The sequence below is a fragment of the Gadus macrocephalus genome, chromosome 9 (genome assembly GCF_031168955.1).
Source record: "Gadus macrocephalus chromosome 9, ASM3116895v1".
Lineage (NCBI taxonomy): Eukaryota > Metazoa > Chordata > Actinopteri > Gadiformes > Gadidae > Gadus > Gadus macrocephalus.
Window position 1 is genome coordinate 12,642,771 of NC_082390.1, and position 222,500 is coordinate 12,865,270.

Below are 222,500 nucleotides of genomic sequence, written 5' to 3' on the forward strand. Positions count from 1 at the left end.
AACATGATACAATAGTGCAATTTGAGGTTACATCACACACCAAAGACGACAAACAGCTCCTTCAAATGCATACACTTTTTTGAGATTTATTCCACCACCTGTATTGAGGACTATAACATAAATGTTAAATGCATTTCACAAAGTTCACTAAGAGTTGAACTCTGGAAGGGTTTCTCTTCCCAACAATAGGATAGGATAGGATTATGTGTATCGCCGTCTGGGTGATAACTACATCACGATAGGAAATTACTGTGGGCTTACCTAACCTGACATACTAGAGCAATGTACTTGCAATTTATGTTAAATTGTGATGCTAAAAATGTACACTGAAAGCAACCACAGAATGACCTTAACCTAATTATCGCCATATTTATGGTACAGCAAGACACACACCTTCAGGCGATAAAGGCTATTAATAAAACGTGAAAGTTATCTAATCAAATATACGAAGGCCTTGCCTTTGCCGTTTATCAGTTTTAATGGGCGGCTGAACCTCTTTTGATGTCATTACTTATGTAACCAAACTGCTTTTTATAATGGCCAGCTCCACTTGGACACGGGCTTGATCAACTCAAACCACCAAACAATACGCAGTCCTCTCTGCCTTCATGTGTCCATTAGCGTCATCTGGGAAAATAGCCTCTCTACGGCACTAGCGGCGACACCATTAGCGAAACACCAGCGCACATCAATGACAGGTGGCTTACAGAAGGTCACCTCGTGAATGGCTCTAATGGACGTAAAAGTCTAATCAAAGCTCTCGTTCTTTTTTCTGTACGAGTCCCCCCCTCCGCCCAAGGTTGGCGTTTGTATCCGAAGAGCCGTGACGTTGTCGACTGGCGACCTTCCGTCTGATCGTGGGCCTGATGTGGCTTAATGACACACGCACGCACGCACGCACGGGAGGGAAGGCGATGCGAGACAGAGGGGAGGAGAGAGGGGGCGAGAGAGGGGCTCGGCTAAAGCCCAATTTAAAGAGAGATTTAGTATTTGTTCAAGGACAGAACCACTGACACGGAGAGACGGGGGCCGTACTGCCGCATGCGTCTCCGGAGGAGGACGGATGGGTCCGTGCGAGCGACAGGACTGTATGAATCACCGAATGTCCGCCGTTAGCCCCGGCCCAACATCCATTTAAAGGCCTCCTCCGTTGCGCTTGAAATTCAATAACCGTGCTAGGGAACAGATGCTACTACTGCACCCCTAGAAATAAAGTGTGGCTGACTTATCTCCTGACAAGCCACCGCCACGCTGCAATGTGATCCATCGCGCCATTTGGCCCCTCGCGACTACAGGGATGGACAGAAGGTGTTTCGTATTGTGATTGCCTGACACTTGCGGACGCAGGGCTCCGGCGGGGAGAGGGGCTGGATCAGATCAGAGACTCCGGAGTCACCAAAGAAGGCCTCCGGACGCTCTCTCATGTGCATTCCCCCGGCCCTCACATTGCAGTCTGCCCGCATGGAGCCGTGGCTAAATTTACCTCCCCCCCCCCCCACACACCCATCCTCCACAACCTCCCTCCTGCCAACCCCCTCCTCCCATTCTTCCCCTGTCACACTTTAACTGTCCCAGGGAGTAGGACGGGCACATCACGTTGGGATTCGATTACCCTACACTCCTCTCCTCCCCCCCCCTGCAGCCCCAGATGCCCTCCTACGCACAGAGAGTCATGTGCAAGCCGGAGCCCACACGCCTGGGGCTGGCTCCACCGGGCCTGCCTCTCTCCGCAGTCACCCTTCAGCCTGCTTAATGCCATCCCTCCCTCACCGTCTGAACCCTCCTTCCCCCCTTCATCCAGCCCTCCTCTCCCCCCTCTCCATAGCCTTGTCTCATTCATTCCATCTGGGCCTCCACGCCCCCCTCCTTCCCACGGAGAGCGAACTAGCGCTCTGTCGGGGAGAGGGGTGAGATTGATAGTGGGTGACAGAGGGAACGGAATGAACTAGGGGAGGAATGGGGATCAATAAGGAGAAGCAACGGGAGGGGGGCTGAGGGATGGCTCCCTTTATGGGCAGAGAGCAGAGGGCGAGAGAGAGGGTGAGAGAGAGAGAGAGAGAGAGAGAGAGAGAGAGAGAGAGAGAGAGAGAGAGAGAGAGAGAGAGAGAGAGAGAGAGAGAGAGAGAGAGAGAGAGAGAGAGAGAGAGAGACACTGAAGGAGAGGAGGATTGAAGGAATGCATCGGCTGGCATATCAGAAGGGATCTCACCTTTAAGCGCTGCTTGCATGTCATCTGGAATCGGGTTTGTGCCTGTCAGCGGCGAGCCGTGCATGAGCACGAGACATCGGAGCGCACGGTGACCCGGGAGCAGGCGGGGCACTCCAGGCCGGGACCGGGTCGGCCGGTCCCGCCGAGGCAGGCAGGCGGTCCTGGCTCCTGACTGACCAACTGGTCCCGACCGACGCTGTAACAACGATCCATCACTGAGCTCATCGGTTCCTACTTGGCCTTGTATGAGGCTTGCTCACCGCAGAGCCTGAAATAGACTGACATGCGTCAATGAGGGCATTGCGGGCATTAGCTATTCCTTTAGAGCAGCCAGCGTGGTCCCCCCCCCCCCCCCCCCCCCCATCCCCACCCACCCCCACAACCACCCATGTGCTCCACAGACGGTGGTTGCAGGGACAACTTTTTGGAGCTCTCTCCTGTTCCTGCAAATGGCATCCATCAGTTCTCTGCCTTGGTGAACGGGGTTGGAATGCGGGAGCAAGGGGAAAGACAAGCGGAGAAAAGGGGACTCGAAAATAAGGTTCTTGATAAGGTAAGCCAGGGGTTGCCACTTTGCCCCTATGAACAGGAAGCACTCTTTAACAACCCAGCACCACCTCCACTACCAGCCCTCCTCCCCCTCCACCACCATCACCAACACCACCATCTGCCCTCTCCCTCCACCACCACCCCGACCTCCAAACCCACCGCAATCCCCAACCTCCTCACACGTACGGCACAGCAGCTAAGGGTCACACTGACCTCTAGTGGTGTCAACGTGAGCACAGAGCGAGAAAATCGAAAGGCACGAATGAGAGATCATTTGTCCTCAGTGTAATTTTACACCAGAAATTGATTTTAAAGTCACCGCCGGGGCGGTCGGCGGAGCGGGCTCTCAGATGATATGGATACGTGGTTGACGGGAACATTGTGTTTTTGCAACGCCCGGATCTGATCTGCAGACTCAGCCTCGCGGTGTTTCCAATTACCTCCTACACCCCCCCCACCCTAGACACCACCACCCTCTGCACCACCCTACTCTCACCGACGTGCTCACCGACTTCAAGACCAGACACTCCTCCAACGCCTTTAGAGATTTTCCATTTGAACATCATCGATCCGTGCGGTAAGGCCTCCGCCGTCATAAAAAAAAAATGAGCACCTAATAGTGAAGAGTGGCGCTCTGTCTGGGCTTAAATCGGCCGTGGCAGTGCTTTGAAAGCGGAGCGTGGCGCCGTCGCCACGGAAACAACGACCCTGAGTCAACAGGGAGGCCAGAGGGCAGGATAAGATATTACAATTGAGTTGTTTTTTTTTATGAGAGGGGGGGGGGGGAAGAGAGAGAGAGAGAGAGAGAGAGAGAGAGAGAGAGAGGAGAGATGAGAGAGAGAGAGAGAGAGAGAGAGAGAGAGAGAGAGAGAGAGAGAGAAATAAACTACTCACAGTGAGGTCTGCATTCATCCTCGAGCTATTGAGATTTTATTTTCATCCGGTTAATTAGGGAAGGCTAGGCTATAACGCTTCAGCTGTTTCTTAACAGTAGCCAATGCTACGCTTGCAATGTCCGTGTCCACAAGAGAGCGGGCCACAAGGAGTGTGGGCTGAACCGCGGCTGCCGGCGGCAGGGGACGGGTCAAGTGGCGGTCAGCAGCTCTGCACCAACAGCTTGAGGAGACGCAATTTCGGTACAGATTCCAATTTGCATGTTGTTTATGGTAAACCAGGGTTTAAACGGTGCGGCAGCATGCCCCCCCCCAAACCCCCACACACACAGACCGCAACATAGATAAAATGACAAGGCCAACACAGCTTAAAATAGTCTACATAATCAGGACAGGAGCAAAACCCTTCCCCGTAAGAAATCAATGGACAAAAACCAATGAAACGTAGCCTTGGAAACTAAAGACTTGAGCCGGAGATGGAACTCGGCGTGGCATCCATCATCATCAACACCATGTTCAATATGAGCTCATGTTGAAACAGAGTAATCTAGTGCACTACTCATCCGTCATGCCGTTTCGTCACCGCTTTGAGAAAAAGTTGACATCAGCCTTTTGAAATAACCATTATGAATGTCCAACTTGTGGATCGAATAATTTCCGAACAAAACGAATTTATGGGCTAAGTGGCTAGCGTTGAGCTATGATATAATAAAGTAAAATGGAAGAGAACCATGCTGGACATCAGAGAGAGAGAGAGAGATAGAGAGAGAGACCCTTAGCAGGCGTATTCTTTCCACAATTCCTCTCGGGATCAGTGGCGCACGCGTTACAACGCACCGATCAAACGCTGCTTACGTGAGATCTCCCTACATTTCCTCCCTCCCCCACACCCCCACGCTGTCTTCCGCTCTCGACCGTATAACTTTGCAACGGGGTGAAAACCAGTGCAAACCCGGTCGGAGCACGATGCTCCACCCGGGTTCACAGCTTTGATTGAAGACCCCCTGTGCCTCCTCTCTGCACAGGGGGTCCGGTTACCCGGCGACCGCGTGTAACACGAGAACCGTGCTGCCCACGGCCTTTAATCAAGGAACCACGAGCACTACCTCAGCATCTTCACTGCAGTGGGATTAATTGCACTGAGGCCCTTCGAGGCCCTTCAACCCCCCCCCCCCCCGCCCCCGCCTACCCACTTCCGGATCAGCCCTTGGCTGCTCCAAACTTGTGCTCCTGAGGGGATGCCAGATTAAATACTGTATCATGCTCAATTAAGGTGGAAATAAGCAGAGGTTGAATTGATGGGTTATAATTGGGCGAGACAAATGGCCTTTATTTAAAAGCTTTTCACCCATTGCACCAATGAAGGCAGTAAGCATAACAAACGGTGGATGAAGTTACACGCACCGATGCTAGTGGCAGTGCACAAACAACAACTTTACCTGCATCCGATACTAACGAGGAAGCTGAAGCCATTCAGAAGGCAAAAGCTATTGAGAGAGAGAAAGCGCGAGAGAGCGCAAGCCATTAAGGGACAGAGAGAGAGAGAGAGTGAAAGAGTGAGAGAGAGCTCTTATAAAGAGCCCTTTAAATACTTCCTGTGCTACTCAGGTACTGACAAGAGGCCCACAGCAACTGTCGATAAAGTACGACAGGGCTTCAAGATCATGGGAGCGACGCAGAAGAGACAATAGTACGAAAAAAAAGAGAAAAGTTTTACACTAGCTCAAAGAAAGAGCATGACAAGACCACCTCTTGCTGTTCCTTGACATGCAAGATCATGTGAGTAATATTGAATTAACCCTCCTTCAATCCCGTAAAACCAGTTGATTCAAATGTGTGGTTCGCCCATAACTCTTCTAATCAATCCTGCTTCAGCCAATTTGGCCCTAAATACCACAATCCTTTTCAAGATGACATGTGCAGTGCCGCAAGGTCAATCCCTGTCCGTTCCGTGTCTGCTCTAGTGGAACGGACAGATAATCTGGCCCGAAATGAGGGCAAATCTGGCCTAACGGGTTGGGAAAGATTAAAATCTCCTCAACCGTGTCCTCTCCAAGGCAATCCTGATAACCGCTGGAGCAAAGAGGGCCCAGTTTGGCTCACCTACAAGCACAGCATCCGGCCACAACGGACGCGCCTTTGGTTCCTGTACCCTCCATACATGACCAACACACTTTCAAATACACATGGACACAGATACGGAATACGTTCACTTGATGAACTAATGTATTATGAAATTATGGAAACCATACAACACATTTACTTGTGTGCGTTTGTGTGAGTGTGAGTGTGTGCGTGGGGGAGGGGATATATGTGTTCCTACCTGCGTGCCGGGGTGCATGTGTTTGTGTGTGTGTTTGGTGGTAATGACAGCTGGGGACAAATGAGCCATTACACTGCGATTCCTCTTGACTAGGGGGTGTAACGATTCACCGATATGAATCGTTATCCGGTTGGATTAACACAGGTGCGACTACATCGATACGCTCTAAATTGATACATTCGTCTTCCCTTTTTTTCCCCATGCCATAAAGAAAAATAAGATTCCATGGTACCTATACCATATATCTATGTGAAAGTAGGCAATGGCTCTTTTATAGAAGGGTTATTTTAATTAATAGAAAAATAATGTGTTAACATTAAACAAATCTTAGATGTATCTATCGGATTGAATCATATCTCATCAAATCGCACCGGAACGTTAGAACATTGAATCGAATCGGTTTGAATCGTTCCATATTAAAATGTATCGTCCCTGAATCGTATCGTAGCGCATGTATCTAGATACGTACCGGATCGTCCTATAAAGGAGAGATGCACAGCCCTACTCCTGACCACACCAGACTAGCCAGACACGTTTCACATGCACAGCAAAAGGGTCAAGGCTCAGACTGAAAAGCAATTTCCAAACAAATTGACTTGTTTCCTCAAGAGCACGGTGTAGTGTACACACTGGCAAGCCAGCCGGCTTGCAAGGACACATTTGAGTCGCAAAATGAAGGCTCAACGACTAGATTATTTATGGATACATCATCCACAGTATCTGCTCAGCCGCGGTTTGCTCAGGCGAGAATCTCACATGGATTAACGATCATCGGCCAGTTCAGCTGGTCATCGCCGCAGCCGTCGACAAATCCTTGAACAAGGACAAGGCGCGATGGTGCCGTCCTCCCCGTACGGGTCCTTTGTTCTGGGCCAGAACCCCGCCCTTGCAGCCACTTGACCCCCAAGGAGCAATGTGTTGTGAGCTGCACTAACACAGCCATCAAACACAGGAGGCCAGGGAGCCCTGCTGCCAAGTGCAGTGGAGCGCATCCTTGATGTTTGTTTTTTTTCTTCAGCTTTTTTTTTTGTATAGAGAGCACATTACCAAGCCAGTGATCGCTCGCTCTCTCTCTCTCTCTCTCTCTCTCTCTCTCTCTCTCTCTCTCTCTCTCTCTCTCTCTCTCTCTCTCTCTCTCTCTCTCTCTCTCTCTCTCTCTCTCTCTCTCTCTCTCTCTCTCTCTCTCTCTCTCTCTCTCTCTCTCTCTCTCTCTCAGTTGGAGGCTGCTCAGACAATCTCAAAACAAAACAAACAAGCTAATAGGAGAAAGATATATTGATACATTCATATTTATTGCAGTGCTGGAGCCTATCCAACATCACATGGCCATCACAGGCCTTTAAATAAGTCAGTGATTCTGGGACATCTCAAACATGACTAGGAATCAAGTCAGTGACCTACAGTGCTATATTAATCTTATCTTACTTATTTAGGTTTATCTTACAGTTATACATTTCCAGAATTTTCTGTTCTATTTGTTTAATCTGATTGGCTTTAATCAGGCTAGAAATGAGTGTGAAATTAAAGTCTAACCCTGTTCACATTGAATTTCAATGTGTTTGTTAAAAAGTTACACCTGCCAGTAGGTGTAATTCATGGGGAGATATCCCATGACTTGGCTCTGATTAACCCACATAACCAATTCAAATAAATTCTGAGAAGAATGTAAAGTGGTAAAGTAGAATTCTAAAAGGTATGTTAAAAAACAACAATGAACCTAAATCGATGGTCCAAAGTTAACAAAATTGTCCCGGATTTAGATTGAACACTTAAGGATGTCAAATCATCCCTATTTTTCTTCTCTAGATAAGGTATGCCAAGACCAACAGCTACCTCATTTATTACTCCCAGTTAAGAAAGGGCTCACCTATTGTCAAACCGCATTGTCAAACCGAGTCTACGGTTTCAGTCACTTTAAACACTCTCATACAAATGAAAACCATGCTGAAGGCATTCAGTTCCGCAAAATTATTAAATATGTTCATCCAATTATGTTAATCCACATCTCTTGCTTTGCCATATTCCTTGTGCTTGCTGAAGGAACCCTGCAGAACCACGGCTGTCTGCTAGAGGGCACTGTTACACTGTGCCCTGTTGAAAAACCCTTGTCCATCCATGGTAGCACAGCTTTTTATGCATTAAACTCAATCTGGTGGATATGAGCATATTATGCAATCCCCCAGTAAGAACCAATCAAAGGCCAAGTGCATACAATTAAAAAAAAAGATTGAATTGTATTCATTTGTGTTGACATTTTGTTGGACGAATTCAAGAATTCATGAAAAAACACTTTGTTTGTTTCTGCATGCGTGCCAGCCTCAAAATCATTGGAAAGGATTGGGTTATCTCTCATTTAGTATAAGCATTAAGCAGGCCAATATAATAATCTATATTCTCCAAGCAAGGATGTTGTTTGTGTGTGTGTGTGTGTGTGTGTGTGTGTGTGTGTGTGTGTGTGTGTGTGTGTGTGTGTGTGTGTGTGTGTGTGTGTGTGTGTGTGTGTGTGTGTGTGTGTGTGTGTGTGTGTACAACCATATAGAATGGTATTTCCTGTAGTTACTTACAATACAACTATGGAGGACGAGGTGGGGTCAGGAAACACTTTGACCCGAGTGACAATTCACCAATGGAAAACATGTCATTAAGGAGAGTGTGTTTCCTGGAAGTCCTATTATATCATAACACCCATCTTTGAATTGTGCACAACCACATCCTCTCCTACGGTGTATAAACACTTTGTAATAAACAGCATCGATACCAGCCTACAATCTTGAGTAGAATGTATAAAATTGTCATTAAGATATTCATTTGCATTTTTAACCTGGACCCTATTTTCCAATTCCCACTTCAGAATTTAATTAGAAATGTGTCCAGTATTGGGCAAGAACGCTGCAGTAATCCTCTGAAACTGGCTGCAATGTAATCCTTGGGGCAATAGTGCCCCACCAATGTACGTCAACCTAAAGTGCTTGTTTTTGCCAAAAAAAGAACGGTGAAAACTTGAGTGAAAGCTTGAGAAAGCAGAGTTGTTGTGTTTTGTACTACAGAAAGCGTGTTATCTAGAATAATCAGGGGAAGGAGGGGTTGAGATTGTAAAGACAATGGGGAAATATCCTGCAACAACAACGAGATGTCAGAACGAGACTCGGTTGAACACAATAACAAACAGACCAGCTCCAGCGAAAGGTAAAAGAAACAAGTTTCATTTCTCTGTAAGGCTCCTTTTCATAGTGATAGAGTCAATCTGAGCCTGTAGGTGACAAGAACAATCATTTTTAGAGGACATACATTGACAGGGTGCTATTTCCACAAAGGATCACACTACAAAATGGCTCAATACCGGCGAAAAGTCAACATAGGGGACAGGTTGAAAAATCCCAAAGATTTCCATTACCCAAGCGTGTAAAAAACATTGGACTGTAGGGAGAATTCTAATAGACCTCCAGCCAAACCAGCTGATTGGCTGGCACAGGCACACTATTTCTGTTTCCTGTTTCAAGTAGCCTGGCGCTAGCACGCGACACCTCTCTTACCAGGCTTGGATGTGGTGGGAAACAGCAGCCTGGCGTGGACGTCCGGTGTGTGCCTGCGTCAGCCTATCAGGGAAACAAGACAAAAAAACAAAAGGGTTTCAGTCCGATTGATTGGGGGGAAATCAACAGTGATGAGGGGGAGGGAAATGACTCTTGAGTCATGCAATGGCACACGTAGCCCCAACTGGGCTCTGACCAAGTGAGGGTCATAGCCATTCAAAGGCAGCGGTTAACATCAATGAGAAGTACAGTTTTATGGGTAATGTGTAGACATGGTGCTTATTCATGAGAGAAAGAGCAATGATGTGACTGCAATGCATAGCCAGAAGTGGCCATAGCTCTATTTGTTGCCGAAGTCGTCATCATCACATCCTATGGTACAGACACACTTGCAGTGCAGCAAAGTTCCGCGTGCGTGCGTGTGTGTGTGTGTGTGCGCTTTTGAGTGTGTTTGTGTGTGTGTGTGCTTTTGAGTGTGTTTGTGTGTGTGTGTGTGTGCTTTTGAGTGTGTGTGTGTGTGTGTGCGCTTTTGAGTGTGTGTGTGTGTGTGTGCGCGCGTGTGTGTGTGTGTGTGTGTGTGTGTGTGTGTGTGTGTGTGTGTGTGTGTTAAAGGAAAAACTGGAACCAGTCATGGGTGGTGTTGGTGGGGAACAGTCTGGTTTTCTTCAAGGACCCTAAATCCCAGACTCCCTCCAGCTGGGTGAGACCTGCACCTGTACTAAGTGACCAATACCCTGTGGCTGTCCCCCGGTACTCATGTAGCATTGGTCTTAAGATTAAGCACATACCAGAACGATGATTACATTAGGGTGTGTCCAACACGTGCCACACAACATTACTGCTCCATGAGTCACGTCAAGAGTGACCCATCGTCTGCGACTGGCTGAGCATTACTGGTTGCTAAAAAAGGGAGCAACAGGCCCAAACCCACAATTTAACCAAGCAGTGCCTCTTCTGTGCATGCCTAACAGTGGCGAAATAACACAGGGCTCCTTGGTCTCCTTCTTGTGGGGATATTACGTTAACCTGTCCCAGTTGAGTACCACTACCAGCATCTGGCGTCTAGCTCAAAGTCATGCCCCCAGAAGGCCAAGTCTTTCCACTTGTCTCTCCCAATTTTATTTTGGGTCTTCAGAAGCTTAGGTCGGGTCTGACCGTACCCAGGGCAGATGAGGCCAGCGCCGTGTCTGGCTGTGTCCCCCAGCTCCCAGTCACATGGCACTGAGGGGAGAGCAGGGAGGGACAGAAGTGGAGGAAGCAAGGGAAAAGAGAGGCTGGAAATGTTTGTTGACTTGAATAATAAGTCAAGGGGAAATTGGTCTGTAATTGTTGTGGGGGGGGGGGGGGGGGCTACTTTCCCTCTGTTGTGTGTACTTATGCCCCTGAATTACACACTGAAAACACACCATGTATTTATTTATTTATGCAATTCAGCCCTAGAGGGAAGATACTTAATAAAGAGACTCCATTAAGTGTTATTATGCATTAATATTATTCATGTTGGAGTTGGTTTTATGGTAACAATATTGTACTGGATGAGATAAAGGGGTATAGGAGTAGTAGGATCAACAACATTTCTAAAAGCACAGTAAATTAACTACTTTATATTAGACAGACAGACAGACTGACCAGACAGACAGACAGACAGACAGACAGACAGACAGACAGACAGACAGACAGACAGACAGACAGACAGACAGACAGAGAGACAGACAGACAGACCAGACAGACCAGACAGAAGAGAAAATACCAAGGCTTGATTTGTATGTTGCTTCTGCTACGCTCTACAGCAAGTGACTCAATTGTGTCTTTTCTCTGCTCTGAAATTGTTCCCAGAGAGAAGGCAATGCTGGTTTCACAGTCATCACTTCGAGCTAGATGGCTGCAAAATGTATAATATGCCTCGAAAAGGGAACTCCAATAAGCCTGAACTATTTTTTATTTGTAGATTGAAATGAAGAACCGAAACATGTATTTAGCTAGCCTGGGTATACCCATGCTGCCTTGCGCGCAATTTCATTTCGCGCTGCTCGGCAGCCTGGATTCCATGGATCAGATTTTCGCCTGAGATAGGGAACCAATCACAGAACGGGGAGGGACGGCAGGACGATGACGACGTCTATGCGACACACCGAGTATTTAGCTGCATATCATAAAAATGAGGAGAGGGCCCTGGTCAGCAGCTCATAGAAGACATATCTATTCTAAAATTTGATGTCTCCCACTTTTCAGATTCCGTGAGTACCCCAAAATTCCGGGTCATCGGGTTACAAAGCACTGATTGCATTTTAATAATGTCCTATAATACTCAAAATGGGAAGCAGATTTTCATGAATATACACCTGTTGCTGTGCTCTGAGGGATCACAGGTCAGTGGGGCAGCACAGATGGGACTTGTTACAACTCTCTGCCCCCATTGGATGGCCATGGTGGGTCTTCCTACTCTCCCCACACTCCCTCCACCAGGATCACACTTACCACCCTCTCCCACTTATCTCTTCATTAGCTCCCCGGTGGTTTCAATTGGGTGAATAGCCTCCGCTTGTTGATTGCTTCTGTTCATGTCTACTATCACTTTAACCACCACCAGATAATACGTACTAAATACTGAAATCGATAGCACACGCTGTCTCGCTGATGTAATAGACGGCCACTTTGAGAAACTGGGCGGTTTTCTTGGATCTAATCAGGTGATGTTAATTAAGCACCCCAAATCCCTTGCTCCTCCTGCCTGGGTTCTATCCTCTTCTCTACTCCCTGCATATCTGAAACTAAATATGTTCTTGGCATGCGTGCATGAGTGTGTGTCTAAGATGATCCCCGCTATAGTACACCTATCCTGACTAGCGTGGCCTGGCACCGAGTTTGGGGTGGTTGGCGTTGCGATGACTCAAAAGGGTTTGTCGCCCAGCCGTGACAGACCACTCTGTCATGAAGCCAACCCTGCGTCCGCTGGAGCCGTGTGCATATTAAACAGGAAGACCGAGTCAGGGGCGACACAACTCTATTAATATCCTCAGGAGCCAGTAGAGTCCTTGCACTCTGTGTTGCATTGGCCCTACACCCGCTCACGCGTGGGCCTAGCGATCCCAGGGCATTAATACATTGATACCTGAAAGCCTTGATGTTTTTCGGTTGTGCTTGTTATTCTGATGGTTCTCGAAGAACGGTAATTCCTCACTGTCACTGTGTACAAACAGCGCACGCCACTCCTAGTAAATGGAAATAGCTCCAGAGAGCTTTGGGTGAACACCGAAAAACAAATGGCAGGCTGTGATCTATCACAGAAACGACCGCGATGATTTAAATTCCCATCAGTCTGTGATTACGAAACCCTAAGTGCATTCATTATGAAATGTGTGTTCCAAACTGTCACATGCTTTATGTACAACTGATTAAATTAATGCACTTAATTACAACTGAACTTGTACTGAACGCTGTATAGCACATAGGGTGGGGGGGGGCAGCAGTTATCAAGAGAACAAGAGGAGAGAGAGAGGAAAGCAGGACTGAATAGGAAAGGCCAAGACGAGGTGTGTAAAAAGGATGGATAATTAATTCCCCAGCCAAACTCGGGCTCGGAAAAAGGCACAAAACTCTGTCAACGGCTCTCTAAAGACGGAGAGGTGGGTGGCAGCACCATAATGCCAAGGTGCCCTTTATGAACAAAAACAACAAAAAAATAAAATAAAAAAGCCCCATTCACTGGCGTCACGGTCTGGCACCCTAGTCTGCATTCAGCGGCAGTCTGTTCAGATGATCGCCCCATCAATGGATGATTTTCCCTTTGGACACCAGTAGCCATGGTGCCCGTCCAGAACGAACATTCACAATGCTGCCGCTGTTGCCGCTATTCAACTTCACCCCCATGTGATGGAAGCATCCAAGCTTAGAATGTATAGAGAGAGATCCACGTTCATTTAACCCGCACCGTATTGCTCCTGCTGGGAAAGAAAAACAACTATGCCTGCCCCAATAATAGAAATTAGTGTGTGAATGTGATGTAGGACAAGAAAATTGACCGATCGGCCATGCATTGTTAAACATGGCTAATCACAAAACATGCACCATAGATATACAGAAATAACCCGGAGAACGAGGATGTTCAGTAAGACGATAAATGAGATAGTGCACTTTTCATTCTCCATCTGTCAAATGACTGGAAAACCATCTTTGACATCATGGAGAAAATCTGAGGTTGGTTTCGATGCCGCTAAATCAACCCGGTAGAATTCATCAAGCATAGAAATTCACAAAAAGAGATGCATGTGTGAATTTGCTGCGCTCTTCAAATAAACATTATAAGTCATACTGTGCAACGTTTGAAGTTGGAGTCATGAGACTGAACATTACTTGGTATGATTAAAAGCATATGCTGCGTTTGGCAGCTACACTAAACAGATTCAACATCGGCCATGACAAAGACCACCAGTCCTAAATCAATTACAACGACATGGACATTTTCCAGTGAGGGAAAAATGGTCAGGATACAATCTAACACGTCTTTGATCTAGAAAATAGTTTAAAAAAATATTCTAACGGATTTTTGTTGCCAAAAGAAAGCAGGCTCTAGCACTGCTACTAACTTGTGAATGGCCCTCATCACATTGCTCCAAAACAAATCTACCTCTTTGGTTTGAAAGTCTATAGTGCTACATTTTTATTGTCAAGTTGAAAACAGTTTGTATGAATGTCTGTATGAAAGCAAAAAGGTGCTGAACAAAAAACAATTCGTCTAACGTTTACTGAGCTTTCTCCCACTCTCTGCGAAACACAAAGAAGCGTTTCCTGGTTAACATGTTTCAGAATCTCCATGAAGAAAACAAAGATTTCAGCATTCGCTTCCCTAATTATTATCATCTTTCAGGCATCACATCCATGATTGGAAAATTTCGCAAGCCCCGAATAACCAATTAGCCATGCCAGACGGCTCTGTGTGTGTCTGTGTGATCCTAGTGAGGTGGCATCCCCTCTCTGAGCCCAGGGATGAGCACCCAGCAGGTGCTCATCCCTCCTGGAACTAGCTTTAGGATTTTTCTAGTCTCAGTTCAACAACAGACCAGACTCTATGTTGATGTATTGTTGTTGTGGGAATGACTCGCACATTGGAAAGCCCAGAGCCGTGGAAGCAAAAGAGAGGCTGTCGTGACGAGGATGATAAACATTGTAATTATATCAAATTGGTATAAATCTCTTCAGTCCAGTGTTGCACATCCACCACTTTCCATGAGCTAAAGCCTGCAGGTGAAAGGAAGTCATATTTGGAGTGGAGACTCTGATCTACAGTGTTAAATAGAATAATTCCTACAGCAATGTGCTGTTTCTGCGAACTAAACCAGAGAAGATCATTCTCCCTTTAGTCAGTCCCCCTCAGCCCAAAGGTGACCAAAAGAACAATCATACTCTCAAAATGATTATAACTGTTGTGCAATCCACACAACTATCTTTACAAATACTGATCATTCTGGGCGCCCAGGCTATGGTTTGTTTCAGTCTTTTGAGTGCGAGGCGTCGAGAGATCTACAATAGTTTCAATAGGGATTAATATTACAGTTTGCCAAATGTCCCAGAATACACAATGGTAGCATTTCACACTCCCTGATATGTTCCACTTATCAGCAGTGATCATGAACCCACTTCTAAACATCGCTTTGTAAAGGACCGGGCCCGGCAGCGACACGTACTGTCCATCTGTTTTGCATGTTAAGTGGAACGTCTCAAGACATGCCAACAGCTTTGGCCAATGAAAGAAATGCAAGACATAAGGGACAAGAGAATCACCTCATGTTGTCTCCCCCCTGGTAGTGTTTGGACAGCAGGACAAAGGCTAAAGGAGGGGAGAGGTTAGGGAAGGTGGATGCCTTGGCTTAACAAGAAGGCGGTCTATTGAGAAGCCGATCATTCCTCTAACCTTTAGCAGAAGGGTTCAATCTTATGTTTTATTGCATGCGTGCCCTGATCTTCTCTAAAAACTACGATTACAGAAATTGGCTAGTCATGACTGCAATTGTTGCCTGATGAATGATATTGCAGTGATGGAAAAGAGATTTTTGTATGCATCCCACGTCGTCAGCCTCTGTGGGATTGGGTCATGCCTCATATATTTAAATGCTCCATTTTTTTATCTCTTTTTACATACCCATTCAAAGCACTTAAAATGCTCCAGTGACAACTCAATGTTCAAGCAAATGTGCCAGAAGAACGATATCACATTAACCCTTTTGAATCATTATTTTGTTTTAATATAAAGCAAATTAATATCCTCCTCAATTATTCTTCTCGAGTACACGCTGAATGGTTGACTAGTTTGACCAACCACACCTAGTGGTGATATTTTGCGGATTTGCTAATCAGTCACGCTTGACTGAACAGTCTTATTTTACACCAACAATGGGAAGTTAATGTTATTCAAAATCAATACCTTGTTGTTGCACAAGTGTGCAATGAATTAATTAACAGAAAAAAATTATTCAAGGATTCTTTTCATTTCTTCATAGTCCAGAACTCATTTTCAGATGTTCATCTGGATTATCTATAGCTCTAAACTATATTATTTATCATTTAAGAAGAGAATTCAGATTATAAAAAAAACAATATGCTGCCATCAAATCACTGCAATTGCCACATCACCTTCTAAAAGAGATGTTTAATCTCAATGAGACAACAATATAAAATAATCTCTATATCTATACAATTTAGAGCATTATTCTTAAAAGATTATTCAGTATATAACATTTAGTCTTCTTCCAAAAATAATTGTCTAACAATTATTTAACAACTTGGTATTGAATGTAAATGAGGCATTAAAACAACAAGCTTGGTAATCTGATGCCAGGCTTAGTTTAGTATTCAGAATAATTAGTCCATCTGTGAACAATCAAACAACAATCACACAGTTGTTGATGGTTATGTTTTTGTCTCCATGTTTTTGTAGTTTATTAGAAAAAATGTAATCTGTGGCAGTGGTTTCAAAAGGGAAAACAAGCACAAAATCAAGTAAGCAATTCCATATAAAGTCGAAGCATTCTCGATGGAAAACAAGGAATATCTATTCAACGTCATTTGTAATGTCAAGGTTATAGAGTATACCTACTGAAGACAATCACCCCTGCCTGTCTCTCATTGGCCACTGACATAACTTCCTGTCTGTAAGGTCATTGGCTACAGGACGGATGAAAGTTCAACTTCCAAGAATAGCCTGTCAAACTTGATTATGTATTCTAAATAAAGTGAATGGGTTAAACATTTCCCCTCATACGGTGACAGTCACACACACACACTTAGACAAGCATTCTGAAAGGCTAATTAAATAGATAATGCTTGCTAATTATCCATCAGGTCTTGAAGGCAATGACAAGGAGGAAGCAAATGTATGCAAGCATAAGACAAGTATAATCATAATGTGTGTATAATCATTCTGCTAGAAGCCATCTTTTGTTTTCTCATGAAGCCTCCTCCTCACCCTATATTTACTCTTCCCCCCACATTACGAGTACGGATGCAGTCACAAACACAATGGTTTGTAAGGAAGGCTCGCAGCTCTTGATGGAATCCATCATGGAACAAAATCTCAAGTGTTCTTTTTGGTGGCTCAAGTGGGCAAGCAGGAAGACACCAAAAAGACTGCTGTCTCTTCCCATTGGATATTATTGTTTGGCACTGTCCAATCAAGTCACATTGACCTGCATGCAAAAAGTAGAAAAGGCCAATTGGTTTAAAAGTTGCGAGGCCAGCAAAAGCTAGAAAAGGTTGATAGTTGTTCCATGCCGCGAGGTTGAAGTTGTATGAGCTTTCTTGAGCCCCCCACTATAAAATCTCCCTAGTGCCATATATATGGGAAGTTGTTAATATATACATTAATAACTGTCTGAAATTTCCTAGTGTTTGGAATGATAATCCTAATGTTCATACTTGTTTATAATTGTCCTCAATTTAATGATCGATATCTAAATGGCAGGGAAAGGCGCTAGTCACCTTATCCCAGAACTCAATTATATAGCAGTAAACACAGTAGGCTTATGATGATTGCATGATGCCAGATGCCTGCTTGTTCTAATAGTAAGTGTGAGGCTCGCAAGGTGACTGGATTAATGTTAGAAACCAGAACACACAGATGGGATGGTACTTAGTTACACAGGACACATGAGGTTTGAGTTAAGTCCCTCAGAGTTTTGAAGTCACTTGGGAAGAAAATGAGCTCATTTACCATGACATAGCTATTCCAGGGCCTCACAGCAAGCGTGTCCTTTCATTAACAGGCAAATCAGTAAAATAATTGCACATGTTCCTTGTATATAGAACCTGTATCATCTGGTTTACACTGAAAATCAGTGATGTGTTGATACACTCTCTCTCACAAGTGGTGGACTAGATTAACTGGCAAAGATACGGACAGCTGGAACGGATGACAGTGACCACCGACAAATGAAGGAAAGGTTTGTTGTTGCCATTAACCAAAGAGTCAGTCGGTTTATAATGTTTCATTCAGAATAAATTAGAATACTTTGAATGAAACGGTTAACCATCATCCACTGCGTCATCACTAGAAAGGACTGTTGCATGAATACAGCTTATTACAGTTGGTTTTCTGTACTCTTCACTCAACTGTAACAGAAAGAGGCGACGGGGCCCGAATTGCTCGAGCAAGTCGCCGATGGTGTGATGAGCGCTGATCTAAGGCAGAAAGGCCCGTGTTGAGTGTGAATCTTGAACATGCTGTGATGTGGTGGTCCCACTCCACAAAGCCCCAGGCCCTCATGTGACTCACAGAGGTGTCTTTGATTAAAGCGTTGGCAGGGAGCACAATGAGAGAAGGCAGCCGCTTGCCAGTGATACTCCCTGATGCAGATTGCTTTAAGAAATAGTGCTACATTTGGCTACCGTTTTCTCTTGACTCAAAGGCCAAGACAGAAGAGAACTCCCTCTTACCTCCCTGTTTTGCCAGTTAAAGTGAAACTGTAGCCACATTTCTGCTTATTATTATCACACAAAAGGGATATGATGCACATACAATCTATTATTAGGGGGATTGAAGACATAAAGTCTGCATTTTTGCTTTCCAAAAAGGGAGGCAAAAGGTGGGTTGAAATAAAAATGGCTGCATAAACCATAAACAGAAAAAAACAAAACAATAGTTTAAACATCATTGTCTTGCATAGAAGTACAAATGTAGTCGTACAATAACTGCTTATGCTGAAATATACTGTACAGGGCAATACTGGTCGTGGTTGTTGACAAACATGTTTTAGGAAATCAATTTGTTAAAGCCATAAGGTAATTTTAGTTATCGACAATTGTTATAGTTGCTTAAAGTGAAGGCATTAGAAAGAAAAGTTTTGTGACAAAAACAAAATGGTTACAGTCGTAAAATCTGAAATGAAACACAATATCTTTAAACTACACTTTTGCAATTATAAATGACAAAGATTGAGATTAGGATCTATTCTAAATGTCTACAACAGAGTATTAAAGCCTGACTCTCTTACTTATCTCTAACTTCCGATAGGTAGTGCGATCTTCAAAAATATTCCCATTAAAATGAGTCGTATTACATTCTTAAGTGGCTAAATGTGAATGTGATCGGTCCAATATAAAACGGACACAATGCATTTGCCTGACTTTTGTTTTAACATGCTTAGACGCACTACAAGAGCCAAGAAAAGTCAAGTCAAGTAGCCATGTCCAGCATTCCAGGAGCATCTCGTCCAAGCCACCCAATAAAGTGTCACGTTTTATTGCACAAGGGAAGAGGAGGAACGGGAGAAACGTTGCAGAAGGAAGCTCACATTGGAATTTAAATCCTGTCCCCATCCCAAAAATACAACCGTTCTCAAACTAAAAGTGGGTTTCTGGCTGAAGGCCCACCGTCAAGCCATAACAGGGTAGAGAGGAAGACTTCTCTTCAGCTGTCAAAAGAAAGACTTCTTGAAAGAAAATAATTACATATTGCGAAATATTATAATTTATTGGCCGTTAACGTCAACTCAAGATGTGTGTGCGTGTGTTCTAGTGTGTGTGTGTGTGTGTGTGTGTGTGTGTGTGTGTGTGTGTGTGTGTGTGTGTGTGTGTGTGTGTGTGTGTGTGTGTGTGTGTGTGTGGTCTGGTATGACACTTATGAGGGAGTTGATAGTGTGTGTAATCGTTGAAATACCACACTCAAAATCGGCGCACTAACACAAAAACAATGTCATGGTCGAGGCAGTTCCGCGTTCTGTTACTGGAACACGACCCCTCAAATTCCACAACCAAGATGTGAGTATAAATACAGTGCTGGAGCAGCGGGGTTGGGGCCGCTGCACTGTGGGAAACTAAGCATGCTGGATCCCTGCTCAGAAATAGACTCGACTATAAACAGCCGCACACTGTCAAATAGTGGGGTCAGGATATAGTCTCGGATATAGTCTCGGAGTGTACCCGCCTGAGATCTTCTATGTAGAGTATGTCAGGATGTTAACTCGCTATTAACGGTTCTCATCTTAAATCATCGTTGCATCGCCATGTGAAAAACTAGTTTTAGTCTCAAGTTGGATCGAATAAATGATCTACGTTCTACTGGCCATCCCGCGACGAAAGTTATGATAAATTAATCAGAATTGTCGTGATAATACATAATACGTTGTAATACATATCGACCAGGCCCTGTAAAGAGCAGGCATCACATGACATCCCGTCTGTCATGCATTACTTCCATATGCAGCTTGAGGAAACCTCCACATAGCAGGTGGATGTGCAAGGCCATTAGATGTGATTCTAATGGGCCTCTCTCTAACAGGGTTAAGGCACATACAGAGGGTTCGTCAGGGCGAAGGGAGGAGTTATGGGAGCCTGGGTCATCAGCCCCAAACTCCAAGAGATATCTCACCAAGACATACACCAGGCTGTACTCTCCCTACTAATATATATATATATATATATATATATATATATATATATATAAATAAGAGAGAGAGAGAGAGAGAGAGAGAGAGAGAGAGAGAGAGAGAGAGAGAGAGAGAGAGAGAGAGAGAGAGAGAGAGAGAGAGAGAGAGAGAGAGAGAGAGAGAGAGAGAGAGAGAGAGAGAAATAAACAGAAATACTGTAGAATGTGTGTGTGTGTGTGTGTGTGTGTGTGTGTGTGTGTGTGTGTGTGTGTGTGTGTGTGTGTGTGTGTGTGTGTGTGTGTGTGTGTGTGTGTGTGTGTGTGTGTGTGTGTGTGTGTGTGTGTGTGTGTGTGTGTGTGACAGAGAGATAAAGAAAATGTTGATATAGGGAGGGCACAGTTTGCCTATTGTGGAGAGACTAGGAGAGGTCTGCCTGGGACAGCACAGTCAGGCCCCTAGTCCCAGAGAATAGGGCCCTTCATGAGAGGCCAGAACAGAGCTCACCCACTGCAGTGGAAGACGTAAACACATTGCGTGTGTGTGTTTGTTTGTGTGTGTGCGTGCTTGTGTGTCTCAGTACAGAGTGGCTGTTTCCTATTGTCAGCAACAGATCAGAATATGGGAAAACGTCAAAATGCAAAGATTTAGATTGATGAGATTATAGAAAGAATGTTGGAAATGACCTTTGTACTTCGTATGGTCAAGTTATTGTCCAAATAGATTTTTCTGAACAATGACAATGCCGTGTAGGGCAGTAAACACTTAGGCTACAAATATGCCTCCTTGAAAGCTCTGCATTGCATTGTGAATGTCTATTGAACCCACACAATACACAACATTGACCAGCTTATTCTTCTGTTAAAATCCACCCTTCTTTTTCAGTGACCCCAAATGGCAACACCATATGGGCGTTCAACCGTAAGAGCTCACAATAAAAGCCTTCTTCCGAAACCCCAGTGTAGTAGAGATATGATACACAATGTGCAAAGCTGCTATCTTATGATGTTAAAAGATCAGACTTGAATGCCTTTGTTAAAGTGACGGTTCAAAAAGTGACAATTCGTATAAGAGTTTTTGGTTCCATTGATGAAAGATACACTTTATGACCTGCAGAGACATTGGTAGGTGTTAAAGTATCATTGGCCGTAAAAGCCAAATCTAAAACATCAGGAAATTTCTGGTTAAATAAAAAGACGAGCTTGGCCAACATAGGCGAGCAGTAGATCCTCTCGTCTGTACTTAATCAACACCAGATGCACTGACAACACTTAAAATACCTGCAAGGCATATAGTGAAAACATCAGACAAAAAGTCAAAACAAAGCTGCTCTACTTTAATATTTCTCAAGCAGGGCTGTTTTAACAGCGAAATCTGTGCGTTAATCCGTATATTGACCCCCCTAAAACACACTCGTTATTTGCAAAATTTGCGTTACATTGGGCTGAAATACAATAATGCATTCATAATTAATAACTATCACGTCGTTAAGTCTATCATTATGGACTTCACAACTGAAGTGTACCGAATATTCTCTACAATGACATAGTTTGTAAGTGTAGTCAGTAAAGTTACATTACAGAGGGCAGATAACAAGGAGACACAATCGTCACTATCATAAACATACGATGGATAACCCCCACGTTTAAACACCCATAGCAATTCTTACTAGAGGTCTCTCACCTGGCAAAGGTACTTTCCAATCGTTCACCTTGGTATAATGCTGCCACTTCTCAGACTGTGGAGGAGTTAGATCAGAAGCGAGGGCAGAAGAAAACAAATCACCTCGTAACTTCCATTCAGTTGAACTCAAATAAGTTTGACAAGGAGACGTTTTCCTTCCGCTTGGGGCTGCTGAATTTATGAATAGGCCTATGTTTATATATCATTGTAAAAAAAAAAAGCTTATGAAGAGGCGTACTATTTTTTAAGGTAACCGAACAATCTCCGACCCTCTTTGATACCCGGTTGCTTATTTTGTTCTAGGACCAGAAGGAAATGATTCAGGATGAGAGAAACTCGCTTACTGACTCCTACAGGCAGAACATTGAATGGTTCAACAAGCTACCGTAGGCCTTTGCGAAAAGGGCAGATTTTGTTCACTTATTAAAATGGTTTATTTTTGGGCAGAAGAGGAGTAAGCCTAACAAAATTATGTTAAAAAATATATTTTTTATTAACTTTCATGTTCTAGCCTAGCACAAATAAATATTTAACCACATATACTTGAATTGAATCAGTGTTCATTCATGGTTACAGCGGTTGACTTAAAAGTAGGCCTACTCTTATTTTATTTAAGGGGCTATACCTAGGAACACTGAATTAGTGGGGAATCTTAACTCATCTTGCAGCCGCACAGTCTTTGTCTTGATTACATTGTCAGTAGTCATGTTGAAATGAAAAAGCTAACTTGAACATATACCCCTGCATTTCATTGAAATTAGCCACTTACAAATCTTGTATTTTATTAAACTGCCTTTTCTGTTTACAACCATTTAGTTTTGTCTCATCCTATTGTATCTCATTAACCTCTTAAACCTCTTAGCGTGTGTGTTTCAATAAAATATGAACAGTCCAATCTGAATGGGGATTTAACGTCAGTGACTGGGTGTACAAGGTTAGTTTTGCCGCACCGGATGTGTTGCAATTATGCGCCACGTTGCTCTCCAGATGTAGCATAACATAACGTGATCTGATTGTAATCTGTAATACTTCTTTCTGTCCCCAAGTAAGATCTTACTGGAAAATCCTTCATAATGAAATCCCAGTTAGACTCCAGCGAGTGCTCTCAGCGGTAGCTATCCCGTGGACGGACCTAACCGTCCACATTAATCATATGGCCTGCTGGCAGGCCGTTCACTCACCTTGCACAGCCTGAGATGCAAGGCCGGTTGTCCGCCTGGCAGCACACACACACACACACACACACACACACACACACACACACACACACACACACACACACACACACACACACACACACACACACACACACACACACACACACACACACACACACACACACACACACACACACACACACACACACACACACATTCCCAACCAGGGTAGGGTCTAACGATGCTACTTCTGAGCAATGTAAATTCCACTATATTCCCCAGAGGTCAGGTGGTGCTGGAAAGAAAATGGCTAATAATTGAATGCAGACTACGTTTGATTCTCCCAGATAGCGGCTAGCATGGCAGGACCCTGCCATGCTAGCCGACCCTGCCAAAATCTTCTTTCCTATTATTAGAAGAAAAATTAAGTGCCGGGTTTGAAGTCCTTTGTTTACCTGTGTGTGAGCCATCTTGACACTCAAAGTCAGTTTTGGATCCCCATCAGCCTCCCCAGTGGCAGCCTTATTAGGAATCTAATTGGAGGTCGACCCTTGGTGCCGGTGATGTATCTGGCATGACAGAGCTGTGCAGGTGGACTATGCTAGGCTAATGACTCAACTGGAGGCACGGGAGGCACTTGGCACACAGCCAAACCGTCACTAATTACCCGTGCCTCCCCCTGGATAATGGATGGAGTGAGGAGACGCAGAAGAAGCGGGACGTGTGCTGCATGCTGATTGGATGGGTTTCACATCAACTACAATATACCTGTATGTGTGTGTGTGTGTGTGTGTGTGTGGGGGGGGGGGGGGGGTGCAAAAGTGGCATCCAACGTTTAATGCAGGGTCAAATGAGTTGGGTGTTTTTTTCAACTGATTCAACCTTGGGTGCTGTGCCTCATTAATAAATACATTTGTTGTTTTCTTGCAAAAACTCGAATATTGCACCGATGTACCAATCAGGGGAGTCTTCATTCAGCATTACACTTAAACCCTGACAACCCGGATATGAGCAATGTTTTTACTTAAATTTCCGTTTCATTTTATAAACCATCGCAGTCATGGTTTCACATTGGGACTGATCAAAGACTTGTAGACCCACCTCTGGCAGAGCTGAGCGACGGAGATGAATAACTCTGCAGAGTGTTCATAAAAGTAAATATGTTCCTGCATGGTTTCTTCAGAGGTGAAGCATTCCCGTTATCACAAAAGGCAATAGGAATTCTGTTGGATGTGCAGCAGTTGTCTGCTCCACTATCACTCAATGTGCAGTAGCCTGGCATGCATCAAGACTCATAGCAGGTATCTCAAAGCGTAGAGAGAGACTTTTAAGGTAAGAAAAAGGATTTTCCAAATGTACAGAACTCAAAGCGTTTCCCCCTCGGGGAGTCTGCCCTGGACAAAAGGGTCTGGGGGGGACATTTAGCAGGGAGCCATGCATTAATGCTCAAGGTTGATTATATGGTTGGTAAGGGCTTGGGTTTTACTACCTCTCAACAGGGACCACTATGTGGCAGCTCGTATAGTATCTTAAATAGCCATGCAGATTACACGTGTAGCCCGCTACACGCTTTAAACATCTCACTGTTGGTGAACAATGAGACTCTATGCTTCCATTGACATCCCCCACTGTGGGAAGGCACTTTAAAAGCTATTATAAAAATATTCATCATACTTGGCGCAAAATACTTTTAGTTGCAAAGAAGCGAGAAACATAAATAAGGTCAGAATAGCCTCGGCTCTGCAAAAATATGAAATGACATTCAGCAAATCGAATTCAGGGTTTAGACAGGCAATCATAGAGAGACAAAGAGAGAAAAAGGTGAACACACAGGGAGCGAGAAATTTAAAGATGCTGATGATGAAAGGCCAGGTGAACCGGTCAAGGCCCTGGATCCCAGTGGGCCCAACCTATAAGAGACCATGTCAGCAAGGACCTTATGAAAAATAAAAGATTAACTGCAGCCGCAGTGCACACATTTGGTTCTCATCAGAGAACACCATCTGTTCATGACCTGCATTGGCGTGCCAGTGCGGTCTGACTGGAAGTATAGTTAAAACTATGTGCAAATTAAATGTTATAATGCCTTAAAATGACCTCATGGAGTTTAAATGGTGAAGCATATTAGCTGAAAATAACGTTGATTCAAATGTGGATTAGGTGTGAAATCTGGAAACGTAGAATGTCTTGAGAATGTGCTGAGGTTCCTAAACAGTTACTCAAAGCAATCGTCCACGTGCTACCCACAGCCTAGGTGCGATCACACACAAACACATACACACACACTGTGTTTTGTACTAAGGAATTTCCCAGTTGTATTCCTGGTTGTGGTTGTTTGTGACTACTTAAATTAAATGCCTTAGCAGGTCCATGGTTATGTAGTCAGACTATTACATGCATGTAATAAAATTGCAATGTTAGAATCACCTCAAAGGCTATTTATAGTTCAGAAACATGCGTAATTTGTTTAATTGCGACGTCAATTTGTCGCGTTCATATTGCTCTGAATGCCTGTGTGCAATAAGTATGAGCCTGCTGCTTGTTCAAATGCTCAAATAAAACCACGTCATCAGCTTTGCTTGATTCAAAGGAAGTCTGTGCTCTCATTTTGAGACACAGCATATTTAGAGGCAACACAATCTAACGATCCGAAGTGATGACAGAACAACCTTGGGAACTCTATTTCAATGTAGTGAAAGTATCAAGTCCCATTGACCTGCTCATGATTCATTATCCAATGTATCATAAAGATAACGAAAACCAAACCACAAGGTGATACTCAACATCCATTAATAATCATACGATCCTAATCAAATGCATTGCGTTTCCCATAAATAAAATGGCATGGGAGGCTGAGCAGGGAGATATTTCCTAAAGGGAAAATGAATCACAGGAAATGAGAGATGGACATTCCTACATTTGACAGACTTACTTGGTGAGACCATACTTGAAAACGAACAAGCACGCACATGGGCGTGCCAGATCAATTATGCCAGTCTAGTCAAGGTTGACTTTACCAGTGCCAGTGCATGTCTCCCTCACCTTGGGGCTCATTAGTGGTAGCGTGATGTTTTGTACCATGTTGTTCCTTAATTGGCATTGTCAAGAATACAACCAAAAACACCTCAGGTGTCTTAACATGTGGGGAAAAAAGGTTAATCTCTCCACAGGGAATTGAGGCCAATGGGGCAATAAAGCCTGGCTGCCAGATGTACAATGCTCTCAACAACATCCAGCCAAGTACTAACACACACCTTCATTTTTCATCTCGCTTATCATCACTGTAGCTAAGGTTTCAGCAGAAACTTGTAATGCCACTGAAGTGTTTTCCTTAAGACATCAATCTCAGGATGTAAAGGTAGCTATAGCAGGCATATAGCTTGTTGTCTATATTCTGCAGCCCCGAACCATTTGAAATGCAAATGGTGTCAGGTACAATGGCCAATCCGTCTTTAGGATCCTACTTGAGATATGTCAAAGTCTCTGACAGTCGGTCGGACAGGAAGATGCCTCGGTAAAAATCCTCTTACAATGCTAGCAGGGTCTTTACTTCCACTCTCTTATCTACAACATTGCATAATCATAACCTGTCACCTGTTAAATAGAATTTCTCATTGACGTTCCATGTTATTATTCATCATAAGCGCAAAGTGCTTTATTACTTAACACTGCTAAATATTTATAGAAAGATTCCTTGTCTCCAGTCCTCTTAATAAAAGGTGGCTTTGAATCGCTCTATGTCTGACAATGACTAACATGACCGATTTGTTTGATTGGAAAACTCAGTTGTGTGTCTCTATTTGCTCTGTTGTACTCTTGCCCTTTTTCTAATGATGTTCTCTTTGTATCTGTCAGAGACACTTCTTAAGTATCTTCTTCATTACGTGGCCTATTTTAACAAGGTCACATAAAAGACAATCATTTCTTTGTAAATCGTCACGACCTGTACAGGTGTTCGGTCTCGGTCTCAGTGCAGCCCACCGAGCACATGAGTTTTCATCGAACGCATGTCATATATTTGACAGACGACAGCATTACATAATCACATTTTAATGGTAGTTATGCATTGTCTACAGTAGGGCCTCCTCTGTAATGCAATGTAATGGGGTATTCATATTGCATAAAAGATGAGGAAAAGTGGAAAGACATTCACACGATTAGGATTTAATGAGGAGAGCAGCGGAGCAGAGAGGAAGGATTCCTCCCAGTGGATTCAATGGTGAGGCGCAAACGGAAAGCGCCTCTCCGGCTTATTTCATTACAAATGACAGGGCAGTCAAGCTGTCCGGCTCCACTCCAGCCTTTCTGGTAGCTGCTACAGACATAAAAACCAGGAACAGGAGGAGGGGGAAGGAAATAAAAATGGATGAGTGCCCTTCATGACGCTAACGACCGGCTCATTGTGTTTAGCGGGAATCTCGTTACTGGCTTTCGGCAGAATCGATTGCAAAGTCGACAAAGTTAGCCATCAACTTTTATTAAGCATTTAGTGCAACTTTTTCTTACTATCTCTCCTTTTTTTATTCAGGCAAAATTCTGCTTGTTAACAAAATTAAGTAGTCTACACTACACTATGTCAAAAAATGGAATAAAATGAATTGAAGAAATCAAGAAATTTAGGATGAGCCGTGCCCTCCAATGCAATAATTACGTAGCTCTTCACTGTGTGTGAATAGTAAATTACACACTTTACCCCAAGCAGATGCCAGCTGAGTAAATTGTATACCTTTGGAATGAGTCTGATCATAACAGTGTAACACAATCAAAGACGCTTACATGAAGGATAGCAGGCCTGGCTCTTCACCTGCAGGTGATCTCCAACAACCCAAGCCTTGCTATAACCTAATTTCCAATGGTGACACACAGCCTCATTCGTCCCTGGGGTTCTTTCCTTGGATTTAAATCAACCTAAACAAACCTCACATGCTCCACATGGGCCGTCAACGTTACAGAGGACTTGGTGTTTCACTTATTACTAGTCCTTAAACTCCAATTAGGTTGTCTTTATGCTACGGGAGTAGAATGAATGGAGCCGCTATAGCCCCATCTTGCCCCCATCTGCTTGGGAAAGCGATGCTGTGTGTGCTGGTGTGTGTCTGAGACTACCTCTGGGAAAAGGATACTCAAGCTGTTATCTTACACTGTTGATGGAATCTTAAACTACTTCATCAGGTAGCTGCCACCCACGTCAACTAATATAAGTTTTGTGGTTTATTGCTATCTACCAGATCACCCATTTAAAGATTTATGTGGAGTTATAAATTCAGCTGTGCTGTGATGTGTAAATGAATCCATGTGTTGGCCAAAAAGGTAATCACTAGTGCGTCTTTATAGCATCCTCCATTATTGTGATAATTACTGGCTTATTTCAAATTATTATTATTATTATTTATGTGGGATTACATGCCACATAAAGTGTGCAAGTGGGGAAATTAAATGTATGAATACATCTTCTCCTCTGTGACTGTGTGACCCTATAGGTTGGGGGGGAAAGTTGGTTTGTTTGGGATCTACCTTGGTTCCCCCAGCCCCCCAGTAGAAGCCGTTAAACCTGGCTGGGGTCACGACCACCACCCCCGGGTAGGCTGTAAGGGGCTAGAGGGGCATCAGGCGAGACGGCGGCCTTTGGGTGAACCAGGGTTTGGTTCACGGGCCGCTAAAAACAACCCATGTCTAAACGGGTCTCCTGTCAGTCACAATAAATGATTTCCCCTATTTTCTCACATGAATGCCGATCTCCGGCGTGCACAGCGCTGTGTGGACATGACAACCGAAAAAGCAATTTTGAATCGGTTTGCTTTTTCCTTTTTTTCCCCACTGTTTCCCATTACTTTCTTTTCAGCAGGAACTTAGCGAGGAAAGCATTTGTGGCAGGTAGCCCAGTGTTTGGGCGACGCGAGTTTGGCAGAGGTTTATTCTCCACCATTTCCCCCTATAAGTCTGACTCATATCACCTTCTCCAATCACACACCGGCTTTGTGGAAGGAGGTCTCGCTCAGGGACCTTAACAGGCTCCGGATCTCCACCGTCGACCCTTTGCTCAAAAGCAGATACAATTCATTCTGTGAGATTTGGGATTGCATTGTTCTTCAGCCCTGAGGATCAACATGGTGGCAGGTGGCCCAGATTACCTGCAGCTGCGGCTGTGACGTGCATTTTAAAAAACGAGGCAGGGCACAGAGAATACAGAGATCATATATAAACAAACAATACTTCTGTCACGTCATCCGATTGATTAAAGTGCAGAGTGTGTCAAACAAGGTGAGTGCGCACCTGACTGCAACATTATGGGACTTAAAAACGTAATTTTACACTGTTTGAGTACTACGCGACACACATGTTATATATTAAGGAAAAATCATTTCTTGAGGGTCTAATAACGGCTGAAAAGGAGTCTGATCCTCACAGACGTATAGGTGATTCAGAAAAAATATATTGTTATGACCTTTTGCCAGATCCCTTTTCTACATGCAGGAGAACAGCTATTTTCAATGTGTCAGGTATCCCTAAAGAGTACTTTGGTATGACTGGCCCATAATATATTTTCATTGTGTGTGTGTGTGTGTGTGTGTGTGTGTGTGTGTGTGTGTGTGTGTGTGTGTGTGTGTGTGTGTGTGTGTGTGTGTGTGTGTGTGTGTGTGTGTGTGTGTGTGTGTGTGTGTGTCTGTGTGTGTGATAGGCAATCTGGGAGTGTGGCGCAGGAATTGTTTTTTGTACCCTTGAAGAAAGACCTATCTCATCTCGGATATATTTGAATCCCGTCTCTTGTAATGTGATTCGTGGATTCAAATAAAGAATTCAAATGTGTGTGTGTGTCTGTGTCTGTGTCTGTGTGTGTGTGTGTGTGTGTGTGTGTGTGCGTGCGTTTGCATGCATGGGCATGTGCATGTGTGTGTGTAAAGTACAACTATATCCACGAGTCCTTAGCATTTCTAGTACTCCAGCTTTGCTCTCTGATCGATTTATCTTTTTGACACATCTTCCGGACATCCACATGCGATTTTTTACTTGTATCTCTTTTCCCAGCCAGACGCATTCGCCAGTGTCACACATAGACATACCGAGCAGACACTCTCTCTGCTGTGGATCCTCGTCACGTCCAGCCCTCTCCCCAACATCAATCAACCAGATGAAAGCATGACTACCCCACTGCACATAGCTCTCTGCAGTCAGCTCCCAGTAGAATAGCCCCTTAATGTGCAGGAGTCAGCATGCAGCCATATGATGTTTCATTGGTTTTAAGAGTGCCACCTTCATATCATGAGAATGCCAGGGGTTCACACACTGACGGACGCTCCTTCAGTCTGGTTTTTAATAGGGGCTCATGTCAACTCCATTCTTCCAGAGGCATACAACATGAGGTGCGGCTACGCTAATGGATTCTCTGTGTGCAAACAGATACATACTGATACACACACACACACACACACACACACACACACACACACACACACACGCACCCACACACACACACACAAATTATTGTGCTTATTTTAGTGTGTATATACAGGGCTATTTTAGGTTGTACTAGTAGTACTCATTACTGTCGATCAATGAATGACCCAAGTAATGACAAAATATTCGGTGAGGCTATGCAGCAAAAGTAGTTATAACTCTGGTTACTTACTAACTGCCTTGTTTTCAGTGAAGGCTTTGACCAAATACCTTTCAATGCTTACAGAAACAAACTCCCACAGAACATCCTTGTTTTGGTGGGTTTGCCAGTTAAATAGATTTTCTCTCTATCAAAACATTTCAACAGTGTAAGATATCATTTGGAAAGAAATATAATTGAATAGCAGGCTAGCTGGAGGGGAGGCATTCTTAAAAAATATGTGATTGTTTGGGTAGAAAGGAATCAAATGATTTGTGTGAAACCATTTTATTTTTCTTGAAATAAATTCCCATTATTTTGACATGACTAGTTATTTGTTCCTCATCATGCTTTCCAAAATGGCTTTTGTTGCCAGACTGCAATTAAACAGTTGTGGATAAAGGCTACAGACAGACAGGGCCAGCTTCCCAAAAGAGAAGTGACGAGAATAGGTTTTACCCATTTAAATGTACCTGGGGTGCCTCAATTCTAACGTTTTATAGACGTTAACTTGGTTTCTCGGCTTGCCTTCCAAGCAAGCAGGCCATCAGGAATAAGTATCAAGCAGCAGGCAGGCAAACCGTTAAACAGCCAACATGTAGAAGGTGATGTCCCGGCCAACGAAGGAGTTAAATTCGAAAGAATTGTTCAGTTTTGTTTGAAGTTCAGACTTTTCAAAGGAATATGCAGCAAGCAAGGGTGAATCAATCAGAATAATGTAGTGTGTTGTGTCAAGTGCCAAAGAACTGCTGACCTTTATCATGTGTTCCTTTGTCAAAGAAACCAGCCAACCGAGGCATGTGCAAAATCCAAATAACAATCTCTGGACGGGCTTAAGTCACTACAAAATAAGTATTTACAAGATAACGTGTGTTTCAACATCAATACAAATAAAGTGACCTTATCCAATATGGCTGTTTTAAATAAGGAAATAGGGTTAGGGTTATGCTCCAGCAGTAACATAGACAGCTTAAGGAGACGCAAATGTCTGTTTGTGTTTGTCTGCAGTGTCTTCTCTACTCCATCTGTGTCACATTTGTGCCACACTTTACTCTCCGCCTAAAACCTTCATCAGCCATATCCAATGGAAATAATAATGCATCATTAATAAAGGTCAGCTGTCATCTGATATGAGTTTAATGTCTTTATATCGCCTCGAGAACATTTGAATAGAGAGAGAGAGAGAGAGGCAGAGAAAGAGAGAGAGAGAGAGAACCCTAGAGACAGGGTTGGTTCTTACTCATATTGCCATAAATCACACCGTTGACGTAACAAGTGAGTTTACAATCGGCATTTACTGATGTATTATGCGTTTATTGTGTGTGTAAAATGGGACTCTATCACTGTTAAGTGTTTTTCCTATGCACACAGCTCCCCTTATGTCACACACTTAATCTGACTTCCTGACATACTCGCCAGATTTTCCACTGTCTTGTTCCATTTGTGGGCCAGGCAAGGAGACCCTGTGTTACTGTGGTACAGGAATACACTCAATGTATCAACCATTCTAAACAACACAGTCCTATCATAACCTCCATACTTGGGATTTACTTGCTGTCCAGACAAAGTGCAGTACAAATGAAAGTGGCAAACACCATAGCTATTAGGACATGGTTTGAATCCGCTACACGTGTATAGCTATAGCCTATGATGGTGATTATGTTTCAGAAAAATAGGTCTCGGGAAAGAAGAGGATGTTACTAAAGATTTAGAAATGCAATCTGTTTGTATAGCCTGACAGAACTGTCCTGCTGTCAGAAAAGGACAGCTCGACCAGCAGTAAATCTGGAAGGTACTTGTCGGCGCATACAGCAAATCCTGATCTATCTCATATCAGACCGTGTGCGTGGGGACACATTCGATCCCCTGTCTGTCGTAAAACAATCCCAGCCTACACTTCTTCTCCTGATGCCATCTGCAGAGAAGATGAATGAGGGTAGAACTTGTGCTGTGTTCATCGAGTTCATCAGAACCAGAAGGAGGATGGGAGGGAGGGACAGAGGGAGAGGAGGGAGGGAGGGAGGGGGAGGAGGGCGGACGGGAAGGAGGGATGGAGGGAGGGATGGAGGGAGGGATGGAGGGAGGGACAGAGGGAGAGGAGGGAGGGAGGGAGGGAGGGGGAGGAGGGCGGACAGGAAGGAGGGATGGAGGGAGGGATGGAGGGAGGGACTGATGGTTGGCTGGAGGGGATTGAGGGAATGGATTTAGGGATGGAGGGATGGATGGAGGGAACGGATGGAGGGATGGAGAGAGGGATGGAGGGGGCATGGGATGGATCTAGGAACGGTGAGGATGCAGAGGAAGGAGGGAGGGGGGATGGAAGGGAGGGAGGGATGGAGGGAGGGATGGAGGGGGCATGGGATGGATCTAGGAACGGTGAGGATGCAGAGGAAGGAGGGAGGGGGGATGGAAGGGAGGGAGGGATGGAGGGAGGGATGGAGGGGGCATGGGATGGATCTAGGAACGGTGAGGATGCAGAGGAAGGAGGGAGGGGGGATGGAAGGGAGGGAGGGATGGAGGGAGGGAGGGACGGAGGGAGGGAAGGGTGGAGGACATGGAGGGGAAGAAGGGAGGGGGGAAGTTATAGTATTCTTATGGATTTCATTAGTGCAGCTCCGACAGGACACTGAACGGTGGTGGTGTGGCCATCAGAGCAGAGCGCTGCATAATCTGATCGTCTCCATATTCCCCACCAGCCCCCCCAGGCGCTCTAGTGGCGAGGCAGATCGGCGCGGTCCAACAATAACAAATGGCAGTGGGCGGATCCTTAGCAGGAGCCAAACGTTCACATGATCAAAGGGAAGATAGAAATCTGTTGCTTCTGCTGGAAATCTTTTGTGGGTTTTGGTTCAGAGGGACACACAATATAATACAATTTCTTCTTGCCTTTAACTGAAACTAAATCAAGATGAACGGATCAGTGTTTGTAGAGGGCGGCCGGGCGGTTAGGAGGCACTGGGAGGCAGGGCCTGCGTGGACAGACTGAGCCTGTCTCCTCTTACGCAGGAAAGGGCTTTATCCGTGCTGTATCTGAGCTGTGTGTGTGTGTGTGTGTGTGTGTGTGTGTGTGTGTGTGTGTGTGTGTGTGTGTGTGTGTGTGTGTGTGTGTGTGTGTGTGTGTGTGTGTGTGTGTGTGTGTGTGTGTGTGTGTGTGTGTGTGCGTGCGTGCGTGTGTGTGTGTCTGGGTGGGTGTAAAAGCTTTCCTGATGGTCGTGAGAGATACATTAATGTACACTCGATACCAGTGTGAGTCTTGTATATTTCCCTCCCTATACTCTCCGGAGGGATGTTTTTGTCTCAAGGAAATTAAGTTCATCAGTGTTACCGACGACCAGGGGAAAAGGCCCTGTGTTATCTACCAGTGGAAATGCCGGACGAATAGAGGCTATTACAGCGGACTTTAGATTTACTCCTTCACTTAAGCCATAGATTGCAATTTACAATGTAACAAAAGAAGGAGGCAACTCAATCTAGTCAATTTAAGCTGCACACATTTTAGATGGCCATTCAAGATTTCTTTGCACAACCTTGATTGGTACGTATTCTGCTAGGGCTTTGGTAACTATGAACACACTAATCTGTCACTGGAGGAGCAATTAATGAAACTACACATATTGGACTGAGATAATCAGTGTGTGTTTGGAAGGTCTTCTCCCTGGTTCAATTAGAACACCGATAAGAGATTATTCCCAGACTGCAGTCCATAACAAACACTGATGAATGATGGCTGTTAGCTTTGGCTTCTTCAATCCAGCTCAATCATGTGTCACACAAAATAATGTAAATACATCCCGGTACAGTTGATATGCATCCGCAAAACAATCAGCAAAAAACAACAGCCATGGAATTAGCTGGAGCCTGTGAGCATGAGGCCTTTGCTCACACCTGATCGTACAAATACAAATCCTAACAAGCCCTCCATCTTGTCTATTACTTTCATACACTACTGCCCTGCCGCCATCCTAATCCAATAGCCCTCCACTAACCTCCTTCATGCTCCTTCTCTCTCTTTGTCTCTCCCTGTCGCTCCATCAGTGCTTCAACGTAACAGAGGACATTACAGGTCTACTAAAAATAGCATGCTGCAAAGTCAACTCTCTATATTCTTTATTTGCTTCTACCGTTCCGATGCGTCTCCACTGGCCTACCCCTCTTCTTCCCCTCTCCTCTCCTCCTGTCCCACAGGAAGGGGAATGAATAACAGGAGGAAGAAGACAGTCTGTCAGCTCATTTATCAAACCAGCCAACGTTGTGGTTGCACCTCGCTCCCTGGGCCTGCAGCGAATGTAGCCATAGGTGCTTTTACTTTCACCGGCCTGTCTTAACTTCCCCCCTCCCATACCCCCCCGCCCCGTCACGGTTCGGTCTGAGTATCATTTGGAGACAGCTACGGAGGTGACCGTTAATGAGAGGTCAGCGTCTGATCCGTTAGAGGTCGAGATCCTCCATCTGGCGCTAAACTAAAGGAGAGGCTCTGGTGGAGGCAAAACATTCAGAGGCATGACAAACGATGTAATGCCCCCCCACGGTCCCAGCAATGTGGGGGTGATAATGTGGCTGACCCAGGAGACCACACAGCAGTCTGGATGATAGTGGGACACAGGTCAATGACCTGCTTGTGTTTCAGACTGATTTTGGAACACACCACACAAACTACTACTGCTAATAAAACAACTTCTTATACTCATGAGGGTGGCACTGATGGTTTAAAGGCTACGTTGCTCAACTATGTTTTGTATTTATCAAATTTACAACATAACACAGGGTCATTCTGGACCATGAAGACAAGGCAAGGGTCATCTATGTAGCGAGTTCTTTTTGAAAAGACTGACTAGAGGATTCATATGGAGTGGTAGTAAGTAGGACATGTAAAAGTACACATTGATTAATTGATCTATTGATATAAAATAATAGAATAAAGAAAAAATGGAAAGTAGCCTAAAGTGATTAGGGAAATCATCTATTCATTATGAACAATACAATAGAGGCTCCAAGCCGACATAGACACAGAAATAACTATGCATACGAAATCCATCTATAATTTGCTAGATGAATCGAGTCAAGTGAGTAAGTACATCAAACAATACAGAAATGGCATGTTACTTTTGCAGTGTTCACTTTGAATGCCATGTGTTTGTTTTTGCGTCTCAAACCGAATGTTGTGGTAGCGACAGAGCAACTGCTCCGGTTGAGGTTAATGAAGCTAAGCGATAATAAATGATGCCTCTCCCTCAAACGAGCTGACGGTTCGCTGCATGCTCGACATATGCATGCAAGAACATGGGAATGCTGAAACACAGAAACACACAGACACGCACACGCACACACACACACACACACACACACACACACACACACACACACACACACACACACACACACACACACACACACACACACTCTATAGCGGTAACCTACCTAAAGATCTTCTATGAATGTGCCCGGCAATCCATTAGTTTTATCGTCTTCAAAATAGATTTTTCTTTTTCTTTTTAATGTCAGGATTGATAGATGATGTATGGTTCATAAATATACACAGAAAGAACAAAATGTGGATCACCACAATTCTAATCTCGGATCTAGCCATCCTTCCATGTTACAGCAGAAAATCTGGGGGGAGCCGACACTGTGGACGAACCTTTCATAACGGATCTTAATACGTGTATTTCTCGAGTGGCCGAGAAATAACATGATTGGTCCAAACAAACCCGTTCACCAAGTAATTTGTTTGCTATCAAACTTTAGATGTGAATCTAAATTCTGATATGTGAGACTAACACAATGCTAACTGGAGGGAATGGAGAGGTATTTGTAGCCAATAGCCAACTACATACCAAAAAAACTCAAGAGTTCATCTAAGTCAACTTAATCAAACCCAATAAGAAGAAGAAAGAAATCCTCCATCCATCCATCTTGTTTTTCCAGCTCTTCCAGGAAGATCCCTAAGTGACCCCAGGCCAGCTGGAAGATATGAGAAGCAATCCATCCTGGGTCAGGAGCAACAGGGCCAGGGTCCGGGTCTAACCGGCCCTCCCGGTGCATCCCAGTCGTGCCTGGTACCCATCCAGGGATCAACTGGGAGGTCTCTCATACCAGATGCCTGACGCCTCGCTATCCCACAGAGAGCAATACCGACACTCTTCCAGTGCCCTGGTTTCAGTTATTTATTGGATTTTAGAGTTGGAAACTCTGCATATTCTCTGGGTTAGTATTGACAGCTCTTGGAAAGAACGGCGCTATATGGTGGTCGTTGGATATGAAAAATACTTAATGATCAGCACAATGTCTATTAAGGACAGAAGGTGTCTGGTTGAGCATTAACACGCATACAACATAGCATCTATAGCTACTGACTGTTTTCAGCTCTGTGAATGGCATTTTTTGCTAAATATACCTGTTATGTCAAACTGATTTGAATATATCGGGGAGGCTGTTTAGTGGCGTGGGTGTTTCAACTTGCAAATGCCAAAAATAAATCAATGAATAATAGAAAAAGAAACTAGCAGTAACCTTATACATTTGTTCAAACATTGGACACAAATACCTTTCAAAGTGTATTCAGACAACCTGCAACAAGAGCCCTAGCGCTGTAACGTATTGACTGTTTCCTGTCCTCTTGACAGGGGAAATGGTCTGCTGCATCAGAGGCCACCGCACTTTGTTCAGGAACTTGTCTTGTAGCTACTTGACTGTCATCGATTGAAGGATTTGTTATACTAAAAAAGAATTATCTAAACAGCTGCCTTTGGTGAGCGGGAATATAGTATGTGTGTGCATGTGTGTGTGTGTGTGTGTGTGTGTGTGTGTGTGTGTGTGTGTGTGTGTGTGTGTGTGTGTGTGTGTGTGTGTGTGTGTGTGTGTGTGTGTGTGTGTGTGTGTTTGAGATTTTAAGCCTGATGTCTCTGCTTCCCATCCTTCTGATTTACTGATCCTTAAATAAATGACAGAACCATAATCCCCATGATTTGTGTGAGTATGCGTGCGTAAATGTATGTGTGTGCGTGTGTGTGTGTGTGTGCACATGAGGACACCTCGTCAACTATGTGCGTGTGTGCCTTTGCCTGAACAGAAGTGAGTATCTAGAGGCTCTCTGCAGTGCCCTGTGTCTGCTCTGAGCAGACGGTGGCTCCTTGGTGCCAAATGTAGTATCGTTATGGAGTTGACACAGCCTAGATTAGCGTCATCAGCACTGAAGGGCCCCTCGTGACAAGCGCCCTCCTCTTGCAACCGGCAACATCTGTTCAAGTATTCACCCCAAGAACCTCAAAAGCAATTTTGTAAGGTTGAATAGATACAGACTAGGTCAATACAGGTCTAATTCTCCTGTTCGAATAGCAAAACTATGTTTTGTTTTTTGTTTTTATAATTATTAATATTGACTCTGTCAAAAACCTTCTCTATTTACCGTAACATTGACGGACCATAATATAATAAGCTCTGAGGGACATGGATGTAGTGCTTCTTAAAAAGTCAAGTGTCAGCATTATTAGCGGTGGTGGAAAGACCGATTACAAGAGGAGGATCCCATTTCCTCGGCCTGTGTGGTGAATTCCATTACACTTTCAACACTTTCCCTGCACGTTTAATCATGTTATGAAACAAAGTCTGTAAGCCTAATGCAGCTATCAAGGAAAGCCGGCAGAAGCATTTAGCGGAACACCATTAGTGGCTCCATCTTCTTGCAATGTCTCTCATTCTCGCTGACAGTCACACAGACTGGCATCCTGCTGAAGAGATAGCTTTGGCTAGCTAGAAAGCGGTGATGGAGAGAGAACTGTAAGTAGAAGTGTGTGTGTATTTGTGTGTGTGTGTGTGTGTGTGTGTGTGTGTGTGTGTGTGTGTGTGTGTGTGTGTGTGTGTGTGTGTGTGTGTGTGTGTGTGTGTGTGTGTGTGTGTGTGTGTGTGTGTGTGTGTGTGTGTGTGTGTGTGTGTGCATGTGTGTCCCAGAGCTTTAACATGCATGCCTGTCTGTCTGTTAACAAGACAGGCGCCAAGAGGGTCCTTCTGAGACAATATGCTCTGTGCCATTGAGACATGGAGAGAATGGATGGGTTAAAATAACTCTTCCCAAGCCGCGCAAATATAAATGCCACACTCACTTGATTTACTGAGGCAGGAAACAAAGTATCGCATCCTGTCATTCTCTGAAATTCTCATCATGCTTCAATGTTGTAAACAAACAGACAACAGTCAATCAAGTGATCTGCACACTTCAAGGGTGTGAAATCACAGGAAGTCTTTCATGTGAAGAAACAAATCCAAAATGGATTGAACTGCATTTTCTTCTGCTAACACTGTGCCATGAAAACAACGTTGACTAATGTAATTCAATGTTTTGTGTGGTGGGGAGGCTGTTATTTAATTTTCTTGGATTTTCTTCAAGAGCGGTACATTCCCCGTGGTCTTCTGTCCAGCTCTGTCGCATTTCAGATTGATTAGCTGACCACACCCGTTTGACCTTTCAATGTCAAGCCAAACACATCCCAACACAAGCCCTTAAACTATCCATGCAGGAAATAACTTTTTATTCTTAGCACTATTCTTTTCTTTTTATATTTTAGGCAAGATGTCCTTGAAGATACCGCAATGGATTTACAAGCAGTATTTTTTTCTTCCATGAAAGCCACTATCTCCGTGAATAGTTTGCTTTTTCATTCAAGTGTGTCGAACTTAAATCACATGCAATTAGACTCCTTGTGGAATCTGTTGGCCTCAACCAGCCAGGGTGACGATGGCCGTCCAACCCCCATATCAAACACCAGATTAAGGACATCCATCGACATTCCAGCCCATCTAATCCTATGGGATTCGACAGTGTCGACCAAATATTTCTGCAGATCGTAGTTCATGTTTGGTGGCCTCCATTGTAATAATAATGATCCACATAGACATTGTCAATAACAACAATGCGACTCATTTTCTCTGATTGCAATCAGAAGCTTCCACGTTGCGTCTGAGCTATCAAAGACATCTGACGCGACGACAAAGGTGTTTGGAGAAAATGACAGAGCTGAGCCCTGACACGCTAAACCCACTGCGGCGGTCCCTGCTGATCTGCCTGCTCTGAATTTCAAATGAGACATTGGGTTTTGGCTGCAGGGCTCATCCTGCGGAGCCACCACGACCACAACAATACTCTATCTGTCTGCCTTCCTGACTGTGAGTCTTACCAATGAACAATCAATGTAGCATTGTGTTTCTGTGTGTGTGTGTGTGTGTGTGTGTGTGTGTGTGTGTGTGTGTGTGTGTGTGTGTGTGTGTGTGTGTGTGAGTTCATATTCCGATATATCTGGTTCCCATTCATACTGATTTACAGTTGCTCTAAATAAAAGACAGTGCCATCATTCCTCTGACTTGCAGATATTCATATACTCCTGGGTGGTTAATTTATCAATGAAACGAGAATTAATAGCACCCTATTTTATACAACCCGTTAATACGCTGAGAGCTTTGCTAAAATTAAAGCAGCAATTCATAATAATATCACAAGTCAAGTTCATTTATATCGCCCTTTATCACATTTACAACCTCAAAGGTTTTTTCAGTGAACTGGGGTTAGGATTAGGTCGGCCCAGAACCGATCCCATTATTCTAATCGGACGTCCTCAGACACCAGTGATACTTAAAGTCCCACAGGACATACACCCATGCGCAAAGTCGGAAAAACGTTTTGCACAGACTCAAAGAAGCCTTGTGTAACACTGACAGGTGAGGGAGGGAATATGAATCTGGGGTTTCACCATGAATGACTTTGAATGCCCTTTTTTATGCCCTGTTGTGCAGAATGGTTTCTGGAGGCAGTCGGCTGCAATTGGCCATTTGATGGTCCTTACAGCTGCATACAAAGAGAAATGCGCCTCTAAAAGTAAGGCCAATAAGACACTGGCTTATTGGTCGTACTTTATACGATACTTTATACGATGATGACCACAGACAGCTTTAGAGGTTTATAATTCAGCCTTCCAGATCTAGATCTGTAATAAAGGTTATGACATCTTGGAGTGCGAGACATTGGTGGCACGTTTGGGTGGCTGAGCATTTGACTAATGGCTGATGGTAAAAATTTCTGTCACCCAATTATTGAGTTAGTTACATTTTACAATGAGTAGCGGGCCGAGGATGGGCCAATCGTTTTTAAATGCTAAAAATTGTAGGCTACAAATTAGCTTGTAGTCTGTGATTTATCTGTAGAATGATTCTATTTAAAACAGGTGAATGTGTTTATTCGGCCAGCTAAATGGGAGCAGTATGGTCTTTTAAAACCTGGTGATAAAAATAGCAGGCAGGTTTTTATAACCCACAAGGTTGATTTGAACATCAAACGATAAAAAACATTCTGTTAGCCGCTGGGTTAAAGTAGCTTAGCTCCTGTTCATGTGAGGGGAACACACTTTTAATTACTTGCCAAAGATACGGCCGCAGGTCCAACTATATAATCAGCTAATCAGCTGCTTGTTGCTGGGTAGCCTTAGCAGAGGGTAAACCGTCAGCAAAGCATTACAGGTAGCCTAATAACCACAGTGCCAAAGATATTTCCAAATGACCTGTGTGTTTGCAAAAAAAACTACAATCTTGTTGGGTTATTGCTGACATGGTTTTGAATTAGCCACTTTGGAACACATTGTACATCTTTGGAAAGTAATTAAAAGTGTATTTCCTATCCCATTAACAGGAGCTAAGCTACTGTAATTGTGCCCGTCAATGGAAGCGGCAATGAGGAAATGTTTCATTCATTCGAATGAAACTCTTCTGAATCTGGGAGAGACAGGCGAAAGGCAATTTACAGATATCTATCGTTTAAGTCTTGTTTTTCATTAGACAGAGATAAGAGAGTTAACACACACACACACACACACACACACACACACACACACACACACACACACACACACACACACACACACACACACACACACACACACACACACACACACACACACACACACACACACACACAATATTCATATATTTATATCGATATTTAATTGTCAAAATCGATCAGGGCTCAGGCTACCTAGAGAGCGGTCAATAGGGAGCCTATGTCTCCTGTATTGGGGAGAGCTGAGGACAAGCCAGATGGTAGAGATCACAACAAAATTTACTGAATACATGTTTCACCAACATGTTACAGCCTGCTTTAAACAACGATGTTCACACATTGATGGAACACACTTTAACCAATGGGTGGTGGTACATGGTATCTTCGTAGCACGTGATGGAATCCCATCGTAGCATTGCTCCTGCACAATCAAGTTCACTAATTGAGTGTTCACTAAGTCTATAAGTACCCTGTTTGTGCGCATGCCTGCGTATGTTTGCATGTGTTTGAGTGTGTGTTTCTGTCTGTGTGTGTTTGTGTGTGTTTCCGTCTGTGTGTGTTTCCGTCTGTGTGTGTGTGTGTGTGTGTGTGTGTGTGTGTCCGTTTAAGCGATCCAAAGGAACACACTTGTCATGCCATATTTGTAGACATGTGGTCTCCCAAAGAGATTATTATTATTAGAAGTAACTTAGATTCAAGGCTTCTGAAGCTCTTAAGCAGGATTCAGTTGACCAATTCTGGACCTGCACAACAGGGAGGACATTTTTGACTGCATTGCAGTGTTGTTCCCTCTTTAATGTGGTGTTCTACATAACCCCCATATAGCGAAAAACACAGGGAAGGTCTGCCCTGTGCAGTTTTACGATGACCTATACAAAACCCATTCTAAAACAGGGATGGGTTTATTCTTATTGTTTGAATGAGTTAGATAGTTCTGTTCTACTCTGCGTTTAGCATTCCTTGTGTCGTTCGTGGGAAAGTGGGGCTTGCTCGGATTTCGAATGGGTCTCTGTCTAGTACGTTCCCTGTTGAATTATTAACTTTCCTTGTGGTCTTGCAGTCTTTTGAAGGCCAGTGTGTTCCTGGATAGATGCTAAGGTGGCCCATTTCATGCAGATGCTGCTGGGTCACACAATATGTGTCTAGTCCCGCAGGAGCGGCATAGCTGCAGTGGAGGAGAGGTTTGTGTATGTCAGGGGTTATTGTGTGTGACTTGGAACCATATGACTGGTATAGCTAGCATGGGAACCAGAGAACAAATGGTTTATTTGCTCTGGCATGTTCGTCTGGCCTCCCTACTGTACAGACAGATTTCAAACTTAACTGGCCTGAGTCAGGCCAATCACAACATTTATCTAATATCTGATAGTTTATTATGATGACAAGAGAGCCCTGTGAGTGCTTTGTATTTGCATTAAATATATGTCTATTGTCTATTGGTCTTTGACACGTTGACAAAGCCCTTTGGATTTGCAGTTTTATTGTTGTTCAAAGTAAGGTAGGACAATTTCTTTAAAGCCCGAGCCCTTACCATAGCCAACAATGATGAACTATTAAATTAATGAGCAAGCTTCCACTTGCTCTTGTGTTTACTCTTCAGTGGGCCTCCGGGTTGGTCAACAAAACTATCTAGGGACATTTAAAAGACTAAACTTTACTACCTTCCCAACGGTGCCTATTTAATATATGCTTGTTTAAATGGTGTGCATTGTTTAACTATTAGGAAGTTTGGAGTTTAATGTTTGTTCGTTTTTTTATTCAAATTGTGTATACTTGTTTGTTTTAATTTAATGTTAATCATCCCTGTCTTGAGTATACAAACCCTCCGGTGACATCATTGGTTCACACACTATTTGGTTTGAAGCAAACAACTGTCCAAAAATATTTACCCTTCCGTCTCGTATAGAAAAACTAGTGTATAGACAATGTTGTCCATTGCCTGCAAATGAGTGTACATACATGTGTATGTATGCGCGTGTGTGTGTGTGTGTGTGTGTGTGTGTGTGTGTGTGTGTGTGTGTGTGTGTGTGTGTGTGTGTGTGTGTGTGTGTGTAGGGCGGCACGATAATGAAGAAAACTGACAGTTGTGAATATTTTACCCAATATTGTGAATGTGATTATTCATTGTGATTAACTGATCCAATTGATATTCTGTGGTGGCTAAAATATTATATATAAATAGGACAATTACTGAGTTTTATCATTTTGTAATTAGATTTTAATGTAGCAGGCGTACAAAATGATAATTTAGATCTTCACGATTAGCCAATTGCAGAAGCCAATATTGTGATTTAGATTAATATATATATATATAATTAATTCTTGTGTAGCCCTAATATGTGTGTGTGCATGTGTGTGTGTGCATGTTTCTGACGGATCTCCGACTACTTGTTCAAACTGCAACCCTGCCTCCAAAGCCAGAACAAACATATTATTATTCAGACAGTCCTGCTGAGACTCAAACTTGGTGCTCTAGTGCTCCCCAGATCGGTCGATATTGCACTGAGAAGAAAATTAATTTCCTCTGGACTGCCATGCCCTATTCAAGTAAAATCAATGAAAAAATGAGTAAATAGAGGTGCCACACACACACACACACACACACACACACACACACACACACACACACACACACACACACACACACACACACACACACACACACACACACACACACACACACACACACACACACACACACACACACACACACACACACAGCAGAGCATGTATTATTAGAAAGCCAATCTATGTTCCTGGTTTTTGGCCAATTCATGCCTGCAGGCCATCGCCCAACGCTGCCAGACACAAGCTGACATGATGTGAGGTAACCTGCCTAACACTACACAGGGAAGCCAGCTTATGGTCCTCCGGCCCGAGCCACTGTTTGATCTGTCAGCCACTTTGTCTTCACTCAGTGGTATTGAACAAGGACTTGCAGTCTCACTCCACGAAGCAGCCTAGCCCAGCACATCACATTGACCTCTGACCCAGAATGCATTGCAACAGGCCTGTCCAAATTTACGATGGGTAAAAGCAGTGTTATGACGACGGTGTGTGTTTCAACCATTATTTAAAACACATTTGTTGATTCGTGTCTAACTGTCTATTTGTGTTGCAGACATAGCGATAACCGACCACATGATATGGCCCGAATGGAAAACAGATTTCTCAGAGAGGCTCCCCTGTGCGTCGTTGCTATATCCCATGCTGGTGATTGTTCCGGGGAAGATTGATGATCAGTGGTTGTGAGGAAAGGGTTCAGAGACACACCAGGCTCATGTTAGGGTATGCTGGAGATGAACACAACCTTTTCTGGCTGTGTGTGTGGGTGTGCATGAGCTCCCAGGTCTGCCCTCCATTCCGCGTCCATTGGACCACCTGGGTACCACGGATATATACAAAGCCCTTATTTCAGTTGAATGAGGGCTTGGTTACAGCTGTGATTGGAACATCTTGATTCTGCGACTACATCTGACACTTGAATGCGAATTATTTTTGAGAGACTCATGATTGGATCTCTTGTTCAATTATTTGAAATAGTTGTTATAGTTAATTTGCAGTGTTTGGGAGAGAACACCAACATTTGAGATCCCCCAAAATAGCCCTTGTTCCTTTGTCAACATCGATTAGGATCACAAAGTGATATTTAAACTCTACAGACGGTGACCTCAATGAGGGCATTTGAGGTGAGGCCAGAAAATAACATCCAGCAATCCCGCTGTGTTATAGCAAACCCTATGGGGGGAGACAGCCCAGAACCTTGGTTAAAAACCAGAACCCATGAGGAAATTAAGCTTTCAGAAGGATATTTTAATGAGTGGCCTACACAGTGTTGAATTGAAACCTTGAGACTCACTTTTTTCATCAAGCAGCATGATTGGTTGCAACAAATATGTGAAACGTGAAACGCCCCCTTCGCCCAGATTTGAGCTCCTCTGCAATTAGACTTGATATATCTGATTTGTGAGAGTCGAAAAAGACTAACACTGAACCAAGGTACTGCTCATCATTCTCCAAACAAAATTTTGGCGATAACAATAAAGCAAATCTTTCCCTTCTGAATCTTGGGAAATAGCTCCAATTATGACAGCTAATCCTACCTATTTTTGGTAAAAAAAAAAGTGTGTGTGTGTCTGTGTGTGTGTGTTTGTTAATGATGCCATGATATAATATGATATAATACTGGATAAAGAATACTCGATTCATGAATTTTGTAATATCCCTTCGAATCAGTATGGGTGGCCGGACTCCATTTTTTGTCTATGATTAAAAATATGTCTATTGTGCCACTTCGAGTCACTCTGGCATGGCAAAATGGAGGTGGTGTTCTGTATGACAATGGGTGTCCTTTATATTCTACCCCTTGCTCCCCTCTACTGAGACTTTCATCCACAAGCTACATTCCAAATGTGTTTTCACGCAGTATAACCCACAAAAGAAGTGTGATACTAGAATATGTATCAGTTATAATGTGGGTACAGAAAGCAATTCTATATTGGCAGCAAACAAAGATACACAACAGATACAATTTAGATAAGGGTTGGACCATAACAACCATTAGCAACAAGTAATTTTTTATTCGGCCACTCTTGGAATCACAGATACTTATCTAACTCTGAAGAAGAAAGAAAATATGTTTGTGTTAACTTGTTAAGCATTGCAATAGTGACTGTCCACACCATTAACCTTACAGAGATTTCAGGTCTCACGTATGCTCATGCCTTAATGAACTGATTCACTTTCTCTTGGCTGGCTCAGAAGCTGCCTTCTATCTGGGTCTTGGTGTTCCAGAAAACATAATACAAGTTCACCTCTAAAAATGACTAGTGTGACCCAATTTAACTATAGCAGCAGGCTGCATTGTCAAATCAGAGAAATATGTCAAAGGCATGCAGAAACGCACACACGAGTGCACGCACAAACATGCATACACACACAAACTTGCAAGCACAATGTAAGGTGTTTACCTCCTACACAACCAGGGAGAGCAGAAGAGAAAATAGAGTTTTCCTTCCCTTTTGTCCTGTGCTGCTAAGTAAGCAGAGACAGAGCATTGTCAATCTGTACTGATGTACTGAAAAGTACATCAAAAGAAAGGGGAGTGAGGTAATTTTTCATTTTCAAGCATCTTAGATATCTTAGATGCACTTAAACGGGAAGTGGTTCTGGAGCTGAAAAGGCAAATCATTTGCAAGTCATTGAAGTAATGCACCAAGAAATATATAAGCCTCCTTCTTAATCACACCTGTCCCTTTGAAATTCTCCTTCCAAGAGAAATATCACTTTCAGAGATTCTAAGTAGAATACAATACACGGCGAGACCTTATCAAAAACATCTGATCAACTGATACCAAAACCAATTCGCTGTCATTAAATGGACCATAACGTGTGTGCGTGTGCAGGGTGGGTGTGATTGTGTGTGCTTGCGTGTAGAGTGTGTGTGTGTGTGTGTGCGTGTGTGTGTGCAATTGTGCATGCATGCCTGAATTTAGTTCCATACGAGCAGGCGTGTGGCTAGAAGCTCAGGACACACACGGAGCCCTATGGATATAACAGGTGTGTTGGTGGGCATTATGCAACCTAATAACTGCCTGTGTTGCATAATGTTCTAGTTGTTCTATCATGTTCTAGTACTGATGCACTGGTTCCTGCTTGACTGGCTGGGACTTATCTGATAGTTTGCCTTTCTATCTGTCTGCTTCTTTGTCTGACTATCTCCCTGCAAAACTGCCTGTCTGCCTTCCTAACTGACAATCCTTCTTTCTGTTTGCCTACCTACCTGTCTGCCTGCTTAACTGCCTATCCGTCTGTCTGTCTGTCTGTCTGTCTGTCTGTCTGTCTGTCTGTCTGTCTGTCTGTCTGTCTGTCTGTCTGTCTGTCTGTCTGTCTGTCTGCCTTATTTCCTATCTGTTCATCGGCCTACATGCCTGCCAAACTGTCTGTCTGTCTGTCTGTCTGTCTGTCTGTCTGTCTGTCTGTCTGTCTGTCTGTCTGTCTGTCTGTCTGTCTGTCTGTGTGCCTATCTGCCTGCCTAACAGCCTACATGTCTGTCTCTCTGCCTATCTGCTAATCTTCCTGCCTCCCCATCTGTTTGAATTGCACTCCTACCTGTCTGTCTGCCAGCCAATCTATCTTCCTGTCTGCCAGCCAGACTGCTTGGTTATATTAAATAATGCAGTAGGGAGTGGTATACGTATAGGGCTTAGGTGGGCGAAGAGGACATTCTCTGAAAATAGACTTCATGAATTTTAGGGCAAGCTGATTTTCTTGTTTTATATTTAGAAGCCATGCAGCATCTTTGCTATCCTACACATGAGCAAAAATGGCCTTGATATCAACCAGGCAGAAATATAAATTGAAGCAAAGTAGGAACTATGCAATCATTTAATATACTATGTAGGGTTAGTTATTAGTATATAGAATACATATTACAGATCCGATCATAAATAGGTACTGACCTATGCAGCCTGGTGAACGTTTTAATAGCATCATTTTAATAGCTGCATATATGTAAAACCCAGGCCATAGCCATTACAAACATGTCACATATATAAATAAAAACATCTATGCATTTGCAAATTCTGGACAATATTGCTAGAAGTTTTAGGACTTGGAATACATCAGTGACAAGGTCTTATCCGTGCATCTCTATTTGCAAGGATTCCCATATTGCAACTAGATTGACATGGCAGTATAAAGCCTGCATAGGCCTACTTCAGTTATCAACACAACAACGGTCGCGATAGGCTGATATTGCATTAGGACTACAACATGACAGCTCGGAGAAGTAAAAAAAAAAGAAAAAAGAAAGAACGGGAGATAGCCTGGGACCACACAAAACCTGGAGGAATCGAGCAGGCATTGCCCTCTATGACGGTCAGGAGTGCTGCTGCCATTTCTACTGGTGCTCGTCCTTTGCCACTAACCTGTACACAGATTCCACATTCTCTCGTCTCGGTTAGGTGGGAAGTTCAACTTTTTCTGGGAGCTGGCGTTAACTCTGTATACACTCCACTGTCGTAAAACGAGGAGACACATCACAAAGATCTCAAACTGGAGGGGATGGAACCACACGCAAGACAGTCACCGGCAAAGCAATCATGGTAACATTTACCGCAACGCAACACCCTTCAAACATAACGTATTTGTAAGTATCGGAGAAATTAAATATGCGTGACATGCTCACCCGTTGGCCAAACCACTATAGCGGTTTTAACAGTCGATGACAGCGCGGGGCTATTTATAGAAACAACGTTGCTGCACGAGAATCCATCAAAGTCTATATAAACATCTCCTTCTCTTCTTACTACAGAATACCGCCTCGGATCGCTACACACACTTTGGGCAAGCTATGAAACAGCGCCGGACATCAACGCCTGTCACATTCTGTCCTCTGAGATAAAGGACAACGATGCTACCATGTCCTCCGAGGCTACAGGACAACTTTTGAACCGTGAACTCACGATGACTTCCTCGCAGCCGTTGTGATTTTTTGGGGAGGGGGTTGGGGGGGACTTTGTGTGTAGTTCAAAGGTGGATTTTAGACTTCAGCTCACATTTCATGAAACGTTTCCTCCATGTTTAGAACACGTAAAAGCTAACAGAAAGGCACTGCTTAACCATTTTTATTTCTATCGAGCGGAGCGTGTAAGTTGGCTCTTATGGGAATGAAGCACTCCTCCCGCTGCATGCTCCTCCGGAGGAAGATGGCGGAGTCGGACAGCAATGAGGTGAGTGGGAGAAATGCACTTTATGTATTTAAAAAAAGAAAAGAAAAACGTGCCAGCTTAATAACTGTGCTTACGGTTCTGGAGAGTAATGAGTCGAATGAGTCTATCTCATAATTAATAAAGTGTGGGGAATTGAAATAGTAAATGCCCCTAAACGGATAGCACAGACATGATCAAATAAACGGCGGAGGCTGATTGAATGCTGTAGTTCGTGGACGTTGTCCCGTTGAACTGTTGTTACAATGTGAAATTAACCGGGCAGGGGGAAAGACAGCTGGGTTTATGTTGGGTGTCTATCTGATGCTGAATTCGCTGCAGCGAGAAAGCATGCGCTGTCCAGGGTACTGCAGCACTCCTGTTGCTACACACTCCAGACGCCACAGAGAGTTGATGCTTCGAGCAAAACAGAGCCAATTTGAGCAACAGACAATGTCAAATAGCAGCTTTTAAGATGCAGTCTTGTCTTGACGAGGAATCAGCCGTCATGCATGCACGTCAATTGCAAAGTTGGTTCCACACAGAAATATGTCCATGCAAAAAAGTTCATGCACAGCTTGTGTATTTCTACTGAGCCTTCTTCCAACATTCCTGGACACTCAACCGCAACTTCAGCCTTTCAGTTTGAGGCTACACAGCACAGGCTCCTGATGCATTACAGGTTGACATCACCGGCTGCTTCCCCTTCCTCCTAATCGCCATGTTGGCAGCACACTACATTTACAGCGGTTCTCTCTAATCCCAACTGTTACTTAGAGAAGCTTTCCAAATGAAATATAGATGTCCTCTCAGCATAGTAGCTACCATATACATGGCCAAAAACCACTCAACTAAAACCGTCAGCGACATAAGTAATGATAGCAAGAGCAAATCATACCAAGTCAATAGCTTCAATGTAATAATAATAACAAGCATATTTATTTTATATAAAAAAAATACAAATGTTCCTATTGTCCAAAATAACCACGTGCATGGTCAAGGTTAGGCTATGGCATTCCAAACACAGAGACAGAACACATCAAGACGGCAGTCCTTGTGCGGTAAAACAACAAACTAAATGGATTCCTCTCCGTGAACATTTAGGCATGTATTCAGGGTTATCACTTTAGATTTGAGTGTGTTTTAGGAAAATGAAAGAAGAAAGAAATAATTGTTTCTTCTTTTATGATCGATGCTACTTCAAAAGGAAGTCTGCCGGTTGATATCCTTTATAACTGCTGTAGGTATGAATGGAGATTTGTTAAGAGGGAGCCGAAAAGAAGGTAAGAGAGCAAGATTTCGAAAGTCCCTTCAGTCTCTGAGCCCTTGATACGTTTCTCCTCCATTGAGAAATGCTGCCTTTCACACATCTTTCATTGACAGATGAGGAATAGTCATGAGAGAGATGCCCTGATTGGACAGAAATTAGCCGGGAGCTGTCTCCAAACTAAATTGGCTCATACAGAGTCAGGCGCAGTCAACTCGAGCCAGAAATTCCCATGGCGCATTTCCCTCACTGACAGACGGCTATGATATGACTAGCAAATTGCATCTCAATATAAAACTTAAATCATACCTAGAGCACCTTTAAAATAATATAATGTCAAGCACTCATCCAAAATCTCTGGAGTCAACATTGATTGACACAGCCATTATCCTATACAAGATTTCGCACTGCTGCACTCCGCTAATAACCTAAACACCCGGGAAAAAACGGTTGTGTTCTCACTTCATCCTACAGGGAGCTCTTCTATCCCCTGTGCTACTGATTGCTCAAGGCTTCAGGTGTGCTTAAGTGTGGCGGCGTGCTCTTCTTGTTTACCTGCCTGCAGGTGCATCAAGGACTGGCCCCCTGTGGTTGATTGTAAAAGCAGGGAGAATGATAAATATAAGTTGCAGTGGGGAAACATTCTTGTTGGACTCTGGAGCTGGGTGGGAATTCACACATGTGCGGCATTGGACAATCATGCACACAGGTTAGCGAGCATATTATACCACCAGGTGTGAGTGTGATTAGCCATTTACAAGCCGTTTTGAAAATGAGCAGCTTAAGACATCGCAGGTGGGCCTGTCCACCTAGATGTATTACGGATAGATGACTAACATTTGATACAGTCCACTGGGTAGGCTGGTAGACTGATCTATCCAGCACACATCTAGGTGGACACGCCCACACCTGGTGGTATAATATGTCCCCTTTTAACCAGCCATCACCGCACACACTCGGGAGACCTCCTACATGGCAGCACGGATCGCCGGCTCTGTGTACCATTGTAATCAAAACTCAGCCATAAACTGGTTTCAACATCTACACCCTGTGTCTCTGATTCGGAGGAGCCCTGTAAAGACCACCTAGGACGAGGGTGGCAGCAACCTAGGTGGCCTGTAGCATCGTCCCTTGCTACAATAAAATATGAGAAATATGCACTGTAATTACAGTTAATGAGGCGATGCAAAGGTTGCAGACAGAGAGAACAGATGTGACAATGTCTTTGTCGAAACATTAGGCAGCTTTTTAGCAGTCTTCCTACTTTCTTTCTGTGTTCTCCCTTTCGTGGTCTTTATTTGTGTTGCTGCTCCTCAGGCGTCCTTCACACTGATTGATATTAGGCCTGAGAGGCACCAGTGGCGTCGTCCATATACCGGTGTGAGGTGAATGACAAGTCTCATTTCCTCTTGCTGACGCATAACATCGCCGGAGGAAATATGTTTTACCCTCCACGTTAGAGGAGCCTTGACTTTTAACAGACACTTGTCAGCAGTTAAGGTGTTTTGATATATATATATCTTTCTTTCTTTCTTTCTTTCTTTCTTTCTTTCTTTCTTTCTTTCTTTCTTTCTTTCTTTCTTTCTTTCTTTCTTTCTTTCTTTCTTTCTTTCTTTCTTTCTTTCTTTCTGTCATGCCTAATCTTTCGGTTCTATCTACTTTCTGTCATTCATTTCTTCCTGTTCTTTATTTCTATTTACTTTTGGATCTTTATTTCTGTCGTATCTTTTGCTGCTTTGCTGCCTCTTATTTGCTCTGACTTTCGTTTTAATGCATTTGTCGCATTTCTTCCTTTTCTTTTTAATTTGTTTCCTTCTTCCCATAACCCTTTTATCCGATCCCCGTCCTGCAGCAACCACAGCCTCCGCCGCAGCAGCCAATCCGCATCATCCAGTCCCGGTCGACCCAGCCAAGCCCTCTACCCAGGCCGGTGCCCTCCGTCCAGCCGGGGGCACGGCCGTCCCACTCCACACACAGCCCCCATGGGGCCAGCCTGCCCAGCTCTCCTGGTAGGGGGAAGATGGCCAAGCTCCTCAACCCAGAAGAGATGACCTCGAGAGACTATTACTTTGACTCCTACGCCCACTTTGGCATCCATGAGGTACAGCGGACATGTCAGATGGATTTATTGGTAGCAACAGCGATGAGTCGTGCCCGACCAACTGGTGGCTAACTATTTCACACAGACTTAAATAAAGTTGAACTTTGAATTTCCACTGAAATGAAAAGATCGAAACTATAGATAGAGAGGAGAGAGCGGGGAACAAAGAAATGTCTGCTTTTATCAACTTTAAAGAGGGATCTGTAGGATAAGGATTGTTCTATTTTAACCATGTAGGTCAAGTAGGGTTTAAGTACTTTTTGCTTCTCAATTACACACACTCACACACACACACACACACACTGCTGAAATTGAGATTTGTAGAGCTTATTCAGCAACAAACTTTTTATAAGGTACAATCGCAAAGAATTAGCCTGAGTATAGTGGGATTTAACAGACCCCACATTTTTTCTCTTGAATTACAAACATGTGTGAAACCACCAAACCCTTGGTCCAGCATCTGGCAACCATTAAGAGATAAAGACAACTCTATCTCAACAATGAATGCTACCCTTATGGTCCCCCTGACCTCAATTGTTCCCTGTCCTCCTGCCTTTCCCATAAGGAAATGCTGAAGGACGAGGTCCGGACCCTGGCCTACAGGAACTCCATGTACCACAACAAGCATGCCTTCAAGGACAAGGTGGTGCTGGATGTGGGCAGCGGGACGGGGATCCTCTCCATGTTCGCGGCCAAGGCCGGAGCCAAGCACGTGTACGGGGTGAGAGGCGCCGTCACACTCAGCCATCAGGATCCCCTCGCAGGATGCACTCTGCTGAGCAGCAGAGTGCATCACAGTTTGTGTGTGTTAGTGAGTGAGTGAGTGAGTGAGTGAGTGATTGACACACTGACTGACTGATTAACTGACTGAGGGACACACAGAAAAAGAGAGCATCTGTGTGTGTGTGTGTGTGTGTGTGTGTGTGTGTGTGTGTGTGTGTGTGTGTGTGTGTGTGTGTGTGTGTGTGTGTGTGTGTGTGTGTGTGTGTGTGTGTGTGTGTGAGAGTGGGGGATTAAGCGAGACATTGACTGACTGACTTATTGACTGACCGATTAACCGACTGACTGACAGACAGAGAGAGCATGTGTGTGTGTTAGAGAGAGAGAGTGGGTAAGCAAGTGAGACACAGATTCACAGAGAGCAGAAAAGCACGTTGTTGCAAAGTTGTGCACACGTCAGCATGAGCCGTGCACACTCAATCGGTTTTCATTAGCACATCGATGAGTCATTGTGTTTCTGCTGTTCATCTAACTCGGTATGACTTATTGAACCGTCTCTCCCTCCCTCTCGCACTGATTGACATTCTGAGATCTCTCCTAGCTGCCACTTCTCAGGCGTGGTGAGTGAGTAGAAAGCAGAGCTGTCCATCAAATGGTATCCAAAGTACACTTGATGGATGCACACACCAGGGTCTTGAGATAACCGCACAGACACCCAGAGGACGTGATGAAATGTTTAATAGACAAAATCAATGCCCCGTGCGTTTGCTATGACAGCTCTTTCTGCAGCTCTCGTTTCCCTCGTTTTTCTTCAACATCTTTGTCCCTCTCGGTATATACGTCCCGTTTTCAAACATAAATTCCATACATGACCAGCCATGCCTTTTGTGTTGTGGCAGTCTTTCACACAATGACGTCGGCTTGGTGAGCAGCTCTGCTGAGGCGTGGAGAGAGAGAGTGCTACCGGGGCTGATGCACCCATCCTGAGTGCTTGTATGGAGCTCTGCAGCGTCACTACCTCCTCGCCTGAATCATTTACATGGGAGATTGCCAAAAAAAGAAATGACTCTAGAAATGTCATTACTCTAGAATTACAAAAAAAATGTTCTCACTTGGATCAAATGCAAATCGAATATGACATGATTGTTTTTATTCAATCGAGCATGGACTGTGTCCCATGGCTCTCATGCAAAACATTGAGACTAAACATACGCATTTCCAATACATGCTCACAGACTCAGGTGAACACTCGACATAGGTACGCACAAAGCAGCATGGCTGTTGGCCAATCCGCCAGTTGATAGACAGAGACAACAGCCAATAGGCAGTGTCCACATTCTACTGGATAGGGTTCTGCTTCTAGACACATATGCATAGGCTTAGGCCCATCTTCCCAGGCCATAGTCACAGCCACGCTAAAGTCAGGCTTCAGCGTGCAGTCTTGAGCATCGTATATGTCTAAACTGAATATGAAAAACACAACACTGTTGAGGATTTTACCCGCACACCTTCCCAAACCTGTCTGTACATCTTTTGTTGTTCCCTAGAATCAGTCCCTGGATTGTTTCTCTTGGAAAAAGGGTCTCTTTTAATGGGTTCTCCTGCTGAGAATAAAGGACGCTGCAATCGGAGTTGGGGCTGACCCAAAAATGGAAATCGAGCAGCTTGCAGAGCTGTAGGGATCTGAAACGAGTGTGCGACAAGTTTTCCCCAAATCAAACAATCCTGACAGACACAACTCCCTGGTAGTTGTGACTGTCAGGAAAGAAAGAAAGAAAGAAAGAAAGAAAGAAAGAAAGAAAGAAAGAAAGAAAGAAAGAAAGAAAGAAAGAAAGAAAGAAAGAAAGAAAGAAAGAAAGAAAGAAAGACAACAAACACCTGCAATGAAAGAAGGAAATTGCAAGGAATGAAGCGATGGAAACAGATAGTAAGGAAGTAAAGCAAGAAAGAAGGAATTTCTTGAAGGGCATTTGAAGGAGGTAGAGGTTTGAGACTCAGCAGGTGTCGTCTGGTGATTCTACTCACTTCATTACCTGGGCTGAATAGGGACAATAGTCTGTTGTTGGCCTCAGGACTCGCCAGTCTGCTGCAGAAAACTCAGTTTTTATGTCTCTTTTATTTTTGTCTTTGGCTTTTACGAGGCTCCTATCTTGCATCAGCATGACTCTCTCTCTCTCTCTCTCTCTCCCTCTCTCCCTCTCTCCCTCCCTCTCTCCCTCTCTCCCTCTCTCCCTCCCCCCCCCCCCCCAGATTGAGTGTTCCAGCATATCAGAGTATTCTGAGAGGATCATCAAGTCCAACCACCTGGACAGCGGTAAGATCTTCAATGGGGGGCCATTTCCTCGGCAGGGGCAACTGCCTCTGCAGATTTCACAAGCCATTTCACAGTGCAAGTTCGTCCCAACAGTATTGGATCTGGGGGAAGGGGGGCATATGGTCACCGCTGACTACAGATGTATGACCCGATGACAAGTGTGTGTGAGAGCCTGTATGTGTGTGTGTGCGATGCCCTAGCAATGCTTACGTAACATACGTCATGAGTTTCATCTCTTTTTTTTCCCTGTCAATAGAGAGAAAAGACAGATATATGTGTGATGGGGACATGTGGTCACCGTTGACTACAGATGTATGAACCCAATGACAAATGTGTGCGAGAGCCTGTAAGTGTGAGGGTGTTTCCCTAGCCAAGCTTACGTAACATGCGGAATGAGATACAGCTCTCTTTTTTCACCCGGTCAATTCGTCCCTGCTTAATGTCTTGCTAATGTCGTTTTTGTTTTTAACAAGTATATTGGCTTGTAACCCAAATAGACATTGACAGAAACATTATGACATCGCTTTCCCTGCAACAACACGAAATTATCGGATTCATGCTGTCAAACTAACCTGGCGGTGGCGCGTCTTCTGAATAATGAGTCTATAAATAAACAGAGTGTCAGCAAAGTGTGCACCTGTACACTCCAGACCCGCGCCTAATAGACACATCGCCTTTCCCCCCGCTCAGCGAGCCTTTCCCAGCACATCAAGGCCTAAGAATATGCCGGGAAGCAATTTCTGGTTAGTGTGACAGGGTTCATAAGTCATTTGGACAAAACTGGGGGGAATCAGGGCAAACTATTCAGAGCAGGGATCAAGGGGGCAGGCTGACAGGCAGACTGAAGCCAGGCGTGGGTCTGCTGCTTGGCTCTAGAGGAATAGGAAGGGCTGCTGGGATGTATATGCATCTGCTGCACAGGCCGATTTGTTCCAATCACAGAACACGTGTATGCATATACTACACCCGCACGAAAACGCGCAGAAAATACACACTCACGCACACACATACACACCTCTTGTAGAGTACCATTATGGCATCAATGTGGATAAGCCGTGTTTGTTATATAAGGGTATGAGCAGGGTATGGGAGTGGAAAAGTTCTCTCAACGTTTATGCTTCGTCAGTGATCACCATCTTCCGAGGCAAGGTGGAGGAGGTGGAGTTACCCGTTGAGAAGGTGGACATCATCATCTCAGAGTGGATGGGCTACTGCCTCTTCTACGAGTCTATGCTCAACACCGTCATCTTCGCCAGGGACAAGTGGCTGGTAAAGTCTCTCTCTCTCTGTGTCTGTCGGTCTGCCTGGCTGTCTGTCTGTCTGGCTGTCTGTCTGGCTGTCTGTCTGGCTTATACCTTGAACATTTGCGGGCCATTCATTCAGTCAAAGCACTTCATGGAAATGTAGCTAAATCTCCAAAAGAAACAAGACGATAGAACTGCCACATGATCACATAAACAAAATATGATGGAAATCTGCAAGTAGCTTAACGGCCATTTATATTCAAAACCTCAAGCTAAGTGTCCCAGGCAGCGGCTGTGAAATGAGATGGCGTCTTAGGTGGAATGAAGACCTTTACTTTCCTGGGGTAATTGATGGCTTCTATGTGCTCTTCATTCGTCACACAGAAACCAGGAGGATTAATGTTCCCTGACCGGGCTGCACTCTATGTGGTAGCCATAGAGGACAGGCAGTATAAAGACTTCAAAATACACTGTAAGTCTCTCTCTCTCTCTCTCTCTCTCTCTCTCTCTCTCTCTCTCTCTCTCTCTCTCTCTCTCTCTCTCTCTCTCTCTCTCTCTCTCTCTCTCTCTCTCTCTCTCTCTCTCTCTCTCTCTCTCTCTCTCTCTCTCTCTCTCTCTCTCTCTCTCTCTCTCTCTCTCTCTCTCTCTCTCTCTCTCTCTCTCACACCTTTGCTAACCAACAAACAACAAACAAGCACATACACGTACACACACACGCACATTTTCACAGGTACATCACTGGAGGCTACGGTCAATAGCTTAAGTCAACAGGCTTTTCACACTCTCTCAGTAAGGCCATGGGCTGGGCTTCAGACCTTGTTACTGCAAACAGAGAATTGGCCACAGACCACTTATTTTCTTATCTGTGGTTCCCACCACCAAATCTTGCTGATGAAGTACTGCAATGCAATCAAACAGGGATTTTCAGAGAGAATCGCAAAACACTTGCCAAAACCTGTTGTATTTTTCCTGTTATAATTAAATGTGAATCTGGGTAAAAGTGTGAGTATAAAGGGTTGGATTGAATGGGTGTTGGAGACTAGGGGGCTTGTCCCTCTGGTCCCTACAGACAGAGGTCTGAGCAGCCTCCTGAAATGTCCTGTAGTCATTTGTGACCGTCTGAGCAGGACATTGCCTTAGTGGCACAGACAACACATTATACCTCCCCTCACCTGGGGGAGGGGGGAGGCGGCAGGGGGTAGTGACCTCTTCAACACCTGCAGCCTCGGTACGTTCCTGCACCGCCACGGGTGACACTAGGAATGCTTACCCCACACCGACCGTACCTCGAGGAGCACCCATGAATAATGCAGCGCCCATGAATAGGGATCGCTTCGGAGCGAGGTGGGGGGTTCAAGGGGGGGGGGGTTCAAAGACGGCAGAGCCTCTGCATCTGAGGTGTAATGAGATGTGACTTACTGTGACTTTGACGGGGTGTCTGATCCTAGAACTGCACAATCATGCAGCTGCGGTCCTGGAAAAATCGAACAATCAAACACACTGTCGTACACTCTCTTAACCTGAATTCACCTCGAGAGTCCGAGAGGTTTGAAAATCTCGACGCCGTCTTTTAAACAGGGTGGGAGAACGTGTACGGGTTCGACATGACGTGCATACGCAACGTGGCCATGAGGGAGCCTCTGGTGGACATCGTGGACAGCAAACAGGTGGTGACCAACTCCTGCCTGGTCAAGGTGAGCACCACCATTTCCGTGTCATAATTTTGTTTTGTGTTTTTTTTTCTTAATTTCACTGTGTTGTTTTCTCCCACAGCTGCACAATGCCAACTACGTTTCTTGAATCTAATCCTCTGACATTGTCTTTAAAGGAGAGCTTGAGCCCTTGGCACCGCCACAAAATAATGCTCTCAGGTTTAAAAAAGGTGTGTCGCATCAACGCTTAATTAGCAGGCGACTAATTAAGAACGTTGTCAGCCAATCAGAGATTATGCATGAGATAGACCTTTTTCACAGCAGTGTCAGCGTAGGACAAACACAGGTGTTGCTCGTGAGACTAATTATGGTTTGGCTCATTATATGTACTACCAGGGCACATGTTCCACAGTCAATTAGTGTGATCTTCACTAGGTTAGGCCCCGTCCACACAGAGCCGATTTTTTGGTGAACCGCATAAGTCTTGTGCAGTGGCGTAGCTTAGTTGTGCTAATTGTGCCCCCACACACACACACACACACACACACACACACACACACACACACACACACACACACACACACACACACACACACACACACACACACACACACACACACACACACACACACACACACACATACACACACACACACACACACACACACACACACACACACACACACGCACGCATCCACTCCCCCATAGGGCCTAAGCCAACAGCCGCCACAACGAGAGAACGCAAAATCATCATCAGAACCATGGACAGAGACTTAGCATCCCTAGATCACACGTCAAAATCACGGAAACATTATTAGGACCACGTACACTGTATTTGCAACACACTGCCTACTATCAAAAACAAAACATAAATACTCCATTCAGCTGACCACACAACTACATTTCCCAAACAGCACAACTATGGCCTAATCAAAATGGCCAATGGTAACATACTCCTACATGGCACAGCGGCCATAACCAATAATAAAATAACAACTGCTCTTACCCGTTCAGAAGTTAACTCTGCGTGCCTTCTGTTCAGCAAACTTGTTGATAATAGAGGTGAAATCCAATTTCCTTGCTCTTTCATTCTCGATTGAGAGTATGGCCAATACACTCAATCGCTACTGTGCCATGGCGCTCCTTAGAGAAGTCTTTATCAATTTGAGCTTGGAAAATGACCGCTCTGCCGTGGCTACTGTCACTGGTATGGTGAGGTACAGGAAAAACGCTGTGCAAACATTTCGAATTGCGCGCCAGGTCTTTCTTCTCTTTACGTTTTTTAGTACCACTTTTTAGCTTGCAAAACATTGCAATGGTATGGCTTAGCTTTTAACAATATGTTAGAGTTGGAGATACTAGCTGTGTTCGAAGTCGTTCGCTATACACTCACTCACTATTCCCTATATAGTGTTCATGATATAGTGCACTATATAGGGAACGAACAAACGAGGATTCGGACACTACGCTGAACATTTGTAAACGTCATGTGCGTCAGTAAATGCGCCGGGTATTTGTGTGACGCAGACAGATGGGCCCACATCATGTAAACAATCCGGGTACTCACGAGGAAAGCTGGAGGTTGGATTGATGTTGAATGTTACATTTCCTTGTTCAAGTTTTTTTTAATCAATTTTGAATGTTACATTTTCTATGTTAGATTCCAAATAAATTGTTGACGTTTCTAAACGAAGATAAACGAAGACTCCATCATTAAATGTATTCGTTTTCGCGATTAATCAGCTTCTTCTTCTCCTTCGGAAAAACACGACCGCATTGCATTGTAGTATACGGGAGTATCATGTAGGGACGTCGTATGTACACTCAAAACATCACAGTGATTGGTCGAACAGATTTCCCAGCAGGCCCTATTCTTTTGTAAATGTTGTTGAAACTAAAAGAAAATAAATTAAATAGCCTTAGTGCGATTGTATATACTTTTTTATTCCTGGCCAAAATATCCCTACTGTAACCAAATTACATACATTAAGGCAGAGGAAGATAAAATATATAAGCCACCCTGAGCACGGCGACCGTCGGGCGGGGGCCCGACGGGCGCTAGGCGGGGCCCACGCGGCCGGGCTATCTCACAATTAGGCCTCTGTGAAAAAGGTCTTCAGTGCGGGTTTAACCTAAAGAGGGACAACCACTGTACAAGTGATATTTGGATTCCCCTTTAATGACCTCTCTCTCATTTATTAATCACCCACACTATGATTCACCTGGTTTCACCAAGGTCCCACGGCCTGGGGTGAACGGTGATCAAAGCAATACTCATTTGAACCCACTGTGAATCAGGACGTGTTCTCACTCCAGCTATTAGGACTATTCACAGAGGACACTCAATTTTGACAAATTGTTGGCTGTGATAGAAGCAAGGAGAGGAGCTACATGGCTCTCTTGACACACAAGATGTTCTCTCTCAAAATAAGACGTCATGCTCCCCTCAAACAAAAATACCTGCTGCATTAGGACAGCATTCTGCATCCTACTGAGACTGCAACGGCGCATGTGGTTCGAGTTTGAACCTGAATGTCACTACAACACAAGCAACAACATTTCAACATGGTTTCATCAGGCATGACTAAACAAAGGACGAGGAACAGTGTGTCCCGTGTAACATGATGATCGTGCCACACGCTCCCTGTTGCTCTGTCCGTGACCTTAGCTGCGCTAATACCACTGAACCAGGGCTTACTAACGATGCATATCAATGCCACCCGTCTAGACGTTGTTTTGTTGTTATTGTGCTTCTTGTGAGGCACTCATTGACCTTCATTTATTACCCTTACTTAATTTTCCTTCAAAATCTATACCCACCAATAGCGAGACCACCCGCTGCATACAATCATGCGTGCCTTGATCAATTTGCCGCCTTTAGGACAAATGGCAAGCTCCATTGTACCCCGATCCTTTCAAAGACTGCCGCCTTTCTGGGGAAACAGGCGAAGAGAATGACTGGAGGATTGGCTGTCTGAGAGTGATTTTGTCTGGGTTGATTGAGGTGGAGTCTGTTTTTGTCGTTCACCTTTCAGCCAAGGCGGCAACCAAACTTTGAAACTTACTTAGTTTCCAATTTGAAAGTTTTCAAATAAATAGTATCACATGGTTGCAGCTGGATTGTGATTTGCGAGGTGTGGGCTTTATGGAAAGCAGCTTTTATGTGAAGATTCTGACGGGCGCATCATTTTACATTTTTATTACCCAACAAACATGGGCAAAATGTTTCCCCTCGGGTAAATATGTCATCCGTCAGCGGCATCCCATCACGCCCGGAGCGCTGAACAGATAACAGCGTGTGATAGTGCTACAAACCCAAATGTGTTTACCCTGCGTGCTGTCAGGGTGGAATGACCCCGGCAACCGCAGGCGTCGCCAGGGTAATTTCATCCGGGACGCCCTCGGACACAAATGGTTAGGGGATCGAAACCAGACGTTGAAATATAAAATACATACACACACGGATAAAACTATAAAGGAACAGGAATGAAGTTTGACCATTACCTTCAAAACCGGAGGATAGAATACTTTGATTCTCATGTCCTGGAAGCCCCCCAGTGACTCCTCCGCACCTCTTCCTTGCCTTGGCTTTGGCCTTTAGTTGGCTGTGAGTTGCAAGGTTCGGGCTGTTTCATGTGGTTCCTGCACTCGGGGCTTTTAGTGTTTCATATGGGGCTCATTACCCATCCAGATTCCTGCTCTCCTCCCGTCCCCCGTCCCCCGTCCACAGTGTTTTCCTTCAGAGTAAGGGGAGGAATATGATGGCAATAAGCCGCTGGAGGTGTGAAGTTCGCACGCATGGAGAAGGCAGGTAGCGTGAGAAAAAGAAAAGGGTTTATGTGGGTCTGACCATGAATAAATCGATGAAAATCAGATCAATGCCCTTTTGCTCTGGTGTTCTTAATGGCGTTTCACACCGTGGACGGGAACATGTACAGGGATCAGCTCTGTGGTGTTTGAAGGGGCGGGATCGCCCGAGGTGTGGAGTGTCCTGCTGACGTTGGATCTATTTGTGTGCAGGAGGTGGACATCTACACGGTGAAGGCCGAGGACCTGTCCTTCACCTCGGCCTTCTGCCTGCAGATCCAGAGGAACGACTACGTCCACGCCCTGGTCACCTACTTCAACATAGAGTTCACCAAGTGTCACAAGAAGACCGGCTTCTCAACCGGTAGGACTGTAGGAACACGGGGTGTGGGGGGGGGGAGCTGAACACTCTGGTGACACACACACACACACACACACACACACACACAGAGGAATATAAAGATGGAAGGGACTTAGTTCCTTTCTTAAAAATCACTAAAGTGGGTGAGTCGTTTGTCTCTCTTCTCAGAACAGATGGAGGTTTCAGAGGAGCCCCTATCCACTCTCAAACAGTTAAGCACTGCGTTATCTGCAGAGTACAGCACTCTTCTTACTGTGCAGCCTTGTCTGACCAGGGGCAGTCTTTATAATTAGCCCTTGTGGAAGAGTGTAGTTAGACTAGAGGGACCGGCAACTCCTGCAGGCCCTCATGTGCTCGGGCAGGTTGCAGCACTCTGATCTCTGCCATCCTTCCACAAGGCCCAGAAGGAGTTTCATTTATAAAGGGTCTCTTTTAAATGAGGTTCCTGATTAAAAGCCCCTTGACCAGAGAACAAAATGTCACCAAAGAACCGGGGGTGTTTTTTTTTAATGAACAGCGGGTTGTGTATTTTTTTTAAATGCTATGCGGACTATGACTGACCTCTAGTGGATGAATAAGGTATTGAAGAATAACTCAGTCATCACCCGTTAGCGTAATAAGTACTTCCATGTTTGATGTATTATTGCATTGTTGATGTATTAGTAATTTAGTGCCCAACAAGACAACCATGAAATATGTTGACTGACACTATATCGCTAGCCTAAAAAAACTGCTTCCTCAGCATTTTTTTCCCCCGTCACTGCCAAATGCTTAACTGACTTTAGAATACAGTTGGGAGAACGAAGGGATTCAAACTTTCTGATTTGGTTAGTTTGTGTCTTGGTGTGTTTGTCTCTTGGGTGTGTTTATCTCTCTCTGTGTGTGTGTGTTTGTCTCTTGGGTGTGTTTATCTCTCTGTGTGTGTGTGTGTGTGTGTGTGTGTGTGTGTGTGTGTGTGTGTGTGTGTGTGTGTGTGTGTGTGTGTGTGTGTATCTCTGTATCTCTGTGTGTGTGTGTCTCTGTCTGTGTGTGGGTCTCTGTCTGTGTGTGCGTCTCTGTCTGTGTGTGGGTCTCTGTCTGTGTGTGGGTCTCTGTCTGTCTGTCTGTGTGTGGGTCTCTGTCTGTCTGTCTGTCTGTCTGTCTGTCTGTCTGTCTGTCTGTCTGTCTGTCTGTCTGTCTGTGTAGCAAATGTATATGTGTGGCCCACCAGAGATTATTATTCCCTCCCGCTCAGGAGAACAACACAATATACAATCTCGCCTATTCAATTAGCATTGCAAAGCAGAGCGGCGCTGTCAACATCTCCACGCCCGGCCACACACTAACAGGGCCAGGGCTAACGCTAGCAGCAGCCGTGATGCTGACGACTAGCAGACAGTGTCAGCGGCTCACAAAGGAGGCATGCGGTAAGAGATGGGGGGGGGGGGAGATAGTGGCCTCGGGATAGAAAGTCAATTGTCAGAAGAATCGACCTCACGGGTAATCAGCGGAGTTGGAAACTCGTTTGTGTATCGGCTCTTCAGGCTGTCAGGTGTTGGCAGCCAGCAGACCCACAAACACACACACACACACACACACGCACACGCTCACACACACGGACATGGGATGTTGTTTCTTGCTGCCGATAACCCCAAACCACAAGGCTGTGGAGACCTGGTCAGGGCTGAACAGCCGTGCCAACCGAGTGCTGGTGGTGTCTCATCTGTCCCAGCTCCAGACGCTCCGTACACCCACTGGAAACAGACGGTGTTCTACCTGGAGGATTACCTGACCGTCAGGAGGGGGGAGGAGATCACCGGCAGCATTGCTCTGCAGCCCAACGAGAAGAATAATGTACGTGAGTGGGGTGCTGCAATGTGTGCATAATGCGTACAACGCGCGTCCTTGGGAATACAAATGTGTGCATGTGACTGTGCAGGTGTGGTGCATAACGGAGTTAAAATGAGGATATCTCGTAGGATCCTTTCGGGTTTGGATAAATGCAGCACGAAGACTTTTTCCGATCGATGCATCTTACTGAGGGAACGGCTTTTCTGTGCTTTCAACGGCAGTGAGCATGTGTGTTAGGGTTATCACTGCAGACAAACACATTCCTCCGCTGAGCTGGTCGCTCCGTGACCTCCAACCCTTCAGGGCAACCGAGCTGCTCATGTTTCAACAGCCCATCCCCAGCACCTTTCACACACGCAACACACAAACGCAGGCATGCATGCACACTCGCACACACACACACACACACACACACACACACATGCATCCTGTGTATTTTATTCAGAGTAAGTATGTTGTGCTCTTGGCCACAAGTTGACCCCCTGCTCAGTGAAGTCTAGCTAAATGAATTATGACCTCTCATCTTTCATCTTGTTTCGGTCAAAATGGGTTCATCTGTCTCTTGCTCTCTTCCATCCCCCTCCCTCTCCACCTATTCTCTTTCAACCCGTCTATTATTCCATCATTCACTTTTACTCCTCTTCTCTCTCTCTCTCTCTCTCTCTCTCTCCCTCCACCCATCTCTGCTTCTCTCTCTGGCAATGCAGCGTGACTTGGACTTCACCTTTGAGCTGGATTTTAAAGGCCAGCTGTGTGAGGCAGCCATATCCCACGACTACAAGATGCGCTAGGATGGGCGTACGGGAGGATGTCGTCAGGTGTCCGCCCCAAACAACACACCAAGGGAGAAGAGGGGCGCGCCTGCCCCTTCGGACCAGAAGCACAAAAGGGATACGGTCAAAACTAAGGAAGGTGCTAGGAGATTAGTCCAGGTCAAAAATATAATAAATGCTTCAGCGAAGGCATGGCATGTCAGCAGCCATGTCACCTTGTAGGGAATAAGTGCGGGGTTCTTCAAACTGACTGTTACTTGAGACAACTCTGAATGTTAACACCTCTTGAATCTTTGAATGTTTTCCATTCTCGTTGCATTACAATACATGTTGATGGTTGTTGATGTGTAAGATGTGAGCGATGTAGCCGCTCGGTGACCGTCTGTTTTGACTGTCCATTTAAACATAACATTCAACATCCTGAAGTGTTGATACATTCGTGAAGCGCTTTGTTAGAGAAACCCTTCAATTTAAATCCATTTGCTTGAAATACGGGGAAATTGCAGCACTTCACCACGTGAGTGAATGGAATGTGTGTGTGTGTGTGTGTGTGTGTGTGTAGTACATGTAACAGTTGATGTGTCTCTGCCGTGAGTCCTTGTTTCAGTGCTGTGTGCTTTATGATAAGATGGGAGCTCACTGCTCTGACAGCACTCCCAACACGGTGTTCTACTCACTCTGCAATCGATTCTGATAGCGTACATATTTTAAATGCCTTGACTTTTTTTCCGGACGTTTTGTTTCCAGTCCCATAGACGGACCTTTGAACTATCGGTATCATTTATCTGCTCTCACTATATTGCACAATACTGCTGGTCAGCCCAGGGTTTGGCCAGAATTTTGCACTGTTCTCAAATGCATCCAACGGGTCCTTTCTGAGAGGATTTAACAGCCAGCAATGGGTGTCTATTTTGCTTACATATCTAATTAGTTGCATTCATAATTGAGTCAGTATTGGAGTGTTTTGGCTGGTTAACTTAAAAAAAAACGTATACGTGTGGAGACATGTTCCAATGGGGTCTCATGAGTGTTGATCCTTGATCTTCAAAGATGGTGATGTTGTTCGCCTGTTCTCAGAAAGGTCTTTAACAAGGTGGTGCTTGGAACGCTACCTCCTCCAGTAAATCACCTAGACATCGATCCAGTTCACCAATAAAGACCTCTGGGACAGATCTGCCCATTGTCCCGCTCAACACTTTATTTAGACCAAATGTCAGGGTTATGTGCCTCACAACATGTCGGGAACACCCTGCGCTGATTAGAAGTACAAGTCTGAATCGTGAGCCATTCAAGCATTAAGCAGACAAAACAAGTGGATGCGAAATGTTGGTGAATCTCGATGGCCACATAGTCAGAAGGCTATAAGAATGTAATGGGGAATGTAAACATTAGGATAATTGGTTGAATGAGCCGTTCAAAATGCCACAATTAACATCAATAAACAATGATTTTCACACTCAGTTAAGCCCATATTTGTTATTCAGTTTTCCTTTGATCACCATTCTTTCATTACATTATACTGTCATTGCCATGTGTTAATGTGAAGCACTTTGTGAATTGTAATGAAAGGTGCTATGAAATTAAAGTGATTGTATTGTTACTATGATTTCTGCTATTAACCGTTTCAAAGTGCAGCGTGACAATAGTCCAATGCCAAACAGTAAAACCCATTGTACATCCTTGGTCTTTCCATCAGTCCTCTAATCATTCATATCTTGGGCCTGCTAAAGATACATTGATGATAAATAAATACGTGTGGTGGCCAATACAATCAATACAATGACTGGCACAAAATCTTTGATAAATAACACTGACAACATATCCAACAATAGAACATCAGTAATAACATCGGGTTATGTACAACACTACTACAAAAATACAATTTTAATCTATTTTTTACTGTTTACACGTAACCATTTATATATTTTTAATAAAATATCTTTAAAATATGCTCTTGAATGTGCGACTGAACCATTGGGTCTGTGAGCTGACAGTAAAGGGAGTGGGAGAACAGAGTTTGCGGTCTAAAAGTCCATGCAAAGTCTACTACACCCAGAGACGGACTTCACCGTGTGTGCGTGTGCATGCGTGTGTGGTCAGCAGCACGCACGCGTCTTCTGTGAGGGGCTGTGCGCCAGAAGGACCGTCTTCTCCTTGGCTCTGTCCTCTTGTTCCTTCAGTATCCTAGTGAATGCACTCGGCATAATCAAAACAATGTATTTTCCGGTTGTGAGATACACCAACAGAGCTGTTGGTGTATCTCACAACCCACGGAAAATACATTGTAAAAAACTTTTAACAAAATGTGGGCCTACTGCTGAAAAGCTCTTTTCTGCAGTAGGCCCACATTTTGTTAAAAGTTTTTCACATGAATGTATTTTTTGCAGAGCGTCGCATGATTCATTTTCCAGATTCACACTTTTGTTTAACGAACGTTTGTTGGGGATGAAAGCCCTATACTGCCCCCTTGTGTACACATTAAAGTGATGAATCAGAAAAGTCGCGCACGGGCTGTGCACAGAAATATAAAGCCAGCTCACGTATTGAGAAACACAAATGGCACAATATAATTCGCAGCACTTCTCATTCTCCCTGTTCCGTTTCCCAAACCAACAGACTGATTTCAATCTGGTGTTCTTTGTGCCTCTCGTAGGGAGAAAATTAATGAATAATTACATATTTGTTATCGTTTAGTGTGGTTTCTCCATTACAAAGGGACAATGCTCACCTCGCCATATGCACCATGGATTCCATCACGTTGTGTCCCGAGCACGCGCTGCATTCATAGAAGATGAACTGGCCGTCCTGTAAGGAGAGAGACAAGCGACCATGATGGCTGTAATTATCCACAAACAAGGAAAAGGCCCGAATGCAGAAAGCTGTGGATGCGACCAAACTGTTTGTCGCTGATGATCATGCAGAAAGAGGAGAATAACGATAATATCAGAGGTTGGGATAAATTGAACTAATGGCTTTCTGCACAAGCACAATGATAAACAAGCAAGTTGTACTAATGGAGCACCATTATGTGTGGATTCCTGTGTATAATGGGGTTCACTGGGAGGCGGGAGGCCTCTGGAATAGGGCAGTGTGAGCTAATCTCACCATGCAAATGTAGCTATGTTATGTCCACAGCCCATTTATGTTCACTTCAGCTAATGTAAATTCATTTTCCCCTTTTCAGGTGAAGCCAGAGCCAATAACAATGTATGCATGAATGCTGTTTTGTACATTAACCTAATGAAGTAAAAGGTCACATGGAACAGACTATACATGAAACTAAAAATATGTAATGAAATGAAGCATGAACTTGTCTAAGGTAGAATGATAATTAATAATGAAGCAAACCATAAATATAACTAATTATACCAAATTACGTAAATATAGTGTTAACTTTTCTGAATCATTAAGCCTCTAACGTTTAACTTATTTAGGTTAGGTCAGAGGTAGACTGAATCCGCTCATTAGCATTGAGCCAAGAGCTTATTTTACAAGAGAGACAAACGGACCTTAGCTAGTCTCTCCCCCGCTGCAGTTTGGACCTCCCTCTCCCTCTCCTTGTCTGTTTTGTTCCCCAGGATCATTACAGGGATTTCCTCATCTGCATCTTCCTAAAGGCAGACAATAAAAGAAAATCATAAAAACACATGAGATGATTAGGCTTGTAGAGGCTATTAAAACCTCCAAACTCCTTTTATTGCCATCAGAATATGAATAAAATCGTATAATACATGAGCAGCCATCCATACGGTATCAGATTACTTCTACTAATCTACAAATATCGATCTTAATATTACCCCGAAAAATTAGACATCGTATATACCAACATCTACTTTTCGCAAATCCATTCAAATGTGCATTAACAGTTATTAAGAACTTAATGAATGCATTATCGTTCTTCAAATTCACTTATTATTATTTTTTAACTCAAAACCTTTTTCCTCCTGATGGATACGGACACCTTTGCGTTTCCCTCCATTGTACAGCTGTTTGTGGCAGCAATAAGCACGGGCCTCACCTGCACACTGGTCAACCACTGCCTCACGCCGGTGAAAGTGAGCTCAGACGTGATGTCGTACATAACCACCACGCCGTCGGCCTTGCGGAAGAACTGCTTGGTGATGCTGCGGTACCTGCAGGAGGGGGCGGAGCCAACAGCAGGTGAGACGAGTTGAGCGGCAGAGCTTTTGTTAAGCTGATGGTTGACGCTTCGCCGGAAAACGCCGGCAGGATCTCTGGATGTAGAGCTGGTAACCGCAAGGTTGCTTGCATGGTTGACTCTGCCGTCGTTGTGTAAATGTGTGGTGAATGGGTGAAAGTCAGGCGATATTGTGAAGCGCTCTGGAAAAAAGCGCTATATAAATGCAGTCTATTTCCCATTTACCAAAACGATTCCTGTGCACGCCCCTGTGCTGTGTCTGTCTGCATCCACTCAAAAAGGCTTCGGAAGTTATTGTTTTGTTTTTAAAATGTCTCTTTGTGGGCTCTTTAAGGGTGCCTCGAGAAACAACTCAGACAAATTGGAAATATGGGTAGTCTAGCTTTGCAGGTTACTCCCCCCCACCTACCCTCTTAAGCCTTAAGAGTCTCCTGGAACGACAGGACAGGAATATGTTGTTTTTTTTACAAACAATGTGAATTTAATGAGCAAACTGCCAAACCAGGGGAGCTCAGAACCCCCACATCAATCCCTCCATCCAGACAGAGTAATGGGCTGGGTCGGATGTGCTGGCGCCACGCCTCACCTCTCCTGCCCTGCCGTGTCCCACATCTGCAGCGCCACCTGGCTGTTGTCCACCAGTATTGTCTTCACACTGTAGTCCACGCCTAACCATAGAAGCAGGATTGGGTTATTATCGTTCCATAACAATAAGGGTGTCCTGCAATATGTCACATTATCATCATCTTGTTAGCTTCTTATAAACATTAAAAGGTGTTACTTTTTCATATCAGACTTATTATATGCTGATATGATGTCAGTCAGTCAGTCAGTCAGTCAGTCAGTCAGTCAGTCAGTCAGTCAGTCAGTCAGTCAGTCAGTCAGTCAGTCAGTCAGTCAGTCAGTCAGTCAGTCAGTCAGTCAGTCAGTCAGTCAGTCAGTCAGTCAGTCAGTCAGTCAGTCAGTCAGTCAGTCAGTCAGTCAGTCTGTCTGTCTGTCTGTCTGTCTGTCTGTCTGTCTGTCTGTCTGTCTGTCTGTCTGTCTGTCTGTCTGTCTGTCTGTCTGTCTGTCTGTCTGTCTGTCTGTCTGTCTGTCTGTCTGTCTGTCTGTCAGTCTGTATATATGCCCAGCTGTCTCTCTGCTCTACATACCCACAGTAGCCGAGGTGCCGGGGTGGAAGCAGTCGTCACAAAAGCGTTTCAGGAGGGAGGTCTTCCCAACGCTGGAGTTCCCCACTAGAATGATCTTGAAGAGGCGGTCAGGGGGCAAGATTGCCGCTTCCTCCTGAACAGCATTAGAGGCAAGGCTGGGGTTAGCATCGCAGGATCCTTAATATAGCAGAGGGAGACGTTAGATATTCTGTAGGTTGTTAAAGTGATGCAACCGATTACCCTGTGTGAAACCAAAAGGCCAAACCTCTCACGTTACTACGGTTACACTGTCCTCTACCCCCCCAAGGCCCCCCATAACCGGACATGGTCAGGAAGCCGAACCAGGGGGACCCCATCCGCTGTCCCGTCCAGAGCAGGCGGCGCCCACGGCGTCACCGGGCTCACCTTAAAGCTGGTCTCCTTGCCCACCGGCTGACCTCGGGGGGAGGCGGGCGCGTCTTTGTCCCGTGCTGCCTGGGGCGCGGGGGAGCGGATATCGCTCATCACCAAGTCCATGCCCTCTTCCTCCTCCTCCGCCTCCTCCACCTCCTCCACCTCCTCCTCCAGCCGGCTCCAGGTCTGCAGCGGGGGCGGGGCCTGCAGCAGCTGGGGCAGGGGGTCCTCCTCGATGGAGATGATCCTCTGGAGGTGTCCTCTGGAGCGCACCCCCGTCCGGCCCTCCGCAGCCTCCCCCTGGCTGGGGGTCCACAGGGGTGCGGGCCTGCTGGCTGGGGGGGCGTCCTTGGCTGCGCGGGGGATCCCTCTGACCTCCTCGCTGTGGGGAAACAGGTCTTGATACGTAGCTCCCAACTTCGAAAAACTTCGGAGCACCGGTTGAAGTTTCAATAGGTTGGAGCAACCTATTAGCAAGTCTTTTAGCAAGTTTGATGTATAAAAATGTATTAAGTATACTAAACACATTTATCCAGCAATTAAACACTTTCAAGCCTACGGAAAAAAAGACATAAAAAACACAATAAATTTACATTTATGGAAATCATATTTCCATAACAACAAGTACAGAGCTGATACTGACTGCATATTAAGGGTGTTAATATAATATACCAATAATCCCTCCCCTCAAAATGGTTAATTCCAACAGAAACCCTCTATGGTAGTGCCAGCACTCACTCACAGTGAGGAATACATTCTGGTAACTTGCCATCACAGACAGAATTATTTTATGCCTAGTTTAATGCACCAACAAGGTGCATTCTGAGCGTATAAACTTGCGAAAATACAGAGAAAGGGATTTTTCTTATGAGAAACAAAGATAATTATTAAGAAAACTGTTCAATCAGAACAGTTATTTGCACTCACACAGATTTTCCCAAGTTTGTTTCCATAATAATTCCTCACCTCTTGACTATGATAGCTAGTGTGGGTTTAGCATTTTGGCACATACTTAGAACCATGCATCACCCAGATGGCAGCTTCACACAGCTAGTGAATGAGGTGAATTACTTTCCAAAGCATTCTATTTTTCCTAATAGATTACCGTGTTTAGTTAAAAGGGGTTTTACCTTAACCGCTTTGTTGTAGGATTCACAGTATTTAAAAACGGCATCTGGCTGCAATTTTGGTTTGGCACAGAGTTCTTTGGTGTCTGAAAGACAAAACAATTATTTTAGTGGCCGAGCTAAATGTAATGATTTATATGGATGCAGTTAAACCGATTCTCTATCTAATAGATTCCAATGCAACAATACCAGGTAGCACATGTCACGTTCATCCCGAAGGTGTTTGTTCATTTCCCTAGACAACAAAAATCATTAAGACCAAGCACAACAGCAGAACGTATCAAAAACAGATTACAACTGTATAAGTGAATTGAAATGGTATTGTTCTAGCATGGCAGCGGTCTTTCCATCCAAAGTGTTTTATAGATTGGATTACGCTTTAATCCTTTCACTCTGCTGTTGCTCCTCACTGATGATGAAGCGGTGAACATGTTGTGCAGCCTACAGTGCGACGGCAAAGAAAACACGACAGCGCAGTACTCCCTCTAGTGGCCGGCTGGCTGGACATACCTCAGCAGGTCCAGTTGTTTAATCAGGCTGGCCTGCTCCCTCTGCAGACCCTCAGTGATCCTGTACATCTCCCTGGTGGCAAACGACAAGAAGTGGGTGAGGTAAGGTCGTATACTTGACCCCCTCTGTTTTGAACGTCCTCTCGCATGCATCCAACATCCACAAACACAAAGGCCTATACTTCCGTATAGCTTCGGAAATGTGACTGGGACTTCTGGAGAGAAAATGTGGCAGAGAGTCCGGTGCATTACAAATGAGGGTGCTTCATCAACAACGCAATCCTCCAGAAGTGAAGAGACTAGCAAACACCCTCAAACGTCACTTCAGGCACCACTATGTAGTATCCATTATATTTGTACAAAAACAGAGAACGATGTCCCCATCGCATCCAGTCATTAACACGTCCGACGCCGGCCTTCCGCAGCCCGTATCTCAAAGTGAGGAACTCAAGCAGCCAGGACTCACATCTCCTTCTGCTGCTGGAGGCGTGAGGACTGCTCCTGCAGTTGGCCCAGCTGTTCCTGGGCCAGCGCCAGCTCCTGGTTGGTGAGGTCCAGCTCCGACACTAGCTCCTCGTTGGTCTGCCTCAGCTTCACGTTCTCCTCTTTGGTCACGTGCTGCTCGCTGTGCAGCTCCGTGCACTGCCGCTCCAACTGGACATGACAGACACACACAGACATAGAGACACACACAGACATAGAGACACACACAGACATAGAGACACACACAGACAGAGAGACACACACAGACAGAGAGACACACACAGACAGAGAGACACACACAGACATAGAGACACACACAGACAGAGAGACACACACAGACAGAGAGACACACACAGACAGAGAGACACACACAGACAGAGAGACACACACACAGACATAGAGACACACACAGACATAGAGACACACACAGACATAGAGACACACAGATATAGAGACACACAGAGACAGAGACACACACAGACATAGAGGCACACACAGACAGAGGCACACACAGATATAGAGACACACACAGACATAGAGACACACAGAGACATAGAGACACACACAGACATAGAGACACACACAGACATAGAGACAGACAGAGAAAGAGAGACACACACACACATAGAGACAGACACAGACATAGAGAGACACAGAGACACACAGAGACAGAGAGACAGACAGAGACAGACACAGAGACAGACAGAGAAAGAGAGACACACACAAACATAGAGACAGACACAGACATAGAGACACACAGAGACAGAGAGAGACTTTTCTGATTCATTCAATGACAGGATGTTGTTTTTCTAACCTCACCCAGAACGCCACTATAAGTGTTATGTCTTAAAAAGGATGTTTAGTAGTATAGCGTACTTACAGTCCTGTTTTACAGGTGTGTCATAGTGGGTTAAAGACACAATGTGTAACATTTCGTCTAGCTTGTACCTTAAATGGTACAGACACATCTGTGGGCCATAATGATCCATTGGGATTCCAATAATCAAAGTAATAAAATCACATCATATATTCTATACAAGTATTTAAATCGACACTCCCAAAACCCCTCCCACTCACACCACCCAGCCAGCAGAGCTACGCTAGTTTGAGTCACACAGTTGCACAGCCAGTTTGATTGGAAAAAACACTTTGTGAAAGAATCATGCCTCCAACTATAAAATACAACTTTAATTACATGGGGTCAATGTAAATTTGCCAAGATTCAGGATATTAAGTTACCCAAATAGTTTCTTCTGCACTGGTGCGTTGAATAGAGTGATAATAATAATCCCATGAAATATACATGCATTAACCCTTTCATGGAGGGCCTTTCAGTCCATTCAGGGAAGAGGAGGAAGTTGTACCACGCGGTTTCAGATGATGAAGGTAGGGCTTTCTCACCCTGCTCTGCTTCTGGAACAGCTGGTCCAGCTCGCTCTCCTTGCTGGACAGCTGGACCGCCAGGTCTTGGCTGCGAGCCAGGAACTGCTCGGAATCCTGCAGCCGGAGGGCACGGGGAATCAGAGTTCATTGGACTGTTATCTAGACCCGTCACATTCTCCTTCTGTCTGTATTAAATACCGTCTTGACTCAAGGCTCAGATATGCTACAATAACACATGCAAGACCAAGACTGAGTGACCACATCAAGTTTATAAGAGGGGAAATATATACAAGATAAGATTCATTCCTGACTTCCATCTCAATTATAATGTTTGTAAAAATAGGGAAGAGAGCAGGGAGAGGAGATGCCTGTGAATAGCCGGAGTACAATTATATCACAATTGTTAAAACCACACACACACACACACACAGACACAGACACAGACACAGACACAGACACAGACACAGACAGACAGACAGACAGACAGACAGACAGACAGACAGACAGACAGACAGACAGACAGACAGACAGACAGACAGACAGACAGACAGACAGACAGACAGACAGAGAGAGAGAGAGAGAGAGCAGTATCAGGGTCAACGTAAGCTTGCAATACACCGATACCTGCAGGAGGATACGGTCCTTTTCATCTTTAATCTGCTGCTCCATCTCCTCATACAAGGACTGGATCTCGTCGTCGTGTGTGGCCGCTTTCCTTCATGAATAAACCAATAGGGACGGTGTATTAAATGTATTGTCGACGTGATCCCCAAAACATATATCAACACCGCTCCTGCGGGCTGACCTTCTCATGGCGCTCTCCATCTCCCTCTTCTCCTGGTTGGCGTCCTTGATCTGCACGGTCACCCGGGCCAGGAACTCCTCGAAGTTAGAGAGGAGGTGGGGCTCGTCCCGACTCAGCTGAGCCCACAGACTGCGCACCTCACTGGGACTAATGGGACACAGGAGAAGGCAGAAAACACAAGTTTGGGAAAACTGGTACTGAGGAAAAAAAATAACAACTTGACAGATGTGTCAGCAGAGGGACATGATAGAATGCCCACGTGGAGAGTGTGTGGAAGGTGGCTGGTTTGAGCAGCCTCACCTGGCGCCGGGGCAGACTGATTGGACTCTGGGCTTGGTGAGGCCGCTTCAACCAGCCATCGTCCACACACTCTCCACGACATCCATTTACCGTACCTCCAGAGGAACATTGCGTTTGCCTTGAAGCTATTAACAAAAAAGCTCAAAGAAACATAAATTACCAATGTCTGGCTTTTGGTTTTGTGAACTCACGCCATTGTGGTTTGAAAATCCACAAATAAAGTTTTCATCAAGTTCCGCTTGATAAAACACTGAGGGCAATATCCCATAACTATATCCTATCCTGACCATGACTGAAAAGTGATGCGTTGTGTAATGACAGCCTGGGCTGGCAGGCATGCTGAAGTCAATAGAATGAACTTCATTCACTGTTGACTTTTATTGAGCTCCTGTTATTTGCTAAAGGTGAGTCCACTCAGGCATTGGAGGATGCTCTTCTCTCCCTCTTGAAGACACAGTTATTGACGTACCCCTTCATGCCAAGTAAGCCGTGTAATCATAGGCTAGGATTATAATGTCAGCATCTCTATGATTGGCAGCTGCCAGACCTATTTGAGGCCCAATCGTGATAGACCTGCCTTGACACAAGAAAACAGATGGGCCGGCACTGGCATTAAGATATAAAATACACGGACGCTGTATTGGCACTTTGGATCATACGTCAACATCACCACCATATTCGAAAGGCTGGCCTGTAAACTAATACAAGTCAACAAGTTCACCTTTCTTTCTAAAACTACAACAAACCACTAAAATGTTTGCTTTCTCAACCAACTTCAATGAGGCGTTTTTTTATACAAGGCAAAGAAAAATAATTTTTAAAATCGGTTGAGAAACCTGATAGAGCTCGTGACAAGCGACAGCTCTCTGGTTTGATTGTATTTGCTATCAGGCTGCTCTTGGCCTTTCCAACATGGCGAATCGCAGCATTGGGTCAAAGCAGTCCGTGCAGCGTCTGTGAATGTATATCACTGTTGGTACTAGGAGTACCAGTAGAGTTAATCATGCACACGTCTGGTTACTTCCTACACACCTGCCGTTCATCAGTCTAATCATGATCAACCCTTATTTTGACCATTTTGCCGTACATGTACTGTACATGTACTGGCTGTATGCCATTTAACCTTTATATTCCATATGGAAAAATTTTAACCATATGGTACAGTCTTTTCCAGGGAAACCTCAAATATATTTCCTGACGATTCTCTAGTCATATTGAGGTACTAATTCAAATTACTAAAAAGGTAAATATACAAATATCCGGGATAAAATAAATTAATGAAAAGTGAAATATTATTGTAGTCCATGGAGATAATCTGATTAAATGGTACGGCATTTTGAATGGTCAGCAATATGATACATTTAAGAGGGTATTAGGGATTTTGTTCCTTAATATTGAGGCATGTTACGTGAGAAGAAAGGACAAACCTAACAGAGTAGGAACGTGTTTGGTTTGTTTAGCACAGCGGGCGTGACTCTCACAGTATGGCACCACGTTGACTTAAGGTATGAGGGGGGGATAGTGATGACCTTCAACCCCAACAGCACAAACAGAGTGTGTGCAAATACACACAATGACACATGAACGCAAAAACAACCATGAGCAAATACAAACGGAAACACAAACACACTCATAGAGTAAACTCAGGAACTCACTCTTCAAACACATTGCTTGCCCCCAGAGACTCCATGAGCATGCAGAAGTGTTTCTCCTCCTCATCCTCGCTGGCCACCAGCTTGGTCTCCCACTGGCTCTGGGACATGGCTTCTGACCTGCCTTTGCTCGGCCTCCTAGCCTCCTCCGTCACCGAGCTCCTCTGGGAACACAGGAACTCACCTAAAGGAACGACAGGCTGTGGGGTTAAAAGCTGGGCTTCAGGGACTCGTACCGTGGGCTTTGACCCGCGGGGAACCGGGCCTCAAGATTCAAGAGTTTTATAAGTCACACTCAGTATATACAAGAAATGCAGTGAAATGAAAAGTGGCAGTGCCTGCAGAGATTGTGCAACTTTTAAATATAAAAATCAATAAAATTCAAAAGAACAATTAAAATAATTAGCCTTATATAGAATAACAAATCTGTAAAAAAAACAATGTGGAAACGTACTGAAGCCAGAAGAGAACTCGTTGAGTGTGAGGTAGCCGTTTCCGTCAGTGTCCAGGGTGTCGAACACCTTCTCCAGCTCGTCCGCGTTGAGGGGCACCTCCACGTTTAACCGCTGTTCAAGACGACACAGAAAACGTTATGGTATGGGTCATGGACTTTCAATGTTGGCATGAATCTTTGGCAATGCATAAAACATTGTTAAAAGTGTGTGTGTGTGTGTGTGTGTGTGTGTGTGTGTGTGTGTGTGTGTGTGTGTGTGTGTGTGTGTGTGTGTGTGTGTGTGTGTGTGTGTGTGTGTGTGTGTGTGAATAGCTAAATATCTTGCAGTTGCATTCATTGTACCTTAACCCTCTCTGCGGGCAGAACACATCACGTGTTATTAACCATACGTAACCTAAGCAGAGATTTCAGGGCCGGGTTAGAGCTGTTGAGGATGTGCTGGATCCACGCTCGTATTTAAATAACACTTTTCACTCGCTTGTCCATCATGCGAGCAGAAGAGCCATTAGGGACCACCTCACGCATTTGAGAACTATTACAACCAACCCCCAGATCAAAGCTTGGATTATTCTCGTCCCCGCGTGGGCTCACAAGTGGATCATCAAAAGGAGCGGGCCGGGGGGATGGATATCGGGGGGGCCGCGTGCATCTGCACAACAATAAGGCTGGAGGAGCCGCAGGACAAAGCCGCCGCGCCGCTTCTCAGCGCTTTGGCGCGCTGTGGCTTCCTGTCCGTCTCTTTCATGCGGCTCTGAATTGAACATGGAGGCGTGTGCTTTCAGAATCGTGCGGTTATTATCTAAACGGCTGCCCTATTGCAAAAGCCCCGCCGAAAGAAATAGATAAATAATGTGTGACAGGTGTTCATTATATACTTTGGTGGTGAACATGATCCAGTCCTTGTTCATCCAAACAAAACATAATATAATAATTAAAAGGAAACTCAGTTAAATAATCGTTATATTAATTAGATAGTTATTGATGTCTAAATCATTTTTAGAACAAATATATTTTCACATTGTCATAATCTAGATCGAACAAAACACATTGATACTGTCACATATCGCTCATCTTCCGCAAGCCAAAACAATTATTCACTAACAACCACTTCTTCATCCAATTACGAACCAACATAAGTGCCTTTTTGAAAACTTATATTAACACTTCAGCTCCAGTCCCCCCCCCCCCCCCCCCTCACCTGCAAGTCCCGCCGGGTGACGAAGCCCTTGCCCTCCACGTCACACATCTGGAACAGCTCCCGGGTCTTCTCCATGATGGTGCTGGTGCTGGGGGAAGCCGCGTCCCCATTCCTGAATGCTGGTTCTTCCACGCTCACCGGGCTGGGCTCTGCGGTCCCCCCCACAGCGGTGTGGGTGGTGGCAGTGGTGGCAGTGGTGGCAGTGGTGGCGGTAGTGGTGTTGGTGCTGTTGCTGGCGGCTGCACTGGTTTTGATACAGGCGGCCATGGTCTGAAAGTGAGTGGGCCCCCCCCCCCCCTCGTCCCCGGAGCTCTGTCACACGGCAGCTAGGTGGCGTGAACCAGGAGCGGAGCTTCAGGCTGCTCAACATCAGGGGCTCTCAACGATGTCACCGCCCGTCATCTCTTAGCAACCGCCTCTTTAATGATCCGATGGAGCCTGGAAGACGGAGTCGGGAGGAGATGGGGAACGTAGTCCAGTGTGGAAAGGATGGGCACTCTCCGATTTCAACAATCTAGTGTCCAATGAAGATTAGTTTGGTCATTGTCTTGAGGAAAACCTAGAATATATTAGGTCACAGTTTGCATGCATAACTACCCATCGTGTAATACATGGTAGGGTTGTACACCAAAAATGTGCTTATGGTGTGCCTTTAAGAAGATGATTACATTAGTAATAAAATTGTCCAAGTTAAATGGCCTTTGTAGAAAACATTAACGTCACCCAGAGAGAGAGCCTTAACAACTTAGAACTTTGAGCTAATAACACACCATCATCTAAAAATATATCATACATTTAAAGAAAAGGTGAGACGGTGTATGGCCATAATTATGTCCTACCATACAAGATGAATGCTGCTAAACAAGGCGGGTCCTGCCCTGGTTTATGAAAGCAGACCCATCATTACAGTTGATAGTGACACCACTGTTTGTCTTATGATTACGCCACATTGACAATGGTCTATGGGTTCAGGAACTGAAACTTGTTTCATACTTGTGATGATGACCAGTATAAAACTAAGTTTTTGGTTCGCTGAGATGATTCTGCTGGCCTGGACATATTGACTGGTTTAACCCAGGCATGGTGGTGGCACATATGCAGGTTTGCATTCAGGGGGCACTGGTTTGGAAGACTGCCTTCTGAGGATGGCAGTATGAGTGTTGGATGAGTCAGTTCAAGACTGCACACAAATACAAGTTAAGCCCTGCCTATCATGCAAACCAAAAATAAATGACAGAAATGCACACATGCAACTTTCTTTCAATCTTTTCCCTCACAATGTTTTTTAACAATGTCCTACACATAGGTTTATTATTAGACTACAACAATGCCTGCATATTACGTTTCTGTCCCCATGCATACAGGTTAAGCATGGGAAAACACCACCATGGAGTTTTTTGTGTGGCCGAGTGCCAAATCTGCACATTTGTACAAAAGAGAAATTAAAGTGGTCGCAAGTAGTTGAGACTATTCCATCACGGTCACATATACATAAACATTACTTAACAGCCACTGTGCATCCAGCTATGTTATATGTTGAAAGGTAAACAGAGATTTGGTCACATCTATAGTTTACCTCTTCCAGCCTGGGTCTTTGTGACAGGTGTTTCAAGTTAAACAAGTGGCACTGGCGTTGGAAAATATTTGTTATTCATTTCCTCTTCATGGTGAAATACCATTTACCAACTTGACCACAGTAATGTCAGTAATGTTCAAACGAGGATTAAAAAGGTCAACACACAACATGGAAAAAACACCTGTATTTCACAAATGCATGCGTTTGTCTGCGTTACAAGCACATGCATTTGCTACATCTGCATTTAACTTCCTGGTAAGTTGTGAAACTTCCTTCGCCAAAAGCATTGTCATTTTGCTACAATACTTTCGCACTGACAGTACAGGAAGAGGTCAGTCAAACAGACAACTGAATTAAACAAGATGATTTGACTAGCAATCTAATTTAATATATTCCAACAGCACACTTGAGGACCTGCGTGTGAACAAGAGACGATACTCACAGTGGTTACTTTATCAAGTGAAGAGGAGGCCTGTTGGGCGACTCATTTGCTCTGATGTAGTGTTATTGTTCAGGCAGCTTTCTTGTTGGTCCGCTGACGCTGTTCATATGACTACAACACGCAGCTACAGGAATGTGACGGAGGCACCGACTGAGTTGACTTAGGGGTGGGACTCTGACGAGCCATCTATGGGAAACCAAAGCGACACTACGACATGGTCCTGCCTCCGCTTAAACTCTATTATTTCGTATTTCACATAAAAGAAAAATATAAATAAAGTGGTTGCTTCATATTCAAAGTCAGAAGAGGACCTTATTTGAGCTTATTATAATATGAGACCTATTAGAAGTTGGCACACGCAAGACAGATTAGAGTTACACCCCATGTGTCAGAGAGCTACAAGCGATTCTGCCCTCTGATCGCTGAGACTCTGAAGTCTAGAGCAGGAGACATACGACCACACACCACAGGACCCTGGGCAGACACTCGCTCCAAGCTCAGAGCACGTTGATATATATTATTAAGAGTGAGTAAGAATGAGTGAGAGGCTGAGCGTTTGTCAAAGTGGGTAGAAGGGAAGGTCAGTCCTTTAGACTTAGCCTAAATCAGCTCTCCCAACTTTGTAAATATGTATTTATGCTGTCGGTTTGAATGTTTATTTAATAAAGTGTATTGATTAAATGTGTTCCTTAGCTGTAAGCCAATTACGATTAGCTGCAGACTATAACTCGCTGGGAGAAAATACTGCTCTAGTCTTAATTCTTTTGCATCCTCCCTGTGTTAACATAACTCTGAAGTAGGCTGTGAAAAAAAAAGTGAATACGCCAACCACAGAAAAGGTTCAAACCCACAATGTGTCTGTTGTTACCAAACAAACGAACTTTAAAGATATTCAGAGATCCTGGTTACGACATATGCAAGATATGTTTTCAAAAAAGAAAAAAGGTCTGTCACATGGGATCCAACACATTCATATCCACAAAATCACAAATAACATAAATCACCCTTTGTTTTATTTGTTTATTTTATTCAAGATACAAGGGAAGCACATTTATTCTTTTTTGCTTTTAAAATATTGGGCCATCATGACTTGTATCTTTGACATCAGGGTTATAACACAAAATAAAAACATTTAAACAAATCTTCGGCAAATATACTGTATGCCGTACATTAGTAAAATAAAATGGGTAATATGATAATTAGTCAAGGTGAAACTCGCACAGTGGTTCTGTTTGTTTAAAGAAAAGGTTCTCCTGCGTCTTGTCCCTCGATCCGTCCCCTATTTATTTGGTTACCAACGTAAAATATTCAAACTAATAAATTTAGACTTTAAACACGTTAATGATTAACATTTCGCTCTGGGGCATCTAATTTGTTCTATGGAAATACTCTTTATGGAACAACCCAATAACTACAAACAATAGGGATTATTTTGGTTCATTAATTAAAATAAGTAGAATAAGATATTTGTTTTCTTAGTGACCGCATCACTCTAGCTGATTTTCATGAGAGTTAAGATGTAAACCTTAAGCTTTAAGCCTGTAATACTTTAACAGTTCACGGGAGCCTCAACATTAACACTAAATACATTTTGAATGCCTTGTTTCCAGACAGTTTTCATGCATATAAGAGACAACGCCCTCAACTGATCCCTCAGATCCATTACGCCGTTCTCTGAAAAACAAAGGAATCAGCTGAACCACTAAATTGAACTCAGATCACTGTAGGTCAGATCCATCCTCATGAACTTGCTAACTCAAGATGTAAACCAGACGTTAGCCTGGTAACTCCAGATGTTAACTTGGTTACTCCAGGGAAAAGCCAGGTGTTAGCCTGCTTGCACCAGATGTTATCCAGATGTCAGCCTGGTTAATCCAGAGGTTATTCCAGATGTTTGCTTGGTAATTCTAGAGGTCAACTAGATGTTTACAGTTAACTCAAGATGTTAACCTTGTTACTCCAGATGTTAACATGGTTGCTCCAGATGTTAACATGGTTACTTCAGACTTTAACGTGGTTAGTCCAGATGTTAGCTTGGTTAGTCCAGATGTTAGCCTGTTTACTCCAGATGTTAACCAGACGTTACCCTGGTTACTCCAGAGGTTAGCTGATCTTAACCTGGTTGCTCCAGAGGGCAACCAGATTTTTACATGGTTACCCCAGATTTAAACCTGGATATTCCAGATGTTAGCCTGGTTACTCCAGATGTTTGCCCGGTTACTCCAGATGTTAACAGTGTTACACCAGATGTCAACAGGGTTACTCCAGATGTCAACAGGGTTACTCCAGATGTTAACCAGACGTCAGCCTGGTTACTCCAGATGTTAGCCCAAATCAATGCTCACCATTAGTCTAAAACAAACACTGGATGGTGATCAAGCAACCAAGAGCTCCTCTAAACGACAGGTGAACTAACTTTGTGAAGCGGGGGGGATGGCTCATTGGGGAAGTGCAGAGCTTAGAGCAACAGGTTAACAACACTCACAGGGCTGCCACAATGGGACCCTCAGGCTCCAAGAGTCATATCTTAACATGATGCTTGTTTCTTTTATCCACTACTGTGTAAGGACCTTAGTATTAAACTATACATCATGAGGACTCACCCAGGTTGAAAACAACTTACCCCTATGCAAGTCAAAAAACCTATGATAGAAACAAGCTACAGGCATAGGGATGAATCAAAGAGTTTGACTAATGGACATTCCTGCCCCACGTACTCGCAACAGCACAAACACCAAATCATCACAACCCAACCCATAACATTGAAACCCAACCCTTAACATCACCAACCCCACCCCATCCCCTCTGTACAAGGCTGGCTCCGTCTTGTCCTATACCACCGTACTGTTCCGCCAGGCCAACATATACTAAAGAAATGCTTGTTAAATGACAAATGGTTTCCTAACAGAGAGCCCCTCCCCCTTTACACACACACACACACACACACACACACACACACACACACACACACACACACACACACACACACACACACACACACACACACACACACACACACACACACACACACACACACACACACACACACACCAAATGTTCAAGTGCCGGTAAATCTTTCCATTGGGGTAAAATAAATACATTTGAGGGGGATAGGCTGTCCGGTGATGTTCCCTACTAGAAGAGGGCTAAACCCAGTGCTACACAGAACGACGTGGTCGGCGTACTCCGAGAGGGACATGAGAGCACAAGATCTAAACAAACTGTAAGCTTAACTTTTTAACGTTGATAGCGGCAAGTCCTGGTGAATTGTCATGCTCTCTGAGGGAGAGCCGACGTTAAACGCAAAGCAGCGGGGGGCAATTCAAACAACAGACATTGAGGGATTTTCAGAGATGTCAGCCTCTCCATCTTGCGGCCATGTAGTCTGCTTCAAAATGGCGGCTGTTTTCCTCCCATCCTAACTCCCTGACCTATCGCAGTCCCACTGAAGGTTGATGACACTGGTGGTTGTTCGGACGGGGCTAGCCTTAGTTAAGGCTATCCTTAACAGGGGGCTAGACATAGCATGGGGCTAGCCTTAGCAAGTGGCTTGGCTAAGCAAAGGGCTAGCTCTAGCAAAGGGGCTATAGCCATAGCATGGGGGTAGCCTAAGCAAGGAGAAAGCCTCAGCTGGGGGCTAGTTTTAGCAAGGGGCGTCGTAGCAAGGAGCGTGTACAGTGGATGGGTCGGTCCTTACTGTGGCTTGTAGTATCCTGGAGGGCGCGTGTGCACAGGAGCACATTCAGTGTTTGAGTGTGTGCGGGTGGGACAGATTGCTGGGCTGGGCTTTTACAACCACTTGCTGTTTTTCACACTGCAGCTCCTTGTTTGAGATAAAAATCCATAATTTCTTCTTCTTTTTTTTTTATTGTAAAAAATATTGTCTCATCCGGAGGGGAGAGGTGTCCCAGCTCGAGAGAGTTAGTCTTTAGGAAAAACAGTCTGAAGGAGGGGGGGGAGAAGGAGGAGAAAGGGCTCCTCCTCTCCACTACAACTCCATGTCCTGCGCCTCGTCTTCGGAGAAGTCTGACATGGAGCTCTCGGACGAGGAGTCTCCGGCGCGCTCCTCCTGCTCCTTCAGCGCCTCCTCCGTGGCATACTTCTGGATGTACTCTGGGGGAGAACAGACACCGTGGTTATCCCCATGACTCAATGCTCTGACCGCGGTCCTACACTGACCTTAACAACACCAAGCCTATATCTAACCTAGAACTCAAATACCTCATCTCTAAAACCGTAAAGCGATGTACAAAATCTATCATTTGCTTATAATTATGGTACAAAGGTTTATTTAGGTGTGGATGTAAGCATCAGTCAATTATGTTGGATGTAATGGGTGGATTCTATTAACCCACATTGACCCTCCGTTTAAAACAACAGGGAGGAGGTATAATATAACAATTGAATGGATTTAAGTTGTTTGTGGAAAAAATAAATAAACATGGTCAAACGATGTGCTTGGGGTACATGTAACACGGAAAGTCGGTCTCCCGAGAGGCTACAGAATGGGGTACATCTCATCCCTGTTCCCAAGCCACAACGGGACTTGGGAAAGAAAAAGTGTGTAATGTGGATCTGACTGTGTTGCACCCCAGAATACCAACTACATTTAAGTTTTTCACTTTCTGTATGAAAGGGACTGCGTAATGCAGTCCCTTTCGATTGATTCTGGAAGAAATTAAACCATTTCTGCACAAAACTTCTCCAAAACCTGCTTTGATATACTTTCAGCTGACATTTATCCATATGTTTTCGTTACCTGGTCTGGTTTGTTTTTCCGAGTTCGTCATGATAACGAAGGAGGGCATGACTTAGCGACAGGTGAATTACAGTACACATTACAGCAATGGTGCAGCTGAATGAATACAAAGTTTTGGACTTTGAGGATGTACAAACTCAGATATATGAATGTATTTAATCTGTAATGCAGTTTAATTACACATATACACTGTTGCAGTGTATAAAGTCATGGGATACCAAGAAGGGTCTTGAAGCATAAGCTAGCTGGTGTTAGTTTTCTATCACGAGTCACTGAGTTTTGCATTGATACATGAAATATACTTCCAATATCTCTCTCTTTATATGCAAATGTACACAGACAGATTGTATTCAACGGCTGTATGCGGTTCCTCCCTCCCTTCACCATAGAAACCAGAATCGCAAACAGAATTAGCAAACAAACATTCTTCATCAATGGATGGCTAGAATCAGACGATGACCCTTCCAAATGACCCACTGAGTTAGCCCGTATGCAAAGATCTCCGCCGCTGGTCAGAGAGCTGGACACGCTCCTTCTGCTGTCAACGCGCATGCAAAGACGTGCAGTCCTCTTAGTGGATCTCCTGTGCGGAGACTCGCCTCAAGTCATCGCTATTGGTGGAGCAGGGAGATGGAGTAGCGCTTTGTTTTGGACAGCCAGAAGAGAGTATAAATGTTTGCACCCGGTCAAATCTGAACCCTACTTTCAGTCGTTCAACTAACGACCCACGACAACTTAAAAATATTTTTTGAGTACCGTCGTTGTGTACGAGTGTAATAAAGAGCAATGTTTGAAATGTGCCAAACATTTATACTGAGTAGAACCCCTCACTCGGGACACGGACATCAAAATAATCTGCTCCTCAGACGGAGCTCCAGTGCACATCCATTTTGCCCTCCGAAATATTTAACAATTATTCGCCAAAGACGAAGTGAATAGTGGGGAATAGCCCACTACTAGGCTACTCCCCACTATTCACGGAGCCTGAGGGGATTATTTTGTTTTTGTTAGCAAACAAAGCGGGACATTTTGCATAAAAACCATATCCCGAGTTTGAGATCTCAATCATGGGATATTGCCAAATATTCCGAGATAGCGAACCAATCAAATTGCGCCATCTTAGGAGGTTCACGTGTAGAATATACTGAATATATATAGAGTCATATCGAACAGCCCTACATAGATATGTTTGTCAACATACTGTATTTTTAATAGAGCGGACCAGATCTTGCACTTTTCAGTCTTGTGCTGTGGTTTGTGTACATTTATGGACTGAACCACCACATAGCCCTGTTGTTGTTTTAAATATGTGCAAGTCTGACGAAAAACTGACCTTTGATCTTGTGTTTGTAGTCCTCGGGCCGGTGCAGGTACATGGCAGCTGCGTCTCCGTTGAGAGGGTCAATGGGGTTGGGGTAGGCCAGCAGCTGGGGCAGAAACGACTCAAAGATGTTGGTGAGGTCTGTTGGAACAGCAGAACAATAACATTACATTGTGTGCCAACACTGTGAGGCTGACAACAAATAGAAGCGTACAATCAATAGCGGAGTAGCTACAAAAAACTCCATGTGTTGCAAGTCCTGGTTTCTGAAAAAGCAAGGGCTGAGTAAATATAGGGAACAGAACCTGGGGTCTGCAGATTGTTTTTTTTTGGTAAGTCGTTGCAAACGTTGGTTAGTTGCCCAACACCCACACCCACATCATCCAGTTAAATACTACTAGGCTGGTGACACTTTTGTTGTACAAGAGAGCCCCCTGGAGGATGACCTTAACAATTCTGGGCCCGAATGGCATAATGGGAAGACCACAATGGAACAGTGGCTGGCTGCAAATTCAGAATGCACACGCAAGGGATAGAGCTAGTCCATCAATAGGATGGGTCAGACTAAAGAATTAAGGGAATGGAAATATATTTACTTTTTATGACCTTGAATGAATCACAAAGTGGGGGCAATAAGGTCAACAAATTAAACCATTAATGATATTGATTTAATCATTGTGGCAGGGCATAAATCTATCATTACAGGTCCAAACAACATTCCTCATGTTTAGTCACACCCTCAAATCCGGTTTCATTAGAAAAAGAATTCCCATCACAGAAGCCGGAATGCATTTTTATTTCATCTTTGGACCGTATGGGACTTCAAAGAAATAATGTGCAGTTTCTAGATCCAACACTAGACGTCTATCTCACTGATTTATATCAAAACCCAAGTAGGGTGTTATATTACATGGTTTGCTCCTCTGTAGATGAAAGGGAGTTCGGACATGAACCCACCATCTGGGTTCATTTGCATTTCAGAGTGCATTATAACATTGAACTTTATTTTCTCTGGGCAAATGAATCATACTCAGACACTCTCAAAATAAATTAAATAGAGGGCAGAAGAAGAACCCCACTGAGCAGAAGAACTGATGGAATTGATATACATTTATGTTAACTAGTCAGGACATAAATAAGACATGGAATGTAGCTCTTCGTAAATAGCCTTTGATGTTGCATTCCCTTTCTGACTTTTACCCTTACAGCAGATCAGATCATACAGCAGATCATTAAAGGGGACATATTATGAAAACACTTTTCCTGGGATTTGAAAAAAGTCTGTACATGAATTTTTGAGTGAGGTATGCATTTCTGAAAGTGGACCGCCTACAGTTACCAAACAAGCGAGTCAGTTTTGGCGCCCGCTTCTACGTAGGAAGGGGGCACAGTTGAATATTACCTCCCACTTCCCCACTGCCCTCAAATCAGAGCATAGCTAAGATTTTGTGGACAAGCATCTCCGGCGGTGCGAACTCGGCGACAGCTCAGCTCCGGGAGTACAATCCCTTTCTCTGCCGGACTGCCGCCGGAGGAGGAGACATGGAGGAGAAAGGGATTGTACTCCTGGAGCTGAGCTGCAGCCTGCCGGACTGCCGCCGAGCTCCCCCCGCCAGACTTTTCAGCTCCCGGAGGACACCCTCCGGGAGCAGCTGGAAAGCTTTGGCGGCAGTTCAGCCCCCGGAATACACCGCCGGAGCTGCCGGACTGCCGCCGAAGCTTCGGTGGCAGTCCGGCAGCTCAAGCGCGGCAGCTCAGCTCCCGGAGTACAATCCCTTTGTCCCCCATGTCGCGGTTCACGGACTTCAGAGAGTCAAGGCTCAACCATGGCTGAGATATCCCCCACTACGAGTCTTTACTTGTTGTGAAAGTGCCAGAGATGTCAGACGCTGTCTTTATGATTAATAATATCATCCGAGGCACACATAGCTTTTGGCCTTGATATATAGATATAATATTATATAAATACCCATAGATAATATTATTATTATTACAGATGTAGAGCTCCAGGAGTCTACCAATGGCAACAATCCCTTCTCCTCCATGCTGTGGTTCAGTCTAACAGCTCATTGGTCAATGGGCAGCAGCTCATTTGCATTAAAGCTACAGACACCAGAAACAGTGCATTCTGAAGGGACTGAAACAGAGGGGAATAGCGGTAGGCGAGATTTTTCCCCCTTAAAGCTATTTCAAGCAAACAGCTTAAAATATTTTTTTTCTGGAACTCAAATACTATGTTAACTTGTTGTGAAAACACCATAATATGTCTCCTTTAAATAAATAACTGACTATCCTGGCACCCCATAATACATAAATAGATGTAAATACAGAAAACAAAATGTGTCCTGTTTCAACGATGAAATTGGGACAATTTTTACAAACAAACAGTTCTTTGTGGAAGAGTGTGTGATGTCTCTACTATTTAAAAATAGTCTCTTGCACACTGCACTCCAACAAATCACCCCCACTTCAAACTGATACCATTACAATATACCAATGTTGGAAAAGCTGACTCAACAAAGCTGCTTACATTAACTCATGAATATAATTTGAGATCATGTTTAACATAGGAATGTATCAAGGAATTATGTTTTACACTGGCCTTAAAAAGGTACAATATGTAAAGTTTACACAGTTTAAGTTGGGCACTGTGTATGTAATTCCAAATATTGTTGAGTTGTCTCCAATAATGCCCCTTCCAGCCCAGAATTGTGGGTTGCCAGGTTCAGGACACCAAGTGCACATAATGAACAGCAATGTGTTTTTCTAAATTCTTTAAATCCTTCAGGGCTCTAAACTGTCTCCACCTTTCAAATGCAACTCCCAGATTTATGCATGTTGTACAAAAGTACAGTACAGTTGTCACATATAGATCCTTAGAGACGGTGACCTGCTAGTAAGCAAGTATACATGGTCGGTTACCATGCTAGTGAGTTAATGTATACATGTGTGGTCTCATTTACGATGCTTGTTTTTAAATGCACAGATGGGAAGTCTTAGTAAGCATGCTAGCTAGTTTAAGTATGGATGAAAGGCTTGGGTTAACATGCTGGCTAGTTCATTTATAGATGTCTTTTATTTTAGTTTGAAAAACACACATTTCATCCATTTTAGTTTGGGTGGTTCAGCGTATGAAAATAAATCGATGTAAAAGGGGGGCATTGGTAAGGAAAGGTTTGGGCACTGCAGCAGAGCATATTTCCGGCCGTATCAATGCCAGCAAAGCGGTGTAAGACATAAGCCATGTGTATGACGTCTTTCAACCTGTTTTGGAATGAGCTGTATCAACTTGCTCCGTTGGTGACATTACAGTAATCTCATTGGCTGACGGTGTTATCTGTCAAGTCATAGCTACTAATCAACTGTAGTGTGTAGGCCAAAAGGTCAGACCCTCTTGTGAAAGGAATTGAAAAGACCTTGCAAGATAGACTGGCAGAACCAGGCTACAAATTATTTCTATCAACATAACAACTGTATGGATGACTGTATAATATTCCAACTACCACTCTGGTACGGTACGCTTATGTTCCTAAAATGGCGAAGGCCATTGCGATGTGACGTGATGATGTACAAGCCCAATACTCTAATGACCAGCGTAATTATGAATGTTGAATATATATAATACATCACGTACCGTACAGAGCAGTCCAAGTCTGGTTGATGACATCTAGACACACAGTTCCTGACCTGGAAAGAACCACATCCATACACGAAAGCAACGTTGAATTAAGGTGATAAGTCGAATGGCGAAAAATTATTCTGCAAGTTCTGCAATTAACATATTTACAGAAAGAATTATGTAGCACAGTCATGATAATGGCTTAATAAAATGTATACAACATTATGGTTACATCACAACTCAAGTGCATATAGTCCATTGTTAGTGGAACTTATCATGGATAAGACACTACAAACTTGTCTGAAAGTCAGAAGTCCTACTCACGCCTCATCGATGTTGGGGTGAAATATTTTATTCATGAACCCTGTAAATAAATGAATACAGGTTAATCACAGAGGTCATGTTAAAAGGCTCTGTGATGCAAAGCATGCTGGGTAATAAAGGTAAAAAGGTTCTATGGTACTTGAACACCTACCTATTGACGGGGATTTAAAGGGGTACTTATCCGGCAGGTCCACTCGCACCTTCCAAACTCCTTCTTCATACGGTGCTGAAAAACAACAACATCAAGACTCAGTGTTAGCTAATCTGAAACTTTTTTATCAAAATGGAAGAAGGGGGTGAAGGTGTCTGGCACATACTTCCTGGTGGGCCGTGAAACTTCACCACAAACTCGTTCAGCCCGCTGAGGATGGTGACCTCATGCTTGCTTTCAATGCTGTGGGGTTTGTAAAGGAAACTACACAAAACAACCAAAACTGATAACGCCATATTTTTTTTTACAACAAAAGGACATAATAATAGTGCGAAGGGTCAACCGGAAACAGAAAAAAACAGCAAAGGGAATTACAGTGTATAACGTTAGAGGAACTCTGGACACCTGGACAGGGTTAGCCTAGGCTCCAGTAGCAAGACTCATGACATTCAGATCAATAATTCAGAGGCGAGGAGTGGATCTACTCAGTTCAACAACATGGACTCTCTGGTTGTATCAGGTTAAACAAGTCTGTTATGTTATATGTATGTTGTGTTATGTGTTGTTTTCAGGAAGGCTGAAACGATGACAGCGTTTTCATCTAATGGGGATCCTCAAATAAACAAAAGCTGACTCCGCTATTAACTAGCACCAAGCTCAGTTCAACCCCACCCGACTGTCTGGTTGTAACTAGATAACAGCTTAGTTCCACATCATCCGAATGTCCGGTTCTAACTAGATCACAGCTGAGTTCAACACCACCCAAACATCTAGTTTTAACACAGTATTCCATCTCAGTTCAACTCCACCCAACTGTCTAGCTGTTGCTTGATTGCAGCGCAGTTCAACACACCCGAAACATCTAATTTGAACTAGATTACAACTCAGTTCAACGCCACCCAACTGTCTAGCTGTAACTAGATCAAAGCTCAAATCAACAATACTCAACTGTCTGGTTACAAGAAAGGTTTTCAGGACGGGTATCTGATTACAGCATTTTCAGCTAATGAAGGATCCTTAAAGAAACAAAAGCTGAATTAGCTGACAAAGCTTTTAACTAGCACCCAGCTCAGTCAAACACCACACAACTATCTGGTTGTAACAAGAATTTTCAGGAGGGGTAGCTGATTACAGCGTTCTCCGCTAATGGGGATCTTTAAATAAACAAAAGCTGACTCTGCTTTTAGCTAGCACCAAGCTCAGTTTAACACAGTCCAAAAGTCTGGTTGTAACTAGATCACAGCTCGGTTAAACACCACCCAACTCTCTGGCTGTAACTAGATTACAGCTCATTTCAACACCACCAAACTCTCTGGTTGTAACTAGATCACAGCTCATTTCAACGCCACCCGAATGTCTGGTTGATAAAAGATTGCAGCTCAGTTCAACCCCACCCGACTCTCAGGATATGACTTGATCACAGAAAAACAACACCAGACTCTCTGGTTAACATGTAAATAGAGAACTTCTTCGCCTGATGCTTCACTGATGATTCTTGGTCATTTGACAAAGCAATTTAGGTGTCAAAATGTATACATGGGTTACAGCCAGTAACCTTAACTTTAAACCTAGGCATTCTCACACTGAATGTGTTCTTTTAATTGGTGATTGTTGGAAACAATAACCCTAACCCTATAGTTAACAATGGATTCTACAGCAGCCAAGCTATTAGACATCTAGCAGCAGGTGATTATTATTTATTATAAATAGCAAAAATGTCAAGTAAAGTGGGAATGTAAGAAAAATCGTAAATAGCCCAACTTTAACATTGAATTGACGATACATGACGGATCCAGAGCTCTTATACCAAAGTTCTTAAAGCCCTACTGAGTAAGAGCACTTAAATTGCAGGACTTTAAAGCCATTGCAACTGTTAGATTAACTAGACGGCAAACAAAATGAGAGCAGTTTCACTGTGTAATGGGAAAAATAAAGGCTTGAGAAATATCATATCATATCTAGATCTATAAATATATATATATATATATATATATATATATATAGAGCCATTTAGCTGTGATTATCATGCAACATTTAAATATTCGCTTCTACATTAAATATATTATGGAGGACCAAGTGTAGTCCAAATTATTTCATAGATCGTTTTATTTACTGCTTCACTTATATTATTTCTTTATTTGAAAACACTTTCAATTAAATGTATCAATAAACATTAATTTATTATTTCCATAACATGTAGCTTCGTCAACAAAAGGGGATTTCTGCCCAACCCCCAACCACTGCATGTGCACACAGTACAGCGCGTTTGTTTTTCCTCGATCAGCTGTCACTAAGATCCGCCCTCTACCATGTTCCGGATGGTAACAGGCGGACCAATCAGAATGCGGGATTGAGCTGCAGGACAAAAACAAAACAATTCAGCTCACGCTGCCAGGGCCTTTAATGGCAACAAACTTGTGTGTTAAAATGTTTCGTCGTCTTTAAACCCACAACGAACTACTAAGATAATGTGTGAATTTTCAAGCAAATAGTCTGATATTAAATGATATCCTTGTATGGACCAAATTTGACAAAACGATTTGGATCAAGTATTTCCATGATAATTATGTAATTAACGTAAGAGCACGTCTACCTTTGGGTTTGGTGAATGTCATGAAATTAGTTTACTACAAATACAATCCATAAAAAAGCAATTATATGAACTTATGGTTCGACGGCAAAAACAGGCCAACGATTGTGCAACTAAATACACAACAAAAGATCTGTAGGAAAATAGTTTAACGCTGACGCTATTTGAGAATTTGTCAGTGCCAACGAACACGAATCCTCCAAAAATGATTGAATTTCCGACATTCAAGCAATCCTCCATTTTACAACCTAAGCAATTTCAAATAATACAGAAATTGTTCAATGTCTCGCGGTGTTTGTTGACTCCAAACTAAGGAGGATTATCAAGCTAACTTACTGTTAGCTGGCTAATGCTAACAATGTTTGACGCGAATTGCAGCTTAGTTACAGAGGTCAGCGTTTACCGATGGCCTCGGTTCGATATGTGACAAATCACAACGAGAAACGTCTGTTTATTATGGTATAAATTAGATTAACCAGAAATACATGAAAAACCAGCGTTGGCTGTGAAGGCATTTAAAACAAATCCGTAGCTTAGCTCAAAACAGGTAAATAGTTGGCTTGCTAACGCATTGCGTGAGCCGACTCGGACTCGATGCTTGTTCCAGAAATAACCGTCGCTTATAGTTTTACCATAGAACCATAAAACCACAAATAATCCAGCTAGCTATACACAAATACTCGATGCATTTCAAATCAAATAAAACAATTGCCTACGACGTAAACAACACAATCGAGCTGGCAGCTGTGAAGCATACAGACAAAAGTTGGATTCCCAATCAGGGCGATCTGGTGGATGTTGTGAAAAGGATACAGTTTCACCACGTCGGTGTCCATTCGCCTCTTGCCCGGACTCGGAGACGACATTTTTGTAATCTGTTTTTCAAAAGTACACTGGCTAACCTATGGTTCTAAAGAACAGTTTTAGCTTGACAATGCAACTACCCTGGAATACTCCAGCAGCCTTACCAGTCTGTCCATAAACGGGTTCTCATAGTAATCAAATCACTCACTTTGTTTTAACGATGGTTTTCGTGGCGATATTTCACATTGAGAGCCCTTGCCTATCTAGTTCTGTCCTGTCCTGAGCAGCCTCTGCGAGTGACATCACCGTCAAGCGACACGAGCGTCGGGAGAGGAGGGGCCCCAGCAGAGGCAGGCATAACTGACTAGAGTAAACACAGAACATTGCCATGGTATTCTCTCTATTTTGCGATACTCTCTGTGTAGTTTAAGATGACAATCTATATCAAGTTTGACGAGGTGCTTGAGGGCTGACCCAAATCCATCCTTACTTTGTGTGTTAATAGCTGTGAGGTTTAATGACCCACCAATGCACTTGTAGTTCGCATATATGTAGGCAGGCCTAAGTCATTTTGCAAATTACAAATTAAAACTACAGACTTTGGCTTTTAACATATATAAACTATACTAGTGGCTGATCACCAATTGTTATGAAGAAACAAGACAACCCACTATCTTAACCTCCTTATATATAAAGCGTTAGTTGTGCTTATATTAAAGTATAAATGTAATTTATCTATGGCCTATACAAATATACATTCCTGTCTGAGTTCCAAAAGTACATCTTTCTGTTCTACAAAAAATCGGAATACTTTTTTACAGTTATATAGTGATGAGTTATACATAATTGAATATATACTATTGGATGTATGGATGCTATAGGGAAGCAATTAAGACAGACAATTATACTGTTTAATGTTATTATATGTATGTATGCATGTAAATACACAGCAAAGTTGAAGTATGATGTAGCCCTATATATGAATGTATGTGCATACACAAACACAGCAGATTATGTCTCTGTCTGTCGGTCTATCTGTCGGTATATTCATGTATGTATGTATCGTTTGATGAGAAAACCGGTTGCGAGTGCGTCTGTGCCAGATATTGCCATTGTTGCAATGTCTGGAATGGAATCCAATATGCTGTGTAAATGGAGCTCTCCTTGGACGCCTGCAGCCCTTGTCGGAGACGCACCGCCCACCCCTGCTCCGGATTGGTCAGAGCACTACAGCTGGCTGTGACGGTGTGAGTTGCAGCAGGTTTTTACTTATTTTGACTTGATTGGTGCTTCAAAAATAACATAATACCTGTGGCGCACTATTACTGTCTGCGATAGTGTTTGCTTTTGCACTCCGTTTACAATGTCGATCGTGGAAGGTGTGGGAAACTGCGGCCTCAATCAACTAAATAAATTCGAGAAACTGTCGTGGAGGCTGTCCATTCGTGATCCAGGTTTGTAAACAAAAGCAGATGGTCCACAAGTGCAGAGCACATATATGTCAAGCATGCCTCGATTTAATGGCGAATCGTCATGGCGTTAGCGTTATGAAGATCTATCTCTGGTTGTGCATGATGCAGCATTGCATTAGGCAGCGTCTGCAATGCCAAGTTTGACTACCGCAGCAAAACGAGTAAAGCTAGCTATTGCTACGGAAGCCAATACATTTTATCTGACATTAGTTTTTTTTATGCAGTCACATTCTGCAGTTGATACACTCATCGACTGCAGTCCGAAAAACTCCTAACTATACATCCAATGATGTGTTCGCTATTTGTGTAACTATTATACATTGGTTTGAAGGCTCTAAGAAGAGAGTGCGATGGCTTCAGGCTCGTCGGATCTTCTCTCCATCATGCCCCAACCTGCGGATCCCGAACCGTTTTCTGAGAGAAGGTGGAGTAAAATGTTATGACATTTGACCGTTTATTAAGAGATTGATCCCCCAACCACAGTGATCTACGCCTTTCCCAAACATGCCCTCCCATACACCTTATACGAACAAGTAAAGCCTATGTGAAAGTTGGTGCAACCTGTTCGAAAACACACAACAGAGATGGAGAATAAAACGCATATGTGGAAGTATTTAAGTAGCATACCACTATTTTATACCTCCAGTAGAACACATTTAACATTGGAATGAGTAATAAATGTTGCATTCAACATTTAGACCCCCTCACCTTAAGTTTAACCCTAGGCATTCTTGCGCTGAATGTGTTATTTTAATTTGAGAACTGCAATTGTCTTTCAATAAAATTTCCCCTTTCCCCTGGGGTCTTCACAATGGGCCTCATTTCATTGTTTACAATGGATTATACAGCAGTCCAGTAGCCAACTATAGTAGACATCTAGCAGGTGATATTATAAATAAAAAAAAGTCAGGTAAAGTGGGTATGTTAGAAAAGTCGGCACAATCCCTAATTCCCAAGAAGTACATGCAGCAACAAGCCTTCAAGTTAATCCTACGCCGTGAACGCCAGCGCAAGGGGGAGGATGAGCTACGTGTTCACGCTGAACATCTCTCCCCCTCCCCAGGACATTATGCCCCCCCTGCCCGCAGCGGACACCGCTGTGTAGCAGACAACGCCAACCTCTATGTGTTCGGAGGCTACAACCCAGACTTTGATGACGCCGGGGGCTCTGAGAACGAGGACTACCCGCTGTTCAGGGAGCTGTGGAGGTTCCACTTTGCCACGGCCACCTGGCAGCAGCTCCGCACCGAGGGCTACATGCCAACTGAGCTGGCCTCAATGTCTGGTAGGCCCCAACCCCCTATCCCTCCGAGCTAGGCAGAGACCCTCCATACCCGGGAGACTGGACCTACCCTCAAAAACCTTCGATACCAAGTAGACCAGACCTACCCTTCCATACAAAATAGATCATGGCCTGGCCCACCTCCACCCTGCATGCCCGGTATACCAAACCTACCCTCAATAATGCTCCATACCAGGTAAAGACCAGGCCTATCCCTCTGACCCTCGATACCAGGTAAAGACCAGGCCTATCCCTCTGACCCTCCATACCAGGTAGACCAGACCTAGCCTCCATTCATACCAGGTCTAGTCCAGGCCTACCCTACCCTACTCTACCTGGCTTCCATACCAGGTAGAGTCCAGCGCCTACCCTGCATACCAAGTACAGACCCAGGCCTTCTCCCTTAAACTTCCCTCCCAGGTAGAGACACAGGCTTAACCCCTAACCTTCCCTACCAGGTAGAGACCCAGGCCTTCTCTCCTAACCTCCCCTACCAGTTAGAGACAGAGGAATCCTCCATTCTCAAAGAACACCCCTTAGGCAGTCGATGACCGACACATATGCAAATACCTGCAGTCCTGCCACAGCATAGCAACGCGCACGTCAAGTAATCCCTTGACAAATCGGTCGGGAACATTGTTTTGTTTAGTTTTTGACTGCCAGAGAATACAATAATTTGAATACAAACAGCCAAAATTAAAACTTTATTGTCAGTTGCTTGTGATGCACCAAACCCTTTGTCAATGCATTTCAATGATTTGTGCACCAAATCATACATATCCTTTCATAATTCTTTTTTTCAACATATTTACAAGAGGAGTCTGGGGATTCGTACATTTAGTATCGGAAAACGCTACACTGCCCCCCTTGTGTACACATTAACGTGACAGGAAAATACGACTGCAAGTAGGGCTGTAAAAATCCCAGTCGCAACGTGGATCGTTGCAGAAGAGGGGATCGAAGGACGTTAATTCAGCCTAACCCTCCATACCAGGGAGAGACCCGCATTGAATAGCGGGTTGGATGTCCTGCAGCTCCAAGCCCTGAGCCTAGTATTCTGTGCTCTCCTGTCTCCTAGCGGTCATGCACGGCAACAACCTGCTTGTGTTTGGCGGAACGGGGATACCATTCGGTGAAAACAACGGCAACGACGTCCATGTTTGTAACATCCACTACAAGCGATGGAACCTCCTGAACTGCAGGGGCCAGAAACCCAACCGGATTTACGGACAGGTTAGCCCAGGGTTTATTCCCCAATCCAAGGTTCACTTTTCCCTTAAAGATGCGTTCCAGCTGACTAGGTGTTTTCCATCTCATATTCTATATCTATTTAGTCACTCCTTCTTACTCTGCCTCCACCGCCAGGCCATGGTCATTATAAATGGCTACCTGTATGTGTTTGGAGGAACGACGGGTTATTTCTACAGCACAGACCTGCACCGGCTGGACCTGTCCACACGCATCTGGGTCCACCTCAAACCCAAGAATGCACCCACAGATCTCCCTGAGGAAAGGTGAGTCCAATCCCTGACCAGCACCATGGGTTCTCGTACTGATGTTTGAAGGATGTTTGATTAACCCCCGCCACGCAGGTACAGACATGAGCTCGCTCACGACACACGGAGGATCTACATTCTAGGAGGCGGGACTTCCTGGACGTCATATCCTCTAGACAAGGTATTAAAGATATTGCCTGCAAACAAACAACAACGACGATGAACACAATAAACAAAAACATGTCGTGCAGTCATTTTAATGCCACTTGAAATCTTTGTCAGATTCATGCGTACAACCTTGAGACAAACTGCTGGGAGAGGATCGTCACGAAACCTCATGAAAAGATAGGTGTGTGTGTGTACACATTCTAGTTTGCAGGAGATTTTAAGCTCATATTTGATCCCCATGCTTGTTTATTTTTACCTCTGAACAAAAGGTTATCCTGCTGCTCGCCGCTGTCACAGCTGTGTGCAAGTCAAAGACGGTAGGACCAGCTGAAACTCCTGACTGTCCTCCAAGTACTCCTTCTACTACTAGTTTACACACTAGTAGTAGGAGGATTCACCTGCCTATCCCTCATAAAGCTAATACCTTCACTTGATCCGCCTGCTACAAACCTTACTCTTTTCCTTCACAAACCCTCCGTTTATTTTTTTTATCATTAATCACACACACGCATGCCCTAGACATCCATGAATGGGAAAAAGAGAATTGAGTCATGTTGTTAGGGCAGCGTCATGTTTCAAGTAAATGGAACAGTGGGCAGCAGTCCTTCATAAAAACATTTCAAAACAAGTTCTCAAAAGTTGGAATCAGAATAAATCATGTAAGAATAAGTTTCAAGTTTGCCTGGATAATCCTGTGCAGGGATTGGGGGAGGGGACTATTAGGTACCAGCCCTTCACAGTTCACACTGTTTCCCCACAGAGGTGTTTATATGTGGAGGGTACAACGGGGAACAAATACTGTCAGACCTGTGGAAGATCAGCCTGCAGACGTACCAGTGGAGCAGACTGCCTGCCCTCATGCCAGAGCCTGCTTACTTCCACTGTGCTGCCATCACACCGGTTAGTGCACTGTATTCAATGCTATTGTTTTAAAAGGTCTGACCTTTTAATCCCACTGCAGCCCTCTTTTTTACTATAGTCATTGTGGAGACTCTTGTATCCAAATAGAATACGTGATTTTATATATTTCTTTATTTAAAATAAAGGTTATTGTATTGTATTTAAATGTAGGCCTATATGTAATCATGAGCATGATTGGCAATAGGCATCATAATCCAGAACAGATTAGCTGGGAGTCCAAATAAAATAGCCATGGCTCCACTCTGTAACGCCTCCCTGGACGCCTCTTTCCCCGCCGTCCCCCAGGCCGGGTGCATGTACGTGCACGGCGGGGTGGTCAACCTGTCGGAGAACCGGAGGACGGGCTCCCTGTACAAGGTGTGGCTGGTGGTGCCCAGCCTGCTGGAGCTCACGTTGGAGCGGCTTCTGAAGGCCTGCCCTCGCCTGCCCCAGCTCTCCAGCCTCCAGCTCCACAGCCTGGGACTCCCACACTCCCTCATCCAGCGCCTCAAGTAGACGTAGACCTGGACCTGAAGCCCCCGGGCTGCGGAGCCGAAGGCCTCCAAATAACATTGCCCTGGATGGGCGGCTGTGATGTAGTTGATGACCGGAAACTGAGACTTTTATTTTATTTATTTTTTTAGGTTGTCTGCTCTGTTCTTTTTAAACCTTGTTATTTTGTGTGCACGTATTGAAATGTGGTCCTTTTTTACGGAATATGTATGAATGTATGACCTCATTTTTTGTTTCATGACTGACTGCCTGCTCTCACTCTTGTCACTTTGAATTTTCAATTCTTGTTCCTGTTCCTGGCTAGTGCCATTCTTAATTATTTATTTTTTTCTATTTTTAAGAAATGCATACAACTTGAAAAGCTATCAGCTTTTTCATCAAGGCCTTTGTGGAAGGCCGAAGTGGAAACCATTGCCTGAAGACTGGAGATCTAATCCTGTTTTTAATCATTGACGTCCTCGGTTTTATCTTTTTCTTTGAATACCAATTTCAGACGGGCGTTTATGACCCTTCACATTTGCTGTCAGCTGCTGCATAACAAAACACGTCCCAACTCTTCACACAGTTAAACTAAATGGTTGCAGTTAGAGTTCTGTTTTTATAAGTAGTTGGAAACCCAACTACTTGGTCGAAACCAGATAGTTTTCTGTTTCTAATATCGTTGAAACCTGTCAGAGGAAATTGTTTGGTATTGCCTTTGCTGTGAGACTTATTTTCTCAGCCAGCACCTTGCACGTGCCCCCCCCCCCCCCTCCTCGAAGATAACGTTCGACCACGGGTTTTTTCCAGCTAGTCTCTTTTTTGTCAATAGAAAGTAGGTTAACATATTACCGGGACCAGAGGAACCACAGGCTGATCAGCTACATGACATCACTGTGAATTTCCAGTATGCATATGTTGTAGTTCCTCTTCATGTCCAACCAGGATCTTGTGTCACCAAACATGGCTCAGCACCATCACTTTAAATTTCTTCTCGTGCCTTAAAGAAACGTTCAAATGGGTCCTTAAAATGGCTTTCCCATCACGTGTGTTTTAAATGGTTCATTATTGCTACTTGTTTTCCTAATGTGACCCACCTGCTGCTCTGAATTATTGAGCCATTTTATGTTTGATAATGTCTTTCAAAGTTTAGCAACTTTTTTTTTTATTGGTAAGCCTTTCTCACGGTTTGAACAAATGTTTATTCATTTTTTTTTCTCTTAAAAGATATTATTTATAACATTCTGAGTTTTTGTTCACTATAATTTCTAGGTCAAGTTCATTCATTATTGGGAATTTCTGTCTACATGCTGTACATAATTATTTTTTTTAATTGGTTTACATTATTCATAGCGTCTTGATGGGTTATCACTGAATGTCAACATCTGAAAGTGGTAGAATGATGAGAAACATGCAATTGCTCATTAACATTATTTATTGATGAAATGGAGGACTTTTTAATATCAACACCCGGAGGCATCAAAACGTAAGCCAATTTCTGAATCATTTGTTAGAAATACTTGACATTAACAATATTTATATTTTGCATTTGAATTGTCAACACTTACCATAAGGTCATTTGGACTGCAAATATTATATTGGCAAGATTTTCACTCTGATTAATGTGATGGGATTTGGCATTTAGTCCCATTCTCCAATCCCATTTCCAATCGGCAGTTACATGGTCAGTCCTACTGTATTAATGGCCTTACAAACACTGAGCATGCAAAATGCCTGTGGCTGGCATTTCCAGTGGATACTTTGCCTTTCCTAGAAGACACCAAAACATTTGTTTGACCTATTCATTTGATATGAAGGACTTATTGAAAATATTCTGCATGTCAAAATAGTGCATGTTGGAGGATAAAGACTGAAATGAGAAACAATGAATGTTGTCTGTTATAATTGACTAATTTTTCTAAAGTGTTTCCAATTAAAATATTGCAGCATATTAGTTTGAATTCATGGAATTGTCTCTGTGGTAAGAGATTTAGATAAACCTGCTTTTTTTTAATGTAGGCTATAGTAGCCTATTTAAAATACCCAATGTGTGTTGGGTGTATGGAGATAGATTGACTGTTGTCAAAAGTGATAGTGGATACATGACTTTAAGGTGCAGGTAGGTCTTCTTGCTTGAGCCTTTTGCCGAGAGTCAAACATATAGAAACCATTAAAGCCTCTAAACCTGTTGAGTAGGCCTCATTTAACATGTGTCACTGGATACCTACAGGTGCATCTCAATACATTTGAATATTGTGGAAAAGTTAATTAATTGCAATAATTCAATTCAAAAATGTAAACTTATTATTAAACCCAAAGTTAATATTTCAAGCATTCATTTGTTTTATTTTTTTGATTTTGATGATTATGGCTTACAGCTCAAGAAAAAAACAAAATTCATAATGCAAAATGTACTTCTGTTCTGAACCTGTACATCTGAAATAAGGACTTTAGACCACTGATTAACAGAGCACTTATTTTTCTCCTAAGCCCAGGTAAGACGCTTCTAACGTTGACTCTGGTTCAGGAGTGGCTTGACACGAGGAATGCCGCAGTTGTAGCCATGACCTGGATCTATGTGCGCGGTGGCTCTTGAGGCACTGACTCCTCCCTCAGTCTCCACTCCTTCTGAAGCTCCCCAATTTTTTTAATGAGCTTTGCTTGACAATCCTTTATCCCTGTTGCTTTTATCTCTGTGTGCACCTTTTCCTATCACACTTTCCCCTTCCACTCAACCTTCTATGAATATGCTTGGATACACCACCCTGTGAACAGCCAGCTAGCAATGAACTTTTGAGGCTTAACCTCCTTGGAGAGGCTGACCTAAAACCTGTCAAGTCAGCAGTCTTCCAAATGATTGCGAAGCATACTGAATCAGACTGAAAGACCATTAAAGGCTCAGGAAACATTTGCAGGTGTTTCGAGTTAATTAGCTGATTAGAGTGTCTCCTTCAGTGGCAGACTCTGCATAGTCAACAACACATTATTCACATTGTCTGAGATACTGAATCTTTTGTTTTAATTAATGGATTTCTTGTTACCGAGATTATTGATGTGTGTTCCATTTGATGTCAAATTATTTTTAGACCATGTGTTATGTTTTCTCTTAATATATCATATAATTAATAATTAACCATAATAACGATTCAACACACACAATGGATATATATATATATATACCATCATAACATTTGACTCCATTTGGTAGGCCTATATAAATGATTTCATGTTTCATACTGTATTCATAATATATATATTATGAATACATATAATATTTCTTCCATGATAATATTTGATAATTATAGCCCATTCCTAAGGAAGATCTCGGCTGACCACATTCAGTCAGTGGCGGAGCCAGGACATTTCCATTGGGGTGGCCAGGATGGGGCCAGTGATAATTTTTGGGTGGCAAGCATTTGTCTCACCAGGAGATGCAGAGCTATTTAAGACACGTACAGCAAACATCTCAACATTATTCGGAATTCAGGTGAAGGTGCAATAGAAAAGTATTCAATATATTTAAATTGTTCTTATACCTAAAGGCAAAGTAACAAAGAAGCTAAAACTTAAAAAAGAATATACACTTATTCTGTATTCATACTTGTTTTTAAACTGTGTTGATTTACCGATTGCTATTTGTGTTTTTATTTGTATTGTACGACTGAGTCGAACAATGGTTGTACAGATATGCATTGACAGCAAGGTATTCTATTTTATAGTAGAGATGCCCTCAGTTTATGGCGACAAGCCAAGTCAATTCTCTCAGTGTATCATCAGGAATACAAAACAAGGATACAAAATTAGAAGTGCAATGTTTTTTTAATCAAGTCTGATCACACTATGGATTTATCTTTAAATAACAAAAAGTATAAAATACTGAGCTAATGTATGAGAAAATAAATAAAATAACATCCTGAATACAATTTGCTGAATTCCAACAAATGTAAATATGACAAGCATTAACAGCCCGTTTAAATAAGCAGTGTCAATTTTTCTTCAATTCGATCCATAAACATCTATCAAACACATAATAACAAACATCATATTCACACTTCAATGACTGTCCTTAAAGATCTATCGGTTCTTGATTTGGAAATGTCATATTAAAAAAAAAGGCATATTCAATTATTAAATTACAGCAGAGATTAATAACAATCAAGATAAACTCATACATTGGAGTGTACTATCCCATGTTACATCTAATCGATTCTGAACACTATAATCTGCTTAAAACGTTATAGATTTGAGGCCATTCATCCAACTCTACTCCAGTTGAGGTGAGTGGTATGACTCATACCTGTTTATGAATTATCAGGCCACTGTATCAGATTGGGCAAAACTGAAGTGGAATTAAAGTGTCCAGTATGTGTGAAAGAGTGAGTATACCTGGAGGTCCACTTGGGCCGCCACTCGTTGTTGGAGGCTCCTCTCTCTCGCTGTCTGAATCTTCTGTGGGAATCTAAATACATATATTAAAAACATTAATAGGTGTTTAAAGTATTTTCCACAAGGTGTAATGATCCACTATCCAAGTATTTCACAGATACAAAAGATTAAAATTCATTTTCTACAGCATTAAACATATACAATATAAACTTGTGGACAATATCGATGGAAAAGTTAGCAGAAGAGTACAACATACAATGTAAGATTGACAATTTACCTGGGGATCCACTGGGGCCACTCCTCAGGGAGGACTCTTCTGTCCTGCTCTCAATCAATCTTTCAGAAACATCAAAAATAATTACAATAAGGTGTACAGGTAATTTTCCTAAAGGTTTTATAATGCATGCTATATAGTGTTTAACAAACACACTATAAGCAAGTATAATATTAGTGAAAGTGTCTCTGGATAGCAAATACAAATATGCCATACTTTAATGTACTGAAAAAACGAACCGATATGTTTTACAATGCACTTTCAACCTGACCTGTATATGAATAGACAAACTTTAAGCCAATTGTAAATAAGATAACCTCATACCAAGCTGTACTATATGTGAGTCTCTATACTGTATACCTGGAGGTCCATTTAAGTTGCTGCTCTCTGGGGGCTCCTCATCCTCGCTCTCTTCCTGTTTTTTCTCCATCTCACCCTCATTCTTTGCCTTAGCTGACTTCTTTCCACTTGCCCTGAAGAAGGACGCTATGTCTGCCTTCTTCCTCTTCATTATTTTTCCCTCTTTAATGACACTTATCCAAAATGCAGCATAAATACTGTATATACCTGACACAATCATAACACGTTCTGGCAACAATAGCAGTTAACAGCAAATAACTAGATCGAAAGTCGATCCGAAGTTGTAAAAACAAATACGTGTAGAGACTAGAGAGAGATTATATTAAAACAATGTACATAATCTCGCAACGTAGTTATCAAATACAGCATAGCATATAGCAATTTTAACAGTTTACTATGTTCTCCTCCGATCTACCTTGCTTCTAACAAAAACAACATCCATTATGATATCATACCTTTCTGTTTTGGGTTTCTTCACTTAGCCGCAGGTGCCGGTCGAAGCGTCAGGTGGTAACAGGCATTCAGGCCATGCTTGAGCCGTTTAATTCAAATACAGGACGTGTGCGGGGGTGGCCACCCCCTGGCTCCGCCACTGGCTAGGACCACTAGTTGTTGATAAAAAACAAAGACAACACAAATCTCGACAAACTATTTCCTTTATTAGAAAGAAATCCTTTGATGGACAAGCCCGCAAACAAATCTAAAGGTAGGATGTTACATGCCATATATATTTACATTTCTATACAGAAAGGTGCAACATCACAATGGGTAAGCTGATCAGATTTTCTCATTGATATAACATTCTCTACTAAATGGCATCGTGACCTTTTTCATCCACTCACCCCCTTGCACTGGCTTGCTTCAAACACACGGTCTGAAATGAGATGCAATGCAACAGTATGCGACGTGACGTAAAGTTCCTCCAAAAATTGTTTTCAAAGGCACTTTCACTAGTACATAGTACGGATGTGCATAAGACACCACAGAGTAACGAACAGCACTCATACAGGGCATGGCTGACTGTTACGAGGATGTTAATATAGTGTTAATACAGCGCAATGCAGCTTTGCGACTGGCTTCGGAGATGGCGCAACGACTCCTCCATGTTTCTTTTAGTCCAAGTTTCTCTTTTACAAGTTCAATATGTTTTTAACAAGATAAAATAACAAAAAACAAGATAATGAAACGGTTAGTAATCCAAAATTAAAAATCATATTGTGTCCGAAATACAGCAATTCTCAAGTCAAAAGACACTGTAAACCTGTTAGGAGAATACTACAAATATAAAAACTAATCCTTTGTAAGCATTAATAGGCTATATGGCCACAAGCAAAACCACAGTTTTATTTTGACGCTACGGGAGGTACATCGAAGATGACACCCAAGGGTGAAACAGTCACACATGTTGAGCACTGGTACATACTGTGGTAATGGTTCTATTGAAAAAACACACACACACACACACACACACACACACACACACACACACACACACACACACACACACACACACAGAGAGAGAGAGAACATGAGGCCTATCACACTAACAGTCATTAGGTCCATGGCTACTGGCAATGCTTCAACAGAGCGCTGCCTTGAGTCTCTACAGAAAGGGGCAGTCGTACACAGGGAGCGGTTCAGTCGACCTACACACCGACTTGCGCATGGTACACTTTGGGTAGATAAAGCTAAGCGATACACAAACGACCAGCACCCCTACTTTGTTACATGTACTGCATTGCAAACATGGAAGAGATTAGTCATCGTGAGTTATATGTACAGGCCACTTTGCACACAATGCACTCTATATAGCATCCAAAGTTGACATTTGTACAGGAATAATCAAAAGAAAAGATTCTTTCCAGAGGGTTTGCGTTGTTTCTCTTCTCGCTAGTGGTTGTGTCCAACAGTCCTCCATGCTATATTGAAACATGTGAGAAATCAACACAGGTTGGTTTTTTTGGACAGTTCTGAGATGGAAGTATATTTACAGCAGATTCACAGCTCTCTGCAAGACATCTTCATTCACACCAGTTGCAAACGCATACTGGTACTTATATTGTTCTTTTTTTTGGTCAGATCAGAACTCAAAACGTTTCAATGAAACCATGTTTATCCCAGTCATATAAGCACCTTTGTAATGGCAACTAAATCAATGTACAAATCAAAAGTTAAAGCCAAAAGTCAGTACAACCCTTAGAAAGCCTTTATTTACTTATGGTTTTAACTATGAACTAAATCAAAAGAAAAATGAATGGTCTCATAACATCTTCTCGATGGCTTCTTGTGTGTGGAAAGCTGGGCTACATCAGTGTTCTCTGATTGTTTGAAACAACCAGTCTAAAATATGTGTATAACCTTGAGGGAAGCGTTTGTGATTTGTTGTCGTCGTTTGGAATAAATGTCAATAAAGATTACATAATATCAAGGTTAGGCATCATATCAGAGTAGTTAACTGTACAACCAATATGTATTTCGTTTGTGTCCCCCCTATCTTCGCTGTGGTTTCTACTCTTGCTACGAGACCTTAGACTCAGAACAATCTGGTGAGGATTCAGTTATCTTTGCAGCTCTGACTGCACCCCATAAATTGGTGTTTTTAAAACAGTCCTGGCAACATACGACACACCTTCTCTCACCTAGCCCAGACGACTACTTATTATATAAAGATCACAGTCCTCTAATTTTGGTGGGGGCCGCTCATAAAGGGTTCACATGGTGCAGGACTTATCCAGGGGGTCCTGGGGGGAAGGCGGATCTTGGGGGTGGGGCCCGGCGGCCTGGTCCCGGGCCTTGGGCAGGACCATGGGCTTGGGCCGCAGGGCGGGGGGCTTGAGCTGCACGCCCATGCGGGGGGCCACCGCCGGCTTGAAGCTGCTGACGGCGTCGCCGGCGGAGGTGGAGCTGGCGCTACGGCGCATGTTGGCGTCGGCGTTGGCGGCCGAGCGCAGCATGACGTTGTGGATGGGGCTGAGCGACTCGCTGGAGCTGCCGGGGGTGCTGCCGCCGCCGCCGCCGCCGCCGCCGCCGCCGCCGCCGGGACTCTGCCGCTGCATCTCCAGGGTGTCCAGCACCACGTCGGGGGCGTGCTTGGCCGAGCTCTGCCTCTCCAGCTCCCGCAGCTCGTTCAGAGCCGTGTTCATAGTCTCCTCAATGTCCTGCAGTGGGGTGACAGAGGACGATGGTGAGACACACACACACGCACGTACACACAGAGACACACACACAGAAAGGAGAGAGAAATATTGAAAGAGAAACAGGTGAGTGTAGAGAAAAGAGGAGACGGGCGGCAGAAGATGAGGATATGGAGGGGCGGAAGGATAAGCAAGAGGAAAAAACATACATTTTGTTTTTTGCATGCAGAAAGTTAGTGTATTATTTCTGCTTGTAATCAGGTGCATGCTATTTATTCGTGGCAGACGAGAACGACATCAGCGATACACAGACTAGAACAGTGCGCACGAACAAGGCAAGACATGTTCTCCGTGAGCTCAGCTGTATAAACACACTACTCTCTGTGAGTCTGTGACTGCAGTTAAACCAGGTCACGTTGCCCTCACCCCTGGGCTATCCTCTAGGGGTTCGGCTGAACCAGAAAGCGTTAGCCGTCAGCCGCAGAGTAACCTTCCGTCTGATCTAATGCAAACCATCCTTCTGGGCGCACGCTAAATGCTGCCGAGCTCAGACATTCACTCCTCCCCGCCTGCCGAGTCCTGTTTGGTACTGAGGTCTACAGGAAGGGGGGTGGGAGTAAGCAGAAGACGGGGGGGACGGGGACTGACTGACTAGGTGTTAACGGGGCGGGGCTGGCGTGGCCGGTGGTGGGGGGGGGATTGCTTTGGCGCCGCTCGTCCCGCGCTGACCTGTGCGATGGTCTCCGGGTCCAGGGGCTTGCCGCCGCCGCCGCGGTGGGGGTCCCCGAAGCTGGTGTACTGGCCCGAGGAGGTGGAGCGCCGGATGGGCGGGCTCTCCATCTTCTTCAGGGACTCGTGGCGGTTGATGTTGGTGAGGCTGCCGTGGTTGGCGCGGCGCCGGCGCTCGGGGCTGTCCACCGCCAGGTGGTTGCGGCCGCGCAGCATGTCCCGCGGGTTGAAGTGGCCCAGGACGGGCGAGCCCATCTCCGGGGTCCCGCCGTGGCCGCCGTGGTTGCCGTGGCCCCCGTGGGACGGGTGCACCATGCAGTGGATGTCGTTGGGGCGGGCGGGGGGCCGGCGGGATGGGGGGTCCGATCGCTTCCTGTGCCTGCTAGGGAACAGAAAGACGCGGCCGCTCAGTCTCCGAGGCCTATGGCTTCTCTGCGGCCCGTCAGCCGCTCAGTGGACGGGGGGTGGGGGGGGGTGGGGGGGGGGGTCAGCCTGCAAGGCTTTTGGACTGACCCTGGATGTCCAAAATATCATTAAGAGCATTGTACCCGTCTCACATCAGTCATAGAGGGGCCTGGTAGAACGGGAGCGCATACTGAAACAAAGTGTAACCTGCAATGACGCATGTAGACAGACACACACGCAAGAATACACTCAAACAGCCACAAACACACGTAATGTGCTGTAGTGATCTAGTAGAAAAAACTCCTTTCCCCCGTTACTTTCCCCATGAATAAAACCGATGAAGCAGCCCTTCATCACCATTACTTCTCTCATTAGCCTTGCAGATTCCTGGTTGCTAGCTACCCTACTTGCTTTCTAGCCTTGCTAACTGCGCAGTCATCCCCTATGGTAAGATGGCAGTACAGAGAGCCGTCATCTTACCAACTGACTGAGATAGACTTGACTTCATCAACTAAATCAATAATTATTAAGATATGGATTATTATCAGGAAAGATTATGAATAAAATAAATCATGAAACATCTCTTCCGTTGCTTTTCAGAATAGATTTAGCGAATTAATCCCAATCAGGAACATGACCTATTTCATTATAACTTCTATAAACTGCAGGATATTGCATTTTTAGCTGGGGCGTCTCCCTTATGCCTCTCAGCTACTTAGCATCTTCATTTGCTGAGCCCCTACTGCTTCAAATTAACAACATGGTGAGTTTGTCAAGAACATGAAACAGAGTCCTGGAGGGAGAGGAAACCCGCCGAGGGTAGGTTACATTGTTTATCCAGTATGACTGGCCCGAGGCCAGCTTGCAAAACAACACACCTATCCAGCTTATTGACATACACAATTTTTTTCAGCATACTTCCCCTGCTTAACAATTGCATTTCGGCTGAAAATAATTTGTCAAGAATGTACACAATATCGAAAAGAAACAACACTTCACCAAGATCGACAATGCAGTCAGATTGCAAAATATATTTATTTTTCCCCCCTGACTGCAAACCCAACCTAGAAAATTAAACAGGTGTAGTGGCCGGTTATGGCCTGCAGGGGGAGTAGTCTGCTTTTAAAACAAACGTCCCCTTTGGGACGAAGCCCAGCGAAAACAACACAACCTCCTAGCTTTGCACGCAGCAACTTGGGAGCCATCGCCCCTTTTGACAGCTCATTTGTTTGTCTGCTGCCTTGGCTAATCATTATGTGTACGATTGGACATTCCATGAGTTCTTTCTCAAAACACAAGTTAGCTCTTAATAATTATGTGATATTATTCACATTCATGCACTCCCACTCTTTTCTGGTGTGATAAGGATTCATAAACAATGATGTTTGATGGTATGCTTGCAATTTTAATGAATTGATACAATTGTAGAGCTCTCTTGTGTCGCTGAGCAAAGTTTGTTGTGTGTATGTGTTTATCTACGGTAATTAGGTAGATTAGATACAAGCTGGCATACGCGTGTTCGGGTGAGTGCGCCGTGGTTGAAGATCAACGGAAGAGTGGGAATATTGAAATAAAAGCTTTGATATCAAAGATTCAGCAGATGAGAGGCATCACTGACAGCAGCGAGAGAGAGAGAGAGAGAGAGAGAGAGAGAGAGCAAGAGCAAGAGATAGAGAGAGACCGAGGGAGAGAGAGACACTTGGGAGAGAAGGAAGGCTAAAGCCAAGATAAAAGCATATTTTATTCAAGCCGCAAGTCGCAAAGAGTGCGATTGGTATTGTGTCAAGCGGTGCCAATAGTCCTCATCGACAGTGTTTCACTTTACACCACTTCAATAACAGCGTTGTGTAAGAGCAACAGTAACAGACGCTTCAAGGTCGCTCGCTCCGGTACAAGGAAGAGTGCAGCACTGAATAGCGGTCGGGGAGAGGTAATACTGGCACCCCACCAGCAGACTACAGATACCCTGCCAGAGATCGGTGCTTCACTCTCTCTCTGTCTCTGTGTCTCTGTGTCTCTGTGTGTGTGTCTCTGTCTGTGTGTGTGTCTGTGTGTCTGTGTCTGTGTCTGTGTCTGTGTGTGTGTGTGTGTGTGTGTGTACACACACACACACACACTTATATGTATATTTATATTTGTATGTAGATCACCAACTACCATGATGTAATCTCCACTGAACAGGGCACCACACGCGGCTGTGTTGACAACCCTTTGCAGCGGAAGGGAGGCTCCCTGTCAGTTGACCCGTTTCCCCACCAACACATCGATGGGGAAGGGATAACGCCACCTCTGGCTGGAGTTTAACTACTGCCTTCACTACGCTATCGAGGACCCTGTTGAGGAAACCACCGTAGCCCATTAGGTCAAGTGAGTCCATGATTGATCACTCCTGTACTGAAGAGTGGTTTTAGCCTTATCTCCAGGGTGGGGGGGGAAACAGTGCAGGCCACAGGAAGGGGTTTTCCAGATCCCTGGTCTTAGACAAAAGCCCTGTCTTGCACGGGGCTAGTTGTCTACAGAGACATCCTGGACAAAAACACATGTTCTTCTGTACACAGGCACGCGCTTGTATGACAGTGGGGTGGTGTTTCCGACGGTGGCCACGTTTGCCATGCAGTCAGTCGGGAAAGCACAGTGATCCATGAATCCTGATGTCATGTCTCGACGGCCTACGTTCCCTTCAATGAGTAGAGGCTGAAATTGTTCAGCGCGTGATACGCATGAGGGGCATCAAACAGAATCGGACAAAAGCTATTGTAACACAGTCCCGACCTCGTCGGAACGTATCGAGGCTCTGTGTGAGCGACGGCCGTTTCCCTGCGTTCTGAAGGCACGGCGGTCAGACGCTACCTGCTGATGTAGGCCTCCGAGATGCGGCTGTCGGTGGGCGAGCCCGGGCCCTTGGCGGAGCACTTGTCCTCCGCTCCGTGGCCGCTGCTGGTCTCGCTGTCCGCCTTCTGACTCAGGGTGTCGGAGAAGCTGTCGTCACTGGAGCACAAAAACATGAGAGGAGACGCATGAGAGAGAGAGAGAGCCAGAGGGAGAGAGGGAGAGAGGGAGAGAGAGAGAGCCAGAGGGAGAGAGGGAGAGAGAGAGACACACAGACAGACGGACAGAGAGAGAGACAGAGTGAGCCAGAGAGAGAGACAGAGACAAATCAGGACTGAGAGAGATAGAGACAGATAGAGCGAGAGAGCGAGAGGGAGAGACAGAAAGAGCGAGACAGAGACGGAGACAGAGAGTGGACCAAAAACAAAACATCCGCCTCAGTCACTCTTTGGGTCCCCTTCCTAAAAAATGTATGCGTGTTAGCTCTCCTATCTCGTGGTGGTGGCTGGGAGACATCATGAATTGGTAAGGATTTGAAAGGTTTGTTTGGTGAACCGGCACAGAAGCACAAATAATAACAGTAAAGCTACGGGCCAAAGGCTATGAGTATCCGTGTGAGCGAGCTGTAGTAACTCCATGGAGATCGCTGTCAGGTGGCAGCAGCTGGTGACTAAGCTGGTTAGCATTCGCATTAAATAAACATGTATGCTAATGAAATCTATCCAGCAAAGAGAAAATATTTCTAATTTGAGCATCAGTATGGAGTTATTGAGCGTCGGCAATGGTAGACATGGAGCAGTGTTCCGATTTGGTATCCTTAAAAATGAACAACAAAAAATAAAAAGGGCGCACACATCGACGCATGCAACGTCACATTCCTGAGACGTCCTTCCTGAAGGAGGACATCCTGTCTGAGGGCCGGAGCCGAAGTGCTTCCTGCGACGCTGCCTGTTTGAGTCTTTGTATGTTAAACGGGGCCGGCGTAGCAGTCAACATGGGGCGTCTTTACACCGCCCACCCTGATCAGCCCCGGGGGGGGGGGGGGGGGGGGGGGGGCAGAAGGAGACCTGCCCACCCCGGGGAGACGCCTGGAGGGCCATGAATTGTTCCTTCTTCTCTTGGTTTAGCTTAGAAAACAAACCCATCCGGGTGAATTATTGATAGGAACACGCACAGGACAGCTGCATATAACAAGGAGGGAGGAGGTTGTAGGAGGAAGGAAGGAAAGGTAGGGAGGGGGGAGGAGGGGAAGGCTGGGAACTGAAATGATAGATTTCCCTGGCCGGCCACAGAGAGCTGGAAGAGATAGGATCTCTGGCTCCAAGGACACTGCTTAATTAAGACCCCTGATGGAAGCGTGCATGGTTGTCATGGCAGCGGGGCTGGGGGTTGGCGGGCCCCAGGGACGCACAATGCTCCCCTACCGCACCCGCGAAACACGCTCATTAACCTTAAGGGAGTCTCTGAGGGAGTAGAAGACTGCAAGGAGGATTCCCCGTTTCATTTGAGTTGAAACTACTAATGTCAATTCAAGTCAATTGCATTTGTGTCCATCCCCTAATCTCTCTCAAAGGGCTTCACAGGCCGCCTATTAAGACACCCCCTGACCCTAGCCCCCCAAAGCACACGGTAAAACTGCCCTTTCTCCCTTGGTTGTAAATAAATACATCAATAGTGACTTGCATCCTAATGAAGGGTCGCTTCCACAGTCAGTTAATCCCCCTCGATGCCACCGCCCATTCACATCGCCCTGAAGGAGCGGAGGTCCTCGTCCAGGGTACTCACATGTCCTGCACCACGATGTACTGGTGGGGCACCAGGCCGTCGATGCCGTTGTGCCGGCCCTCCCACCAGTCCTCGGAGGCCCGCTGGTACAGCAGCAGAGACGCGCCCTTCTTGAAGGACAGCTCGCGGGCCGAGCGCCCCGCGTAGTCAAACTTGGCGATGGCCTCGATGGGCTCGCCCTCTGTGGACGGGAAGCGTGGGTCAGAGAGCGCGGCGACGGAGACGCGGGAGCACAGCGCCCGTGGGGCGCGTCAGGGATGGGTCGCCGAGCGCCGATCACACGCAAGTCACCCGTTGTTCGAACGGAATTTGAGTGTTTAATTTACTTTAACCCGACTTTCTTAACTTACATACACATTATACGTTTATTTGATCCTGTATACATTATGAGCATGAAGAGATGAAGTGAATAGAGACATTTCTGCTGACGATAATGCTTTGAATGGCCGGTAAAGACCTTTAGCTTTGCCTGTGTAAAGACGGCACGCGTGTGTCTATGTGCATCACAGAGTTGTTTGAGAAGTAGTCAATAGCAACCTCAAATCAAAACAGCAGGTCAGAGCCACAACAGGCCCTGAGGGGATTATGTCCAGAGTATTTATAGAGCCTGTTCAGAGTGCATCTATACCAGTCAGGGGCTTGGAACGCAATCGCCAGGATTCCCCGCGGGGATTGACTCAATATTTGCACAACTGTATATCACGTCAGTCGTATGGACTTTGCTCCGGAGGGAGTCAACTCGTCAAGATACAATTAGTATCAAATATTAACGAAATATAACAATCTTTAAATGAATATGCTTTTAATATTTATTGTAAATTGTGATTGTTTTCTTGATTGACTCATCAGTTTCACAACACACAAAAAGTCTGAAATAGGTTTCAGGCTAAAAACAAACAGGGGCACACTTGTTGTTTTCATATAAGCTTCGCAAAACACAACCCTCCCTTACGAAAAGGTACCAGCAAAAAATCTCTGAATCAATATGCACGTACAAGTGCAACACAGCTAAAAATAGCCTCCCCTGATCCTCAGTCTCCCCATACCTCTTTCTTCCTCGCAACACACCCCTCCCCAGCCCTGTTGCATGCGCGCGCACACGCACACACACACACACACACACACACCGACAGACTAAAGATCCTATCAGGTCAAAGGCAGAATCCCCCTGTGACAGACACAGCTTCTCCCTAGCCCGAGTCCTCCATCTGTAGCAGAAGAAGAGACGGGAAAAACAACCTGATCCCAGGGGACGGGGGAGAGACACACCCAGCCCGTCGCTTCTCTTTCCTCCTGCCTCATCTCTCCCCACAATGTCATCCACCCCCTCCAACCCCACCCCCTCCAACCCCCCCCCAGCCCTGCTCTACTGCCGCCCGCCCTGGTGGGGTTGGACGACGTCGACGTGGTACGGATGGTGATGTGATGAGATTGGATGTGACACAGGAAATTTACAGCCCCATTTAATTAGATGGGGCGGTTAATAAAAAATGACGGCGGCGCAATCGATGCCGGATAATACCGTCTTCGTTCGGGTCTCCTTTATTTTTTCTGCTTTAGAGTCGTTTCCGTTTATCCGTCCGTCCGTCTCTTTTATTGCAGACGTGTGCTGACCCGTCGCGCTTGTACAGTTAAAGGCATTACAAAACATTACACCGCCGCCAAGCTTGTAAACAATCCCCCGCAGAGATGGGCAGACGTTAAAGATGGGGAGTGATGTTAAAGCGAGGGCCACTCCATTAGGAAGAGCCGTACTCAAGCCCTACCCTGAAGTGATCGGGCCATTCGTCCGCATTCAAGCATACATATAGCTCAGGGGCCAATCGATCAGCCTTATTCAGGAGGAAGAAAGAGCCCTTCACTCTCCCTCCCAGTCCCAGTCCCAGTCCTAGTCCCAGTCCCAGTCGCGTGACCTGGCTTAAACCCGCTCTCTTCCCTGGCTCCTTCAGACAAGCTTTAACCCCACATCCTGCTTAGCCTCCTCCCCCCGGAGCCAGGGACGCCACACTGGGATCTCTAATGACCCAGGCCACGGTGTACAGTGAGATGCAGTGCTCACACACACAATCCACTCTGGGCCTATAACTCACAAACATGGGCCCCATGCAATGGGAGATTAAATCAATGTGCCAGCTAGTTCACCTCTGACCTCCTGTGGTTTTCAACAGCGGAGGGGACATCCATGTATTGATATGCATGTTGTGCTGCTCAAAAATACAAATCACGCAGCTCCAGTTATCCGGTTTTAGGCGGACATATCACACACACACACAAATGAAAGGAGTCAAGTGGCCGGGCGGATATAGGCTGCCATAATCTCACGCTCATCGAGGAGAGCCAAGCCTTGTTGGCTCTCCTCGTTGGTGGGGGGGCTGTCTCTCTCTCTCTCTAACGCTCCCTCTCATGGAAAGAAACCCAAAAGCTTTCAATCCCAACTAATTACAACAGCCACGTTGTTGCAGATTAACAAAGAGGCCGGCTCCTTTGGAAAGTCACGGCTTACTTGGGTGTCTTAACTCCTAAATGAGATCACAGGGTTTTAGTAGTTAATGATGACAACAGACTCTCTGCAAGCTCTTCTTCCACACCCATAAACTCTGGAAATAAATTCACTGGTGGTGAAAAACCATGGCAATCATGTGAGAGAGACTATCTTGTTACTATGTTCTATGAATACTGTGTTATTATATACAACCTATTACTATGCCATTAGACTTGAACTGTGGGTGAGTTTAACCTTTGCAATAGTGTGATTTCACTACCGCAGTATTATGTTATCAGACAAACTTATTACTGCGTGTGACGATGGTTGAAGGAGACCAACGTTATTTTCCGGATCGCAACAGCGATGCAATAGGTCTTTTGTGATCACCATGGAAACAGGTTTTAGGGGGAAGCAGACGTTTTTTCACGAGTGATGAAGCTTTGGCTGTCACAACTTGAGGTGCGCTGCGCCTTCCCACACATTCTGCTGTTGTCTGCCGAGGCCTGGTCTACTTTATTGCCTCAAGTAAAAAGTGCTTTGTTATTCTGACATTCACCTTGTGCCAGCGGATAATCACCCGGCTGCACCTCGGTGTCTGCTTTCAACTGCTCTTTGATATGGATCTGTCCAGACAGACGCTCCATTAAAAATGGAGTCCATCAATCACATCGAACGGCAGCGTTAATTGATGACTATTTTGTTCGCTGCGCATTCGCAGTTAACTAAATAATGAAAGTCATTTGATCACAAGCGGCCTTGTCCATTCAGAACCATCCGAATTAAAAATTGAAATATCTGAATGTAACTTCCAAGAGAAGCCGGTGATTGTGAAGTAGAAGACGACAGCGGAAGTGTGAGGTCCCCATGACAGTTCACCATCCTCCCTGCGGTTCCCTATCACGTTAAGTTTACATATATATATATACACAGCAGGCTCAGAAGAAGGATCAGCCTCCCATGGTGATACTTGGATTTACTCTCCCTTCCAAACTCTCTCCCAAGTCCAAGGTAACTCGATATGGAAGTTTGAGCACAGCCTTTTATTATACCTTGCATTTCTTTTTATTTTCCAAGATTGTACACTCAAGTCTAGTATAGCAAAATATAAATAAATCCATTCCATTGTTCCAAAGACATTTTATTGGCGTCACTGCTTCCGACTGTGTTCAGAGTGTGTATTAAAGTGTGTGAGGGGACTCACCGTCATCGCTGGTCTGGGTCTCAGTGCCCCCCTCGTTGTCCACCTCCTCCAGTGCTCCGTGCTCACTGTAGGGGCTCTCACTGGGGGGGGGGGGGAGCACACACACACACACACACACACACAGGTATGGAGGTGAATATTTGTATTCTGTTCCAATTATCTGAGGGAATCTGGGGTTCCAGCATTATTCTTTACATTTGGCTTCATCTCCCTCGAGGAGAGTTGTAGCGGAGAGATAATGGTGGGAGTGTGAGGGAGAGCTGGAGAGGGGAGAGTTTGTTGTGTTGGACTACAGAAGGTGTAGTCTAGTGTCTAAAAGATTTGGGTGAAGGATTGTTGAGACTGTGATGATAATAGGGACATTTCAGAGTGAGACCTGGTTCAGCACAATACAAAAACAGACTGGGATCAAGGGGCAGGTAAAGAGGAAAGTAGTATTTCTCTCTAGGGATCCTTTCCAAAATGTTAGAATATAATCAGCCAGTGCCAAATACAAGCCCTTTTATTGGTCGTACGTTGACAGGACGCTTTGCCCTAAAGGATTACATCGCAGGCCGTTCCTCGTGGATTAAACCCTGAAGCGTTCTTGCTCAATACTGGACCAATTTCAGAAATTGCTCTCCGCGTTAGTCCTTTAGACCCAAAATGATCAGATAACAAGGCTGATGTTGAAAAAACCCTAAATGTTCCTTTGATAATAGCGGGTGCACCAGTAGAGACAGAAATGAGGGAGGTGTCAGGCAGGAGAGGGGTAAACAAGAGGTCAAAGCTCTCATGCCGGAAGGAGCAATCAGCTCTGCCTTTTTAGCATTTCTGTGCCCATATTCAAGGTCCAGAGGAGATCAACGGCGAGTTGGAAAGTGAAAGAAAGATGGAGACCCATCCCAAGAAGAACAGGAAAGGCAGAGGGAGGGAAAGAAAGAAGTAGTCGAATAGAAAAGGTAAGAAAATAACCCCGTGTAAAGTGGTGAGCGTGTAATGGAGGTGCTCAACCGTTTGACCCCCCCCCCCCCCCCCCCCAAAAAAAGTCAAAAGCTAGACCCCGCTGTACTCCAGCGTGAGCGTGGGCACAGAGTGACCTCACAGTCCTCCCCCATTAGACAGCTCCCCCATTCCTCTGCCATATTTTCCTACTTAGTGGTCGTTTCTGCATGTTCCTAGCAGGAGAGCGCGCGTCATGCGCTCCTCCGCCCCAGACAGCTCACCCCCCCGTTTGCGGGGTAATTACCCTGATTACCCCCCCCGCTCACACACGCTCTGACGCTCTGGCCCACCGCACACGCCTGCAGCGCTCTGACGGGCCCCCCAGTAAGAGAAGCTCACGCCGTGGCCCCGCTTTTCTTCTATTACTGTACAGAACGGAATGAGAGAACCACCAGCTGTGTAGCTTCCTAACGCCCCCGGCTCCCCCCCCCCCCCCCCCCCCTACATCTAGCATCCCACTCCCCCCACATCTGTGGAGGTCCTTCCGGTGAGCTCAGCTGGGAGGTCGACCAGCTCCAGTTTCATCCCGCGCCGACCCACACGCTGACCCGAATATTAACACACGTTTTACGGATGGGTGGCGAGGGGGGCCTGGAACTGAGATTACCCCCGATGTGTTGGATCTCTTCAGCTGCGAATTCGGTCTTTTCACTCTGCCATGCTGCTTTTTAACTCCAGACGCAGCAAGCATCCTTTTCGTTTTTTCATCTGGAGTGAGCCTTGACGTACGGCGCGAGCCTATCCAGGCTTAGCTCACAAGGTAGAGCAGGTTGACTCATTACCGGAAGATTGCAAGTTCGATCGCCGGCTCCTCCTAGCCGAATTTCAGGTGCTCCTGAGGAACACAATTGGACCCAACTGCTTCTGATACGCTTGCAGTCGAACTAGCGTGGTTGACTCCGCCGTCAGTGTGTGAACTAATGTGTGCATGAACCATTGTAAGTCACTTTGGATTAAAAGTGTCTGCTAAACACCGTGATTGTAAACGGTAATCCGGTCTTCCCCCAAATAGCCAGCGTGTCAGGTGGGACTAACAGACATGTCCTCCCACTCACCAGTAGTCTCCCCCGGCCATGCACTTCTCGTAGACGGGCCCGTCCAGCTCTTTGGCGTCGGGGAAGAGGGTCTCGTGGTGGACGATGATGGTCTTGACGATCTCGTTGACGTGGGCCTGACAGGACACCTGGTCCAGGCTGTCCGGCGTGGGCATCAGTGTGGGGCCGAAGCAGATGGCCAGGTTGTAGGGGTCCATCATGTTCTCGTCACTGTACTGGGACAGGCTGTGTAGCGATGGGAGCAGGGAGAGGGTGAGGGTGAGGACGAGACGAGAGACAAAGACAGTGGTGACTTAAGGTAGGAGGAGATGTTCCACATAATATTAATTGCAGGTCTCGATTACCCCTGTAGCCATTTGGCATACTGATTGTATCCAAAGAGACTTCCAGTGAATCCAGAACACAAGAATGCCGAAGACATAGCGCCTTGAAACTAGTACTTGAACCTAGTACTAGACAAACATGAAAACCACTACCTTAAGAACACCAGTACAGACCAGTTACCATACATTTGCTGGTTGGGGCTCTGGCAGATGACCAATAAACGGACCAAACTGACCTCTCCTGCTATCACGCTTTTATAGGTTCAATGCAGAATACAATCCAAACATTACATGGCTCACACGTCACACATTAATAATCCATTACATTGTAGACAACCCAAAATAAAATTAAAGGATGAAAGTGTGCAGTTAATCATTCCGGTTGGCTTGGATACCCATGCATTACTGCAGCGAGGGCAGCCGGGGGACAGATGCTGGGCTGTGGGCAGGGATACCCGAGCCTGTCATTATTCTAGTATCCTGATTACGGGTTGGAGGTCCGAAAACGAGCTTCAAACACAACTCTTCCCTCTGTTCTGTTCAGGCATAACCGTGGACGGCCACGCTCTGAATGGTACGCCACTCAGGGAGCGTGGGCCCGCACGGCTCCGTCCTAAAGGCTTCGGTCTGACCGCTTCGACGCAGTCGTGAACCCGTTTTGGTTCTGCGTCGGGTTTTAGTGAGCGGACCAATCACAGACCTTGCTGCTGCGTCGCCCGGACGCAAGGTTACAATATTTGGGAGGCTACGTTAGCCCCTTGCCACGGACGCATGTAGGGTCCCCGCAAGGATGCAATGGGTCCGTACACCTCCTTGCGTTGCGCCAACGTGGAACCATAACTAAGCCTTAAGACTGCCCGACTAGAATTTGTCATGAAAACACGGGGGGGGGGGGGGATAGCCGTAGCAGGCTGGGTGTGTGATGGGGGACTCACTGGTTGAGGAAGGCAAAGAGGTAGCGCATGACGATGAGCACCGACCGGGGCACGGTCAGGATGATCTTACGGAGGTACAGCGAGCGCTCGTACAGGTTCTCTATTCCTGAAAGAGAAACAGTAGAACCCAGGTCAGTGTGGTAACAGTTCAGCTATGCACCAATGTATACATGCCTTCAATGTAATGCATATATATGGATAGATGCATTTTTACTTTTAGTTATTTTTCAAATTGAGTGAGTGAGTGAGTGTGAGTGAGTGTGTGTGATTGTGAGTGATAGACAGCGGGATAGTGATTAATTAGAACCACAAGGCAGCAGCATCTGTAGGTGTTCCTGTCAGGTTTCAATAGTCTGACAATCAGTTTAATTTTGTGTCAATCATGCTTTGCTCTGAAAGCCCTCAGCCACCTCTCCGCCGAGCGGCTTTGCATATTTAACCACCGCAATCATCCATTTGATAATTAAACCCCATTTCATTAAGGTGACAGTGTATGAATAGGAGAGTAACCTCTGACAATGAAATGAAAAGAAAGAAAATAAAGCATTGAATTATGTGTAAATCGGCCCTGAAGTGCATCATTTCGAATGTGAAAAAAAAAGAAAAGAACTATAATTGTCACAAGTTAGGGCGTAACCATTTTTTTTTTTACTGCCATGTAAACACCAGAACCTGTATCTGTAGGTCGGAGAGTAAACCCAGTATTCAAATAGCTGCCGTACCCTGGTTACGTTAGCCGTGTTGTAAGCACGATAAGGACGAGTATGATTATCCCTCAACGCCGCCTGGTAGCTCCAACTAACCGCTGGGCATGTAACCACACCGCGTGTGGCGCTGGGCTACAGGGGGTCTTGTCATTATATGCCAACATCTTTCAGCCTAGCGTGCTTCCCTCCTGTCACAGTCACCACAAAGGGAACAGGAACAGGAAGCGGGGCAGGAAGTCAGGACTCATCGCTCTCCGCTGGCAACATGACTACCACTGGCAGCTGCATTAAAGACGTAACGTATATTCTTGTTCACATCTGCACGAAGGTTGGGTAGCAGAAGTTTTAATAATCTATACCTATGTGCAAAGTCACACATCAGAGGTTGTTCGTCATAATAAAAATAAATACATTCTAAATATGTCAGCTTCCTCTTATTATTGGAGCCAACTTTGTTTCTGAAGTCTGACTCCCTTCCACCCTTGTTTTGCCACCCCATTTCACGTGATTTATTTAGTAGAAGTGGTCTTAAGCTGCACTTGCGGCCAGAAATAGCGACGTCACCTTCCTCCTGTAACCAGTGTGAGCCATCAGGGATTAGTACTGGTGGGGATAGCAGTCATGTATTTCATCCCGACTTGAGTACCTAACTCGGCTCCTGTGAGGCTTCGGAGCAGGGCCGAAGCCGCTATTTAAAGACCGACCCTATTTCAGACTGCCACACGCATGTGGCCCAATATTTGTGGGCTCGGGGCACGCGCACAAACGGGCCGTGTTTAAAGCAAAGCCAGGAAAGGCATGTCCGCTGACCGCTTCTGCGGTGGGGCAAGACATAAAGTCAGCAAAATAATAGGGAAGTGATATAATCGCATATAAGGCTGGATGTGTTTGACCCATTTGCGGGGTGTGCATTGAGAAGTGGGATGCACTATAGCTTGTCTCAAATAGTTTTCAAAATTGTATTAGTGATGCATTTTTAATGGAGGCTTGGGGGGGGGGGGGTGGAGATTCTGGGCATTCAGTATGAATCCCTCACTGGAGGAGTCGGAATAGGGAATCCTCGTATCCAGCGAATATAAAAAGGTGGGCACCCACGCACGCACACACAAACACAGACAGAATAAGGTCACATCACACACACAAACACACATACACGGCCCACGTGACTCTATGACTCCTAAAGTCCAAGAGGAAAGGCACCGACTTGTTCGGTGCGCCTTCACAGCCCGAACAGCGTCTTACGCAACCGGACAAAGCCCCACACAGAGCTGCCGTTGCACACGGGTGACGGGGGGCAGCCTTCCAGTCAGCGAACAATGTACTGTACTGAGCAGTGCTTCAATGGGAGATGTATGAGTCGATGTAAACGCTCAGCCCCAGCGATGCGCCTTTTAAAGCAGGCCGTCATCTCAGCTTTGTGTGAGATGGACAATGGACAATACCCCTCTTAAACGCTAAGCTGAACACTACAAAGTGCAGCATTCAAAGATGACCGAGGTGGTAAACAAGGAAACGTCTTCGCACATTCTACCTATTGGAAAACCGTAGGCCGGATGATCACAATGTTCAAAGGTGACCTATAGCTTAAACTAATGATTGACCCCTGACTCGATTTCAACCTATTTCAAACTGCATACCCCACTGAAGAGGAGATGGGCTGGATGACAAGTGGCTGGATGAATTGGATGGAAATCAAGATCAAAACCTTTAAAACGACAAGCCAGTGGTTCGGTAGAAGAACCAGAAGAATCATGAAACCTCCATGGATGGAACAGGAAGGAATCTTCCACAGAATCGTTCACCTTCTCAACAAAGCAACTGCAGCGCAGGGAGTAGTGTCCTGCCATCATAGTGTGTCACTAATAGCGTCACTTTTCTTATGAAGAACGAAAGAACATGAGCCAGAAAGGGAAACAGCTTGGGGTGCTTACGGATGCAGGACAGCAGGTCGTTGAACCTCTCCTTGGGGAAGAGGGGGTTCTCCAGACCCCTGAAGTACAGTTTGAGAACGCCGGCCACAGAGTTGATGTCATGGTTGTTCTCCTCATCAGTCAGCGGGTCGTTGCCTAGGAAACAAGACACGGCGAGGCGGGTCATTTGGATGAACTAATAATGCCAGATAATTACGGGTAATAAGCAAGAATGTGATAATATATATATAATGTAATATATATGAAATAATCAAAACTCTTTCAGAGGGATATACCTCTTTCAAAAGAGTTCTTGATGTCATTGACTTCGAGCTGGGACCCAGACACTCTGAATATCCCTTGATGTTGAAGGCCTGCAGAGGGACGGAGATGGCAGAAACACATAAGTCACTTCCACAATGTCTGCATAGTGACTTGGACAAGGCCGTAAACCATTTTGACGTCTAAAATTTAAAATGCATCAACTTAAACTTAACATATTTCTAGCAGTTCAATTCAAAGGATCAGAGGACAACAACAACCTTGCTTTAGTCAGAAATAAGGGAAATCTTGTCCCGTTCCTAATAAAGATAACTAATGAGAGTCGAGATGCTGCAATTCAAGTTGTATCCAACCTTCGTACGGCCAGGGATTACAGTTTAATAGGAGTACAGGTGAAAAGCCAGGAATGGACATAATTAAGTCTGCTGTACATATTCTACTCTGAGCCTCTCTGTCCATTAGCAAAGATGGCTGCCTTGCTTATATTCCTCAGCAACTAGAACCAAACCAGCCAGGCTGTCATGTGTTACACATGTCAGGACTACCCAGTAAGGCTCCATAAACATCCACACCAGTACTCATGACCCAGCAAGCCTGTCTGTCTCTTTGTCTGTGTAGCTATTGGGAAGGTCAAGTAGAAGGCACAGGGCCTCAGAATGATAAACATGATAGCTTTTCACCGTAGCTGTGACTGAAATGGAACTAATTTCCTTGACGAGACACCAATGTGCACACTCAAATAAATACAGCATGAGAAAAGTGTGCGTGTCACTCTTGAACTTGGATTGGACAGCTTTTCAAAGACTAATAGTTTAGCATATATTTTAGTTAGCAGGGTTACTGTTCGTCTCGAGGGTGGGTTCTGTCTTCAAAAGCAAAATCAATTCATTTGTTGGACCAAAGCACGTTTTTTAACTTACCGTACAAATTTATAAAACGAATACAACTCTCAACCACACGCGGGATAGCTTGTCCAGAATCCTTTGTGGATGGGAGGAAAACAAATACGAGCACAGGTTACAAACACTCAAGAGTACAAGTTTCGGTTTCATGCACAAAATAATCAGCTCATCCCCCCCAACTAAAACATACTGACACCAACATGCAGGTGTTGTGGGTCCCAGGGCGACGGAGAAAGAGAAGAAGACTGGAGAGTTACTATGTGCAGACATCGCTCAGACAGACTCGTTCACCCCCGGTGGTTCTCGCATGGATTTAATGGTTTTTCTTTTAGGTAGCAGCTCATCAAATTGACACAAACCCAATGAGTCAAGCTTGCAACATCTCCAGCTACACATGGAAGCTTGAGTGCCTCCAAAAATACTAACTACACTACGCTACGATACACCGTGTGCGGTGAGGCACCCTGCCAACAATCACGCGCCCCTCTTCGCGAGCCTCGACGAGTGAGGAGATGTGACGCAAGAAAAAAACAAAACAAAAAAAACCTTGAGAGAATCCAGATGAAAAAAAAATTGTATCAAAAGAAAAGTGCTGCACTTTGGAAAACACATTCCATCCTCGCCGTGTTCCAGATGAGCCGAGGGGGGGGGGGGGGGGGGGGGGGGGGGAGGACGGCCTGACGTGAGGGGAAGGCCTCTTGGCACCAGCTGTGGCTCAGTGCTGGAGGCGGGGGGGTGGGGGGGGGAGGGGGAGAGCGTGCTTGGCACACGCTTCCCATGATACAGCAGATTTGATTACAGCCACCATGTCGATACCAAGGGGCGGTTGCTGCGGCAGGAAGCAAAGGGCTGCGACAGGGGAGGGGGGGACACGTCATGGTACATGTCGGATATCATCGCCGCAGGGGGTTGGGCGGCTGCACAACACATTTAGATGTTGTGAGTCATTCAAAAGTTGAGCTCAACGATGATCACGTAGGGGCGACTCGTACGCTAATCCGAGTGACACACACACACACACACACACACACACACACACACACACACACACACACACACACACACACACACACACACACACACACACACACACACACACACACACACACACACACACACACACACACACACTTTCCTGCGAGTCAGGGGCGTATCATTGCACTCCGAGGCCGGTCAGTCTGTCTGAGTGATGCCACACAGAGGGTCTCGGGGGTCAGGGGTGCACGGCGGTACACATGCGGTGAGTGACGGGGCGGGGCGGGCGAGGCTTTCAGAGGGCGCCGACGGCATGGCAAAAAGGGGGGTCAACACGGGAAGCGGTGGAACGAGCAGCACCGTACACACCCCCGCCCCCCCTCCCCCCCCACTCTGCGCCCGACGTCTACCTGGTGCCGGCCGTGGGAGTTCCGTCGTCCGCGGCTGGGGGGGGGGGGGGGGGGGGTCGAGGGGGGCAGTGGTCGGACAGTGGACGGAGAAGGAGGAGGAGGAGGAGGAGGTCGGAGGAGAGAACAATGGAGTCACAGGGAGAGAAGAAGGAGTGAGAGGAAGAGAAAAACAAGCATCACCAACGTTAGCATTGTAAGCTAGAGCCACCAAAGCACACCAAAGAAAAAAGGGCGAAAACCTCAGGCCCCCTCGGTGCCCAGATTATCCCCCCCCCCCCCCCCCCCCCCCCGCCCCCCCACCCTCCCAGAACCATGGTGGCAACGAGGCAGGACGGCTTGAGCCGACAGCGGTCCCAGACGGCAAAGCCGGGCAAGGGGGTCGGGAGGAGGGTGAAGGGAGGAGCTTGGTTAACTCGTAGCTACACTGTGTACAGAATGCCTTCCCCTGGCTGACTTCACCTGCTACTGCTCTCGCTCTACCTCTCTCTCTGAGCACAGGAGGAAAGATAGGAGCCAGGGATAGAGGGGAGGAAGAGAAATGGATAGAGGAGGAAAATAGAGGAAAGAGACAGAGGAAAGGAGAGAGGGATAGAGAGGAGGAAGATAAATTGATGGAGAAGAGACAGAGAGGGATTGAAAGCAGGAGTACAGAAGGACAGAGGAGGAAGAGAGAGGGCGATGGAGAGGAGAAAGAGAGAGGGATAGAGAATGAAGAGACTGATCGAGGAGGAAGAGAGACGGATCGAGAGGCGGAAAAGTGAGGAGGACGAGTGGGATAGAGAGGAGGAAGAGAGAGAGGGATGAGCCCAATCTCCTCAGCAGTGCAAAGCAGCTCAGTGATGCCTTGTCAGCAGGGGTCGGCTGCAGTCGACAAACTGTTCCCTCCAGCCATCTCACCCCTCCCTTCCTCTCCCTCCCCTCCTCTCTCCCCCTCTTCCCTCCCTCCCTCCCTCTCCCTCCCCCGTCCTCATTGCCCTTCTGCGCTGGCATGCCGGGGGCAGCCATTCCCGGATGCGCCGAGTCAGCGTCTTCCCCTTTCCGACCTAAACAAGACGATCCCAAGGCGGGAAGACGGCCAGACACCCGGACCCACAGGTGAGGAGGTTCCCCCCCTCCCAGAATGAACCATCTGGGCGCGGGCCGCCCCCGGCGCCGAGATGCTTCAGGGGGGGGGAACCCAAAGGGGGAATGAGACGAGACGGACGATTGGCCGGTGGGGTAGAGAGGGGGTAAAGCGGTGCGATCGGGACGGGGGCTCGGTACCTTGATGAAGGACTCCATGTTGCCGTTAAACAACCTAACGTTAAACACAGAGTGTGGTCTGGGGCGCCGGGGGCCCGTCGGGTGTTTGTGCGGCCTGGAGCGTGGGTTAGAGCGGCTGTTATTGGGAGGCTTGGGCATGATGAACATTGATCAGGCCTTTAACAAATGAGTATGCGATAGGATATTCAATACGCCAGGGCCTGTGGTGGAGTCGGAGCGGTAGTCGTTAGGCGATAAGGCACCCTGGGTGCTCAACCGCGCAGACTTTGAGCCCTGATTAAGCAGATTACTGGAGGCGAAAAGTTAAGTATGCTTTTAGATTATCCGAGCCAAATTTCACTTATCGTGTGTGTGTGTGTGTGTGTGTGTGTGTGTGTGTGTGTGTGTCTGTGTGTGTGTGTGTGTGTGTGTGTGTGTGTGTGTGTGTGTGTGTGTGTGTGAAAAAGGAATTCTATATACAGAGCATCTTCATTGAAATATGAATCAATACATACTGTAGATTGATACGGAGATAATAACTATTTTAATGGCATGTCATTGTAATGATTTGAATGGCGGGTCAAGGCTGGAGCGCTGGATGAAGCATATCGGTTTCCTATTGAGGAAGTCCGTAGAAAGAAGCCCACTGTTCCAGACGACTCCTACTTGAAAAGGGTGTGGGCTGCTTTCGTGAACACGATTGTTCTTCACTCTCGCCAGCCCACGCCCCATTACCATGGGACACCTTGCTCCAGCTATTGTTATTCATCGGGAGTTTTAGGAGATCACCTGAAAGTCACAAAACACTTTGAGGGGTGCTGCCACCCTGACGTCTGTGCTCTGAGCACTACCATGATGACTGTGAGATACAGCACACCATGAAGGCTAGGGACGGGCTATATGATGAGAACACGACAATAGAGCACTGGACAATAAGGAGGTTACTGCACCCTGCTTTAATGGTGAACGAGAAATGGTTATGATGATGATGAAGCCTAGTATCGCTGAGCTCACATGGCTCAATCCAAATGTTATTCCATACGAACAAACACATCGAACATATATTAATTACTGATGCACATATGAACGTTGTATGCGTGTGTGCCTGTGCTTGTGTAAGCGTTTGCCGTGAATTTTTGTTTGTGCATGAACTAGTGTGTGTGTGTGTGTATGTGTGCCTGAACTAGTCACTAGTCAGTGTGCATGAACTAGTCACTAGTCAGTGTGCCTGAACTAGTCACTAGTCAGTGTGCCTGAACTAGTCACGTGTGCCTCTGCATGAGTGTGCCTCTGTGCGCAGGTGCGTATGTCGGGTGTGTGTGTGTCTGTACGGGTGCACGTGCACATGTGCGCCTGTGTGTGTATGGGTTGTGTGTGCCGCGTGTGCGTGTTTACCTTGTGGTCATGTAGTCAGCCCTGTGACCTGTAAAGAGGAGGAGAGGACAGTGTTAGAGAAGGCTCCAGCTTGGCTTTCGAAGGCAGGACCGGGACCCAGACCAGGACCCCTCCCCGAGGACCACCGTGGTGCACGGTGTGCACACACTTGAAGAAGCAGTGCACACCCTGCCATCTGTCCACGTCCTCTTGAGTGAACCGCTAGCCAAGCGCACAGACACACTACTATGAAGCCGGGCCCTCTCATACGCTGACCAACGCAACGGTTAATTATGAATCACGGCGTGTGTTTACAACTGTCAACACTGACCCAGTTGGGTGGCCTCGACACACCCGCACGCACGCATTGTGATCAGGGGAAGTCACCGCCGGAACGACGCTAGTGAGGACCAGGACCTAGTGCCAACGATGAGGCCTACAGGATATGACCCGTCTGTCTGAGCGCGCCAAGCCTATAACCGAGGAGGGTGTATCCTCTTGACGTTGTTGGCCCGGGACTCTGGGAGACCGTGGAGATCGCCGCTACGGGCCCATCCCGTAACCGTGACGATGACCGCATGTGACCGGTGCTGGGCGTCGACTCGGTGGATTAGCCCCCGCCTGGACGACCCTGGAGGCCGTCCCGCCGGTGGGAGAACAAGGGGGGAGGGGGGGGGGGGGGGCGCCACAAGCGCTGGCCTGCTAATGCCAGGGAGTCCATTAAGTTGGTGGCAATCGATCACTACGACGGATAATACGACGCCGCCGTTCCCCTTCAGCTCTGGCTCGCTTTCTCGTAAAGTCTGATTGCTTCCTCTTTTCTTTTTCTGGAACCTGTCCCTTCGAGAGCCGCCGTCTGAGTAATTATTTCCTCAGAGTTTGTTCCTTCATCACACCAGACGCGAGCTTTGTTCCGAGAAGGAGAATATGTTAATCACAAAACCGCCTCAACTTTCTCCCAAAAACTAAATGATCAGGGCTGTGATTTAGGAATCTTACAAGAAAACGTCAAGTGAAATCGAAGGAGAACAAGAGATAAGGAGGAACATTTGTAGGGGGGGGGGGGGGGGGGGCGGGGGGATAAAAAGGAAGGTTACAACAGAGGAGCGGGGTGAAGGAGATTTATCTGTGGAAGCAAAGCGCATGCGGCGGTGACTGTACCTTCTCCAATCGTTCTCTTTAGCAGGTCATGTTTGGCCTGCAGTTTGGAGATGAGATTACTGCCCTCCAGAAACTCCCGGAATTTCTGTGGAGAGTTGAGAGTAATTACACCAGTGGCTGGGGCTGTCCGACGACCGGGCCTCTAAGAAAGCAATCTGCGATAAGGCATCCGGCGGCCAGGGAGGGACTTGCCAAGAGTCCCATCAAAGCCTCTTTTTTCATTTTCCTTCTCTTCAATCAGACAGTTTCCATCAATCGGAGAGGACACATTTTTGGCCCCTGCAAAGCAGAGGTATTTTGGGGGGAGCTTAGCTTCGGCACGCTGTTTGTTCTGTGTTATTCTCTGATTAATAAATAAAGCACTACATAATTGATTTCATGATGTTCAGCCTTGGTTGACCTCCATTTGCTACTTGCATGAGCTACCACAAGCACGCCGACCCATTGATCTTCCTTCTTACTTAATCGTCACGTGAAATACATTACTGTCCCGACCACACGTTTCCCCGTTTTCAAATTGAACTTTCTTTTCGCTCTTCACTGAGATGCGCAAAACTACTGCTCCTGTATCTTCTTCATGTACATTTATTAACCAAACCAGATATAAAGAACCGGATATTCAATAAAACATTTAAAGAAAACGATTTGGAAGGCTCTCACAAATGCATCATCTATGATGAGCCTAGACGCAAACATGACTGACTCTAGATATCAGCTCCTCTGGATAGTTCTCTGGAGCATCTGGCGCCACGCGTTAACCCCCACCCACCATGAAGTAGAACTGCTCCGTCTCCTGCTGGTTGGCCCGCCGCTTGGCGATGCTGGGCTTGCTGAGGTAGGTCTCCGACACCGCCGACTTGACCGACTCGGTGGAGCGGCTGTGGTGGAAGCACTCGGACACGTCGTAGTCCTCGATGGTCACCATGTCCTGGATGGTGGTCAGAGTGGCCTCCGACGTCTTCTTGATCTGAGGACCCCAGGGAGGACACGGGGGGGGGGTTAAGGGCCGCGGCGTTCAGACGATAGTCATCGTGGTGATTGTGTTTATGCATGCATGATTTAGCGTATGATTGGATTCAATTCATATGCTGCAGTGCCTACTGCCTATAAAGAAAACGCATATAATGCAATTGCAGAGTTGTAACTCAATTTCTTTGTATACATTAATTGCAAAGTTTCAGGATCAGCTTATCAGATATCATTGGTCAGACCTCTAACCAATTTGAAAAAGTGAATAATGATGTATTCACCATTTCCGTAAAAAACAATGACTCCGATTTTGACAACCTATATATTATCGAATTGTAATATATATGAATGTATGTATAAGGTACCCAGGCATAACATCTGCAGCCTCATCTGCAGCCCCGACAGAGAACTGTAGCGTTACGCAGCATGCCACAGCCTCAGCCCGGGGAGGGGGCCCTGTCGTTAAAGTGTCCATCACAGGGCACTCTAAAACATGAAGGCCTCTCCTCTACACTCTTGTATCCAGCGCTCTAAAAAGGTAAAAAATGCAGCAGTCTAAAGAAGGACATGGCTTCCCCCCCCCCCGGGGCTCTACATGGGACTAGAGAACACGGACAGAGTGGGTGGCGTCAGCCCCGGGCCTTTTAGCATGCATCCACACTCTCCTGTCAGAGAAAAACCAAAGAAACGTCAGGGCCTGGCCAAGCGTGCCCCGGCGCTGCGTGGAGGAAGCCGTGCGGGCCAAAGCTGCACGCCGGGGCATTGTGCAACTTATAATAAGGCTAGACAACTTTTTTACAGAAGTAGTCGCAGACGAGCAGGGAGAACGAACTAATGCGTTTCTCAATATGAGAGAAGACGGGTTGGGGGGGATGACCAGGGGAGAAGAGAAGTAATGGATATCCTTGTCGGCTTTCACATAGTACCTTGTGCTAACCACGATGAGACCGGCATGTTGTTGATTCTTCAGAAACAGTGGAGGCAACATCCCTGCATTACCCTCATTTCTAAACAAACACAACAATTTGTGTACTTTGCACTGTGACGTGGTTGGTTTGTAGATAGGATATCAACTATGATCTACATTTTAAGTATGATCTACATTTTAAGAGGTGCTCACTTTCAATACTAGCCAAGATAAGTAAAAGACCCCAGCTAGAAACAACCTTTACCATCCATGCGCAACCCTAAATTGTTCCTAGAGTCATTTTATGTCTAAAGATTGGTTTGAAGTTAGAGAGCGTGTCAGTCAACGACGGCGCATTCTTCGTTGCCATTAGCGAGTCAGCAATGACCGCATGAAGGACAAAGGCCAGAGAGAAAATCTTTTGTTTTGGTACATGTAACAGCTGCGCGCATCGAGACAAGACTGGATTAGGTTGTGTTTGTTCATCTGGCTGACCCCATGACTCATCCCGCTCAAGACACCTGAACACCAAAAGCGGTAGGGCGAACCCCCCCCCCCCCCCCCCGCGGTCTTGAGACAAAGACACACGCTACAAGTTAAGACACAGCGAATGACAGCTAAAGAGGGCCGCGGCGCACATCATAAAAGGATATGATTGCCTTCCTGTCACCGAGTGACAGTTGGTATTCAAGTGGTGATTACCCGTGGTGAAAGAAGGAGAGGACAAAAACCCAGGAGGATGTTTGCCTTTCAACTCTGTGCAGCACGGAACACTCTCAGACCAAAGTTGCACACAGAGCAGCGTCTTTATGGAGCTTCACCGAGGGCAAAGATACAATATTTACTCCAGCGTTTCATCACCGGAGTATGCCTACAGATTTGGATGCCGACAATGGGGATTGAACTCTAGACCTTTAAGATGGGAGTCAGACGCCCTTTACTGGAACACTAGCCCGCCCCCTCTCTGGGTCGGATCAGACTACATGTAGGCGACGTACACGCTCATAGTAAAATGGGGGGGGGGGGGGGGGGGGGGATTCAGTACAGCCCACTGGGGCCAGCTGCTGTGGTATGGAGGGTGAGGAAGACCCGTGCCAGCCAGAGTGGGGCTCCCAGCTACAAAGCTGTTGCTCTCCTATCCATTATTGAGCAGACGACAGTAGGCAACAGTGTTCACCGTGGGACTAATGACAACCAGGATCTTTCCTTAAAGAGACAGACTGTGTGGCTCTGCCCAGCCCCCCCCCCTGCCATGGATCCAACACTATTATTTATTTTGCTAGGAAAATGTAGGGGATGGGCTCAGCACGAATAAGAATGATAAAAACTGGGCATTTATATTCAACAGACCCCACAGTGATATACCCCCCACACACACACACACACACACACACACACACACACACACACACACACACACACACACACACACACACACACACACACACACACACACACACACACACACACACACACACACACACACACACACACTTTCTAGATGGGAGCTTGACTTCGATTGCATCAGGTTTATTGCAGAAAGTCTGGAGTACATCCATAAAGTTCACTTGTTACATCTCCTGGCAGCTATTGCTCAGAGAAACAACCGGCTTGTGTTGGGGATATTTTGAAGACAAACATCAACTAGAATATTATGCAAATTATCCATCGATAGATGTTGACTCCCTCTCTCAATAAAATATAAACCAAGAACACAAAAAGTGTGTACTTAGTGATCATGGCCAGGTTTGTCCCAGGGGAGAATGAGTTCTAGTGCCACCCCTAACTGAACCAACCCAAAGATGTGCCCCACAAGAGACCCAAGTCCCCTGCCCACTCCTGAATGCGGCATTCATTCTCCGGCAGCAATGTCGTCGTTGGCTCAACGTGATTGTGATCTTGTGCTCGTAGGACCTCGTCCCAGCCCCTTTGAAACCCCCCCTTTATCTCCGCGGATGTGTACGTGTGTGGGGCCCAGGAAGGGGGGGGGGGGCCACCTGGTGCTGCTGGTACAGAGCAGCAGTGCTCTCCCGCTCTGACCCCTCCAGGACATCCGCTCCACACAGGCAGGCGCACAAGGACACTGAGCAGCCCGGCTCGCCTTCCTACTGCCCTGCATGCACGCATGCACACGGCCACACTGCACACACCCGCGCATGTGCAAACACACCAGCAGACAACAGCGCAGACACACTCACACACATCGACACGGAAAAGCAGACAAGCGTGCTCACAAACTGAATCACACACACGCACACACAAACCAAAAGGCTCATAAACAATGAAACAAACAAACACCCACCCACCAACCATCACCCTCGGACACCAACACCCACACCCCCGCACACTTGTTTGTTTTCCGGGGCCCAGTGCAGTCTGCAGTAACTATGAAGACACCATCTGGGCCAAAGATATACTACCCAACACAATACCAAACAACGCACTAAAACGCAAGGCCCCAGAGCACAACAAACAAAGGAATGAGGCAAGGCGGACAGGAAGGTACTGTACAGGGAGGACACTCTGTTACACTTGCATCTCGAACGTCAACACTAGAGTACTGGATGTGACAGCCACAGACAGAACACAGTACCTAGTATCTGCCCTGTAATACAGGCATGTTCATATACACCCCATGCTATGTCATATGTAAAACTACCCTCCAGATGTTCACTGGAAGACGATAAGCTGTCAATAGAGGTGTGTTTAACGTTAACTTGGCAAAAATATTATTTTCTACTCTACAATGTGCTTGATATTCGAAGCCATGTACGTGGCAATACGTAGAAAACAGCAACATGTGCAGCTCAATCAAGCATGAGAAATAGAGACAAGAGTGAGAGAGGCAAGAGATCGTGAGAGAGGAGCGAGAGATGCATTGCGGACAAGCACACGTTGGAAGCAGGGCAAGGTGTTCCCGATGGAAGGCAAAACGGTGGCGTCCAAACGCAACCTCTCCACTGATGCATTGGTGAAAAAACCAACCTTGAGAAATGTGACCTACACAGATGGGTCCAGGACTACTGAGTGTTGTGTCACAAGAACAGAGCAGTGGTACATCCATATTAGAAAAATACTTCAGACACTGTGGATTGTACACCCTGGGAGGCCATACTGATTACAATTAGCCGCCGCTAGCTGCAGGCTTACGACAAGTGAGCGGAGAGCCGTGTGGTTCTGTAGCCTGGGGAAGCTTCGAGTTGTCTGTGCCTCAAAGACAGCCCTACCTCCTCAAAACATGCAGACATTCGGAGGACATGCGACGGCATCACCCCACCTCTTCGTTCTCGATCTTGAGGGTGGCCAGGCGGGACTGCAGCTGCTGGAAGCGGAGGATCAGCTCTCCGTTGATGGGCGGCTGTGAAGAGATCTGACACACCTGCAGAGGAGAGATAAAACACAAGGACACAAGTCTGGATGGATGGTCACCGTAGGTCACCGAATCAACAGCACCACGCCGGATCAGACCTCTAACGGGCTGACCTGAATGGACATGCAGGGCGAGTGATGAGAGAATAGCGATGACTTCAATGACATGACATCAGTGTTGACGGAGCTAGCTGGCGGGGGAGGGACAGAAGGCTTAATGGCACGTTGAGCTGGCTGGAGCGATACGAGGGTAAGGGTTCACTGTTAAAAACAATCCAGCAGCAGATGAGGCCATGAACCTCCGTATTTATATCGTCTCATAAAGTTCAAAACTTTTGTGCGATTGTTTTGCATGTGGAGCATTGTAACAGTCAGCAATGAACCTATCGCTTTTAGACTACAAGAATTCACTTGACCGACAACGGCAGACCAATTCACAAACGCAGGCCGGAACCTCTCATTTAATTTAGACTTCCATAGTACGTTATCAACACGAGCGGACCAAAATGCCTCGGGACGCAACTGGATAGATCTACAACCAATCAGAGCAACGGAACGTGACACATCAGTGGCGGCCATCTATTTTTATTTCTTTCTTGGTTTATTCTCTCATCAACAGTCAAACTGTAGGTGAGCCAGAGTTAGCCTAAGAGGCTAGTTTACATATGTTGTCCTCTGCCAAAATACCTAAAAAATATCTTGGTCGTTTATGAAAAACTCCTCCATGGTGCTCCCATAGGGTGCTCAGATGTGCAGACGTCCTACCAAAGCGGCCCCATATTAGATAAGCGGTTGTAATTGGCCCTGACCCGGGGGCCAGTGCTGACGGGGATCTGTCTGAACAGGAGCGGGGCCAGACGCACATGCCAGAGAAAATAAAAACAGGGGCCACGCCGACCCATGTGGTTCCCAGGCTGAGGATCAACTCTGACACACGATTGAAGCTGAGCTCCCCTCCTACCTCGTCTCCCATGTGAGGCTGGAACTCGAACTTGGGAGGGGGACAGAAGGCGGAGGGGAACATCTCCATGAACCGCTGGCGGTCGCTGCGGGGGTCCAGGCTGTCCACGGCGTTCTCGATGATGTCCAGGCCTTCGTGGCGGGACGTCTCCAGGTTGTACTCGGCCGACAGGTAGGTCCTGAGGGCGCGGTTCAGGCTGGCGTGGAAGCCTAGGTCGCAGCCCTGAGCGGGGGAGGGGGCGAGGCGGTGATGAGTAACAGGGGTGGACACCAGAACTGTTATTGGTCCCACACAGGAAATGCGGGGAGAGCAAACCACAGGATGGAAAATTAAAGGAAAACCCAAAAAAATGAATTGAAAGGAATAAGAACTCCAAATATATACTGATAGTGTTCTGAAAATATACAGTGCATTTAATGTGTACAATCTGAGTACTAGAATTGATGCAGCGGGCTGTCTGATTCGGAGCCATGTACTTTTTATTTTATTTATTGGAATATTCACTTATTGGAAACTTCCGTGATTTACTCGTATTGATTGGGGTTTCGACTTTATTGTTCAAATTAATGTCCTTCCTGTAGGGATACATACGGTGTTCTTCTACTGTAATAGTAGTACAGTGTTCCATCTTACATAAACAAATGTTACCTCTACAGGCCTCGACATTGCCCGCTTGCCCGGGGCAACCAAAAGTCATATTTGGGCAAGTTGAGATTGATTTCTGGTTGTCCGAACGGGCAAGTGGATTTTGGGTGGATGTTAATATAAAGGCTATTTATTCAAATGTTTTTAGAAACTGCAGAACAACCTTTTTTGCCGCAAAATAACACAAAATATAAGTATTTGCAATTGATCAGCGCGCCGTCTTCTCTTCTCTCGGAAAGCGAGTTAACAGACACGCTTCGCTTCAGTGCGAATATAGCCCCGCCTTCTGTCACTCGCAGTGCGTTCTCTGGCCGTGATTCGAAGGTGTTGGCTAAAGGTTAGCCTACAAAGCTAGCATCGCAAGTGCAGCGCCTCCGTGAACGGTTTAGGTAGAAGGAAAATGGAGTAGTGATAGAGGATTGCAGTTTGGAAGTACTTAGGATTGAGGCAAATTACCAAGGAAAGTCATATGCAAGAACAAGGTTTTGGGTTTCATAACTGTGCACATGCACAGCAATAGCGATCTTTTTCACGAAATTGGACCCTCACAAACTATATATTACATGAAAGCTGAGCCTCCACTTATTCCAACAGTCCAAACCATATCATTCTGTGACTAAAACTCGCAAATAACAACTTAAGAAGAAACGTCCCCTTTTCTTTTAACAACCAAAAATGAAGTAGGCCTATTACCTTTGTGATTTTTGTCCACAAAGTTGATTCTGGTCGAATAAAACCACCATAAACAGATAACCCAGTGTCTGGGCCAAATTTTGCATCTAAACATGGTATTTTCAATCAATGAATAAGAGAAGGTTTCTTAGGAAATAGGTAAATTGCCTTCAATCAGAAAACATATTCTTCAGCGCAATCTAGTGGCCATATGTTTACTTGCGAGTGTTTGGCTTGGTGCATTCGAATATATTTGCCCTGAAATTTAAAGGCACCCAGTGCAACTTTCGAGGCTTAAAAATAAACATTCAATTTCTAGTCTTTTTTACACGTAGTAAGTTTCAATAACTCCATACCATTACATACCGACATTCAAGCAGCAAAGATGAGACGTCGTTGTGTGGTGAGAACTGATAGAAAATCGATAACAACAATGCCGCCATTTTCTTTATTTTTTGTAACCTACAATAAATAAAGCAGGCTTCCAGTCAATGGAAAAATGGCTTCTCCCCACCGGCGATTGTTGTTGTTTACGATTTTCTATCAGTTCTCACCACACAACGACGTCTCATCTTTGCTCCTTGAATGTCGATATGTAATGGTATGGATTTATTGAAACTTACTACGTGTAAAAAAGACTAGAAATTGAATGTTTATTTTTCATTGAATGTTTACATAAAGTTGCACTGGGTGCCTTTAAATAGAGGTGTCAAGTGTCAAAATTGTAAGACATCTGATCTACCTTTATTTGTGTCTCAGAGTAAGACATCGCTCCCAAATGATAACGACCAACTGATAATTATTTCAGGTGGAAATGTTATCTTCCACTTATGCTGTGTTCCATGGCTTTATTCACTTTAACCAAGTATCATCCCCATTGAATATTTCACTTGCACAACAATCTTTCTTTTGGCACAAAGATGACATTATCGCCCTTGCAGTTGTGGAGATATACTCTATTTACTTTGGGTATGTTCTTTCCTGAAAAAAACGTTTCCCCTGATATCGAAAATGGTATAGAATATCGATATTTTTCCAGGTATAGTGTCAAAGTTAGAAAATCCAGTATCGTGACTGACAACACTACTAGAAACGCGATTGTGATTATTCAGTTAGAGCTACAAGAAACGTGAAAGTTAAAAAAGACATATCTTTGCTACTACCTCTGACATTTAAATACATTTGCATGAAATCATGCAGGTCTACATATAACTTGGCGATAGCTTTAATAGGTTGCAGCTGTGGACTGAAATCACTTTATGGCACGATGTGAACGCTCGATAAATAAGTAAACAAAGGGAAGTTTCTTATTTTTTAAAGCTAACATTCAGCTTCAGTCTGAGCTAGGATGATTTTTCTGAGCCCCCCCAAAACCAGGCCGCGTGCCTGGCAAAAAGAGGCCTGTTCAAGATTCTGATTATAATTTGGGCAAGTGAACATCACATTCGGGCAAGTTGAACCTGACCTGTACTTGCCCGATGGGCAAGTGCTTTTGAAACCTTAATGTCAACCCCTGCCTCTAGTTCCTTTCTAATAACTAGGGCCTTCTCCAGAGTCCCCTCATACAAACACACACGCACACACACACAAACGTGCACACATGCAATGGTGATAAAACAACTGCACAGACCACACGCTCCATAAAACCACACACACACACACACACATCTTTTGTACCATTGAGGCCAACATTCAATAAGAAACCACTGTGTGCGCCGTGCCTGCAAGTCCACACAACAAACATAAAAAGAACCCAATCACTTCCACTCTAACCCAACTTCCAAACAGAACCAGACCTTGAACGCAGGTGGAATCTCTCCTTCTCCCTAACCCTCGACCTCACATGGAATGCTAACCCCAGGAATCCATTCAAAACACAGCAGACCCGTTATAAGAGGAACGGTTATGAACAGACCCCACAATATAGGAACATGTAACACAATTTCAGTGCCATTTTCTTCCTCACAACCTAAGAGACCACGTCCTACAAAAGTCTGATGAGGGCACAATGTGAAAGATTAAGTGAAAAAAATATCACCTTTTCTTTACAAATCTATCCTAAAGTCTGGAGTATTTGATCCCTGCTCGCATTCCCTGCTAAACTCAACACATTCCTCCTCGACCGTGGTTTCCATAAAAAATGCTCTCGATAGGCGTGAGGAGATGCCTTTAGCACAAGAGAGAGAGAGAGAGTGGAATAAAAACCTCCCGAGAAGTGCATGGGAGGTGCTGAAAAGAAACATTCAGAAGCTGGGTGGTGGTGGTGGTGAGAATGTGCCGGGTCTTCAGCAAGCGGCCTGGTTTATGTACGCCAGATCCCTAGCACGCCTCCTTCAAAGTGCGCGCACTCTCCTCACATGTGGAAGCGTAGACTGGGGGGGGGTGCTAATCTAGCTGACAGACTGCTAATGAGGTGTAGGGAGGTTGTTATACACAACGCCAGCTTCCAAAGCCTTTTTTGCAGTCAGCGGCTCAGGGAAGTAGCACAGATTCGAGCAACGCGTTAAGATCGAGGCGAGGCGAGTACCGGGTCGCGTATACTCACGTCGATTAGATCCGACAAGTCGTGGATGTAGTATTTGAACACGGAGGAGTTGGAGGCTTCGAGTGTCAGAAGGTACTCGTTCCTGGATTTGATGGACTTGAGCTTGTTCTCCGAGTACTTTGCCTGGCGCTAAATAGAGACGCAGGGAAAGAATTAGCAACATGTACAGAGAGAGACAGAAATAATGACTTAAATGGGCCAGTGATTCTTGATGTCAAGTGATTACGCCTTCATGGTTACGTTGCGTCTTGCATTGGAGAGCGCAAACGACATAATCATCGGAAATGAGCTCAATCAACACTATTACTGAATGTACAAGAATGGAACGAGGGCAAAATAAACGCTGGAGTTAAATTGAGATGCTGCCTTAGCGGGCCGAATCGGTTTATATTTTACACTTCCTCCCAACCCTAAAAGCAGATGGCGGTTAGTCACTATTCACTGAGTCACACACACACACGGCATTCCAGGAAGTATCGTGAGAAAAAATAAAACTGAATATCATTCCATTAAATCATCTGTCACAGATCTCTAACAAAAAACAGTCCACTGTCCTCCTAGCAGTTGGCCGTGACTGCACTCAATGTGTTTCCCATCCCTGCGTCCCGACGGAGCCTTAGAGTACAGTAACGACCGCTCATACTTTCAAGCCTCGTTTGCAGTTTAAAACAGTTCCTTCCTGCGTCCCGCGTTTGACGTCAAAGTGACGAGGCCTGAGTCTAGCTGGGGTGTCCTGTAACACAGAGGTCGATGAGACGGCGGCGGGCTACCTTCTCCTTCATCTTCTCGATCTTCTTGACGGAGCTGCGGCGCTGGTGCTTGTCCTCCATGCGGATGCTGAACACCGGGTCGCCCCGACCGATCTGCTTCTCCTCCTGCTTCTCCGCCTCCTTCAGCTTGCCCTCCGAGCTGATGCTCTCGGCGTGGTACATGTGGTAGGTCTTCATCACCTGAGAAGGGTTACACAGACACGTTACAAGAGGTGCCTGTCAGAAGAAGCTGGGGAGTGATCACAGATACGGTATTCAGTATGGGTCTCGGGTCAGAAATATGCCCCCAAAAAACCTCTCTGATGATTTATGGTAATAGTGTTATACGTGTGTGATACGATCTACTAAATACCCCCCCCCCCCCCCCCCCCCCCCCAAATGCTGAAAGGAAGCCCAGCACACCAAGATACTTTATAACCTAGTAGCTTGTTGAAAATAGTACCAATCTAATTATTGGATCTGTAATGAAGTGGTATGGAGAGTGATATTGGTATATATTCTCTCATCCATATGAAAATAAACCGTAGGATGTAACCTCAGGTCCTTTACAGTGAGAGGAAACCGATGGGGGAGGGTCAGAATAACAGGAAGTCTGATCCTTCATACCCATGTGGAGGTCGCGGTTCTCCTTTAAAAACCACAACAAAGGGCCCCATCATATCGCCCACCTTCTCGTTAGTGAAGTGGTCTGACCCCTGCCTCCACCGGCCGTCACTCTCTCCCTCAACCACAGTCCAAGACCATTTCTTTTCACTCCCATTTGATTTTAATGCCGGGGGGAGGGGCCCCCCGTCACATGGCCCTAGCAGGCCACAAATCACCGCAGCTAAATATGTCGTGTTGCTTTCATTTCTCTCTGTTGGGAAGTACAGTTGATTCACGGAGAGCCAGTGGGTCTACAGGCTGGTTTAAAATGAGGGGGTTCCGAGACAGAGGTTGAATTTTCCACATGGGATGAAGAAATAGGCTCCAGAAATAGACCCCAAAAAAGGGACTTCTGTGGAACCTTTTACTACAAAACAATCACCTCCTCTGGTGACCAATAAGAGCAGATTATTTTTAATTGGCGTCTAATTTATTGACATATTTTAAGTGAGAGATGTGGGCAATATTCCTTTCCGAAGCATACATCTTTCAATAAGTATTAGACGCATGTGTGGGACAGCCACTCAACTCTCTGTGTGTTACTCAAGTAGAAACGTCTATTTCCCAGCATCACACCGGCTTCCCTGTGCCAATGTGGCCATTAGTAGGCACAGAAACGGCAGCCCATTGGGAAATGCATCAGCTGCTTCTGGAGACTTCCTGAGGATTGACTCATTATCATTAGACACACGTCTGGGAAGTGCGTGTGTGTGCGTGTGTGTGTGCGCGTGTTGGGGGGGAGAGGAGAGTCCGTGATTAGCCCAAAGTGGATGATTCCATTACGATGTGACTCAGCCGCCGCATAGAAGGTAGCTTACAATGCAAACAATGTGGTTTTGAATGAGCAATATGCTTCAAAACTCCTTCTAAAACCAGCTCATCGCCACAAACCCCACGGAAGGCGGCCAGGCACCGGGGGAGAGCCGTTGCGTTAAGAGATGAATCATTAAGCGAACAGGGGGACAGCGATCCGGGCAGAGAACACACAGACCCCGGCTTGACACAGAACTGTTACGAAGAGGACTCTGCAAGGCTTTAAAAAATACAGGATGATGCATCTGTAAGCTCCAGTGGTGGTAGGCTAGCGGGCAAACGGGAGTTATACAGCAGAATAAAAACCTCATGAGAAGCCTGCAGAGAAGATGGGGAAAAGCAAAGAAAGTTGGAGCAGTCAGTGTACCTACGGAGGAGGAAGGCCGTTGGAAAGGGAAGGATAGGAGAATGATTCGTTTACTGGTTTTAAAACGCCACAGTTCTCTAAAATTATCAATTACAAAACACGTTAACACTATATTAATTGACTAAAATTGTTCTATTTAACAGATTGACACCATGTTTCTTACTCACTGCACCCATCACTTTTTGAACAATTTTAGCAAGTGTCTGACGAATAATACAAAAAATTATAAAAACCCACCCGCTCACGGCTCAATCTAACCTGGGACTCGTGTTGCTCCGTAAAGCAATTTGGTCCGAGGACACACCGAAAATCACACTTTGAACAAAAGATAATGGCTGCAGTGAGATGGTTTCAGGCAGGGTTGACGTTTGTTTCCTTGTCTAAAATGAGTTCCTGAGGCGCTTATAGAGGAAGGCTTTGCAGCGTTCGGTCCCACGTAACACACATTGAACAAGTATAGTCGCCTTGTCTGCTGCAAAAATACACAATCGCAAACAGGCAAGGCCAGTCTGCCGGTGGTTTAACCTGGAATGAACCAAGTCCTGGTTATTCCAGCCTCACACTTGTTTATTTTCAATCCACACTTGTCTACACGAAAGCCCAAACCCCACCCACCTCATCGTCCAACCCTATTTCCCCCCTCATGTTGGGCTAGGGTTAGGCCTCCTTTTTGTGTGGATGAAAAAATCGAACCAAACTTGTTTGAGAGAAGGTCCCGTTCTTCAGTCCGGGGTCACTACCGAACCCCAGAGTGGGTGGATCTCTGGGTGGATGACCCTGGGGCCTGTCGTCCACTCTGCCCCGGCGACGGCCGGCGAGTGTTTGCTTTGCTCGTTTTAGAAGGACACATTTAGAGCTGGATCAGGGCTGTATTTTAACTGGCGGTGACCCACAAAGGACCTGTGGCTTTTCTGATGCAATGGTGACTCGCACACACCAGGCACGCGCGCATGTGTGTGTGTGTGTGTTTTCAGAGGCCAAACAAGGTCAAATCTGTGTGGGGGTGCGGTTAAGGGAGTGACACGTATTGAGCCCGAGTCACACGCGTCTCGAGCTTGGAGCCGGTGGAAGGCCGAGGGTTTTCATCTGCTAGTGTGACTCTATATAGGCAAACTGAGCTGAGACACACACACACAGACACACAGTTTCTAGGAAGGGCAAATTACACTCACTCCCTTCCGCAAGTGAAGGTGAGCCGTCAAACCCATCCCTGCTGTAATATCCCCTGTGGAGACCAGCTCAATGCATGCATGGAGAGGCCAACACGTGGAAATGTGTTGGGTTTAATGGTGCCTCCGCCACACCCAGCTCAGCTTCCAGACGCTCAAACTAATGGATGCACATCTAGCATTCACACTGTTAATGCCTCTTTGAATATGCTACTGATGTGACATGCCCAATTGTTGGGTTTTGAACAACTCCCACTACTTCTGAATGCTATAGAAGGTTATAAACCAGTTCAACACAGCATGCATGCTGAAAACTGACCCAGTGGGATCGAATGGATAATAATATGGATGGATAGATACATACATACATACATTTCTAGACACATAATTCCATGCTGCTTGGAAATCTAGATATAGAGCCCAAAGGGGACATTTACTCAAAACACAGCCAACATATAAACTGGTTACCCTATAAGGCTTTGGTGAGCCCAGTTAAGTCTTTAATAGACAGTGTGAAGGTAATCACCATGTTTATCAAGGAAAACTTTGGTATGGAGGGCTTGAAAGAAGCTTCAAAAGATAGGGCGAACAAAACCTTTTAACATTTAACATAACATTTGAGCAAGATCCAGAGCCTTAATAGAGGTTTCAGCATCAGCAGGAAGTGCAGTATAATAAGTAAAATAGAATTAAGGAAGCCACTACTACTTACTGTGTAAAGCTCATTTAGGACCTTCATTAAATCCTCCTGTAGTTGGAAGGTGATTTCTTTAGTCTGTAAAATAAACACAAAGAAGGGAAGAAAAACCCATTAGCCAGGCACGACGAGAACAACAATTACTTTATGTAGTCATGAGGAATACTGGAAAAGATTGTTCCCAACCACTTGTGTGCGGTATGAAATGTGGTCCGGTTCCATAAAAGGTATATTCAATGACATTATCACACAGGGCTTGAGTTTCATTGCCCGCATGTGCTTAACAGATTATCTGCCCAACCCCACGTGAGTGAACCCCAGATATATGTTAATGCAATCAGCCGTGCTATAAGGCTGACCTTAGTAATACTATCAGATAGACAGCTTGTTAAACGACTCCTATGATGTGGAAGGAAATATGAATCATACAGTATGATAGGTTGAACTTTTCTTGATATATATACATTTTCACAGTACAGTGCTTATATTTCTCTGGGGCTGACCTGCATATCACATGTTCACAAGGTTAGGGGAAAGGCCAATGGATTTTTGGATCGGTCGACAGTGCATCCTGGATGATATTGAATATTACATCGGCACTCGGAGGCTGTCTGTAAAGTAATTATTGTCCATTGTATCTGATCCTTGGAATAGTGTACTCATGTTCTCAGCAGTATGCTGTGAACAGACCAAATACAAAGGCGCTCTAGTGTTCCCCAAAGTGGTCTTCTCATTGTTCTGAGTGAGACAGCTGGTGCATACGTTTGCAGGATAAGGTCATTGGCTGATTTCCAGTAAAAGCATTCAAGTTCAAGAAAAAAAGAATGGATGGGATGAGGTTAAATATACAAAGTGTCTTTGTCAGAATTGTATTACATCCCATACAATAGCCCAGAATCACAATCCATTTTGAGTGGCCACCGCTCTGTCTGGGAAGGCCTTTTATGACTTGAGAGTTGCAGGATTTGCAAGACCGTAAAGCCCTGCACATCTGTGGTTTCCTGTGGGTGTGGGCCACAAGGAAGCGCCACTATTGAGGTCACAAACCTGACGGATCCAGGTTGATTCACATATGTGAACTAAAGCAACAACGAACAACCATAGTGCACCAGTGGAGGCATAATACAATAATAAAAGTAGCGCCAGGGTTTGCAAAGAGTTGGACTCTCTGGACACTGCATCCCAAAACACATCTGCACTGACAAAGAATCCTACTCTGAAAATGTGACTAAGCACCCAGGTCTGAAAATCGACCGTCCAAGCAATGGTTCGACGTGAATCACTGAGTTGGGCTGAAGGGCAGGTGGTGAGAGTTGGCCCTGCCTGTGCGCATTCAGAGGTAAGAGGATTACGTTCTCTGTGAACGGCTGCAAGGTAGGTTTCCCGAATTAGAGCAAGGTTGCACCAGGTAGCCTGGGCAATCCTTAGCACCCTGCTGCCAACACCTGTGCTGCCGGCTAGCCGCTGAGCGTCAAGGGGCTAATCACAGGTCAAGAAAAGCCTTTAAGCTTAGATCAACAGGCGTAGCTCAACGCTACTAGCGAGCGTAGCCCTTTCATCTTTCGTTTTACAATTTCAATCTAGTCTCTTACGCAATCCCTTTTCCTCCCGATCGGAGGAGGAATACCACTTCGACTGAAACTGCTGCAACAAAGTTAACGTTTGACATTTACTTAAGCCCCCCCCCCCCCCAGCTCTGGAGGGGAGCTCTATTTGGACGCCCCCCCCCCCCTCCCACCACCCACTGTCAGATGGACCGCCTGTCAGCTCTCTCTTGCCCCTCCGTCTCGCTGGGAGAACACTTGGAAGTGGTCGCCGGCCCGCCGAGGAGCCGCCCTCACGGACCACACAGCGAGGAGACACGCCTTAACTAATCCGAAGACAGGAGTGAGGAGGGAGGAAACGAGAGGAACCGAGAACGGGAGGAGACGTGCCTCATTGAAGACAGATCTCGGCGGATAACACTTAAAACAAAAACTGACACGGCCCTGAAGATCCACTTGAGTTGTTGCTTCAGAGCATCTCTCCTTTCATAGCTCACCCAACGCTAAGACACATACGGAACACCCCCCTGAGGCGTGTGTATTGGCGGTTAAATGCTGGGCAGTGCAACCACCGCTTGGTGTCATTTTGAAGGATTCCCCAAGAGGTCACTTGGTGTTTGTATTGGTTTTGCATGCGACTTTGGGCGTTTTTTTCCCCTGAAACCATATCATTAAATTGAGGATCTTTAGGGATCAGACACTTTGAAGCTCACGTCATCTTACCACATTTAAGAGATCCGACAAGTCAAAGAGGAGCGGGGTGGAACAAAGTGCACGGTTCTGCTTTGACTGGGGGGAGGGGGGGGGAGGGGGGCAAGCAGCCAGACACACAGACTAATCCTTGTGCATACAATCCGACCGATACACAACAATAACAACATACAAACACGTGCCTCTGCCTGAACACGTGCACCGAGGTGCCAGAGAGCTCTTCAAAGACAAGACCGATACCAGCCATCGCGCGAGACAACAAGTCCCGTCCGTCCACTGACCGATGGGGGCCATTTCGTTCTAGCTAAAGCCAGCATACTCCCCGGGGTCCTGTGACATCAGGACCAACGGGAACTGTACAACGCCAGGAAGCGCGTGCTCCGTCTGACAGGGGAGAGTCAAGGCTCTGTTAAGCCTCGGAAAAGCTACCATGGCGCTGTAGCTGCAGAAAGCCATAAATAAAACAAAAAGCTGGCCCCTATAAATAATACAAACTAAATCCATGTGAGAAGATCTCTCAGACCATTAAAAAAGAGAAGATACTTTTTAGATTCTGGCAAGAAAAAAAAACAAGCGTGAAAAGGAACGTGTCATCTTTAACGATGCGGGGGCTGAGCGGGAGCAGGCAGGCGATGGCAGGTAGGCTATTAGCACCACTCCGGGCTGGGATCCTGTATTCACCACCGCAACGTCTACGGTCCCAACCACACAGGCTGAGGTCAGAGAATATCAAGGGAAGGGGGGGGGGGGGGTTCAACACAGCATTCCTTCGTGTGGTTTCCCTGGAAGCATGACTACGGAGTGCCCCCCCCCCCCCAACCGAGCAGTGAGCTAAGTCACGTAACATTAGGAGACACCGTCTTGTTTTCGCTGGTTACAGCGGCCTTTGTGCAGATCAAAGGGCTCGCCGGTGCTGTGATTACAGGGTGAGGGGTGTTTCGGTGGGGGGGGGCCGCTGGGAACCCGGACCCCCCATCGTGCAAATATGCGTGTCTACAAAATGTCACCTGGATACATGGGGCGTTGGGGGCAGTTGCTGTAACTTTCAAAAAGGGCAGAGTTCAGGGCATTGTGTGATTGTAGCAGGATGTCACAGAGATGGCACGATAGCACTGCCTTGGGAAGGGCGGAAAGATGGATATATGGGCGGGAGTAGGGGCGGCTGGAATGTGCAGCACCAGGATTTATACGCAAACATGAGGGAAAATACTATACTGCAGGAAAACATACGAGAGAGGGAGAAGCAGGGCTATAATTATGATCGTCAACTCGGGGTGGGTTGGTGTCACAGAAGACGTCTGTAAAGACGCTGTCTGTTTCACATCTGGCCTCATTAGTACAACTAGGACCCTTCAACCACTATCAAAGGGCAAGGACGGCTGGGACTTCCTGTGTGTGTGTGTGTGTGTGTGTGTGTGTGTGTGTGTGTGTGTGTGTGTGTGTGTGTGTGTGTGTGTGTGTGTGTGTGTGTGTGTGTGTGTGTGTGTGTGTGTGTGTGTGTGTGTGTGAGAAGAAGGGGTGGGGATGTCAGGAGTAATGGAGACCATTTCTTCACCGAATACTCAAAGTCAGAACCACAAACTATCAGGAGATGGTAATCAGTTCGGTGAAATGCAAGACTTTCGAAGTGACACGAGTTAACAAGTCTTTAAGTAGGAACGAAAGAAAAGGATGATGAGCCTTTTTTTTTTTTTTCACATACGAAAGAACGGAGGGGGACTAGAAGAAAGATTAGATAAAAAAAAATGTAAGATGAAAAATGAAACAAAGACAAGGGGAAAACTTGTGGACGAATGAGGAGTTAAACATAGCCTCGCTTAAATGAACGCAGAAGCCATCCTCTGGAGCCGTTGCTTTGTAATTTGGGCCTGCGGTGCGTGGGAGCACATAATCTGTTTGGGAGTTGTCGTCTTTGCGGCGGACCCGGCAGCGGTGTCCTGGCTTTGGGTCACGCGGGCACAGCCTTTCAGACGGTACGGTGGAGGCATCACTGGTGGGAGCTGTGATCAGAGGTGCGGTGAGCTCCTCCACATCATCCGATTGCAACATGACTTGGGGGGGAAATGCGTCACAGCTCAACTCTAAATATACCCTCCTCTCTAGAGCAACAACTTGACTGAGGAAGGAAGACAAGGCTATAGAAAAGTGGGGGCCGCTGGACAATTGAGGCCAATTTTTTACAGTTCCTTCTATTTCTTAATGCCGTTTTAATAGGTGGACTCTATTTTCCCCTCCTGGCTACGCAGCCAAGCAGGTGACCGCTTAGTGTCATCCACGTGGATAAGCCCGGCCACTCACATAATAGTACGTATTGTCCTGAGAAGATATTCAGCAGGTCTGTTGTGGACACATCTCTTGAAGTGTGAAGTGTTACGGCCGTTTAACGTTAGAGCCCGACCGATGCCGATGTAGGGAGTAAAAATGTACCAAGATTATTACATCGGCCGATATTTAAAGTATTTATACACACAAGTACCTACCTGTGTGTGGATCTATATATCTATATCTATATCTATATATATATATAAATATAAATATAAATATAAAGTAGATGTGCTCAGTTAACGCACCATTTCATATCTGCGCATATCTACCGATGCCGATATATCTGTGAGGCTATAAATCGGTCGTGGTCTATTTTACGTATTTTGATGTTCTTTAAAGAAATCCCTTTAAAATACCCAGTGGCAAAGACCAAGAGACGGGCCAAACAGTCTCACCTTTTTGAGAAGCCGCGTGGAGTCCTCGCTGACCTGCATGAACCTCATGATGACGTTGTTGAGGTAGATGTCGCTGAGCGTGGCGTGATCCTTGCTCTCCCTCCTCACTTGGTTCAGCAGCAGGTACCAGCAGTTCACTGGGGACAGCAGGTTCTGGTCTTTCCTGAAACAAGACGAGTTCGGCCGTCAGTTTAACCATTTCCCTCTGTTACACAATTGGTAAATGGTAAATGGACTGCCTTTATAAAGCGCTTTTATCCAAAGCGCTCGACAATATTGCCTGACATTCACCCATTCATGCTCACATTCACACACCAACAGTTGAGTCTACCATGCAAGGCGACGGCCAGCTCGACGGGAGCAGTACGGGTAGGGTGTCTTGCTCCGTTACTCCTCGACACTCTAAGAGGAGTCAGGGATCGAACTAGCAACCTTGCGTTTACCAGCTAACCAGCTCCACCTCCTGAGCTACTGCCGCCCCTGCCACAATGAAGGTCACTAGGAAAATATACCTTTCGCCGTCCCATCGGGAGTCCCGCTAGGAGTAAAGGTAGTGAGATCAAGCACCATGGGTCAAGGTGAAATAGACGTGGCTTTGGGGAGCAGGGCCGATGCTATTATAGGTTGGCCGCTTTTCAAACGGCACAGGGACTAAATATGGACACTTGTGCTCTAAAACTGCAATATCCAAGTCGGCTTAGCACAGAGGTGACGACCAGAGCTAGCCTTCATCTCAGCAGTCCATACCTGGCGAGCAATTAGAATACTTAAAGTGAATCAGTGGCTATCACAAACGTATTACACCTCTGAAGACTCCCTAGTGGTCAAATGGCCTATATTTTGCCGGTCTCTACGCCTAAAAATATCTTGATCTACAGCGCAGTCCAGATGAATTACTCTGAGCAGATATTCAACTTGCGCACCGCTCACACACAGTGCACGGGTGACGTTTCTGGGGCACGGTTCTAGGAATGTTCTAAGCCTGAGATGATTTGCTGCCGGCAACCAGCTGAGAGCACCAGCCTTAAGTACATAGCAGCAGAGTAACTCACGAGCAAACTTTAGAGAGACTGTGTTATGAAACCAAAAATAAATATATATATATATATATTTAAAAAAAAAAAATGGAGATAAGCAGAAAGCACTGCGGCGAGAGAAAGAAAAAAGAAAACACAGAGCAACAGACTGATCCACGTCGCTGCTGCTTCCTGAGCCTGCTGCAGGGCAGACTGTAGGACATTGTGAAGGCCGGGCTGACTGCAGGACATTGTCCAGGCCGGGCTGAGCCGAGCTGGGGCCCTGAGTAAGCAAAAGGCCCGCAGGCCGACTTCCTCTGGCATGCTCCGTAACATTCCTCCTGCCCGCTAAAATCCAACAAATATGTGAGCGTGTGTCAGTGTGCCCGCTTCAGAAATGGGGTCTGGGACGAGGCTGCCGGAAAACGTTTGGACACTTTGCCTCTGTACCTCCTCCTCCCCCCCCCCCCCCCCCCCACCACCCCGCCATCTGTCCCAAGGTCAGCTGGCCGAGACAGGCAACGCATGTCAACATGACAGGTGAAACTCTGCACTCTGTCTGGGCGGGAGACCCAGCCTTGAACTAGTTCACAGTGTTCTGCTAAACTGACAACAACCTAACGGACAACAGCACACAGACAGACAGACAGACAGACACACACCCTGCCAGTCATGTTACACGGAAAACAGGAAGCAAACCTCGCGTGGCGCAAGCAGGCGGAAGTTTCTAATATTTAGGAAATGTTGTGTATTGTCCGGGAATGTTGTCTAAAAGCTGAACAGCACATCGATGGAGTGCCCCGTTTTCATGAGCCTTTAACGCCTCGATACTTCAACTGGATATGAATTAATATAGGGACAGCATAGGTCAGGAAGTATGCAAGTAAATAAAGAATGCTGCAGTTAATAATTCATGTGTGCATGAAGTTGGTCCTTAAAAATAAGGTTGACCTACCAAGTAAGAAGGGACATGTGTGAAGTCTACTAAAAGATATATAGATCTTTGCTTCACTGAGGATTTGTATTTTGGACAGTGGCAATGAAACAATGTGATTACAGTAAGCATTTGAATGACTGATGATCTGCTTGACACAAGCATAGCAATGAGGCAGGACACTGCCCTGAGAACATAATGCATCTGATTGTTTGACTTGCTAGGAAAACACCAGACAATCTGCACAACGTTTAGTCCTCAGGTTTTTGTCACATGAGGTTAAGATGACATAGAAATAAACGCCTCAGACTACAAAACTCTACCCGTGACTTGGAAATCATAACATTCTAATTTCGAAGGAAGAACCAAATACATCTTCCCAAAGTAGGTTCTCTGCTTGAGAGACACCCCTGGGCAGAAATACGAGGATTTCTCAGAGAATTCCCACTAATAAACACCAGTGGGTCCCCAACAGAGTCTTTGTGATCTGATTCAAAAGGAAGCCTTGCTAGACCGGACCAGGGGAAAGCAGAGCGGTTGAGGAGGAAGGAGAGAGAGCCAGGCTTGTTATTGGGGTGGAAGGAAGAGCGACACTGCGATCACAATGACTTCGGGGAATCATAATGACGGGAAGTGTTCTCAAAGTCATCGTTTCCTCTGCAGCCAGAAGGAGAACCGTGTCAGACTGAGAGATCCACCAACAGAGCACTGCGGGCCCAGGACACCGGGACAGGAGACGTCAGAGTCAGAACACGCAGGGACTCGGCAGGGGAGACGTAGACAGAGACAGAGAGAGAGAGACAGAGCAAGAGACTGGAGTGTGCGTGAGGGAGTGTTTGTTTTATGCGTGTCCAACCCTTTTCACAAATATATTGATGAAACTTTTAAAGTGAAGGATTGCACAATACGAGATAACAAGCTCTTCAGCGTGCCGTGTATAAAAACAAAAAACATTTTCAACTATTTTCTATTTGTGCTTCACAGATAACATTTGATTGCACGCTACTGTTTTATCACTTCCAGCATGTGGGTTAGATTACTTAAAAAAGGAACATATGGCATTATACTCCTCAGTTTCCAAGAACGTAGCATGTGTCTCAGATGTGGGTTATAAATAGAAGATTCTATATTTTTCATAGAAGATTCTACACTGTGTTTCAGTATGAACTAGATACAGCTGCAGCCAAAATTGGAATTTGGGCAGAGGATTTTTGTCAACAAACACAAAATACAACTGCTTGCATTTTGCAGGACTCTGGTATGTTGTGGGCCTAGCCAGAGATACGTCTTAGATCTTGAAAACAAGTGCATGAACATCGTTGGGCTTCCTTCAGACCAAATCCCTCGTTGCGGCCCCAAGCACAGACTGCTGGGTCAGCTCACTTCATGGCCCATTTATGTGACGTCATGTTGTGTACTCCCTCACGGCAGGGTTGTACAGCTCCGGGAAGGACAACACGGCGGCGACCGGCCCCTCTCCCGTCTCCACGGTTGCTCGGTAAACAGCAGAATGTATAATGCACAATGTACAATGCTAATGCTACACGTTAAACAAGGTTCCCCATCCAATTGGCGTCTTCAGATCTGAACGCCCGTTTGTGTTGGCCAATCACGTGACATTGGGATGCGTTTCTCCCAAAAGTTCAACTCATTCATTCAACTGAACAGTTGAACTGGGGGCTTTGGCTGCGGCGCCTGATTTGGTCTGCAGCCTTCGGGAGGTAACAGAATGTCCTTCACCCAGACACTTTATTCTCGACGAACAGTGTGTCTATTCAAGACGCCACCAGGGCAGGCTTTGACAACATCGATAATTGAATTATTCCCCTGCACGCCATTCTTCTGTCCCACCCTGAACAAACTCTGGATAGCACACTGCATAAGGTCTCACTGTGTGTGTTTCAACTATGCGCCCGTCTGTGTGCGAGTGCGTTTGCTTTGCTAGCGCTGCAAAGCCATTGTGCACCGGGTTGCACTGGGTGATGTGCAGTAAACAGCGCTGACGAGAAATGTGCGCCTCGTGGTTTCGGCCGTTGTTCTCTTCAATGGCATTGGGCGGGCGGGGGGGGTGGGTGGACTGTGACTCAAAGGGCTGTAGGTACATTCGCAGGTTTGTTGGGTGGTTTGTGCGAGGTTTGAAAAGGAGGTAGCATTGCAGTTCATTCATATAGACTCAAAACTGTTTTTACGTTTGATTGAGTGTCGCTGTTCGACCTGATGACATGTGGGCTAGGCATGGGGATACCCCGATATGACCAGAGCAGTTAAGGCAAATCTTTCTTTAACCGTGACCAAATCCAATCTGCACATTTGGGTTTGATCCCTATTGTGTGTGCACTTTTTCCATAATTGGTCACGCAACCTTGGTCACTGACCTCAAATAGATAGCCTGCTATCCATTACATGAATGCTTTGTTTTTGTTAGGTCACATAGAAAAAACACCTTTGGGTATAGAGTATCAGCATTTGCTGTGCCTGCTGTATTCAGCAAAGAACATTTGAGGGACTTCAGAAGACAATGTCTTTGTTAATATAAGTCATATACACACGAAACCACCTATTATGGTGCGGTTAGCTCATCGTTACTCTTGCTGACAAAGCTTGTCTGTCTTGTCTTGTCTGTCAATTCCTGTTGTATCCCCAAAACACCCAAGACTAATTCCTAGGGCATCCACATTGCTTTGGTCACCAGAGGAATGCATCCAAAAGAGGAACTGGTCCCACACCTTCTCCTTATCCATCCCCGGTGCCCTATCAGCAGCTTTCCTTTCTCAAATAAGTCTCACTATAACTAAACATGGATAGGTTTGGAAAAATAACTATATTTACTTTGACTTTAATGCTATACGAATAATAGAACATGAAATACTTAGCTTTTCACGTTTAAGCTGAGACTTAAACTTAACAAAACATCCCACTGCTGACATACAGCCTTTACAGTGGTAGTTCCCCGCTATCAGGGTGCTTCCAATTTAAGGCTATTAAGTCTAAGTTAATAGGCTAGCGAATTAGCTGCACTTTTTTTTAATGCCAACTCATTACTGCAGCTTAGTCCAAATTACTTGCCACACACTAGGGGTGGGAATCTCTTGGCACCTCACAATTTGATTCAGATTATGAGGTCAACGATTCGATTCTAAAACGATTATCGATGCAACAATTTTTTTTACGTTAATTTCCATGCGTGATTTACAAAATCATGTTGCTACTCAGAGTTTGCTAATCATTTCCTACTTTTGTGATGATCCTTAAAGACATCAACAGATGAATTAACATCTCATATTTTATTAGAGAAAAAGCTTTTGTAAAAAATATGACTTTCTTGGAACAATAGCACATGAGTTTGCGTGCATGCTATGCGTAGGCTGAATCACAATCATGTCAAGACAAATCAGATTGGCCAATACACGCTGAAGATAAATTAAATAATTTGAAAATTACTAAAATTATCCCTCTCTGGCGAACAGAATGTTGCAGCAGGCGGCAATTCCGATTATTAATCTGCATCGAAACGGAGAGAGAGAAACGCGATGCATTGAAGAATCGATTATTTTTCTTACCCCTACCACAGTGGATTTATGTTAGAGCCGCAATGAATACAATTAAACCTCTTGATGCACCACTGAGTCCAACAAGAACAACTGCATGAATGTGGGCAACATACTAGACGACTGTATTCGTTAGTTATTAATCATCTTAATATTTCCTAAATACACAACAGTCTATTCAGGAAGAAGGACACACACACACACACACACACACACACACACACACACACACACACACACACACACACACACACACACACACACACACACACACACACACACACACACACACACACACACACACACACACACACACACACACACACACTTTGGGTAGAGGAAAAGGAAAAAAGTTCACTCCAGCACATGTTCAAACAATATGCTAATGGCTGCTCTTTCCGTGAGCGTTCTCCTACAGCGAAACGAGGCCACCAAGTGCAGCGGACTCAACGGTGTATCAACATCCTGGAAAAAGCTGGCGGAGCCATGCTGTGATGCCCCATGTGGAGAGCGCTGGAGTGAGGGAGCGAGGTGCACGGAATGCAACATTAAATAGACAAGAACAGACAGAGGGAAGGGAAGGGAGAGACAGCAAGACGAAGGGATCCCTCATCAACGCTCAAACGATTAGCGACATGCACTCACTTTCTATTGACTCGTGATTTAGTTTGTCATTTCAGTAAAAATAACAAACCGTTCCAGTGTGAAAGATTTAGAAAACTGAATATTTGGTCTCTGGTAACAACATGCAACTTGATGTTAAATAATTAAACAAAAAAAAAGTATCCACTAATGAATGAATGAATGTAATCGAGTTTTTGCCTGAGATCTGCAGAAGATATGGTTTCTCTGTAGGTCTTGACAACTGAAGACCTCCTAGGTATAAGCAGCCCTGCATGGGGGTATCAGTGTCTCTCCCAGGGAGATCCAAAACTCCCCAGTCCCATTTCTTGCTGAAACACAACCAGGTTGCTGAGAGATGGGCTGTCAGCTGTCCCACAATATTTTAATGTAGCCTACACTCATTACTCAAGGGATTCAGCCCCAGGTGTAATACAGATATTTTTTTTTATCTATACCAAGTATTGGTATGCAGTGGGATTATCCATTGAATTCGGATTCTACTGGTTTCAAGGAGGAAATGAATGGAAAAGGCAAAGAGACTAGCCTTTAGAGACCAAGTCTCATGTATGGAATCTGTGTTTATCAGAATACAATAGAAACAAATGGCCATCCTAAGCTCCAGGTCGCGGTTCTCCCCCAACTTTCCATATGAAACCAAGACTGAATGATCGCGTCGGCAATATAATCATTCAAATGTATTTTCCCATGCAGAAAGATCCTATCTATGTAATTACATCAAATGTGAATTCTATTTAGCTTCCCCAATGCAAGAGGATTCATAAGAATTGGGCGGTACAGACAATGAGAAGGCTTTAATGCGAAACAGACCAGGACCGAAGGCACTGTGACTATTAAACAAGAGCCAAGGCAGACGACAGAAAGATACAGGGAAAGGATATGGCAACTAAACTGATGACGAAAGTCTATATTCAAATGCACCCTTTAAAACAAAACACACATTGATAAACAAGTTAGGAGCACTTGTAGGAGCGACAATTGGACTAAGGTCTCCTTACTTGTATTGCTGGTGGTCTTTGGTGCTTCGCGTTTTGGCCATGAAGCGCTCGGCCAGTTTCTCCAGGTTTCTAGAATATTCCATCTCGATCTCAGACTTCTTCCGGAAGAAGTCCTGGAGGTCCTGCAGCAGCTGGACCCTCATGTCTGTCTGCTGGTCCAGACATTTCTGCTGCTCCACCAGCTGGGCCCGGATCTCTGAGGAGACGGAGCACAGGACAGGACATGGTTAGAATGTATATCCTCTGTAAAGGGTTGGCTGCTGCACAAGGGGAGAATCCACAACATATTGAAAAACTACAAATGTATTGATTCTCAAATAGCCATATGTACGGCATGGTGTTGGTGGATGTTGTCAAATATTGTGTTCATGCGCACACAAGACGCGTAACTAAGGCACTTGTATTATCCCTCTTCAAACACATAGAAACGAAAAACAACGCATTTGATCCAAAGTACAGCATTACAAAGCCAAGTGCCAATAAGGCTCGTTATTGTTTTCTAATGGCCGCAGGTAAAGACATCTGTACCAGACATTTTACACTTAAGTGTTCTACAGCAAAATATTGTTAGTCGCTCTGCTCTCAAGTGTTTCATTAAGGCAAAGCCTAACCTCAAGACGAACACACTCACTCTTTCTGTTGTGAAACTGGCATAAACTCTTCTAAACATTTAGGACACACACACACACACACACACACACACACACACACACACACACACACACACACACACACACACACACACACACACACACACACACACACACACACACACACACACACACACACACACACACACACACACACACACACACACGTTCCTGCAAAGTGCTCTGGCTGTATAATGGACTTCTCTTAATGGAGGCCGGCCTGGGCCAGACATCCTCAGTAAGGGAAGCAGATTAATAAGGTGATTTAAAGCCACACGACCACCGGCAGAGCAGGAGCGCTGCACGTCTACCATTTGCAGAACAACACAAAGTAATTCAGCAGGCACACTTTCTTCTGCATCATTACCCCTTACAATCCGCAGGATCCATTTGCGAAAAAGGACAAAGACAATAAAATCTGCTTATTACTAATAATATGTGGCCGACCGTGTACATTGATTTCAACCTGAGCCACCCATGCCAAAATATTGAAGCATGTGCTGACATATTCCAAGATGCTAAATTAAAGGATTGAGGATACTCATTTGATAAATGGAAGAAATGGAAACAAACACTTTCGCCAATATTATTAGGCCATTGGCAGGTCAATGCGCAGAAAACATCAACTGCAGTTTGGCAGGTTAGCTAATGGCCAATCAAGTGCTGATTCAATTAGGACGCTTCCAGTCTGACAAGAATTAAAGCTGCAATATTTGTGTGTGTGTGTGTGGTGTGGTGTGGTGTGGTGTGTGTGTGTGTACCCTTGTGTTCCTCATGTAAAAGTGGATTACCATGTGACCCTGAAACATTAATCAACATTAAACCAAAACGCAACCCACAATCTCAATAACCTTACAATTTAGATGAGGTCTATTAAATATAGTTGATTAGGTTTCTGCAAACCCCAAGCGGTTGTTCTTTGCCTCTGGCACTCCGGAAGAAATATATAAGGGTAACAAGTGGAAGTGGGGGAGGGGGGGGTTGCGATTTCCGCAACGCTTAATCTTGATAGATGGCAAGCATACAGCACTCTCAGCCTCGCTAACCCAAGATAGACGACGGTGTAATGTACTGTAAATAAATACACAACATCACAACAACAAAAAGAGATCACTAAGAAGAGAAAAGTGGGTAAGGCAGAACCATCGGAATATAAAGGATAAGAGGAAGTGGCCTGTCAAGTTCTTTCTGAAAGTTCATTAGATGAGGGAAGGGATGGCTCAGGCAGGGTAGGGTTTGAATGGAGCAGGAGAATTGTCTTAAGTGTACCTGGTCTTTAAGGGCAAAACTATAATTGGGGCCATCTCCGGCTACTCAATGAGGATGTGGGGATTAAAGCAAAGCTGGCATTGCGTTTACACAAGGGGCTGGCCGGATCATTTAACACAATTACAGCCATGGCTGCACATAGAAACTCATTAAATCATTAATATTCCAAAGGCAGACATTATACAGACACTGTCTGAGTGCCAAGATCAAGCCACAGGAAAAGTTACTTGTCAGAGAAGCTCACAGAATGTCCAACTTCAGAAACAAGGCTTTACTTTTATTGTAGGCAGTTTACCATTTCTTGCAGATCATGAGGTGACTATGACTTTAGCATGCACGCTAGAGTCATGAGCTCTTTAATGACTTTCCATCTTTACTTTATGTATTACACATATTACACTTTATGTATGGCACATTCCTCGTGAGGTCATCTGGATAGTCCGTCCCTGATATCTGTCGAAGTATTGCCAAATCAAAGCCCTGTCTTGCACCACCAAACTGAAGGCTTAGGAGCGTATACATACACCTGTGCACTTTGCAACTTGAAGTGATTGGAAATGAAGTCAAACAAACCGTACACCAGCGTCACTACTTTTGATCTTTGAATGTATTTGGTGGTTTGTATTATGTAATGGTCTCTACTGATACAATACTGTAAGATAACAACCATACTGCAGAATGTGTTGCCTTTAGTCTGCAGGGTTTTGGCAGGTCTATAAAGCCAACAAACCAGCTGACCAACGGACACAGTGGCTATATTGACCAATGTTGGAGCGCCGCTGGGTCGTTGTGGCCATGGGTTGGAACCAAAGCTCTTTTGTTCAAGCTTGGATGTTGTCCAACTGCTCCTTTGAAGGCCACACAAAACTCTTCCAATAACCCATTCATGCAGGCAAATATGTCCAAAGTTGCAACCCAGAATCACGTTTAATTTGCTAGATAGGGCTATTCTATTGTGACAGGAAGTGCTTTGTCAGCAGAGAGGCTGTGCCGACCCACATTGTTGACCTCTTGAGGGACATTCTGGGCTTCTGTGGAAACTGTACCAACCGGACCACTGTCACACATCCACAAACCTTTCCTATTAGAGCAGATGTTGCCTGTACACGTAAGCGATGGCACCAAATCGATCAAAATACATTATTCTACACCTGCAATTCAATTTGCTTGATTATCTTAAAGCGGAGGACAGCCTTTGCACACAGTCCATTGTAGCCTCTCAGAATCTAAAGTTTAGCTTAATGGACGATACAGCATTGTTTTCAGCCATCACCGTGTGCTACTTATCAAGGCATTGCGACAATGACAGGCTGGATACAATATGGTAAAAATACCATCAAAAGGCAATCAGGGATGGGCTCTTCGTTTTTCTGCAGAGCACAAGCTTTCAATTACAACTGGAACGAGTTTGCATACCAGTGAGAGATGGGTCACTGGATTTTCATTTTTGATAAATGGATAATGAAATGATCCAGGAAAAGTGTGAGTTGTTAATATTCACATTTACATTCAGCAGTGGACGCAAAGCGATTTACAATGGTTAATAGGCCACACTTTGTGGCCTATTCCTAGAGTGAACAGAGGAGTTAACAAGATATGCTTGGTCTTCTCTGCATTGAGAATGAGTTTCATCTTAAATCTGGTAATCTGAAGGACAGTAAAAACATTTTGCAAGAATTCAATGGCCTTGACACCCAGTATACTCAGCATAAAAATGTAAAATCAAAAAGATTTTGACATGCAATAAAGATTATTTATACATTTAGGGAATAAAAGTGGACCTAATACCAAACCCTTGTGTTACACCCTTGTAGAGAGACACAATATCAGAACGTAACCCATCATATGTAATGCAATAGAGAGCCATGACTAAGGTCGTTAGTTGTTTAACATTATGATCCACTTTGTTGAAAGTTGATGTTTCAACTGTACCAGTTAACTAGACAGCTATATTTCATCTGAGGTCCCTGAGCAGGGATATCCACAAGAGAATGATGGCATCAAATGATATAATTACAACAGGGGCACTTCCCATTGAAAACTATTATCTGCCTTTTTTTTTATGTTTTATGTCTTATGTTTAGTACTTTACAATTAATGGTTAAATGATTAGTAATATTCCAGTTATGATTTAGGTTAAGTGATTTAAAACTGAGAAGGTCGACCATCATCTGATAGTGCTTGAGAGTGCTGGGGATCATGTTTCAAAACTTTGCAACTCATGGAGAAAGCTGACAGGCCAGATTCAGTCGACCTGTACTGTACTACACAGTTGCCATTCTGGTCTATGCTCTTGTATGCCTGATGTCATCCGAGCATCGTGAAGCAAAGTGGTTTAGTGGGGGAGGAGCACAATTGTGTGTCAATTTGTACATCGAGCTGGAGTGTGCACGGCAGACAAAATGATGAAAAAGGTCAAAAGGTTGTACTTGATGACTGAATTTTTTTACTACAATATATTTTTGATAATGTAATATGATACAATATTAGCAGCATGTGTTGAACATTAGTTTAAGGTATTTAAGGTTGTTTAGGTTCAGTTTGGCTGTACTTGTGACATTTGCAGGTGTATTTGCTTCCGTGAACCCCGCAGGCCCAACGAGACGAAAAATTAACGTGCTTAATTACCAGACCTGCTATTCACAAGTAAGTGCATCACAAGATGCTCAAAGTATGCTTATGCAGGAAAATGCAAATAGTGAGTCTCTCTGTATATAACTTTGAGGCGATGTACATTTCTTGCTGTACTTCAAGTATCGTACTTTAGTAAGAGACAAACATGAGAAAAGAAAGGGACATCCTTCTTCGTTTTGTTGACATGGCGGAAAACTTGGAATGGATACAGAATCCGGAGAGTCATTTTGGGAGTTTGATGTTAACAGTCCCGTCTCGCTCATCAGCCTTTTGTAGCTATCATTGAATGCAATGAGGTTGCTGAAGATGATTCAAGGCGCATGCATGTGTGAAGGCCATTCAAAAACAAGCAGAATTGCCTTTGGTCGAATATTAAAAACAAGCGGTCCTGACATGAAGATAAAACAGGGCTGTTAACAAATACGTGGATAAGACTGCCTCTTGCATTATATAAAAAAAAACAGCCAACCTATCTTATAAGAGTTTAACTCCTTACAGAGTTCACCTGGACTCTGCATAGCCTCTTCCCGTACCCCCCACTTTCCTAAAAACAGCCCTTACGCACTCAGTTTGGTTTGTACGTCCTGGCTCTTAATGTACTCACTTATTGTATGCTGTACATCCTTGCACTTAAAAAAAGTACTTCGCATTGTGTAGCGTATTTTCCTAACTATCTTTGGTGTATATGAGGAATGGGTTAACCTAGCATTTGTGGTAACCTAGCATCTGTGCTTGGCACTTGTTTCTATGAACATCTTTACTGTACCGACAGCTATGTATTTGTTTCTCTTACTTCTGACAAATGTACTTACTGTTAGTCACTTTGGATAAAAGTGTCTCCTAAAGGCCCTAAATGTGAATGATAGATAATGTAAGTCAATGAAAAGACCAATGATTTACACGGAAAGCACAAGACCATCATGTCAGCCAGGTAGCGGTCACACTGGAAAAGTGAGCAAATTAGCAAGAAATTAAACTTTTCCAACAGGTGTTATTTCTAAACCCTGGGCTTGGTCCTGCTACCCTGGTTAACAACGACCCACTCTGTTACTGACTCCACATCCGCGGTGTGAAGGCATAACATAAATAGGCCTTATGTACTTAGCCTAACACCAATCAATGAATGTTTTTCTGTTTTGTTTTACTGGACGGAGGTAAGGCAACTCGACTTACAAAACAAACACAAACAGAAAATGTAGTACATAAACCAAGACATGCACACAGCTTTAGAACGTGAATAATACAAGTTAATACTGAGAGGAAAACATAGTATAAACCCATGTAGCATACACAGTCCTAACAGGAATATTATTTTAATCCAGCATTGGAATGAGGTTTGTTTGCCTTGGGCTCTCTGTTCAATAGACTTATGGTTGGAGACACTGAGCATATCTTTTGCCTGCGATTTAAGTGAGTTTAGTAATCATCCATGATTTCTGAACCAGAATATATATGAACATACTTCAATACAATACACACAATATTTTTTGCCATGTCAGAAACCAACTCCTACATGGGGGGGAAATTAGCAATCAACCATGCTGTCCTCTAAAATGTAAACTAAAATGTTTAATTCCAATAACAGGCCTGCCAAGTAGCCCATTTGCACAAAAAAAAAAGGTCTGGTTGCTAGGGAAACCGTGCAACAGCCAAGAGCTCCCGGGCTGGATGGAGCGCATCAATCAGTGGTGTCAGGATGATGGCCTGCAAGGACTGTTGCCATGATCCAAACCAAACAGGGTGGCGGGTCAGTAGAAGCTGAATTGTGGTACGAGTACACATGAGAGAAAGGCTGTTTATTCAGCTGCAGAGTAATATCTGTTTGATCTGGACACCCTTCTCAAGTTCTGCTTCCTTGGACACTTGTTCAACACTTTCCGTGTATGCCTGTACTGACTGAGCACACCTTTATGTGCCGTGAAATATGGTATGATATCAACCTGATTTAATATAACGCCCAATGCATGTGTGACAATAAATATGGGCTACACTTCCCTGTTACCGACACCTGACAAATAATAGAGGCCAATATTGCCCAGTTCATAACACTTAATTTAAACAACTTAAACTAGAGTGTATTTTTGTTTATAAAGTATGGTGTTGAAGTTTGCCGTCCGACGAGATTTGTAGTATAGAAAATTACTGTGTTGACGCACATAGAATCTTTCTCACAATTTTTGGTGGTGAAAACTGACACTTTGCCTGTAGCATTCAAAACGCCCTTTGTACTTTTGTTGGAGGTTTTGATGGGAAGGATAAAGAGAATACAGCTCATATGTCATGTCAGACCACCTCTCTCTCTCTCCCTCTCTTTTTCTGGTAAGCCAACCCGGAGACATAGACCTGTCTGGGCAAGCTAGCAGCTTGCATACAGTTGGGACTCGTTTGTTAGGGGCAACGGCTATACAATGAATAAATGCTATGGTCGCCCCACTGAAAACATGTGGAGACATACGGAGAGTAGTTTTAAAAGAAGGCGATCCATGAAAACCATTAGTTCCCATAGTGCATAAGCTTTAATCAGCCGGAATGTTTAGAACACTGGTCTGCAAAATAAACACGTGGAGTGGCTGAACTGTCTCTACCCTGAACTCTGTTTGGTTTCCACAAATTCTTTGCAGAGTATCTGCTTAATAAACTCAAAATGGAGCACGGAAGGACCGACTGACACTGGCCGACAGAAAATCCAAACTATCAGGGCAGGCTGTAGATAAATGTAGAAAGTGTTTGCAAACCAAACTTTTCCATAAGTTTGGGCATTGTCGAAAACATCGTTCTTACTGCCATTTATTTGCCTGCAGTTTAATATTCACCCAAGTCCAAATAGGGAGACCGTCCCCATTTCATCAGAGTTATATGGGCCAGACTGGTCATTCTTTTGATAGTATTCAAGTTGAGCAGTTCAGAATCGCCCACTTCCCGAGATAGGGCCTGGTCAGCATCCTCCGACAGGCCTCAGAGAGCACACTCCCCCTCCCCTGCTTTCCTCTTCTCAGTGTGTTGACAGTTTGTCGGTTTTTCTGGCTATTTTTCCTCATCAGTCTTTTGTTTATTCTATGGTTCGTGTGTCTCACTGTCTGGCAGTTTGGCTCACCTGCATTGAAGACACTTTACTACGTGTCTGAATATGAACTGCCTTTCGCCACCTAGTCAGTCCCAATGCCTTTCGCTGTCAATCAGTCTTGTCTCACTGCTTCCCCGTATGTCTTCCTCCCTGCTTCGCTGTCTGTCTCTCCCCATTATACCAGTCTTCCTGTGTCCTTTGACACTGGCCTTTTCCGGGTTGCCTGATCCGGCAGTTCGGAAGCACGCGTCAGGCGTGGAGGGGGGGGGGGGGGGGGGTCCACAGTCACTCACCACCCAGAGTATCCCTGCACACACTGGTGTGGACAGTGTGTTCCCAGAGGCGGGACACTGTGGCACCATGGGGCCGGGGGTTGGGATGTAGACGATGGGAGGGACAGAGGATGAGACAGCTCAAAACTACATGTATAGTGTTTGAGTTTTCTCCCCGTCCCTTCAGACTTGCACAAAGTACATCGTTCTAACTCCACTAAAAGATGTCCTTAGTTTGACGGACACTCTGATGTTAATTCAAATAATATGACCTACAACAGTGGCTGAATAGGATACAGGCCTAATCCTGCTCTTACATGAAGAGGGGAAGAGGAGTTGAGTTGGTCTCTTGTTTTTAGCTTTCACAAGTCACTTACTTGTGACATTCGGTGCCACTGGAATGACTGCATACGCCGTTTAGAGCCACACAGTAGAAAAGGCAAATAACACAAAAGGGACACACTCTCATGTGATGCCCTGGATGACGCATTTGTGAGATGGGTTTGCGATGAAAAGACAGGGAGCCATTGCTTGCGAACATACAAATAGCCTTCTGGCTCAGGAACGCTGTTAAACCAATCCGAGGTCTCCCGTAAGTCTCTTATTACGTGCTCCCTCTCCATAAACGCATGGCTCAGTGTGTCCCCTAAGAATCCTCAGAAAGGCAGCTATTGTCTTATGTTACTTTAATGGATGTCTCCTCTAATGATTTCTGCCCATTATACGGGCATCCAGCAACTAGAAACAAACCAGAGGTGATCATGTATTCATCTCAGTCAACTAATAGTGTACTTAATGAACAAACAGAATACCAGAAGATTTGACCGGTGAATAACTTGCCACATCCGTTGATATGATCCTCACAAGGAAATGATCAATCAAATAATAAAGAAAGGAGCCTGAAGTATGTTAACCAAAGAGAAGCTTATGTCGTAGCATTGACTTTAACAACACAGCCATGACTAAACTAATTCTCCTTGTGAGTGGCTTTGGGAGAAGAATATACAGTCACTTTCACTTATAATAAATCGTTATCTATTTCTCTGTGCCGTCATTCCAGCAGAGAGAACGTGATGGATGCCACCTCTTAAAAAGCATGCAGCCAAACAACACACATGCCAGAGAGGGATAGGGAGCAGCTACAGCCAACCTCACCCTGATGAATGAATGCTGGCATAGCGTAAAGTTTAACTTCATAGAACACATGGGGGAAATCCCACAGGGGGAACCATCCACCAGGAGCATAGAAAACCAGTTTAATTTCATCCATCCCTCCCCCAAAAGTCTTTGTACCTCTCCTCTACCCAACCCCCCCCACACACAAAACCACACAGGATGTGTGGTCCCGGGCCTTTTGATAGAGCTGGGTTAGCGGAGGAGCTGGGCAGCCCAGGAAACACACATCCCCTGCTTGTCAAGAGCCAGCCTGCACATCAGGACCTGGGGACAGAAACCAGGTGGGGAGCGAGGAAGTGGGAGAATAGAGGGAAGAAGGATGGGGGTTGGGGGGGTATTTATCGGGACTATAAATAAGCTGATATAAGAACAGTTCAATCAGATATTCAAATATTATAATGATATAAATGTATTGAATGGTCTAGACCTGACAACTTCTTGAAGCATTGATGTTGAGGGCAGGGTTGAGTTGCAATGCAGCTTGTGGCAAAAAGCTTTCGAGGAGAGGTGACAGCTTGTCTACAACTGGTAGTCGACTTTACATGATTTGGTTTATGATTTGAATAAATTTGACTTTTCTGTTCTGCTCTGACAGCCAGGGGCAAACTCTTTGAATAACACGAGAAAAATACTTTTCAGAATGTACAATATTCAAACCTAGGTTTCGATCTTGGTTGTTGTTAGTCTCTGATGGAGGAAGTGGGGTAGTGGAAGACGGGTCATAAGATGGTCACTCCCCCGGAGACTTCAACAAACCAAATTATTAAACAAACCGTTCGGTCAAGGCCATGTAATAAACAGACAATAGTAAAAATATCAATAATTTAGTTTCAGTTGTTAACGGACAGTATGTGTCATCAGAATGAATATGCCACGGACAGTATGTGTCATCAGAATGAATATGCCACAGACAGTAAGTTAGACCAGGCTAGTGCATGTGGGGAATTACCTATTTTTATCGTTTTCAAGATACTTTTCTGTGTCTCTAATAGGGGTATCCTTGCCTAAGAATGTGCATAGTCAAATCTCATTCATCAGGCATAAGAACAAATGTGGCAACATCAATTTAACAGACCAGAGAAGATGTACTACTTGGTCCCAATGGAGAGAATCAATTTCACCTGTACGAGTGGTATTATATGATAGCTGCTTTTGACAAACTTTAAATGAAACTTCTTTAATGGTTTTGGAATGCTGCTAAACTGTAGAAACTTTTATCCTGATATTGTATTGTGTATCCTTCTAGACTGCTGGCTAGAATGTGCTCTACTTAGAAAATGTAATGAAGGATAGTGCTACTGCCATTACACAAAGTGGTTTTCAAACAAACAATAAGGACTTTTATTGAAAGCAAACCACAACACAGGAAATTGCACACAGAAGACCCCACAGATTTGTTCTGAACTTATGGGCTTTTTCTTCTAGAAGCCAGGTAACTCTGTACCATTTAGCACCCCCGTCTTCCCAATGGAAATTCCCGCTGTAAAACAATTTTACCAACATGGCGATTCGACCTTTGAAAAGGTGAAGTTGACTAAATGTCTATCAAAGATTAGAATCATCGATGAATCAAGGTCACCCCTAGTCTCTACTTTGCTTATACTCGTTAAAAAAACAAAAACCTTTTTTTCTTCCTTTGTACCAAGTACATATAATGAATGAAGCCCAGAATGGACACTAAGAATGTGAAATCTTGTACTGTGCTGCTGTGTGTAATTTGGGTTTAAAAAAGGACAAGACCGCTTCCAAGCACCAGGTCAAATGATGGATTAAAAATGGCTTATCTGCAAAGGAGCAGCTGGCTGATGGCAGACAGCAGCTGGAAACTTGTATCCACCCACCCACCCACCCCCACCCCCACACACACACACACACACACACACACACACACACACACACACACCTTGAACCAGCCAGACATTCTGTGTACACACACAGTATTGATTACTGGGGCAATGCTTTTAAATGTTACATCGAGTCGCAGTGGTTCCTGATGAGTGAAAGTAGGACAGCAGTCGCTTGTTTATCAGCCCAGAATCCGGTTTTTTTTCTCGACAGGCATGTATTTAACCCTTTGTTGAGGTTTTATCTAAATGGTTATATCTCATATCAATACTAATTTATAAGATGCCACGCACAAGGGCAACGCCTGCACAGCCACTACGGCAGTGCTTTTCAATATGTTAATGGTACTTCTACAAACACTACCGCCAACACTGGCAAAGCATCAAGAATGATAGCCACTGAACAACCTTTAAATTAGAAAGCACTTTGAGGCCGGATACAGTTTTATTAGGATTCATCATGTCATGTCATTTCTGAACAATGAATGCTAATAGAATTGACCCAAGTTATTCGTGGTAGGGCAGAGCTTACGCTAAACCTTTCAGCGTTACTGATTCATTGGTCAAGTACACAATGTATCGAACATAAAATTGTATTTAACATAACATTGCATTTATCTGTAGTACTACTACTATTAACACGGCACTCATAACTGCTCATTACACATACTCAATGTTTGGCCAAAATGTTCAGGCTGCAACTTGTAGCTTATTTGAGTAAACTACACTCTAGCACGTTACTCTCACAGACAGAGTGCCAAAGTTGATTACGTTTCCTCCACAGAGCAGACAGAAAGGGCCCATAACGAGCCATGATTGCATTGTGAGACTGTAGCTGGTCTCGCCACAAACCTTACCCTCGGTGAAATCTGCGAGTTAAAAAGAGACAGAGGGCGGGGCTCACCAACATAAACAACAAAAACACTGTCTCGCTGCTGTTTTCCACAGATCTCATTTGAAGAATGCATATGAGGAGACTGGATAAAAGGTCGATATTTTGCTTGCTTTTAGTTGCCGAGAGGAGTACCCTCAGACATTGGGGATATTTAAAGTCTGACCAGCGACACATCGTTCTTGAGTTTCTGCGGAAGGCCATATTTGTGAATAAAACCTTTTGGCTAAAAGCAGGTAGAGGAAGCTTATTGGGTTAAAGAACAAATGGAACAAACGTTCACATCATTTTATGATGGTGCTGCTGGTACAACGTCCATTATGCCGCTTTTCCACTGCATGGTACCAGCTCGACACGACTCGACTCAGCTCGCATTTTATGCGTTTCCACCGCGAAAACATGGTATCTGGTACCTGAAGTGGCTGCTTTTTCTAGTACCGCCTTGCTCTAGGTTCCAAGCGAGCTGAGCCGATGCTAAAAGGTGACGTCGGCAGACGGCCGGCCACTGATTGGCCAGAGAGTGTGACGAAGTCACGAGAGCGACATGGCAACCATGCTGGTAACAGCCATAGCAGCGCCGCAGCCAACATATTCCATTTCTTCAACTTCTTCAACATGCCAGCTAATAATACGAACACGAATACCATCGCATCGATGTCCTCCATTGTTGTTATGTGGGTTCTGTCCATGTGTGGGTTGCGTAGGTGTTGTTTGCGTCGCGTACAAAAATACGTCACGGCCCTTTCGCGCAGCCGACCGCGCCCACGTCCAGGAGGTACTATTTGCGGTGGAAAAGGACCCGTGCTGCTACCGTGTCGAGTCGTGTCGAGTCGTGTCGTGCCGAGTCGAGCTACATGTGCGGTGGAAAAGCGGCATAGAGTCGGGTCAGAGTACCTGGCTGAGACATCCCGTGGTATTCCCCCAAGTGAAGGCCCCGACTAGTTCTGCTCTTTGAAGACGGGTAAACATTCAAATCCGCTGGCTACCTCAAAGGCGGACAGAATCTCAAACCAAAGACACAATTATGCCGTTATACACTTTTTATATCCAAGTATGAATACATCCATGTTTAATTCATATTTGAAAGTTGGGAAACTCAAATAAAGAGCAGGGAGAACATCACCCATGAGTTGCTTATCATAATCATGTAATTCAAATGCACACATCAAACGCAGCCCCTTCCTCCTAATGATAAAAGCCTCCGTATTTCACCCAACCACTGCAACGCGACACCACATCTAAAATAGGCAGAAAACATAAACGGTACCATCTACAATTATGCTCAGGAATTCATTCTCCCAACTGCCATAGCTGACGCAATGTCTTCCCCACGCTTATCATCCAAAGAGGAACCTACCTTAGTGAGGAACGCCAGCAGGCAGTGAGGCTGGGTTGTAGGATTTGTTGGTGTGTTCCCCCCAGGCAAAGGGTAAATATTTACACCACACACCTCTACCTAAACCTTCCGAGAGTTGATAGCGTGAACTTTGTGACCATCAGCCCTTCAATGGTATCCCAGGAGACATCAAAAGGCTCCTATACGGTTTATTATTGTCGGGCAGTGTATTTAAATTACTCTTGACTGTGTCAATCAACACCGTCATCCCCCTGTAAGGGATCATATTATTAAAAAAAATCTTACACCACCAAAAGGTCAACATACATAGCTCGATTCCATTTATATGACGTCATCAACCCATTCTCACTCTTGTTTTTTTGGATAGCTTGTGGCCAAACCTTACACTGTAGCCCCAATACCTGTTTGGATTCAAAGTTTTAAAAACGGCATACCTTGTGAAGGCCAAGTAACGGTGTGTGAGGAACCACACAAAGACACCCTTCCCCACAGGCACAAGAGAGCCCCATAAAAAGGCTGACTTGATCATCTCTTTCAAACGCGCACACGTAAACAAAAGGCACACACAAACAACACAGCAGGCCAGATCTGAGGGGTTGTGAAGGCCTCATACGTGCCTCCTTCCCTGATAATAACAGTAGAAGACAACATGGAGGAAGTGACAGAGAGCCGTGTCCTGTTATCTTTGTCTCCGACTGACTCCCAGGGGAGGGTTCCACTGGCTGGTTCCCTTTATCCTTGAGTCGAGTTCCTCCGCTGTATGACTCAACCACACAGAAATACCATTCTGAGGCTTACAGCTGGGAAGCTACAACTAAATGGCTGTCTTCAAGCTGTAATTTTTCCCGGATTCCCACATATTAGTCCTGACAAGACTGGGAGTTGAAAAGGAATACACGCTTTGTCCAGAGTCTCCAATATCCAGTTTGAGCCTGCATAATATTTTCAGATTACACTGTGAAATTTAAGACCAGCAGACTGGACAAAAGTGACAGACTGAGGGGAAACCAGCCTGGAGCACACAAAAGAGGGGGAAGGATAGAGGAGACGGGAGAACGGGAGGGATATATCACTTTTCAAAGCTCCAGAGTTTGGATGCCAATCTGTCTTCCAAACCTTTTTTTGATTTGAGGGACGGGGTGTCTGCACGGTCCGAGCGGACTGAGCCCAGTTGCCTTCCATCTGACCCTCCATTAACCGACGTTTGATAAAAAAGTAATCTATGAAGGATTCAGGATGGGGGATGGTTTTTGCTCAAGGTTTTAGAGAGCAATTTTGTTTAATAGGAGCAGTTGTTATAGCTGCAGGATTAAAAAAAAAAGTTTTGTATTATGCAATACCTTAGTGTTTGTTTTACATTCAAACAATGTCAAAAGTTGTTATTTCAGCCGCGACCCTCGCCGTCATACTCAATTGGTAGTTTATTATGGGAGGAAACACTATCCTCAATAGTTGAAAACGGAGTGGTTCTTTCTTTGTGGTCAGATCTATTTGTGCTGCTGGACGGATTTTGTTCTACTTTAGCTGGATCAGACCAGTACAGTGTCACCCACATTCTATTTCCAGACTAGGAGTCTCCAGTGAAAAACCCAATGTTTCATTTCAGCTCATTCCAAAGCGAAAATGGCTGTCAGGAACCTTTAAATAACTGCTGTAAGCCTGCTCTATTTCACACTAACCCACATTCATTCCCCAAATTAGAACTGTCAATAACAAGAAAATATCCGTAAGTCTGCTTCACCTGCCTGCAGTGTAACTGTGCCAAGATTCACAAAATGTTGACAAAATAGATTCAGATGAAAAGATGACTGACTTTATCACAAAGGCCAATTAGCCGGATAGAGTGGGACAGTAGAAGAGTGTGAAAGAGAATAAGTTCTTCTCTGAAAATGTTGCGGTCGGAAATTAGGCCATCAACAGGCGATCAGATTCAAATATAGCTACCAAAGACAATTTTTTTTATTAACTTGCTTAATGGGGAACCGACACCAGACTTTTGGGCTAGTCCCCAACCATTATCAACATACAAGAAATGCCCTTTTGCTACACACTGCATTTCCCTTGAGGGGTAGGGCTTTATGGCTGTCCAGCTTTCACTGTCTCCACTCTAAGGGGGGAGGGGGGGGGGGGGTGTTACCTGGAAACCTTAAACAGCCAGTTACTATTAACGCATGCAATCGTATGCGTTCTTTCCGTAATAGGAACAGGTATGTTGTATCCTATCATTTTAAACTTTGTGCTTTTAAGTCATGATTTGGATTAGGACATATTTAAAATTACAGCTTTGCAACCTACTCACTCATTCACCCTAATCTTTTTTATTTTCTTCAAAGATTGAGAGCTTTGAATGACACTATAAACGCCGGCTCTCCTCATTTCCAACCAACTCAGAAGCAAACCAGATATCTCCCAGTGGAACCACGTCTGGGTCTCGGGTTTCAAAACCAAAAGGGAGGGCTGAGGGCTAAAGACTGAGGGCTGGGGCCTGGACGCAACGGATCTGCCCTGGGCTGCTCTGACAGCAGCCATGCTGGCAAAGCAAATTCAGACGTCCCTCTCTTCCTACGGACCACAACAAGGGTCTTTTTTCTCTCTTTCTCTGGGAGACCAATAATCATAGAGCATGGGAAACGTGTCCTTGCACTACTATAAACAGACACTGGGGAACAATGGATTCAGTGGTGGGAGAGATAGACCACATAAAATGGAGCAGCAATGAGACGGCATTGTCGTTTTTAGTGTGTGTGTGTGTGTGTGTGTGTGTCACGACGAGCATAGCTTATTGGCTTTGAGCTATAATCAATCAGGCTTAAGGACACAAAAGGAGCTGTGGCCGTATGCTGACACTTCATTGACCATCTCCCAACAACAGGTTTGGCCCGGGGTCTGTGGCTGGAAGTGGTCGTCTGGTGATGATCACTGGGACCTTTGGTTATAGATTACGATTTCAGCCTGCTTAAAATATCCATGCTGTCCCGGTCATTAGGTCAAGGTAGAAGAAAGGAGGCGTGGCTAGGGGACCGAAGGAGGAGTGGCAGGACCAGTAAATTAAACTTCTCTTCATCACAGCATATGGTTTTTACGAGCACAGGGAGCAAGGAGGTCCAGTGGCTGGCCGAGCAGTGTGTTGTATTTGTAGTGCAAGCGTCTTCAACTTCATGCAGACTGCAATTGCAGGAATGCACATATTTTTTGACTATATTAAAGTAAGTCTATTTGTAAGTACATTTACTCAACACAAATGAAGAGTACTGTGGAAGTAATTGAACTTTAAAATTGGATTAATTGCTTCTAGTAGTGAAGTACGCCTAAATATTTATGGGAAACTGGTTTGTGGGATACAAAATCCTTTACAGCTACTGATGTGTGGTGTACGTTGAAATGGAGGTGCAATCAAGAGGTTGGTACAAGGCTGAAAAAGAAGCTAAAACCCGGGTATCATTGAGTTGTTGTCCAAAGTGAGGACTCTCCTGGCGGTGACATCCACTTAGAAGGCTCCTCACTGAGCACATCAATTATTGATCTGATGGACTTCATGACTCCATAGCTTACATGCTTTAGTAACGAATCTCTTTAACAAACCTTGACAGGACGCTTAAGAGTCGCTGAGGGACAGGCTATGCTAATGGCTGTGTGCATCTTGGCTCTGCAGCTAAACGGACCAGTAAAGGATCGGGGGGTTGTATATCCAATGGTCCAGTCCAATACGCGACAGTGGTCCCCCTGGGTTTTGTATGTAAGTGATTGAGATTTTGCTTTTGTTACCTGAGGTTTATATATAGAATTGGGGGAGTACCTGCCTGGGACACATGGCAAGCAACAGCTTGTAGGGCCAGATTGTGTATGTGGTCAGCGGAGCTTCAGAGAAGAGGAAGTCCAAGTGGCAGATGTCACATTGTTTGGGCAAATGGGGGAAATGAGAAGCAGTGAGAGACCTGACAAGGATGTTTACACTCATCTTAAAAAGCTTTGCTCACCATTAAACACAAACAGCTTACGTCCGCCAGATGAATCGGCTGAACATAGTTCCCAAAGATTAGACAAGTTAGAGCAGCGCAAGCTGACAAACCCCCCGTCTTTGCATATTCCTGCGATTGACCTCAAACCATCCTTTTACTCTCCCATCCCCTAAATCGCCTTCCTTAAGGGATTTACACATAATCCGGCCACACTGGGTGGCAGGAAGTAGCACTACCAACTGCACTCCACCAGCTACACAGCCAGTCAGTTGGCATTACTCATTGTGTTTACATAGCCACTCGCATAGCCCGGTCAATTTTGGTTGAAGGTGCGCCAACTCCAATCCAGATAACATTTGACAAACATCCCTATTGCATAAATTTCACTAATCAATGCCATCAATAGATTACTTTGAATTTCACAATATCGTGGTTGTATAGTTGTGCCTCTGGCTGTCTAAGAAAAGGGCAGTAGCAATACAAATATGTTTAAAGGGAGGTTAATGCATTAAGATTCCATTAAAAACGACATCGGAATTGTGGCTGGGTGCAAACAACGTAGAGTGATTGACGACAATCATATGCATTAAATGGTGCATTTGTTAATCATATGTTATGCATACTGATATATATTATGTTATACATTAATTATAAAAAAAAAAAAAGATTCTGCCACACTATAGAATGATACAACATTCAAAAATTCTAGCATGAGCATAAATAATTTAATAAAGTGCCAATTTAAGCATTACAGAAATTGAATACAGAAAACTATAGATTTAAATTCTATAAATAATTCACAATACAAAACAATGTCCCAAGAATAATTAAATCTGCAAGTAACTATTGTGTTAATATCTTATTCACCATGTCTGGGATACTTTCACGTATGAGGCCTTCACAACCCCTCAGATCTGGCCTGCTGTGTTGTTTGTGTGTGCCTTTTGTTTACGTGTGCGCGTTTGAAAGAGATGATCAAGTCAGCCTTTTTTTGGGTCTCTCTTGTGCCTGTCGGGAAGGGTGTCTTTGTGTGGTTCCTCACACACCGTTACTTGGCCTTCACAAGGTATACTGGGCAGGAGAGACATCTGATCAGTGGTCAGACAGATGCGTGTAGCGACACAGGTCCACACGGCAGGAGTGACTGCAATCAGTCCCAGACCCTATCGATATCTGGCCACAGGAGGCCATATCCGAATCAGGTCTTGGTTTTACAGTTTAGTTTGAGGTATGGCAGCCTGCAAGGGGGCGTGATTTAGGGGTACAGGAAAGAGGGCTGGGGGAAGGGGACTTGGGGGGGCTTTAGTGATGTCTGACCTAGACTAAAGCTTTTGTCCAGGGCTATAAAAGCCCAGTAGGCCAGTGTGAGGCCATTCTTTTCACCTAGTTTATTAAAAGAGAGAAAGAGGCGTTGGCCACAGATGGTGTTATCAATAACCAACCACCCTCCAAAGCACATATAAGCTGACATGCATACATGCACGCATACATATGTTAAATACATGAGGCTAATGCACAATGCATCCGTCCCATGCATAACCCCCAAACCCATCGTACTAGAGACATGCATAGATAAGATGCGGAGTAAGGTCGATGTGAGATGGGTGTATGGATGTGATAATCCTTAACTGCTCGCTCCAGGGGAGAGCCCTACCTTGGATTCTAATATTGACATCTCATCTGCTTTAAACACCTGAGAAGATAATTAAACATCTGGCAGAAGCCTCAACTACATTAAATAACTGCAAATGAAGAGTGAGAGTTTAAAAGTAACTGTACAAAAAACCACAGGCAAAATAACTAGGAGGCATAAACTTAATATATGCCATCTTTCAAAAAATGTCATGTTGAGGGTTATAAATGTAGGGGTTTCATGACATCAGGTCAGGGTGGCCACGGTGACAGATGGCTTCAGAGCACCCCTCAGCTCGCCCCAAATTACAAAGTCAATATTTACTGACAGAAGAGGCAAAGGTGACGATTTTAGATGCCTTAGACAGCTGACGAATGAGGAAGCAGGCTGGCTTTCGTAAAGAAGAGAAGGCAGAGATCCCTATGCAGACACATTAAACATGGGAAGTAAGGAATGTGCATTTCATTTCTTTCAGAGGAATACTATTTAGCCTATCGTTATTAGTCATAAATGTCCATCCTTTTTACCAATTCAGTGTGGTTCAATGGATTATTATTTCAAACACTGCTGCATTTCAAGGAATCTTGTAATGTAAAGAGCATCTCATGGTGTTGGGTGAATTCATCTTCATGAGGTACATGGTGGTAGACGCACTGGACCTTCAGTGACATATCATTACCCTTTCTGGGGAAAGGGTACAGGTGTCAGGTAGTGATCTACGGGGCACATGTTACATTGAGACGTTTTTCATTGCTGTGTAATAGGCCTGTGTCTCTTGTGTTCCATGAAAGGGTCTGCAAAGGTGATGAAATATTGGCATCACATTTGCTGGCTACAGCACAATGTGTAGCTGCATTATAGACAATGATCAACACGGAAGGCCAAAATAGGCTTGCATGTTGTACACGTCTCCTCCCAAGAATACTTCAGCAATGTTCTGTGAAATCTTTGCATTGTTTTTGTCCTCAAAAATAGTCCAGTCAGCAGGATAACCATCAGGTACAGCCAGAATTAATAAAGTGGAGAGCTTAGAGAGCAATATCATAAATAAGAGTTTTTTTGTCTTCCTTCCTATTCCTAACCAGCAATTAAAACAGATTTATAATAAAATGATCTGATATTGACTGACTGTCATTAAATATATACATCTGGTGAGGCAGATCATTGCTATTTTTGGCTGAAGTAAAATAATCTATGACCATTAATTATGTTGTGTATCCAATCGAAGATGTAAATAATGACCCTTGCATTGGATCTCTTTAGACTCTTTCATCTGACTGCTTGCAAATTCACCCATAATCCGGGGACTGCTCTACTCTTGGCGAAAGGGGGTCTAATTTCAAACGGTAAAAAGGGGTAGGTCAAAGAGGGCAGCCTTTACGATGCTTTGAGAGAGGACCCCTGTCAGGGGCTTAAGGGGCTCTGCCATCTGAGTCATGACCTCCGAGGCTACGAACACCAAGCCACAGTCAGGCATCAAACCAACAGTTTGCCACGGAGAAAACTAGTGAGCGTTGCTGAGCTGTGTTCCTTCGGTCTTGCAGGGAACGGATCACGGGCTGAATACCAATGCATCCACCACGTTTCTCTGTCTTTCTGTAATTCATATGGCAACAGGAAATGAGAGTATCACAGATGGGAGAGGGGGGATTGAAACTCATGGTCCATTATAACATTTTCTTCATTACCTCCAACCATTAAACTCAGGTGGAAAGTAAGCAAGAAGTGGACACAAATGCGTGTCCATGTTGCATTTATTAGAAGAGACATTATTACGACATTGGCTGCAGAGATTTAAATCCATCCTAAATTCCATCTGTGGTAAAGCAAAAGGGGGAAAGGCAGTAAGAAGATGCTTAAGAAGTGGATTCTTGTTCGCCAGCTGAATGTCAGATTAGGCTTGTGTGAGCCATCATAGAGTTCGTGTCAGACAGACTGCCACAGCCAGAGAGCCAGACACAAAAGAAATATTTCAGTAACTTGCGTTTCCTGCTTACAATTATCATCCCACTCAGCACGCTCCTGTTGGGAGTTGGGAGTTGTCAGAAAACTGTTCAAGCTTAATAACAGGTAATGGTTCATGGTTCCCTGGTCTGTACAATGGAAAATGCAGCCATCAACGTCACAACTCACGAAGCACAAGGAAGGAAGGGGGATGGTGGCTTATGAGGACCATATGATGAGGACGACATGTGGACCACAGCACACAGGTTTCCCATCATCATGAGGACATGCAACAAAGGTATCGACTGATACCTGGCTGCGTAATGTTTGACCAAAACAAAAAGGTCAAACTGCCCATAGATGCATGCCATGCAGATCAACATTCAAGTCTGAAAACGTGCAACATAACAAATAAGCCGTTCTAGTGCCCTTCAACACTTCCACACAAATCGAATGTTGTGCAATAGCCTACCTGATAGAATGATCTTTACCAATCCAAACAGCCATCTAAACTAGTCATACTTCAACTTAAAGTCGCAATGTGTAATAATTAAACTAGCTCGTAGCTTAAAACAACATATCCGTAGTCAATGTTGAGCGATAGTGATGATTTGAATAATGTTTCAATCAATTCCCATTATATAACAGACTTATTCTACAAACAAAATTGCTGGCTGGCCCGTGGCTCTCTTTGTTTACAAAAATAGTACCATCGACACTCCCACAACCCCTCCCACCCAACCAGCAGAGCCGTGCTGGTTTGCGTCACACAATTGCATAGCTAGTTAGTTAGTGGTCAGAGTACTGTTATGTCGTTTTAATACTTCCAAGTCTATCGCCTACTAATTGGGAGGAGTTCAATGGCACAACTTTAACTATTTTTTTAATTAATAAGTTGTACCTAAAACTATCTACAGCTGAAACCCAATATGTAGCCTTAAAATGGCATAACTGTTTTTCGCAATCCAAGGGCAATTATGCTCGTCCAGCAAGTGCTGCAATTAAACTCAGAGTAGAAACTGCATTAAAATGCCAAGTCAAGTACAAGAATGGTTTAAAATCGAAAATGTTAATTAAAAAGGCTAGTGTATGATAAGGATGAGGATCAGCCTAACCTGCTACAAGTATTGTGCGAGATGTGTCAATGTAGGCGTACTAGCTCAGAGTAAATTGATTTACCAACAGCATTGAGCTGTTAATCAAGTCAAAATAGACCGAACTAGTGCAAGTTCCTTTGACAATTAATTCAGCCCTACTTTTAGTTAGCACAATGCTATTTATAACAATGTCACAGAATAGATGTGTTTGGAGTGTGATAATTCTTCATATGGAATTTCCTTCATCTGAAATGGAAAACTTCCCACATTCACTTGAACACACCATTGTGAGCCAGAGGGAAAGACGGGAATATGAACGTCTCTTCGTCAAACACATACGCACGCACCACACACACACGACTGTCGACTTTCTGGACCTAATTATAATCTATTTGTTACAGTTTATCGTCTGATTTGTTACTTTTCATGACAACAAGTGAGAGGTGAATTTACTGTATATTGCTTAGGGTTTTGCTCCCCATGACGGTGTAAGAATACAATTAAAAAGCTTTCTGACGATAAACGTTACCCAATTCGCTGTAACCTGGAATACGTGCAATCACAATAGTTAAGTCAACTGATTCACGTTACCTCACTGTGGTGTGTTTAGATGAAATACCAAAAAATATTGAATCGCATAAAACATTTCGATGACTGAACTAGTCGAATCTGGCGACAGGTTTCCATATTGGTAAGACTGTACCGCACACAATTACAAGCATCTGCGCTTACAATGTTTGTCCTTACCTTTTACTTGACTTTCATAGTCCGCAATGATTTCTTTGTCCTTTTTGTACCTCGGCGTGGACATTTTCAGGCTTGTTTCTGCTGAGAGCAGTAAAGTTATTCTAAACTATTTGTCAACAAATGGAATAATGTCCAGTCTCACGCCTGCAGCATCCGACATACACACGGTAAGCCTCTTTAAACTAAGTAGAAAAAAATATATAGAAATTAATTTACAATAAGCACGGGAGCAAACTGCCCTCGGCTAAGTAAAATTCAGACATTCATTGTTCTTCTTCCCAGGACTCGAGGATGAAGACGAACTCAATTCCGCCGCTGCGGAATTCTGGTCCAACCAATGAATTCACTGAACTATTGGCTCTGCCGCTGCGATCTGTTCTGCTGCTTTGAGTCGGCGCAAAGGCTCGTTACTAAAAAAAAAAAACTTACTAAGTGTGAAAGTCTTTGCCACAGACTTTCCGCGATTCTAGTTCAACGCAAGGTTGTACCTAATAAAAACGAACTAGCATCCAACGTTACTCGAATGGAATTAAGTTCCCGTTGGGAGCTCCCAGTACAGAGGTAGGCTTCCACCAGTGCGCCCTCTCCCTCGACGTTTCCAGGCAGGCACGGGGCAGGTCAACTGAACTGCACCACAGCTGGTGGAGCCTCAAAGGAGAAAATAGGGATTGGTGAGACTGCAGCGCATTGAGTGGACAGAAATGGAACGGCAGAGTAATTCCAAAATGACCACACACAAGTTTGGCCAATGGCACATTGCTGCGTTAAGAATTTAGTTTGCAATTTCTTGCTTGGGCGATACAAATAACCAATTCGTTATTAATCAGACGTTATTATCCTGCATTTGTTCTTCAGAAGCTGTAGCCCTCCAATGCAAGTCAATACAGATAATAAAATAACCTGCAACGACATCTGCTGGATAAAAATGGACAGGTCGACCAACGACAATATTTTATTGCACGCTTTCCATGCACTACAACGTAGAAAAATTAAGGAAGCAAACAAACGTTATGTTTTGAATAAGAAATATAGCAACAAAATAAATATTTAGGTTTTACACAAAGCAAAATACTTCTGGCTCAATCATACCAATTCATTCTAGCCTGCAGTTATCTTTTTCTAAAAGAGTAGTGTACTTTAAATCACTATATCAATTATGAATAATAGAAACATACGTATAAAAGTATATTAAATGTATACAACTGTGACACCATTTAAAGGCAATCTATCATTCCCTGCCTTGATACTGCCCTCATTGTAATAATTTAAATTGTAATAGCCTACCAAGATTATTAGGCTTGTGGAGCATTTAAAAACAATATGCAGTCAACTGGCCAACTTTGACAGAACGATACAGTATCTACCATCATAAATTGTTAAATATATTGTCACCACTACAGTTGAATAATACAAAAATGACCATTACACCAAAATACATGAACCTATTTCTCCACAAAGGCCACAAGTCAATCTGTCATGTGACAACACTCACATATGTAAGACTCCCATTATCTTTAACTAACAATCTGTTATAGATGCATGGACAGCCCTCCTGTCGCCAACTGGGTACTTCACACTTAAATAACAACCATATGTGTTTACTTTTTCTTTGTGTAACATATACAAACAGGGGATGCAACAGTAAACACTTTTCACTTAAATATTTAAATAGCCTGAATTGGATGACATGAACATGTCATTAGTGGATAGAGATGGGTCTGAAAAAGCACCAGTTCTCCTGAAGTCGGTTACATTCTATGTACATGCTTCCACTGTTACTCCATTACCAGCAGCAACAATGCATGTTACCAATATTAGCACATTACTCTACTGCAAACCAAGACTGTGCCTGGACTTGTCACACAATCTGTTACACAAAAGTATAGAATATTTTTGAAATGCTCAAAACCGTGGCGGGGATTACCAATTGTGGATTTTCAACATTTGTTTGTTATACATTTTTAAAGAAGGTCTCCTCTATGACTTCAGTGAATCTGTCTTTCATCTGTTGACGGAAAGTAGTGTACCATTCTATCAATCTTTTCCTCCGCTCCATCCTATGATTCTGATCCATCCTCCTTTCCTTCTCCAAGATGGCCGGCAGTTCCTTCCAGTCCCTGAGGAAGATGAAGGGTGCTCCCGCAGCTTTTAGAAGACGCAGCGGCGAGCTGGGCCCAGTGACACAGGCACCAGGGTTCTGAACATCCTCAACGACGGGGACGGAGCCATAAGCACACGCCTCGAAGATGCGGTAGCACTCTGTGTTGATCCCTACCGGACAGAGCGTCAAATCACTCTGGGACAGAGCCGTCTGGTAGCGACCCAAACTGTCCACTGTCTCCTGAGGAAGCCACCTAAGGACAGATTGAGACACAGGATGGATATAAAAAGCCTGAAACCACTTTGGAAAATCTGCAAAGCATATTTCATAGGATAGCCTATTAGAACATAATGTAAACATCAACGGTGTGAACATTAAACTACATCCAATGTAAACCTAGCAATTCTTGCAGCTCTTCATGCTACTCCATTTTAGAAAACACGGGGTGACGTTATTATTTGTATTTCAATGACACAAACTTGTTCATCCTGATGACATATGATGTCACCAGTAACTGACAAGAATGAATGATTACTTACTTGTCCCTTGCAGTGGTGATACAGTCTTTCTCAATGTCAGCTTGTTTCAGAACCTGCACGAGAATTTCTCTCGAGGAATTTTTGTAAACTGTGCCCTGGAAGTTGCAGAGGTATGGTCTGATAGAGGTCACCATCTGCAAACTGGGTCTGATAATGGGGAACTGTCTATATCTGTTGAGATACAATCAGAGTTTCAGAGTTTGATGCAATTGTATAGAGTGACAAATCAGTAAAGTTAGAAGAATTAGTTAAGGGCTGATTGCAAAATGGTAACAATAAGGCAAACATACGTGGCAACCCCGAGAGGCCATTGGAAGACATCGATGTTATTCACCCAGGGGCTGTCATACACCACAAACAGCAACTCAACAAAGCCCCCGTTCCTCTTTAAGTACGGGCTGATCCAATCATTGACACAGTGCTCATTACCCAACAGCACTACAGCCACATGAGAGACAGTGCGGGCCTGCACCAGAGCATGGACATGTTCCAGCCACCGTGTGGAGTAGGAGATCTTCTGCTGCTCACGGCCATTAAGAACCAGAACTAGGCTGTTCATGTCAAGAGGAACATGTCCCTGGACAACCGCAGGACCTGTGTAAAAGCTAAAGAAAGGAGTATAAGTTAGGGTCCATGCAATTGTACTGGTTAGTTTGTCGAGGAGGTATCTAGTTATAATGTGTACTGTGTAAGTGTGGACAGAAGGATTGAGGTATATGTAAGAAGTAAAAACACCTGAAATCTATTTTCCCTGACTGAAGCTCCCCTTCCCTCCATTGGGCTACTTTGTCTGTAGGATGCAGTGGTCCGTCTAGTATGTGTTCCCACAGGTAAAGTCCTGAGGAAAAGAGTAGTATGAAGTATTTGTCTTTACAGTTGCATGGAAGACAAAATAAAAAAAGTATCAAATCGGATTACAAAAAAAAGTGAGGCAAGTATAGCACAACATACTGTTTACATTATAAACCTATATGGCCAAGGTAAAACATATTTACATAAACCTAAATAGGGATTTGATATGCGTCAGTTCACCTACCAATGGCGGCTTTCCCCCATATTTGGACCTTGTATCGTTTGGGCTTATTCTTGTTGATTTGTGCCAAATGCTTTTGGAAAGCCTCTCTCTTTCTATTGAGAGCAGAATTGTACTCCACCTCTTCATCTTCCCATGGGTTCCATTCCTCGTCTTCAATAAATGGTGCAACTGCACCGCCTGTATAAAAGGGATTATGCGTATTAGATAGAATGCAAACACCCGAAACAAAATATTCATTCAAGTCAATACCATTTTTAATACGCTTTTTATTTAGCGATTAGTTACCTGGAGGGCCTACGGTATTTTTCTTCACAACCCTGTGGACACGGGAAATTATTTTGCTGCCGAAGAATACATTGTATGCAGCATATAACGAAAATCCCACATATGCAAAAACTATGAAAAGCAACAATTTTCGTCTGGGTATTTTCATTTTGTATTCCCTCTTTTGGATTTCATTGCTAGGTTTGAGTAAGCACTTCCTTCATTGTTTACATCCTGAGGACCCCGATTGGCCTATATGTGCCTGTATCTGCTTGTGGGTTATATGGTTTATATGATTACTTGTCCTCTTGTTAAAAATGCATTCTAGCATTATTCATTCAACGTTTCTTCCGCCATTTAAAGTAAACAGAAAATATTTTAAGGTGCAATCTTGAACCCCTGCTTATGTATTGTTTTCGGGCGTGTTATGGAACCTGTAACGAGTATCATGTAGTAGGACCACAGAAAGAGCGACACACACCGTTCGCTTCTGGGAGCCGCTCGTAGCAAGCGCTAGTAAGGTCGGCGTGTCCTCGGTTAAAAACCGATACCTATTTTGTTCAAAATGATGTCAATCGCTGCTCGTCGCAGCGCTATCGGGACTTGCCTGCAATTCACAAAACCCGCGGTTAATGCTTCGGTGTTTTCTCGACTTGTCAAGGATTTCGTCCCCGCGGCTAGTGCTAATGGTAAGGTCGCGGCAAGCTAACTATTTCGGTGTGTCCTGTGCTGGGTTTCGTCTCGAAATCGAATGTATATTCTCTATTTCTAGTTATATAATATATTGTTTTGTATTTATGTAATCTACACGTTGAGAGGGTTATGTCATGTTAGTGACGTAGTGCTTTATGTTCAGTTTATATTGCTTTTCTAAGTCGAATTTCAAACAATTTTCCTTCTTTATATTTCTGGCCACGTAATCGTTGTTTATGGTTTTATTGTCAGGTTGTGGATAGAGATTTAGCCCCACCTAATCAGCCGTGTTAACCACATCATTAGGCCTGTTCGAGATCCACTTTTATCTTCACAATTTTATTTCCGTTCTGAATTCACAGGCGCTACTGGAATCCGACTCGCCCACACGGACATCAAGGTTCCTGACTTCTCAGACTACCGACGTCCCGAAGTACAGGACCCCAATAAGTCCTCTCAGGACAGTAGCGAAGCAAGAAAGGTGTTCTCCTACCTAGTCACCGGGGCAACTACTGTGGTGACCGTCTATGCTGCCAAAACGGTTGTCAGCCAGTTTGTGTCATCTATGAGTGCTTCTGCTGATGTCTTGGCTTTGTCCAAAATCGAAGTCAAGTTGGCTGATATTCCCGAGGGCAGGAATATGACCTTCAAGTGGAGAGGAAAACCCCTGTTTGTACGCCACCGCACGGAGAAGGAGATTGCTACAGAGGAGGGTGTGAACCTGGGAGAGCTGCGTGACCCCCAGCACGACAAGGATCGGGTGCAAAACCCCAAATGGGTCATTGTCCTTGGTGTGTGCACCCATCTGGGGTGTGTGCCCATTGCCAACGCAGGAGACTATGGAGGCTACTACTGTCCTTGCCACGGCTCCCACTACGATGCATCTGGAAGAATTAGGAAGGGTCCTGCCCCTCTTAATCTGGAAGTGCCATTTTATGAATTTGTTGACGAAGACACGGTTGTTGTGGGTTAGGTTAGACCCCTAACTGCTTCATTCCTTATGTGTGTATATAAATGGGTCTGTCTTGGAAACTGAGGTGGGATAAACAGCCAATATACCTTAATAAAAGTATATTTATGCTACCGCAAGGTTTAGTCAGTCTTATTTTTTTTTACTCATGGTGTCAAAGAACTGCAAATACATCTGTTAACAATTTGATTTCAAGATTGAAGTATGACTCAAATACTCCTTGTTGCATAAAGCATATTTTTATGGCCATTTAAATGTGTAAATATTAGGGGTGACCTCATTGCTTAACGTAAATGTTGGGGAAATCATCCATTAACAAGTCTTGTTAGTGGCTAGGACAAAGTGTATGCTCATGAAACTAGATATTATAGTGTGAATAATTTAAGGTATAACAGTGAAGTACTGAGTACTATGTATTACCTCTAGTACTCAGTAAACTACAGGTAATACAATATAGTACTCTGCCGGATTGGACCAAGAGAATCCAGGGAATTACGGGCATTGCAATTGGAACCAATATACATACATTGACAACCTACCAATATGTTTGACACATTGGCAGGTTACGATGAGAAATATTTAATATTTTGTTTGATACCACAGGAAATTCCCTTTTTTATTGTGTATAAAGAATACATAATTAAAAAATGGTTTATTAACCTGAAGGTCAAAGATGTGACCCTACCACCAGCATAAACAAATCGCAATATAGCTGCCTTGCGGGTATCTCTTAGGAATCAATTTGATCCATCCAGTTAACTTTGACACTTTCCACAGCATAACTTAAGAGTGCATCTGTCAAACCTCAAACAATTAAAAAGACCCAAACACACCACAACCTTTTGATTGGATTTTCTTTCTTTCCTATGATGATAAATAATATCCTACAATCTCCCAGGGTCTAGTCTACATAATGAACCTCAGCTTGAAGCTCCTTGGTGATGTAGCCAAGCAGGGCTGCAGTAACCTGCTGCTTCATGGTGGAGTTGCCCATCACTAGTGCAGTTAGCTGGGCTAGGTCTGTCCACTGCATGTTGCCAAGGATAGCCAGGACATCTTCGTACAGTCTCTGTTGCTGCTGGGGAGCCAGTTCCATAATAATCTGGGGCAGTGGTTTGAACTGTCCACTCGTCATCCAACACCCCAGGAGGCCACCAACAGCACCACCTTTCATGGAAGGAAAAGCAAGGAAATGTTTTTACAATTTTAATATAAGTAAATTAATCGTAACTGCTGACAATAATCAACACTTGTTCAATCTTAACCCTCCAACTAGCAGGCAATCCCAACTTTGTTTCCATGTTGAATAATACAAAGTAAATAAAGCCCCATTTATACTGGACAAGCTTTTTAAAGGCACCCAGTGCAACTTTCGAGGCTTAAAAATAAACATTCAATTTCTAGTCTTTTTTACACGTAGTAAGTTTCAATAACTCCATACCATTACATATCGACATTCAAGGAGCAAAGATGAGACGTCGTTGTGTGATGAGAACTGATACAAAATCGATAACAACAACAATTCCGCCATTTTCTTTATTTTTTGTAACCTACAATAAATAAAGCAGGCTTCCAGTCAATGGAAAAATGGCTTCTCCCCACCGGCGATTGTTGTTGTTTACGATTTTCTATCAGTTCTCACCACACAACGACGTCTCATCTTTGCTCCTTGAATGTCGATATGTAATGGTATGGAGTTATTGAAACTTACTACGTGTAAAAAAGACTAGAAATTGAATGTTTATTTTTTATTGAATGTTTACATAAAGTTGCACTGGGTGCCTTTAAAGAAGGCTCTACATACCTACTGCAATACCAAGGGGACCTCCGAGCATCCCACCAGCAAAGGCAAGACCCCCGGCTGCAGCGGAACCTTTCATTGAGCCCTTTACTGTGGTCTTTATTTGCTGATTGGCAGACAACTCACAACAGAGCTTCATGACATCGTTGATTGGAGCCATTCTGTAAAATCATATGAAAAGTACATGTAATTTGTCCCGTCGACATTGATTTTTGCTAATTTATAGTAAAGACACATCCTTTGCTTTAATTCATAAATCAGAGTCCAAAAAGTCTGTAGATAAAACCAAACGTCCTCGATCAACATATATACATTATTCAAAGTAATTTTCAAGAATAATTACATTTTCGGTTTCAGTTCGGCAAATCGATCATCAGCGTTTGTAAAACAGATGTGCAAACGACCTCTCTATACACTTTAAAACTCGGATGTATTCAAAAAGAGACATGCTAGGTTCACCTACTGGATAATGGTAGGTTCATGCACAGCCGGTTTGTTGTCTTTTTATTGCAAAACTCTTCAGAGATTCACCTTTATTATCCGATGTCTGATCTCGCGCATGGTCGCAATGCTTGATGGGAGATGTGTTTGTCAGAATTGCATAAATCAAAAGTGTAAGCGACTATTACACTTGATACTATCAATACCGACGATTTTATTGAGATGTTATTTGTATAAAACTGTAATTTCTAATAATTTGTAATCAAAACCTGTCCGATTTTAAATAAAGTTATATACATCATTTACCCAGAGTACATCGGGGTCCAAGCATAGAAACATGGCGCAGGATCAGTGACGACTGTCGGATGTAATACCTTTCTGTGGATGTTTTTGTGGTCGTACGAAAATCCTGAAATGAGAGTGTGAAATGATAGCACTTCTAAAATTGTGGATAATCAGCACTGCCCCCTTGATGAATACGACAAGAACGGGTCTCAGGAATATCTGTGATTGCATTCATAAACACTTCTTTAGGACTCACAACCCTTGAGGATTGTTTTGGAGCAATATCCTTTCATTTTCATTTGATGCACACTACGCGTGGGACGACAATGGCTGACAAAAGTAAAAGGAATATAGATCCTCAAGTGAGAGTTGATAGGCTTCGAGAGGAACATGAACAGGTAAATTAGTTTCAATAAGATTGCTGTACACTTCTGCAGTCAGCCAACTCAGTTTCCATGCTCGTAGGCACGCGGTGGAGCAGCAAGCGTTTTTGTAAGTCGGTTTCGGTGTACGAGATGCACGACTTTGTGGACTATGGACGACTGTTTCTTAATTGTTATTATTTGTATGTGTATTTACCGGACGCTGTGCATTAGACTCCCATTGGATCGGGTGAGTCGTCCTGAGACGGTTGCACGTTTTCGAGAAGCTTCCTTTCCTGCAGTCACATGTCTAGGTCATGTTTATGTAGCTGACTGGAAACCATGTTGTTTAAAGCACAGACCCGCCCCCTAGCTTAATAATATCAAGAACAAGAGTTCTCTTTTATGACAATATATGTGCAATAACACTATCAAAGTGAAGGTTTTGGGGATGATGTGGAGATAGTAGATCCGCTCATGCTCTTCTGTTTACACTGTATTTTTTATGTAACCTCTACCAAGCGACGATGCCCCGCCCCCTATCCACCCTATTACTATCCACCCCAACTTTAACTTTCAAAGTGTGTAATGGAACGTCTAAATCAGCATAATGCATAGCGCCATCTCTGGTCAAACGCTTGCGGTCATAGTTTTTGACGTTACCCGCCAATCGCATAAGATAACACGGTACGGTGCAGCCCTGAAAGGTTTGTGTAACTGGTTACTGTTAAACATACGTTATACGCATCTTAGATTGTATTAAAGGTACGTACTCTGAATAAAACTCCTTTTTCACCTTGATCAAGAGTCACAATATGACCACGTATGTTATTCCGCTACATGTTCCCTGGACAATTTAATCGGAATTAGAGTGTACTTGACTGATTTAGGATGGATCGATTTATAAATATTTTCCATCCACAGGTTGTGAAAGGCTGTGATGAGCAAATTCTGCACTGGTGAGTCTTTTCCACATAATACAGATATGCAAGAAAATAATAAAGTGTCTGTGTGAAATCTATAATGATGTGAATGCATTCCCTCAGACCGCTTAAGAAGATGGTTCTTACCAGACATTTTTGCTTATTTCACATTCTGACCTTTGGGTTGAATTTCCCTGCCAAGTCATGTGGTCGAAAAAACAGCTCCCTGCTCAGGATAGGCTACCAGTAGCTTCAACTGACAGACTAGACTGTTCAATTGAGCAACATTCTCACAATGTGCTACCTTGCAAGTAATCCAGCATATAGTTTGTCTAATTCTTTAACGTTTTGACAGATTTTTCTGATATAAGTAAAACGTTGTATTTCCCAAAATCCTTGAAGGACTTCAACAATAAACAAGTTTACGGCCAAAAAATTGTGATTCCACAATGAAGTAATTGGGATTTTTTTAAGTCACAAATAATGGTAAAAAACTCACAACAATGTCCCAACAGGAAGAAGGTATCAGGGGATTATGAGGCCCTGGACGACCGACTGCGTACCCTTCCAGACCACCTGTCCTATGATGTCATGGTAAGGCCAATCATCTTTGATGATCACAAAGCAAAATAAACACTCGGCATTAGGATCATACGTTGTACACACAGACACGCTCAAATTATTATTTTTTGCCTCGCTTTTGAAAATGATCATTCTCTAGCGCTGTATTCTCAAGAAAGTTCGGTGGCTTATGCCTTACTAATTAGAGGTTTGTTCTTGTAGATGTTGATTTCTCCTAAACTTTGTTTTATTATCCACTACAACAGGTTCCCTTTGGGCCGCTGGCCTTCATGCCGGGGAAACTGGTCCACACCAATGAGGTGACGGTGTTGCTTGGTGACAACTGGTTTGCCAAATGCTCTGCCAAGCAGGCTCAGAAAATCGTTGATCACAGGGTGAAATGTGAGTTTGTTTTGGAATATTGAATATTGGAATATAGCCTGCCACAATATGAATTCAATTGAATCTACAATGTAAAAAATGTGCAAACCATTTGCATTTATTAAGCAGATGATTTTATCCAAAGCATCTTTCATGTGAGGCTGAGAATGATCAAAGCATCCCATCAGTCAAGTGTATTTGTATGATTGAGAGCTGTTCAGAGCTGTGCAAATTGTATTGAGTTCGGGCTCCATAAGTTTGGTCTTAATGTTATATTGCTCAATACTGCCATTCCTTGACCAGCAGAGGGCACTGACATCTCAAAGCTAGAAGGGGGTTTGCATGTTTATTTATGGAAGAATTGGATGTGTGGACACTGAGAAGCTTACAGAATGCTTTGCAAACTCAAAACGCTATTTATTAAAACGGAACAAAATATACAGTTTGTTAAAACACTTTAACTTGCCTTAAAAGAGGCAGTTACCATCATCCGGCACATACTTTTTTCATTTAACATTGAATGATTTTAGTAGACCAATCAATTGGGATAATGTTGATTTAAGTCTGTCACCTTGAGAATTCCATGTTATTTATCATTATATATTATATATTTATACATATATGGCTTCTGCTGGTAGTTTCAGCCGAGCCCAGAGACGAAGGAAATGGATGGGTAGCTTCTAAAACATGCAACATATTTCATAAACGCGCTGCTGTACTGCACACAATGCTCCCTGTGGCGGCCAATCATTCCGGGCTTCAAAAGCTCATATGAAGTCAAATGAGCCTAAGTAAGGATTTTTTAATATGAACATTATTAGCGCGTTAAGTGAAGCATGAATGTGCTGCCACGGCCTCCCCTCCCCCCTCCCCCCCCCCCCCCCTCTTTCTCTTCTCCTCTTTTTTCTCTCTGACCCGGCCCACCCCACTATTAAAACTTAAGTGCTGCAAATCAAACAGAGCTGGCCGAGATGTGTCAGGGCTCGGCTGACTTGTCAGGCCTTCAGCGTTTGACCTTTCCTCTGTGCATAGTCCACACACAGACTAGAGAGGCTCGCCATTGCCATAGAAACAGGGCAGGAGGGGTGCCACTGCCATTAGTAATAGAGGCCTTAATTGTTGTTAAGATGTAATGATCCGGAGTTGTATGTTGGCAGGAAATATTCAAAGCCCACATCTGCCCTACAGTATGAAGATGTAAATTAAAGGGCAGAAAGTGGTTCATCTTTTTCTTTTCATTAGCATTTGGACCACTTGATTTACGAAACAGAAAATTTGAATGCAAGCTCTGATGCCCGTGTTTTTGTGTGTTTGCTTACACCCTTCACAGACGTGAAGGGTGAACTCGACGACTTGCTCAAGACTAGGAAGAATTTTGAAGCCAGAGTTGGGTTCACAGAGGATCTCAAAGAACTATCGGTGGGTTTTTATACCCACCTAAAATAGATTCCACATGACATATAAAGCCAAGCACTGACCTACTAACCGGCCTTTCCTTCAGAACAAAGGAAGCTACGTGGACATCCGAGAAGAGGTTCGCAGCAGAGAAACGGTTGTCACCAAAGGTAATTTCCCTTTCCTTTTTCTTTATGTAGATAGAACCAAAGACTGAAATACTTGCAAATTACACTGCTACAAAATGAGGTGCCCTTGGTCATATTGGATCACATCTAGAATCGAGTAGTGTCATCATGCATAGGGTATATTTCCTGCATATTTTTAAGAATCTTTTTTCACTATTTACAGGAAAGCAGAGGGTAGCCCATAAACCCAACTCTAAGCCAAAGTTGGATACAGTGTTGGATTTGGAGGAGGTAGAAGAGGAGGGCAAAGGAGTAGAGGCCGATGAAGAATACTGCAAGATACTCTCTGAGAAAGAGCTCTGGGCCAGGCTGGACCAACTAGAGAAGCTGGAGGAGCTCCAGGACGAAGAGGACCGGTACATACACATACATGCATACACATACACTACAAAAAACAGCTTTAAGTTGGCTCCTGAATTTTTACTGAATTTTTACTGACATAATCACAACCATTTGGCCATTGGCTTTAATTGGTCAGGGGTGAGAGCCGAGAGGACACGTGCCTGTTCAGGGAAGTGGTTCCGCTTTTATGCTCTTGGTTATTCTAAGCAGTTTGGTTTGCGACAAGGAAATGTCTTTCGTTCTAGAAATAAGGGATCTAAGATATAAATAAAAGGTGCTGCAACAGGGATCTGAAAAATATCTAAATGAGCTATGCATGTACACGCGTACTCACCATATTGTGTTGAATGCAGTCATTCTGTGATCAGTGTATTCAATGTTACATATCAGCTCAAGGATGTAGTTCAACAGAATATTATTAGTCAAGAACCTTTGACCCATCACGGATTGATTATGTCAAGTTATTATTTGGATTTGGTGCGCATCACTGAACCCTAACCCTTCCTAGCTTTCGTAACCTGGTTACCTTCGTGGCCATGTATGCGAGATAATGAGTATGTAAATCCCCCAAATGAATAATAAATAAACGTAAGGGGGTTACTCTGGGTGCTTGACTGAATTTTGAAGTGCATGTAAACACACCGAATGTTTCTACAACTGGAATCAACTAAGACTGCTGATAACTGCAGTGGTACACTATAATTTGTTTCCCCTCAAGTCATAAGGGATAACTCATGCAGCTCATTATTCAGAATATCAAAAAAAGAAAAGCGGAAAATCAGTAGCGTTAATTTTGTAAACATACAATATCAATATGCCCTTTTATAATGATGGATGATGGATATTTATCATTGTTGAATAATCTGTCCGGTTGTGGTTGTTGGGCAGACTGTCTGACACCGGGGACACCAATGGAGACAACACCACCTCCTCCTCTTCCTCTGAAGAGGAGAAGGAGGCAGACTGCAGCCAGCCAGAGAAGGAGCCCGGTCCAAAGACTAGCTGGGCCACCAGCGGTCCTGCCAACGGTCAGCTCGTCAGCCAGGCGGCACCCGGCGGAGACACGACCAAGGACGAAGACGAGCAGGAGGAAGAAGAAGAAGATTGCTTGCCCACCATCTATTTCTCTCACACGGTCGAGCCAAAAAAGGTCTGTCGATGGAGGTTCATTATCTGAATTAATGGTGTTTTGAGCTACCGGAAAAAATCAAGTATGTAGCAATATCTTCTTCTGCCCCCCCCCCCCCCCAGGTGAGAATATGCACCGGAAAGAACACAACTCTGAAGTTCAGCGAACGTAAAGAGCACTCACTCACTCACTCCAAGAGGAAGAAGAAGAACAACGGCACCAACGGCCACTCTCACCATGAGCTCCACAAGATCACCTCGCCAGTGGACATTTACAGGTACGGGAACACGCCCCACCAATTACATTCAAACACTTCTCTTCAATGTACCACAGTGGTTCAAGCAACGGTTGAAGGTTAATAGAATTGGGAGCATTCCCTGATAAATAACCAGAACACTGCTGTAAGTAAGCGGCAGATGATCAGGTCAGCTTTTCGGAGTGAAACCGAATCTGAGAATATCTATATCAGGTTGTCTGTGCCCACCAATGTGTGAGTACATCTCTAGGCTTTAGGCCGCTCCCAGATAATTTCTGACCAAGCAGGGTATCTCTACTCTACGGTGGATGTAAGCTGGTTGATACGTTGCTTTTTTTTTTTCAGGCTGTTTGTGGACGTGAAGAACGGGGAGCCCGTCCCGAGGAAGTCCATCCTGAAGTCGCGCAGCCGGGAGAACAGCGTGTGCAGCGACACCAGCGAGAGCAGCGCCGCCGACTTTGACGAGCGGCGGCTGGTCTGCCGCAGTGTGAGCCACGACGACGCGCCGCACAGCGACACCAGCGACGGCCACACGGAGGACGACAGCCCCACACCACTTCCACGCACACCGAGCCGCTTCGAGGTCTGACCCGGTCCTGGCTTTGGCCCTCGCACCAGTTTCTTGATTTGTATTTTTCGACTGTTCCGTGACGGAGAACCTTTTTTTTCCCCCCCCCAGGCTTTTTCAGGCACAGTGGTGGAGAAGGATCCCACGCCCACAGCTGTTCCTCACCTCACCATCGCTCCACCTGCTTTGCCGACGATACTGGAGAGGAAACAGGAAGAGGGCACCACGGACGCAGCCCCCCCTGTCGAGCCCCCCAAGAGGGTTTCAAAGTTCAAAGCAGGGCGGCAGAACAGGTGAAGCGTTACGAGGAAGTTGAGGTGATCAATACTTTGCTCGTCAACACCCTTAGTTTTTTTCTGGGGGGCTGGGCCGGGGGGGGGGGAGAGGTTGTGTCGTACTCCTAATGGCAAACGCTTAAATCGGCATCTCATGTATGGCAATTATTTTAGATGTTTGTTTTAGTTCACCTGCTTCTGCATTATAATGGCACTTAACACTTGTCCCCCTTGCCTTAGTGCTTGTCCTGGTTGGTATTCGCTCCTGTGGCAGAGCCTTAACATGTGTTGTGACAAGTCAGTGTTTTAACCGCTTTTCGTTTGATCCCTTATGTTGTCTGCAATATTGAGGCAAAAAAAAAAGAAGCTTTGCAACTTTAAGATTCATTGTTTTCCTTTTGGATTTATTACACAGGATTGTGTGATCAATGGTTATTATTCCTTGTGACATGTCGATTGAATGTATTGTCCACTGATGTGAACAGCTTTATATCTGGAAAAAATATTTCTTGTTTTCAAGTTAGTAAGAAAATAAAGAATTTTGGTAATCTGTGCGGTTTCTTTTTGCGTGACAATATTTTAAATCAAGAATCTTGACAGGCGTTTTGTATTTGGCATGATGGGTATGCGAAGGAGCACATAAAACTAGATCAACTTCACTCTTCAAAGTAGCTTTAATTAAAGCTGCAGCTACCAAGTTAAAAGACGATCTTTTCACTTTTTTATTCAGTGTTTTTTGTGCGAACTCTGATAAGAAGCTTTGAAACTTGTCCTGAGGTGACGGCCTCCCCCCGCCCCACCTCCTCCCTCAGAAGGATTACTCCTCCAATATGAAAATCCAGGTAGCATGAGACAGATTAGCCAATGCTTAACCTAGTAGCATTGGGTTGTCGAGACACAAATCAGTAGACTGAATGTGGGTTAAGATGTGAAGGGCTGTACTGGAACAGGAGAACCATTTGGATTTCAAAGACACCTAGAATGTGAACGATGTAATAGCCTGGAACACAACAGAAAATCTACATGCAGGGATTAGAGGGGATTTTAAGTGCTGTGCGATGAAGGATCCAAGCGGGTATTGTTGTCCGGACAGGTGCAAGGGCCAGAGAGAGTCACTCTTGGCTCCTGATCTCAGGCTTCTGGATAAGCCACGTTGTGTACTTGTTAAACTGCACCTTACCCAGGTTATAAATCCAACTACAAACATGAATCCGAAGTGGCTTATCGTTTGACATTAACTCTTCGTCTCTGATGCACAAGTGCATCAGGTGAGCAATTAGTTTACTAATAAGTATTTTCTTTGGGATTTTTGGGCCATGAGGGTGCTGGCTGTGGAGTCAATTTCAAATTCAAGTTTAAATCAAACATGTTTAAAAGTTGTTGGTGCTTTGCTGTATGTTACAGTGATCTATATTTATATATAGGCATATGTATATTTATTTAATAATGAAATATAAATTGCAGAAAATCGTCTGGAAAAAGTCTGGGACCTGTCATTCCTGCCTTGGATATTTGTATAAGTTCTTTCGACTATTACATTACATTGAATAGGCTACATTTATGTGTGGAATGTGTTTACAGTTGATTCAATTATGATTGACTAAATGATCAGTACATTGGCATTCGGAAATGAATACGCTCCTATAGCTTCAGCATCACTTTACATGCAGGCTTACTAATACATCAAATAGCATTCAATATGACATTTGCACAAAGGTCACACATGCAATAGCCTACGTCTCGTAAATAACGGTAATGTAACAGCAGCCTACATTAAAATATGTAGTAGCACAGTAATTGAACATTTATAATTCCAAAAAAATAGGAAAACATCCAGGATCGCACTTTTAAAATGTACTTCCCATCAAAGTTCTTTAAATGTATCGTTAAAAAAAAATGAATACCGGAGACTTTCGAAGCGCGGTTAATGTCCCTTTAACACGCGTGGTGTCAGTTCACTCTCCACCTGTGGCCAGATGAGGGAGACATCTCGCTTTAGGACATCACCACCCAAGTATCCCAATTAAATGTCGGAAAATTTCATTAGCGCTTGTTTGTACTGGAATTATTGCAGAAAACAAGCCACTGCCTGCGTCTCGCGGACGTGCCCGCAGCTTGAGTGAAGGGAATACAGCGGAAATCTGAACACGGCTGGGCAGCGTGAGACTACACTCAACACTCTCTCTCACACACACACACACACACACACACATACACTCACGCACACAAATACACATACATACGTACGTACAGCAGTCAGTCATGCAGCTCATCACTCGTCACTGAACTCCGGCTGTCACAACTCCGCGTCCTCTACTTCTCGCATTGCCCAGGTAAGATTCACTCTTAGAGCAGTTTCTTTTAGTTTGGTTATTTGCGGAAGTAAATAAGTTTCAAACAAGTCGTATTTTTTGCTCATGATACGAGCGGAGTTTCGGAGTGGCACGCATGTTTTTGCATCCCGTTGTCTGATTCTTGCTAAGAGTAAGTCATCTCTACTGTTGGAAGGTGTTTGTCCTATTGTCAAAACATATCAACCAAATAATGTCATGTTGTCTTAACTCAGAGGAGGGCTATGCGTATGACCAATAATTCGTTTCGTTTTAAATAAAGCGGTGCACAGTGCACACATTTCTGGTCAACTAATCCTGACTTCTCGTTTTCATAAATTATTCTCAAATTTGATTGAATCCGTTGTCCCGGTAATTAACTCAGTTATTTGAAACATACATGGATTAGGGTTTTTGTAACACCTATTCTAGTGCTGTATTAATTCGGGTGTCTGTTATAAAAACACAACCTATTGGGAGTTTCTGTGTCTAACTGCAGGCCTATAACGTTGTGCCTATTTATACAGCTTACCTCGCTGTTGATGGGTTCATTGTTCCGTTTAAACTCAGTACGCCAATTTAAATGTAGCATGGCATCGGCCTTTTTTTATTTGTACTTAACTACAAAACTACGTGACGACTGTCCCTAAATCGTGGTCACCTGTGCGGTGTTCTTTAGCTAGCTGCAAAACCATGCACCCTCAGCCTTTGCTCCCCCCCCCCCCCCCCCCCCCCCCTCTCCCCCTCCTCCTTTTCCAAATGCTCTCCTTTGAAGCGATGATGCCCCATCTGTCATATGTGAGCAAAAAGAGACCATGCTCTGCTCTTCTCAATTACTGAATTCTCCTCTTGCCAGCTCCAGTGGGACAGGAGGAGGAGCAGGTGGGTGGCAGTCAGTACGATCAATCAACATGAAATATTCAGATTTTGTTTATACTGAACATAGCCTACTAGTTATTTACTATACTAGCGGACCAAAAACCCTTGCCCCCTGAGTGTGTCGGGATTTTTTTCTCATAACTATGGGAGGGAGTTAGTGACACTATTCAGGAGTGAATATGCGTTTGCAAAGAGGTTAACTGATTTAATCAGGATCCTTCTTGGCCGCTATAGAAAGGCCCATTGAATTTATTGCTGCCATAAGGAGAGAGGGAGCTGTTGTGAGAGAGAGTGAGTGAATGAAACTGTATCAAATGTTGCACCACAGCCCTTTTCTCATTATCCTGCAAGAAAGTCACACGGCTTACATGACAAAGCTCTGCTTGGCAACTTTCTCCCCCGAAGGAAGCACTTGTTTGAACATGGAACACATGATTTTAATTTCTGTAATCCATGCTCAAATCAACAGACCAGATGAACTTTTTGGCACCCCCACAACCACATTCAATAGGATTTCTCAGAAAAAGCCTTAGCTATTTGTCAAAGGCTTAAACTCATTTTGAAAATACAACAAGGGGGAAGTTCCTTCAAATGATTTTCGGTGCAGTGTGTGGCAATCTAGGAAATTTTCAATTTGGGCGAGGGCAGCAAATCAGAACATATCATTCAAAACTCTTGGAAACTTTTCGTCTCTTGAATGTCTTCCTTGTGATTATTTTATCTCTATGATGTTGCCTGGTGAAATTTGCCCGGGTACCATGGCCCTAAGTGTTTGAGCTATGAGGCAATAGAGTGAAAAGCATATCCCCCCCTCGTATGAGAACACAACAGTGAATAATTAATAACCTTGCTCCCAATTCCAGGAAAACAATAGCATATTGTAGGAACACTGCACTAATTTAACTAGCAGGGGCGGGGTGGGGGGCTCCCAAAAGCTTCGACAAATTGTGGAATGTATTGCCATTGTTGCAAAGTATGTCTGTGTGTTGTTCTGTGTGAACCTTGCTTCACATTCTGCTTCTTCTTGATTGTTTTTTGCTAAAATAGCGCCGGTGTGTGTGATGCAGGAGCAGAGTGTATAGTGGAACTTGTGTACGTTCTTGCGTTGTATTGTAATCGTGTTTGCCTTTGGGATTTATCAGAACCCATTAAATAGCCTACTTTCACCTGCTGGCAGGATGTGGGATGGAGACACAGGGCACATGCAGGAAGCTCGTTTCCACGGCCCTCCTCTCCTGCCTGTCAGCTCCCATTAAGAGGGAAGGTGTCATATCTGTAGCACAGCTGAGTGCAGATGGCAGAGTGGAGCGGATGGCTCACCGATTTAAACAATGATTAATGAACAGAGATGGAAAACAAATTACATTGGACTATCGGAGGCAGGGAATTGTTTTTATGAAAATGTTAATTGTGTCTGCCAGGCTGATATAAAGGAAGGAAGGGTGTGGGGGGGGGGGGTGGGGTGGGGATGGAGGTTGGGGGGGGGGGGGGGGGGGGGGAGGCAGGGGGTTGGGGGGGGGGGGGGGGGGGGGAGGCAGGGGGTTGGGGGGGGGGGTGTGGGGGGGGTCGGTTGTGGGAGGGGGCTGGGAGGATGGCGAGGGGGCAAACGTGGCAAACGCTATCCGAGGGGCTCGCTGATAGAATGTCTACTGCTCCCCACGTCACATCATCTCTTGTCTCAGCATGCAATGTTTAATACCATACCTTGGCTCCAAGTCTCTGATCTGTCGTAACCTTCCAGGCATGGCTGTTTTATGATGACCCCTTGCAAAGTATTGTCGGCCACTACCGCACCAATTAGCGCTATCTCTAATAATAAGTGGTGCTAAGTGACGGGAGAAGGCGCCCTGGTTCTAGTTGTAATTATTGCAGGCGGGTGCAGCTGCACTACTTAGGGAGATGACGATAATTATTGATCTTTTTTCATCGCGGGTTGATTATTTAAGAGCATCATACACTCATCAGAGTAATCAGAGAGAGTGATTAGTGAGAATCCACAAGGCCAACAGCTGCCACATTAAACACTTGCCTCTGTTGCCAACACACTGTGGCAGGGCGCGTTCACGGCACACGAGACGAAGTACTTCACCTTCATCCGCGGGCACTCACCTACACCCATGCACACGCACACAATCACACACACTCAGACGCACGCTTGCGTGTGTTGGTTAGAAAGTCAGGGCAGAGGTCACAGGGACAACGAGGGAACACACTCTAGACAGAAAAGCAGGTTGACATGTCAAGGTGTTTTTCACAACTGCTTCGATATACTCGTACGAGGACCTCAGACCTCGTATAGATGAGAGACCAATGTCTTCAGAGTTATCAAGACGTGACTTTGTGTCGGTGCAATGCCCTCTGCTTCCTCCGAGCTGTAGCACAGCTGATGTGGAGATGAGACTGGGACAGAAAGGGTTGGATTGTTCCATTGCCTTCGTACGACTCATGACATAACTCTGAAGAACCCACAGTCGTTCCTCCCATGTCCGGCGTCAACAGCATGGCGCTGGCTGCCGTGTGATGCCTGAGAGACTAAAGGCTAATTCTTTTAGCCCAGATGTTTGCCTGAACACAATCCTGGGATCCTACTGGGTTGATGAGCTCAATCAATGAAATGATTTAATAGATGATTTTTGTCCCTGTAATTACAGTGTGTAAACTACTTAGCTAGGATTGCAAAGGAAGTCATTTTCTAATTACGCTGATACCCCGTTGTCTAATGGTGGATGTTTTGCTGTTTTTCGAGAGTGTGTGTTTGAGAGAGCGAGAGAGAGAGAGGAAGCGAGAGAGAGATAGTGGGGCAGAGATAAAGAGATAGATGTATAGAAATCTTTTAGAGGATGAATGGAGAGAATGGGGATGGGGAGATATCCACACTTATAAATAACATGTTCTATATGAGAGTGAGGGCAGTCCCACTGTATGATCGTCCTATGCTGTACTAGCAGGATTGAAAGAAGATCATCACAACAACAAGATGGCTGCCAAATGAGTAACTTCATTGAATTATCAGCCCAGTTAATGTGCCTTGGATTTTATTCTAAGTCATAGCTTAATGAGATACTGTTAGGGGCATTACCAAACTCCTGCTGTGATTTTGTGATGACTTGTTTAATGACTTTTGTTTTAATGCCTCAGAGTGTGTTTGAGATAAAAATATGAAAGTAATATGCACAATAGTATTTGCACACCCCCACCTCCCTCCTATAATATGCTGTCAAACTGATTTAAAGTCGCATTGGGTATCACTTCAACTTGCTCTTAGCCGAAAATAACATGGACATGTCAGTAGACTGTGCTGATTGATGGCGATTTCAATAATTTATCAGTAAAATCCCATCCTATAATGGATATATTCTAAAAATAAGAGATCCTGTACCTGTGTTTACAAGAATATCAACACTCACAAAACCCCTCCCACTCACGGCACCCAGACACAGAGCTACCCTAGTTCATCTCCCACATTTGCATAGCCAGATAGAGTCAGAACATTGTTGCTGACTTCTAAAAGTCTGCTACGGCCTACTTACTGGGAGGGGCTCCATCGTACACATTGCACTTTCATGGCAAGTTAAATCTATGCAACTTTATTGACAGTGGAGGTTGTTTTTGCACAGCTGGATATGTGTACACTGCAAGAAAGGGAAATATGTCAATATGTTGGAATAGCTCCATTCTGTGAAATCAGTTGGAGTTCCATTGGAGATGGCTGCCTTCCTGCAGAGTCCAACCATCTGAGACTGACTCCGCCATGTGGATAAACATCTTCCGTTGCAAGGCGTCCCCAACGCACGCCACACTGATAACAGATCCCATAATATGCCCGAGCTGTGTTTCCTTCCAGAAAGAACAGGTGGTCTTGGCCAAACAAGAGCAACTGTTTACACATAAGTGATTTCATATATATATGCTCGGCTGCTTGATTTCCAGTGTGTACAGTGTGTCCCGGTATTCACAAGCAGGGAACCAGAGAGGACAACACATTTCGATGTCCACGTCGTCCACTTGCCTTACACAGTGATCGACTTTCTCTTTACTATTTATTGTACTACAAAAATATGTGACTTGTTCCAACTGAGAAAATCCCAATCAGGCATAAAATATTCAGATTGTATGTCATACCATCATCCACCACTTATAGAAAATATTGTACATCTGAAGAAGATCACCAAAAGAAACGACATTCAAAAATCCATCATCATGGTGGTGTTTTTGTTGGTCCTCCAGTGGCTACTTAGACACATGTGTGTGAAGAGGAGGCTTTCTGGGAGTGGGAGTGGGGGTGGCTCGGTCAGTTTTGGGCTAGTTTTATCTCCAGCCTGAATATAGCCCCAGCCCCACCGGTGTCTACACAGCTGGGCACCACTAAGCTATCCTGCTCCTTTGAGTCTAATTCCAAACTAACTGCCCTATAGCTTTTCCTTTTTTTTTTTATATTCCTTCCGGCCGTGAGGATTTATTTTCTCTCACTGTTCATTATATTTAAGGCCAGTAATAAGCATTCTTGCACTAAACAAAACCAAATTTAATCAGGAGACCTCCATGAAAATATAACACGGAATAGCTGACTCCCCAGGAACATTGAATCACTCGAGCACTCATGTGCTCACCAGACTTTCTTTTTTCTTTTTTAACAAGCATCAAGCCACATTCTTATTGTGATGAGAAAAAAAAAAAGAAAAGAGTGGCATATATTTACTTTATCCACAACAAATGTGTACGTATTCCTTTATGAGTGTTTTAGCTATTACTCACAAGGAGCTAGTTTGTTAGTGCTGTGTGTGCTCTTTCTGTGCTTTGTGCTTCTGCAGTAATGAATGTAGTGGGTGAGACTATTCTGTCTCCGTCAGGCTTTTGGGGGGTCTGCAGAGAAACTCTACCATTGGCTTCCATTAATCTGCCTGTCTGAAAGTGTATGGTGTTATCTTTTGGCTCTGGGTCATGGTGGACCAGCATGTTGCTTCTACCCTCTGCCTGCTATACCTTAACCGGTCAGTGTATAGACTGGCATGCTGGTCTGCCTGTCTGTCTTTTGGTCTATCAATATGTATTTTGGCTGTAGCATAGTGGGTGGCATGCATGGCAGTCCTACAAGAATGGTCAATAATCAATTCTACTTTTGTTATCAGTCTGTTGTAAGCCAAAGGCTTTTCAAGCACATTGTTAAACACAAATATTAAAAAATATATAGAACGCATCTGAACTAAAATACTGTTTGTTTTAAGGTATGTTCAGATTGAATACCAATTGTAGAATATTTACTGCAACAGGCTTGTAGATACATTTGTGTTAATGTTGTATATAGGTCACATTAGAAGTGAACTGAAACTATTGGTTGTAGGCTTAGAATGCAATTTGCTATGAGGTGAAACCATTTCTGGCCCAGATAGAATTCTCTCCTCACACAGCTGTGACAATAAAGTAAAATGGTCTATTTCTTTTTTTTTTCTTTTCTTTTTTTTACAGAAACAGTCTCATCAGTATTATTTGAATTTGGATTTAGGATAGTGGTCATATACTGAAATTGAAAGAAGAAATGATAGGACAATCAATTGTACTTCTTAATATAATACCCACGTTCTGTATTGACAGCAATAACGATCAAGAGGCTTGGTTCCAATATTTGTATCTCAGGCATAACCATCAGTTGCATGTGCAATGCATTGCATCCCTCAAACCACACCTACATGGCAGCTACCTTGATGCCTTTACGCTTAACCGCAATCAGTCACCATCTCGGGTTGAAATGGAAGACTCTAATTGTATCTGACAGAGATAACACACTTGACGGCATTGCACTGTGTTTGGCTCTCCCCCCCTGCAGCTGTCCGTCCATACACGTTGACATTCTCGTATGTGTCTTCAATGCGAACCATGCATGGTGCACACCCACCCATATGAGTGCACCCTCACACTCATTAAGGCACTATCAGACATACATGGGAAAACAGTCACATACATATACACATTCAAAGCACACACGTGCACCCTGCTGGCTATCGCATAAACACACACACACACACACTAACATACACACACACACCCGCACACTGATACACACACACACACACACACACACACACACACACACACACACACACACACACACACACACACACACACACACACACGCACACGCACACGCACTGCTGAACATGTCTTGCTGTATTCCTACACTTTTAATACATCATTAGACCAACGAAGCTTGGACAGTGTTTTGTTCTCTTGTATATCACAAAAGTTCATGCCAGTGATTACTTATTCATTTTCAGCTATACTGATGCCTGATCGGCACATTCATCATAAATGAAAATGTGACCCGAGCGGCCAATTGCTGCCAACAGGCTTTTGCCAACACTTTATCGCTGTGTTTTTGTACACATAATTTTTCCTGACTGACTGAGGTTGCGGTCCAGGATGATGTAATCCAGTGTTAATTCATGGTGGACAGTGCAGGCTTTGTTGCATGCCCTTTGGTGTTACACTAGAGCCGTGCAGGGCTGGCTTATGTGACCTCTGCTATTGTAGCGCGTTCTGAATTTGAAGCTTTGTTTGTTGCTACAGAGGAATTGCTAAACAGAGTTGGCTCTGGTTGCAAATGTGAGGCATACTTTAGCTTTCTGTTTATTAAATTGTCATTCCCTTTGGTTTTGATTTTATTGTTAGATTCAATTGTTTGTTTAATCTGGTGACATAATTTGCCACGATAAAAGGTTTGATTTAAATACGTATCAGGCCTGCCAAAGACTTTAACTTTGATTGGGTTTTCACGTGTACTGTTATCCACAAATTTGTGAAATGCAACCGTCAGGGCAAGAGGAAGCAAGGCTTTGATGTTCATGCTGCCTCTGTATTGTCTTTCAGTACATTATGAGAGAGACAACAGTTTCAACACGCACTTAAAAACACTCATATTTGTAAAGGAAGTCTTTGAGGTCTACTTATTCAGCACTTTTAGCATCGCTAACAATGATCTAAAAACCACAGACGCACAGAACACAGGATGAGAGTCAAATCTTGCCTTCCTTTGTTTCCTGGTTAACAAGTGCCAGTTATGGTAATCGTTATAGCATCGTTGTGTGAGAAAATAACCACCATCATCATTTTTCCCTTTTGCATTCGAATCAATGTATTGTACTTCTGTTAAAAATACTTTGAAACGTTTACTTTGACCTCTACTAAGATCTGTTCTCCTTTTTTATTTCTTTTTAGGTCAGAACTCATTCGACTCTACAGTGAAATATAGCAGATGAGCAAAATAAAACCAATTCTCCCTGATCTAAGTAGCTGTTAACAATCAGCATAGTGTTAACTTCCAGCCCTCTGCCCGTCCCAGATAGCCATTTCTGACCGTCACACTGAAACATTACCTGATCCTCAAAAGGAGAGCCTCATTAACCTGGCAACCCACCCAATTAAGAGCCAGATGGCGCTTTTGGCCAATCAGATAATGGATGCCAGAATTCTGAGCAGCATGAATGGAAGAGTGGAGCTTCCCCAATTCATGCGCGTCGCCAACCAGAGCATAGTCACGCAGGCGAGCTCTGGCCACGAAGACACCCACAAGAACCGGAAGTACCCCTGTCCACTGTGTGGGAAGCGCTTTCGCTTCAACAGCATCCTGTCGCTCCATATGCGCACACACACAGGGGAGAAGCCCTTCAAATGTCCTTACTGCGACCACCGGGCCGCGCAGAAGGGCAATCTCAAGATCCACCTCCGCACCCACAAGCAGGGCATTGTGGGAAAAGGCCGCGGACGGATCAGGGAGGAGAATAGGTTGCTTCATGAGCTTGAGGAGAGGGCGATACTTAGGGACAGGCAGATGAGAGGCAGCTACGTTGGCCATCAGCAGGGATCCCTCCTAGCCCAGCTGCAGAAGCCGCCTCTGCCACAGAACGCCCCCACACGATCCCCGCAGCTCTCTCTCACCCCCTCTGGGACAGGCGAGGGCCCGCCTCACTCCTCCGTGCCTACCACGGGGACGAGCGTCCACAACGAGGCCACGCAGCCCCACCCAACCGGCGGCTTCCGCTGCTCCTTCTGCAGAGGCAAGTTCAGGAAGCAGCAGGAGCTGGAACGTCACATCCGAATCCTGCACAAGCCCTATAAGTGCACCCTGTGCGAGTTCGCCGCCACCCACGAGGAGGAGCTGATCGGCCACGTGGAGACGGCTCACATCACGGCAGACTCGGCCCAGGGACAGAAGCCCGCCGTAGGGGGCGGTGACAAGGTGAAACCCGTAGGTGAATTCCCTTGCGAGGTGTGCGGCCAGACCTTCAGCCAGGCCTGGTTCCTCAAAGGTCACATGAGGAAGCACAAGGAGTCCTTCGAACACTGCTGTCAGATCTGCGGCCGGCGCTTCAAAGAACCGTGGTTTCTGAAGAACCACATGAAGGTCCACCTCAACAAGCTGGCAGCCAAGAGCAAGCTCTCTGCCGACCACGAGATGTCTGCGAAGCTGAGTAGCCTCGTGCAAGAGCCCCCCGCCAACCTGTACACCCAGTACATCTCCAACATGCACGACAGGTTCCTGTCTGCAGGCCGAGCAGAGCAGCAGGACTATAACCCCGTCCTGGCCACAGCTGGCATCGAGGTAAAGGTCAGGGAGATGCTCGGGAGAATGATGGCCTCGTCACAGGCAGCCCTAGGCACCGAGGGAGAGGAGCGCTCTCTGCTCGGTATGAATCACGCGCGCCCACCGTTGGGTTTAAGCAGCATGGAATACCTTCAGAAGGCGATGACCGAGGCAGACGCCATCAACGGCAGCGCATACCCAGGCTGGCAGGTCATGAACCCACCAGGCCAGGCAGTAGAGCCAGGGTTTGCGGCTAATGAAGCAGCTTTGCAACAGCAGCAACAGCAGCAGCAGCAGCAGCAGAAGTGCTCCTACCTGGCGGAGAGGTGTCCTTCTGGGGAGGAGCAGAAAGTGTGTGTGAGAGAAAGCGATGCTAGGGCCCCCCTCTGCAGGCCGCCCAGCCCGGGTAGCCTCCAGCATCACGGAGCCACAGGGGTCCTCCCCGAGGCCAACTCAGCCGATCCTGTCAGGGATCAGGAACAACATCCACCGTGCTCATCCCCAATCGCAGGTAATACAATGCTTTTTTAACACAACACAGAATTTTACTGTTTATTAATAACAATAACAATAATAATCATAACTCAAGGACGCTTTACAATGTTGGCAGCAACATAGAAAACAAAACAACTTACTCGAAAATACACAAAGAGATGAGCAAACAAGCAAGGGAGGGGGGACAGGCAGTAGGCAAGTTTGAAGAGGTGAGTTTTGAGAAGAGTTTATTAGGATTATAAGACTAATCAAAAGGTGCGCTTCTTATCAAGTAGATTAGATGTCAAATATTCATTCGATGCTGTTTTGGCATCACGTTTCTCGACTGATATCAAACAGAAACATTTACTTAGGTCATTATTTATAATGTGGGAAAACAGCTAAAGAAATAATATGACGACGGCGAACAATTACCATATGTCGAGTTAACCACTAATAACGCAGCTCTACATATACCGTGTGACACCCCCAACTAGCATGACTTGATTCTGCTCCTTTTTAAATAAAGAAAGCCGCATTGTGTTGAAGTGCAGACATAATTAGTATCCTCTACTTTATATCAGTCACATCCCCACCCCTTGCCTACAGGGGCACAAGATGTTAATGCATGCCATCTGGTGCTTTTAATGATTTGATATATACCACCCAGTGACTTTTATGATTTGATCTACCACCTGGTATTTTTATTGATTGTCTTCTGCTCCACCTGGCGGTTCCGTTCCCTGGCTAAATGCCTCTCTCGTCATGGCACCCTGCTAACATGTTATCACGAGACTAAATTGCCGTTATAATAGTGCCGTTAAGAACAAAAGAAAAACTTTTTCGGGTTCCCTTACTTTTTTGGTGCCTGCTCTTTAAGAGCTATTGCTCGGGCGGCGGAGGTTAGAGGATGTCTGTTGCTATGTGTATCCGTTAGTCAGACGCTCCCGTGGGACCGAGTATCCTCTTGAATTATGGCCGTGCACCAGAGATAAATGGATCAGCGCTAATCTCATTATGTGTTTTTGTTTCCATATTGTACACACTCATGGGTATCTGCGTATTTACATAGTAATGTTCACAGTCTAATGTGGAACCTCACACCGGATCCTCCCGTCAAAAGGAGAAAAAAAAACACGTTTTTTTTTTTAAAGGAAACTCTTGTTGATGTTGTTGTTGTTGTTCTTGATACTTTCCCCCCTTCTCCTCCCGGTATCTCGGAGAACATACCGTGTCGCCATGGAGCCGACACTCGCTGATAGCCGCGGATAGCCGAGGGTTTAAGAGCTCCGGGATCTTCTGGGATGTTACATTCAGTATCAGACTGTAATTTCAGTCAATATTAAGCATGGAAGCTAATTCATTGTAAAGGTCAGGCGTCATTGCTTTAGTCAATGATGGATCCCCCCCTCCCCCTTGTCCTCCTCTCGCTTTACCCCCCCTCCCCTCCCCTCCCCTCCCACTCCCCTCTCCCCCCCAATCCCTCCCGTCCCTCCGCCGTCTCTTCCCTCTGTTCTTAGTCCTGTGTAATGGTAGACTCACTCTGGGGGCTTAGCGCGGCATTGTTTAGCTCTGACAATATATCCCAGAGACCTCTGCAGCTGCTCTCGGTGCTCACAATGACAGATTAATTAACACAATCACACGCTGCTGGCCCGGGCTCAACACGGCAGGTCTGCGGCGGGACAGATAGGTAAATCCTACGCACATGCAGAGCGGCGACGCACCACTTGATGAGGGCTCTAATAACAGGGATAAGTTTGAGGCTGGGTGGAGGTTTTTTTTTTTTGGTGGCGGGGGCGGCGGGGGCGGCGGTGGTGATCAAGGCTGTCTGTCTGCCGAATCGGTCGAGAGGGAGAGAGAGAGAGAGGGAAAGAAAGTGGAGATGGTGAGGAGGGGGTGGGGCGGTTTGGGGGTTTGGGAGATGGAGGAATTTCTAATTCAGGAGAGCAGGGGATGCTGAGGAGGAATTACCAGTGCCAGATGTTGGTGGTTTGAGGAACATTGATTAGCCCCAGCATGAGCTGCATGCATTATTCATGGTTAAGGCAGACGTTGGTGGTCAAGCAGTTATCGATGGACTCAACGCGGATGGTAAATAGGGCCCGCGTCACAGATAGAGACAGCTTCTTTTACACACAGCGTTGGATTTTTTTAATCGAAATACACACACACACACACACACACACACACAACCACACACACACACACACACACACACACATACACACACACACACAGTAAACAAAGTAGGCCTAACATCAGAGCTTGAGTGTCGGTTCAATGGATGGATGGTATTGAAATGGTTCCCCACCCCCCCCCCTCCCTTGTACATCTTATTAAGACATACCATTTATTTATTTATTTCGCCACGATGACTGACATTTTAATATGAGGTTTTGAATAACTCATCTTCTTAAAAAGGATCAACTCATGAAAGTGGAACGTGCTTTGGGCTTCTGACCTACATAGGACCGGCTGGATCTCCGGTCGGAAAACGCAAACGCGGCCGACAAACACAAAACGGCCTGACAGTTATTAATTAGTCCCATTCAGCACTCTTAACCCCAAGGTCAATGAGCAGACAGTATGTAATGATGTTGTCCCCACTTGTCTTTTGTCTCCCATTCCCGTCTCGGGGTACTGTAGCCGCTAAGCCTCAGATAACTTTGGACGATAACCATGTTGAAGAGAAAAAAGACCAAACCCTGTTAGATTGCAAACGCTCACATTAGTCTGGCTGATGAATTGGAAATCACTGCCGCTGATTGATGATGACATTAGTCTTTGTGTATGTAGTGAAAAAGCTCAACCGGTCTTAAACTCACTACTTCTCTAAGTCGCCGCAATATATTTCTCACATAAATAATAACGCTCTCAATCAGAGATGGGATTTACAGATATAGGAGCCATTTGGATGGGTTTGCCTAAACAGGATTACCTGTTGGCTTCTTCTCAGCTTCTTCTCACTTGTGTCTTTTTAATCCTCTTTTTAATTATTATTGCAGATATGAGGCTCAAATTAAGCTCAAAATGCTTGTTTTCCTAGCATGGAGATAAAAAGATTTACCCAGGGAGTTCTGAACACCTGCCTTGAAATATTGTTCCACCATCTCCTGAATGCCATTTGGCTTAATTGACTTGGAAGCGTCCCAAATGCGTCATTGACTATGTGGTCTAATTAATATTAATAATATATGCTATTATAAACATCAAAGAACATCTGGTGTCCCTGTTTTCTCGGCACTCTTGTATGTCTCTCTCTCTCTCTCTCTCTCTCTCTCTCTCTCTCTCTCTCTCTCTCTCTCTCTCTCTCTCTCTCTCTCTCTCTCTCTCTCTCTCTCTCTCTCTCTCTCTCTCTCTCTCTCTCTCTCTCTCTCTCTCTCTCTCTCTCTCTCTCTCTCTCTCTCTCTCTCAGTCGATTTCATCTTAAACTAATATATCACGGTATAGCAGCGTTTTTGATTCTGCCTACTGCATCCCATATGAACAGGAAGGAGTCTCCAGCCCACATTGAACGTTCTTTGAGCACTTCCACAACGTCCATGCCACACGCGTATGTTGGCATACGCATACAGCATGTGAGCCGGTGATTGCATTGACTGTGATGCATGGCGGTAAATCTCAAAAAAGCTATTTCCATTCGATACAAATTACTCTGTCTCTCTGCCCAGCTGCATGTTTTTCCCCCCACTTCCCCACCCTATAGATACATTTTCCTTGGGATATTTATTACATTATTTTGATATTTGTCTCGGCACGTATATCCAGTATGGGTGGCTAACTCCTAGCCATCACTTCATTAGATTGTGTGCCGTAGGTGAGAGAAGGCTGGGGTTTGTAATGACGCCGTAATTGGAGTTTGGGGTTGATAGATATGAGATCTAAAATTACTCCCACATATAATGTGAGCCTCCATAGTGTAGGTAAATCCTAAACTGATTAGCATGAACCATGCAGGCAATCACAAAGATGGCAAACGTCCAAAGGAAAGGAAAAGGGAGGGGGGGGTGGGAAAGCCTATGGTCTTTGTGTTACTTTATTGCTCACATACACACACACACACACACATACACACACACAAACATACACACACAGACAAACACACACATACAAACACACACAAACAAGCAAGCCGGCAAATGGGTTTAGGAAGCTCCACGGTGAAGGATGAGGTCAGATATGTCTGTTTGTGTGCGTGTGTGCGTGTGTGTGTGTGTGTGTGTGTTTTCACTGCATTGGGAGCTGGCTGGTAATGTCACAGTAATTTACACCACATCATAATTGAGATGTAGAGTGTGTCCTGACTCCTGACACTGAATGAGTTCCATTAAGATGTTTTGTTTATTGCGTTGTTGTTGTTGTTTGTTTTGGAGTGGAGGCCAGGGTGTGGCATGGTTAAGATCGACTTTCCTGCACTCATACATGCACAATCATGCAAGCACATTTGCACACACACATGCATGCACATGCACACTCACACACACACACACACACACACACACACACACACACACACACACACACACACACACACACACACACACACACACACACACACACACACACACACACACACATCTAAAGTTCAAGGTCATTCACTATAAAAGGTTTGGCATTTTAGCTGTTATTTCTCCATAATTTGTATCAGTTTTCAGCTCTGTTTAATTAATATGTGTTACTATTTGGAAGTGTAATTTAACCATGAATAATTCTTTGCTATTTGTCTCATTAAATGGCAGCTACTTTGGGGTTCCTGATAGAAACAGGCACCCCTTGAGATCACCTTACAGATTTAGATTTACTCCGGGGTCAGGTCTTTAGGTGTACACAAAATTGATATTTCTCGAGTGTGGATGAATCATTGTTGTGCGTCAGATATTAGTCTATCAAATAAGAACAATAAGGCATCAATATGCACAGAATTAAATTAATGGTGGTAGGTTTATCTCTCTACCCCAGACGGGTCCCTAAAAGACCCAGTATAATGTATGACCTGACCTTCAAATGCCAGGAGAGTGTTGGGCAATAAACTGCCAATATTTGTGGCTTAATGGCATCGGATGACTTTTACTGTAATTGGAACAGCGACGAAACAGCTGGGCTGTTTAAAGACAGTGCAAAGCTGGTGTCTCAGACAATCACTAACTCGACACCGTTGCCAAGAGTGTGTTTAACCCTGTAGATTGCCGCTGCAAGCCATTATTAGGATTTAAATGGAGGTAAAGTGTAAGAATATAAGCAACAGCAAAAATTATGTTAACATGGGGGGTGAAATATCTAGGCTTGTATCGGGATGAACAATGTCATCACAAAAAAAGACTGAAATCCTTTTTTTTATCGTTTGCTTTGATACATTCGGTACAATGTGAATAATGGACCCAGCGTATTAAGCCCAACCCCATTTTTCTAATATGAAACCAAAAAATAAACTCAGATACATGGTGCATCTTTTTTTTTCATCAACGATTTACATGTAACACTCTGTTTTCAGCTGTAAAACTATGTTATTGGTTTTGATGGAATGGGGTCCTGTTTTGCAGCCTTGTTTCGTAGTGTGACTGGATAATTATTTTCGGAAGAATCTTGTTTGCTGTTAACATCTTTGAGTGTATTTATTGCACATGGTGCCGTCCACACTGTAAAATGATGAATCACTGGAGCTGAAAGCTGATTACAAGCTTGATTTACTGCAGGGCAGGGCTTAAATCATTCAACTCAGCTTTGTGTGGGATTGCAACATTTTTCATGTTTAGAAGAAAGGAGTCATATGCCCTGCAATGTACACACAGTTTTGAAGACCAATTTCTCATTTGCATAGCCCCATATGCATACTCTTACACACCCAATTCACACAATCTCTCACATGCTTTCTGTGCTATTATTCCCTGTGACAGGTGACAAGGCCTACAGGTGTCTGCTCCCTAGCGACTGCCCTAGCACACAGCCGGCCTCGCTGGGCTTCCACCTGGATCGCTACCCCTTTCCTCACTGGCCCAGCAGCCGGGACCTCAAGTCCCCGCCGCGGCCCGGTCCCGCCCCGCGCTCCGCCAGCCCAAAGCCCAAGCCCGCCCCCAAGCCCAGACCCACGTCCAGGGAAAGCTGGAGCCCGGCACCGACACACCACCACGGGCCGGAGGGCCACGACGAAAGCCCCCCGCTCCTCGCCAAGCGCCCCGACCACCTCGCCGGAGGTCCGGACCTCGCGGACGACTTCCGACGCGTCGGTGGCAAGTCCCAGCAGAACGAGCCTTTGGACCTGTCCGTCCGTCCCGAGAGCAGCAGCTGCTTCGCGGACGGCCCTCTCGTCCACGGCAACGGACTCCCTTCAGGCAGCGGGGCCCGGCTGCAGAGCTACGCCGAGGGCCCGGCAGTGATGCCCGCCTACCACACCGACCTCCTCGTACCGGCGGCCAAGGAGGACGCGTCGGAGCGACCCGGGCGTGACCGGGAGGGAGACGAGGGAGGGGAACAAGCAGAGTCTGAACAGTGGAGGATGTTGAGGAACAGCGGGGGCGCGCAGCCCGAGGAGCGAGGCCAGAGGAAGGCTGACCTCCAGGGGGCCCACGCGGCCGCTCAGCCTCCCCAGCCAGGGGAGCTTCTGTGGGGCGGGGAGCAGCAGACCCAGTCCCCCATCGCGTCTCTGGAGAAGTTCACCCCTGGGGCCGATCATTTGCTCCCACAGCACCGGAGCCTGCTCTCTGCCCTCAGGGGCCCCGGGGGGTCAAAGAACATGGCCACTAATGGGTACGGCTTCAGCTCTGTTGGTGAAGGAATCCTGGAGACCGAAGCGGCAGCAGGTGAGATGTCAATGAACAAGAGATCCATCCAAAAGTAATCTCCACTGCCTCATTGTCACATCCACAGCCGAAATGCGAACACAGCCAGTGTTGGCATTTTAAAGGGAATACTGCCACCCAGTGGAGAGAAATATGATCCTGCATAGACCCTTCTTAAATGGTTTATCGGGATATGTTCAGCCATACCATCCGAATATAACACAACCATAGATGAATTAGGATTCATGTTATGCAGTCATATTAACATAACATTAACAAGGCGTCAAATATGATAGCCAGTGTTTGATGGTCGGTTGTCATGACAGCAGCCAACAGCTGCGTATGTACAACAATCAACAGCAGGCCAGAGCCAATGACATTACACGGCATTACATTGGATATCTGATCCCCAAAACAAATCCCACCAATTATCGAGATGATTTAGAACAAGAGCAAAGTTCTGTTTTCACCACACCGTCTCGCGAAACCCCTCAAACGAGGAGAAAAGAAGTCACAGGTGCGATGCATTTATGAGCGCTCTACACTTTAACTGATGATGTGATCTCCCTATTGGACGGGTTACACATCAGCCCCCTTAGACTCTCACGCACACACACACACGCAAACACAATCACACAGACACACGCACGCACGCACCGGCACCCATACGCACACATGCTCATGCACACATGCGTGCGCACACACACACACACACACACACACACACACGCGCATACACAGGTACATGCACACACACACACACACACACACACACACACACACACACACACACACACACACACACACACACACACACACACACACACACACACACACACACACACACACACACACACACACACACACACACACAGCGCGATGTGCGGAGTGCTCTCCTAGTGCAGATTTAATAATGCTGTCGGCTCCCAGAGTGGGGAATCAACAGCTGGGGTCTTTGATATGCATGTATTATGAGTGCAACACGATACACCTTTCCCTCTGATCCCCCCCTTCCCCCCAACCCTCTTATTGGGAAACCCAATATGCTCACGTGAAAGACAGGGAAAGTGCCTGTCAAGTCCATTAGAGATCAACAAACATCTGCTCCTTCCCTTTTACGATTCAACCAGAAAGATGCAGTTGTCCTATTCAGATGTACAGATGGTGATTATAATATGGCAAAGATCCATCCTCTTCGATTCATTTGTTTATTTTTGGGTTTTTTGGCGGCTATTACTCAACTGCGTGATTCCTTTCACTCCGTTGCAGGATGAAGGAGCACAAAGCGAGGGAGTTTAAAGTTTGTCTGGTGGCAACTCACATCTGAGTCCCATATGCGGCGCATACTTCATGTTAAGTGTTAGTTGTGTTTCTTGGAAGAATCAAGCAAAGCTAAGACTTCCAGGTTTTAATCAGAGGAGTCTAGGCAGAGCAAAACCCCCACCATTTCTCGTGAACAACATCTAAGTCAACCTGATGGCTCCCCAAGCCTTCCTGCTCTTTGCTCGGAAGTGTCTGAGTGCTCGAGTACAAGTGAAGTTTGTCGTCGTATAATCATCCTGCTGTTATCCTCCTCAACTCTTATGTTTTGTACTTTAATTGCCTCCGTTCCCCTCCAGGGAGAACGTTGTTCCAGGCTCTCGTGACGAGAAGAACATCTGACACGAGAAGTGGTGACGGTAAACTGACATTGAGAGTATGCTTAGTGTCCTCTAAACAAAGCAGGTGGTCACAGCTTATTTTTTCTTTTCTTTTTTTCCCCAACCACCACACTTACTCTGCCAGCCTGTCTTATCTGCAGTGCTGACCAGGTGGCTTTGTCAAGGGCTTGTCTCCTGTCGCCCCCGTTGCCTCCGTAGAGCGTGCCACACTCGCCGTGGCACGGTGACATATTGCGGGGCACTTTGGACATGGAGTGATGTGTTTGCGATGGCAGCTCAGATCGGCTGTACTTTGCCAGTAGTGGTAATTGGCCAGATGGTGACCCCTGGTTGAACCTGTCTGCATGCTCATTAGTCTCAGAGTCGTCCCCTTGGTTTTTTAGACCGTGAGCAGCTTTCTGCACTTAAGGGACACGGCCACTAGATGGCGACAGATACACTTAAATTGCCACTGGTGAAACGGTGCACTGTTCTACGTCTGCACTGTTGGTGATCGGATCACGTGATTTCGGGAAAAACAGGAATGCTGGGTTACCGACGCCATTGTAAAAAAAAATCTAAGTGTTGGAGAACTGTTGTGTAAAAGTCATTGTGACTGGTGAGAATTCACCTCAGCCAGATATGGTAGAAATCCGACCGAGCCAGTCTCACAGAGACACATGAGCGCAAGTGAACGTGAAAAGATCAATAAAGAACGGATTAAGAATGAAAGAAAGTGGTGTGATGAGAGACACGGACAGACAGAGAGAGAGAGACAGAGAGAGAGAGAGAGAGAAAAAAAGCCCCCCCCCCCGCCTGTTTTGAAAAGAGATTGGCCATTATCTCATTATTGTCTGACCGGGGCTGCTATACACCCCTCTTGCAGGGAGGGGTGACAGAGAGCGAGCGAAAAAGAAGAAGGCAAAAAAGTGTGAGAGAGAGAGAGAGAGCGCGAGGGAGAGAGCGAGGGAGAGAGAGAGGGAGAGAAAGGGAGCAGGAGAAAGATGAGCGTAGATGGAGATGGATGGCGGGACGGCGGGGTGAAAGAGGAGCAGTACCGGGCCCCACGTCTCTGCGAGCAGATGTCGTTGGAGGGCAGCGAGAGGGCAGCGCGGCCTGCCTTTGTGGCGCGTTTCTCCCCATAGAGATAATGAAGGGTGGAGCACCCGGGAAGGACGTGCACTCATCACTCACTGTCCGTGTGCCATCAGAGCTCCGGCGCTGGTGTCATCCGTCACCATTCAGCTCCTCTGGCCCGCGAGGCCGAGCCACTGTCATCATGGTCATTATCTCCGCCTGTGAGACGCTGCGCACACACACACACACACACACGCACACACGCACACACACGCACACACACACACACACACACACAGCCGTAAAAACACACACACACACACACACCGACACACGTAAAAGCCCACTCACGTCAGTAAAAACACACTCGTAAACCCCCCCCCCCCCCCGAACTCAAACACACACACACATATACACACACACACTTCCACAAAGAGGTGGAGGATCAATGTGGGGGAGTTGGTGCACGGAAACACAACCATATCACCATAGCACAAAACACACAATATTCTTTACCTTGCGACAATGGGTTTTCTTGGGGTTTTGCCTGTGCATACAAACATACACTTCCACCGCCCATATTTGTGGACATACCCAGCACTCCCATTGATGTGTGTGTGTGTGTGTGTGTGTGTGTGTGTGTGTGTGTGTGTGTGTGTGTGTGGGTAGTATGTGTAAATGTGTGTGTAGTGGGGGGGGGGGGGGGGGTTGGGCGTTCCAGGCAGGTGGGAGGAGTCTTTGGCTGCATGGGCCTATGAACGGATGATCATGTGTTGGGGAGATGGATGGCTTAGAGCCCACCGCTGTCTCCTCTAATTGTAAAATATTAGTTACATTAGAACCTGGCCTGTGATTAATGGAACTTATTTGGAGGCTGCCCTCTGCCGGACCTCCCCTCTCCTCCAGGGGGAGGGGGGGCAAGGGACAACGAGGAGGGGGAGTGGGTGGGGGGGGAAGAGAGAGAGAGAGAGAGAGAGAGAGAGAGAGAGAGAGAGAGAGAGAGAGAGAGAGAGCGCATACAGGAGGCCCCGTTGTAGGCTTGAGTCTTTCTTGCATTCTTTCATTCGTTCAGTGAAAGCGTGACCACCACCGGATTATTTATTACAGGAAAGCACACTTGATTTTTTGTTAGCTTTTTTTTACCGAAATCAGAGTCATGAGTGAGACAAATCCTTTCCATCAGAGTCACAATTTTTATTTTAAGAACAGAAGTGGCAGGGTGCTAACCATCTGTGATCATTGTGTCTTTGCCATTCTTTAATATAAAATACTTGAACTCTTATACGTTGAACTTTGTTTAATCTTAAAGATAAATGATGAGTGTGGGTTTTCCTTCGGTCCGGCCGTCAGGGCCGGAGCGGTCCGTTTGGACATAATGCAAGCTGCTCGCTACCTGGCAGTAGACAATGCTTCTCTTTTACCTCTGTTCTGACAGCTTCCTGCTTCCACTGACGGATAAGCCCCCCCTCCCCCTCTCCCCCTCTCTCTCCCTCTTTTTATCTCTCTCTCTTCATGGTCCCCCTCTCTCCATTTTTCTGTAGCAGTTATTTTGTGTATTTTGTGGGCATGTGTTAATTTTTTATGTTTGGTGTGTGTGTGTGTGTGTGTGTGTGTGTGTGTGTGTGTGTGTGTGTGTGTGTGTGTGTGTGTGTGTGTGTGTGCGTGTGTGTGAGTGTGCGTGAGTGTGAGTGTTCGTGTGTGTGAGTGTGCGTGCGTGTATGCAGATGTCATTTACAGCCATCAGGTTATTATACACCAACAGATGGAGCATTACCTTTTATTGCTCACACCTTCTGTGAGTTTTCTCCATTTCCCCCTCCCTCCTAAAAAAAGAGTTTACTTGTAAATGAGAACGGAAGAATGCTCCGTCTTCTGCTCGCCCTCCTCTTCCTCCGACCCCGATGGCTGGTGTGTAATAACCTGGAAGGGGGAGGAAGAGGAGGGGCGGCAGGGTTTTTGGGAAGTGATCTACGGTGACATCATCACTCACTGGTTTACTGTAACTTGTGAATCATTGAGACTTTGGAAGAAGAGCAGGGGGCAGGATGTAGTGATCTTTGGGATAACAAACAGTGTTACATGTTATAATATGCAGACAACTGTTCATAACCATAATACTGACCAGAACTATTAAAGGGGTAAGGCTATTATTCACCTTTGTAAGTTTTGACCAACCCAAACACACACACACACACACACACACACACACACACACACACACACACACACACACACACACACACACACACACACACACACACACACACACACACACACACACACACACAAAGAAGCTTTTGTATCTGTTGTTGGTCTTTTATGGGTATATTGTGGTTCCTCTCTGTCATGCGACTGTATTATTAGTTCTGGTGGAGCTTTATAGTGAGAGCCAAGGCCAGCAGCCGACAGGAAACTGAGACAAGCCTGGCCTCTCAGCTGCAGTCTGTCATCCCTCAGTCCCCCCACCATTGCGGTATATGTGTGAGTGCACATAACAGATTGATGTGTAAAAAAACAGGAAATGAACTACAAAAGAAACAAGCTCAAATGGATGTAAACAGGAAGCGGGATGAATTCTGGCCGTGATGAATTTAAATCTAATCTGCAACATTTAGGGTTAGATTTATAAAATAATGTTTGCAGTCGTAGTGCAGCAGGTGGGCGTGCTGGCGTCCCGCTCCAGGGGGCGGGGCCTACCGCTAGAAGATAGGGGACGGTAGTTGCGACGCGGACGCGGCAACACGACATCACAGAACATCACAGAACACACTGCATCTCTCTCTCCCCGCCACGCCGGAATGCAAATCACAGACGACACTTCCACGCACACAACAACAACAACAACAACAACAACAACAACAGCCCCATCACCGCGCCCCCGGTACTGACTGACAATCTCTGCCTCACTGTGTTCGCAGCGCGGAAGCCCTTCCAGTGCAGGTTCTGCCCCTACAGCGCCTCGCAGAAGGGGAACCTGAAGACCCACGTGGTGTGCGTCCACCGCAAGCCCTTCGACAACAGCCTCTACCCCGACCGCCGCCTGCGCCGCTCGCACCACGCCCACCTGCGGCCCTCGCCCCCGCCCCCCCCGGCCCAGGGCGTCGTGGGAGGAGGAGGAGGAGGAGGAGGAGGAGGAGGCGGAGTCACCCACACCCTGCCCTCCAGGGACCACGGGATCACGCTGGCGTCGCTTTGCAGGACGTAATGGCGGCGCGTGGGCGACAATGACGACAGCGCCATATTGAGACTGAAACACAGAGACTAAGACGGAGTGAATCCACGCCGGACGAACTGTTGGACGTTGTTGTAGTTTGAGTGAGGACCAGGGCGGGGGGGGGGGGGGGGGGGGGGGGTTGGGGAGAGAAGGGTAACTGCTGAATTAAAGGTGAGCAAAACAATTAAAAGGTGTTGAATGTACATTCCAGTGTTGAGCAGACGCAGTATGTATTTATCTGTAGAAAGGAAGCTGTATAATAAAGCTTATTGTGACGTGAAAAGTGCGGAGAAGGGTGTTTAGTGCCATTCATTTTCTAACCCCGAAACAACGGGAATCGAACCATATCTGCTCAACATTCGTCTCGACAGGGAAAGACCGTCCAAGCCCATAAGAACTGTATTTGTCTTTATTTCCACGGGTCTCCTTCCAGTCCAGAAGTCCTGTCTATCTGTCAGGGTGCGCTGCCAGATGTTGGGCTTTAATCGAGGCAGATGTAATGAAGTAGAATGTTGCACATCGGAGCTTCCATTCGTCGTGGATTCCACTCCAGGGAGAAAGCCTCTCTCACATATCATTATCGCCCATTAACTGCTATGCAGCATGCTGCTGCTGTGTGTGTGCTGGAACAATGCGCGATTAAGCAAGGGAAACCAGGAGAAATGGAAAAATACTGAGGAGATTCATTGGTAGTACAAAGGCAAAGCATTTACTTTTTTGGTGTCTTTCAAGGGAAAGCACCCATGTGCGTGTGTACAGTCGAATCGCCCAGTGCACTAATCTATATTAAAAAAAACAAAGGTTTTAAAGTCTTTCTTTTTAAAAGACTTAGCTATTGTGTGGTGCCATGGCACACATGTGGTAATTTTAGCACAGGCTGAGCTCCACTGCCGACGTGCCGGTCTGTGCCAATATGCTTCCTGTACAAGCCGTAGATCACCTTGGGCAGCTGTGTGCTTGTGGAGTCAGGGCTTTGTAGCCACGGCGATGTGAGCCTGACTGACAGTCGCCGTGACAACTCCATTCAGGCGCCACCTGCTAGCTGTCAATCAGGACAGCCAACCTGGGGCTATTGACGGAGCTGTCAGCCTATGTGAGCCGTGTCTGTCAAAGCCCACCCACTCTCACCCACTCTGTCTGCCTGCCCACCCGCCTGCCTGCCTGGCCAGTCTGACGTACCCTCACCGTCCTCCCTCTCTCTCTCTATTTCTCTCTCCTTTCAACTCTACCCACTCTCTCTTTCCACACATCTTTTAGTACTGTTTTCACTCTCTCTTTGTGTCCATCTCCCTCTCTATCTACTGCTCACCGTGCTTTTTTCGCTTTACCTTTACTGCTTGCGCGCGCTCTCTCTCTCTCTCTCGCTCTCTCGCTCTCTCGCTCTCTCTCTCTCTCGCTCTCTCGCTCTCTCGCTCTCTCGCTCTCTCTCTCCTCTGAGACAATTGGCCCTCTTAATCCCACATCCCATCACCGATTTTTTCGTGTTACATTCGTCATCTCCAAGCGGTCCTCGGGTTGTCATGGAGCCCACGGCGGACCCCCCCGCTGGAGACCCCCGTGCCTGCCGCTCAATCTGCTGTTCTATCACCGGGCGTCCTATGCATCTATACCTTCCCCGGTAACGGCATTGCATCCATACCACACTGCCTTCTGCAGTGTGGTATGCCTTATTTCCCCCTTTTTATTTCCTCTCTGCCTCTTTGTAGCAGGCCCTTGCGGTACGCATGCAACCCACGCATAACACACAGGAACACACAGACGCACACACGCATGCACAGACACACACACACAGACATACACACAGACATACACACACACACACACACACACACACACGTGTTCTCAATCTTTGTTCCTGACATATGACAGGGCCCCGGCTCCAGCAGACTAGCTAATCAGAAGCCTGTCATACCTGCCAATATATTCGTCCCCGGCTCAGACAGGGACAGGGCAGACCTGACCGATACCAGGCTTCTCTCCCATGTCCAAGGGCACTACGTTGAGAAGTTCCTCACAAAGTGCAGGCTTTTGATTTCTATTCCCACCTTTTGAATTTTTTTTTCGGATCCTCTGGATTCAGGGATCATTTCCATTTCCTCTAATTAAGCACAGTTCTTCCTTAGAGCAGCTCCCATTAATCAAGGTGGAGAAGTTTGTGTTAATGACTCCTAATTGTGACGAATGTTCCGCTTGACGTCCTCGCTACGTGGCCAATGTCACGCAGAGGGAGGCTTTTGGCGGTGTCTCCAAAGGACTGCTCAGCGTTCTGGCGGAGGTGTCATGAGGGTACCACGCCTGCTTTGGAGTTAGACCGTAGGGGAAGAACACTTGACAGTCCCTGCGTGACCCCGACGGTCACGTACCAATTATATTCAAGACGCCAAGCATTTCTAGGGTGTGTAAGGCAGGGGGAGGCGGCCGGAAAAAACATTTTCTGTTGTTGTTAGTCCAGCATGTGATCGATGTCCGTAATGCGAGACACGAGAAATGTCAAATGAGCATTTAGCTCGCTTGGTCTCCCACCTTGACCTTTGTGTGTCAAGAGGGACACGCTGGTCTCTTTATCTGGGGATCAATGGTGCGTCTTACACCTTCCTGAGGCAGCGCTCTCTCTCCTAGAGTCCGGTGAATAGACAGTGCTCAGATTGGAAGTAAAAAGGTGTGGTCGTTGCGTTGTTTATTCAGTACAATCAGGATTGAGCTCCAGCCAGGAGCGACGGTTGGCTGTTTGCCAGTTGCTTCTGGCTGATAAGCCGGTAACATATGCCAGTCGCATTGCAAAGACAATGCGCACGTTGGCTGTTTCAGACCTGCTCCACTTTTCAACTCCATCTCAACGTGTCTCTCTCCCCTGTCTCTCCGCTTTCTCTCCGATCTCTGGCCGTTTCTTCGGTTTGCTCGGTTTCTCTTGCGATGAATCATCTTTTATCAAGCATACTCTCCTTCAGGGCCTGCTGGGCTCACTATACTCATTATTATTATTATTAATATTATCGAAGTGTTTATTATGATGATGATGATCCGTAATTGGCTACCCAAAGACCTTTCTTGAGGTCTTTCTCAGCCTCATCGGAATAGGCGGGTCATGTACTGCTAATCAGCGTGAATAAGTAAAGGAAACACTTTGACAGGCCAGGTAATGAGAAGTAATGAATCACTAATCACAGCCTCTTACAACCCTTGGAGCACAGATGAAAAATTAAAGGTAATTAGCTTGCACAGTTGCGAAAACAATATTTAAGACTGTTGGTGTCCCAGACCTCAGACGGAACATATTTTTATTGCAGATTTATACATCAACACACCACACATGATTAAGTAGTTTTTTTCCCAAATCTCTCTCATGATTTTTTTAAAGGAAATTATGCACACTAATCAGCAGCACGGCTTCTCTGCAAATGAATGCCAGGGAAATGTTGAATGTTTTTTATACTCCAAGGAGTTAATGGTGTGCCAGAAAATACACTTTTGAGGTTCTGCCTGATAAAATGCTCCTCCGCACACACACTCACTCCCACACACACACACAGTCACACTCACTCACACACACACACCACATGCATACACAGCCCACACACAACACACAC

General features: G+C 45.0%; 11 protein-coding genes across 24 annotated transcripts in view; 5 read left to right on the plus strand and 6 right to left on the minus strand.

The window, feature by feature from the left end:
* Nucleotides 1-22,360, minus strand: part of tspan9a (tetraspanin 9a) — a 139,202-nt gene extending 116,842 nt beyond the window's left edge. For 2 of the 5 annotated variants that reach the window (XM_060060808.1, XM_060060805.1), the window contains exons 1-2: nt 22,047-22,360; nt 9,508-9,570 (exon numbers count right to left, since the gene is read on the minus strand). The gene's annotated coding sequence lies outside the window, so the exon portion shown is untranslated. Of the gene's footprint in view, nt 1-2,209; nt 2,406-9,507; nt 9,571-22,046 lie in introns of all 5 variants that reach the window. The other 3 variants (XM_060060810.1, XM_060060806.1, XM_060060807.1) reach the window with 3 other exon arrangements.
* A 25,934-nt stretch (nt 22,361-48,294) lies between these two features.
* On the plus strand, nt 48,295-66,994 carry LOC132464445 (protein arginine N-methyltransferase 8-B). Of its 2 annotated transcripts, none has more exons than XM_060060820.1 (11): nt 48,295-48,766; nt 48,932-49,349; nt 52,445-52,693; nt 53,259-53,414; nt 55,664-55,727; nt 56,854-56,996; nt 57,356-57,443; nt 58,550-58,665; nt 62,644-62,794; nt 64,503-64,624; nt 65,329-66,994. In XM_060060820.1, the coding sequence occupies exons 2-11, from the start codon at nt 49,281-49,283 to the stop codon at nt 65,410-65,412; spliced, it is 1,242 nt and encodes a 413-aa protein (XP_059916803.1). In that variant the 5' UTR covers nt 48,295-48,766; nt 48,932-49,280; the 3' UTR covers nt 65,413-66,994. The 2 variants fall into 2 exon arrangements, with proteins under 2 accessions (XP_059916803.1, XP_059916802.1); XM_060060819.1 differs by having other exon boundaries at nt 48,295-48,722.
* On the minus strand, nt 66,571-81,901 carry cracr2aa (calcium release activated channel regulator 2Aa). Of its 3 annotated transcripts, XM_060060816.1 has the most exons (19): nt 81,027-81,901; nt 79,848-80,147; nt 79,009-79,522; nt 77,811-77,922; nt 77,360-77,540; nt 75,405-75,551; nt 75,224-75,314; nt 74,618-74,713; nt 73,200-73,387; nt 72,735-72,806; nt 72,414-72,459; nt 72,228-72,310; nt 71,110-71,479; nt 70,705-70,837; nt 70,140-70,221; nt 69,413-69,527; nt 68,904-69,005; nt 68,123-68,199; nt 66,571-67,578 (listed from the first exon to the last, which is right to left on the minus strand). In XM_060060816.1, exons 3-19 carry the CDS (start codon nt 79,273-79,275, stop codon nt 67,491-67,493), a joined length of 2,250 nt encoding a protein of 749 aa, XP_059916799.1. In that variant the 5' UTR covers nt 79,276-79,522; nt 79,848-80,147; nt 81,027-81,901; the 3' UTR covers nt 66,571-67,490. The 3 variants fall into 3 exon arrangements, with proteins under 3 accessions (XP_059916799.1, XP_059916798.1, XP_059916800.1); XM_060060815.1 differs by lacking the exon at nt 79,848-80,147; XM_060060817.1 differs by lacking the exon at nt 79,848-80,147 and having other exon boundaries at nt 79,009-79,567.
* Nucleotides 81,902-82,032: 131 nt separating this feature from the next.
* On the minus strand, nt 82,033-94,914 carry LOC132464446 (ubiquitin-conjugating enzyme E2 H-like). Its single transcript, XM_060060821.1, has 7 exons — nt 94,604-94,914; nt 91,367-91,443; nt 91,201-91,275; nt 91,050-91,089; nt 90,741-90,793; nt 87,119-87,247; nt 82,033-85,139 (listed from the first exon to the last, which is right to left on the minus strand). The coding sequence occupies exons 1-7, from the start codon at nt 94,654-94,656 to the stop codon at nt 85,015-85,017; spliced, it is 552 nt and encodes a 183-aa protein (XP_059916804.1). The 5' UTR covers nt 94,657-94,914; the 3' UTR covers nt 82,033-85,014.
* A 381-nt stretch (nt 94,915-95,295) lies between these two features.
* On the plus strand, nt 95,296-102,355 carry LOC132464444 (kelch domain-containing protein 10-like). Its single transcript, XM_060060818.1, has 11 exons — nt 95,296-95,841; nt 95,933-96,048; nt 96,398-96,490; nt 97,130-97,351; nt 98,427-98,581; nt 98,714-98,862; nt 98,941-99,025; nt 99,127-99,193; nt 99,282-99,329; nt 99,773-99,912; nt 100,219-102,355. The coding sequence occupies exons 1-11, from the start codon at nt 95,747-95,749 to the stop codon at nt 100,426-100,428; spliced, it is 1,380 nt and encodes a 459-aa protein (XP_059916801.1). The 5' UTR covers nt 95,296-95,746; the 3' UTR covers nt 100,429-102,355.
* A 3,709-nt stretch (nt 102,356-106,064) lies between these two features.
* On the minus strand, nt 106,065-180,064 carry srgap1a (SLIT-ROBO Rho GTPase activating protein 1a). 4 transcript variants are annotated; one of them, XM_060060836.1, is made up of 23 exons: nt 179,862-180,064; nt 179,433-179,510; nt 156,895-157,090; nt 149,757-149,919; nt 144,797-144,859; nt 141,091-141,270; nt 140,321-140,449; nt 136,459-136,680; nt 135,406-135,507; nt 131,022-131,219; nt 130,253-130,337; nt 129,113-129,140; nt 127,739-127,832; nt 125,109-125,169; nt 124,203-124,280; nt 123,928-124,062; nt 121,290-121,395; nt 120,032-120,256; nt 117,993-118,072; nt 114,307-114,487; nt 112,543-112,680; nt 109,288-109,669; nt 106,065-108,582 (listed from the first exon to the last, which is right to left on the minus strand). In XM_060060836.1, the coding sequence occupies exons 2-23, from the start codon at nt 179,494-179,496 to the stop codon at nt 108,136-108,138; spliced, it is 3,357 nt and encodes a 1,118-aa protein (XP_059916819.1). In that variant the 5' UTR covers nt 179,497-179,510; nt 179,862-180,064; the 3' UTR covers nt 106,065-108,135. The 4 variants fall into 4 exon arrangements, with proteins under 4 accessions (XP_059916819.1, XP_059916818.1, XP_059916820.1 ...); XM_060060835.1 differs by having other exon boundaries at nt 179,433-179,513; XM_060060837.1 differs by lacking the exon at nt 127,739-127,832 and adding an exon at nt 126,476-126,509 and having other exon boundaries at nt 179,433-180,064.
* Nucleotides 180,065-180,371: 307 nt separating this feature from the next.
* Nucleotides 180,372-183,672, minus strand: rxylt1 (ribitol xylosyltransferase 1). Its single transcript, XM_060060842.1, has 6 exons — nt 183,394-183,672; nt 183,109-183,285; nt 182,808-182,910; nt 182,363-182,677; nt 182,073-182,243; nt 180,372-181,786 (listed from the first exon to the last, which is right to left on the minus strand). Exons 1-6 carry the CDS (start codon nt 183,539-183,541, stop codon nt 181,384-181,386), a joined length of 1,317 nt encoding a protein of 438 aa, XP_059916825.1. The 5' UTR covers nt 183,542-183,672; the 3' UTR covers nt 180,372-181,383.
* Nucleotides 183,673-183,809: 137 nt separating this feature from the next.
* On the plus strand, nt 183,810-185,154 carry LOC132464461 (cytochrome b-c1 complex subunit Rieske, mitochondrial). Its single transcript, XM_060060845.1, has 2 exons — nt 183,810-184,061; nt 184,428-185,154. Exons 1-2 carry the CDS (start codon nt 183,938-183,940, stop codon nt 185,036-185,038), a joined length of 735 nt encoding a protein of 244 aa, XP_059916828.1. The 5' UTR covers nt 183,810-183,937; the 3' UTR covers nt 185,039-185,154.
* Nucleotides 185,099-188,366, minus strand: zgc:112052 (protein C19orf12 homolog). Of its 4 annotated transcripts, none has more exons than XM_060060848.1 (3): nt 188,142-188,366; nt 186,840-186,997; nt 185,099-186,202 (listed from the first exon to the last, which is right to left on the minus strand). In XM_060060848.1, the coding sequence occupies exons 1-3, from the start codon at nt 188,153-188,155 to the stop codon at nt 185,937-185,939; spliced, it is 438 nt and encodes a 145-aa protein (XP_059916831.1). In that variant the 5' UTR covers nt 188,156-188,366; the 3' UTR covers nt 185,099-185,936. The 4 variants fall into 4 exon arrangements, with proteins under 4 accessions (XP_059916831.1, XP_059916833.1, XP_059916832.1 ...); XM_060060850.1 differs by lacking the exon at nt 188,142-188,366 and adding an exon at nt 187,368-187,506; XM_060060849.1 differs by lacking the exon at nt 188,142-188,366 and adding an exon at nt 187,300-187,442.
* Nucleotides 187,602-194,492, plus strand: uri1 (URI1 prefoldin like chaperone). Its single transcript, XM_060060841.1, has 11 exons — nt 187,602-187,960; nt 188,849-188,883; nt 189,363-189,441; nt 189,675-189,810; nt 191,120-191,208; nt 191,291-191,354; nt 191,536-191,728; nt 192,603-192,864; nt 192,966-193,120; nt 193,445-193,682; nt 193,779-194,492. The coding sequence occupies exons 1-11, from the start codon at nt 187,865-187,867 to the stop codon at nt 193,962-193,964; spliced, it is 1,533 nt and encodes a 510-aa protein (XP_059916824.1). The 5' UTR covers nt 187,602-187,864; the 3' UTR covers nt 193,965-194,492.
* Nucleotides 194,493-204,463: 9,971 nt separating this feature from the next.
* LOC132464457 (zinc finger protein 219-like) lies at nt 204,464-219,025 on the plus strand (the record flags this gene model as incomplete). Its single annotated transcript, XM_060060840.1, has 3 exons — nt 204,464-206,240; nt 212,101-213,003; nt 218,618-219,025. Coding segments are annotated over 3 exons (2,967 nt in total), but the record flags the coding sequence as incomplete, so codon positions are not given.
* Nucleotides 219,026-222,500: the final 3,475 nt, after the last annotated feature.

What these genes read in the sequence shown, in the direction of transcription:
- LOC132464444 (XM_060060818.1), top strand. Translation starts at nt 95,747, where the DNA reads ATGGAGCTCTCCTTGGACGCCTGCAGCCCTTGTCGGAGACGCACCGCC. An exon ending in ACAGATCTCCCTGAGGAAAG is followed by an intron (nt 98,863 to 98,940) that starts GTGAGTCCAATC and finishes CCCGCCACGCAG; the next exon opens with GTACAGACATGAGCTCGCTC. An exon ending in ACTGTGCTGCCATCACACCG is followed by an intron (nt 99,913 to 100,218) that starts GTTAGTGCACTG and finishes GCCGTCCCCCAG; the next exon opens with GCCGGGTGCATGTACGTGCA.
- rxylt1 (XM_060060842.1), bottom strand. Translation starts at nt 183,541, where the DNA reads ATGAAAATACCCAGACGAAAATTGTTGCTTTTCATAGTTTTTGCATAT. An exon ending in ATGGGGGAAAGCCGCCATTG is followed by an intron (nt 182,911 to 183,108) that starts GTAGGTGAACTG and finishes TCTTTTCCTCAG; the next exon opens with GACTTTACCTGTGGGAACAC. An exon ending in TCAGGGAAAATAGATTTCAG is followed by an intron (nt 182,678 to 182,807) that starts GTGTTTTTACTT and finishes TCCTTTCTTTAG; the next exon opens with CTTTTACACAGGTCCTGCGG.
- uri1 (XM_060060841.1), top strand. Translation starts at nt 187,865, where the DNA reads ATGCACACTACGCGTGGGACGACAATGGCTGACAAAAGTAAAAGGAAT. An exon ending in ACCTGTCCTATGATGTCATG is followed by an intron (nt 189,442 to 189,674) that starts GTAAGGCCAATC and finishes CCACTACAACAG; the next exon opens with GTTCCCTTTGGGCCGCTGGC. An exon ending in CTCCAGGACGAAGAGGACCG is followed by an intron (nt 191,729 to 192,602) that starts GTACATACACAT and finishes GTTGTTGGGCAG; the next exon opens with ACTGTCTGACACCGGGGACA.
- LOC132464461 (XM_060060845.1), top strand. Translation starts at nt 183,938, where the DNA reads ATGATGTCAATCGCTGCTCGTCGCAGCGCTATCGGGACTTGCCTGCAA. An exon ending in CCCCGCGGCTAGTGCTAATG is followed by an intron (nt 184,062 to 184,427) that starts GTAAGGTCGCGG and finishes CTGAATTCACAG; the next exon opens with GCGCTACTGGAATCCGACTC.
- srgap1a (XM_060060836.1), bottom strand. Translation starts at nt 179,496, where the DNA reads ATGTCCACGCCGAGGTACAAAAAGGACAAAGAAATCATTGCGGACTAT. An exon ending in CTATGAAAGTCAAGTAAAAG is followed by an intron (nt 157,091 to 179,432) that starts GTAAGGACAAAC and finishes CCGTCTCCTCAG; the next exon opens with AGATCCGGGCCCAGCTGGTG. An exon ending in CCACGCGGCTTCTCAAAAAG is followed by an intron (nt 144,860 to 149,756) that starts GTGAGACTGTTT and finishes TTTATTTTACAG; the next exon opens with ACTAAAGAAATCACCTTCCA.
- LOC132464445 (XM_060060820.1), top strand. Translation starts at nt 49,281, where the DNA reads ATGGGAATGAAGCACTCCTCCCGCTGCATGCTCCTCCGGAGGAAGATG. An exon ending in CCAACTCCTGCCTGGTCAAG is followed by an intron (nt 58,666 to 62,643) that starts GTGAGCACCACC and finishes ATTTGTGTGCAG; the next exon opens with GAGGTGGACATCTACACGGT. An exon ending in GAAGACCGGCTTCTCAACCG is followed by an intron (nt 62,795 to 64,502) that starts GTAGGACTGTAG and finishes CATCTGTCCCAG; the next exon opens with CTCCAGACGCTCCGTACACC.
- zgc:112052 (XM_060060848.1), bottom strand. An exon ending in TCCCCTTGGTATTGCAGTAG is followed by an intron (nt 186,203 to 186,839) that starts GTATGTAGAGCC and finishes CTTCCATGAAAG; the next exon opens with GTGGTGCTGTTGGTGGCCTC.
- cracr2aa (XM_060060815.1), bottom strand. Translation starts at nt 79,275, where the DNA reads ATGGCCGCCTGTATCAAAACCAGTGCAGCCGCCAGCAACAGCACCAAC. An exon ending in ATGGAGAGCGCCATGAGAAG is followed by an intron (nt 75,315 to 75,404) that starts GTCAGCCCGCAG and finishes TTATTCATGAAG; the next exon opens with GAAAGCGGCCACACACGACG. An exon ending in GCAAGGAGACCAGCTTTAAG is followed by an intron (nt 70,838 to 71,109) that starts GTGAGCCCGGTG and finishes AATGCTGTTCAG; the next exon opens with GAGGAAGCGGCAATCTTGCC.
- LOC132464446 (XM_060060821.1), bottom strand. Translation starts at nt 94,656, where the DNA reads ATGTCGTCTCCGAGTCCGGGCAAGAGGCGAATGGACACCGACGTGGTG. An exon ending in GTTTCACGGCCCACCAGGAA is followed by an intron (nt 91,276 to 91,366) that starts GTATGTGCCAGA and finishes GTTGTTTTTCAG; the next exon opens with CACCGTATGAAGAAGGAGTT. An exon ending in GACTTGGACTGCTCTGTACG is followed by an intron (nt 87,248 to 90,740) that starts GTACGTGATGTA and finishes CTGTTCCAACAG; the next exon opens with ACCTCACCAACATCTTTGAG.